Source organism: Delphinapterus leucas, chromosome X (assembly GCF_059928025.1).
Source record: "Delphinapterus leucas isolate spDelLeu-1000000601 "Yukka" chromosome X, BTC_Dleu_Yukka2, whole genome shotgun sequence".
Classification (NCBI taxonomy): Eukaryota; Metazoa; Chordata; class Mammalia; order Artiodactyla; family Monodontidae; genus Delphinapterus; species Delphinapterus leucas.
The window spans coordinates 12,978,832-13,257,865 of record NC_143150.1 but is presented as its reverse complement, the minus strand read 5'-3'; the positions used below and the strand labels follow the sequence as shown (position 1 = coordinate 13,257,865).

The 279,034-nt window shown below is 40.7% G+C and overlaps 2 protein-coding genes, 1 non-coding gene and 1 pseudogene across 11 annotated transcripts; 2 read left to right on the top strand and 2 right to left on the bottom strand.

Annotated features, from left to right (window-relative positions):
• Positions 1 to 42,064: 42,064 nt before the first annotated feature.
• On the bottom strand, positions 42,065 to 222,605 carry ATP11C (ATPase phospholipid transporting 11C (ATP11C blood group)). Of its 9 annotated transcripts, none has more exons than XR_002642115.2 (34): positions 222,426 to 222,605; positions 150,524 to 150,643; positions 143,237 to 143,326; positions 142,385 to 142,465; positions 140,453 to 140,560; positions 129,236 to 129,364; positions 127,336 to 127,439; positions 125,116 to 125,166; positions 124,068 to 124,132; positions 123,633 to 123,714; positions 122,556 to 122,706; positions 121,803 to 122,000; positions 116,711 to 116,872; positions 115,879 to 116,030; positions 114,593 to 114,664; positions 112,650 to 112,723; positions 110,646 to 110,749; positions 109,992 to 110,173; positions 108,643 to 108,906; positions 104,514 to 104,688; positions 99,311 to 99,413; positions 97,688 to 97,833; positions 92,871 to 92,930; positions 81,122 to 81,249; positions 76,505 to 76,640; positions 74,249 to 74,314; positions 71,944 to 72,047; positions 68,497 to 68,650; positions 62,019 to 62,123; positions 59,172 to 59,378; positions 53,921 to 55,758; positions 53,011 to 53,836; positions 52,241 to 52,399; positions 42,065 to 51,121 (listed from the first exon to the last, which is right to left on the bottom strand). XR_002642115.2 is itself a non-coding variant. In XM_089904046.1 (30 exons), exons 1-29 carry the CDS (start codon positions 222,450 to 222,452, stop codon positions 62,801 to 62,803), a joined length of 3,378 nt encoding a protein of 1,125 aa, XP_089760172.1. In that variant the 5' UTR covers positions 222,453 to 222,605; the 3' UTR covers positions 56,785 to 59,378; position 62,800. The 9 variants fall into 9 exon arrangements, 6 of the variants coding, with proteins under 6 accessions (XP_089760172.1, XP_022410027.1, XP_022410030.1 ...); XR_002642117.2 differs by having other exon boundaries at positions 42,067 to 51,121; positions 55,708 to 55,758; XR_002642113.2 differs by having other exon boundaries at positions 53,011 to 55,758.
• Positions 133,104 to 133,176, top strand: TRNAA-CGC (transfer RNA alanine (anticodon CGC)). The gene has a single exon. It is a non-coding gene; the product is annotated as a tRNA-Ala (tRNA).
• Positions 196,255 to 197,475, top strand: LOC111164587 (26S proteasome non-ATPase regulatory subunit 4 pseudogene; annotated as a pseudogene).
• A 26,148-nt stretch (positions 222,606 to 248,753) lies between the features above and the next one.
• On the bottom strand, positions 248,754 to 251,900 carry CXHXorf66 (chromosome X CXorf66 homolog). The gene is given in 5 exon segments (XM_022554304.2): positions 248,754 to 249,403; positions 249,406 to 249,671; positions 250,713 to 250,776; positions 250,779 to 250,868; positions 251,813 to 251,900. Coding segments are annotated over 5 exon segments (1,158 nt in total).
• Positions 251,901 to 279,034: the final 27,134 nt, after the last annotated feature.

Here is a 279,034-nt window from a genome sequence, read left to right as displayed (position 1 = left end):
AAATTCACTGACAAATTTATTTTTCATAAGAAACATGCCATTAAAAATCCACCATTTGTCAGGACATAAAAATCAATTCCTAAAAATGTCTTGCAATTTAAAAAAATTAGGCTCCTGGTACGTCCCAGTCTTCACAACCCAAACTGCCAAAAGCAGTTATTTTTACAATGGTACATGCTTCCTCTGATAAAAGCACGTGTTTATGACAGTCACAAACATGCGTCATATATTGACATTTTTTATGCCTGGAGACCTGAAGGAAGGATAAGATGGGGATAGTGCAAAGAGGACTAGAACTTTCTCTGCTCTCAGAGGCCTGCACAAGTGGCAATGCCCCAAATGTGTTCTACCGTTTAGATGAGAGCATTAGGCATTAAAATATTCCTACATAATAAGACCCAATTTTCTCCCCTGCTTTGATCAGTAGAAATAGCTATCAACATAAATAGATACATTTTATGTCATGTGGCAGATCTGGAAGCACTAATGTCTGCAACCTGGTTCCTCCCATACCATTCAGCCTCTTGCACAGTTAGAGAAACTATGTCTACTTACTCTACAATTTTTTTTAATCCATTCACATCATCAGAGAGGCATCAGGGCATAAAATAAAAGGCTGAGGGCTGGGAATGGGAGGACCTGGGCTCAGTGCTGGCTCGGCCACTGAGCAGCTCTGGGATCTAGGGCAAGTCACTCCCTACCCCTCAGCTCACTACCCTCTGCGGGTAATACAACAAATGCTTTCCAAGGCCCCTTACATTCTCTGAGATCCGACAACAGGTAAAATCCATAGATATAAGGAAAACACACTGTCATAAAATGTCTCCCACAATTATGCCAACAAAATGACATTTCCACACTAACAAAAAAGGATAAAATAATGGTTAAAAGAAACAGACTCACAGGTATAGGGAACAAACTAGTTGTAACCAGTGGGGAGAGGGATGGTGGGAGGGGTAAGATAGGGGTAGGGGATTAAGAGGTACAAACTAGTATGTATAAAATAAATAAGCTGCAAGGATATATTGTACAGCACAGGGAATACAGCCAATATTTTACAATAACTATAAATGGAGTATAACTTCTAAAACTTGTGAATCACTATGCTGCACACCTGAAACTTACATAGTATTGTAAATCAACTACACCTCAATTAAAAGAAATGGTTAAAAGAGAAGATGTTACTACTTTAAGAAATGATCAGAGACTTCCCTGGTGGCTCAGTGGTTAAGCCTCCATGCTCCCAATGCAGGGGGCCCAGGTTCGATCCCTGCTCAGGGAACTACATCCCACATGCATGCCACAACTAAGGAGCCCAACTGCCACAACTAAGGAGCTGGTGAGCCACAACTAAGACCCAGAGCAACCTAATTAATTAATTAATTTAAAAAATGATCAAGTTCTGGGTTGGAAACAGACTGAAGGGAGAGAAGATAGCAGGAAAGGGAAACAGAAGCCACGGGGTTATCACTGAGCAGCCACAAAAGACAAGGTGGGCTTTTTGCTGAGAAGAGAGAAATAGAGTACAGACTTTGGAGAAAGCTGACACTGAGTTAAACCCAGCTTTGTATCTAACCTTCTTGAATTTCCACACAGATTTCCTCCAGAAATGTAAAAGTGAGAACAAATATGGTTTAGAATGTTCTTCTTGATGACCCTTTAAACTATTATTCCAGAGCATGAGAAATAAAAAGCCTGGGTCACCGAAGCCAGATCAGGTCCATATTACAGTATATTCCTGTTGACCAGATTCACATTTGATTCACATTTGATAGGAGCTGTCCCACGTGGTAAGGTCAATCACTCAAAAATGAAAGGCGTGCATTCTCCTTACTTTGGACTAGCTGTGCAAAAGGGCTGGTTGGGAAGGCAAAAAAGTACTAACTCAATAAGTAATCTGACCAACAGCCTCAAAAACACCCCGATGGAGCAGCTCTTCATTGAAAAGCTCTGAAGAACCAACCATGTGACTGTACAGTTAAACACAATCAGGCACAAACTGAAAACAAAAGACGAGGAGAGTGCTTGTCAACTCATTCATTCCATACATTTGATCAGGAAGCAAGAGAGGCAAGCTTTTATTGCCTTGGCCATAAATTGCAAACTCAATCACTAATATTTCCTTTATAACATAACAGGTAGTTGTGCAAATGAGGATACAAGCTCAGAATGCAAATACAAAGAATTTTTAAAGTCCTAAAAGGCATGGAAATAAATAATATATTTAGGATGGTTCGCAGAGGAGGAAGGTAAACCCATCCAATTAGTTGATCCATTTTGGTTGTGTCACTTGCAGAAATAAAAGACACTTGTCAGGGCCTTCCTTGGTGGTCCAGTGGCTAAGACTCCGTGCTCCCAATGCAGGGGGCCCAGGTTTGATCCCTGGTCAGGGAACTAGATCCTGCACGCCACAACTAAGACCCGGCGCAGCCAAATAAATAAATAAATATTTTTAAAAAAAACCACTTGTCACCTTGATACAGGGTGCCCTTTATAGCTTTTAAAGATTTATCTTGCAACCATTCACTTTTTTTTTTTTTTTTTGGCTGTGTTGGGTCTTCATTGCTGCTCACAGGCTTCCTCTAGCTGCCTCGAGCAGGGGCTACTCTTCGTTGTGGTGCGCGGGCTTCTCACCATGGTGGCTTCTCTTGTTGCAGAACACGGGCTCTAGGCGCGTGGGCTTCAGTAGTTGTGGCACGTGAGCTCAGTAGTTGTGGCTCGTGGGCTCTAGAGCGCAGCCTCAGTAGTTGTGGCACACAGGCTTAGCTGCTCCATGGCCTGTGGGATCTTCCCGGACCAGGGCTCGAACCCGTGTTCCCTGCATTGGCAGGCGGATTCTTAACCACTGTGCCGCCAGGGAAGCCCCATCCATTCACTTTTTAAAAACAAATATTTATTGAGCACCTACTATGTGCCAGATACTAAGCTGTGGATAGATGTTCTGGGTAAAAGTAAAGATTCGCAACCAAAAAAGTTTTGTGATATTGGGGGTAAAGCATACTGCAACACTCCCCAGCAAATACACACACACACATTGCAACTTCCTGGGTATGGGCTATGTATGCAGCGTTTCCCAAACCTACTTGATCAGGTACTTCTTTGTTTGTTTGTGTGGTTGGTTGGCTGGTTGTTTGGTTGGTTGGAAGTTGGTTGGTTGGTTTTTTCCCTTCAGAGAGAGAGAGAAGACAAACAGAAAGCCACAGAGACAGCTACACAGACTCCATGTAAAGAAGCACTTGTTTTAGAAGTCAGAACTCTCTGGAGATGAAATGACCGCCGTGGTGGGTAGAGAAGCCTTTCCCTACCACTAATAGGGTTGGAACGAAGGCCAAGCAGCTCTGTAGCAAGGAGGCTAGAGAGGACAATGGAGCGTGTAGGTGGATTGGAGTAAATGATCCTTCTTGTCCTACTTCTCCAAGAGTCTATTTCTCCATGAACTGCGTATGTATTACCATTCCAAGATATTTAAATTCTACTGAGTTTATTAATGATTCCTACAAGGAAAATGATGGTTTATAAAGTTAATAAGTAAATTGGTATGTACAAGCATTTCCATTTTCTAGAAAGCGTTTTTACTCCAGATTCTGGTGTATAACAGCTATAATTCCAACTCTTGAGCTTTATGTCACAGTGACACGCTCTTGTGTACAACACATTTATCCCTTCTCCGGGGTTTCTGTTCATACCCCATAGAAGAATACGAGCTCTGAACCATGCTGCACACACGTGCCATTCTGTTCAAGCGCCAGAGAGCCAGGACAAATACTAACTGCTTAAAAGAGCAAATACTTCTATTCTCACATTTTCCTAAAAGTAAGAGGCAAAAATGGAGCACAAATTAAAATAGAAAGGGAAATAAAGGAAATGTCAACCAGAAAGATACAATCTCTTTCAAGGCAACTGACCCACTGCCACAGCCAATATGAAAACAGAGGGGAAAAGTGTAGGGAATGATTAAAAGTAGATATTTGCTGAGCACCTAGTACTCCAAGATGGATATTAAAACCCTCACCTTACTCAGTGCTCTGTGGTGACCTAAATGGGAAGGAAATCTAAAAAAGAGGGGATATATGTATATGTATAATGGATTCACTTTGCTATACAGCAGAAACTAACAACACTGTAAAGCAACCATACTCCAATAAAAATTAATAAAAAATAAATAAAACCCTCACCTTACAGATGAGGAAACAGACTCAGAGAGGCTCCCATTCATGTACTTATTCATTTAAGAAATTCAACCTGAACAACTGCTAGGCACAGGCACTGCTGTGTAGAACCTAGTAGAAGATTTAGAAGAAGCTTTCACGGTGTGATCCATTTGGTTCCCTAACCTTCAGACAGGCAGAAGAATACACTCAATCAGCTCTAATGCAAATTACTAACTGTATATAGTTTATTAACCTCCAATTTTCTTCCAGGAAGAATTTTTTTAATTAATTAATTTTATTTTTTTTGGCTGCGTTGGGTCTTTGTTGCTGCACGCAGGCTTTCTCTAGTTGCGGCGAGCGGGGGCTACTCTTCGTTGCGGTGCACGGGCTTCTCATTGTGGTGGCTTCTCTTGTTGTGGGGCACAGGCTCTAGGCGCACAGGCTTCAGTAGTTGCGGCACGCGGGCTCAGTAGTTGTGGCACGCGGGCTCAGTAGTTGTGGCTCACGGGCTCTAGGGCGCAGGCTCAGTAGTTGTGGCGCACAGGCTAATTTGCTCCGCGGCATGTGGGATCTTCCCGGGCCGGGGCTCAAACCCATGTCCTCTGCATTGGCAGGCGGATTCTTAGTCACTGCGCCACCAGAGAAGCCCTTCCAGGAAGAATTTTATCCCAAACCACATCAAGAATGTTTATAAACAATCTTTTGCCAGAAACTCCATTATTTGTACACCCTGGAATTCTTAACAATGGTGCTTACTCTTAGCAATCATCTCTTTGAAGGTTCACTATTGCTGATGTGCAGGACGCAAATAAAATTAGGTTTCGTTTTGAGTCCTAAATCCTGTTGCGAGGCAGATGGGATTCTATGAGTGTAATTTTTCCCTTTCAATATGAACATCAGATACACTGTACCATCTGTAAACATTAATGAGTTAGCACATGCAACAGATTCAAGTGCTGTCTTGACAAGTGTTATGCTTTAAAAGGTGGAACAGGGACTTCCTTGGCGGTCCAGTGGTTAAGACTCTGCACTTCCACTGCAGGGGGCACAGATTGGATCCCTGGTCGGGGAACTAAGATCCTGCATGCCGCACGGCGTGGCCAAAGAAAAATAGGTGGAACAAATAAAAGGGCAATTCTGAAACCATCACAAAATGAATTCCCATTCGACTACAGGAGAACAAACTATGCAGTATTTTGTTCTACCATAAAGGTACAGTATAGGGACTTCCCTGGTGGTCCAGTGGTTAAGACTCCACGCTCCCAATGCAGGGGGCCTGGGATCAATCCCTGTCAGGGAACTAGATCCCACATGCCGCAACTAAGAGCCCACATGCCGCAACTAAAGATCCCACGTGCCATGATGAAGGTCCCACTTGTGGCAACCAAGATCCCGTGTGCCGCAACTAAGACCCGGCACGGCCAAATAAATAAATAAATATATTTTTTAAAAAGGTACAGTATAAAAGACTCGCAAAATTCTGTACTAACAAAAGAAAACAAAGATTCTTGCTAAACCCTTCTGCTAACAACCTCCTTCCAATCTACTGTAATCCAACTCACCAAACATCTAGTGGGTTTCTATCTGCTCCTCTCTGCTAGGTGCTGTGGCCCATTGGAATATGAAAGAGTTTCTCACCTTAAGCTCAAAAATTAACAGAAGATATGACATATAAACAACTGGCCATAATATATGGTACAGTATGTGCTATAATAGAAATATACAATATAGGGTATAGGGAGGAAGAAATTATTGCATCGAGATTGAGAGATTAAGAAAAAAGAAGCTTTCACAGATGATGTGTCATCTGAGCTGAGCCTTGAAAAGTGAGTGGGATTCAAATACATAGACAGGGGAATAAAGAAGGACATTCCAGTAAAAGAAACAAGGCACAAACACAGGAGTAGGTGAAGGCATCAGGGACTGTACATGCCTGATACGGTTTGAGTTCAGAGCATGGGATAGTCCAGCTAAAGCCTGACAGCAAGACTGGAAGCAGAAAGTGGAGAACTTTGCATGTCTCCAGAGGAGAGCAGGCTTCTGGAAAGCCTCTGATCCAGGATCACTGCCTTAGCACAAAGGTATTTTCCAAGCAGGCAACTCCTGCAACACAATGGCAGGGATGGAGAAACTGGTGGAGTCTCAAGTCAACTACCAACTTTTGGTATAACCTTAGGCAATTCACTGAAGATGCCCCAGGACTCAGGTTGTTTATAAGCACCTATACAACAAAATGTGTGGGAAGGAAAAGGGAAATGGAAGTGAAAGTCCTTCTTTCATGTGTTATAAACTCCAAATAAAACTTGGCCTGAGTACTAGATGCCCGTTTTTTTTCAAAAGTTAACAGTTCTGAAGTCTAGAGGTATAGTAGACTCACCATCACATTTGATTCTGTCTTTCGTTTTTCCATCCAAAACCCTATATTAAGTAACTTAGAACAAATCAATTACAGTCAAAAAAAGGAAAAACAGGAAATTTAAAAAATTAATTCCCAACCTCTTTGTAGTTGATATATATATATATATATACACACACATATACATGTGCATATATATATATCAATATATATCTTTAGATTTCACAATTGTCATTTTAGATGTCATATAGTACAAGATAATGTGGCATGAAAAAAGCAGAATACAAAACTGTCTGTTCAGAGATAAGATATGGAAACAACCTAAATGTCCATCGACAGATGAATGGGTAAAGAAGATGGGGTACATATACACAATGGAATATTACTCAGCCATTAAAAAGAATGAAATAATGCCATTTGCAGCAACATGGATGGACCTAGAGATTATCATACTAAGTGAAGTAAGACAGACAGAGAAAGACAAATATCATATGATATCACTTATATGTGGAATCTAAAAAAAAATTATACAAATGAACTTATTTACCAAACAGAAACAGACTCACAGACATAGAGAACAGACTTGCGGTTCCCGGGGGTTGGGGGAGGGATGGATTGGGAGCTTGGAGTTAGCAGATACAAACTATTACATATAGAATGGATAAACAACAAGGTCTTACTGTATAGCACAGGGAACTATATTCAATATCCTGTAATAAACCATAGTGGAAAAGAATATGAGAAAGAATATATATCTACATGTATAACTGAATCACTTTGCTGTACACCAGAAACTAACGCAATATCGTAGTAAATCAACTATACTTCAATTTAAAAAAACCCATCTATTCAGTATGATGTCAACTATATAATATACTGGGCTGGCCAAAAAGTTCATTCAGGTTTTTCCGTAAGCTAGTATGGAAAAACCCAAATGAACTTTTTGGCCGACCCAATATCTATTTTTAACCAAAAATCTGTAAAAAAAAAAAAAATATATATATATATACTTCAGTGTTAGCAGGGCTTTTCCTCTGGACTATAAAATTCTTTTTTTTGGTATATTTTCCACTTTTTTTTTGTAGTGATCATGTTCACTTTTTTTAAGTATACTTTTTTAAGAGCAGTTTTAGGTTTCCAGCAAAATTGAGGGGAAAGTACAGAGATCTCCCATATACTGCCCACCCCTGCATATGCATAGCCTCCATTATCAACATCACTCACCAGAGAGGTACATTGTTACAACTGATGAACCTACAATGACACATCATTATTACCCAAAGTCCATGGTTTACATGAGGGTTCATTCTTGGTGTTGTACATTCTATGGGTCTGGACAAAAGTGTAATGACATGTATCCATTATTATGGTATCATGCAGCATATTTTCACTGCCCTAAAATTCCTCTGTGCTCCACCCATTCATCCCCCCCACACACAACCCATGGCAAGCACTGTTGTTTTTACTTGTCTACATAGTTATGCCTTTTCCAGAATGTCCCATAGTTGGAATCATACAGTATGTAGCCTTTTCAGACTGGCTTCTTTCACTTAGCAACATGCATTTAAGGTTCCTCCATGTCTTTTTATGGCTTGATAGCTCATATCTTTTTAGTGCTGAACAATATTCCATTCTCTGGATGTACCACTGTTTATTTATCCATTCTTTCTTTCTTTTTGATAAGTTATGTTTTCATTTTCATTTAATTCAAAATATTTTTTAAATTTCTTTTCAGACTTCTTTTTGACCCAAGTGTTATTTAGAAGTAATCTGCTTAATCTCCATGTATTTTAGGATTTTCCAGTTATTTTTCTGATATTGATTTCTAGTTTAATTCCATTGTGGGCTGAGAACAGACACTGTATGATTATTTTTAATTAATTTTTAAAAAAATTTTATTTTTGGCTGCATTGGATCTTCGTTGCTCCGCGCAGGCTTTCTCTAGTTGCAGCGAGCGGGGCCTACTCTTCGTTGTGGTGTGCGGGCTTCTCATTGTGGTGGCTTCTCTTGTTGTGGAGCACAGGCTTTAGGCGCGTGGGCTTCATTAGTTGTGGCTTGTGGGCTCAGTAGTTGTGGCGCACAGGCTTAGTTGCTCCACGGCATGTGGGATATTCCCGGACCAGGGCTCGAACCCTGGCAGGGAGACTCTTAACCACTGTGCCACCAGGGAAGCCCCTAGACATTTTATGATTTATACTTTTTCAAATTTGTTAAGGTGGTCCATCTTGGTCAATGTCCCCTGTGAGTCTGAGAAGAAAACTTTTTATTATATATTTATTTTTATATATTGAGATATAACTCACATACCAAAAATTTGCCCTTTTAAGTATACAATTCAGTAGATTTCCGTATATTCAAAGTCGTGCAACTGTCACCACTATCTAACTCCAGAACATTTTCATCATTTCAAAATGAAATCCTGTAAAATGTAAATCAAAACCACAATGAGGTATCACCTCACACCTGTCAGGATGGCCATCATCAAAAAGAACACAAGTAACAAATGTTGGCGAGGATGTGGAAAAAGGGGAACCCTTGTGCACTGTTGGTGGGAATGTACATTGGTGCAGCCACTGTGGAAAAGAGTATGGAGGTTTCTCAAAAAATTGAAACTTAAAAAAGAAAAAAGAACTACCAAGTGATCAAGCAACTCCACCCCTGGGTTTATATCCAAAAGAAACCAAAACACTAATTGGAAAAGACACATGCACCCCAATGTTCACAGCAGCATTGTTTACAATTGCCAAGGTATGGAAGTAATCTAAGTGTCCATCAACAGATAAAGAAGATGTGGTAAATATATACAGTGAAATATTACTCAGCCATAAAAAAATGAGATTTTTGCCATTTGCAGCAACATGGATGGACTTAGAGAGCATTATGCTAAGTGAAATAAGTCAGACAGAGAAAGACAAATACTGTATGATATCACTTATATGTGGAATCTAAAAAATACAACAAACTAGTGAATAAAACAAAAAAGAAGCAGACTCACAGAAAAAACTAGTGGCTGCCGGGGGGAGAGGGAATAGGAGTGGGGAAGTGGGAGGTACAGACTATGCGGCGTAAGGTAGGCTCAAGGATGTATTGTAAAACACAGAGAATATAGCCAGTATTTTGTAATAACTGTAAATGGAAAGTAACCTTTAAAATTGTATTAAATTTTTTTTAAATAATTTTTAAAAACTTTCTGGGGGAAAAAAAAAAAAGAATTCCTGTAGCATTAGAAGTCAGTACAGAAAGAGTTAACATAGCAGGCCTAGACTGCTTATCCTAAGAAAGGCTGAATTGCAAAGTAAGCCTTTGGCTGGCATCTGGGAACTTGGATTCAGGAAGTAAACAATGCAGATTATGCTAAATACCTGCTTTCCTTCCGGGAGCAAGGAAAAATTTTGGTACCTGCTAGGCATTGGGTGCCTATGTAACTACCCAACAATATCAATCCTGCACTGAGCCTCTAAAGAGGGTCCCTGATTGGCAACATTTCACATGTGTCACAACTTGTTGCTGGGGTAAATGATTAAGCACATTCTTTGTGACTCCACTGGGAGAGAGCCCTTGAAAGCTTGTGCCTGGTTTTCTCCAGACTTCATCTCATGTGCCTTTCCTCTTTGCTGATTTCGCTTTGTATCTGTTTGTTGTAATAAACACTATCTATGAGTAGAACAATATGCGGAGTCCCGTGAGTCTGTCTAGCAAGGCATCAAACTTGGGGTGGTCTTGAGAACCCCCAACACACAGTCACCTCCCCAAAGGAAGAAGTAAAACTATCTCTACTTGCAAATGACTTGATCTTGCTTGTAGAAAATAATAAGGAATTCACACACAGAGACACAAAAATGACAAAACCTTTTAGTACTAATAAACAAGTTTAGCAAGGGTGTAGTGTATTAGATCAAAAATCAATTGCATTTCTATTGTGCAAAGTATAACTGCAAAACTTATACTCTGAAAACGACAAAACATTATTGAAAGAAATTAAAGATGATCTAAATAAATGGAAAGCCATCCCATATTCCTGAAATGGAAGACAATATTATTATGGTGGCATTACTCCCCTAATTGATATACAGATTCAAAACAACCCCTATAAAAATCCTAGCTGGCAGGACTTCCCTGGTGGCACAGTGGTTAAGAATCCACCTGTCAATGCAGGGGACACGGGTTCGACCCCTGGTCTGGGAAGATTCCACATGCCACGGAGCAACTAAGCCTGTGCGCCACAACTACTGAGGCTGCGCTCTAGAGCCCGTGAGCCACAACTACTGAAGCCCGCATGCCTAGAGCCCATGCTCTGCAACAAGAGAAGCCACCGCAATGAGAAGCCCGCACACCACAACGAAGAGTAGTCCCCACTCACCACAACTAGAGAAAGCCCGCGCACAGCCATGAAGACCCAACGCAGTGAAAAAACAAAAAATCCTAGCTGGCTTTTTTTTTTTTTGGCAGAAATTGACAAGTTGATCCTAAAATTCATATGGAAATGCATGGGAGGCAGGTAAACCAAAACAATCTTGGAAAAAAAAGGAACAAAACTGGAGGACTTACACTTCCCAATTTCAAATCTTACTACACAAAGTTGCAATAAAAACAAGACAGTGTGGGGCTTCCCTGGTGGTGTAGTGGTTGAGAATCTGCCTGCCAATGCAGGCGACACGGGTTCGAGCCCTGGTCTGGGAAGGTCCCACATGCCGCGGAGCAGCTAGGCCCGTGAGCCACAACTACTGAGCCTGCACATCTGGAGCCTGTGCTCCGCAACAAGAGAGGCCGCGATAGTGAGAGGCCGTGCACTGCGATGAAGAGTGGCCCCTGCTTGCCACAACTAGAGAAAGCCCTCGCACAGAAACGAAGACCCAACACAGCCAAAAATAAATAAATAAATAAATAAATTAAAAAAAAACAAAACTAAAAACTAGACAATGTGGTACTGGCATAATGACAGACATAAAGATCAGTGGAATAGAACTGAGCATTCAAAAATTAGGCCATACATCTAGTGTCAATTGATTTTTGACAAGGACAAGATAATTCAATGAGGAAAGAATAGTCTTTTCAACAAATGGTGATGGGACAACAGGATATCCACATTCAAAAGAATGAAGTTGGACCCTTACCTTAACACCATATACAAAAATTAACTCAAAATGAACCAAACGTTGAAATATAAGAGCTAAAGCAATAAAACTCTTAAAATAAAATACAGTAATAAATCTTTGTGACCTTGCATTAAGCAAAGACTTCATATACATGATATCAAAAGTAGAAGCAACAAAAGAAAAAAATTATATTTCTGCACTTCAAAGGACACTAACAAGAAAAGGAAAAGACAATCTACAGAAAGGGAGAATATATTTGCAAATCATTATCTGTTAAGGAATATGTATCTAGAATACATAAAGAACACTTAGTAATCAATAATGAAAAGGCAAATAGCACAATTAAAAATGGGCACAGGGGGGCTTCCCTGGTGGCGCAGTGGTTGAGGGTCCGCCTGCCGATGCAGGAGACACGGGTTCATGCCCCGGTCCGGGAGGGTCCCACATGCTGCGGAGCGGCTGGGCCCGTGAGCCATGGCCGCTGGGCCTGCGCGTCCGGAGCCTGTGCTCCGCAACGGGAGAGGCCACAGCAGTGAGAGGCCCGCGTACCGCAAAAAAAAAAAAAAAAAAATGGGCAAAGGATTTGAATACACACATCTCCAAAGAAGGTATAAAACTGACCAATAAGCACATGCAAAGATGCTCAACATCATTTAGTCATTTTGGAAATATCAAGACCACAATTAGTTACCACTTCATACCCATGGGGATGGCTATAAGGAAAAAGATGGACAATAACAAGTGTCAACAAGTATGTGGACAAATTAGAAAACTCATCTACTGTTCAAGGGAATGTAAAGTGGTTCAGCCCCTGTGCAAAACAGTTGTGTAATTTCTCAAAAAGTTAAACAGAGAGTTACCATACGACCCAGCAATTCTACTTCTAGGTATATAGCCGAAAGAAATGAAAACATACATCTACACAAAAACACATACAGGAATGTCAATAGCATTATTCATAATAACCAAAAGGTGGAAACAACACAAATGTCTATCAACTGAAGAATGGATAAACAAAATGTGCTATATCCACATGATGGAATATTATTCAGCAATAAAAAGTAATGAAGGACTGATACATGCTACAACATGGATGGATCTTGACAACATTTTGCTAACTGAAAGAAGCCACAAATTATATGATTCCATTTATATGAAATATCCTGAACAGGCATAGAGAGAGATACAGAAAGTAGATTAGTGGTTGCTTAGGGCTGGGGAATGGGGAAACTGGGAGGATGATAGCTGAAAGGTATAGGGTTTCTTTTAGGAATGATGAAATGCCCTAAAATTGGCTTCAGTAATGCTTACACAGCACTGAATGTGCTAAAAACACTGAACTATACACTTTAAATGGGTAAATTATATGGTATGTGAAGTATATCACAATAAGGCTGTTACAAAATAACAAATCAAGGAAAGAATCGGTGTTTATAAGAAAAAATTTCATTTGAGCAAAAGTTGCACTTTTTCTACTTCTCCTTCCGAAGGAATTTAAACATGAAAAACAAACAGAAGTGGGCTCGACTTTTGGAAATGTATGTTCAGGAAAAAAGATGAAGGTTGTGCATAAAGGTAAACCACAAGGACATCACACGATCAGTAAGTTCACACAGTTGTTATATTTCGGTGCTATCTTAGGTGATGTATAAATATAGAATTCTGATTTTTTTCACACAAATATTTCTTGTAGAGGTAATATAGCACAGTACTTTTTTTTTTTTTTTTTTTTGTGGTATGCGGGCCTCTCACTGTTGTGGCCTCTCCCGTGGCGGAGCACAGGCTCCGGACGCGCAGGCCCAGCGGCCATGGCTCACGGGCCCAGCCGCTCTGTGGCATGTGGGATCCTCCCGGACCGGGGCACGAACCTATGTCCCCTGCATCAGCAGGCAGACCCTCAACCACTGCACCACCAGGGAAGCCCAGCACAGTACTTTTGAGTGCGTGCTTCAAAGACAGATTGCCTATATTCCAATTCCAGCTCTACCACTTACAAGTTGTATGACCTTGGACGAGCTGCTTAAACTCTCTGTGTCTCAATTTCCTTTATTGGTAACATGGAGAAAATGACAGTACCTATTTCATAGGGTTATTGTAATGAGTAAAGTCGTTAATACATGCAAAGACTTGGAACAGTGTCTAGTATATGGTAAATGCTCAATAAACATTGGCCATTGTTATAGAAGAAAGAAAATATAACATTACAATTTAAAAGGTTTAGTGTACAAGTGAGCATTCAGGCAGTGGCAGATAACGACTGGGTTAGCATTTTGCTTCCCACCCTCCCCAAACAGCCACGGGCTGCTTCTAGGCCAGAATACCACTCCCATCTTTCAGTTCATCTGCAAATAGGAGACTAGGTCATGGTTCCTTATCCATATCTCAAGTCTCGTATACAAGGAAAACTCTGAGATGATATCATCTTTGAATATAAAAATTGAACTCTCAAGTTTGACAAACATGAAGGCGCTTTCCCTTATTGGTCTCACAGGGGACTAAAAATCCTGAAAAATCCTCCTGCTATGAAACATAAAAACATGGTGGGGAAAATAAAATTAAATTCTTTCTAATGAATGGCTGAGTTGGCAGGAAAGACAAGGAAATCCTCCGAGGCCAAAACCATTACCAGGGCAAATATTCTGAGAGAAGCCAACTGAGAATAGAAGTTGCCCCAAGGCAGCTGCTAAATCCCAGGTGACTTAGAACTTGGTTTTAATGGTCATGCTTTGGTGGAGATTCAAAGCCTACAGCGCTAGGCATCAGATCAGAGAAAATACAGGAGAATATGTGTATATCCTGTGGGTAGGATAGAATTTTTTAAACAAAATGCAAGAAGCAGAAAGCTTAAAGGAAAAGATTGATAATTTAGGCTACACTAAATTTAAAGTTTTCTTTCATCAGGATGATGAAAGAAAAGGATGATGTCTATCATAAAGAAAATGATGACAAGCCACAAATTAGAAGCAGATACTGCAATACATATAAGTGACAAACAAATAGTATCAAGGATATATAAAAGATTGTAAGTCAATTAAAAAAAAAGACAAACCACATCACAGAAAAATGGGGAAAAAAATAACACAGACAGGCATTTCATGGAAAAGGAAATAGGAATGGTCAATAAACATTTGTAAAGATCCTCAACGGCATTTGTAAAGTTTGAAATGCAAATTTCAACGACAGTAAGATAATATTTTCTACCCACCACTTAAACAATAATTTTAAAACATCGACGTTAGCATGCACCTATATGTGCGTAATCATTATAGATGTTTTGGCTTTGGCGGTGGCTCTTATCACAGATTTCTTTTTTTATGAAGCATCCATTTTGAAAGACCACATTAAAAATTGTTTTAGTGATCACTGAAAGAAAACATATCAGGGAGAGTTTTACCATGATAGAGCTGAAGGGCAAATGCAGTGACTAGACACAGGCTAAAACGGAAACAGAAAAATCAGTTAGATGTGACAACAAAGATCAAAGGAACTCTGCGGTGGCGCTAAAGGCATGTATAATGTCAACTCAAACATACGCAAGTGTGGCCTGAGTACCCACTATGCATTCAGCGGTGTCTTAGAACCCACTTACACGGCACTTAAGAACGAACAGTTTCCAATTCAGGGAAGAACATCCACAAATCTGGCTGTCCTCGGAGGCTCAACCTTTGAAATTGCGCTTTGAAGGGAAAAACCGTGGGATGATTTTACCCACAGTAGCACGAAGTGGAATTCTAAAGGATGATGGGAAAGGGAAGGAAGGAATGAGAGGCTGGAAGGAGAGAATAGGAATACAAATCAGGAATCCACATTTCAAAACAACTTTAAGTGTGCTTTTCGTTTACCTATCAGCCACTCTCATCATTTGTGTATTTCTTCTTTCAACAAACCTTTGTTAGACTCCCATCTGTTGCCATGCCCCAAGCAGCGCTGGGGACGCAGAAACCAGTGAAAACACTGGCCCAGCCTCATGGGCTCTTCATCTGGGAGCTAAGTGTTACAATAGTGTTGAGCCTAGGACACTGTGAGCACACAGAGAAAGGACATCGAGCACTAAACTGATAAAATAGATGACGTATGAAAAAAGGAAAGAAAATGGTTTTGTGGCCTAATCTGTGCTGAATACCTCCCGGCATTCATTTGCAGCATTTTCAGTGTGCAGCAATGACTCAACATTATACCAAGGTCGATGGCCTCTGACCTGCTTCCAAGGAGGGGAGTAAGTGGTAGTGAGCTCCCTCAGCCTGTCATGCATGAGACAAATGAAGCGGAACTGTTCATTTCTGTAACTTTTGCCAACTCCGATGTTTATGTGTTTCTGTGCATGCGTATAGTCCAGAGAATTGGAAATAATAAGTATGTAATTAAAATGGCTGGTTCTGAAAATTCATTCTGCCGTCTTTCATATCACTTGTATAGTCAAGAGGCAATATGAAGAAGCTCACACTGATAAGAAGTGGTTAAAAACTGCAGCGTGGAGCCTTTATTTACTCTTCTCCACTGTGAAAGCGCTTTTGTGACTTGATCGTGTGTCTTTTAAAATTTATACTCCATAAAAATTGACAGGATCTTTGCTAAATGCCGGAACTCTGGTAAAGGGCTTTTTAATATGTATATGAGGATATATATTATATACATATTTCATATATGTTATATACAATTATGCATCATCTTCAAAACCATACATTACCTGTTATGAAAATAAATGTCTTTCAGAATTTGCTTCCATGGGTACTTCTGAGAGCACAGTTTAAACAAAAAATGTCTTCATCACACAATTTTGAATGTTCCAAATTATTTCTTAACAATAGAAATTTGAGAAAAAAGCATGTAAATCAAAGGGACATCACTTTATTCATCCAAGTCATACTCATTCAAGTACGCACGGTGCAAATGAACATGAGCTTAAAATCACTACCGCCACCACTAGATGATTCTAAACACACTAACTTAGTAACAGGTAAATATTAACGTTAGGCTCTTTTTTTCATTTTTATTATAACATCAAGCCTTTCGAGAGCAGCTATTTAAAGCACAAGCTATAAAAGAAGACGAGGTGACCCACTAATATTAGAACTCACAATATCCATGTAGACATATGACCGAATGCCAGATCTATTCAGTGGCTATTCATCTCTTCTTGGGTTCAGACAATCTAATTTTGAAATACACAGCATCTGCAATGGTCCTTGGAATGTGTTAACGAAGGAAGCAAAACTGACCCTCTGTTGGAAACTGACAAGTGCAAAACGGCAAAGAAAAACAGGGCCGCTGCGTTTTGCTCTGTGACTAATCACGTGATCCGGCTGGCACGTGCAAACACAAAGATGTCCTGCAAATACACATACTACTTTTCAGTGTCATCAAAGAGTCTAAGAATATATAATCACACCATTTCAGTTTAAATACGGGAAATATTATTTAAAATAACTCCCTGTGGCTTTTCTTGTCATCAGACTGATACTGAGTAGCTAATTCTTCAGCTTAACTATCAGGAGTGCAAGTGAGCGTCTGATGAACAGAGAACCCAGTGTCCCTGAATGTGTATCTTTGTCTTCCATGAAAGGAAAAAATTTTAATAGCATGACAAAATGATTTTATATTATATATTTTATGTTTCCTGTACTCTTGTGTGTATCACACATTTCAATATGAAATCATCTTTAAGTAAACACATTCAAATGCAAGTCACAGTTCAAGGTAAGGAGGAAGATCCCAGCTTGGTAAAATTCTTAGATACACATGGATTCTTTTTTTTTTTTTGCGGTACGCGGGACTCTCACTGTTGCGGTCTCTCCCGTTGCGGAGAACAGGCTCCGGACGTGCAGGCCCAGCGGCCATGGCTCACAGGCCTAGACGCTCCGCGGCATGTGGGATCCTCCCGGACCGGGGCACGAACCCGTGTCCCCTGCATCAGCAGGCGGACTCTCAACCACTGCGCCACCAGGGAAGCCCGACATGGATTCTTTACTGTTGTTCTCACCAGTTAGAAATAAGCTCCTTGTAGGCAGGGATTTTTGTGGGGTTTGTTCACTGAAATATCCCAACAGTGGAGGTGATCAATACATGTTGAATTGAATTAATGTATCTATATCCATAGAAAAGTTCCACAATCCCAAACTGATTGCATATAGATAATTTAATTTAAAAACAAAAGAAAATGTCTTTCTCTTATTTCACTTAGCATAATACCCTCCAGGTCCATCCATGTTGCTGCAAATAGCAAAATTTCATTCTTTTTTATGGCTGAGTAGTATTTCAGTGTGTGTGTGTGCGTGTGTGTGTGTGCGTGCATGTGTGTGTGCACGTGCGTGCAAGTATCACATCTTCTTTATCCATTCATCTGTTAATGCACATTTATGTTGTTTCCATGTCTTGGCTATTGTAAATAATGCTATAAGGGCTTCCCTGGTGGTGCAGTGGTTAAGAATCCACCTGCCAATGTAGGGGACATGGGCTCGAGCCCTGGTCCAGGAGGATCTCACATGCCACGGAGCGGCTAAGCCCGTGCGTCACAACTACTGAGCCTGCACTCTAGAGCCTGCAAGTCACAACTACTGAGCCCTCATGCCACAACTACTGAAGCCCATGCACCTAGAGCCCATGCTCTGCAACAAGAGAAGCCACCACAATGAGAAGACCATGTACCACAACGAAGAGTAGCCTCTACTCACTGCAACTAGAGAAAGCCCATGAGCAGCAACGAAGACCCAATGCAGCCATAAATAAATAAATAAATAAACAAATAAAGGTCTGAACATAGGGGTGCATGTATCTTTTCGAATTAGTGTTTTTGTTTCTTTTGGATATACACCCAGGAGTGGAATTGCTGGGTCACATGGTAATTCTTTTTTTTTAATTTTTAGTTTTTTGAGAAACCTCCATACTGTTTTCCACAGTGGCTGCACCAATTTACATAGTGTTCGATGGTTCCCTTTACTCCGTATCCTCGCCAACATTTGTTATTTGTGGTCTTTTTGATGACAGCCATTCTGACAGGTGTGAGGTGATACCTCATTATGGTTTTGATTTGCATTTCCCTGATGATTAGCAATGTTGAGCATCTTTTTATGTGCCTGTTGGTCATCCGCATGTCCTTTTTTAAAAAATGTCTATTCAGATCTTTTGCCCATTTTTTAATCAGGTTGTTCATTTTTTTGATGTTGAGTTGTATGAGCTGTTTATATATTTTGGATATAAACCTCTTATCGGTCATACCATTTGCAAATATTTTCTCCCATTCTGTAGGTTGTCCTTTTGTTTTGTCAATGGTCTCCTTTGCTGTGCAAAAGCTTTCAAGTTTAATTAGGTCCCATTTGTTTATTTTTGCTTTTATTTCCTTTATTTTAGGAGACAGATCCAAAAAAATATTGCTATGATTTATGTCAAAGGGTGTTCTGCTTATGTTTTCCTCTAGGAGTTTTATGGTTTCTACTCATACATTTAGGTCTTTAATCCACTTTAAGTTTACTTTTGTAGATAGTGTTAGAGAATGTTCTAATTTCATACTTTTATAGGTAGCTGTCCAGTTTTCCCAGAACCACTTATCAAAGTGGTTGTATGTTCTTGCCTGCTTTGTCGTAGATTAATTGCCCATGTAAGTGTGGATTCATTTCTGGGCTCTCTATTCTGTTCCATTAATCTATGTGTCTGCTTTTGTGCCAGTACCATACTGTATGGTATCACTTATATGTGGAACCTAAAAAATACAACAAACTAGTAAATATAATAAAAGAAACAGACTCACAGATATAGAGAACAAACTAGTGGTTACCAGTGGGGAGAGGGAAGGGGGAAGGGGCAAAATAGGGTTAGGGGATTAAGAAGAACTATTATGTATAAAATAAGCTACAAGGATATATTGTAGAACACAGGGAATATAGTCAATATTCTGTAATAACTATAAATGGAGTATAACCTTTAAAAACTGTAAATTTTATACAACTATAACATATAATGTATATCAACTATACTTCATTTAAAAAATAATAATAATATAAATCAGAATAATCTGCCAAAGCAAACTGAAACCAAATATTAAAGTCCTTTTGACTCAACCTTGATCAGATACATATTGGAAAAGTCATTATTAATCAGTTAAAACTGGAAATAAACGTTTGTGGTTTTCTAATATTACAAAGCAAGAATAACTATACCCTAGATCAGTGTTTCCCCAACTTGTCCCTTGAGAAAAAAATCACCTGATACGTCTGAAAAGAATGCATATTCCTGGGCTTCATCCTAAATCTGAATCAGAATAAAGACAGTGGAATCTGTAGTTCACCCCAAAGGCCAGGTGATTCTTCTAACAAGGCAGGTGTATGACAGAGTTCACTACAGCAGCAGTTGGCCAGCTATGGCTTGGGGACCAAACCGCCCTACTCCTTGCTTTTGTAAATAAACTTTTATCGGAACAGAGAAAAAATAAAGTCACAAGAAAATGGAAAAATAAAAGATAATCCCTTACCAAAAGCAAAACACACACACACACACACACACACACACACACACACACAGAAAGAAGGCAGCACCTAAGGCACTAGGCAAGGAAGAGAGAAATGTTTAAAAGGAGTAATAAAAAAGAGGAGAAAACCAAGAAGAGAGAGGGATGAAAGGGAGAGGGCCAAAAAGCACATGATTTCGAAAAATGAGGCGCAGCAGGTAGGCAGTGACAAGGTGGAACCTCCACCCAGGAGCTGGGTGTCCCAGGTTGCTGGGCCTCGCCTGTGTCTCTTGCAGGTGTTTAAGAGTGTGACTATGGAAAGCTCTTCCTTCCTCCCTCCTTCAGATTAAAAGCCACCCAACAGAGACAGCATGTTTTCCTTGTACAGGGGCGGGAGCTGCCATTGTCTTGGGAACCTGACTAACAATTACAGCCTAGTGAATTCATTACTCGGGAACCCAATACATATAGGTAAATTTTGAGAGGGACTGAATCGTGCCATAAAGAGAACTACATATGTGGTGATTTACTGTATGTAAAAATTGGGATTAGAAAATGTTTTTCCTGCTTAAAGCATCAGCAAATCCACGGCAGAGTTGGCCCAAGCTTAACTGTGTAGTCACTGCAATCTATTTTCCTGAAAGGCATCTCCTGCCACAGGGAGGGGGATTATACATTTGATTGACAAATGGTCTCGTCCAGCCTGGAAAGGTCTTTTGCGGATTCCTGGTCAATGTGGTATAAAAACACATGCTTCTCATTTTCTGTATGTTAACCCACTCTAGTCCCACACAGACTCACATGCCAAATGTTGAATCACAAGCACTAAGGCAATTGAGTTAGTGATGATATTTTGTTGTTTTTGTCTTCATTGTGAATTTGTCTTCCCTTGGGAGAACTCTTGTGGATATTTACTGTTTTATGCCTCTTAAAAGCTTCTAGCAGGGTCTCTAGAATAATTCCCATAATAAGAATGAAGTAATGTATCATAATCATAACTGAACTCTTGAAAATCTACAGGCGAGTAATCATTCAATGTGAGCACTGTTGGGCCAGAAAAGCATTAGAGTAAATAATTCCCAAATACTTTAAAGAGGAATGCCCTATATTTGGAGGAACCTCAATTTGTACAACTAAAAAAATGAGATTCAGACATTCCCTAAATTGATCTACAGTATGATACAGATATAATGACAGACTTACAGATAGATCAGTGGAATAGAATTGTCCAGAAATAAACCCTTACATCTATGATCAACTGATTTAAAACCAGGGTACCAAGACATTTTAGTGGGAAAAGAATATTCTTTTCCACAGATGGTGCTGGGAACACCTGTATATATGCACATGGTTAAAAGAATGTAGTTGGACCCCTAGCTCACACCATGTACAAAAATCAACTCAAAATGGATCAAAGACTGAAATGTAAGACCTAAACCTATAAAACTCAGATGTAAATGTAGATGGACTTCTTCATGACCTTGGGTTAGGCAATATTATCTTATATATGACACTGAAAGCAAAGAAGAGAAAAAAACAGGTCAACAGGTACAAGAAAAGATGCTCAGCATCACTACTCATCAGGGAAATGCAAATCAAAACCACAATGAGATATCACCTCACACCTGTTAGAATAGCTATTATCGAAAAGACAAGAAATGAGTGTTGGAGAGGATGTGGGTAAAAGGGAACTCTTGTGCACTGCTGGTGTTAATGTAAATTGGTATGGAAAACAGTATGGAGGTGCCTCAAAAAATTAAACATAGAAGTACCATATGATCCAGTAATTCCACTTCTGGGTATTTATCTAAAGAAAACGAAAACAATAACTCAAAAAGATATATGCACCCCCATGTTCATTGCAGCATTATTTACAATAGACAAGACATAGAAACAACCTAAGTGTCCATCAATGGATAAATAGATAAAGAAGCTGTGGTATATATATATATATAAAATGGAATATTATTCAGCCATAGAAAAGAAGGAAATCTTGCCATTTGTGACAACATGGATGGACCCTGAAGGCATTAGGCTAAGTGAAGTCAGTCAGACAGAGAAAGACAAATATCATATGATGATCTCACTTATATGTGGAATCTTATAAAACAAACAAACAAAGAGAACAGATTGGTGGTTGCCAGAGGTGGGAGATGAGATGGGGTGGGAGACATGGGTGAAGGGGGTCAAAAGGTACAAACTTCCAGTTATGAAATAAATAAGTCATGGGGATATAATGTACAGCAGAGTGACTATAGTTTAAATTACTTGGGGAACTTCTCTGGTGGTGCAGTGGTTAAGAATCCACCTGCCAATGCAGGGTACACGGGTTCGAGCCCTGGTCTGGGAAGATCCCACATGCCGCGGACCAACTAAGCCCGTGCACCACAATTACTGAGTCTGTGCTCTAGAGTCCGCAAGCCACAACTACTGAGCCCATGTGCTGCAACTACTGAAGCTGGCGTGCCTAGAGCCTGTGCTCCGCAACAAGAGAAGCCACTGCAATGAGAAGCCCGAGCACTGCAACGAAGGGTAGCCCCTGCTTGCTGCAACTAGAGAAAGTCCACATGCAGCAACAAAGACACAACACAGCCAATAAATAAATTAATTAATTTTAAAAAAATACTTGGGGGCTTCCCTGGTAGCACAGTGGTTGAGAGTCCACCTGCTGATGCAGGGGACACGGGTCGTGCCCCGGTCTGGGAAGATCCCACATGCCGCCGAGCGCCTGGGCCCATGAGCCATGGCCGCTGAGCCTGCGCATCCGGAGCCTGTGCTCTGCAACAGGAGAGGCCACAACAGTGGGAGTCCCGCGTACTCCCGCGTACTGCAAAAGAAAAAAAAAAAAAAAACTTGGGACTTCCCTGGTGGTCCAGTGGTTGAGAATCTGCCTTCCAATGAAGGGAACATGGGTTTGATTCCTGGTCGGGGAACTAAGATCCCACATGCCGCGGGGCAGCTAAGCCCGCGCGCCACAACTACTGAGCTCGCGTGCCTCAATGAAAGAGACCACGCGCCACAACGAAGAGCCCACATGCCGCAACTAGGACCCAATGCAGGCAAAAATAAATAACAAATAAATGAATGAATAAATAAATACATAAATATTTTTTTAAATACTTTACTGCATATTTGAAAGTTGCTAACAGAGCAAATCTTAAAAGTTCTCATCACAAGAAAAAAATTTTTGTAACTGTGTGGTGACGGATGTTAATTAGACTTACTGCGGTAATCATTTCCAATACACACAACTATTGAATCATGTTGTACACCTGAAACTAATATAACGTTATATGTCAGTTATACCTCAATTTAAAAAAAGAACTGAAAACAGAGACTAAAAAAAAGAGAGAAAAATAGGTAAATTTGACTTCAAAATTAAAAACGCTTGTGCTTCAGATGAAACCATCAAGAAAATGAAAGATAATCCACAGAATGGGAGAAAATATTTGCAAATTAATATCTAATAAGGATTCTTGAATCCAGACCATATAAATAACTCTTACAACTAAATAGTAAAAACAGAAATAGACCAATTTTAAAATGGGCAAAGAATCTTCATAGACATTTCTCCAAAGAAGATATACAAATGGCCAATAAGCACATGAAAAGGTGCTCAACATCACTAGCCATTCGGGAAATGCAAATCAAAACCACAATGTGAAAACACTTTGCACTTCACACCCACTAGGCTGGCTGGAATCAGACAGAGATTAACAAGTTCTCAGAAGAATGTGGAGAAAATGGAACCCTCATACAATGATGGTGGGAATGTGAAATGGTACAGTTGCTTTGAAAGTCTGAGAGTTCCTCAAAAGATTAAACATACAGTGACTCTATGACCTAGCAAATCCACTCCTAGATATATACTCAAGAGAACTGAAAACACGTCCACACAAAAACTTATATAAGAATATTCATAGCAACATTATTCATAATAGACAAAAGGTGGAAATAATTCAAGTGTCCATCAACTGAAGAATGGATAATTAAAATATTTAGCCAGATAAAAAGAATGAAATACTGACACATGCTACAACATGGATGAAACTTGAAAACATTATGCTAAGTGAAAGAAGCTAGTCACAAAAGATCATCTATTATGATTCTATCTGTCTGAAATTTGTGGAATAGACACATCTTTAAAGACAGAAAGTGTGTTAGTGGCTGCCAGGGGCTGGTGGGAAGGACTGTTAGGAGGAAATGGGGAGCAATGGCTAATGGGTATGAGGGTTTCTTTTTGGGGTGATGGGAATGTTCTAAACTTGTGGTAATTAATGCACAACTCTGTGATTATACTAAAATCTATTGAAATGTACACTTTAAATGGGTTAATTGTATGGTATGTGAATTATATCTCAATAGAGCTGTTAAAAAAAACTTGAATGGGATCCTGTTTTCCCCGTTTGCCTTCTTGTTAAGAAAACTCTTTTCTGTTCCTCCTTGCTGGGAATGGCTCTCCTTCCCTTTTCAGATTAGTGCAAAAAATTATCTGAAAACGGAGCAGACATATCTCTATCAAGTTGCTGGCTCACAATTTTCCAGAGACAAATACACAAATGTAAATTATAAGTGCTGCTAAAACGTCTGGTTTCCCAGCATCTGCAGGGTTAACGAGCCGACTTAATTTCTTCCTGGCAGAGGTAACAGTATCATTGATAAATATTTGAAAGAAAGTCAGAAAAGAGATAATTACCTTTCAGAGTAAATTTCAATATATTAAAGTGTCACTATATTTGCTAATCCAACTATTTTATAAAGCCCCAAACTTTATTATGAGTATAAACTGATCCTTCTTTCCAATTTCACATCAGCCTTTGATCTTTCCATTAAAATATAATTGTTTTAAAGAAAATTATATCATGTATTGAAAATGAAAGGAGGTAACGGATAAAGGTCTTCTCAACTGGGAAGCAATAGTGGCTGCTTAACATTCCTACTGAAGAAAAGAATAAGATGGGAAGGAATTCATCTGCATCATGAAACTTAAGCCATAAATGACTACTGCAGATTTCTTGACGCATAAAGAAGGCTCGTTTAGCACTGAAGTTGTAGTTTCTCTCTTTGGAGAGCTTTCCTCGTAGACCTCTTCTTTACCCCCGGGCACAGATTATGTTGGTTCCATACTCTGAGCAAAGGAATATGAGTCAAAGTGACCTGTGAGCAAATTGGACAGTGCAAACATTTCAACAACAAACCACAGAAATGATTTGTCTTTTTGGAGCACTGATTCCACTAGTGCTCTCTTATGTTTTTTTAATAAATTTATTTATTTATTTTTAATTTTGGCTGTGTTGGGTGTTCGTTGCTGCGTGCAGGCTTTCTCTAGTTATAGCGAGTGAGGGCTGCTCTTTGATGCGGTGCTCAGGCTTCTCATTGCAGTGGCTTCTCTTGTTGCGGAGCACGGGCTCTAGGCATGCGGGCTTCAGTAGTTGTGGCATGCGGGCTTGGTAGTTGTGGCTCGAGGTCTCTAGATCGCAGGCTCAGTAGTTGCGGTGCACGGGCTTAGTTGCTCTGTAGCATGTGGGATCTTCCCGGACCAGGGATCCAACCCGTGTTCCCCCCTGCACTGGCAGGCAGATTCTTAACCACTGCGCCACCAGGGGAGTCCCTTGTGCTCTCTTGAATGTTGCTCTGGGGAAGAGGTCATCCCCAAGTCTTCACTGGGGGAAACAAACAACTGTCTCTTCTGACTGATCTCTTCTCTATACTCACTCATCCAGGCTTTAAATACCACCTCCGATGACTCCCAAATTGATATCCCCATCTCAGATCCGTTCCTTGAAGACCAGATTCCTATATCCATTTGCCAACCCAAGATCTCTGCGTGGACATCGAATAGGCACCTCAAAGTTAGCAGGTCCCAAACCAAACTTCTTTTTTTTTTTGCAGGGGACCCGCCCAGCTCGGCTCGTGGGATCTCAGTTCCCTGACCAGCAACTGAACCCCAGCCACAGCAGTGAAAGCACCGAGTCCTAACCACTGGACCGCCAGAGAACTCCTCCCCCCAAACCAAACTTCTGAGCCTCATGATTTCCCCACACCCAGCTCTCCCTGCCGGCATCTCCATCTCCATCCGTGACAATTCCTGCCACCCTTGACACCCCTCTTCTCTCACAGCCCACATTGAAACCATTTGCAAATCGTTTTGGCTCTATCTTCAAAAATATACCCCGACTCTCACCACTGCTCACCACCTCCAGTATCAACTCTCTGGTTTAAGCCACCATCATCGATTGTCACAGTCTCCTAATTGGTCTCCCCGCTTTCACCTTTCTCCTGCCTTTACCTCATTCTCCACATAGCATCCAGAGCAAGGTACATCACTCCTTTGCTCAAAACCAGATCAACTCGGTGCTGTGCTCTGTGACCACCTAGAGGGGTGGGATAGGGAGGTGGGAGGGAGACACAAGAGGGAGGAGATATGGGGATATATCTATATGGATAGCTGATTCACTTTGTTATACAGCAGAAACTAACACACCATTGTAAAGCAATTATACTCCAATAAAGATGTAAAAAAAAAAAACCTTCCCATGGCTCCTCATGTGACTCAGGGTAAAAGCCAAAGTCCTTACCAAGCCCTATACGACCCAGACCCGTTACCTCTCTGGCTTCATCACACACACACACACACACTGCTTCAGCCACACTGGTTTTCCTCCCATTCCTTGAACTTGTCAATACTTTGTCATCTCAACGCCTTTACATCGATTATCCCCTCTGCCCAGAACACTCCCTCAGAACCCCCTCTTGGTCACATCCTACAATCCCTTAGGTCTTTGCTCAGTGTCACCTTCCCAGTCCTGAAAGGAACAAGAAGCCAGTCAGATCCTTACATTCATCATGCATATACAACGAGGGGAGGGCTTGGGTGAAAAATAAATGAAAGGAAGGGCTGTGACATTGGCCTCTTGCCGGGTTCCGGATAAGACCTTGGCAGCGATCAGATAAGAGGCATCTCTCTTAGGGGGCTGACCTCTGCTTCTGCGCTGGGGCAGGTGGGGAGCAGGTTTTTTATTGAGCCTTCAGAGGGTGCTTGCTTGAGAAGATGCTGTAGAGGGACATTTGCTTTCAATCCTTGGGGGCAACTCCTAAAGACTGAAGTGCCGCCTAGTGCCAAGCACTTGCAGGCATGCCTGAGAAATGCAATGGATAAAATGCATCTCAATTTTCTGATGGATTTTGAACACACTTGCTTATTTGTTTGTTTTACAAGACAGTAAACTATTACAATTTCACATACTGTAATAGCTTAATTTATGAGAGAACATGTTTCACTGATAACATTTTTAACAGCATCAACGGAATTCTCTAGCTGTGCAGTGGTTAGGACTCTGCGCTTTCACTGCTGAGGGCCCGGGTTCAATCTCTGGTTGGGGAACTAAGATCCCACAAGCCGTGCAGCCAAAAAACAAAACAAAACAAAAACATCATCAACCCTCCAGGACACAACTAAGTACTAGGAAAAAACTTTGTTAAGCTTTTAGAAACAAACAGACACACAGATACAGAGAACAAACTAGTAGTTACCAGAGGGGAGTGGGAAGGAGGGAGGAGCAAGATAGGGGAAGGGGATTAAGAGGTTCAAACTACTAGGTGTAAAATAAGATACAAGGATGTGATGTACAGCACAGGGAACACAGCCAATATTTTGTAATAACTTTGTATGGAGGATAATTTATAAAAAATGGAATCACTATGTTGTATACCTGAAACTAACATTATACAGTAAGTCAACTATACTTCAATTTTTTTTTCTTTTTTTTTTGCGGTACGCGGGCCTCTCACTGCTGTGGCCTCTCCCGTCGCGGAGCACAGGCTCCGGATGCACAGGCTCAGCAGCCATGGCTCACGGGCCCAGCTGCTCTGCGGCATGTGGGATCCTCCCGGACCAGGGCACGAACCCGTGTCCCCTGCATCGGCAGGTGGACTCTCAACCACTGCGCCACCAGGGAAGCCCTATACTTCAATTTAAAAAAAAAAAAAAACTTTTAATGCAACCGGAAGAGATATCACAGAGTCCATGTGTTAAAAGTCCTATACATTGGTAGAAGCAGGCTCCCCAAATACTCATAGTCTATTTACTCATATTCTGCAAACAACTCTAACAAGTTTGGTTATCTCATTTCCTAGTTCATAACAACACATCAGAAGGGGCAACGAAGGAGGGAGCTTAGAGGCTTAGGCAGTAACTGCTGGCTGGTAGAAAGAGTTAAAATAACAGCAGCAAGAAATGGCAACTAACAGAGAGGGGATATATGGAACGATTAGAAAACCAGGCATTACCAATTAAGAGGCAGAACATCTGTGCCCAATTTAATGCAGGGACAAACAGACCCGCCACACTTTAGGAGCCCTTAAGGCAACACTATACACAGCAAATTAAAATAACTAATGCTCTTATAAGGATAATCTTGAATCATCAAGAAAAGATACAATTATTTCCAGGCTCAGGAGTCAGGAAGGTAAATAATCTTTTTGAAAAGCTTTCCATCCAAAATGGTTAGCGACTGGGGCAAGGGAAAAGCAGTGCAAGTGCTGAACCTCAGTTACCCAGAAAATCAGTTATGCGGAACAACTCAGAAATTAGTGTTGCCCAGTAAGTGACCCATCATCATTGGAAAACAGTTTTATACTATGTTGCAATGTATATTGAATAATTAACTTTTGTTGTGATTTACACAGCTAAACTCTGACAAAAACAAATTTGCAGTGAACAGGTTTTCACAACTACTTCTCTGAGTTATCTGAGGTTAACTTAGATCAGTATAGTTCAAGTCCTTTTGTCCTGCAAGGAACGCAAAACATTTCTTTCTTTTTTTTTTTTTCTTTTTTCACCCATCATCAGGTGAGGAAAGTTTGAGGGGGGAAAAAATCTCTGTTTAAAGGTAAGTTCAAAAGGTAATTTTATAATAAATGTGGGCTCCATCTAGGCTAGGCTGAGTTATCAACCCATAGAAGTAATTTAAGGAAAGAACTTCTGTGCCAGGAGTTGTTTAATGAGCGCCACGGATGATTGTAAGAAATAATATTCACTTCTTCCCAGCTCTAGTAAGCTCTCAACTCTGAACCCCAAATTTCCTCTCCATCCTCCATTCCCTATCTTAATGATATCTCTCCCCACCCCTTCACCCTAACTACAAACCTGGAATTAACCTAGTCTCCTTCCCTGTCCCTCAAACCTCGCAGGGAGTCACCAAGTCAAATCAGTTCTACCGTCTCAATTCCTCCAGCTTCTCCCCTTCTCCCCATTCCCAGAACTGACTCAGTCCATGCCTTCGTCCACTCTTGCCCAGCATGCTACAACTGCTCTCTAACTGGCCCCCCTGCTTCCGGTCTTCTGGCTCTCTTCTGCACACTCCATACACTGTGTCCTCCCCACAACCGCCAGAGTGCTATCTGCAAAAGCAACAAGCCCCGCCATGCACTGGCACTGCCAGCCACTGTGCACACCGTGCCCTGTACCACCCCAGTAAGGGCATCATTCACAGTTTTGCAGTGCACAACCTGTACAACCATATGCAGCAGCCTTGCTCTATTCCCCTAGTTACAACACTCCAATGGCTCCCCATTGCACTCCACATAAAGCCCTTTAATATGCCTGATCCAGCCTCTGCCTACTTCTCCAAATTAATCTCTCTCCTGTATTTTCCATACTTTCCACTCCAATCATTAAAAAAGAAAGAAAGAAAGAAAGAAAGAAATGACTCCCCAAACCTACTATGCTGTCACCTTTCTGCTTGTTTCGGCACATCTTATTTCCTTTGCCTAGATAACCTCTCCCTACCTTTCCCTACCACACTCCATCCCCATCCCCAGTCCACCTGGACATTTGTATGCATCCTTGAAGATTCAAATCATGCATCACCCTCTCCCCAAAGTCTTCCCTTAACTCCCTAAGTAGAGTCAACCATCCTATTTCTGGCTGTCCCGCAGCAGATCCTGCACAAACAGGTGTAATTAGCTTATTGCACCGTGGCATGTCCTGGTAGCGAGCAGTCTCTAAATGGTCATTACTGAAATGATCTCTCAGAAAGTTCTGTACCACAGTAAAAAACCTTGTAAACATATTCTTAAATAGAGGAATACTTTTTTTAAATAGATGAAATCTTTTCACACGTAAAACTCTCATCCTAGGGTGCATGTCCTAACAGCATAGCTACAGACCACTTCCAGGACATTCTGTTGGTCCATCCAGCGGTAGATGTTACTGCTAAAAATGCTGAAAGGCAGAACAGCACCACAAGCTCGTGTAAAAACACAGCACAGCAACCGGTGTCATTTAGGTGCTGTGACACATCATAATGACGAGGCAACTGCCACCATGCAGGAGCCTTCAAAGGTATGGAAGATAAAACACCGCACAACTATAGAAGTAGAGAAATCACTGGAGGTAGAAATGTCAACTGACAGTTCATAGCATAGCTAATTGAACTTTGGTGAGAAAGCATACATTTCTCCTATGGAGATTTTTTTCACTCTCAGGAAGATGGAGGAGGCAAACACAAGACACAAAGCTCTTTCCACACTCCCCTGAGCTGCCCAGCTGCCAGTGAGGGTCTGTTGTAGCATCCCAACCCATTCCAGACGCTGAATACCTGAAGGAGCATGTGCCCCATCACCGCACTCCCCTTAATGGTTGATTACACATGGAAACCAATAGTGCCCACCCCAAATACCAAACAGGGAGGGCCTGAAAACGCACAGGCCGAAGCCTTGACTTAACTGCGGTCTAACGACAGGGGTTGCCGTGGCCTCCTTTGGATTCGAGGCTAGCCCCGAATAAGGAAGGAAAGTATTTGGAACGTGTGTGAGGGCTACCTGATTTTCAGAAAATTGTCACCAAGTCTATTTTTGGGGTGCCAAAACTCCCACTGCAAGGCTGAGCACCTGCTAAAGCAAAACCACCACGGGAGCAGAGGAAGAAGACACGTCCATGAATTGCAGTACCTTGAGAACTTGTCTGAAAAGCCCTGGCGGAACTTAAGGTACCAGAGCTGCACCCTGTTCTCGGGTTGCTCCCGAGCCCCAGTCCGCATGGTCCCGTAGGAACCTAGCTCCTCAGAGCCCAGAGCCTGCTGCACCTTCCCCGCTGCACCAACCCCAAAGCTTGGCACCTCCGGCGAGGTAGACGCGTGTGCATCACGGCTGGCAAGTGACCACGTCCACCGTCCCCCGCTCACTGCTCACATCCCTCATCCAAATCGCGGCAGTGGCAGTAAAGGATGCGTGGGTTTGTTGGCTCTTTTTTGTCTGTCCTATAGTGAGGACCCCAGGAGACAGGAAACTCATGGACCCAGCTGGAAAGATGCACCAGCCTGAGTGTAAGAAAGTCCGAGTTGGCGGCGGCGGCGGCGGCGGCGGCGGCGGCGGCGGCGGCGGCGGCGGCGGCGGCGGCGGCGGCGGCGGCGGCGGCGGCGGCGGCGGCGGCGGCGGCGGCGGCGGCGGCACGGTTTCTCTACAACTCCTCCCCCTCCAAGTGCGGCGCCGAGGGTCTGCGAATCCCAGCGCCTTTTTGGATTTGGTTTCCCCAAAAGTATTATTCAACCCCCGTCGCCGCTTTTGCAGCATTCAGGGGATATTACAAGCGAAGTGCACCCCCGGGAGGGGGGCTTCTGGTCGCCGGGATGCGGAGTTGGAAGATACCGTCTGGCCCCATCTCTCCAGCGACACACAGGAGCGGGTGAGGAGCGGAGAGGGGACCTGAACTAGCCACGGCGGAGACGTCCTCACACCACCTCCCGGACTTTCTCACGGTCCCGCTGCAGCGCGGCCCGGGGCCGGAGGAAAAACGGCTGGCCGGCCAAGGGCGCTGGCAGCGGGGGAGGGCGAGCGTGTGTGGGCGAAGGGAAGACAAAGTGTGCTCGGCAGCCGGGCGGCCGGGGATGGAGCGCGGGAGGAGAGGGGCGCGCGAGCGCGGCGGGAGGCGGAGGCCGCCGGGCGGCGTGCGGGAGGAGGGAACTTACCTGCGAGGAAGACCGCTTGCAGCAGGCAGAGGTAGCTCTTGCCGTACTTATCGGAAATCCGTACGCGCTGCAGGGCCATGGCCATGTCCACCTGCAGAGAGATGGCCTGGGTGGCCGGCACGAACGCGCAGCCGTCCGGGTCCCAGGGCAGACCCGGCGTACTGCCGCCCGGCGCGGGGCTCTGCGGCGCCAGGGTCCGGGGCGCGTGCCCGGAGGCCGAGCCCAGGTGGGGCCGGGAGCCGGCCGCCGCCGCCGCCATCCTCACGCGGGAGCCCGGGCCGGGACCGCCGGCCCGGCCCGCCGCCGCCGTACTCCACTCCGCCTCCGGCCCCGCGCGTCCGGGCACGGGCGGGGAGTTCTGCCGCCCGCCCGCCCGGCCCCGCCGTGCCGCCACCGCGGCCCGCCCTCCCGAGCCCGCTTGTGGGGACGGGAGCGCCGGAGGCCGAGAGCGCGGCGCGCCCGGAGCCCGGGAACTTGCTCGAAGTTTGGGGCTCCGGTGGGGCGCTTCTGGCCGCGGCCACCGCGAGGGTCACTCCTCCAGGGAGCGCACACACGCCCCCCCTTAGCTCCCGGGAGGATGGGAGGCGGGTATGTGGAGGAGGGACTCCGGTAGCCTAAAGGGAGAACCCCTGCAGAGACGCCCATTGTCAGGGGAGGGAAGGCCGACCGAGGCGAGCACACGTGGTGGGAGGAGACGGCCGGGCCTCGCACTCCCATGGCAACTCTTAGCATCCGGCTAGCACTGGCCGAGGCAAAGATTCGCCACGCGCGGGAGTTGCTCCGTGAGGACGCTTGCAGGTGGCCCTGCCGGGACTGCTGTCCTTGCTGACGCCGAGAGGACACTAGCCCTGGAGAGTCTGAAAGGGTATGTGCTGAAGCCAGAATATGCCCTCCCCACACCCAGCTCAAACAGACACACACACATTCCTACCCCTTGGGGATGCTAAGTCCTGTGCCCTCCAGATCCCTGATTCTCTAACGCTGGGGTCTCAGGAAGCGCCCTGTATAGACACCTGGGCTGCCATCCCTCAGGGGCTTTGGAATCTTGACCTGTCCTCGAGCGGGAGGGCTCAAGAACACAGAGAGCACAAGAAGACAGAAAGGCAAGAGGAGGTGACCCCTTAAAGAAGCCAAGTGGGAAAGGAAGGAGCCGGAGCTCTTTCCTTGCCCCAAAGCCCCCAGGGATGGGGTTGATGAAAGATGGGACTCCGCAGTGCCTGGAAGGAAAGGAGCGCTGCCCGGGAAGCCGCGGCTGCTGGAGGAGAGGCCAGGGAATGTCAGCATAAAAAAACGCAAGTCTGAAACTGAGTCAGTGCTGTTGGAATTCGCCACGATTTTGCTCCAATGCTAGAAATCTTTATGGGAATTGCAAGTGCCATTTCTCTCTTTAATCCTTATCCTTTTCAAAATTTTCTGGCAAGAGAGTGGTCTGATGGCCAATCTTTCCAGGTCCATCTTTTAAACACTCTATGGGGAATCACTGATTTATACCTCCAGAGAATGGGTGCAGGCAAGTACAAAAGGCAAGAGTAAGTAGGGGAGGAAAACAACACACACACACACACACACACACACACACCTCTTCCTCTAACCAGTTTAAGCTCTGTCTGAATGCGTCAGTCCACAGGCAGAATGTTTTCCAGCCCCTCTCTTGAATATGTGCAGAGGGAAGAGGAGCAACGACTTATAGTTGTCCCCTCTATTGTGGACAAGATGACATTAAGAATTCCACTGATGCTACAGTTGTTGTTCTTTTACAACAACTTTAAAGTTAAAAATAAATAGCAGTCTATTTAAATAACATTTATTATTTTATTTAATAAAAATAGCAGTCTATAAAAGTACTAGGTGACTATATAGGAGGATTATTTTTTATAATCTGCGGTGGAGAAGGCTTTACTTAGCATAACAAAAAAAGTGTGATTGATCCACGTATGGAAAGATACCCTGCTATACTGTCAAGTGAAAAAAGTAAGATGTAAAACAATATTTATAGTTTGATCCCACTTTTTAAACACTATACATATGTATATGCATAGAAAATGGTTGGGAAGGATACAAATTGCTAACAGTGGTGATCTCTGAAGAGTGAAACTGGGAGTCACTTGGTTATGGGGGAGCTCTCACTTTTTGCTTTATAAGTAATTATGTTAAATTTTTCACAGTGGGCAATTGTTTTTTAGTAACACATTTTCTAAATAAAGAAGGAAACAAATAGAAAAATAAACTTAGGTTCAGAAAGGTATTAGAAAATTAACAATGAAAAAGAATTTTCTAAATATAAAAGCAGCAGATGCCCTGATTTCAAAGTATACTGCAAAGCTACATTAATCAAAACAGTATGGTACTAGTACAAAAACAGACACATAGATCAGTGGAACAAAACAGAGAGCCCAGAAGTGAATCCACACCTATATGGGCAATTAATCGATGACAAAGGAGGCAACAATATATAACAGGCAAAAGAGAACCTCTTCAATAAATGGTGTTAGGAAAACTGGACAGCTACATGCAAAAGAATCAAACTGGACTACTTTCTCACACCATATACAAAAATAACCTCAAAATGGATTAAAGACTTAAATGTAAGACCTGACATCCTAAAAGAAAACATAGGCAGTATACTCTTTGATACTGGTCTTAGCAATATATATATTTTTTGGATATATCTCCTCAGGCAATGGAAACAAAAGCAAAAACAAACAAATGGGACCTAATGAAACTAATAGGCTCTTGCAAAGCAAAGGAAGCTATCAACAAAACAAAAAGGTTGCCTACTGAATGGGAGAAGATATTTGCATATGATATATCTGGTAAGGGGTTAATATCCAAAGTATACAAAGAACTCATACAACTCAACATCAAAAAACAAACAACCCAAACAAACAAACAACCGGATTAAAAAGTGAGCAGAGGAACTGAATAGATATTTTCCCAAAGAAGACACATACAGTTGGCCAACAGACACATGAAAAGGTGCTCAACTTCTCTAATCATCAGGGAAATGCAAATCAAAACCACAATGAGATATCACCTCACACCTGTCAGAATGGCTATCATCAAAAAGACAAGAAATCACAAATGTTGGCAAGAATGTAGAGAAAAGGGAACCCTTGTACACTGCTGGTGGGAATGTAAATTGGTACAGCCACTATGGCCAACAGTATGGAGGTTCCTCAAAATATTAAAAATAGAAGTGCTATATGATCCAGCAAAACCACTTTTGGGTATTTTTCCAAAGAAAACAAAGACACAATTCAAAAAGATATGTGTGCTTCTATGTTCATTGCAGCATTATTTACAGTAGCCAAGATGTGGAAACAACCTAAGTGTACATCGACAGATGAATGGATAAGGAAGATGAGGTATATATACACACAATGGAATATTACTCAGCCATAAATCAAAAATGAAATCTTGCCACTCATGACAACCTCGATGGACCTAGAGGGTATTATGCTAAGTGAAATAAGTCAGACAAAGGAAAGACAAATACCATATGATTTCACTTACATGTGTAATCTAAAAATAAATAAATAAACATAATAAAATAGAAACAGAGTCACAGATACAGAGAACAGGTGGTTGCCAGAGGGAAAAGGGATGGGGGGTGAGTGAAATAGGTGAGGGAGATTTAGATTAACAATGTTGCAGTTACAAAATAAATATCACAGGGATGAAATGTATAGTGTGGGGAATATAGTCAATAATAATGTAATATCTTTGTGTGATGACAGATGGTAACTAGACTTATAATGGTGATCATTTTGTAATGTATAGAAATATTGAATCACTGTGCTATGTACCAGGAAATAACATAGTGTTGTAGGTCAATTATACTTAAAAACAAACAAACAAACTCATAGAAAAACAGATTTGTGGTGACCAGAGGCAGGGGTTGGGGGGAGGGAGAATTGGATGAAGGGATGAAGGTGGTCAAAAGGTACTTCCAGTACTTCCAGTTGTAAGATAAATAAGTACTAGGGATATAATGTACAACATGATAAATAAAATTAGCACTGCTGTATGTTATATATGAAAGTTGTTAAGACAGTAAATCCTGAGAGTTCTCATCTTAAGTGAAATCTTGGGCTCCCTTCTTAAGTGAAAGAAGCCAGTCTCAAAGACCACATGTTTTACAATCCCATTTATATGAAATGTCAAGAATAGACAAATATATAGAGACAGAAAGTAGAATAATGATTGTCAGAGAATGGGGAGGATGGAGGGAGTATGGGTAAAAACTAAGGGGATTAAAGTTCCTTTTTAGGGTAATGAAATATTTTAAAATTCATTGTGCTGATGGATGCTCAAGTCTGTGAATATACTAAAAACCACTGAATTATTTTTTTATTGAGGTATAGTTGACTTACAATATTATATTAGTTTCAGGTGTACAACAAAGTGATTCAAAATTTTTATAGAGGGCTTCCCTGGTGGCGCGGTGGTTGAGAGTCCGCCTGCCGATGCAGGGGACACGGGTTTGTGGGGGAAGATAAGGGGGGAGGGGCATGTTAGGGAAAGGGGATTAAGAGGTACAGACTACTATGTATAAAATAAATAAGCTACAAGGATATATTGTACAGCACAGGGAATATAGCCAATATTTTATAATAACTTTAAATGGCACAAAATCTATAAATTTTTTTTTTCTTTTGCAGTACGCGGGCCTCCCACTGTTGTGGCCTCTCCCGTTGCAGAGCACAGGCTCTGGATGCGCCGGCTCAGCGGCCATGGCTCACGGGCCCAGCCGCTCCGCGGCATGCGGGATCTTCCCGGACCGGGGCACGAACCCGTGTCCCCTGCATCAGCAGGCGGACTCTCAACCACTGTGCCGCCAGGGAAGCCCCTTTCCTTCAATATTTATAAAAATAAATCAAAAGAATCTCAAAATACCATTTTTCACTTATAAAATTGGCAAAGACTTTTTAAATACTCAATATCAGTTAATGTGGTCAGCCAAGCAGTTTCATGCACTGCTGGAGTGTAAGTTGGTACAACCTTTCTGGAAAGCGGTTTGGCAGTTAATACTGAGAACCTAAAAATGCACATATCCTTTGGCTCAGCAAATCTCCTAGGAGTTTCACCTACAGAAATAGAGATTTCGGCAAAGATTTACGTACAAGGATGTTTTCTACAGCATTATTTATTATAGTCCCAAATTATAAGCAACCTACATTTCAAACAATAGCAGGATTAATAAATTATGATACATTCCAAAATAGATTATTAAGCAGTTATCAAAAATGACATTCCCTTGTGATGGAACTGTTGTGTATCTTGATTGTATCAATGTCAATATCCTGGTTGTGATATTGTACAATACTTTTACAAGATGTTGTCATTAGGGGAAACTGGGTGAAGAGTATATGAGATCTCTCTGTATCATTTCTTACAACTGCTTATAGATCTATAATCATCTTCAAATAAAAAGGCTAATTTTTTCAAGGTGACATTCTTGAAGAATTTTTAAGACCATGAGAAAACGTTCATGATCTTATGGTGATTGGGTTATCTGTATGCAAGATGAATATGCAGTATAATCTCAACTACATGCCATCTATAAGCATTGAAAAAATGTTGGAAGAAACAGAGTGTATAGGTGATAGATAGGTAGAGAGATAGATGATAGATAGATAGATAGATAGATAGATAGATAGATAGATAGATAGAGATAAATGATAGGAAGATAGACAGCCAGCCAGACAAACTGATAAGAGAGAGAAGACTGGGCTTACATGAGCTCCTTCTATGTCATCCATAGGGTGGTGGATTCCGCAGCCATTAGAAATGATTACCTCCTCTGTGAAGCTTGGCCACAGTCCCTGAGCCAGACCACTTCTCTCATGTTCCTTTGTCCTATCCCCCTCATACTGATTCTCATCATATGTTGTAATTGCTTGCAGCTCTGTCATCTAGATAGGTTCTGAGGTCTTCGAGGACAGGGAAATGTCTTATTAAGCACTGTCTTCCAGGGCCTGGAATATAGTCAGCACTTGAAATATGGGTTAATTGAAGGGGGGAATAAAGTAATAATGGATGAACAGTAGTCTTTTAATTGTACTGTGGACCCTTATTTGAAAGAACAGTAACCTCAGGGTTTCTTAGGGCTGAAGAAGAAAATACAACAAACTACTATATATAAAATAGATAAGCAACAAAAATATACTGTATGGCACTGAGAATTATGCCCATTATCTTGTAATAACCTATAATGGAGTATAATCTGCAAAAATACTGAATCACTATGCTGTACACTTGAAACTAACACAGTATTATAAATCAACTATACTTCAATAAAAAAAGAAGAAATGCAGAGCTCTGACTCAGTCTTCCCCAATTTGCAGAGCACATTCAGATTCACCTACATGGAACTGCTCTATGTGCAATCTTTGGGGCCCTTGTCACAGGTCATACAATGTAACATCTTTGGAAATAAGGTCCTTGGTATTTCATTAATGTCCTTGGATGAAGTCCAAGCCTTATAACAAATTCCTCTCTCTAGTAACAGTGATGTGATAAGGTTTCATCCCATTTGCCTGAATCCATAAATCTCATCTATCCTAGGTAGAACAGAGGGGATTTGAGTAACAGGAATATTATTTGATCATAGTAAATAAAGCATAGGTTTTTTGTTTTTGTTTTTGTTTCGTCTGCGTCAGGTCTCTTAGTTGCGGCACGCGGGATCTTCGTTGAGGCATTGGGGATCTTTCGTTGCAATGTGCAGGCTCCTCTCTAGTTGTGGCATGCGGGTTCCAGAGTGCGAGGGCTCTGTAGTTTGTGGCACGCAGGCTCTCTAGTTGAGGCACGCGAGCTCCATAGTTTTGGCGCGTGGGCTTAGTTCTCCGCGGCATGTGGGATCTTAGTCCCCTGACCAGGGATGGAACCAGTGTCCCCTGCATTGTAAGGCAGACTTTTTACCACTGGGCCACCAGGGAAGTCCCTAGGCATAGGTTTTGAGAAACCAGAATCTCTGAAATGTTGAAAGTGGAAGAGGACAATACAATTAAAAGGTATCTTTATTTGCTTCTTATTACCTTTGATTTTGAGAGGTTCTGCAGAATTCAGGAAGTCTATTGACATGTGTGAGGATTACCAAATGAAAACTCATTTGTAGATTAGGAACCACACAATTTGTATAGATTAGATATGATTATATTATATAAAGGACTGTATCAAGTTTCACAGTGTGCCAGGTTCTTTGCCATGTTTGTAGCGGGTATCTGCCATTTTTGCCTGCTTAGCACCTGTGTACTTCAGTATTCCTCTGCAGAATCGTCCTTGCCCCCCACTTTAAATCCATGTGGCGCATGCAAAACTGCCAGTAACTGCACCCTCACCACCCCATTCCAGGGTGGGAAGGTGACCCAGGCCTAGCAAATCAGTGTATTCTGTCCCTGCTTGGCCACTGTGATAGGATTAAACCAATGAGACACCATCCCAAGGCTTTCTGGAACGAGTGAAAGGGAGAGTAACTCTTTGCTGGGATTGTTAGTTATAAGGGTGAGGTAAGCCTGGGGCTGCAGAGAGAGCCTGCAGTCACACAGATCAATACATTTTCTTTTGTGCTTGAACCTGTTTGCAGTTGGATTTCTATCATTTGCAACCAAAGAACCCCAACTAATACATCATGATTAATGTAACATATAATCTCATTTAATTCTGGGTTAGCATCATGGAACCTTCTGTATGTATGTATAAACCCAGAAAAGCATGATAAATACAGAGGCGTCCCTTTGACACCCAGAGCTCAAAGATATTAATAAACTAATTGATCTGAGCCCAGGCCCTGCCAGGCATTGACTTAAAGTTTATCCCCTCTCAGGAAATTCCACAGAAATCTTTTCATTTGTTATCATTTAAAAACATTTTCATTGGGACTTCCCTGGTGGCGCAGTGGTTAAGAATCCGCCTGCCAATGCAGGGGACATGGGTTTGAGCCCTGGCCCGGGAAGATCCCACATGCCCCGGAGCAACTAAGCCAGTGCGCCACAACTACTGAGTCCGTGCTCTAGAGCCCATGTGCCACAACTACTGAAGTCCGTGTGCCACAACTACTGAAGACCGTGCAACTAGGGCCCGTGCTCCACAACAAGAGAAGCCACCGCAATGAGAAGCCCACACACTGCAACGATGAGTAGCCCCCGCTCACCGCAACTAGAGAAAGCCTGCGCGCAGCAGTGAAACCCAATGCAGTCTAAATAAATATATATATTTTTTTTTGCGGTACTCGGGCCTCTCACTGTTGTGGCCTCTCCCGCTGCGGAGCACAGGCTCCGGACGCGCAGGCTCAGCGGCCATGGCTCACGGGCCCAGCCGCTCCGCGGCATGTAGGATCTTCCCGGACCGGAGCACGAACCCATGTCCCCTGCATCGGCAGGTGGACTCTCAACCACTGTGCCACCAGGGAAGCCCTAAAATTTTTTTAAAAAGGGGGGATAAAGGATAAAGGATGATTAGGTGTGAGAGAGCCGTAGCTTGAATGGGGGGAGGGTGGGACTCACAGAAACCGGATATGGATCAAAGGGAGCCAGTTTGCCCGGCAGAACCCTGAAAAGTCTTGGAATTTGGAGATAGCAGGTACTGTGAAAGATGGAAGTGAATAAATATTTTTTTAAAATGCTCATTGTTGGGCTTCCCTGGTGGCGCAGTGGTTGAGAGTCCGCCTGCCAATGCAGGGAATACGGGTTCATGCCCCGGTCGGGGAGGATCCCATATGCCGCGGAGCGGCTGGGCCCGTGAGCCATGGCTGCTGAGCCTGCGCGTCCGGAGCCTGTGCTCCACAACGGGAGAGGCCACAACAGTGAGAGCCCCGCGTACCGCAAAACAAACAAACAAACAAACAAACAAACAAAATCTAATTGTTTATACGCTGTAAGATTCAAGTCATTTTTATAATCTATAAACAAAAACAGTATACTATGAAAAAGGAATAAGAGAGCTCTCAGAGTGGAAAATGACTGGCAAAATTTTGAAAATTCCATAAAAGGGCCAATTTCAGACTACTAACTCGATGTCACTGAGTGCCAAGTTGGGAAGAGAGGTGCAGAGTCGGTTTTCACAGGCTGGTCTGAGCCGGTTCCTGGGCACCAGACGGGTGCAGGGGGTCTGATGCGTTAGCAGCTGTGATGTGCCACTCAGATCCTCCTTCAGGAGGGAAGGATTTATTCTCCCATCTGTTGAAACTGCTGCCAGCTAAATGTCTTCCGCTGTCAGCACCCCGTAGCAATTGCCTCAGCTGAAAAGAGCCACCTAAGCCAAGGTCACGGCCCCTGACAATGGCAACTCCCATCCAATGACTGAACAGCACAGGGTATCAAGATCCAGCTCTCTTGCTCCAAATAGGAACCACTCTGACAAATGATCCCATCTCCAAAACTTACCAGGAGTGTTGGATGAGGCTTCTGTTCAGGATACTTTACCAGTTGACTTCTGCCCAATCCATCTTCCTTCTCTTCCCTACTCTTCCACAGGAGTTAGTCTCAGTAACACATCCTAACGAGCCTCCTGTATCTATTTGCTTTCTGAAGTCATCAGATGACAGTTAAGAGGAGAAGTGGGGGTAGGAATTCCTCCTCCTCCTCACTATTTTTAGAGTGGAAAACTGGGTTTCTAGGAAAGTACAGTGTGGGATTGCCTGGAAGTGTTGAGTGAAAGAAAAGAGACATAGAGAATGAATTCAGGAGGCCCAACATCCCACAGAAGCCCAAGAAAGGAAGAAGAGAGAAAATGCAGAGGGGCTATTTCAAAGAAATCATAAAAGAAATAGAAGAAAAATTTCCTAGAACTGAAAAACACAAGTATTTATATTAAAAGGGCCCATCGAATGCAAACCAAGATGATTTTTTAAAAAAGAAGTACACTGACACACACCCTTATGAATTTTTAAGGACACCAGGGATATGAAAAAGAACCTAAATATTTCCAGAGTGGAAAAACATAAATCCCTTACAAAGGAATAAAAGTCAAAATGGCATAGAACTTCTCAGTAGCAATACTGGACTCTAGAAACTACTGGAAAAATACATTCAAAATTATGAGGGAAGTGACTTCCCTTGTGGTCCAGTGGGTAAGAATCTGTGCTCGCAATGCAGGGGGCCCAGGTTCAATACCTGGTCGGGGAAATAGATCCCGTATGCATGCTGCAACTAAGAATCCGCATGCAGCAACTAAGACCTGGCACAGCCTAAATAAATAAATATTTAAACCAAAAAACTTTTTTAATTATGAGGGAAAATATTTTTCAACTCAGAATTCTTTACTGAGCCAAAATCTCAGACAAATACGAAGATAGACTAAAGATATTTTTCAGACATGCAAAGAATAATATTTTAAAAGCTTGTTACCCATAAACCTTTCTTAGGAAGTTACTAGAGAATGCATTCCCCCCAAATGAAGAAGTAAATCAATAAAGAGGAAGACAAGGAATCTAGGAGATATTGATCCAATCCAGGAGCACAAACAAAAGAAATTCTAGAAAGAGAGATGTGCAGGGAGCCTGGAGAACAACCAGCTCCGGTGGGATAAGAACGGAGGGCTCTGAGAGGGCGCTGCTCCATCTCTTTCTACCTCTGTCTAACTGACTTCAGTAAGCCTTCATCAGGGCCTTTTTGATCCATCCAAAGAGGCTTTAAGAACTCTGTACCTCAAAGAAAGAATTCTCGTCTCCGATGCTTCACTCTTAGAAGGCTCCCAGGCTCCTTACACAAATAGATCCACTCCTTCTCCAGAAACTTCCTCCCTCCACAAATCAACACTATAGAGCAAGAATGAAAAGGTCAAGTTTTGCCTCAATAGATACCACTCCAAAAAAATGTGAGAAAGGTCACCGTATTCTTTTAGAAAATTGTTCTTAAGACCTTCGGTTTTTCTTTACTCCCCAAGTCTGTGCTTGCCAGCCACCTTCTGGGGACCAAAGTGGGTTCCAGGCATTTTGGTCCTGGGAAAACGTTGTGCTTAAAATGAACTAGACACAAATAGTGGAAAGGTCTTTTCCCCACTGAAAATGAATAATTTAGTGTTCAAATTTACAAGCCAATCTTGCATAAGTTCAGGTAGCATGAGGCACTTTCTCATGTCCTAATGACTATAGGGCTCAGAGTCTGAGACCCTTGGATTCCACAGGGATCCCCCCACCAACATACAGCTATCCCGAGAAGGCCAACAGCAAAGAACCAGCGGACAAGATCTGGTGCAGTAGTAATCTCAGCTTTACTACTGGTGAAGTCCCAATCCAGAACTGGGAAATTCTTGCCTGCCTTTCCTTGAGGTCCCAAATTATTTTAGGAGACCCCTGAAGAGTAGACAAAGAACTGGCAGAGAACTCTGAAGCAGGTTATCTCAGTCTGCATGTATGAATACACCTTAACAAGAGCTGCAGTCACTCAACAGCTGTGTCCTGCAATCACTGGCTCTAGAACTGTGGGATTCTGGGGAAAGGAGTGGGAATGACTGGCTACGGTGGATACTCTCTTAATAGGAATATTCCAGGATGGACCCATCATGCCTAAACCCATTTCTTGTATTTGTCTAAGGCAAAGAAATCCTTACCACAAATGTTGGTCCTTAAGACGGTCGCTACTCATTCTCTGCTTCCTCAGCCAAAAGGAACCACAGGACACCACAGCCTGTCTCTCCGCCTGGATCTTAACTTCAGATTAAACATGAATATTTGGAAAAATGTTTCAAAACCAACCTGCTGTCAGCAACTACAAATGTAGAATAGCCTTGACTTGCAGAAAACTATTTTATAAACTATACACTGTATCAGTAAAGGAAGGGGACCTACTTTATTTACAAGGACGATGCTGGGGAAATGGAGCTTCTACTAGAAAGAATTAGCCTGCCAGGTTCAAAGCCAAATATTTGTGTGTGTGTGTGTTGATTAGATTTTTTTCTTTTTCTTTTTTTAAAATTGAAGTATAAGGGCTTCCCTGGTGGCACAGTGGTTGGGAGTCCGCCTGCCGGTGCAGGGGACGTGGGTTCGTGCCCGTGTCGATTAGATTTTTTTCTTTTTCTTTTTTTAAAATTGAAGTATAGTGGATTTACAATGTGTTAGTTTCTGGTGTACAGCAAAGTGATTCAGTTTTATTTATGTATATATATATATATATATATATACACACACATATATATTCTTTTCATATTCTTTTTGCATTATAGTTTATTACAACATATGGAATATAGTTCCCTGTGTTATACAGTAAGTCTTTGCTGCTTATCTATATTATATACAGTAATGTGTATCTGCTAATCCCAAACTCCTAATTTATCCCTCCCTGCCCTTCCCCTTTGTTAACCATAAGTTCGTTTTCTATGTCTGTGGATCTATTTCTGTTTTGTAAATAAGTTCATTTGTACCATTTTTTTAAGATTCCGCATATAAGTGATATCATATTATATCTGTCTTTCTCTGTCTTACTTCACTTAGTGTGATAATCTCTAGGTCCATCCATGTTGCTGCAGATGGCATTATTTCCTTCTTTTCTACGGCTGAGTAATATTCCATTGTGTATATGTACCACATATTCTTTATACATTCATCTGTCGATTGGACATTTAGGTTGTTTCCACGTCTTGGCTATTGTAAAGTGCTGCTGTGAACACTGGGGTGCATGTATCTTTTCGAACTAGAGTTTTCATCTTTTCCAGATATATGCCCAGGAGTGCGATCACTGGATCATATGGCAACTCTATTTTCAGTTTTTGAGGAATATCCATACTGTTCTCCATAGTGGCTGCACCAATTTACATTCCTATCAACAATGCAGGAGGGTTCCCTTTCTCCACACCCTCTCCAGCATTTATGATTTGTGGACTTTTTGATGATGGCCATTCTGACTGGTGTGAGGTGATACCTCATTGTAGTTTTCGTTTGCATTTCTCTAATAATTAGCAATGTCGAGCATCTTTTCATGTGCCTATTGGCCATCTGTATATCTTCTTTGGACAAATGTCTATTTAGGTCTTCCGCCCATTTTTTTTTTTTTTTCTTTTGCGGTACGCGGGCCTCTCACTGCTGCGGCCTCTCCCGCTGCGGAGCACAGGCTCCGAACGCGCAGGCCCAGCAGCCATGGCCCATGGGCCCACCCCAGCTGCTCCGCGGCACATGGGATCCTCCTGGACCGGGGCACGAACCCGTGTCCCCTGCATCAGCAGGCGGACTCTCAACCACTGCGCCACCAGGGAAGCCCTCTGCCCATTTTTTGATTGGGTTGTTTGTTTGTTATTCAGCTGTATGAGTTGTCTGTCTAATTTGGAAATTAAGCTCTTGTCAGTTGCATCATTTGCAAATATTTTCTCCCAGTCCTTAGGTGGTCTTTTCGTTTTGTTTATGGTTTCCTTTGCTGTGCAAAAGCTTGTAAGTTTGATTAGGTCCCATTTGTTTATTTTTGCTTTTATTTCCATTGCCTTGGGAGACTGACCTAAGAAAACATTGGTACAATTTATGTCAGAGAATGTTTTGCCTATGTTCTCTTCTAGGATTTTTATGGTGTCATGTCTTATATTTAAGCCATTTTGAGTTTATTTTTGTGTAGGGTGTGAAGGTGTGTTCTACCTTAATTGATTTACATGCGGCTGTCGAGCGTTCCCAACACCACTTGCTGAAGAGACTGTCTTTTCTCCATTGTATATTCTTGCCTCCTTTGTCGAAGATTAATTGACCATAGGTGTGTGAGTTTATTTCTGGGCCCTCTATTCTGTTCCATTGATCATATGTCTGTTTTTGTGCCAGTAACACACTGTTTTGATTACTGTAGCTTTGTAGTATTGTCTGAAGTCTGGGAGGGTTATGTCTCCAACTTTGTTCTTTTTCTTCAGGATTGCTTTGGCAATTCTAGGTCTTTTGTGATTCCATATAAATTTTAGGATTATTTGTTCTAGTTCTGTGAAAAATGTCATGGGTAATTTGATAGGGATTGCATTAAATCTGTAGATTGCTTTGGGTAGGATGGTCATTTTAACAATTTAATTCTTCCAATCCAGGAGCATGGGATATCTTTCCATTTCTTTAAATCATCTTCAGTTTCCTTTATCAATGTTTTATAGTTCTGTTTAAGTCTTTCACCTCATTGCGTGGGTTTACTCCTAAGTATTTTATTTCTTGATGTGATTTTTTCTTTACTTTCCCTTTCTGATATTTCATTGTTAGTATAAAGAAATCAAAGCAAAATATTTTTGTTCAAAATATACAGGGGGCTGGAGCAGCAGATCTTTAAGGTACTTCCCAATCTTAAGATTATATATATCCCTAAAGGCTTATTAAAATACTACTACCCTTACACTTCGTTCTTTATTCTTTTCTATATTATCTATATATTTGAAGATGGACATATATTTAATTTATAATAAGAAATATAAAAAAATATTTTTAAATAGACAACAAAATTAGACTCAAGGGATCCTTTTAAAACTTAAGTCAGATCATGTCACTCTGGTCATAATGCTCCAAACTTCCATCGCAATTACAATAAAATCCAATGTCCTTACCATGGCTACAAGGTTCTATATCATCTTCTCCCTCCCTACATCTCTAATTTCAACTCTTACCACTCTCCCTCCATTTTGGTCACACCAATCTCCTGGCAGTACCTCCAATATGCCATGTAAGCTGCTGTCTCAGCGTCTGTGCATTTGCTGTTCCCAGTGCCAGAATAACCCTCATAAGTTCATCCACATATCTCTCTCTTGCTTATTTCAATTCTCCGCTCAAATGTCACCATGTCAGAGAGAACCTCTTTCACTACCATATCTAAAGTAGCACGCTGTCATTCTCTGAACACTTGCATTGATTACATGCTCATTAAAACTTCCTTTGTAATGTAAAAAAATGCCTGACGTAATGGTAATTGGACACAGAGAAAAAAATACTCGCAAAATATGTGACAAAATGTACGTTTTCCTAATATACAAAGAGTTCTTACAAGTAAGGAAGAAAAAGATGAGCAACTGAATAGGAAAATGGGCAAAGGAAATGTAATTGCCAAAAGAAGAAATACAAACATCTACGTGTTTAAAATACTTAAACTCACACAAAAGCAAAGCAAATACTACCAAGAATAAAGCACTATTTTTCCTCTAAACCAATGGTCGACAAACTTCTTCTGTAAAGATCTAGACAGTAGAAGTTTCCATGTTGTGGGCCACATACAGCATACAGTTTCTGTCACATAGTCTTCAACGTCTTTTTTTTTTTTGGCCGTGCCATGGGGCATGCAGGATCTTAGTTCCCAGACCAGGGATCAAACCTGTGCCCCCTGAAGTGGGAGCAAGGAGTCCTAAGCACTGAACCACCAGGGAATTCCCCACATCAGGATTTTAAATATGCACATCCTTTGCCCCAGGAATTCCTCATCTTTGATTTTATACCAGAAGTTAATGCGGTAAGTGTGCAAATATTTTGGTTGAGGGTGCATTGACACGTCATTCACAGTAGCAGGCAGGAGGAGGAAAAGGAGAAAGCTAAATAGCCATTAAGCAGGCAATGGTAAAATAATGCATGTACATGAAATCAATAAAATAATGTGAAAAGGTCTTCATGGCTTTTTTTGGTTAAAAAAATATATATATACATACACACACACATAAAACAGTGTGTATATCATGGTTCAATTTATACAAAATTATACATACATATATGTGTGTGTGTGTGTATATATCCATGTTATGTGTGTATGTTTGCATAGAGAGAGTCTGAAGAACATGGTTAAAAGGAGTGTGGTGGGATATTACATGACATCCTATTAGGTATTGCTTAATTTTGACAATGCATCATCATATATAATCAGAAAAAATAATACTCTTATTAAATTAGGAAAACATCAGGTCAACCCAAATGGATTTTTGCCTGAAATGCGATAATCTTCTAAAATTATCTTTCCAAAATTATTCTTACAATACAATCATGGTAGATATTTTTCTCCATTTGAACAAATAGTTTTATGGGTTTTATTGGCTTCTTGGTTTGTTTCTTGTGCTGAAAGTACAAAGTTACTCATTAATTTGTCATCTTATATTCTTTTAGGATATCTAGGATCATGCATTTAACTTTTTGTCACCTCTTTTTCTCAAACTCACAGTGAACATTCACTGGCATTGTAGTATCATCGTATTCTCAAACCAGGGCACAGAGAATGGAACCAGAACAGCATCACACTGCCTGCTGACGTATGGAAGCTGGAGAAGGGTAGAGAGAAGATGGACGGTGAGAGACACTCAAAGTGCATCACTCACATCACTGTAATTCGCAGGCAAGCTGTCCTCAGTTACTGTATCATGTAAGCTTGCTGTGTTTGAAAATAAACGTGCAAATGAACAGAAATATCACAGCCCTGGTGTTCTGCATAGCACTTCAGTTGCACCATGTTTTGCACAAATGAGCAGCTTTTATGGATCCACAATGTGTATTTCAGTATTCAAACAGAAAGGCTTCACTGACAGAGTTAAAATAGGACTTCAGATTAAAGCTCTTACCTCAGAAATGGGGCACTTTTATTCTTGGAGAATAACTGTTTGATTTATTTGTTATTTTTTGTGTTTGCTTTTTTTTTTATTATGAGAGTATACATGCTCATTGTGGAAGATTTGCAAACTATGGAAAAGCATAAAAAAACAGAAAAGCAAAACCCAGCATTAATGACATCATCCGGTGGCCACCATGGTTAATTTTATGACATTCCCCCAGTCATTTTGAGATCATACTGTTCTTATTTATTTATTAAATTCTTTACTGGAGTATAATTGCTTTACATTGTTGTGTTAGTTTCTGCTGTATAACAAAGTGAATCAGTTACACATATACATATGTTCCCATACCTCTTCCCTCTTGTGTCTCCCTCCCACCCTCCCTATCCCACCCTTCTAGGTGGTCACAAAGCACCGAGCTGATCTCCCTGTGCTATGTGGCTGCTTCCCACTAACTATCTCTTTTACGTTTGGTAGTGTATATATGTCCATGCCACTCTCTCGCTTTGTCACAGCTTACCCTTCCCCCTCCCCACGTCCTCAAGTCCATTCTCTAGTAGGTCTGCGTCTTTATTCCTGTCTTGCCCCTAGGTTCTTCAGAACCATGATCATACTGTTTATAATTTTGAATATTTTTTTTACTAAGCCTTAAAGTATACTCGTTTCCCACTGGCAACAGTTTTTTAATAAGTGTGAAAAAATATGTCTTGGCTTTCAATATCAAACTACTCATGAAATAAGGTTAACAGGTTACATTTGCACGATGTGTTCTTTCATACCTCTATCGTGAAAAATTCCAAATAGACAAAATTGCACTTTAAATACCACAAGGATAATCAAAGTGAAAAAAAAAAACCCACTGAAATCTAAACATTGGATTAGACACTGTTTTCAATCAAATGGTCAGAAGATTTCTTAAAACCAAAAGGAGGGTCATTGTTACTCACAGCCCTTGATGACACTTCAGTGATTGACAAAAAAGTTAAAATTGCTATTTAAATTTTATATACAGGCCAACTTTAAGGCATGAAAAGAAAACAAGATAAAAATCTGTCATCCCTTTCTGGTTCCAAAATTATTCAATAGAACAGATAATTTAAATGTCAGAAAAAGGCTTTTCAAAGGCTTCCAGGAATATTGACAAATTACATAAAGAATTTTTGCCTAATATTTTTGTCATTTAAGAGGTATTCTTACTTTATTAAAAAACACTTTCTGCGGCTTCCCTGGTGGCGTAGTGGTTGAGAATCTGCCTGCCAATGTAGGGGACACGGGTTCGAGCCCTGGTCTGGGAAGATCCCACATGCCGCAGAGCAACTAGACCCGTGAGCCCCAACTACTGAGCCTGCGTGTCTGGAGCCTGTGCTCCGCAACGAGAGGCCACAACAGTGAGAGGCCTGCGCACCGCGATGAAGAGTGGCCCCCGCTCACCGCAACTAGAGAAAGCCCTCGCACAGAAATGAAGACCCAACACAGCCAAAAATAATAAATAAATAAATAGAAATTAAAAAAAAACACTTTCTGAAGTCTTCACATCAATTTTACCTGTTAAACAATAGTACTACTCAATTAAAATTCAAAGCAAATTTATATTTAGATTTCAATAGTACATGTTCATCCTTAAAGGTAATAATTTGTTTTAAATAGCACAACCATTTGTCCTGTGATGGCTCACATGAGTTTAATTATTGGAGAAGTCTGAGTGGAAGTTCTCCCACGAATACACATCCTGCTGAACTGTACTAAAAACATGAGATCTGACTCTGACATTTTTTTAAAAAATAAATTTATTTATTTTACTTATTTTTTATTTTTGGTTGCATTGGGTCTTCGTTGCTGCACGTGGACATTCTCTAGTTGCGGTGAGCAGGGGCTACTCTTCGTTGCGGTGCACGGGCTTCTCATTGCGGTGCCTTCTCTTGTTGTGGAGCACGGGCTCTAGGCACGTGGGCTTCAGTAGTTGTGGAACGTGGGATCCATAGTTGTGGCTCGCGGGCTCTAGAGAGCAGGCTCAGTAGTTGTGGTGCACTGCCTTAGTTGCTCCGCGGCATGTGGGACCTTCCAGGACCAGGGCTCGAACCCGTGTTCCCTGCATTGGCAGGCGGATTCTTAACCACTGCACCACCAGGGAAGCCCTCTAGTCGGTTACATGTTATAATTTAAAAAGAAACCGGTGGGGGAAGTTAAGAGGTAGAGAGTAGATGTGGACCTATACACATAGCAAAACTAATAGCTGGGCTTCCCTGGTGGCGCAGTGGTTGAGAGTCCGCCTGCCAATGCAGGGGACATGGGTTCGTGCCCCGGTCCGGGAAGATCCCACATGCCGCGGAGCGGCTGGGCCCGTGAGCCGTGGCCACTGAGGCTGCATGTCCGGAGCCTGTGCTCCGCAATGGGAGAGGCCACAGCAGTGAGAGGCCCACGTACCGCAAAAACAAAACAAAACAAAACATAAAAAACTAATAGCTGATGGTGAGAGCTTCAAGGGAGGTGCCAGGACTATAGAAAGAAATCCGGTATCCTCTTAAAGCCATGCAATGCGGAGGCGCACAAACGTGGGAACCACGGCACTTCTTGCCCAGCACTGTGCTGGAACTCCAGAAATGACCCAGTGTCATCAGGAGAAGGTGACGTGGTATCCGGTGCCTCTGCATATGGAAGAGAAGAGTGCAGCACATTGTAAAAAGATTTCCACTAAGGAAGAAGTTTTGATGCTTAAATGAGTGACTTGGTGTTATCTGGAAAATCTAATTATGTAGAAACTGACAGTGCAGGATGAAAGAGATAATGCTTAAAAACAATGTGAAAGGCAGCTGTTAAGGAAATGTAGCAAAGGCAGGGGGAGGCGTTCAACAAATATATTTGAAAAGTAAATTCAATTTCTAACCCTGTCTAGTCCCCCTCCTGCCAGGATGCCTTAATAAATGAATGAGTGAGCAAATGAATGAATGAATGCAAATTGTCCTTCCATGGGTCTCCCTCCTCAGGGCTGTTCTACGGTTGTTGGAGCTAATGCTGTGCCAAGGTGTTGGAGATGGACAAGGGCACCTGTCTGGTCCTCAGTCATCATCCACACTTATACCCGAGAGGTCCATCATCCCAATCTACATAGTGTCTCCCACAGCCAGAAGCTCTCCTGGCTCTTGCCATGTGGAGGCTTGGAAGTCTCTGCCAAGGCTGGCTGGCTAGGATCCTGTCTCCCTAGAGGCACCCGGCTGTTGTCCTCTCTGTTCCTGCTGTTACCCTGTAGGTGCTGTTCTGCAGAAGAACATAGGTTCTGCCTGCTCTTTGCACTCAAAGGCCCCCTCCTCATTTCTCCTCCCCAAGACACTCTCTGCCCATGACTCCCCTTTGCCCTCTTCTCTGCAAACCTTCTATATTCTTCTTAATGATCTGCCTTTGCAACACAGCCAAAAGCTGTGCAGGCTGTTTCATGTTTTCCTGGTACTATATACTTCTTAAGGTAATGAGCTGGCTATCTGTTTGAATATGGAGAACGTAAAGGGGAAAATGCAAACAACACTCCTCCCCCATCTTGTCATCTCTCTCTCCCTTGGGAGTTCAAGCCAGTTGAGAAATAGGCCCAGGCATCAATCAGATAAAATGCACTTGCTCATTTATGATGTGTTTGTTAAATAGCATCTATGGTCCCAGAATTGCTCTAGGCATTAAGAACACAGAAGTGCCCGAAGCAGACAAGATAGCAATCTATTATTTGCAAAGTTGCATTTTAAAACTTGGCTTAGCTTGCAGTGGAAATGACATACCTGAATTGAATTTATCCATTGTAGTCAAAGACTTCAGTGGCTGGAAAACTGAAACCACCCCTTCACCCTTCCAGTATGGTTTCCTGTCCCCAGTGAGCTCACTGCACAGAAGATCCAGGGATGGAGAAAAGAACACCAGCAGACTCGAAGCTGGCAGCTCTAAAAGAGAAGGGGCAGAGCAGGCTGAAACACACACACGTGTGTGCACGCGCACACATGGAATAAACCCTTCTCCAGGCTCACCCATTAGTACTCAAGTGGGTGGAGAGAGGGGCAGAAACCTCGCTCCACATGCTTCAGGGAGGATGAGAGTTCCTATTTTATGGGTGGAGGCAGGAACATGAAGAGGGAAAATTATTCCCTTTGCAATTAATATTGCAATTTTATCCAGACCCTTGTGAATTTTAAATTTTGAATATGATGTAGGTGAATTTATCTAGATATGCTTACTCCTTCATTTTGCTCTAGTGTTTAATCTTAAGTGTCTATTATTACTAATTGAGAAGACTATTATACAAGGGCCTTCTACTTCCATTAAGCTATGCATCCATAAAAGTTATCATCTGTATGTATCACACTAAATATATTACAGAAGTGAGTTCAGATTAGATGCATTGCTCGCACTTCCCAGCTCTGCTCTATTCTGTGAGGATGGGGAGTGACTCCCTTCAAGCTGTTTCCCAAGATGGCTGGCTTCCACCTGGGTCCAGCCAGTGACAGGCACTGGCTGGAGGCTTGGGGGCAGGCGGGAGAAGCCAGGGTGTTTGTACCTCAGGTTGCATCTTTAACAGTGGCTGAGTCTGCTGTTGTTCCAGCCGCTCCAGGTAGGTCCACCATGATTCCTGTTTCTGCCAAGTGACCAGGCCACAGCATCCAGGATCGCCACCTTCTTTTCGTCCCCTCAGCCTGAGTGGTTCTGGCCTCCTACTCTTTCTAATCTCTGGGCTGCTTTACAAAGAGCCCCAGTTGGCTGTGCCCCTCTGCCATCTTTCTACTTTGGAGTTTGAGGCTTTTGCCTTGAAAACTGTCTTCATTTACATCTTTCTCAGATCATGAAAATGAACTCCATCAACTGAGTGGGGAAGAAAGGGTGTTCCATGGAAAACTGGTGTCCGACGATTTGTTATTAGGTGATCTATGCAAAAAGGTTTCCTTGGTCCAGTATTTGGAACATAGTGGGTTAAAAGAAGTCAAATGGGTTTAATATTAGATCTCTCATAGAGTTTAATGTTCTAGTATGCATTGTAACTTAGGGCAATCATACACAGAACTTCCCAAAGTTAGTTAACCAGGGAACCCCCTTTTTCAAGGACTTTCTAATAACATTTCCCAGGACTCTTAATGCTTCATACAACCCAGTTTGGGAAATACTAAACAACAGCCATCTCAGCCAGCCTTTTGCTAGGAGTGGGGTAGAATAATTTGAGATGGAGATTGCCGGCAACATTCCCACATTCTTACTTTAAGCGATGTACGTATTTTAGATACCAGGTGGCTAGCCTGACGCCTCATTATTAAATTGAAGGAGCTTATTTGTATTCTCACTCAGATGGGGGGAAGCTGGTTTAGGAGGATAAAACTTGCCTCGGGAACCACCTGAAAAACATGAGGGAAACCTAGTTCAACATCAAATTAGATGGAAGGGAAAACCTGGGCCTAGGGCATTCTGAGGGCACCCACCTCAACCTTAAGGGCATTGGCATGAGTCTCATTCATGGTTTGACCTGGGGTAGACCAACGTATCCAGATGAACCTACAGGAAAAATGACTGCAGAAAGATTTTCTTTTAAATGATCGTAGACTCCAGCAGGACATGCTTTAGGAATCCTAGACAAGCCGCAGTGCAGTGTAGGGGGAAACACGTGGATCAGACCTAGGTTCAGTCCTGAGGGACCAGGGACAAGATAATTAACTTATCTAAGCCCCAGTTTCTTTTTCTCTTTTTTTGTTCGTTTAGTTTTTTTGGCTGCGTGGCATGTGGGATCTTAGTTCTCTGACCAGAGATGGAACCCATGCCCCCTGCAGTGGAAGCGCAGAGTCTTAACCACTGGACTGCCAGGGAAGTCCTGAGCCCCAGTTTCTTTATCTTTAAGAATCTGGAATTTAATGATCTCTACACAGAGCTGTTGTGAAGATTAATTGAGGTATGCAGAAGCATTCGGTAAAGTGCTATGCAGATATTTGTTAATAAATTATATTTTAGTCTTCTATAGTCAGCTCAATTTAATGCCCTCTCCCATTAATATTAGTATGCTTCATTATGTTTTAGCTTTACTTTTCAAATTATAATTTTGAAATAATTTCAGACTTAAGTTGCAAAAATAGTACAAAGAATTCCCATATACTCTCCACTCAGATCCCCCCAAATATAATCACAGCACAATTTCAAAAATCAGGAAATTAACATTGATATAACCTATATACCACAGTCAAACTTCATCAGTTACTCCACTAATGTCCAATTTCTGGTCCAGGATCCAACTGAGGACCATACGCTGCACTTGTTATGTCATCTTCATTTCCTTGATCTGGGAATTTCTGGGTCTTCGTCTTTAATCATGTTAATAATTTTGAAGATTACAAGCCAGTTAAAGTGTAGAATATCCCTCAGTTTGGATCTGTCTGATGCTGTCTCATGGCTGACATTAACATTTTGCATTAATGTTGTGATTATTTATTCAGGCCATCAAAGGTGATATAATGATGGAAATGCAGTGTCCTGGTTAAGTGCCTGGACCCTAGTCAGAAGAACTGGGTTTAAATTCTGGTTCTACCAGACTGTGTGACCTTGGCTGGTGACTCAGTTTCCTTATCTGTCAGATGGAGAAATGTTAATACCTATTTCATAGGGTTGTCGGGATTATTAAAGGAGCGAATATATGTAAAGTTATTGGAACAGTGCCTGGCACATAGTAAATGCTATCTAAGTGTTAGCTTATATGAGGAGTTGGGATTTTAGTGGTTTTACTGGTAGGAAATATATCCTAACAAACTGATGAAGAGATCAAAGAAGCAGCAGGCATTTTAGCTATGAACATCCATTGCCCCTCTCCACCCAAAGAGCCAGGGCCAAAGACCTTTGGCTAGCAGGCATTCTGCTCCACCAAGAGGTGCACTGTTCTTTCAGCCAGAGGCCTGCTCATAGCACTTGCTCCTAAGCCCATGAGATGAGGACTTGCTTGGTCCACAATAGGTCCACGTACTAGGAACTGAGGCCACATTTCCTTACCCGTCAGTTGCTGGGAAATACGTGTCAAATTAATTAAAAAATGTTGTGAAATAATTAAGCCCCCCATTTTCCTGACAACTATTCCCACAACTCAGGCTTTCAAGCTTCATTAGTATGCATCCAGCACTTCAGCTGCGGACACATTCACTGAATAACCATAGTGATAACCTCAGCCCCTAACCTTTGCATGTGCTTCTTGTTGAAGGGGCCAAACCACTCAGCCCCTCACAATACTTACTTTATTGGCCAATCCTGGGCAGACTCCACAGTGAGGCAGCGTCTTAACAGGCTGGATGGGGGAAGGGAAGGAAACCTGAACAGACTAATTCCAAGAAGGTAGAAAGAATCTAAGACATATCTATGAAAATTTGGTAAATGACAACTATTCATTAAAAATGTCAAAGCAACAACAAAACCCCTTAATAGAAAAATAGCAATGCATTCAGCTGACTAGCAAATGACATTTTACAAAGCAATCATGTTCTTTTACCTCATTTGATCACCCTTCACCCCCAAGACACCATTTTATAGGCGAGAAGAGGACTGAGAGGGAAATGGCTCCAAGTGGCAAAGCTGAAACTTAACTCAGGTCTTACCTCCAGATATAGCACATTTCCCACTTTACAACAACAAAAAAAGAGGAAATGCTCTAAATGTAGGTCAAAGACTAACAGGATTAAAAGACTACAAAAATATAGGGACTGAAGTGTAAAAACGTAATGAAACCAGCTACAGTGGAGACTTTAGTTTCTTAGAAGTCAAGGAGGGCAGGGTTTTTCAAGGAAAAGGACTTTCACAAGGCCTTAGATGCAGGCTGAGCAACGACACAGGGAAGGAAGGGGGATGGGGAGAGGGGGAGAGAGGTGTAGGGGAAGGGGAGTGAGGGACAGAAAGGTGTAAACACACACACCTTTGGCGTAAACACACACTACTGTAAAATCTCTGTATCTTTGGGTACTTAAGAATCAAATGATTTCAATGGGATGCAGACAGGGACCATATATCGTACAACCTCCAATGAGTGAGCACTGCCAAGCACACAGCAGACTTTCAATACGTATTTGCTGATTTGGCTGGACTTTTACGTATGCAGCAACCAGATACAGCCTTATTCAAAACTCCCACAAATATCGGAAACTCCCCAAATTAGGTATTGCCCTCAAGTGCTAGTTGAACGTATGCAGAAATGGTCAGTCATTTGTGAATTGTACAGGCAAAGAGGAAATTAGAAACTTATTGCCCATCACCAAATTGCTTCCATATTACTTTTACGTCAGAGAGACCTTCCCAAAAAAGAGGCTAAAAATATCAATCATATCATACCAAAGTTTATTGATTACATCAAACAAAATTTCTGTAATGAAAAAGGCAAGTTGCATTCATAAAAGATGGCATTCACATTCATTATAGAAAGCAAAAACGATGTAAAAAATTGCTGAAGTGAAAAATGTAATATTGCAGTCCCATTTTGCAAGCTGAGAAATGATTTCGTCAACACTTGCATAAAATCTACATTTATATACTGCATGTTATTAAAAAATTCCATCACTAAATTATTATGGATTTTGCAAATTTAGGCTTGTATTTTATATACTGTTGCTGGTGTAAATGTGGTAGATAGGGAATTTATGTTTTCAGTTTCGTAGGTAACATCCTCAAACAGTGGAGAACAGCTGTGAAAACTACAAGGACGTTTTGTAGTTCGAAATTATTCAAATGATGGGTATATGATCCTATTATTACATTTTACCCCTTTCTCTGACACAAAATAAGGTGGTTAGATTGTAGTGATAGGAATACTGGATGGCTTACTTCAAGTTATTCCATCTGCTAACCCCACGCTAACCAATTTTTTTGCTCACTAATAAAATATCTTTCAAAAAATAAAGTCAGGTCCCTCTCAAGGATCTAGGCCATGATATTACACATCACTGCCATCATGAATTTGAGCTGCAGTGTAATGTGTAGCTTATTAGACACAACTCTAAATCCCCCTTGTCTTTCTTCCAGGATGCAAGGAATTTCACATGCCACCAGTTATATTTCCACTACCCTAGATATTCTGATCATGTCAAATCTCCATGGTCTGCATTAAACAAGCCTCTCTAATTAAGGTCGGCTCTTTGTATTCACAGTCCTTATAATTCTTACGTAAAACAACAATAACAATACAGCAACAACTATAAAAACAAGAACAACAACAAAACATCGAAAACTTTCCTGGGTCTGATTTTTTAGCTCTTTGGAATAGGTAAAGAATATATTGACTTGGTTTTCAGCAGACTGCCCCAAATACTAGACTACTAGAACACAGCACACTTAGGAAGGTGTGATGGCACCTAACAAAATACTCAAAAATAATAGTGATATATGAGAACAAAGGAAATAATGAAAAAGGGTCAGTAATGATGGAATGGTTTCTGACAACTGAAATTATGTCCTTTCTAAAATTTAAGAAAAATTACACCTAAACATTAACACAAAATATAAATGGAAGAATCAAATGTGCCATATGGACTTTATAAATACACTGGTATAGATTGAATCTAATACTTACTTCTCCAAATCAAGGTACAATATAAAAACTAATAATAGTACAGGCATGCCAGGAAGACAACCAAGAATGGAAACTGGTAAGGAAATACCTTTTAAAAGACCATTTCCAATCTAGTAGTCAAATGTAGTCACTTATATCCAAAAAAAGCGTGTGTATAATTTTAACATTTAATAAAGACACACCACATTTATATGTTTTAGGTGAACTCCTTAGGAGGTTAAAGCCTCCCTCTAGTCCAGTAAGTCAAGGACTTTACCAAGGTGAATCTCGTGGTTTAGAGTTAGACCATTACTCTAGCCAAGTTTGCTAAGAGAGACAACATTCATGTTCAGAGTTGTGCTATGGACCCTTCCTCCTCCCAAATCGGCAAGTTAAAAAAAAAAAAAGTGCAGCATATATGCACAGATGCAACCTCTTTCAAATAAAAACCATTAACAGTTTGAAATTAAGCTATTCTTCCTTCCTCTCCACAAAAAAAATGATAAAAGACTGATGTTCAGAATGGCCTTTATTTTTATGTAACTGTGGTTCTGCCCATCTTGCCTCAGATCCCAGTAAAACTAATATTGGAAAAATCTATTCTATCTTAACTATTTTGAGGAGCTACTGATTGGAAATGCTTTCTTTTCAAATCTAGTAGCCTTACACTCATTAAGTGTAATCCAGAAGAACAAAAATAAATAATTTCTTTTGATTTCTGCAAAAATACCCAGGGTTAACATTCTTTCCACCTTTCAAGTTATTTGTTGGCAAGGATATTCGATCAAGACAAAATTAGCATGTGGGTGAACAGAAAGGATTAACTACTATCTGATGCACTGATTTAGTCCTCATATTTTCAAGTATTCCTTTCATATGTTGAAAAAAATAATTTAACATTATCATTCAGCAGGAACAAGAAATGTGATCTAAATTGCCTATTTCTTCTGCCAGGCAAAAAAAGTAATATTAGCAAAATCTATTCATTCCCATTGCATGACTTCTACTTTATACTATTGTATTTAAATCCATTCAGAGTTCATGGGTTAAAAGAGCACCCATTTGGTAGTTATTTTATTCTATCTAAAGCCAGAAATTCTAAATATTCTTGCTTTCAACCTTCATATAATTCGTAACTTAGAGCTTTGGCCATAACGGCTACTTACGATAACTGTAAATGCTTAAGAGAGTCATTTGGTATCTTAGTGGACATTTACTCTGAACCTTAGACATAAGATAGTGGTTTAGTTTGTTGCATATCAAGTATCCTGAGATGATAACTTTTTGTAGTTGCTTCTTCATGCTTTCTTTTAGCTGTAACCACTGTCAATATGCTTGTAGGACAATAACATAGGCAGTTCAAGATTCGGATTCTGAAAGATTTAAAATACACAGAGTTAAAAGTTTTATCTTAATAATAATGTAAAACCACCTGTTCAGCATTTTCAAAAATAAATCAAGTAGTAAATTTTGTTATGAGAATAAAACAATTGTTTTAACAAAGCTGCCAAGTTTTATTCACATGCAGGGAAAAAAAAAGTGACACAATAACTAATTTTGAATCCTTTATACATTTGTCAGCTGAATAGATTCAGACTTGCTTTTTGCTTTTGGATTGCTCCAGGGTTCTTTTAAGAACTTTTACCACTAGGACAGCAGAGGCTTAGCTCACTAAGATCCCTTCTAGTCTGTGAGGGACAGAAGGGACATGAAAACAGGGACATTTTATTTAACTTTCTATCTCTAGCACCTAGCCCAGTGTCTGGCGCACAGCAGATGCTCAGGACATGTTGAATGAATGCATCGACTGTTTTTTGGTTGTTAATTATCACAAAGTCTGAAGATACATTGTTTTGAAAGACTGTTATGAAAGTACTTTTCCTTTACTTAAAGAAACATGTTTCCTCTCTATAATATTGAAGTTAGTTTTCTTTTTGGTAGATCATGTATCTATGAGTCAACTGACTCCTGTTTTTCTTATTCATCATCTTTTTAGAAAAGAAACCACAGAAATCTCCCTAAGAAATCTGTAGATTCTTCTTTGTTCTCTAAACACTATCACATGCTATGATCAGGATGGGGCATGATAGGGCAACTATCAGTGAGTATAAATCAGGTATGTGGAGAAGTGGAAGTCCTACGTCAAGGGAGTCAACCTGACCCTTGATTCTCCACTCAAAAATCCAACTTTTTAAAACCTGAGTAGTGGAGGGCCTTAAGGGGTGTACTATTTTCTCCCCCTTTAGGTGCACCTTCCTTGCCATACTTGGACTAGAAGTTCTTTAGAATACCTTCCATTCCTTTTGATGTTCCATTTTCTCATATTATTTCTTCAGGTAGCAGGGTCAGGGTGACCCTAACCAAAATAAGGTTGCCATTCACATCGAGAACTTATAAAATGAGTCAGGCAGTTCCCTTATCAACCAAGGGACAAACTCGGTGGCTAAACTAATTGCCAAATATTTTCCTTGGAGAAGAAATAATGTCACATGAAAATATATTCCTAGAAGAAATAACTACATTAAAAATAAAACAATCGTTTTTTGAAAAAAATTTCCTCAGTTGTGTTAGGCATTGTAGGAGTTAAGGCCCTGGAGAGACCAAAAGCAGTAGCAGTGTCTGCTACCCAGCCTAGTCTCCCAAACCACAGGCCAAGCTAAGGCAAGCAATCCAGGGGGATACAAAATTCACTGGAAACAGTATAGCTAAAATGCATCACACAGCTTAGGACAAGGCTATCTGGAACAAAACAGTCAAAGACTTTGAAGGCTACTGGGAAGCAGATTCATTACTGAGGGACAACATAAGCAGGTGAGTCACTCCAGATGGGTAAAAGGATGTATGTAGACTGAGACAAAATGAATTGGCTTCCAAAATAACACTGCAGATGCAGACTGTGATGAACAGTAGGAGATAGAAGAACCAATGGATTCAATCCATCAGCTCAATTTTTATTCTTTGCTGGAGGGTAGGGAAGTTGACAGGTGATGAAAAAATGGGCCTATGAGGTGGACTCACAATTGTTAGCATCACAGCAAACTGACCTGCAACTGTCATTCATGATGATCATTAATTTTTATGTGGGCATGAAAGACAGCCCTGCCCTAAGCCATATAGAGTTGTTTCCAAGCTGACAAGCTTGTAAACCTCATTCATGAATTATTCTACATTCCCATGGATGGATAAAAGACCTTTAAAGGTCTAGGGTGACAGAGGCCCCTGCAGTGGGAAACAGAGTACACGTAGAGGAGTCATTCTGAGTTCAAGGATTCCTCCCATGGCATATCAATTCCCTCCAAATCTTTTTTTTGGGGGGGGTAAATGAAACAATGTTATAAAATTAATTTACTCACTTTTGGAAAAATTATGAAGCATTCTATATGATTAGGCTAGCATCCCCCTGAATGGCTAGGAAAGGTTTTACCTCTGAAAGTTGAAACATTTAGCTGGAATAAAACTTGACACTACAAAAAGTGATTACAGTAGATTGGTTCATTAACATATACTTGGGGATCAGACATTTACAAGGACATTAAAAATATACATGGAAACACAGACACAGCACATGGAAGTACAAACACATTGAATTATTTTCACATAATTCCCAAAAGAACATGCAGTGCTAAAACTGACTTGATATTATACAGATGCAATTTTGGAATATTTATTTTCAATTTTTCCAAATCATCTTTTAAAATCAAAATTATATTTCCTAATCGGTATTAACATGCATTTTCACATGATGCCATGACAACATGCCCCTTATAAATTAAATATACTGTATTGCCCTTCAGTTCTGGAAAATGCCTAAAATTTTATTTGGGGGCTTAGCAAATTTAAAATATGTATTCCTCCATATTCCAAGTAATGCATCTTTATATTTTTGCAAAGAATAGTATAAAGTTCACCACACCAACAGCAGAGAAAATTTAGAGAGTGATATTTTCATTTTTTCTTTATAATGCTGTTAATCTGTTTCTTTAAAGCCAGCCCGCTTGTTTAACACTAGGTACCTGTTACAATATATTAGATTCGTCTGAGAATGTTCGTAAAAGAAGAGGTCTGACTGAAGGTCTGGTGGATAATGAGTCAGATGCCTTTTTACAGCTCAGATTTCTCTGTAATAGTGAGGTAAAGATACTTAAAGCATTTGAAGATTGGTTAACCCACCTGGTGATAAAAATGTAGGAAGAAAAAAATAATTTCCTACAGACTACTCCTCTGGCCAAAAGCACAAATGACTACACTACAGCAAATGCGTAACATTTAAATGAATACATTTAAAGACCTAAGAAAGTCTCCAACTCCAGTTGAATTGTTTTCATGGTAGAAGAATACAGACATTAATAGTACGTGGCAAACTTGGGTTTTTGAAATGACACTGGTTAAGTTATGCGGTTGATGAAGTCAATATGGTTCGATTAGTAAACCTTACCATCCTTTTGGTGAACACCTCTGAGAGTTGTGCCGGTACTGTGAGTGTACTGAACAAAGAGAAATTTGTGCAAAACATTCCTGTCTTAGTGAACAGACTAACTGTAACACACTGTGGCTTCTACTGCCACCAGGAACCAATGGGACTACAGACCTACAGTCCAAGTTTTTGAAAATCACTTTCTCTCCAGTGTGACAATTTGAGAAGGTGAACAAATGATTAAAGGAAAATGACAAAATATTCTTAAGTATCAATAGAAGATGTAAAGATGAGTCATGAGAATTTTTCATAAAGAATCAGAAAATGATGTCAAGCAAATGAGAATGCAAGCAAGTTGGTACATTAAGAAAGGAAATCACCTTATTCACTCCAAGAGAAACTGTGATTGCTGGAAGTTTGAGAAAGCATGAAGATAGTAGATGTTCCTGAGGAAGGGAGGCGTTTCGTTACCTTGTTCACAATTGCACAAAAGGTGGAAAATTGCAGTAGAAAAAAGAGAAATGCAGAAACCAAAAAGAAAAAAAAAAGTAAATATTCTCTGAAATGTAAGACATTTAAAAAGAAACCTTGAGAATTCGAAGTTGAAATGACGTTAGTTTTGAAGACGTTACTTTCTGAAGTAAAAGTACAGTTAGAGTTAGGAATAGTCTATTATATGAGCAAACTACTCTTTCTCTGTATAGCAATTAAAAAATTTTTTTCTTAATGGGAAAATTGACTATTTTGAATAAAGTAATTTAAAAATATGCTTCTCATTGAAATAAAGCTCATCTCTAATCATTAACTCAGTAGCTTACACTGTTCAAAATCCACTGGTCAGAGAGCTAGGCTGAGGGTCCATCACCAGTCTATACTGAAGTAACTGTCTCCCCTATCCAATTGCATAGATGGAATATGAAGGGACTGACTGCCCTTGGGCAGTTCCAGGTTAAAAACCTAATCAAAACTAACATAATGGAAAAACTGTTGGCGAAACCACACTTCAGTGCCGTTTACCTCTGAACCAATCTTTAACTTCCTTTATTCTAACACAATTTGATCAGTTTCCCCCTTTTCTCCTACAGAGACTCTTTAAAAGCGTTGGCTGAAGAGCGATGAATTTTTCCTTTAAAACACTTAGAAAAAGTAAAAATCGATAACTTACAGTTTAATCAGAAACCTAAGAGGCTAGTTTTATTTTTTCTTATTCTGTGCCTGAAGCTATAGGCTAATTTATAGACTTGGTTTTGGTATTGCTCAAGCAAAACAGAAGATGAGTGGTCAACTATGCAGATGAGCTTAATGATTCTGCTAATCAAGATTACCCATATTATCTCCTTGGCAGCTAACGGAAATACGCTTACAAAAAGAAACCAGCTAAAGTAACACATATATCTAACAGAGTCTAATAAACATTTATACTTATAAAGGCAAATATTTTTATTTATTCATATATACTTTAACATAACTACATTTTTTCCTGTTCACATTTTACCTTAAATACAGTTCGTGACATGTTGGTAACATGCAAATTACCAATTGATAAAGCTAGAGAAATAAATATTTCGTTTCTGAGAAAAAAATTTTAAATTGCTCTGTCTTCTATTTTGTGGGCAAAAACCTTGCAACAAGATTAACATGATACCAAATCACCCACCCTGTGTTTAAAATACAAGCCCATCTATTTAAGACTGTAACTGAAACACATTTTGGTGTGCTCAAAACCTTGTTCCCAACGGTCAGAGATAGAAGTATTTCTAAGAAGTAGACATTTTAGGGGTTAATAGGTTACTTTATAAAGGAAAACAAAAGAAATATGAAAGTACAGAAGGCAGCAGAGAGCATGGAAAGATTAAAGCAATAAAAAAACTGATACAGCTAGCAACTGGTTGGGGGAGGGTGAGAAGGATGGGAGATAACTAAAACAGTATGAAATTTCCACATTCCTTTGCAGTCATCTAGAGAGCTTTGACTCTGGCTCAAGTAGCAGTTTGTCAAAGAGGCCAATGCATAAAGGTTCCCCTCAACAGCCACGATGTTAGGATTCAGCTTTATATTTGTCTAATTTAGATGACAGGACTGTTACCCTTAGAATTCTTGGTTCTATGTGACACTGTCAGGATTGCAACAGTAATCATCATTGTCACCATTGTTATTATAAGGATAAATTGTATTCTCCAAAGTGCTTTCTCTGGGAATTTTGCTCAGACACCTGACATTCTTCCTTTTCCTGTCTTCCACTCTGAAAGAGCTCCCTGCGTAATGGAATGTTTCCTCTTGTTTGTGCAGACCTCACATGCAAGGTATGGCCATGTTGCTGGGTCCATTCTCATTAGATTATAGTGTTTCCGTGTCTACTAGGCAAAGTCAAGCCTCCTTTAGATCATGATGGTTTACACGGGAAAACTTTACATAAAGATATGTGGAAAATTCCTCCGCTGGAAATGGGAACTGGTATTTACCAGTTGGCCAGAAGGTCCAGGTGTATTTCACTGATTAAGAGACAGCCCAAGAAATATGCTTAAGAGGGGACACAGCTTTTTGAAATACCAAAATCCTAAACTTTAAATTTCCTTTAAAGTGTTATCTGCTGTACCACTGTTCAGTGCTCCATGATAGTTTCAACATATGCTTGTCAGCAGCATGGCGATGAGGCTCTGTCAGTTTATAAGCTAAAGAAAAGACCTATGATCCTTAATGATGGGACTTCAGCTCAAGAATTAACTACAGTGCTGAAAATAAGGGTGTGAAAATATTTACCCCTGAGTTAAATGAGTGGGGGAACCTATTTTCGAAGAGAGAATTCTTTCTAATGCTAATATCATGACAGAACTCAGCTGTGGTGGAGGCTTCTGGAGGTAGTGGCTTGGACCTTGAAATAGCCCAGCTGTGTTACAACAAGCCATAGTATTGAATCTACTGTTCTGTTTATACCTGCTTATAGAAGTGTTCCAAATAAGTCCCCTTTATAACTCAACTAGAGTGAGAGCTCCTTGTGAGACGGAGCTACATCTGATTCGTCTCTGAATGATTAACACCTAGTACAGCAGCTAGCTTACAGTCGACCCTCGGGCAATGTGTGCTGAACTGAATAGAATTCAACAGAAGGCTGCTTCTATAATTGTTAAATGTAAATGGTTTAGCATCTTTCTCAAATGCCATAGACATTTTCTCTATCCACTGCTGAGTTCCCTTCTTAAAGCAGCTGCCAAGACTCACAGGAGGATAGCACTGGCAGTCTACTTACCACAGGCATTTCTGGCTCTACATGCAAAGGATCCCTAGCTTACTGTTTGAAGTCAGGGGGATCTTCTACCTCTAGCTCGGGACACACACTTTATCCCATTAGGGATTCTGTCAGGTATGAGGCTGACCCGGTGTAAAAGAGTCCTTTGCGTTTCTTTACAATGAGGCCAATGTCTTAGCAAGGGATATTGAACAAAGTAGGAAGTCACCCAGGATGCCAGACTGTTGGTCATTAAAATACTCTTTTCTCCTTTATCTTAGAAGTGGCCTCTGCCTCTTTGATGTGGCCAACTAGAGCCTTGTGTAAATAGATGTGACTTATCAGAGTAGTCATAGCTGCCATGTTTCAGTTGGCCTTTATGCATTCATATGCACTACTTTGCTCTTGCATTTTCTCACAAGGGGAAAAAAGGAAAAAAGAAAAAAAAAGAGGCAGTGCTGCTGAGTGCCCACAATGTTTTGTCTCATCTGCAAGTCTCACAATCCCATAGAGTCTGAAAAACCATTTAGCCTTTCAGACTCTGGATGTAAAGAGATGTTCATCAGTAGGTGGTTCAACACATGTTCACTGGTTCAATGACGATAGGAATAAATGAATGAATGAGTGAACGAATGAAGGTGATTATGGAAATTCTCCTGGTTGTTCTAGCATATCAGCATGCCAAGCTACAGTACAGACACTGGAATTCCTCCTATCATGGACATAATCCATGGCAAACAAATCTCATGCTAAACCCTGGAAACATTCTACACTGCTAAGTAAAAAGGGCCGCAGTCCCAGAACTCCATGCTTTCGTTCAACAGAAGTTTGGAATCTGCTGTTTGCGTGGAAAGAAAATGTTCTAAGTCTTTATCTGTGACTACCTTGTAGCATCTCTCCATTTAACTTATATAAAAACATTTAAAATATTTAGTAGTCATTTAATTTATATAAAAGTCACCTCCAGGGCTTCCCTGGTGGCGCAGTGGTTGAGAGTCCACCTGCCGATGCAGGGGACACGGGTTCGTGCCCCGGTCCGGGAAGATCCCACATGCCGCGGAGCGGCTGGGCCCGTGAGCCATGGCCGCTGAGCCTGCGCGTCCGGAGCCTGTGCTCCGCAACGGGAGAGGCCACAACAGTGAGAGGCCCGCGTACCAAGAAAAAAAGTCACCTCCAGCCAGTGTCTAATTTTTTTTTCAAAGGGCTTAAGGAAGAGGATAAGATGATATGTTTGAAGGTTTTGATTTCTGAGATTTTTGTCTCATCTTTACAGCATGAAGCTGGGTGTGAGCCATTATTTAGCATGAGCTCCATTACCCCAAATAAGAAAAACATCGAGGAACTCCTCAAAGTGTACTCCCAAATAAGGAGATCCTTCCTAGACAAATCTCTATTACAACAAGGCACCAAAAGATTTCTTACTGTGACATTTTCTGTTTGGCTTCATGCAAATTGCCACTTGAGCCATTCTGGGAGGAACCTGTTTTATCCCTGTTCAACTGGTATTAAAGGTATAATCAGACAAGTAAATGCCACTTTTCCATTCTAAGACTAAACATCAGGCTGGAGGGAGTTAGTGGGGGGTCTACCGGAAGGATTAGAGAGAGATTAAGCCAGTCTTAGGTTAACGTTACTGTGTGCAGTTCCACCCATAAGGCATGCAGAAGCAGGGAGTTAAGGCCAGTTCTGACCACCTAACTATATAGTGATTGGGCCGTGTATAGCAAGAATCAATGTGGCTTATGCCACTGATAATCTACTGCTTTTGAGTGGGGCTGAAGCTCCTCTCTTATACATCTAATCACTGAAGATTTTCCCACTATAATCATTTTAGTTCCCTATTCTGCATGATGCCAACCACTGGAATCAATCAATAGAAAAAAAAAAAATCAAGGCAAGCCAGTTTTGTGGCTAAAATGGTTGGCAAATTTAATGAAATAGATCAGGTAGATATAGCTTAGTCTAACTTCTTGAAAATATTGCCTTGGAGGGGCTACAAGATCTAATTGGTGTCAATATGATCGAAACAGGGTTTTGTTTGGCAAAATGAGCTAGTGTTGGTAGGAATATGACATATTTAATTAACATGTTGGTCAAAATTTGCCAGAAGTTTTATTTTCAAGGCTAATCTATCCCTTTCAGTTTAAAGGCTTTTTCAGAAAGGCTCAAAAGATATCAGACAATGCAGGGCCAAGCGATTAGGCTGACAGAGGGTAATAACTTCTCATTCCTGCAAAAAATTTGCCATATAAGCAGCAAAAATAAAAACACACTCATAAAACAATCTCAAATTTTTACAAGTGTGTTCAAGAGGGGAAGGATGTAGAAACCACATCCAAGGAATTCTCTTTTTGGTTCAAATATACTGCTGGACAGACAGGGCTAGAAGCAACACAGAGATTAAGCAGCACTATAATTAAAGGAAGGGGAAAGGTTTGAAAGAGGCAAATTGGGATTATCAACTAAAAAAAAAATCTGCAAACAACCCATGGGGAAATTTCTAAGGTTAAAGCTGGAATGTTGGTGTGGAAATTCCCAGTGTGAAAATTCTAGGTTAAATTAAAAAAAATCATTTTTTTCTGTTTAAAATTCCATATGGAGCATATGAGATACTCCATATGGATTGCTAAAGGTCACATAGAACACTATTAAGGAATCTACTTACCACCTGCATTGGATAACGAAGTTTTTTACTATACTTTTTATGCAGAAGAGGAAATTAAGTGATGAACCTGTAAGGAGGGGTTTAACATGCTGTAACTAATGCAATTCTCTAAATAAAGTTTTTAGTTCACGGCAGATATTGAAGCCCCTTCCAAAAATCAGGTGGTAATATAAACTTAGTTCTTACCCTGGCACTTCTTCTTCTTACATTCTTTAATACTATCAGGAGAATCTCAGGGAAAAGGCTGATAAATATTAGAAGAACTATGGCCAACCATGTGGATACAGAAGACAGCATTTGAGCAAATACAAAATACATTCTCTGTTGTTTGAGAAAAGGCCTAGAGTGGAAAGAAAATACATAATGGAAAAACAAATCAGTTCCTGTTATATGAAACAGTAGTGTAACTGAAACTTTTGTATTTAAAAGGAATCCTTGTTATGTACATTAATAAAAATAATTTTCTTTAGGATGACCCAGAAGTAGTAAACCGATTTCATTTACTAAATGTTTAGAAAGAAAAGGAATGATAATCAAAGGGGAAAAAAGATGCTAAAATGCATTTGACTTGAAAACAACTAAGCGATCAATTTTAAAGCTGCCAACTGGAGAACATTTATTTGCATTAGAAAATGCTGGAGGGCTTCCCTGGTGGTGCAGTGGTTAAGAATCCGCCTGCCAATGCAGGGGACACGGGTTTGAGCCCTGGTCCGGGAAGATCCCACATGCTGCAGAGCAACTAAGCCTGTGCGCCACAACTACTGAGCCTGCACTCTAGAGCCCGCGCGCCACAACTATTGAAGCCCACGCGCCTAGAGCCCATGCTCCGTAACAAGAGAAGCCACCACAATGGGAAGTCCGCGCGCCGCAACGAAGAGTAGCCCCTGCTCGCCACAACTAGAGAAAGCCCGCGCAGCGGCAACAAAGACCCAATGCAGCCAAAAATAAATAAAATAAAATAATTAAAAAAAAGAAAATGCTGGAGCTTCAGAGATATTCACAAGAAATGATGATTAATTTTTATGCTAACAAACATTTTACTTCCTTGGCTGTTTTTTTAATATGAGAAAGGATTTCTGGCCTACATTTGGAAATTTAAAAGACATTTTTATTACCACTCCCCACCCCCCCGCCCACAAAACCCCTATGTAAACATAACAAGGACTGTAGAGATTTTCTCTCTCAAGTGGGAGGAATCTACCATTCTCATCCACAAATATATATTGAGTACGAGTGTGTGCCAAGTAGGTTGACAGAAGAATATTGCTAATCACACATTAAGCCTTGGGGTCCAGAAATCCAGGAGAACGCCTCATTCTGCAGGGTTCAGTCTTCCACTGAACTGTTAGGCGACCACTGAGAAGTCCAGCCAGTTTCCCTTCCCTGCCGGAGCTGAACCACAGAGAGCCTCACTAGGCTAGGATGAACGTTGTCTGAAGCTGAGGGGGAGGAAGTGCAAAGCAGCTGCTCAAGGTTGGGGTATACATCAGACTGTCCTTGGATGAGGAGCCTTAGGTAGATAAGTGGTTGGTGCCATTTAGTAGATCACAAATAGTGCTCACTGAAGATAAACTGGTTTCTCATTTAAACATTCATGTTTGTGCACTCTCATGTAACATGATAAAATCAAGCTCGTGGCTCTACACAGCTGAGGACTAGACTGTGGAATATATGTGGAATAGATTGTGAGCACAATAGTGAGGTGGAGAAACTTATGAGGTCCAGGCTAAACAAGGTTTCTAGGGTTCCTACCATAAAGAAAAGATTTCTACAGAGCTCTATTCCCACTCTGATTCAGAAGGGCACCCTGACTAATCTTCTAGGCAGTTAACTGAGGCACAATAAGGGTCCAGCAGACAATTGACACCTAGTCGTCACAGGGTATTCTTTTGCACAGTACCCTCTCTGTGATTAAAAGCTCCACATTTTTCTTTTTGATTTTGATGGCATCTATGGAGTTTTGCAGAGGAGCAGTAAAAAACAAAAATTATTATTCCTGGATGGGATTTGGGGATCAGAAATCATCATTCTCACTGCCCATCCCCCAAAGAGGGGTGAGTCACAATGCCTCAGGGTTGAGCATGTCTGGAGATTAGCTGCAATCAGCATTCAGCTGAAGTATTACAGTTTCTAGTCACATTTTCTTGGTTGCTTTATAATATAAATTTTATATTCATGTAGTAGCTCAACTCAGACAGGTCTACTTAAGGATAGCACTATAGGCAACAAAATAAAAAAGATTTATTAACATTTCATTTTTAGTAACCATCTCTAATGAATAGAAACAGGTGTGACAATATCTTAAATCATTTAAAGGATTTATGTTAATCAATAAGGAATAGTCTGGAAAGAGTGAGAAACTTTAGTTTGCTAGAAACATTTCATTCTCGTGGAAATTTTGCATAATTAGTTTAGATACTGATTACACAGGTTCCTAGACAGAATTATGACCTTACAATTGTGTATTACATTTGGTTAATCAACTTTGATTCATTTGTATATTATTAAAGAAAACAGACTTCCTTCAGCTTCACTGCTTCAATAATTACTTACATAGGTGTCAAATAAATGCTGTAATTATACTTTCTGGAGCTGCTACTTCCATAAGTGATTAGGTTGTCCGTATTTTTATTTCTTGAGGCTTTTATTTTAAAAAGCTTTCCAAAACAGTAAGAGTTTCTTCTAATTAAGTCTCAAGGGACATAAGCGTGGTCCCCACATCTCTGTGATAATAGGGACTGTTTTGTACGTATGATTTTGCTCAAACCAGTGAAAATATGTACTCCTAGAATCTTACCCTATGGCTTACTCTAGTCCTGGTCTCTGCTGCTGGCATCCTTGTCAGGGGAAGTCACCGATTAATGAAAACTGTGATATTAAAAAACAAAATATAGGCCTCTGGGAGTAAGGAAAGGAGATGAAAATCTAACTTATTTTCATTCCTTATAACTCCCCAATCACAGCTTATGTGCCCCTCACTGGACTCTAGTCTCCTTGAGGCAGGGGTGCAGTCTATTCATTTCTGTATCCCATAGAGTGCCTCACACAAAACAGATTCTGAATAAACATCTACTGAACCAAGATGAACAGAATGAACTTTAAATCCAAGCTAGAGAGTCTACCTTTACCTCCCCCAAAACAATGGGACGGTGATTTCAAATATAACCCTCTGAGTATTAAGTGATATATATTCTATCTCTTGAGCACATCTGTAGTGACAAGAAGGAGAGTAATATACCATAAAGAGAGAACAGGGTCCAAATGGATAATACTGTATCTATTGGCCACTATATTGTGTAGAAACTTCATAGGATGAGTATTTCTACTGGAAATCACATGGGAGGTCATGCTAGAAATTAGTTTCGTTTCACAGAGAGATGTTTACACACCTTCAGGTCGGAAGATTTGGACAGGGGCTACCAGAAGGGAGGTCTTTTGAGTAACTGGTGCAGTCTATATACTTGCATTTGAAATCTTACCTGAAATAGCAGCATTACTGGCTAGAAGTAACTTCCAGTCCATTAATATTGAAGACTTGCCATCTTATATAATCAAAACTTTAAAAGTATAATTAATGTTTGCAAATACAATGTACCTATATATGTATTTTGTTATTTACGTACAGTAGCTTACCATATAATTCCTCCCCAGAAGAATGAGAAAAATACATAAAACGCTAAAGAACCCCAAATCACAAAGTGGTTTATCCATGTCCAGAAACGAGTATCCAAGGCGAGCTGAAAGGATACAACACAAGAGATTTCATGATGAGTACAAACTGTACCAGGCCGTATCTGATGGTATTTGACAACTTATACACAATATGATACCTGTGGGAGGATCTAGCTTGGGCCAGGCAACCAGAAGAGAATGGCACTAGAAGAACAGAACCCAGACTTTTCAAAGAGCTCTGCCCTCAGGCATTTAGACTCTAGGAGTACAGGCATGGAGGTGTGGTCAAGCAAGTACAGCTGCAGATGCCTCACTACTGAAGGAAGGGCAAGGAATGAGGTAATGGTAACATCCCAGAGACTGGAGCCCCACGTCTTTAAGTGGTGGCTGTCAGGGAGCTGACGGCAAAAGGAGAAGGCCTGGCTGGTGGAGGCAGGTATACTGAAAAGCAGGAGGAGAGGGAGAGAGTAGCTAGGAAGAGAAGACAAACTACACAAAGGAGTCGTGAGGGCTCAAACACAACAGATGAGGGTTACTAAATGCAAAGGCAACTAGCTCTACACGTCAGGCATCATGGAGCCATGGATTGTGGGTCTATGTAGTGTGCAATTTTTCAATTGCAAAGTCCGTATCTACTCCATTAAATTAATAACATTTTCAGTTGCCTTAGATTTTAAATCCTCTCATGTTTCTTCCAGGGCTGCTTGTTTCTTCAGATTGTGGCACCTGGGATTTTCAAATGCAATCTAAAAATAAAAAGTATGGTCCACTCTGCTTGCTTAAAATTTCTGGGCCACATGGCCTAATATCCAGGGCATTTAATTTCTGAAGAGGAGGTGGTGTTTGTTTTGTTACTTGCTGTGACACCCTGCTCCTCAGCAATCTGTTAACAGTTGCTCACTTATAAACAGGATACTGATAACATTGTCTTGAATTTCCAGCCTCCGGCTGCTAGGGAACATGCCACGGTAATACCCATGAAGAGAAGAGGGAGTGGATGGATTTTGAGGGACAGGTGAAAGTTGCTGCAGCAAGGCCAACTTTAGCTATGAAGGGTGCTTGGAAGCCCTGGGGCCATGTGCAAGGCCAGGGGTAAAAAAGGGTGGGGAGGATTCCCTTTCAAATCATGATCCTATGAGACATAATAGTAAATAACAACTAACATCTATTGTACTGAGCACATTCTATGTGCCAGACCCCATTCTAACTGCTTTATATGTATTCACTAATTGACTTCTCACAAAAAAAATCCTAAGGGAGGTGGGTGGTACTTTTATCTCCATTTTATAGAAGAGGAAATGTAAGTACTGAGAAACAAGGTCACTTGCCCAAGGACATCCAGATAGTAAGTGGCTAAACTGAGATGAATTGTAACATTTTCTTTTGCAGTCCTAAAATATTACTGAAATAGTAGATGAATAATGCAAACATGTTAGTTGTATTCGGTACGAGAAATGAAGCAGGTATAAAAATTCAGAGGGGAAATGATTAGAGGTCCTTTGTCATTTATACTTCTGAATTCTAATTCTGGCCACTGGGCATACTGGAATTCATTTAAAGGTACTCATTCTTGAACCCCATGTGAGGTGTTTATTACTGGAATGATCAAAATAATTTTAATTATACCTTCAACTATAAGGGAGTCCCAACTCATGAACCTCAAGGGTAGTATTCAGCACGCAGCATTATTACATGGCTGCATGTTAATGCCAATGATTTCGCCAAAACTGCCTTTGTTGTATGTTACCTGCTGTATATTCTTATGCATTTCATCACAAATATGGGTAAATTTCAGTGATGAATACATTATACAAAACGTCATCACTACCAAGCTCTTTCGCACACATATCTTGCTCATGGACACCTATATTCAACTGTCTTAAGTACCCAAATTCCTTTAAGGACTGGCATTCTTAAACAGATATATAACTTTAAAAAATATTCAAGTACTTAACATGGAAACACACACATACACACAGCCCATTTATATACCACTTAACATCTCAAAAATAGCAGGAAAGAAGGAACAGATTTCCAATATAAGTATGGTGTATTAAAAAAAAGAGGATAGGCAATATACTGGAAAAAATGGATCACAAATAGTATATAAATGTCCAAATCTCTAATATCACACATAACTTTAGTAAGCATTCAGACTTGAATAACAACTCGCAGTAAAAATAAAGATTAGAAGACAAAAAAGATATAAGACCAGAAAGTATTATAAAAATGGTGTTAAATATATTTGAATAAATAAAAATCTAACCTTCAGAGTTACGGTGAATACTAAGACTGTAAAAACAATGGTTCCAAAAGTCCAGTTTCCATATACCTGAAAAACATTCAACAATTACACGTACCATGAATACACAAGCTTGCTTAAAAAAATAAACAGCCAAGTTTAATCTTGAGTGTAACTGCCAAAGATTTTTGTATAAATTGTTTAGGGAAGTATCTGCTCAAAAGATTAGGCCAAAATGCTGGCTTTTACTGTGAGCCTAAATTTTCTTGGAGAGGTACACCACATGCGTGGTTGGTAGGGTTTATTTCGTGATTCCATGAAGCATAAAACAGGGAACACACTGGTGTGATACAGGCAGGAAAAACCCTATTCCACTAACAGTAACGTTCATAAAAACAACTCATTTGGATGGCTCCTGTATCTAAAGAGTTTGATATAGGCTTTTCCTATAATATAGACCTAAAGATCTCTATCTATAAATAAAGACTAATTTGCAGACAAATGAACTCACATTTTAAAAATAGAGTATATGATGACAGAGGGTAACTAGACTTACTGTGGTGACCATTCAGTACATAGAAATATCGAATCCTTATGTTATATACCTGAAACTAATATAATGTTATATGTCAATTATATCTCAATAAAAAAACAAATAAAATAGAGTCTAATTTTGTGGCTGTAAATATTAGAGCTGTCAGCATGTGCACATCAAAGAAAAGCAGATACCATGTATATAAACCCAAACGATGGCAATGAATGGCACATATGCTTACCAAACGCTGTCAAGATCTGAATGCATAACATTAAAACAGAAAATGAAATGTAAAAGGTTTTAAAAAAATAAAAACAAAAATTAAGGTTAATAGCAAAAAAAGGATTTGATCAAATCGTACATGGTGTTATATTTAATTGCTGATAGTAGTCCTTATACTTATTGTAATTTTAGCAAACAATATACAATAAAATCTAATTCATTTGGACTTCATGAACTCAAAATGAGTGATGACTTGGACACAGGGTGGGTTGAGGCTCCCCATGCACCACCAGTAGACTTTGCTGAGCAAATGAACCATGTCAATAGAATTGCAGGAGGGTACAGTCAGCTCTATACAATTTATGTGGCAAATAAATACAAAATAAAAAGTTGGAGTTACAGAATCAGTCATAAAGCTGAAGGGACCTGAGAAATCATAAAATCGAATTTCTTCTTCTTACTGTTGGGTAAAGGTGACTTGGAAAACTGAAGGGACTGGCCCGAGGATGCACAGAGAGATTTAGTAGGGCCGTCTCCCTGGCAAATGCTACATGTGTCTACTCTAAAGTACTAGATCTATATTTCCTCAGCAGTTACTCAGTGATTAATAATTTTAATGGATTCATACTAAACTGATTTCTGTTAGTCCAAATTAGAGAGGTTCTAACTGTAGTACCTAATTTCAAAGTATCATTCAAATTCACTGAGCCTATCACTTCTGTAACAGATGTTGACTGTCTCGGCTCTAGACATAGTCAGTGTGCTCAGTAAAGTCTTTTTGAACCTTTGCTTTGCTTCATATGATTATAACCAATGAATGACCATAAAAGAGGAAGCCCAGAAATAGCAAAGAACATAGTGAAAGCAGCATGCAAGGTGGTGGGTTTGATTTTCCACTGTGTGGCTGCCGGAAGACCTCACCCCATTGGCAATTCTCTCCTAGAGCACAGCCAGGGCAAAATCACCCCAATGCAGGTGCTGACCTATGTAGTCGCTGGCTGGGAAGACACTGGCAGGATCTGTGTAGTCTTTCTAGAAAACACTATGTTCCCATGTGGAAAGGAAGGAGGAAGAGAAGGGAATTCCCTAATTATCGGGCAAATACTGCAAACATACGGCAGCTACCCCCTTCCACTCTAAGCATGGAAGGCCACTATGAGTAAGAACTGAGTAGGGACAGACACTTCTTTTAAAACAGGAAAAGCCTTGCTCACATCAAAGTGTACGGGTCCAAAGTCTGAAATCCCAAGAACTCTGTTCATCTAGTAAAATTACAGCCAAGTTAAGCTTCCAGAGGTTTGTACATAAGCTGTCTAGTTAGCCGTGCATGCAGGAAGTGATTTCTCACTTCAACACTTCTATTGTTCTGAGGACATTGTGAGAACTAAATACCATACCTTTAGAAAAATAATTTGCAAAATGATTACAGCTAGAGTATGTGTATGATAGATCCAGTGCCTATGGAAAAAAAATTAAGCCATGCTTGTAATACTAAAAGATGTAATGATGTTTTTCTTTTTTACCTTTGCATTTTCTTCTAAGGATGAAGTCTGAAAAAGAAAATAAGTCCCAAAGAAGAACACTGTTCCTTCAAATGCAGCCAGAAATGTCCAATATAAGAAGGGGCCCAACTGTAGCATGGCATTTCCAGAAATTTTCCTATTGAGAAATGGGAAGAAACACAAGTTAATGAATCTCTGTAGGCTGTTTATTTAAAGATACAGTGAAACGCCAAAAGTGCGCATGGGGTTTGACCCTGTTAGAATGAATGGAGCTATCCCTGAGGGACTGGTAAGCTTTTGATAAAAGCCCAGACCGAGCTGCAGGTTTGTCTTTGTGCAATCACCTCCTGTCTGAGGTGTTGCAGTAAACTGTCAAAGTGCTTCTAAGTTAAAATTCTGGCCACTGACAATAGTAATATCATCAATAATAATTAGATCTCATTTACTGAGTACTTATTATAAGCTTATAAAAGTGGGTTAAGAGTTTTATATTGTCCATTTTTGTATACACAAAACCCACATGAGATAGGTATTCTTATCACTACCATTTACAAATAATGAGCCTCACAAAGGTGTATCATAATGGTTTCCAAACTTTGATGCACATTAGAATCACCAGGGGATCTTTAAAAACATTGATGTCTGGCTCCCACCCTCATTCTGATTTAACTGGCATGAGGTGTAACCTGGGCAACCAGGATAATTTTAAAACTCCACAGGTAATTGTAATGTGCAGTAAAGTTTGGGAACCACTAGTACAGCAGTATGCCAGAGTTCACTCAGTTAGTAAGGGACAGAGGTAGTATACAATCCTGGACTGATTTGACTTTAAATCACATGCTCTTAACCAAGCTACCATGGCTTTGCAACTATGATTGTTAAAATATTTTGTTTAATCAAGATTTCTGCCTGGGAATTTAACCTTTCTTAGGTCTTGGGGTAGCCTTTATATTTTAAAAATTGGGTCAAATAACATGTTTGAAGCTGTACAGCCATGCTTTGATAAATGGCAGGTGGCCAGATCAAAAGTTTAACATCTGTCAAAAATAGCAGTCTTCTGGGTACAAGTCAGAATGTTGGAGAAGGCTAACAACTCTAATGGGGCAAAAAGAAGATGGGTCTGTGCATGGAATTCTTTTAGCTTCTATTTCAAATTCCTCTTAACATTTATCAAAAGGTATGTAATCACTTAAATAGCACACCTGTTGCCAATACTACCAAGAATGTCACTGGGCTGTAATGAATAAGAAAGACCTTTGTGATGTAAATACAACTGATCCTTGTTCAGTTGGTATGGAGTGCCGTAGGGTTTCCTGAAAAAATAGCAATTATGCAACTTTTACCTACTAGGATTTCCAGGTGCACACAGAAATCAGCAATGTAGGGGGATGCATAAAGCAATACGCTGCTGTTTGCCTTGAGAAAACTGCAGGGGGAAAGAGGTAGCTGCTTCCCAGAAACAAGCTCTCCCCACAGCCAGTAAGTCGTGTTCCCAAGGCAACTGGGAGCCACAGGGAAGGCACCTCCCTTAAAGATCCTTGCAAGGAGGGCCCAGCAACTGCCAGCCAATGAGGCTTTTGAGAGTCACTGACTTGGGCTGAGGCAGGAAGTGGTTCCTGTCTTTCCAGCCAGTCACTGGATTTACATTACATGCCATGGGAAGAAAGGAAGGGGAGTCATGGTGTGTTGGGTTATAGTTGAGGTTTTCTAGCTGCGCTCAGGTGAATGATGAACCTGTTGTTAACTCAGAATATGATAGCCAACGTGAGGGGCAACACGAGGGAGTGAAGACTGGGTGGGGGGGGGAGTGGTTGACCAGCAGCACAGGCCTGAGCACCTCCATACAATGGGAGACAGTAGGTGTACCAGGACCTTTCTTTTGCCTTTTAAAGTTGTATAAGAAACAGACTATGCCTCTACCCTCTAGAAAAGAACTACAGTTTACTTTTCAAATTTCTCTCAAAAAATATGAAAAGATCCAATTATGTCACATTTCACATCAAGACTTTTGGTAAACGCCTGTGTCACTAAGTCCCCGAAGGTGATATTAATATGCTACACAAGGCCACAAGTAACATTAAGTGGTACAAATGCAGAGAGAGACACATATGAAGACTAGAGCTTCACATTTACAAAGGAATGCTCAGAGTAACAGAGCAATCTCCAATACAGTGACAGGCTGAGAGCACAGTCTCATCAGAGCGGGCAGGCAGGAAGCTGCATTTTGGGCTGGGTGATAGGTATGCTATGGCTTTCATTTCTCCATTGTATGTGGCAAGTATGCACTCTATGCAACATTGCTTAAAAATTCATGACCTACACCTGCATGCGGTAACTAAAATTTCATGGAAACCCTTAATAATTTGTACTCAACGGCTTGCTTCAAGTTTTCAACTTTCTTAATGTATGAAAGTGCTCGGGGCTTCCCTGGTGGTGCAGTGGTTGAGAGTCCAACTGCTGATGCAGGGGACACGGGTTCGTGCCCCGGTCCGGGAAGATCCCACATGCCGCGGAGTGGCTGGGCCCGTGAGCCATGGCCGCTGAGCCTGCGTGTCCGGAGCCTGTGCTCCGCAACAGGAGAGGCCACAACAGTGAGAGGCCTGCGTACCACACACACACAAAAAAAAAACCAACCAAAAAAACCCAAAAACAAACAAACAAAAAGAAAGTGCTCAGCATAGCCCTGAAGTTATGTGGAGAAGGGTGTTAGAATAGTAAGATTAATAGCTACCATCTATTGAAAACTTACTATGTGCCAGGCACCACTGTAAGTTTTTACATGTAGTCACTCATTTAATCCTCCCCCAAAACACTGTGATTGGATCTATTGTTACTGAAGAGGAAACTGAGGCCCATCTCAGTCAAGTAACCTGAGCAAGGCCACAGAGTCAGTGGCAGAGCTGGGATCAGAGTGCAGGCGATTAGCTAGAGCTCTTGGTGGGACTGAACAGGAGGCATTCTGCTCACTGCCACCCAAAACCCTCTTCAACCAGAGTAACTGCACTACTGGTCTTCACTTTAGTTGTTGTCTGAAAACAGAACACTGCTACTCAATCTTTGAAAACCACCAGCCTGTGGAAAAGAGCACAGGGCCGGTCATCAGGAGGATAGAAATCTGATCTTGCTCTGGCCTCTTGTTACACGCTGTGTCCTTAGGCAAGTCATTTCTGGGCCCTGGGTCCTCATTCTTTTAAAAAAAAGAGGGTGTGAGAGCTGATGCTCTGGAAGATTTCTACCAAGATTTCTACGATTCCCCTTTAGATCTAACAATACACTTTGCAAGAAATACAGGGAAAAGCAGAATATGTTACCGCCATGAGGAGGCAATCAGCAAACTCTAGATTGGGGGAAATGCTACAAGATAAATTATCTGGTTTCATTAACAAATAAATTGCCAAGTTAACCTACAGACTAAGAGAGTCTCAAGAAGCATATTAACCAACTGAAGTATATGGGCCTTATATACTGTTTCAAACAAGCATGCTATAAAAAGAAATTGAGTCAACTGGAAAAATTTGAGCACTGACTGGATATTTGATGATATGACTTGTTAAATTTTTAGGTATGATAGTGTACTGTTATAACAGTACATGTAAAAGATACATGCTGAAATAACTATTTTATATAGTTTGATATTTGCTTCAAAATAAGTCCTTGATAGATAAGACAAGGTTATTAATGAAGCAGGATTGGCCCTGAATTGATAATTGTTGAAGCTGAGTGGTAAGGACAGGGAAGTTCACTATATAAATTGTATTTTTGCTACACTCTTTGCATGTTTTAAACTTTTTATAATAAATACCTTTAAAATGACAACTAATTTTATAAACCTGGTTAAGTCTAACAATTCCTAGATGTGAGTTTCATGAGTCATACTGGTTAAAGACATCCTTTAAATTTGTGCACCTTCACTTCGCACCAATGAATCACACCCAAGTCTCTCTATTGCACTTGCTACCCACTATTTAGCAATGCTTACAACCTGCTGTAAATTAATATCTTTATCTTTAGCTGTAAGCTTCACTTATAAAAATCCAATTTAATCAAAGGTTAAGCAGCTGGGGCTAGTGCCAAGTCCCCCACCCATAGAGAAAAGCATCTATTTCCAACTAACACAAAATGAATATAATGGCTTGATGACTTAATTGTTTTCTTCAACAATGCCATTTTAGAATGCGGCTAACAAAGCACTCGGGAGGCTATATTTCAGGGGCAGTTTACAAGAGAAAGCCTAACATAACATCATCAATTCAATCCATTACAGGGAGGGATCAATATTCTAAACTACAAGAGATCTTTCTGTGGCCCTTCTTGGGGGAGGTGGGGGGTGGCAGGTAGTTAAACTATTGTGTCTCCATCTAAGACTCTAGAACTCTATGACAATGTGGGCAAAGTTTTAGGAATTACTGATTTTGAACTAAATAATTCATACCCATTCAACTACAGGACATATATCAATACCTAGGAAATACATCATTTTCCAGCTGGATGGTTTGGTTTAAGTAGCTAAAAATCCAGAACAGAACCATGTAATCGAACCAGGAGGGCAGTTCTGTGTCCTTCCTACCTGTAGATAAAATGAAATCCACAATTTTGAAAGTCTGGGGCGGGGGGTTAACTTACATATGTTCAACTTACATATACAATCGGGGATCTGAGGTCAGAGCGTCAATGTTGATGTGCTGTTCCAGTAGGCTGTAGGCCAGGATGGGCAAGGACGTGAAGCAGATATTGTACATTGTAAGGTAAGCGGCATCATACAGTGGCTGTAATGACAAACCCCAGAAGAGAACGGTAATGTAACAGTCATCTGCAAGAGGATATTTAAGTGTTTAGAAAAAAATCACAAGCTAAAACAAGACAGTTTCCTTTCACACCTTTTGGGACAGCAAAGGAGGTTTTGTAAATAAGGTCACTCTAACTGACCACTATAGAAAAGAAACTAACATACTGTAAGGCATATTAAAATACCCTCCCTTTTAAAATACGATCTTATTCAGAATGTTTACAAGCTATAAGCTCTATTTCTTTTTTTAAATATATATGCTTTTCTTTTTACTAATTAGTCCAAGTAAATTTATATATAAGTATGTGTAAAGGAGAAACTTTTTTTTAAACATCTTTATTGGAGTATAATTGCTTTACAATGGTGTGTTAGTTTCTGCTTTATAACAAAGTGAATCAGCTATACATATATCCCCATATCTCCTCCCTCTTGTGTCTCCCTCCACCCTCGCTATCCCACCCCTCTAGGTAGTCGCAAAGCAGCGAGCTGATCTCCCTGCGCTATGTGGCTGATAAGCTCTATTTCTAATGGATATTAACTAAGAACTTTTCAAAAGATTTTCAGCGAATGAAGACCAATTAAGTATAAGACAGGAAACCCTTAGGGAAACTAAATATAAGCAGTGGCCAGCCTGTGTCACAGTTTTTTGGGTTAATATTTTACATGGTTTTAAATATCACTATCACCTTCTCCAGAGTATATTTATGATATTGAATGTGGCCATTTACTAAGGATTAAATAAATATTCAAAAAAATAAAAGCTAAATATATTCACATGGTCATGACTCTTTCTGGTCCTGAATTCCCTAGGCTCCAGACCAAAATTTCCAACTTCCTGCTGGTTGTCCCACAGGACAACCTGCAATTCAAAATGTCTAAAACCAAACTCATTAACCTTCCCTTTAAATCTGCTTCCTCCCATGTCCCCTACCTCAGTGAGTGGCCCCACAATGTTTGCAACCCCAGTATCTACCCTGGTGCCTGGTACCCCTTAGGTACTCAAGAAATCTTTTGAAATGAGTGATTTTCTTCCTACCTCACTAGCCATTCCTTCTCAGGCTCATCTTCTCCCTGAGCCCTCTGTGTTGGAGTGTTCCAGCACTCGGTGTTTGGAACTTTATTTATGCTCGCTCTCTAGGTGATCTCATTTAGTCTTGTGGTTTTAATATAACCCATTCACTGAAAATTCCCATATCTAGCCTAAACCTGTCCCATATATCCAACTGCCCACTTGATATCTCCTCTTGGGTGTCTAGCATATTTCAAACTTACATCCAAGACTGAATTCCTGACCTGCCCTCACCTCAAACCTGCTCCTCCTGAAGTCTTCCTCATCTCAGGAAAGGGCAACAAAATCGTTTTGATCAACCAGAACCGAAATCTTGGATTCATCCTTCACTCTTCTCTTTTTCACAAGCCACATCCAATCTATTAAGCACCGTTTACTAGTTCCACTTTCAAATACATTCAGAACCACATCACTTCTTAGCCCCTCCACTGTGACCACTCTGCAAGCCTTTAATTGGTCTCCCGGCTTCTTCTCCCCTTGACCTGCAGTCTATTCTCAACACAATGGCCCAAGTAGCTCTCCTGGAAAATAAGTCAAATCAAATCATTGTTTTGTTCAAACTCTCCAGTGGATTCCTTTATCTCTGAAAGTAAAGAAGCTCCTACAATGGTGGGGATATAAAGTCCTACTCCTCGATCCAGCTTCTTACCTGTCTGTTACCTTCTCAGTGAGACCAACCTTGATTTACCTTGCCACTTCCTCTCTCTTGAACACATTCCCCCCAATCCTGTGCGTCCCCCCATAGTACTAATCACCTTTTAACTTACATGATAAATTTATTATGTTTACTGTCTCTCTCTTCACACTAGAATTTAAGCTCTATGTGGGCAGGGATTTTTATTTATTTATTGATAGCTGTAGCTTGAGAAAAAGCAAAGCAGTCCCTGACATTCAAGAGCTGGCCCAGCACTCGCAGCTACGCACCGGCGCTCTGTAGAACATGAACAATTTCGCAGAACAGCAACATCAAACAAGGCCACTGTGTGACCTCGATATATCGAGACAAAAACACTCTGTAATCACGTTTGAACACCGACAGAATATAAATATTGTCCAAATCACAATAATGACCAACATCTACATTCTGGCTGATTTGGGTGACTATTGCCTCTTAACCAATGACATGTTGGCTTCCTGGATAAGATTTACTAACATGCTTAGTCATAAAATTACCCCCATCTGCTAACAGCACCCAGCAAGGCCCTACTCCTTAAACCCTTCCACAAATCACCTAACTCAAGCCCAAATCTTACAAGACTTTTCTAACACTCGCTTCCTAAGAGGCCCTACTGTTCCTCATGGTGTACACTCTTTCTTGTTGCATTGAGTAATGAACCTAATGTGATCAACTACAAGTGTTTTACTGGCTTTGACAATCTGGAACTCCTAGAACAGAACTTGGCATGCAGAAAGCATTCAATAAATATTGGATGAATGAATGACTAGAGACTGGAAGCTAAAACATAGTTGTAAAGGACTGATCTGATATTGTAAATATTCCTTTATTGAAAAAAATATTAAGGTTTTTATAATGAACCTTGTTTTGATGCTAGTACTTATTGAGTTCAGTATTTTCTACACAGTGCTAGATGTTGTCATGCAACCATCATCTGTGACCTGAATAAATAATATCCCATATTCACATGTATTCTTCACATATATAAAATGTTTTTTGATTAATAAAATGCATTTAAATGTGACACAAACTGGACTTCCCTGGTGGTCCAGTGGTTAAGAATCCGTCTGCCAATGCAGGGGACACAGGTTCGAGCCCTGGTCCTGGAAGATCCCACGTGCTGTGGAGCAACTAAGCCCGTGCGCCACAACTACTGAGTCTGTGCTCTAGAGCCTGCGAGCCACAACTACTGAGCCTGCAAGCCACAACTACTGAAGCCCACACGCCTAGAGCCTGTGCTCCACAACAAGAGAAGCCACTGCAATGAGAAGCCCGCGCACCGCAAGAGAGTAGCCCCCGCTTGTGGCAACTAGAGAAAGCCCGCACATAGCAATGAAGACCCAATGCAGCCGAAAATAAAATAAATAAAATAAATTTATAACAACAAAACAAAACAGGTTTACTTGATAATACTCTTTCTTGTTATACCTGTTATAAGGGTATCTTTTCATGCAGAAGGAAGTCCACTACTAACCTAGGCTTTGCTAAACAAAGAGTTGCTTTTTGCTTAAATAATCTGCATCCTGGTCCCATTTCTACATTCTCCATAGCTCATTCTCCAAGTACCAGGGTTGCAGAGAGCACCTGAAGTAGACCTAAAGTGAAAAAGGCTGACTACCTGTATGTATTCCACAAATATTTGCAATAAAGGTCTCTACATTCAGCACAAGGCCAAAGTGAAAACTAAAGATATGTACAATACATCACTACCTCAGAGAGACCTTCCTTTTACGTGGTACACTTTTTCTAAGATGTCTGCCTAGCTCTTTCCCTCATCTCCTCTAGATCTCTGCCCAAATGTCACCTCATCAGAGAGAACTTTCCAGGTCAGTTTGTCTAAAACAGCAGCTCTCTTCCCCAGTCACATTCTATCCATTTATTATGCTTTTTGTTCTCCTTCAGAGCATATATCAGTACCCAACATAATGTGTTTGTCTGATTGCTGTCTGTCTCTCCCCCTATCACTCACTGTACCCACAAGCTCCATGCGGTAAAGAGTTTTGATCACTGTTATATCCCTGGCACTTAGCCTGGCACACAGTAGGCACTCAAGAAGTATTTGTTAGATGAATGAATGTACCAGTTGAGCAACTGACAAAGGCAAACATCAAGTCCTATGGGAACCTAAGCAGACCCCCAGACCCCCAACAGCCCAGGGTTTTATAGGGAATAAGTCCTTTCTTTCTTCACACAACGTGTGCTTGGTAAACATGGTTTAAAAAGCCAACTTCCCTTTATCACTTTGCTACAAAATTTGAAAATGTCCCTTTAAACTTGCATTCATCTTCCAAGGAAGTGAGGAATTACAAACATTTTGATCAACAGTAATCTGAATGTTCAAGAAAAGTAGATTCATCAGAGTTTATAAAACTCTCTGTTACCAATACTGTTAGCTTTGAATACAAGAAGGCTGATGGTACTTTCTACAGCCAGTAGATGATTAATTCATAAAGTGATCGGCTTAACTGGCATCATGGGGCTGATGACATGGCACTGATGTAAGAGACAGCACACCAAATGGCAAAGAGGCAAGTTCAAGAGAAAGAAAGCAGGGACTTCCCTGGTGGTCCAGTGGCTAAGACTCCACGCTCCCAATGCAGGGGGCCCGGGTTTGATCCCTGGTCAGGGAACTAGATCCCACATGCCGCAACTAAGAGTTCACATGCTGCAACTAAAGATCCTGCATGCCACAACTAAGACCCGGTGCAGCCAAACAAACAAACAAACAGAGTCGCTTCCCATTGAGAAGAATACATTCTCTTAAAAATACTGCCAAGAAATTAGGAAAAAATCACCTCCTATCATGAGGAATGGAACATGCCTTGAAATTGAGAAAATCAGTCTCTAATAGCTGTGATGATGTTACCAGCAGCTCAGCTTGGTAAAAATCACTGAATTGCTCATAGATTAAGTACAAAATTTCTGAGTCGTTGAGCATTATAGCTTCTTTACGTAGCTATACTTCCACTAGAAGCAATACAAAATACAGTTCAGCTGTTAAAACAAACCTACAAATATGCCTGCCCATCCCCCACTTATGTATCAAGTTAACACATAGCATATTCTATATGTGAAAAATGTTCAGAAAACTACAGAGGGCTAAAAGTGTAGAACTGCTTAACTAATCCAAGGCATTATCCAGGAATCACAGCTTCTTTGCTAGCTTAAACATCAATGTTTTTCTAGAGAATCAACCTGAGAAAATGCAAAGGTATGAGATTTTATTTGATGAAATAATAAACTATAATATTTTAGGATTATTGGAAAACATTGTGTATACTAACAAAAATAAAAAATACTTTTTAAAGGATCTCAACTCCAACAGGACGTATCAAATAACTTTCAAAAAGAAAATAACAATAAGACCATTACTAAAGCACAGATATAAAATTTTGCTATTGTCAAAAACCAGGCCAAGCAGATCAACTGTTGAACTAAGAAAAAAAAATCCTTTTACGTTGGGCATACTTCTCTAATTTCTACAATCCAATACATAAAAGGTAATTAATAGCAAATATAAACTACATTACAGAGATTGGTTCAAGATGGCGAACTGGAAGGACATGTGCTCACTCCCTCTTGCAAGAGCACTGGAATCATAGCTGTGGCTCACCGTGGGGCACTGGCAGCAGAAGTTCTGGGAAGCACTCCTTGGCGTGAGCCTTCCCAGAGTCCGCCATTAGCCCCACCAAAGAGCAAAGAGCCTGGTAGGATCCAGTGCTGGGTCGCCCCAGGCTAAACAACCAAACAGGGAGGGAACACAGCCCCACCCATCAGCAGACAAGCAGATTAAAGTTTTACTGAGCTCTGCCCACCAGAGCAACACCCAGCTCTACCCACCACCAGTCCCTCCCATCAGGAAGCTTGCACAAGCCTCTTAGATAGCCTCATCCACCAGAGGGCAGACAGCAGAAGCTAGAGGAACTACATTTCTGCAGCCTGTGGAATTAAAACCACATTCACAGAAAGACAGACAAAATGAAAAGGCTGAGGACTATGTACCAGATGAAGGAACAAGATAAAAACCCAGAAAAACAACTAAATGAAGTGCAGATAGGCAACCTTCCAGAAAAAAAATTCAGAATACTGATAGTGAAGATAATCCAAGACCTCGGAAAAAGAATGGAGGCAAAGATTGAGAAGATGCAAGAAATCTTTAACAAAGACCTAGAAAAATTAAAGAACAAACACCTAGAAGAATTAAAGAACAAAGAAACAGAGATGAACAATACAATAATTGAAAAGAAAAATACACTAGAAGGAATCAACAGCAGAATAACTGAGGCAGAAGAACGGATAAGTGACCTGGAAGACAGAATGGTGGAATTCAATGCCGCAGAACAGAATAAAGAAAAAAGAATGAAAAGACATGAAGACAGCCTAAGAGACCTCTGGGACAACATTAAATGCAACAACATTCGCATTATAGGGGTCCCAGAAGGAGAAGAGAGAGAGAAAGGACCCAAGAAGATATTTGAAGTGATTATAGTCGAAAACTTCCCTAACATGGGAAAGGAAAGAGCCACCCAAGTCCAGGAAGTGCAGAGAGTCCCAGGCAGGATAAACCCAAGGAGAAACATGCCAAGACACATAGTAATCAAATTGACAAAAATTAAAGACAAAGAAAAATTATTGAAAGCAACAAGGGAAAAATGACAAATAACATACAAGGGAACTCCTATAAGGTTAACAGCTGATTTCTCAGCAGAAACTCTACAAGCCAGAAGGGAGTGGCACGATACATTTAAAGTGATGAAAGGGAAGAACCTACAGCCAAGATTACTCTACCTGGCAAGGATCTCATTCAGATTTGATGGAGAAATCAAAAGCTTTACAGACAAGCAAAACCTAGGAGAATTCAGCACCACCAAACCAGTTCTACAACAAATGCTAAAGGAACTTCTCTAAGCGGGAAACACAAGAGAAGAAAAGGACCTACAAAAACAAACCCGTAACAATTAAGGAAATGGTAATAGGAACATACATATCGATAATTACCTTAAATGTGAATGGATTAAATGCGCCAACCCAAAGACACAGGCTCGCTGAATGGATACAAAAACAAGACCCATATATATGCTGTCTACAAGAGACCCAGTTCAGACCTAGGGACACATACAGACTGAAAGTGAGGGGATGGAAAAAGGTATTCCATGCAAATGGAAATCAAAAGAAAGCTGGAGTAGCAATACTCATATCAGAAAAAATAGACTTTATTTTTTATTAACTTTTCTTAAATTAAAATTCATTTATTTATTTATTATTTTTGGCTGTGTTGGGTCTTTGTTGCTGTGCGCAGGCTTTCTTTAGTTACAGAGAGCAGGGGCTACTCTTTGTTGCTGTGTGCAGGCTTCTCTTGTTGCAGAGCACGGGCTCTAGGCGAGTGGGCTCAGCAGTTGTGGCTCACGGGCTCAGGAGCACAGGCTCAGTAGTTGTAGCACACGGACTTAGTTGCTCTGCGGCATGTGGGATCTTCCCGGACCAGGGCTCGAACCCGTGTCCCCTGCATTGGCAGGTGGATTCTAAACCTCTGTGCCACCAAGGAAGTCCCTAAAGTAGACTTTAAAATAAAGACTGTTACAAGAGGCAAGGAAGGACACTACATAATGATCAAGGGATCAATCCAAAAAGAAGACATAACAATTATAAATATATATGCACCCAACGCAGGAGCACCTCAATACAAAAGGCGACTGCTAAGCTATAAAAGAGGAAATTGACAGTAACACAATAATAGTGGGGGACTTTAACACCTCACTTACACCAATGGACAGATCATCCAGACAGAAAATTAATAAGGAAACACAACCTTTAAATGACACAATAGACCTGATAGATTTAATTAATATTTATAGGACATTCCATCTAAAAACAGCAGATTACACTTTCTTCTCAAGTGTGCACGGAACATTCTCCAGGACAGATCACATCTTGGTCACAAATCAAGTCTTGGTAAATTTAAGAAAACTGAAATCATATCAAGTATCTTTTCTGACCACAACGCTATGAGATTAGAAATCAATTACAGTGAAAAAAACGTAAAAAACACAAACACATGGAGGCTAAACAATACGTTACTAAATAACCAAGAGAGCACTGGAGAAATCAAAGAGGGAATCAAAAAATACCTAGAGACAAATGACAATGAAAACACGCGATCCAAAACTTATGGGATGCAGCAAAAGCAGTTCCAAGAGGGAAGTTTATAGCAGTAAGATCCTACCTCAAGAAACAAGAAAAATCTCAAATGAACAATCTAACCCTACACCTAAAGGAACTAGAGAAAGAAGAACAAAACCCAAAGTTAGTAGAAGTAAAGAAATCATAAAGATCAGAGCAGAAATAAATGAAATAGAAACAAAGAAAACAATAGCAAAGAGCAATAAAACTGAAAGTGGGTTCTTTGAGAAGATAAACAAAATTGATAAACCTTTAGCCAGACTCATCAAGAAAAAGAGGGAGAGGACTCAAATCAATAAAATTAGAAATGAAAAAGGAGAAGTTACAGCAGACACTGCAGAAATACAAAGCATCATGAGAGACTACTACAAGCAGCTCTATGCCAATAAAATGGACAACCTGGAAGAAATGGACAAATTCTTAGAAAGGCATAACCTTCCAAGACTGAAGCAGTGAGAAACAGAAAATATGAGCAGACCAATCACAAGTAATGAAATTGAAACTGTGATTAAACATCTTCCAACAAACAAAAGTCGAGGACCAGATGGCTTCACAGGTGAATTCTATCAAATATTTAGAGAAGAGCTAACACCCATCCTTCTCAAACTCTTCCAAAAAGTTGAAGAGAAGGGAACACTCCCAAACTCATTCTATGAGGCCACCATCACCCTGATACCAAAACCAGACAAAAATACTACAAAACAAGAAAATTACAGACCAATATCACTGATGAATACAGATGCAGAAATCCTCAACAAAATACTAGCAAACAGAATCCAACAACACATTAAAAGGATCATACATCATGAACAAGTGGGATTTATCCCAGGGAAGCAAGGATTCTTCAGTATATGCAAATCAATCAATGTGATACACCATATTAACAAACTGAAGAATAAAAACCATATGATCATCTCAACAGATGCAGAAAAAGCTTTTGACAAAATTCAACACCCATTTATGATAAAAACTCTCCACAAAGTGGGCACAGAGGGAACCTACCTCAACATAATAAAGGCCATATACAACAAACACAGCAAACATCATTCTCAATGGTGAAAAACCGAAAGCATTTCCTCTAAGATCAGGAACAAGACAAGGATGTCCACTCTCGCCACTATTATTCAACATAGTTTTGGAAGTCCTAGCCATGGCAATCAGAGAAGAAAAAGAAAAAAAAGGAATACAAATTGGAAAAGAAGTAAAACTGTCACTGTTTGCAGATGACATGATACCATACATAGAGAATCCTAATGATGCTACCAGAAAACTACTAGAGCTAATCAATGAATTTCATAAAGTTGCAGGATACAAAGTTGATGCACAGAAATCTCTTGCATTCCTATACACTAAAAATGAAAGATCACAAAGAGAAATTAAGGAACCAATCCCATTCACCATTGCAACAAAAAGAATAAAATACTGAGGAGGAAACCTACCTAAGGAGGTAAAAGACCTGTACTCAGAAAACTATAAGACACTGTTGAAAGAAATCAAAGACGACACAAACAGATGGAGAGACATATCATGTTCTTGGATTGGAAGGATCAACATTGTGAAAATGACTATACTACTCAAAGCAATCTACAGATCCAACGCAATCCCTATCAAATTACCAGTGGCATTTTCTACAGAACTGGAAGGAAAAAATCTTAAAATTTGTATGGAGGCACAAAAGACCCCGAACAGCCAAAGCAGTCTTGACGGAAAAAAACAGAGCTGGAGGAATCAGACTCCCTGACTTCAGACTCTACTACAAAGCTATAGTAATCAGGGCCTTCCCTGGTGGTGCAGTGGTTACGAATCTGCCTGTCAATGCAGGGAACATGGGTTCGAGCCCTGGTCTGGGAAGATCCCACATGCCGCGGAGCAACTAAGCCCATCCACGACAACTACTAAGCCTGCGCTCTAGAGCCTGAGAGCCACAACTACTGAAGCCTGTGCGCCTAGAGCCCGTGCTCCACAATAAGAGAAGCCATCGCAACGAGAAGCCTGTGCACCACAACAAAGAATAGCCCCCGCTCACCACAACAGAGAAAGCCCGCACGCAGCAATGAAGACCCAACACAGCCAAAAATAAAATAAAAAATAAAATAAAATAAATTAAATTTATATTAAAAAAAGCTACAGTAATCAAGACAATATGGCACTGGCACAAAAACAGAAATATAGATCAATGGAACAGGATAGAAAGCCCAGGGATAAACCCACGCACCTGTGGTCAACTAATCTATGAAAAAGGAGGCAAGGATATACAATGGAGAAAAGACAGTCTCTTCAATAAGTGGTGCTGGGAAAACTGGACAGTTACATGTAAAAGAATGAAACTAGAACACTCCCTAACACCATACACAAAAATAAACTCAAAATGGATTCAAGACCTAAATGTAAGACCGGACATTGTAAAACTCTTAGAGGAAAACACAGGAAGAACATTCTTTGACGTAAATCACAGCAAGATCTTTTTAGAGCCACCTCCTAGAGTAATGGAAATAATAATAAAAATAAACAAATGGGACCTAATGAAACTTAAAACCTTTTGCACAGCAAAGGAAACTACAAACAAGATGAAAAGACAACCCTCAGAATGGGAGAAAATATTTGCAAATGAAGCAACTGACAAAGGATTAATCTTCAAAATTTACAAGCAGCTCATGCAGCTCAATAACAAAAAAACAAAAAACCCAATCCAAAAATGGGCAGAAGACCTAAATAGACATTTCTCCAAAGAAGACATACAGATTGCCAACAAACACATGAAAGAATGCTCAACATCACTAATCATTAGAGAAATGCAAATCAAAACTACAATGAGGTATCACCTCACACCAGTCAGAATGGCCATCATCAAAAAATCTACAAACAATAAATGCTGGAGAGGGTGTGGAGAGAAGGGAACCCTCTTGCACTGTTGGTGGGAATGTAAATTGATACAGCCACTATGGAGAACAGTATGGAGGTTCCTTAAAAAACTAAAAATAGAATTACCATACAACCCAGCAATCCCAGTACTGGGCATATACCCAGAGAAAACCATAATTCAAAAAGACACATGCACCCCAATGTTCATTGCAGCACTATTTACAATAATCAGGTCATGGAAGCAACGTAAATGCCCATCGACAGACAAATGGATAAAGAAGATGTGGTACGTATATACAATGGAGTATTACTCAGCCATAAAAAGGAACGAAATGAGTCATTTGTAGAGACGTGGATGGACCTAGAGGCTGTCATACAGAGTGAAGTAAGTCAGAAAGAGAAAAACAAATATCATATATTAATGCATATATGTGGAATCTAGAGAAATGGTACGGATGGACCAGTTTGCAAGGCAGAAATAGAGACACTGATGCAGAGAAATAACGTATGGACACCAAGGGGGGAAAGTCGTGGTGGGGGGTGGTGGTGGTGGTGGTGGGATGAATTGGGAGAGTGGGATTGACATAAAAAATAAATTAAAATAAAATACAATAAAAAATAATTTTAAAAAAACCCTAACATTTCTGTGGAAACTATTATATGTATGTATTGCTGAATCATCTTACTCTACACCAGAAACTAACACAACCTTGAAAATCAACTATACTTCAATAAAATAAATTTAAACAAAAAACAACAACAACAAAAAACAAACAAAAAAACTACATTACAAGAAATACCTAGGGAAACAAACCTGTTGTGAGAATCCACAGAAGAACTGGTACAAAAATTGTGGCAAAATGAAACAAAGGTTCTGGAAAAAAAAAATGAAGAAAAGGGTTAATGCTTTTCACTTGATCAACTTTCTAAAGTAAAACAGGAAACTCTACTCCAGATAGTCTACAGGCAGTCCTAAGTCCTTCTAATGTCACAATGCAATAAACCTCTACTCCAGAGTTGTAAGAAAACAATTCAAAACAAATAATTACATACATATTAATACCAACTTTTGCCCTACCAAGGCAGAAGAGGACCTCACTTACTTTATGAGACCCTCTTGCTATTCTTGTAGGGAAGAAATGAGCTCATATAATATGAACACCTAATGGTACTGCACCTTAACTGCCAAGTGGGTTTGCAAAATCATCACAAAGTAGACTGACATAAAGCTGTAAGTCTATATTTAAAAGTCAGTTAATGCCAATAAGTAGTCAGGAAATTATAGTGTATATTGACACGAACAAGTATCAACTAATGCTTTACTGCCTTTGTTACTGCCTCATCAAACAATTAACTGTTATTATTGATCACCTACTATATGTAAAGATGACGCTGTGGGTGATACAAAAAACAAAACTGCTTACTTCTAAGGGATTTAACGGGGAGAACACTAAAAACAAACATATTAAAAAAATACAAGCTGAGAATTCATAAGGCAGAAAAAGCCACTAGGTAAGAAGATAAATACTAAAATTAACGTCTTCAGGCAAAACCACCAGAACTAATATTTTCAAATGAGTGCTGTCCTTCAATATAGGCTGTGACTGTATTTCAGCGCTGCTGTCACTTGTTCATGGTGTCTCTGGATTTCTCTTAGGGCAGCACCTTCAATAGCTCTATATTCTTTAAAATAAATTTATTTATTTTTGGCTGCGTTGGGTCTTCATTGCTGCGCACGGGCTTTCTCTAGATACGGTGAGCCGGGGCTACTCTTTGTTGTGGTCCACGGCCTTCTCATTGCAGTGGCTTCTCTTGTTGTGGAGCATGGGCTCTAGGGTGTGCAGGCTTCAGTAGTTGTGGCACGTGGGCTCAGTAGTTGTGGCTTGTGGGCTCTGGAGCGCAGGCTCAGTAGTTGTGGCGCACGGACTTAGCTGCTCCACGACATGTGGGATCTTCCCGGACCAGGGCTTGAACCCATGTCCCCTGCATTGCTAGGCAGATATTCTTTTTTTTTTTTTAACATCTTTATTGGGGTATAATTGCTTTACAATGGTGTGTTAGTTTCTGCTTTATAACAAAGTGAATCAGTTATACATATACATATGTTCCCATATCTCTTCCCTCTTGTAGGCAGATATTCTTAACCACTGCACCACCAGGGAACTCCCCAATAGCCCTTTTTTTTTTTTTTTTTGCGGTACACAAGCCTCTCACTGTTGTGGCCTCTCCTGATGCGGAGCACAGGCTCCAGACGCACAGGCTCAGCGGCCATGGCTCACGCCCAATAGCCCATTTTTGAGCCATGTCAAAAAACCAGTCTCTTTCCTGCTCTCACACATTCTCACTTAGCTAATTTACCAGGCTGGGAGACTTGAGGCCGTTTTAAAAATCCAATGGATCCTTAAAGCATGAACAACTGCCGCAGCTGAGGATATTTAGGTAAATATATACTGCAGGCTCTGGAGGACATTTCTACAGAAAACTGCTACATGTATTTTAATAAGTCCTACAGCACCAGAGTATCGGAGCTCCCAAGGTTAGCACCTGGAAGGGCAACACTCATTCGTATCTATCAGTTCTGGCAGAATGCAAAATACTGTCTGTAGCCTTTCTAGAGTCATACTTTATGTATATAAAAGAAGTGTTCTGAGGTTGGAAGAGGCAGTGCTTGGTGTGGATTATGGGGGTGTTTTGTGGGAAGGGGAGGTCTGACCCTCCCATTAGAATAACAGTTCCATGAAAACAGGGACTTTGCCTGTCTTATTCCATTATGAATTCTCAAGCACCTGAAACAATGCTTGGCACATGGTAACACATTCAAACATATTTGTTGATTGAATGAATAAAGAAGTTAGACTTTGAACTAGGTGTTACAGATGAATAGGATACGGTGATAGCAGGAACCAAGGTAAGGCCTTATGTATTTTAAACATATAAGGTAGGGCAGGGTCAGACTGTGGGGTGCCTTAAAAGCCAGACTAACTTTTAAGACAATGGAGAGTGGAGTTTCTGGAGGACAAGTTGAAAAGTGGTATTTTCTAAACATTAACCTGGCTGAATTATGCAAGGAGGAGCGAATGGAGAAATAGAAAGCAGGAAGACCTGTCACTGCAGTACTCCAGGGGCGGGCAACAACTTGAAGATGCAATGGCAAGATAAGAGGAAGGCAGCCAAAGACGGTCAAAGGTATTAGAAATCATCTTGGGACAAAAGGCAGCACTTAAAAAGGAATATTGCTAAGTCAGTAACTAAGATGATAATGGGCATAGAGATCCTAATGAAGACAGAGGGCAGCTACATAAATAATCCTCTAAATTGGGAACCAGGATATGTAAATTACTGACCGCTGGTAAATATTAGCCATTTTAATGCTTGTTTTGTTTTTCTTAACAGAGCATTCCTTCCATCTGGTGGCAGTTGCTTGAATTGCAGGCCAAAATCTTAAAGAGGGAAACCAAGCTTCTGGAATAGGATCAGATTGCTAGGCAGATCTGTACCGCAAATCTTCACAGGCTCTCCTACTAAGGGGAGGTAAGAGAGAATAACCATCCATCCCCACGGGGGGCTGTTAAGTTACTGAGTCCAAGGCCCCACAAACCTTAACTATATAAACAACATAACCACACTGAAATGGTGGAAAAGGAAAAAAAAAGTAACTTTGGAAACAGTGTTTTGACTACATTCTCTAAGACTAAAGACAAAAACAAGTGCTCACAAATATATTTCTCAAGTTAGATTTGTTTCTCACAGGAGTATGAGTAGCAGTTCTGGAACTACTTTAAGTGTACTTGAGGACTTAGCAAATAAATAAACACTATGAGGATGAGAACCAGGTTTCTCACCACTGAAGAAAGGAGTTACTAAATGGAAAAGGGAAAGGTTACAATGAACCTTGTGCTGCCGGATTTAATCAAAGGCATCTGTATAAACTGAGTTCAAGTATTGAGTTTATACAGATACCTTTAATTTCAGCCCAACAACTTCAGCTCAGTAGCGATGAGCACAACTAGCACCCAGATCTTGATTTCTAAATACCATTTGCGAATAATGGAAAGGAATAAGTGATCCTTGCAGAAAAGTCTGAATGCATCTTGCCATTGAATTGCAAGAAAAATACAAGAGGAGCCTAGAACATCATGTGGTACCAGAAAATAAACAAGACTTCAAAAAAGGTTAGGGCCGGGGGAGGGGGAAGGGGTGAGGAGGGAGGAACGGAGAGTTGCTACTCAATGGGTATACAGTTTTAGTTGTGCAAGACGAGTAAGTACTAGAGATCTGTTGTACTTAACAGTACTGTACCATATACTTAATAATATGTTAAGTGCATAGAGCTCATGTTAAGGGTTATCACAATAAAATAAAAATTTTAAAATGATGGGGACATGGTGAAAGGAAACAGGCGCCAAATCTGTGACAATTTGAGTAACAGAATGAACAATGATAGTAATGAATTTCAACATAGAATAAAATATCTAGTTTAGCAGGAGAATGCTCTTTTCAAATGAAACTACACAGAGCAAAAATGAGGGGTCTTGAGACCCTCAGAACACCATCTGAACCAGCTTATCAAAGTTGACATTATCATGAGACATATTGACAACATGTGCCTCCGGATATGATGCATTCAGCAGGTTGCAATAGCGCTTCTGTGGTAATTGTGCCCAAATGCAAAACCTGAGTCTAATAATAGGCAAACATTAGACAAACCCAAATTGAGGGACATTCTACAAACTAAGTGGCCAGCACTCTTCAAACATGTTAAGATCATTAGGACAAAAAAGACAGGAACTATTCTAGGTTAAAGAAGACTAAGGAGATCATGATCCTTAAATGCAAGCATGAGCCTGAAATGGACCACAAAAAGAAAATCTGTGGGACCATTAGCAAAATTCCAGTACAGTATATAGACTAGTTAATAATGTGCCAATTAATATCAATTTACTGATCTTGGTAACTAAGTTGTGGGTTATCTAAGGTGTTAACAGTTGGCAAAGCTGGGCAAAGAGTATATGAGATTTCACTAATTTTGCAACTTTTAAAAAGTATGAAATTATCTCAAAACAAAAAGTGAAAAAAACTTTTAAAAACTATATAGAATAGAACATAGGACAGGAGATCAAGTTCTGGTACATGTCTAAAACAGGCAAACCTAACGCATATGTTGCATAAATTATATCTAAATTTATGTGCTATACGCCATATATGTTACTATATATCACAGAGTAATGTAAATCAGATTAGTCGTCGTTTGGTGCAGGGGTGGAGAAGACTGGAAAGGAGCACAAGTAAACTTTCTGGGGTGATAGAAATGGTCTATATTTGGTTCGGATGGTAGCCACATGGATGCATACATTTGTCAAAATTGAACTGTAAACATTTAATGGGTACATTGTACTGTATTTAAACTATAAGAAAGTTGACTCAAAAATTTTCATCTCAAATCTCCTGCATTAAAAGGAATTTCTGGTTTCTGATTCGTTAAATAGACTGCCTCTGTTTTGCTGACCACAAATTTCAGTACTAAGACAGTAAAAGAAACATGAAAAAAGAAGGAAAAAATACCTACAACCAAGCTGAGCCAATGCTGGGTTAAACAGTCATAAGTTAAATCACAAGTATTTCATCACATACCTTATAGAAGAAATACTGTACAAGGTGTGCTATTCTCACATAATAGAGGTGTCCGTGAGCCAACAGCAGTTTCTTTAAATGTTTAAACTTTGGGACAGAATAATCACTATTCCTGGCTGCTTGGCGACCTTCTTTGCCTTTGATACCTAAAAAAAGAAAAATCTCTATAGGGTGAGTATTTTTATAGAATAAGTAACCACCTGACTTGTTACTTTCGTATTTTTTACTTGCTTACATGTATAGTTCAGTTGAATAGTTTAGATTTGCCTTCTTAAGCAAAAAGTGCTTTCAACAGTGAGACTTACCAATAAAAAGTAAAATTATGTTTAATTGACAATTACCTATTTATAACAAAACATAAAATAATTAATAGAATCATTATTTTAATCATTATAAGGCAAAAATTATCCTGAGGAAATAGTTAAATCTGAAAATTATTTTAAAGGTACTTATTTAGTAAGTGATTAATCATGCATGGCACCAGACTAGGTGCCATACTAAAGCAACTCAGAGACCTGGGGATTATGGTCTAAGAGCTCAAAACTGAAGAGTTATAATGAGATGGTTAAGTCCTTATATTGAATGATACTGAGTAGTGGTTGGCAAACACTTACTCCGGTCCAAAATGTTCATAAGACAGTTGGTTCACGCCAAAGATCCTTGAAATTTGGTCCTGTCCAAAACGTCAAGACATTTGGACTATAAGACAGTTGGTCCATGCCAAAAGGTCTTTAAAATCTGGTCCGGTCCAAAATGTCCACGAGCATATTTGGTCCATGCCAAATGGTTTTGGACAGGACCAAATTTCAAGGACCTTCTGCATGGACCAAATGTGCTATGGACGTTTTAGACAAGACCAAATGCCCTGCAAGGCTGAGTAGCAGTCCAAGTATTCCATGAGCTCAAGCAGCTTTAGGCCATTTCCACAGTCAATAACCAATGAATTGAACTAGAGTTCCACACTAAGTAGGGTTACTTGCAAATGGAAAGAATTTGGGAATCCAAACTGTGGTACAATAATCCCCAAGATACTATTTCCATTATTTCTCGCCCACCAAAAAACCACTTGCTGGGGTGTTAGGATTGCCTCCCAGCAGCCTGACAGGGGAAGAAAGGGTGCAGGTTTTGGAGAAGCTGGTGTTGCATGCCGACATGTAAATTCACCACTACAGCCCAAACCGCCATGCAGAGATATTGCCATGTGGAGAATCAGCCAGCCAATTATCGTCTCTCAGTCCCAAACAGTTACAGATCTCAAAAGATATAGTGCAGCAACATAAGCAGGCGATCTGGCCAGGGGCGAAAAATCAATAAAATTTCATGCATGCTGTCAAAAGTGAGAGCTAAATGATCAACTGCATGGCTAGTAGGTTTGGGAAATTCACTTTACTTGGCTAATATAATAATATCCTCCAACTTTGTATTGCTACATTCCCACCATGGGTAGGACTTTGGCATGGACATATTCCACGATCCGATGAGGACCTTCTTTTGATAAACAATGATCATTCCCAAATTCGGATTCAAGATGAGCAACCAAAACAATTTCTAGAATAATAAGACCACTCTACCTAAAAGCAGTACTGATACCTTACAGCTGCCATCTCATTAGATGTTTCTTACCTATGCCCACATGGGATTCCAAGATCATACTAACATCATTGGCACCATCACCTATCGACAGTGTTATTGGGCTGCCTTTTAAATTCTTCACCATTCTCACAATCTAAACATTAAATACAAAAGAGGTATAGAAAAGGTCAAAGCAGAATGTGAGATTGTACTACATTGTGGGTATTTGCCTCATTCACACTTGTAAATGGAGGCCTTCAAACAGAAAGGTAGCTTGTGCATATAAGTACAACCAGTCTTGAATTCTCAGGGGCAGAAGAACACAGCTTTTCAAAATGTAATACCGGCGCCCACTTGTTTCTGGTTTTGCGAATGTATGAACTGTCAAAAACCATGCCTCACACCTATATTAGAGGTCAGCACGCTTCCCTCTTTTGTCATTGCTTCCTGTGTCCTTTCAGATCACGTACTGAATGAGAGAAAGTGGAGACCAGAGAGCCTATTTGGGGAGACATGCATGGGGCTACCAGGACAAAAGTGGGCAGTGAGAGGACAATGTTTTTGGTTACCGCTCCCTCTCTCCTCCCTGTTGACACTCCCACCTCCCCTCGGTGCACGCCAACCCTTATTTCCATCTAGCTGCCGACTAAACTTTACTAAATCACCCAGTGCCCAATATGATATGATATGATCTCTCATACAGGTAGCTGCATTTCAAAAGGGGGCGCCTTAAAGGTGATGAGCTTTGCAGAAAGATGCCCGAGATATGTGTATAAAGGCTGTCATTATTCCCTGAGTGTCTCTTAAAGATGTGTCGATGGCACAGTGCAGCTCAATGCTGTGTTCACGGTAAGTACTGAATAAAAGAAACGTTCTCCTGGCAGAGTTACTTGTGGGAAGAGTATTGGGTAAGCTGCTGTCCTCCCACCGTATGTTTTAGATAATGACTGCTTTATGTGTCAACCCTCAAAACCCCTTGGAATCTAGCAGCTTTTAAAAAGCTTATGTAATTCAGTAGTTAAATAATGCCTTGCAAAAATTTTGTACCCACAATGGCTTTCACCAGGTAACATAAATAAAATCCATTTTCAGATAACTGATTAAAAAAATTTATACGAGGCAAAACCACCCTGCAGTCTTTTCTTTAAACAAAATTCAGTCAGGTTTTAGTTGTATAAAACAACATAACCAAAAACCCCTACATCCAATCCATTTGACACAAAAATGATGTTACTATGAAATGCCGGCTTTCTCCCAATCCTTCGCCTCAACTTGGTTCTTTTTAAAAACTTTATGAGTGTCAGAAATAATCTGTAAGTGAGTCATCCACAAAAGTAAACTTGTGTTTAATGGGCTACAATACTGGTTAAACTAATTGCACTTGTTATACTGTATGCAGTAATGATTTAAACCACAAGGAAGAAAAATGCAGCCAGGGAAGGCAATAAAATTATCAAGGGTGACAGCTTCTGCATGAAAACATAGATTTAAAAAGATGAAAGCTTGTCCTTGTGGAAAGATAAAAGGATATATTGTCATGGACCATAAAACCATGAAAGATCTAGGTAGATAAACACGGGAGTTTTTTTTTTACTGAGTCCCAGGTCACCTGGATTAAGAACTTCTCTTCAATCTCTAGATAGCTTCACAAAAAAGAAATCAATTTACCAAAAACTATTTATTGATCAACTATAACTACGTGCAATACAATGTGCAAAAGCAAAGTGCAAATATCCAGAAAGGATATACCGCTTGGTCTCATACCTCAAGAAGCATATAATGGGGAATGGATACAATAATATCAGATAATCAGATTAACAATACAAGATAACAATACACAATACCTATGCAAGGGAATATATAACACTGTCATCTAAGTTGTCCACATAAGAAGGCCCGTGATGTCAGAGAAGGGAGAGGACACTACATGCCAGAATGATCAGAAATGATTCTATAGAAGGAAGGGTGGTTTGATCTAAATCATAAAAGACTGGTAAGATGTGCATGGATGGGGAAAAGGGGGTTGGAGCAGTATCCCACGGAAAGGGAAGAGCATAGCATGTTCTAAGGCACACAGCCAGTTAAGTACAGTATATGCTTAGAAAACAGATCTGGTTTGACCAGACCAATGAGTTTTTGTACAGGGGACATGGATAGGTATATATGGGGCCACATCAACAGGGAGCAATATTATGAAAGTGGCAACAGGGTGCAGGAGAAATGGGAAGAAAAGGCCAGACTGCAGGCAAAGAGAGAAGTTAGTCCACATGGAGTTCAATGAGCTGTTTAAGTCCTGGACCTGGAAAGTAATGGAAAGAAAGACATGGAAAAGACAGTGTACTAGAAAATGGACAGAATTTGGTGACTGAGACCACATGGAAGGGTAAAGCATGGGGGACTTCAAAGTTTTGAATCTAAAGACCTAGAAGTATAGTGAGCTCAGTAATAGATGTAAAGGGACTTCCCTGGTGGCGCAGTGGTTAAGAATCTGCCTGCCAATGCAGGGTACAAGGGTTCGAGCCCTGGTCTGGGAAGATCCCACATGCTGTGGAGCAGCTAAGCCCGTGCTACACAGCTACTGAGCCTGTGCTCCAGAGCCCGCAAGCCACAACTACTGAGCCCGTGGACCTACAGCCTGTGCTCCGCAACAAGAGAAGCCACCGCAATGAGAAGCCCGCGTGCAGCAATGGAGACCCAACGCAGCCAAAAAAAAAAAAAAAAAAAAAAGACAAGGAACATGACAATTTGGGCTCTAGAGAAGGCTGAGTTGAGGTGACAATGACACACCCAAGAACATGTGCTCAGTAAGCAATTGGAGAAGTAAAGTAGAACTCCGAAGATTGGGATTGGAGAAGTGACTTGAAAATCACCTATGTGGGGACTTCCCTGGTGGTCCAGTGGTAAAGAATCCGCCTTCCAATGCAGGGGACGTGGGTTTGATCCCTGGTCAGGGAACTAAGATCCCATATGCCGTGGGGCAATTAAGCCCGCACGCCACAATTACTGAGCTCGCACGCCTCAACAAGAGAGAGAAAACCCGCACGCCGCAAGGAAAGATCCTGCATGCCTCAACGAAGATCCCGTGTGCAGCAACTAAGACCCAATGCAGCCCCCCAAAAATCAATCAATCAATCAATCAAATAAATATAAAAAAAAGAAAATCACCTATGTGGCCATGACAGATGAGTAGGTGATATCCTGGAAGAGGTGACGATAGTGAGGGAAATTAAACAGACTAAGGACTGAACCACAGGGGGCTCCATAGTCTGGGTGAGAGAAGCAGCACAGTGTTAGGAATTCAGATACTGTCCTGGGCAGTGGAGAAGTTAGAACCCAGGTGAGCCATTTGAGCAGCAGACAATGAATATAGGAGGAAAAAAAAGGGAAAGAGGTATTGCCTTTGACTAAAGGGACAGATTTCTATGTATACTGTTCTGATAGGATCTGCTTCCCCAGCTGGGGCTAACCAAGGCTCTTAAGGTTGAAGAAAAGAAGAGCACCTGATTGTGATGGAAATTGAAAGTGAGAAGAAGGTAGACAATGCCCTAAATTAGGATGGGCTGTGTGCTTGCGTATGCGTGCATGCATGTGCGAGGTAGGGGGCAGGGTGTGTGAAGGAGAAGGCAAAGACACAGCGCCATCCGCTAGGTCTAGAGCAAGCAGCTGAGGGACGGGAAGAAGCAAGACCAACACATATAAAAGAATACAGTGTACGCAGAAGTGAAAAGGTGTGTACCTGAGATTCTAAGGTTCCCGAGACTCAGTGAGTACAAGGAAGCAAGGTGAAGTAGATCAATGTGAGCAAGAGGAGCTGGAAAAGACAGCACACCCGAGGTTGCCCCTGCATTGGGTTTTATTAGGAGTAAAATTTTTGTTAGGCCAAGAGGAATTCAGAGGGAATTCCAGATGAGGAAATTATATGAGGGAAGCTTTAGAAGTTGGTGTGAGCATGGCACGTGGAAGGGACACAAAGGGGGAACAACCAACAGGAGTGGATGATTCTCACTGGACGTGAGAGTGATGGTGGACACAAAATATGTACGGACACATTGAAAGGGTCGACAGGGGTGGCCCCGAGTACCATATTGAGTCATCTGCCCTTCATCCTAAGGGACTAGGAAACTACTGAAAGGTTCTGAGAGAGAATATATGATGCGAGAAGTACTGTTTTAACAAGATTAATTTGGGAGTATGGGGAAAGAGATGGAATGGGGAAGGGTGAAAGCAAGGAGACTAATGAGAAGATTAAATCAAATAGTCTGTGTGTAAAGTCCTAAGGTCTTGCTTGCACTAAGATGGAGATAAAAGGTTTAACAAGGTGACACCACAATGAGAGCTATGACGAAAGGTAGGATCAGTAGGACATGGTGACTATATATGGAGTGAGTGAGAAGAAAAGGATCAAAGGCAGTTTGGAGACTTTGGGAGCCAAAGAAAAATGTCACTGGTAACAGAAATAATAAAGACAAGGGATAAAACAAACTGGCCTGAAGGAGAAAATTATAATATCTGTCTTGGATACTAGAATTTAATGTTACAGTGGGGAATCCATATAGAGCCATCTAGCAGGCAGCTAGAAATATGAGACTTAACAAAAAGGAAAAGTTAGGACGAGAGATATATCATCAATGGAAGTCATAGAAATGGATGTGCTTATCCAGAGAGATAGGATGTAAGTGAAGAGCCGAGGGAAGACATAGCCCCCCCAAAAAACTGACAATTAGGGAGAAGACACAGGATGAAACAAAAAAGACACTAGGTTGCCAAGAAGGGAAAAAAAAAAGGACCGTGGACCATCACAGAAACCAAGGGAGGAGAGTTTAAAGGAGGACATAATTGGCAGTGTCAACTGCAGTGGAGAAATGAGGAGAAAACGAAAGACAACACGACGGGTTCAGCAAGGAGGTCACTGCTCTCCTCCAGGAGATGCAGCAGAGTAAGGTGAGAAGAAAGAATGCATGGGGCTAATGGAATAGTGGAGCCAGGAGCAGTGGGATGAAGGCAGCAGGCACCAAGCACTCATTAGAGAAGTTTGCAAGGTGAGGAATTAGACAGTCAGCTTGAGGAGACAAAAAGGTGAAGCACAGGTTTAATTCAAATCGGTGGGAAGACTTCTGAGTTGGACCACATAGAGGAAGAATCCAGGGAAAATATAATAAGGTACTCAGGGCTCTTTGAAGAAAATTAAAAGTGAACATTTGCACATATGCGTACAGAAGTACCCAGAATGGAACATTAACTAACATTCAGTTACCTGGGCTTTCTGTAACGGTGCCATCCGACAGCAGAGCACTGCAGTGCACTTCATACAAATTTGTAGGAAAATGCTTTTGTAATTGTTAGAACCAGAGTCTTGACTAGAATTTAATATGAGAGACAACGTGGAGCCATCAATGATTAATCCATATTCCTGATGTTCTGTCCATGCTCTGAAAAAGAAAAACAATGCTATATTTGAATCTACTATACATTGCTATTTAGGAACTTTAAAAAACCAGTCAGAGGAGGGTTATCATCAATCTGGTTCCTGGACGTGTAAATTCTAAAGAAGCAACCGACTCTATTAATGACACAACAGAGACTTTCTATCACATCTTTGAGACTCAAGCTGCCCATATAGATGGCACTAAGTTCTAAATATAAAAATAATGGACTTCTAGCAGCCAGTCTCCATATAAGAACCTCAAGGTGAATTTTGGAAATTACAGTTCCATCAAACTCTGATATGAAGACAAATCATCAGTCAATCTGAAAACTGCTTAACAATGCGGGGAAAAGACAAAATGGCTTTGGGGTATACAAATCACAGAAGATATTCTTAATATCTCTGCCCGAATGACAAAACCTATCAATAGACCTGGCTTCTCAAATATGATGGACTACTAAAAAGACATAGTGTTCATTAAAGAATAGCATGCAATAATGATATATGTTCCTTAAATAAGTATCATTTTATACTAGACTAGTGGTTTTCAACCATAGCCTTCCCATGAGAGTCATCTGGGCAGCTTGAAAAAAAGCCCATGTCTTAGGTTTATCCACAGACAAATTAAATCAGGGTATCTTGGGCAGGGCTTGGTTACATATAGGCATGTTTTAAAATACTCCATAGGTGATTCTCCTGTATAGCCAGGATGAAGTAGTATTAGTTGCCAGGAAAGACAAATATAACAGGTGCTGGACTTCCCTGGTGGCTCAGTGGTTAGGAATCCGCCTGCCAATGCAGGGGACACGGGTTCAAGCCCTGGTCCGGGAAGATCCCACATGCCGTGGAGCAACTAAGCCCGTGTGCCACAACTACTGAGCCCGCACGCCTAGAGCCCTGCTCCGCAACAAGAGAAGCCACCGCAATGAGAAGCCTGCACACCGCTTCACACCGCTGCACACTAGTTCACCACAACTAGAGAAAGCCTGCGAGCAGCAACAAAGACCCAATGCAGCCAAAAATAAAATATAAATAAATTTATAAAAAAAAAATATATATATATAACAGGTGCCAAGTATTTAAAAAAAACATATGGGGGAAAACTTACAATTGAGAAAATTCTACCAATTAACATTTTAATTTTTTTTTTTTTTTGCAATTAACAAAAAAAACACCGATTAATCAATTTCTGCTCAGGAAATCTTGGGTGCCATTTGAGAACCACTGCAGTAGACGTATTAAACATAGCAGGATCTCATCGTTATACAATAGATTCATTTGTCTAATTTTATGCTACTCAAAGCTTAATGTTTAAAGGAATCTTGTTAAAATTCCTGGGAATCTTGTTAAAGTACACATTCTGATTCAGTAGTTTTGGGGTGGGACATGAGATTTTGCATTTCTAACAAGCTTCTGGTGATAATGGAGCTGCTGTTCTATGGACTATGAATAGTGAGAGCCTAATATGCCTCTTCTTTCCTTCCTTTCATATTCTGCTTCATGATATTATGAGCATGTTTTATTCACTAATTAGAGATATCAATCATGCATTCTCCTTTGCTCCCCTATTCACAGAGCTGACAATGAGCAGAAAACAGTAGCTCAATAATCAATCAAGCAATATTTGGTCTCTAACTAGGCCATATAGAAGAATGGAAAGAATTATTAACTAATCTTTCTTTGGAGAATAGAAAATCTCCTTGGGGTAACAGAAGCACACATGAGAGAATATACCCAACCAAACATGATATTAAATGGTTAATATCTGAAAAGAATGGATACATGTATATGTATAACTGAATCACTTTGTTGTACACCTGAAACTAACACAACGTTGTTAATCAACTATACTCCAATATAAAGTAAAAGTGTTTTTAAAAAGGTTAATATCCAGTGATTGGGACAATAAATACACACCAGGAAAGAACAATGGTTTCTTTGTGAGGTATGATATCTGAAATGGAACTTAAAAGACAGGACAGAAAGAGGTGAAGAAAAGAGGGAATGTATGTGTGGTGCACTAGGAAAACAAACTGAAAAGGTCACCTGGGGCCTTTGGTACGACCTGATTCTGTGGGTAATAGAGATCCATTAAAGGTTTCTGAGCAGGGCTGTGACATGGGCAGTACTTTATATCTAAGGACCACTCATCTGGCAGAGGGGCTTACGTGCTCTGAGGCACGAGTTACTAGGAATCTGATGGGGAGCGCCAGTGGAGAGAGTGGGGACATGGGTAAGGCTTGGTGGCTGATTTGAAGTGGAAGGGACAAAGGAGCAGAAGCTGGCAAAAGGGATCCTGTGTCTGATGCTTGTGTAACTTGGGGAAAGAGTGTACCCAACTCCAGATGAGTCAGGAAGAGGGAATGTTGAGATGGTGAGTTCAGTTTTCCATAAGCGCTGGCTTTTACAAAAGTGCCCAAGGGCTCCTGAATGGTGCTATGCACTGAATTGTGTCCCCCCTGAAGTCCCATGTTGAAGCCCTAACCCTCAATGTGATGATATTCGGAAATGGGGCCTTTGGGAGATAAGTTTAGATGAAGTCATGAGAGTGGGGCCCTTATGATGGGATGATGGGATTAATATCCTTATAAAAAGAGGAAGAGACACCAGAGCTTCCTCTCTCTCTGCCAAGTAAGGACACAGCAAGAGGGCAGCATTCTGCAAGCCAGGAAGGGGGACCTCACCAGAACTCGGCCATGTTGGCACCCTGATCCCATACTTCTGGTCTCCAGAAATGTGAGAAATAAGTTTCTACTGTTTAAGCCACCTGGTCTCTTGTATTTCGTTATGGTAGCCTGAGAAGACTAAGATAAATGCAAGTAAAACACATGTAATCTGGACTGCCTTTATAAGTACCATTTGGTTAAAGGAAGGAAACATTTATCATAGGCAATTAATAAAAACCTGTTTACTCTCACTGATGTCCAAGTAACAGAAGAACAGCTGTCTTAAAATTGGCCATAGCCTCATGAATGTGGGCTATTCATTTTTAAAGTCTGTTTAAACACTAGTGATGAGGACACAGATAGAGCATAGTTGTTAAAAGCATGGGCTCTGGAATTGCGTAGACTTGCTCTACACCTTATTAACTGTGTTATCTCGAATAAGTCAATTCATCTCTCTGAGCCTTAGTTTCCCTATTTCTAACAAGAAGAAAATAAGGTCGTGTTACTGGGTTGCTGTGAAGATTAAATGAGAATAATTTAAAGTGCTTAATGTTATTCCTGGAACAAAGAGGGCACTTAAGAAATGTGAAATAATATTATCTACGGGTCTTTGGATTTACTGCAGACACATCCTGTGGCATTTCAGAAGAGGAAATTGATTTGCTTACGGCCAAGGTAAATTCCAGTAATGGGTTTAGACAAAGCTAGGCCTTGGTCAATGTCAAGTACAGGAAAATGTAACTCTGGGTATTGAATTATTGTGGATCAGTGGCTTTCCTTGAGAAGCTTAGATTCTACAGGTTCTTCCTAAGCAGCTTGTTGAAAGCAGTCGAGTGGCCATGCTATCAAGTATTTGGTCTCCTTTGGAGCACTGGGGCATGAAAATTCACACAGAAAATGCCTCCAGGACTTCGACCTGCATGGAAACTGTTTTAGAGACTGATTTTATTACATTCAATTTAAGAGACCATGAAAAGGAATATTTTTTCTTAACATGGGCCAGGACAGAGTACCAATGATAAGTACCCAGACCCTAAGTATTTAGAAAATGAACCACTTTTCTAAAGCATGAGAAGGGCAGGGTTTTCTTTTAAATGAAAGAAGAGGTGGAAAGTGCCAAATAATCTCAAATGGGCCATTAGCCAAGTCCTCAGGAAAGGTTCTAACTTACAAGGATAAAGCACCTGCAAACAAAGACTGATAAATTACAGAAAACGGAGCCTTCTGCATAAGCAGCTGTGATTTACATCTGTACCAATGTCTAAATATAACAAATTGATGTACTTTCTTACTTTTTAAGGCTTCTAGTACTTTTAGGAAATTCATGCAGCAACTTTTTACGATATTCAATCAACAACTCATGTAATCGATCTTCCTTCCGTTCGCTTTCTTGGATGGTTTTGGTGGTCAGTTCCAAGAGCTCCGTGCTGGTTTGAAAAAGGCGGCAGGCATAGCAGGTAGATTTGGCTGTCTCCATCTTGTCCCCAGTAAGCACCCAGACTTTCAGACCTGCTGCGTGCAGGGCTTCAATGGTCTCAGCGGCTTGATCTTGTAGCCTGGAAACACAAAGGAAACCTTGTTATCTTTGAAAATTCCTGACACAGATTCTACAAGAAGGCTTGTTAAAGAGAATGTCCTTATAATTCATAGCAATTCTGGAGTCCTGACATGTTTTAACAGTTGTTTTTCTTATATATCCTCTACCATTTCTGAGCATACTCTTTCTGGCATAGTTTTACTTATTAAAGTACATTTCAAACAATGAGGTTTGGAAAGTTTATGTTTTCTATCTCACTATACAAATACTTAACATGGTTCAAAACAGAAAGGGCCAGACACAGTCTAATGAGATATTGAAGGAAGTTAGCGAATCCCCATCCCCGAGGAGCTGGAAGTTTAGGAAAGCCAACCATTCTGAAGGAGATTTTAAGCATTATTCTGAAAGGCAAGGGTAGAAGAAGAGCGATACTTTGCATTCCTTTCTGTCAGAGAATAACAATGAAATTAGACTAAATGAATTCTATTAGAACTTTAATACCTTCCAATGAATATATGTTTATAACTTCATGTTTGGGTTAAGCCTCACAATTTGCATTCATAGCTTCTAGAAAACTTCTAAAATAGAATCTAAAACTTATTTTTTCAAGCAGATCAATTCTGGAGCCCTATAATCATGCCTGGCAGAGCTCAGCCTGTATGGTTAGAGCAAATTATTTTAAAGTATGCAAAAATATGCTCTAGTCTGTTAAACCAGGTTAGAATGAGCTCTCATGTTGTTTGCTCAACCCTGAATTTCCCTTCTGCTCATCTGTCTTTCAAAATTGTACCCATTCTACCAAGCACCAACTCAAATGGTGTCTCTAGCACAAAGCTTCCTACGTACAGTAAGACTACTTCATAAATACCTGCATAAATGAAGGGATGGCTTAGTAAGTACTCAAAACACCTTAGAGATGACAGATTCATTCTCCTAAGTCACAAATATTTAACTTAAAAATTATTCCCACAAACAGTTCAAAATCTGATGTACAGACAAAGCTGAATCAAGGATTTCAAAACTTGAGAATGAATTACCAATCTGGACAGATAACACCCTAAATGACTGGTCATTAAAATAACAAGAATATCATTTTCTAGTTACTTGTCTTCCACTGCAGTGGCTCCAATTAAATTCATGTTTGTCTCAATCTCATCAAAAACCTTTTCCATTTTTTCTTCTCTGTCTTGTAAGGCCATTTTTGCCTCTATGAGCTGTCTGTTAATTCTTTCATAATCATCTGGAGCAATTTCTTTGAAGGCTACACAAAGTGTCCGATACCCATCCTAGAAGCAAGGTAGGAGATCTCTAGTTATCCAAGTAATGAATAAAAACAAACAAACAAAACACACTCTTTAAATACTCTTGCTTTACCACACAAAAGAGAAATTCTGACTAATTTCCTTTTTAGTTAAAAAAGGGGAAAAAAAAGAAAGAACAGATTGCATTGGGTTAACATTCAATTAGGTTCGGAATAACAAAATAATGGCTCTTGGGGTTAAGAAAAAAACAAACAAAAAGCAGAACATAAAACAAAGATTCTTGAAAAGTCTTCAAAGGGTACAAATTTTGAACAGAAACTTGCTCCAGGATGTTTTATATTAAAATAAGGAAAATAATATTACAAAATCCCCAAATATAAAAATAGGCCATAAAAATAAGCTAAAATTCATTTCAATAATCCTTTAAATAGCAATCCATAAACGTAGTCATCTCTAGCATTTCTCTATCTACTGGGGGGAGGGGGTGTAGGCTCACCATTGCGTTACGTTCCACATGGACTTTAGTTAACTCAATTTCATGATTTTGCACCCTGGGGAAAACTGCTGAGTCGGCTCCTTTACAAAAGAGAAGTATGTCTCCTAAAATAAAGAATCAGAGTACTTGACTTACTTAGAATTGGGATTTTAATAATACATAACTATTAAGGTGGCCTCTCCCACCCAGCAGCTGTGTATCCTGAGCCTGCCTTGGAATGTCCATCCAAATGGAAGCAGCCATCTTGACCTTTACTCTGTCAGGACAACGTTCACCACCTCTTGGGACCAATACAGACATAATTAATATCTCAGAGTTTACAACATGCACCTCTGTTAAAAGAAACTTCCTTCAAGTGAATCACAGAAGACGGTGCTTGTGTCAAGGAGCTACATCTGAATTCTCTTTGAGGATGTTGTCAACCATGGTCTAAAGTTCACATGTGGCATCTACAGATGTCAAGGACCAAACTCAAGCTCAAACACGATAAAATCATTTTGAAAGACTATACATATTAGCTTTTAAAACAGTAGCTTGAAGGTTTTCACCGGAAACTGGAGAATAGCTCTGTAGAATGCTAGTACAAGTACAGCTTTATACCAGTCCATGCACCCAGGAAAGTAGACAGTACCATTAAGAAGGACACTCTGGGGCTTCCCTGGTGGCACAGTGGTTGAGAGTCCACCTGCCGATGCAGGGGACGCGGGTTCATGCCCCGGTCCGGGAAGATCCCACATGCCGCGGAGCGGCTGGGGCCGTGAGCCATGGCCGCTGAGCCTGCGTGCCCGGAGCCTGTGCTCCGCAACGGGAGAGGCCACAACAGTGAGAGGCCCGCCTACGGCAAAAAAAAAAAAAAAAAAAAGGACACTCTGACCTTATAAGGCAAAGTGCTAAGTTCAAAAAGTTAAAAAAGGGTAGCTCTGAGGTCAAGGCCCTTGATAGACCACTTCCTCAGACATCTCACCATCTGCAGTAGAACGTGGACGTGCATGTGTACAGGTAAGAACAGCAAGTATTCCAAATGTTAGGTGTTTTTAAAAAAATTTTCTCTCACATAGCCACAATGTGTTTAAAAGTCACAAAACAAATTCCACATTCACATATAATGAAATCAGCATCGTGACTTTGCAGTCACACCACAAAGTATGAATAAGGTAGGATATATTCCCTGAAGGGTCTGTCTAAATCTTCCCCTTCTCATACTAAGACATTTTCAACAGATTTAATACTAAAAAGTAAATTACTAGGAAATAAATCAAGGATATTTTGGAAAACCACCTGGAGACAGACAGACAGACAGACACACACACACACACACACACAGAGGAATATGAGAGCCCACAAACGAAGCAGGAATGCTACCCATGGGTCTTGCTGAATCTGAGCAGAAGGCATCCCAGTCACCATGGCTCCTCCCAAGAACATGGGGGAACCCTGAAATGATGGTACTGTTTCCCCTGCAAAGGGCAAGCTTCTTTACTGTGTTAAACCAACAGCCCAGGGTGCTAGAGTAAAATCACATGCCCTTTCCCAGCAGTCAGGCCCTTAGTCATCTCTAGCTTACCTGTTTCCAGGAAGTGTAAAGCAGTGGGGAATTAGGAAGGTCAGAGAGGGATAACCAGCAACTCTCTACACTCATAGATTCTACTGCTAGTAATCTCAAACCATCCAGTTGTAGTGGGCTGCTGCAGGTAGGCATTGGTGGTGATTGGTTAGTACCCTGAACTGTGAAAAAGTCATCCTTTCAGTTCCTGTCTGGACATCCAAGACTGAGGGGTAGAGTTCACTTTCCAAGAAAATGCATATATTGTCATACCAGGGGTTCTGCCAGTGACAATTTGACAAACTGAACATGTGCTTGTATAAATACATTAAGGCTTATACAAAAGCTTTGCACGACTTTCGGTAATCATACACTACTACGTTAAATGCTTTCCTCTCTTGAAGTAGTTGATCAACATACAAATCTACAAGTGGAAAAAGTCAAGTTTTAAAAATGCATACCTGATTGAGTTTTCACAACCACACTCATACGACGGCGGACAGAATCGAAGTTCAAGGTGTGAAGAAGTTCATACCTTTAATAGAAAAAAAAAAAGAGAAAAGTGAAATACCTAGACCAAGATAAAACACAACAGAAACATCTTAAGTTAAGAGAGCTCTCCTCTTTGGATAAGGGTTGCTAGTTGTGGGCACAACGGGTGCTTTCCATTGTGTCTTTGGAATTTCTCTGTGCTTAGAACATGCTGTCAGAGGATACCAGTGTTGGTTAAGGGTTATCTATATCTTCTCATTATATAACTTAAAATAGTAAGGAGAGACTGACTGCATAGGAATGAGGAACAAAGAGCTGTCCTGTGAAGCTATATCTGGCGAGGGTCTAGAAATAGTCTCACCCTGCCAAGTATTTTAATCATCTATGGAGTGCCTACTATGTGTCAGGCACAGTGATTGACGCTGGAGAAGAGACACACATCTTCCCTTAAGGCGCTTACCAAATGATAAGGGAGACAGAGGGTAATGAGAGGACTACCCCGTAGTCTTCCAAATACTGTAACAAAGGAACACACAGGGGGGATGTGGGAGCACAGACAGAAGGCATCTGAAGGAAGGCTTCCTGGAAGAGGTGGTGCCTGAGCTGTGTTTTGCAGGAGTGACACGATGAAGAAAGGGTATCATGGCACTCTGAGTACAGAGAAGAGCATGTGCAAAGGCACAGCAACATGAGAGCATGTGGCCCATGAGGGGACTTACAGTAGTTCATTTAAGGCTTGAGATCTAGTTGATAGGGGAGTAGCAAGAGAGGTAGGCAGGGGCTGGGACCTGAGAACATTGTGGGCCATTTCAGAGATTTGGGATTTCATCCTAAGGGCAATAGGAATCCACTGAAGGGTATAAACAGTGGATTGACATGATCAGATTTGTGTGTAAATGGCTAAGCTATTCACCAGATGAAAGGATGAAGAAGAAAGTTTCTAAGACTTATTAGAAAAAAATGTGAGGAAATCATTTCTTGAAAATAAATAACTTGTATACAAGTATTTACTACAAAGCTTCTCTTTGATGGGAGTGAGCGGGTCATTGGTTTTGGGATGTGTATGTATAAAACATCTACTTGTAGCACAGTATCTCATTTGTTGTTGGCCACATGGGGGCATTGTTGTGAACCGGCTAGAATCTGGACTTTGACAATGACCTGGGGCTCCTGGCAGTCAGGCCAAAGAGCCTTCTTCTGGTTCCTCTGGCTCTTGAACACTCCTTCCCAAAGGGGCATATTCCCTAAGCACATCTACACGTGTTACATGTTTCTAAGATGGGTCTCACGAGATGCCAGGGGTCAGACAATTACATTTCAAGTTCATATAAAGAATTCAAATTAATCACAGGGGCTAATTAAAATCCGTTATTAAGCCAAGGTGGTTTTGTTTGTTGGGGTCTCTGTAGTGAAAAAAAAAAATAAAAAATAAATGTGGAGCTATGGCTGCATCAGAGTACTTGCCCTGAGGCTCACACCCAAGCATCTAGAACAAGAGAAAGCTTCTGACTCCAAAGCTGCCATGTCTGGCAGGGCTTGCAATCCCAGAATGATTGGTTGGGTTCTGGACAGCAGAAGGTTTCATGCCTGTTCACTGATTTTTCTTGCAGCATGTGTTGGAGACCTGAAATGGCATCTAAAATTCAGAAAAGTCCAGGCAGACGCTCATTCAGGCTACTGGACCCATATGTGAACAAAATTGGAATCATTGACACCTCAAATGCTAGTTTCTGCCATTCTATGAAAAATGTCTTCTCCTACTCCAACTACATTTACATAAAGCTCTGAACTGGGAGAGCAGAGTCCTACATTTATAGATGTAGTCAGTTCCCTTTGCTGCCCTGCCTAAATCCATCTAAGGTGGACTGTGGGGTTAAGAAGTGACAATCATCAAACATACAGCGCTACTTACTCTTCTATTTCTTTTCTTTGGTTCTCTACTCTCATATGACCATTCCGCATTCCTACAAACGTGAACCCATACCTGCGAAACACAATAAAAAAGGCCTTTGTGTATCTTTAAAGAATAATTAATTTCCTCTTGCACTGGCATTATTCATACTTGTTTATTGTTTTCTTCTCTTTCATAAGATCTCAATCTATAACTGTACTTCCTTTTACTCACTGAGATGTTAACACAGAGCAAGTCAATGTCCAGTCACAAATCGTAACCAAGAAAGAGGCAATTTGTGATTCCAGTTCTGTAACTAATACATGGGGTGACTTTAATCCACTTAATTAGCTTGGGCTTCATGGATAAAACAGGACTTTCAGTTACCAAATGATATCAAAATTGCTAGGAGCACTTCAGCAAGAACATGTGTTGTACAAAAAGTGGCCATTATTATAGGATTTCCGAACTATAATATGAATATTTGGACTTCTGGCTGGAATGCATAAATAGTAATGCAAGTTACATCTATGCATTGCTATTTTCTTTTTGGTCTTAACTGGTTAGATTTGGGAATTTTTTTCAAACTTTCAAATACAGTAGCTTGGCTCCTTATTAAAGAATAAGGATACTTATAAGGTTATTGAAGCAAGTAAGAGAAGGAACAAAATAACTCCTGTCCTCCTGTGATTTCGCTTTCTCAGGAGAAGTACAAGAACTTTAATTTTTTTTACTCTTCAAAAATGTTAATGTATTTTCTACAACTTATTTCTGGGTTTTTTTTGTTTTTTTTTTTGTTTTTGCGGTACGCGGGCCTCTCACTGTTGTGGCCTCTCCCGTTGCGGAGCACAGGCTCCGGACACGCAGGCTCAGTGGCCATGGCTCACAGGCCCAGCCGCTCCGCGGCATGTGGGATCTTCCCGGACCGGGGCACGAACCCGTGTCCCCTGCATCGGCAGGCGGACTCTCAACCACTGCGCCACCAGAGAAGCCCTATTTCTGGGTTTTAAAACAGCATTACTGAGGTATAACTGATAGAGAACTGCAAATACCTAATGTGTGCAATTTGATGAGTTTGGACACATGAATACATCTGTGATACCATCACCACAATCAGGATAGAGACATATCCCAACATTTCTCAGGTTCTTTGTGTCCCCTTTGCTTTTTTGTTGTTTGTGGTTAAGAACATTTAACATATGAGATCTACTCTCTTAACAAATTTTGAAGTAAAAATACCATATTGTTAACTATAGGCAGAACTGTACCTCTCGAAATTATTCATCTAGCATAACGTACGTGCTTACCTTTTAGCTCCTTTGACCAAAGCTATTTCATCTGGTGAAGAGGACATATACGTTAATTCAGCTGATTCTGTAACTCCATCAACAGCATCATTTGTTTTAATTTCTACAGTATGACATAAACACAAGGCACGCAGAAAGAGCTCTTCTCGATTCTATTGAACAGTAACAGAAAAATGATTATATTAGTTTCACTGTGAACACTTGGTAACTAGTCAATGAACAGAGAAAAGTTATTAATGTGAGAGAATGTTATAACCTCCAGCAAACTGAGTAGCAAAAATTTATAAATTCATAATACTGAAATGAACTACATATTCTTCTGGTCCCTACCAACATGCCTGGTTCTCAGCTAACACACCCTAGGGGCTATGTTAACTCATTCAGGTTACTGTAGTGCCACCTAATACCAAAGCAGTGACATCTCCATGGCCTAAAAGAGCTCATTCAATTCTAATTCACAATCTGGCAATAGCTCAGGTGCAGGGAGACTCTGGTTCATTTCATGCCTAGGCACTGCTGGGACTTGAATGATTTCAATTGACATCATTCTTGGAGCAGCTCATATTTTTAAAGATAAAGCACCAAAAATTATGATCACACAGTCAAGCGAAAGTTCTACCCAAATGCCATTTTTCATAATGCTCTCTTATAAATTCTACTTGTTTACAAATTCCGGAGTTGTCCATAAAATAAGAAAGGTGAAGTTGAAAGAACAAACAGATGGTTATTCAAAAGTCTATGTCACGTGCCCAAATCCTTAATTTCTACTATGCTAACACATGCCTATATAAATTGATTTCTCAAGGTAAAATGGTAACGCAGAAAATGCCACCTTATCTGCTTTGTCAAAATACGGTAAGGGTCCATCAGTTTGAGAGAGTCCATCAGCCTCCTGAGTTACACCTTTATACTTATGCCCATCTATGCAGCATTCAATGAATTCCATGCTATTTTCAGTGAGTGTTCCAGTCTTATCAGTAAATACATAATCCACCTAAAAACAAGAACACAAACATATGCATTCTTTCTTCAATGTGATTAATTTTCTATAAGGCATAACTATAAGGATATTCTCATATCCACAGAAATCACCTTTTCTAAAAACTTGTCAAATGTCAGGTAATTACAGAAGTAATATTATCAAATGAATGAGAAATGAGGAAGTATTTTTAAAGATACTGAAATAGTATCACATGTCTAAGGTAGACTTACTCAAATGTAGGAGATTAATAGGCAGGAAAAATGTGGTTATTTTATCAAACTAAGACCCCTTCAATTTAACACCGACCTGTTTTTATATAAAGAAGTTAACATAAGAAAAGTCAATTTTCCAAGTGGGAAACAATTTACTGACCATTATTTCTCTCTCTCTCTGACACACTGACATACGCGTGCACGCACGCGCACACACACACAGATAAAACATATTGAATAGGAACTTAAACTAACTGGGATGTAACAAAACCTTTCTTTGAAAAGTAAAATTTTCTATAAATATACTGGATTGAAGTAAAATGCATTATGGCATAGAATGTATGTAAGAGTTACAGAATATAGACAGATGGGGAAATAATGTTACTTAATTAGACATAGTAAGTCAATGATGATTAAAAATATAAATGAAATTTCTTCCACGTACTATGTATATTTTCAGATACTCCTCCAAAAAATTTCCAAATTAACAGAAGGAGTAGAGTTTATAATGATAGGCTAAAGTATAAGCATACTTTCATAAATAATAGAAAAACAGGCTATGAAATAAATTTCCCATGTAAAATAAGCCATTTTGAGCATTTTCATTTTATCTCAGTTTTTATCTCTTCTATTTATAACATCTGGCTTTTGGAAACCCACAATTTTATCCTCCTTTTTGGAAATTTATACTTAAATAGTTAAAATTATGGGCTGACAGGAATAAGCATAAGTACAAGATTAAGGTTTTTATTATGTAAGGGAGAAAGAGATGAACTGCAGCAGTACTTGCTTTCTAATTATTTTTCAAAGCATTTCACGGTAGCAGCACTGGCACAAATATAGCATTCCAGTCTTCTCTTGTTTTTCCTGTTAGCCAGCCAAGTTTGAATTCTCTCTTTAAATTAATCCAAGTGGTATTATTCCTGTATCATTTAGATTTTTCCAGTTAAAATGAAATTCTTTGGGTTTTTTTTCTGATCAAAATTATTAACCTTCATTTCCCCCTGAAGGTTGTCCTGTGTTGTTGCGGCTCCTGCACTTGGATGAGCATTAACCCATTTCGAAATCTTTTATAGATGACAAAGGTAATAGCTTTAAAAAATAAAGTGCAGGGACTTCCCTGGTGGCACAGTGGTTGAGAATCCGCCTGCCGACGCAGGGAATACGGGTTTGATCCCTGGTCCGGGAAGATCCCACATGCCGCAGAGCAACTAAGCCCGTGCGTCTCAACCACTGAGCCTGTGCGCCTATAGCCTGAGAGCCACAACTACTGAGCCCACGTGCCACAACTACTGAAGCCTGTGCGCCTAGAGCCCGTGCTCCGCAACAAGAGAAGCCACCACAACGAGAAGCCCATGCACCGCAATGAAGAGTAGCCCCTGCTCGCCACAACTAGAGAAAACCTGCGTGCAGCAACGAAGACCCAACGCAGCCAAAAATAAATAAATAAATAAATAAAAGTAAAGTGTATTTAAATAAAGTGCTTGCCTATATATAACATTTTGTGCACTATGGATCTGTGTACAATTAATCTCACAGGTATAGGCCAACCAACTATACCCTGATAGAGTAATTATCAAACCGTAGTCTGCATCACACTCACTAGGAGGGTGCTTGTTAAAACTCAGATCACTGGGCTTTATCCCCAGAGTTTCTCATTCAGTAGCTCTGGGGTGGGGTTAGATAATGTGCACTTCTAATAAGTTCCCAGGTGATGCTGGTCCTGAGATCATGCTTTGAGAACCACTGATCTAATATATGCCCTATACTCAGAACAAGGGGAGGAGAGGATTGGCTATTATTAAAAAGTATTCTCATATTTAAAGGAGAGTGCCGGCCGACAAGTCAGAGGCTACTGCTTGCCTCTGACTCTCAACAGCCTCTTCCTCTTTAGTGGTAGGTTTGAGCCAGTTGCAGGAAAGGCCCTTCTCTATCAGCAAGCTCAAAGCCATCAATTTATGGATAGAAAGCCTAAAGTGAGATAGCTGTTCAGAATAGAAAGGGCCCTAAAATAAAGGTTGAACACATATGAAATCACCTAGTTTACAGGTCAAAATTGGTCAAAAAATTTCACATTGTTTAACCTAGTGAAGAACTTGGACTGGAGTTGTGGCTCCACCACCTACTAAATTTGTGACCTTGGAAAAATCTTCTCATCTCTCTGTACATTAAATATTAGCCTTAAATAATCAAACCTGCTGCACAAGGCTGTAAAGATTACTAAATATGTTTGTAAGTGTTATACAGATGTAGATTGTCATTGCTGTTGACTTGACCAAAATCACACAGTACTAGACTCTTTCCATCATTTCACATTCCCTGATTTTTCTGATTATCGTCACATTGCTATAGTTAGGGTACGATATGTGTGTTTCCCCAACTAGATGTTGAACAACTCAAGGGTTTCTCGCTTACTTCATAATAGTAACCCCAGTACCAAGAACATACCTTAGGTAACACAGAAGTTTAATATATAACCACTGGATTGAATTACTGGAATCACAGTATATACTCAGACACACCACTGGGCATAGCTGCGAGACTGGGAGGGGATATGAAGGAGGAGGCTATCCCCACCATTTTTTCAAAGTTGAAACCATTTGGCTGTCTAAAGGACTGATGTCTGATCATAAAAGACCCCATTCTTTTACAATTGAACTGAGCAGTCTACTTCTTTTTGTTTCTCAAGTCAAAGACCAACACTGTCCTAAACATATCTTCCTATTTTTTTTTAATACCAATTTGGGTCACTTTGGAAGAGGTTAAGCAAGTGTTTGCAATGGTATTGATCGAAACTAACTGACACTGCTTTTAAGTAACATAAAAGCCCTACAGATTTTAAATTATGACTCATCAAGGAGGAAACTGGTTACACTTAATTTCGTGTATACTGGTCCATGAAATCCTAAATGTCCTAAGAAACCATTTCAAGACTTCTTTGCATTTTCATTTAAGTAGTTTCTACACATGTAAGCTGATCATGATGGCAAACTGTTTTTGCACTGTACAAACTGAAGTGGTGGTCTGGTTATTACCTTATAAGTGACTAAATGACAGTCACATCCAGAAAAGCAGGTTTTGGCGGGGGAAAGAAGTGGTGGCTGAAATGAAAACTGTAGTTTCTTTTCACTGATCAAACTGACTACATCATTACCCAAAGCTCTACTTTACGTTCTGCAGTGTGAATAAGTCTAGATGATAGGAACAAGACTACGTTCCCATAGGTAAGATGGAATCTGCTGAGGTGGAGATCTGGCCTGGATATCCTGCCTGTCTCTGGTGAGAATTAGGTGCCACATGTGGAATGATGGCTGTTCTATTTGCAGTAGCCTGGGACTAGCCATGTTCACCCTTGGGTAGCTTAACCCATATAGCCAGGCACTGGATTTAGAATAGGCAGATCTAGTCAACTAAATCAGCTGTCAGGGATAAGTTCACCAGAGGTGGCTTATAACTCATTTTTTTTTCCCATGCAAAAAAGCTGCAGATTGATACCTTTTGTTGGGACTAGAGTAGTTCTACTCAGCTTTCCCTGGATGAAAACTTCTGGTTTAAAAAGGCTAAGGTCAGCTGGGAACAATATCTAAGGGAAAAGCATTCGTTCATTCATTGCTTATTCTATCCTTAGTGACTCAGTATCTCTGTGGAATGCAGATGCCACAGTCTGGGATCCTGGAGTCCTAGAGTCAGGTTTCAACATAATGATATCTGGAGAGTCCTTTCACCCTTGTGACTGTAGTTGTCAAGAGGGCACTCTGGTTTAGTCAAAGGCTGTGTAAAGAACAGAAATACAGAGTGGGGGTGGAGGGGGACTGAATTCAGGAGGAGAGTTTTCAGGCACAGGCGCAAATCGTCACCATTCAAAACGAGTGTGAGGCCCTATTCCAGCCATACAGTTCCATTAACTGAATTTGCATCTCCCAGCCACAGAAATGATATTTCCACAGTCTTGACATTCTAAATATCAAGAGAATTAAATGCAAGCCAAAAAATCCCCTCAGCTTGTGAAGATCATTACATGACACACAGTAAATTCAGACAAAGGGAAAAACTTTTCTCAATACTGATAAGAAAAGCACCAAAGAAGTCATCACTTGAAGAATTACAGCTAGACTGCACTGCATTTGAAAACAACCTGGGTTAGCAGCGAGGTCAAAGCCTGGACTACCTTGGTATATGAAGCAAAAAGCATTTAGAGGAGTGCACGCCCTCACATTTCCCCTTCATTTAAATTCTTCCACTGGAATAAACAACTCTGCTTTCTAGGTCTATATTCCATCTGATCAGAAATGTACAAAGAAAATGTCCATAGGACAACTCTGATCAATTTTGTTTATGCAACAAAATGCATTTATAAAATAGCTTTATTTCCACTGTCCCATAGTCTATCCCTAAATGATTACAGATGGTGATGAAGACTACATGTTTCCTGTTCCAAAGCAATAGCCCATAATCTAGCAACACCACCAGGTGAGTTTTAAAGAGAATTTCCATAACGTTCAAATTTAATACATAAATTGGTGTTCTTTCAAAACACTGATTTCAAAATGCCAGCAAAATAATTGACGTTATAGTTATGAAAACATCGCTTGCCTTCGTTACATGCCTGCATAAAGGAATTTTCGTTGAATCACATTTCCAAATGTGAAATGGTCACATACATTGGTAATCCAGACTACAAGAAATAAGTTCACTATGTTAACTTATTTTAAGTAAAAATAAGTTCTAACCTGACCAAGTTCTTCATTAAGGTCTGAAGTGTTAACCAGGGCTCCTTCATTGATTTCTTCATCATAAAAGTCCTTATCCCATGAAATGAAGAAGGAGCCCAAGAATTTTTGCATTTCTACTGTGACATACATGGAGACAGGAATGATAAAGTTGAACAGAACCATAAATGACAGGAAGTCGGTAAACATTTTCAAAACCTAAACAAAAGAAATAGTTCATGCTGATTATATGCACAGTTCCATCAAGCAAGTGTAATATAAACTTTCTATCTTTTAATTTCAACGCTGAAAGCACTGCTCTTCCCAACGACACTGTATCATTGGTAAACATTTTCACAGAACATGAAAACAACATTTACAACACCCTGAATTTTGTCACTATTCTTCAGCGAATGTACCTTGACTTAACACTTTTCACTTCCTTAAGTTCTCTGCTCCTCCCACCCCCCAATATGAATGTAGGCACCCATTATGTTCCTATCATGATATATCACAAGTTCATAATATATTAACATGTCAGACCTTCTTGCCCAATTGCTTAAAACTCTTAACCAAAGAATTAAAAACAAGGATAGATGCCTAGGGTTAAAACAAAAAGTTCTAACGTTTCTTAAACAGTTAATGGCTTGGGGCTACCATACAACCAAGAGAAAACCCAAATACCAAAGGTATCATTAACTGAGCAGCATTTCAATAAAGGGTGTCTCTGTTACAATGTGCTAGGGTTAAAATTTTCAGCATAAAACAAATTACCTTCAAAGTCTCGCGCTCTTTCTGGGTCTTTTGGTTATACCAAGGTTCATCGTTATATGGGGTACTTTGCCAAACATACTTTAGAGTAGTGCATACTGCAGCTTTGGTCAGTAAGATAAATAAATACACAATCAGGAAGGCATTAATGGATCTGAAAAATAAGATATTATGGATTCAAAAACCATTTAATTACTTAAGGATATCAACCAGGTATAAACTAAACTGTTCAGTTTTCTAAAGCTTCTCCTGTGTACGATGTGTAACCATAGCACAGACCTGTATAGATGAACCTGTTATCACTGCTAACGCATTATTCTTGAGTGGTAAAATGGAAAAGCCAGCCCTAGCCCCAACCCAAAGTGCAATGGCTCAACACACCTTTAGTAAGGACCCTATAAAGTGACAGAACGCGCACACACACACACACACACACACACACACACACATTACCTACTCCATCCTTATAGAAGGAGTAGATTGTTTCCATTTCCCTGAATCCTAAAGGTTTGGAATAGAGGGTAGAGGAGCAAATGTGAAACCTGCAAGCTTAGTGTGGATTCTTTTAGTCTGAAAGTACAGCTATGGAGAGGGTATCACTGATATACTGGATATCCATGCCAACAGGAGAGTGAGGTCTGTGCCAGTGGCGACTGGCTTGAAGGTGTGTGTCATGTACCACTTCAATATCTGCCAGGAGACTATTATCTGTGTTGTACAACCTCCTTACCTATAGCAACAAGAGGACCCCAAACCATTATCCAGCAGCAAAAGAGAATAAATTTCAACTAAACCCTGCCCTTGAATAGCTAAGTGAGCTTAGGTAAATCACTTATCATCTCTACGACTATTTCTCTATCTATAAAGTGGACAGGCTAACAGGAATTACTCTGAGTTGCTCAGAGGATTAAACCAAATCAGACATACAAATCACTGAGCAGTTTCTGGAACACAAAAAGTACTCAAAATGGTAGCACTATTACAAGTTATGTTGTTTTTGCTTATGGTTGTTATTTAGAATTACTGAGAAGTAACAATTTCAGTTCAATAACAACTAAAGAAATTGTGGTGTACACTAACTTTTCAACAGCGGAACGTTTCTGAGATTTCCCTTGGTAGTTCAATGCCATTTTGGTTTCCATTCCAGTGTAAACAGCAACTCCTAAGGAATAACCATATGACGAAAATTAGGTTTCCAATGAGATTGCCAACCCAACTCCCCACCCAGTTGGATCTACCAATTTTTTCACTCTATAAAAGTAGGAATTCTAAACTCTCTTCTATTCACCAGTTGATATATCATTTATAGTATAATTTTAATTCTACATAGTTTGTCATAGTTTTCAAGTTAGTTTACCATCTTATAAATTCCCAACACCTAAAAATAGGCTTAGATTAAATGGAATTAAATGCCATGTTCAATTTTTAACTGCACTGTTTAGGCACAGGCTTTAAAAGACATATTTCAAAAAAAAAAGACATATTTCTAGTAAGTATATCTTAAAAAACGTTCACCATATATCTTCTTGGTATTTTTTAGTGTAGCTCCTTTCAACAAGAGATTTTCAGGTCCCAAAGACCTAAACAAAAAATGAACACAACTTATCCAAACAGCCCAACAAATAGCACCATCAACTTGGGCGACATATTTTGCCCTAACATACATCTATCTCCAAAAGGTTCAGAATGTATCTGTTTACTTATATCATATGCTTACTAACACAGGACCAGCTGAAAGATATTTCCCTCTGAAGTTACTTGAGGGTACAGCACAGATGGAAGCACACACAGTACAGGAATAGCCAGCAACACACAGAGGTAAAGAGATGCATAGAGATAAAAGGATTATGAGTCACAGACAGCAAGACAAGAACGGGACAGAACAGCAGACATCAAGAAACAGAAAGAAAAGGTGACAGTAAAAGGCTGGGAAAGCAAATGTCAAGGTGGGAAAGACACACTGCCATATTTATAGAGAGTAAACACGCCTTTTGGGGGATCATTGGGCACCCGGTGTTTCTTTAACTCCCTTTTGAGTATTGGCTATAAAGGCCAAGTGGAAAAGTTGAGATAATTAACTGGATGATAGAAGAGGGAAGAAAACACCCCTTCTTCCATGAATTGTTACATTATAAATGATTAAACCTTTCATTTTACTTAAGTCCAGCTAATTCTCCCAGCATTTTATCTCCTGCCTAAATTACTCTCCCTTAACACACTGTTCTCCAGATATACTTCCAATATTGTCAGGCACTGCACAGCCAAGGACAATAAATACAGTGCTTAGAACATATTTGGGATTATTGGTCAAAGTGTCTGGAGCTCTACAATTTTAGAAGCCCTCAGCATCACTTCCAACACCACCCCCCTCCCAGGACACACACACTCTGAGCTGCTACCAATCACAAGGTCAGCTACTTAAGACCCATTAGTGGCTAGTTACTCCAGGGTTATTCACCTTTACATCCCTTTCTATAGAGGAAAGTATTCAACTATTTTAATGGGCTTAAAAGAGAAACATTGCTCCCCCCAAAAGGACAGATCAAAGGAATTATAAACTAACCTGGCAACAGCTTCAAGACTATTACTATAGATATTGATTCGGCCAACAAACCTGCAAAAAGAACATAAAAGCACACGTGTTTCTATATCTAGATAAAATCTATTTGCCCCAAATATGGGAATGAATCAAAATACAAAAAATCCAAGTAGAGATAAGACAATGAACTACGAACGCCTATTGTCTTTCTTTTTAAAAAAAGTTAAGTTGAACCAATATGGTATGTAACATTTTCAACTAATTTTAAAAATATTATGGATTATAAGAATGTAAACAAAGATTCTAAATTGATTTTCAAGATCTACTTGGCACCGTGCATGCACACATTACCCCTCTCATCTATACTCCATATAAATAATTGGTTTCTATTTCACATTCATGTGAAGAAAGGTTTCTGGTGCTAAAGCAACTTTTTTTTTTTTTTTTTTTTTTTTAAAGCAACTTTTAAAACCATTAGTTCAGTAGTTCTTTCACTTGAGCATGCATCAGAATTACTGGTGGGCTTCGTAAACCACAGATTTCTGGGCCCCATCCCCAAGCTTATGGTTCAGGTAAGAATGTGAATCTGTATTTCCAACAAGTTCCCAGGCGATGCTGATGCTGCTGGCCTGGGGTCACCGTTTGAGAACCACCCGCATTAGGCAACACTTGATTACCATCTCGGAAATTTCCAAACTGTCTTGCAGCTGATCTGAATACTGAGCTTGATCTGACCAAGTGATCAGATATATGGCTATGCATATGGTAATCTACATTTCTGAAAAATAGGGTAAAAAGCTCTAACTCCTCCTTAACAAGAATGTTATGAGTATTTTATAACTTACATTAGAATTTTTTCAGAAAAACTGATTATTACTAAACACACAAAATATGAAGGTCTGCTCATTCATTCATCACGTATTAATTGCACCATTACTATGTTTGCTAATAAGCAAGAAAAATGTGTTCCTTGCCCTAAAACAGACAATCAGGCAATTACAATGTAAGTGATGACCGCTAGGGTGGTGGAAGTACAAGGTATTCTGAAGTCACATACCAAGGGTACTCAATCTAGTCTAGAGAAATTAGGAATAACCTTCCCTCACTAAAAATCTCCTTCTTATTTAAGGTAACTGAAATTTAGGAGTTACCCTATGAATATGCAAGGATGTATATTATTGTCTAACTCAGGCAAAATCAGTCACTCCCTTTTCTGTGATTCTATGGGCCTTTTACTCACCTTTATTATCTCACTGTACTGTACGCCTAGCTTTACTGTTTTATCCCCTTTGCAAACTGTGAGTTCCCTAAAGGCAGGGAACAGCTATTTTGCTTTGTGATTCTAAGTTCCTACTATCAAGGTAGATACAGAAGAAGAAGGGAAAAAGGAAAGAAGGAATGATGGGAAGGAGGGAGGGTATTATTCATGTAGTAGGATGAATACTTTGTTTTTCCACTACTGGGCACTGTTGTAAGCCACATCCCGCCATTTGGTACCCTATTATGACCAACAGCATTCATTAACCAGATGGCTGGCATGAGTGATGGATGCCATCTGTAAAGGTGGAATAGAATATAATTAATTGGCCCACTTGGGGATAAAACCTATTATTCTATCCTCATTAACACCATGCTCTAATCAACCAAAGTAACCAGTCTTAAAACTCAAATGCCAAATTTTTTGACAGCCCACAATGACTGTGAATGAGTAAATCTACTCCAGAAAGCCTAACTATAGCAAAATAGAGGAAATCACACCATTTCACTGCTCCCTCAACTTAACTGTTCACTTTGGGCAAGAAACAGCCTATATACAATACTCAGTTCATCATGATCCTCATAAAAAAGGGCAAAGTGCCTACTAATTGCATGGCTCCATATCTCCTTCTCTCTTTAATGTTGGATGACACATAAAGTGGTTTATTTTTGTTTTAATTAACTCTGGCTAATGCATGAGTTTGATAGATCAGCCTTACGGGATTACATAATCTTAAAATGTGATGGACGGCCATGTCTACAAATAACAATAATAAAAGAAAAACCACAAGTAAGATGCCTGGGCCCACAATGATTTATCTTAGGCTGGTAGTGAACAAGGCTGATTTGCCTGCCAGAAGGAAGGAACAGCTCATAAAAACACAAATGCAAGGAGGCTGGTAAATGGTGGGTGTTTCTTTGCAATACTGGTGGCAAAGAGAAGCAAAGCCATCAGACAGCAGTAAAATGAAACCAGGTAATTCTTACTTGTAGAGGTCAGGTTGAGGCTGTTCACATTCAATTGCTGCTCTGAGGGCATCAATGGATTCGGCTGTACACAGTTCAATGGTGTCACGTACCGCATAATGTGTCTAGATGTAAGCAGAAGAAAAAGCAAAAACAGCCCCCCCGCAAAAAAAGTGTAATCGTATACCCACTTGATTTCATGAACACTGTATGTTTTTAGTAAGAGGCTTTGGCAGAATGATACAAATATTGATGCACATTTCCAGCTAAATAAACTTGATGGTATTATTCTTAAAACATATTACAAATAATCAGAAAGGTAACTCTGCTACAAGGGGATTTCAAAGATAATGAGAAAACTAAAAACTTTTCTTGATACTGACAGCAGAGAGAATTCCATTTGCAGCATGCATATAATTAACTGAAAACCCCATGAAAAATTTAATGCATTTTTTTCTCCTATTTATAGAACTGAGACCTATTATTTTGCTCACCATAGTGTATGGTGATGTTAACATACACATAAGAATTGAACATAACCCTTTTGGTCATAAGAATGCTAACATTTTTGCTAACAGAAAGAAAAAATTCATCAATAGTTTCCATTATACAAACAGCAAAATTAATGATCTTGAAAATGCTTTGAGTGGCTACAATTTATGTAAGGAGCTGGGAGATGACGTGTCTTGCCTTAGTCAGACAGTTAGAATATTCTACTAATGTATATTATGTACTTACTTGATTGACCCAGAACTCAAGGCAGGCTCCAATGAACCCATTTATAAATCATCAAAGAAGGGCTGACGCAGATTCAAAGACTGCACCACTTATGCTGAAGGGAAAGCTGTTGCGCACAGTCTTCGGAGAATATTATGGATCTGCCTCAGCTACATTTGAAACTATCTCCTGACTTGGAAAACCTATGTACTTTTAGCTGATTTATCAGATCAACTTAATTGGAAAATGAAACGACTTGAAAGTTTTCTGCCTCTAAACAACTTTTTCCCTATTAGGAAATCTTTAGGTAGATTTCTCAATTTTTATCTTGACATTCCCTCAAATACAACTTTGTTTTTCAGTAGTTTAAATGGGACTAGTTCATCACCATGCCCCTGAAGAAAAAAATTAGTTATCTAACAGGCATTTAAGTTCCTTTCCCACATACTGAGTCCTGGTCCTCAACTCCAGATGGAATAAACAAGCAGAGGAAAGCCCCCAAGGATACACACAGAGGTGAGCACATTAGTATTCTTCCTTAAAGGCAGCATATAGAGGATACATGTTCATGCTCTGTGGAGCTCTGGATGATAGCCAAGAACTGACAGTGCCGGAAAGTACCAGGGACATAACTTATCCCCCAGTTTGAACAAATTTACTCTAACACATTTATAATTCTTCCTAGTTGAAATAAAGCAAATATTTGTCAAACTACACCCTAAGGTATTTTTAAAAAGTAATCAAACCATTCCAGGTTAGATTTTCTATATGCCAGGAATAAACATTTTTTTCAAGAAGATAGTCATCACTTTAAAAATAAAAACAGATCAAACTGTAAGGTTAGAGTACCTTAGGGTGAAGTTATTTTCATAGTTATATAGTTTCAGCCTAAGACTACTTTCATTTTTAAAAGCCTAAATAAAATATTGAATGGGTTAGTGTCAATATGAAATGCAAACAGTGCTATCAAAAATGTGGTGGCTTTTATTTGGGGTGTGGATTTCCTCACCCAACACCACCCTTTCCCCCAAAGTTGAGTATTTGCTTAGAAGTTCAAAGACAGTTATATAAAAGCTGTCTTCAAATACAACACTTACACAAACAGGAAAAAATAAGATAAAAGATTTGGGGGCAGTGGGATGGAGTACTGTATGATTAACTATCCTGAGCTCAAAATGTTTAGGCAAGGTTTAATCTCCATTACCTTGCAATTGGATTCCCCATCAAGACTTGCAGTAGTAACATAACAGGTTCCATCAATTGTGCAGGATGACAGAAGAATAAGATCACAGGGAAAGGTTTCATCTGCCTGTACTTCTACTACATCACCGACCTAGCATAGAGAGCAAAATAAATATAAATATTCTTAATTCCAAACAAAGCATTCATTATACCTCAAACTAAAGTCAAAACAGTAGCAAAAGACCTCTCCTCCTCTAGGGCTTAGGCTGTCTCAGCATCCTATACCATGTGAAAGGTCATGAAAGAATATCACTCAACATTCAGAATCCTCTTTAAGGTCACAACGACTTAGGATGCTTTTAGATTACCTTAGTATTGAACTTTAATCTCTAACAAATGATTTCAGCACCCAGGGACCCTTTTGCTCTCTGTTGTTTCTGGCATTGGTGTTTGATAAGAGAATGGCCATTATCATTTCATGAATGAATCAAGAAAATCTACACATCTTAACTTGAGCACTTCATGAACACTGGTCAGCCACATTCCCACTCTGCATCATAGATAAATATCTCAAAATGCTTTGCCTTCCAAGTGATAACAGCTATTATTTTGGGGTCATAGTTCTCTCTTCAGTGCTCAGAAAATCTCGCTTAGAGACGTGTTTATGTTACCCATAACATTTGAAAAAACTTTTTTCAAATAGGTCATTTTCCAACAATTCATCTGCTATGAGCAAGTACCCTAAGCTCAAGTAGAGGAAAAACATGAGAGAAGAAACCACAAACCATTTCTAGCGCATAACTTAATAATGTAGGGAATAAATCATGATGATTAAAACACAGATCTTCACTACCTGACTTTATGTCCCAGCTCTGCCACTTAACTATATGACCTTAGGTTAAGTGTCTTTGATGATTGCAACTACCTCATAGGATTGGCTGGAGTATGAAATGAGGATACAGGTAAAGTGTTTCGTAAAGTGCCTGGCATATATTCACCCTCTGGTAGTTGCTAATTATAATTATTACTAATACCCTACAACTGCTTTACTTACTTCCAACTTATGAATAGTCATAAAATTTTTTTAGAAGGATATAAGAAATTATCCAGCCCAGTGCATTCCAACATTTTCCATGCCGTGGCACACACAGAAAACGATAAGTAACACTTTTGTACAGCACTTCCAGATAAAGGGAGGAGGCTGCTGGTGACAGAAGACAACCCACTTTAGGAGAGAGTCAGTCACAATATCCGGCTCACCAACTCTGGCACACTGGTTGTGAAATGCTGAACTAACAAATGACACACCTGCCTTCCAATTGCTACACACAATTTGGCAGATGAAGATGAGGATTTCAAGGTCTATTCAGGAACAATTTTATTTTCTTTGCCAATCTTAATCAGTAGCCAAGAGCAACAGCATCAATAATGGAACTAATTTGTAAATAATATTTTATTTTCTTGGATCTTTCCTTCCTCACATACACAAACACTTCTGTTGCTTACACAAAGCCACAGTCTATGCTTATATACACAGAAGAAAAATAACAAACAAAATCCTAAAGCATCTTAGAAGAACGGAACATGATTCTCAGGCACTGATAAATAAAAACCACAAACAGAATTTCTTCTACAACACTGATAATGATTCGCTCAGAAATGAAAAGATCCCTGCACCTGGAGTGCAAGTTAAGGCTGGTAAGATGGACAGGGGCCAGATCACAAAAGTCCTGACAGGTCAGGGTCAGGGGTTTAGGCCTCACCCTGAAGGCAAGGGGAGACTGGGAAAGGACTTTTAAAGAAAGGGAACGACATGGTCCAGTTAGACAATCAACTCTAGAGTTGTTTCCACTTAGCATGTACAAAGCCACAAGAGAACACCACTATCCCTTGTCATAAATATTAGGAAAAGCCAGATAATCAACAGAATCATATTTTTTGGGAGTTCATCAGAGAGCTGAGGTTGCAGGGCAACCAAATGAACTGAATTTCAAGGGTGAAAAGTCCCTCTGAGGAGAGAGAGGAGAAATAAACTGTTTCACAATTGACGAAGCACAGGAGGAAGAGACGACTGCCATAAAAGTGCCTAGGAAGAAGATAACTAGATTTTTAACCAACTGTAAAAGGCTTGGTAGGGGCCAACGTGACAGTTTCAAACCTCTGCAAGCCTGAGAGAAAAGAGGAGACCATAAGCACATATCAGTTCTCTATAGGCATCCACTGAGTGCTCATGAGATAGCACGAGGACAGGAGGCCTAAAAGAGCCTTCCTCACCGGTACAGGCATACAGGTTGTGAATGACTGCTGTGGAGGAACAGACATAAAATATGCTACAACTGTGGACCCTTCTCTCATATGAGGTAAAAGCCATCTGTGCCTAAGAGAAAGGCAAGAAACCCTCCCGGGCACAGTCTCAATTCAGGGTAACGTAACTACTCCTAGTGGGGAGATAGAAGCAAAGCCATCTGCTGCTAGGGATGGGACAGGAAACCCCCTCATATTGAGGACCTAGCACTGATATAAAGGAGAGTACTGAGAAAGTTCCACCCTGAGGCAAAGGTGCCTAAAACCTGCCTAATACTGAGATGGAGTAGGAGAACCAAGAAACCAGTCTGTTCCCACCAGGAACCCCAAGAAAGAGCAATCTACCACTGGGGGAGGAGAAAGGGCGTAGAGAGAGGCATTCACTGTGTCTCAGGAATGTAGGACCTGCTGAAAGCAGAGAATGGAACAGGGACACTGAGAAAACCCCTGTGGCAGCCCAGCATTGCAGGCATTTAAAGTCCAGTGGTGTACTGAAAGCATCAACAGCTACAGCAAAATCCAAAGCCAGCCAACTGCTTACCAGACTGACTCAACCCCCAACACTGATGGGCTGGCTGACAGAATAGGTGTGCCCACTACAGACCGCAAATACAGGTTACCTGCCTCGATCTCCAGCATTCTTTTACATGCACTGCCCAAAATTCAATTAAAAAAAAATGAGATGCACAAAGCCAAGACAAAAATGACCTATCATCAAAAGATACAGGTGTCAATAGGACGAGCCTCAGAAATACTCAGATTTTGGGACTTCCCTGGTGGCACAGTGGTTAAGAATCCACCTGCCAATGCAGGGGACACGGGTTCGAGCCCTGGTCCAAGAAGATCCCACATGCCGCGGAGCAACTACGCCCGTGTGCCACAACTACTGAGCCTGCACTCTAGAGCCCGTGAGCCACAACTACTGAGCCCACATGCCACAACTACTGAAGCCCGCGTGCCTAGAGCCCGTGCTCCACAACAAGAGAAGCCACCATAATGAGAAGCCCGCGCACCGCAACAAATAGTAGACCCCGCTCGCCGCAACTAGAGAAAGCCTGCGTGCAGCAACAAAGACCCAACGCAGCCAAAAATCAATAACTAAAATAAATTTTTAAAAAAAGAAATACTCAGATCTTGGAATTATGAAACAGGGATAGAAAAACAGCTATGGTTAAGATATTAAACTATTTACTGGAAAAGGTAGACAACATACACATGCAAATGAGGAATTTGGGCATAAATATGGAAACTCCCAAAAAAAGGCAATTGGAAAAGTGAGAAATGAAAAACATGATATCAGAGGTAAGGATTTCCTTCAATGGGCTTATAAGCACACTGGATACAAAGGAAATAATCAGTAAACCTGAAGAAACTCTTCCAATATTTCTAATGCCAAAACCCATACTCTTTCCCTTACAAATACCTGTGTTTTTCCATTGGAATTCCTCAAGGCCTGTTTCTCTTCTCTATGTTTTATGTGATTCCATCCAAATTTCTGTATCCACCTAAAACATCTCTGAGCTCCAGGCTTGACAATTCCATCTGGCTGTCTAAACTGAATCTCAAAATTAACATGGCCTGGGACTTCCCTGGTGGTCCAGTGGTTAAGACTCTGTGCTCGCAATGCAGGGGGGCCAGGATCGATCCCTGGTCAGGGAACTAGATCCCGCATGCCACAACAAAGATCCCGCGTGCCGCAATTAAGACCCAGCGTGGACAAACAAACAAATAAATATTAAAAAAAAAAATTAACATGGCCCAAGCTGAATTCCTGATTTCCCTTCATCCCCACCTTTTCCCCCAAACCTATTCTTCTCCAGCTTATTTAATAGCACCAGCATTTAAAAAAAATTAATTAATTAATTTTGGGCTGTGTTGGGTCTTTGTTGCTGCACACGGGCTTTCTTTAGTTGCGTCGAGTGCGGGCTGCTTTTTCTCGTGGCGTGCAGGCTTCTCATTGCAGTGGCTTCTCTTGTTGTGGAGCACAGGCTTCAGTAGTTGTGGCATGCGGGCTCTAGAGCTCAGGCTCAATAGTTATGGCACACGGGCTTAGTAGCTCTGCGGCATGTGGGATCTTCCCGGACCAGGGCTTGAACCCATGTCCCCTGCATTGGCAGGCGGATTCTTTTTTTTTTTTTTTTTTTTTTTGCGGTACGCGGGCCTCTCACTGTTGTGGCCTCTCCCGTTGTGGAGCACAGGCTCCGGACACGCAGGCTCAGTGGCCATGGCTCACAGGCCCAGCCGCTCCGCGGCATGTGGGATCTTCCCGGACCGGGGCACGAACCCGTGTCCCCTGCATCGGCAGGCGGACTCTCAACCACTGCGCCACCAGGGAAGCCCCTAGCACCAGCATTTTGTTTAATAGCACTATTTTATGCACCTAGTTGCTCAGGCCAAAATCAAGGAGGCTATCTTTATTCTATTTTGCTCTTTTTCTCCCTCCTTACATGGAATACATCAGTAAGTCCACACTTTACCTCCGAAAAACATCCTGAATACATACATTTATTTTGATCACGAGACAGGAGGGACAAAGTTGTGCTTACGAGCATGGATGCCATACCCAGACTTGCTTCAATTCAAATCCCAGCTTTCCCACTTACTAGTTGTGGACAAGTTTCTTAACCACCCTATGCCTCAGTTTCATCATTTGTAAAGAGGGGATAACAAAAGTACCTATTTCATAGGACTGCTGTAAAGTAAGGATTAAATGAGTTAATAGAATGTAAAAGGGAGTGCCTGGCATATTTATGTAACATATAAATGTTAACAACTATTTTTACTGTTATTATCTCTTCTACTATCATTCTAATATAAGCTCTTATCATCATTTGCTTATGCTACGGCAGTAGCCGCCTAACAGCTCTCCCTCATTCTACTTTTGCTCATGCCTCTACTGTGCTCACTCTCCAGAGTTGTCTTTTCTTAAAAAATAAGATCAAGTCACCCCCTAGCTTTGAAAAACCCTTCAAAAAATTCCCAACGCACTGAGGATACAGAATAAGTCACTCTCCTGCTTAACAAGAGTCCCCACACTCCCCAGCCAAGCAATCAAACACTTGGACACTTTTAGTTTATAGGCATCTCTTTCCACACACAAATACTCCAGAACGGGCTCAATCAAATAGCATTTCACACAACAGCATCAACTGATGTAATTCAGATTATACCTGGTTGAGGTCAGCCTCAAGGAAAAGTAGCCTGGTGAGGAAAGGTGGAAGATGGGGGTCCTTCTAAGGCAGTGGGGGGTGACAGCGAAAACAGAAAGAAGAAAGGAGAGAAAAGGAGAGTTGTGGGAGACTTTTACTTGCTTTGCAATTTTACTTCGTGCCCTGGGAGCAACAGATTTAATGCTATGAATCATTTATGCTGCCTTTGGTTCTTATGTGAACAAAAAGCTGAGTTTCTACGACTGGTTTGGAAACTTCAGATCCTAACCACTCTAATTCATCACAAGGTCCTCCCTCTGGGATGCAGAGAACAGAGAAAAGAAAAAAGAGTGGAAGAAAGACATTTTATGTCAAACTTGGGTAACCCTCCCACTCTGTAGCCTTCCTCCCATCTATAAGAAGATGTAAGACAATTTACTTATTGCTGGGGATATGGACAACTTATGCCTGGAATTCCAGGTATTTAATAAATAATTCAGCAGTGATAATACTTGATAAAAGTATAGGGAGGAGAGTATCATTTTGTATGAATTCATACCACAGCCCTGAATCATTTTGGAATGGTATTTTCACCTACCTTCTTCTCTTTCTGTTCCATATATCTTGTTCCCTTGTTCTGGAGGATTTGATTTCCATTAGGTTCTATAATTCAATCCATATTCATATAGAAACATTCTTTTAAAAATAATACAAAATTGACAAACAATTTCGGAAGACTAACAAAATTAGAAGATTAACAAAATTGACAAACCCTTAGCTAGACTAAGAAAAAAAGAGAGATGCAAACAGCTAATGAAGGAGAAGACATCACAACTGATGGCAGAGAAATAAAAAGGATTATAAGAGGCTACTACAATTATATGCCAATAGATAAATACCTAGAAACATACAACCTACTAAAACTGAATCACGAAGAAATAAAAAATCTGAGTGGATCCAAAACTAATGAGAAGATTGAAGCAGGAATCAAAAACAGAAGAAAAGCCCAGGCAAAAACAGAAGAAAAGCCCAGGATCAGATGACTTCACTGGAGAATTCTACCAAGCATTTAAAGAAGAAATAACAATCCTTCCCAATTCTTCTAAAGAATCAAAGAGCGGGGAACAACCCCAAACTTATTCTATGAGGCCAGCATTTCCCTGATACCATCACCAGAAAAAGACAGTACAAGAAAACTACAGACCAATTTCCTCAACGAATACTGATACAAAAAATCTTAAAATACTACCAAATCAAAATCAACAGCACATTAAAATGATCATACACCATGACCAAATGGGATTTATCATTGGGATCCAAGGATATATATATGAAGATCGATCAATGTAATGCAACACATAAACAATGTGTTGCATGATCATCTCAGTCAATGCAGAAAAGGCATTTGGCGTAATTCATCACCCTTTCATGGGCTTTCCTGGTGGCGCAGTGGTTAAGAATCCACCTGCCAATGCAGGGGACACGGGTTCGAGCCCTGGTCCAGGAAGATCCCACATGCCGTGGAGCAACTAAGCCCGTGCGCCACAACTACTGAGCCTGCGCTCTAGAGCCCGCATGCCACAACTACTGAGCCGCACACCACAACTCCTGAAGCCCCCGTGCCTAGAGCCCGTGCTCCGCAACAAGAGAAGCCTCCGTAATGAGAAGCCCGCGTACCACAACAAAGAGTAGCTGCCACTTGCCGTAAAAAGAGAAAGCTGGCGCACAGCAACAAAGACCCAATGTAGCCAAAAATTTAAAAAATTTAAAAAAAAAAGTCTATACTATCCAAAGTGATCTACGACTCAATGGACTTCCTATCAAAATGTAATGGCATTTGTTTCAGAAATAGAAAAAAAAATCCTAAAATTCATATGAAATCTCAAGGAACCCTGAGTAGCCAAAACAATCTTGAAAAGGAAGAGCAAACTTGGAGGTCTCACATTCTCAGATTTCAAAACATACTACAAAGCAACAGAAATTAAGACTGGCATAAAGACACATACATAAGCCAATGAATAGAGAACCGAGAAATAAACTCTTGCATATAGGGCCAAATGATTTTCAACAAGGGCGCCAAGACCATTCAATAGGGAAAGGACAGTCTCTTCAACAAATGGTTTTAGAAAAAATGGGTATCTATATGCAAAAGTATTAATAGAGTTGGATTCTTACATCACATACAAAAATTAACTTGAAATGAATGAAAGACCTAAATGTGAGACCTGAACCCATTAGACTCCCAGAAGAACATGGAGAAAAAGCTTCAGGACATTGGACTTGGCAATGACTTCTTGGACATGACACCAAAAGCACAGGACAAAGATCAAAATTAGAAAATGAGAATACATGACCAAAGTAAACAATCAACAGTGAAAAGGTAACCTACAGAATAGGAGAAAATATTTGCCAATCATATATCTGATGAGGGGTTAATATCCAGAATATATAAGGAACTTCTACAACTCAACAACAAACAAATACCCTGATTAAAAAATGGGCAAAGGACTTGAACAGACATTTCTCCAAAGAAGATATATAAATAGCCAATAAGCACATGAAAAGATGCTCAACATCACTAATCATTAGGGAAATGAAAATCCAAACCAAAACAAGATATCATTTCATACCCATCAGGATGCCCACTACCAAAAGAACAGAAAAATACAAGTGCTCAAGAGGACAGGGAGAAGTTGAAACCCTTGTGTAATCTAGACGCTAACATAAAATGGTGCATCCATTATGGAAAACAGTATGGAGGTTCCTGCACAAATTAAAAATATAATTACCATACGATCCAGAAATTCTACTTCTGGGTATATATCTAACGTAATTCGAAGCAAGATCTTGAAAAGTTATTTGTATACCTGTGTTCACTGCAGCATTATTCACATGGCCAAGAGGTAGAAGGAAGCCAAACGTCCATCAACAGATTAACTGATAAAGAAAGTGTGGTATATACATACAATGGAGTATTTACATAGCCTTAAACAAGGGGAAATCCTGTCATATGCCACAACATAAATGAACCTTGAAGACATTATGCTAAGCGAAATAAACCAGTCACAAAAGGACAGATACTATAGTTCCCTCTCACAGGAAGTATCTCTCTAAAGCAGTCCAAGTAATAGAAACAGAAAACAGAAAAGTGTGTACCAAGGGTTAGAGGTTTGCTGTACAACAATGTGAATATATTTAACACTACTGAATTGTATACTCAAAAATGGTTAAGGGCTTCTCTGCCAGCGCAGTGGTTAAGAATCCACCTGCCAGTGCAGGGGACACGGTTCGAGCCCTGGTCCAGGAAGATCCCACATGCCGCGGAGCACCTAAGCCCGTGAGCCACAACTACTGACCCTGCGGCTCTAGAGCCCGCGGGCCACAACTACTTAAGCCAGTGAGCCACAACTACTGAAGCCCATGCGCCTAGAGCCCGTGCTCCACAGCAAGAGAAGCCACCACAAAGAGAAGCCCACGCGCAGCAACAAAGACCCAATGCAGCCATAAATAAATAAATATTTTTTAAAAATGGTTAAGATGGTAAATTTAGTATTATGTGTTTTTTATCCCAATAACACAATAAAATAAAAATAAATAAATAATACCTTAAGACTAGGATAAAATATTTGGAAAAGACCCATCTGATAAAGGATTGTTATCCAAAATATACTAAAAAAACAATTAAAACTCAACAATATGAAAATGAACAATCTGATAAAAAAATGGGCCAAAGACCTAATAGATACCCCATTAAAGAAGATATTCAAATGGCAAGTAAGCATATGAAAATATGTTCAACACCATATGTCATTAGGGAATTGCAAATTAAGACAAAAATGAGATACCACTACACACCCATTAGAACGGCCAAAATCCAGAACACTGACAATGAATGCTGGCCAGGATATGGAGTAACAGAACTCTCATTCACTGTTTATGGGAATGCAAAGTGGGTAGCTATGTTGGAGACAGCCTGGAAGCTTCTTATGAACTAAACATACTCTTACCATATGATCCAGTAATCACACTACGTGGCATTTACCAAAATGAACTGAAATCTTACGTCCACACAAAAACCTGCACGTGGATGTTTACAGCAGTTTTATTTGTAATTGCCAAAACATGGAAGCACCCAAGATGTCCTTCAGTAAGTGAATGGATAAACAAACTGGTACATCTAGACAATGAAATATTATTTAGTGCAAAAAGAAATGAGCTATCAGCCAGTGGGAAGCAGCCACATAGCACAGGGAGATCAACTCGGTGCTCTGTGACCACCTAGAGGGGTAGGATAGGGAGGGAGGGTGGGAGAGAGGGAGACGCGAAAGGGAAGAGGTATGGGAACATATGTATATGTATAACGGATTCACTTTGCTATAAAGCAGAAACTAACACACCATTGTAAAGCAATTATACTCCAATAAAGATGTTAAAAAAATAAAAATAATAATTTGGACAAAAAAAAAAAAGAAATGAGCTATCAAGCCATGAAAAGACGGAGGAAACTTAAATGCATTATTACTAAGTGAAAGAAGCCAATTTGAAAAAGCTACATATTGTATGATTTTCACTACATGACACTATGAAAAAAGGCAAAACTATGGAGACAGTAGAAAGAAGAGTGGTGACCCGGGTTGGAGGGAGGGATGAATAGGCAGAGCACAAAGGATGGTTAGGGCAGTGAAATGATTCTGTATGATACTATAGTGTATAGGTCATTATAACATTTGCTCAGACTCACTGAATATGTAACACCAAGAGTGAACCCTAATCTAAACTATGGACTTTGGGTTATAATGATGTGCCACTGGAGGTTCACTGATTATAACAAATATGCCACTCTGGTGGGGGATAATGATTATGAGGAAGGTTGCACCTGTGTGGAGAAAGGGGTGTATGTCAACTCCATAATTTCTGTTCAATTTTGCTGTGAACTTAAAACTGCTCTAAAAAGTAAACCTTACTATTAATTAAAATAAAACCTGTTGGGAACAAAAAATATTATTTGATGTGGACAAGTCTAAAATTTTATTGACAGGACTCTTATTGGGTAATATGAAACAATTATTAATTTGGATAAAAAATTAAATTGCCTGAGATATTAAAAAATAACAATACCTTAGAACTATCATACGTTGCTGGTGGAATATAAAATGGTATATAGCTGCTGTGGAAAACAGTTTGGTGGTTCATGAAAAAGTTAACCATAGAGTCACCACATGACCTAGCAATTCTACTCCTACGTATATACCCAAAATAATGGAAAACAGGTGTTCAAACAAAAACTTGTACATGAATATTCATACTACCAATATTCCTAATAGCCAAAAGGTAGAAAAAACCTAAAATGTCCATCAACTGATGAATGGATAGACAAAATATGGTATAGCTATATGATGGAGTATTATTCAATCATCAAAAGGAATGAAGTACGGATACATGCCACAACATGAATGAGCCTCAAGGACATAACAATAAGTGACAGAAGCCAGACATAAAGGCCACATAGTGTATGATTCCATTTATATGAAATATCTAGAATAGGTAAACCCACAGAGACAGAGAGGAGATTAGTGGTTGCCAGGGCCTGGGTGAGGGAGGAATGCAGCATGACTACTTAATGGCTATGGGGGTTTCCCTTTCCGGGTGGTGAAAATGTTCTGGAACTAGACAGTGTTGATGGTTGCACAGCACTGTGAATGTACAAAATGCCATTGAATTGTACATTTTAAAATGATGTGTTCTTACTGTAATTTTAAAAAAGAATGAACTACAAAACTTAATACCTTGATTTTTTCACTCTCTTTTCTCACTCGCTTTGCATTTTCAATAATGTAAACAGTGCTCTTGTTGACTTCATTGTCAGCTCTGTGCCTCAGCCAATCCTCATATCCCTAGAAGGATAAAAGTAAGGACATAATCAAGCTCACATAATGAAGTAAAATTGTTAATAAATTTCTATAACCCCCGCTATGAGTCACCAGCAGGTATTTATACTTACAGTATTAATTTCAACTCAGAATGCTAAAGAGACAACATTGTAAATTTTTGTAGCAAAAACTAAGATATGCTTTCAAAATATCCCTTATAGCTTTATTGCGTTAAAAGGTCCCTGCATTCTATAGGTAAGTATTAATAAAAACACAGGCATTCTTCAATTGTGAAGGATATGATTTATTTTTCTAATTCTGCTCTTATTCAAGTTAATGTTAATTTTTTCTACTCTTTAATTTGAAAAAAGTTTTATTTTCTTATAGAGCGAATCACTTAAATATGTTCTTGTATAGTAGACCGTTGGAGTGATCATCTATGAGGAAATATAATTCCTCCCCAGGGACAGAGAATAGAAAAGGCAAGGAGGATTATTTTGGAACAGTATCTATCTAAAACTGTTGTTTTAGAGAACGACGGTTAAACTTCTCCACTGACTTGGTGACAAAAAAAAATACAAATTGTTGTTCATTTTTTAGAGTTAGAAGTAATGAGTTCATTTTCCTTTGGGCTTCCTTTGGTCTAGAAGTAAATTTAAGCCAAAAGAACTAAGGATGGAGGGCGTTCATTTGTTTTAGCATGATCTCCTTCTTTTTTTACATCACTTTGCTTTCTTTCTTTATAATAATGAGTGTACCTTTTCAAATCTAACTGTGTGAAAAATCTCTTGATCGCCTTCCCCTTTTTTTCTCAGCTGCTGTATATTCATTCCTCTTCTGTCCTTCTTTATGGCGATGCTAGGCTATCACTTCATATGGTACTTTCTGTGATGTCAGTGAGGAAAGAAAGGCCCCAACATGAACTAGTACTGGGAGTAAACTGAATCAGTAAGAGCTTTTGAAAACCATACAGGCTATTCTTGGAACCAGCAATTCTATGATGTTAAAGAAAATAATCCTAACAGCCTAAGGAAATAACATTCCAAAAGTCTTTATATAGCAACCAAACACTTGATAAAATATTCTTGCAGTTCCTGGTAAGCAAGATAGAAGACCAGATAAACCCAAGAGGAAAGATAACCATGTTCCCAATATTGTTAAGCAAACAGTTTCGAAGTTTTGGGGGATACTTTTTAAAGTACTTTTGGTAAGTACTGTCTAAAAGTATCCTTGTAATCTGTCAGGCCCTATGGACTCTCCGATTACATGATAAACATTGCTAACCCACCCCTTCACCTCCAGTTTCCTGTTTCCATTTTCTATTTCATCTGGAATTTTTCAAAGGCACTATCATAAACTGTGGCAGGTATGAACTTTGACAAGAAACAAGAATAAAAGTCTCTTCTACCCATGACCCCCTTCAGCAGCATCAGGAAAGACAACAAAATTAAAGTAAGAAATTCAAGTGTGCTCTTGAGTTCTCTGCTATAGGCAGCAATTTAAAAAGTCCACAAGAATGGGAATTTTTCAGACAGATATAGCACAATGAAAAATGAAATGCACATTAAAAATTCACCTCTCACTTCCCCACTGAGCTGCACCTTCTACTTACTCTCCTTTTAGGGTTATAGTCCCCCCTCGCCACACACACACACAAATAGGAAGAAAGGAGCAAAGAAATTAAAGATGCACCTTACAATAATTTTCATGTGTTTTCAATAAAAACCAAATATAAACTAAATTCATCAAGGATACCCACTCGATATAAATGTGAAAAAGAACCATTGACAATGAAATTCAAATCAGACAGGACTGAAATGCAAGTATAACTGTAAACTAGAAATTTACCTGTTTGATGGCTGTAACAGTTATAACAAAGAAAAGTGGAAGTCCACTGGTAACTGGGCTAGTTGGTGTGTCTACTGTGACCTAGGTAAAGAAATTAAATTGAAAGTAAAATGAAAATAAGTCATTAACTCATGTGCAGCACTTACATGCTACAAACATTTCAGACAGAAATGCAGACAAAACACATTCCGGTAGCAGGGTGAATGTTAACTTTCATTAAAACAAAAGCAATCCACATAGCTGTAAGTTTAAGAAAATAGTTCTAAATTTAGGCTTAGTTTTCATCCCAGCCTGAACTAACCCCTTGACTGAAATACATGCATTCATTTACCATCTATTTGTTGAGCACCATTCTGTCAGCCTCTGTGCTATTACCAGCCAGGCTGTAGAGATGCTGCTTTATTTTAAACAAGATGGAGAAAAGTCCCTGCCCTCATAGAACTGGCAACTTACAGTGAAAACCAGATATTAAAACAAGTGAGACACTGAGATTTGAAGAGTAAATAGAAGTTAACTAGATGGAAGGGAGGGCCTTCCAGGTGCAGTGAAGGGTGTATAGAAAGTCTCTATGGTAGGAGGGCATGTGGCACCTGTAAGAAAGTAAAGGAAGCCAGCGGCAAGAGAACATGTGGTATGAGATGCAGACTAGTCTAGATGTTTTACTAGAGTTTTCTAGTAAAAGAGCTACTTTAGAAATATGTAAAATCACATATATCTTAAAATATAATATTAGTACTTTAACAAGTCTTATTATAATAAGCCCTGAAACAACTTTTTAATTACAGGGCATTTTAAGGTTAGAAATGGATTGAAACTTGGTTAAGGAAATTAAGTTTCTAATGGAGCTCTTACCTGTACAAGAAAAATGATGAGAAAATAAAAATTTGCAATTCTTCTAAACTGTTCAAACAGATTCTTTGGGAGGAAATTCCAAAGTGTATACTGTAAGGGGAGAAGAAAAAAAAAGATTATTAGAAAGGAAACTTGAAAAATATTAATAATAATGACTCATGATTCCAAATTATCACAACACTTTGAAAGCATGTTAAAACCCAAACCTCAAACATATGAATAAGCGTGTACTTAGAGGTAGAGTATATAAACATTCTTTTCAGGAGTGAAGTTTTCACTTGGAGCATTCCAGTTGGGCCATCTAGTCCCACAGCTTTGCTTTCCCCGACCCGATCTAAATTATGTTCCCTGTTATCTGCTCTCATATCATCCTATACTTCCCTGATAACACTCGTTTCAGTGAATAATTATATGTGTGCATAATTTAATTAAAGTTCCTCCCTCAATGGGCAATGAGATTTATAAGGGCAGGCCTCATCTGTCTTTTTATTACTTTTTCTCCAACACCTAGCACAATGCCTGACATAAAGTAGACAATAAATTAGTTGGATGAGTGAATGTACTAATTTAATTAATTCCTTTGGCTGAGCTAACCTCTGGAAACTTGATCATCATCACAAGTATAATTCTGTCCCTATCACCGCTTCCCACCTCTGTGACAGCTGAGGTGTACACATAACCTTGGGTCATAGAGGGCTTTCATTTGAATCAACAACGCACCACCCTGCGCTTTGTTAACTGGTAATAGGTAAAGGTTTCAACGCCAAATTGTACACGGGCAGGTCGAGAAAACTCTTGGGCCAACTGTCAAATCACAAAGACCTTCTTTCTCACTGATACCTTAAGCTCAAGGACTAGGTAATTTTAAAATCACCAGAAGTTGGATTTTCTAGATGTCTTAATAAAGAAGACCAGAAACCAGAAAGAAAGAAATGTTTCTTAATCTAAAGATCTAAATTTATACTTGAATGGTCTCCATATGTGAGAAAATGTCCATTATATTAGGTGGGGTGACTGAAAAAGCCAAAGTTGTAGAGCATGATACGACAGATGGGGATTTACTACTAACCTCTCTTTAAAAGGTGTATGGGCTCAAGGTTCCGCTAACCTAGAAGGTTCTTCCCCCAGCGTTCATAGAAGTGCCTCAGGGAAGCCCATTCAAAATGAAGTGCATAATTGTGTGTGGATGTGTATCACTTGGGAGAAGAGAGTCCACAGTTTTCAGGTTCCCAAGGCAGCTTGTGACCAAAATAAAAGGGATCAAAACCACAGATCCAGTCACTTTGAAGCTGCCGTAGTTCAGATCAGCACTTAACTGTCCCAATAACTGAAGGTCAATTTTCTAAAACAACAAACTAAACTCCAACAACAGGCTAACAGCTGAGCTTCTAGCTTGTTGACCTTCTGTTCCTTAAGTAAAGGGTTTTTAATTAAACAAACAAACATTAGGGACTGTTAGAATCCTCCGTGGGGTGTTAACACATTGAAAGGGAACATTTTTTGCTGCTGCTTCCAGGCCCCCACTGTTTGTTTACCTGTGTTTCACTAAATGAACTGCTTCCTTGAGGAACTCTGGTTATTCTCTTTATAGGAAACTACTGCAACATGCCCTCTTCTTTCCTATATCAGGTCATGAACTGCTAAGAGGTCAGGGAGCATATCATGCACATCATAAGATCACTTCCCTTCTGTGCCTACAACAGTGTTCAGCATGTAGAAGGCATACAAGAAATTTTGATTAAAACCTGTGTTTTGGCTATTTCCTCCACTGCTCTAACTAAAAAGCAAATTCAACTTCTCATCTCTTTATTATAATACAAATGCAATATAGCATACATTACTTCAGTGCAGTTTTCTAGCAAAACTAGAACTAGATTATGCTCACAAGAGTCATCCCACTTGGTGTGCAGTGCATTTCAGTTCAATTCAGCAAGCACCTACTGTGTGCCAGGCAGTGGTCCAGATAACAAAGATTTTAGCAGGTACAATAAAGATCAAGATATGGCTTTTCTACCCAGAAGGAATTTATGTTATAGCCAAAAAGACAATCATGTATTCACTCAATTTAATGTGGTAAATGTCATAAAACTAGCATGAGCAAAATGCTATGGGGATACAGTATAAGTTATGATTTTTTTCCTACCCAAGAGAAGCTTGAGAAGGCTTCAAAGAGCAGGTGACTTCTGAACTGAGCCTTGAAAGATTAGAGGGAGTTTATGTGGTAAAGAGCCCAGTGCAAGAAGGCACAGAGCCATGTAAAAGGAGATTGAATCCATGATGCTCTCTCTGTCCCTCAAATCTCGTTCTCTTTCAGGATGTCCTATTTCAGTGAATAACAAGAACATCTACTTAGCCATGTTATTCAGATACTTGGAAGACACCTTTAACCACCGGTTACAAGAAATTCCTTACCAGTCCTGCCATTTTTACTTCCTATATATCTCTGGGACATCTTTCCGTATTTGCTACCACCGCTGTCCAAGCCATCATCTCTTACCTGGATTACTGCACTGGCCTCCTAAATGGACTCCTTGCCTCCACTTTTGTTCCCTTCCATTCCATTTTCCACAAAGCAATGAGAATGACCTTTTCAAAATGTGGTTCTGTTCACATGACCTCTCCCTGCCTAAAAGCTTCATTTATTTCCTACTGTTTGTGAGATGAAGAATGAACTTTAGTCTAGATGTAGACTAAGAAAAGAGTTTTCTAATTAAAACTGAAATTGAACTAAAGCCACAGTAATACCAAGTTATTCAAATTGCCTTGTTTACCTAAAAAGTGGACTCTCAGACTTAGTTGCTACAAACCAAAAACAATGTTAACTCACAGGAATAAGATGTTTACAGCATTTGTTTCATACACAATGATGAAAATGGAGATTTTTTTGGGGTCATAAGTCAGTTCTTGCTCAGAGAAGTCAGTAAGTAGATTTCTATACTATCTTAATGTGCAGCCATAAACTTAAAAAGCAACCGTGACATTCAGAACATGTTTTAAAAGTTTCTCCAGAAAAATGCCAGCTTTCCAAGTATATGCAATGCATTTTTCATCTTCTCTATAGTGAATTAAATAATTGGTACACAAATGTGGCCTCTGATGTGAAAAAACTGTGGGTCACCCCCTTGCACATCTATCACCTAATTTAATTTGAAATCAAAACCATATAACTTTGATAAATAACTTTCCTAATTTAAAGGAGGGAGTAGGAAATGAACCTCAGTTTTGAAAGCCTATTAAATTGAAAAATTTAAACAAAAGGAGGCTTTAGAACATTACTTGTTTGTACCCAAAGTCCAAACATTTTCCAATTTAGCCTTAAAAATGCTGATGTGGAAGCTAAAGCTCCAAATAACTTGTTCTAATATTTCTGTGTATCACGAGAAAACAGGGGAGCAGCTAAAAAACGAAGCAGTAACTATTGAAAAGAACAAAGTTAACAACCAGTTGCGAAGGGGCTAGCAGAAGGAGCACTGACTTTTTTAACTACTGGGATTTGGATGTGATGGAACAAAATCACTAAACTTGAAGATTAGTTGTAAATAAGCACCCGGTTGTAAATAAGCAGAGCTGTAGCTTGAATAACTGTTCACTTTGCTAAATGACTGTATCCACTTTATTATCAACTCTCCTTGATGTAGGCATTAAATTCAATTTTGAGCATCACAGCAGTCTACTTCCATTTTCATTACCAATGTCAAGCAGAACTTTCTCATTTTTAAAGTATCACTCTTTCTACCATAAATTTAGAACAGCAAAAGGAGTTACCAAGACAGTACTGCATTAGGATTTTAGCTAAAAAGTCACCTTCAGGGAGTTCGATAAGATGCAAAGACATGTCTAATAAATTCTACTGAAGGTTCTGACTTTTAAAATGAGGGAAAATGCTAGTGTAATTTTAGGCTTGAAACTTTAAGACATTCTTTCACATAGGAGTAAGTTTAACCTTGGGCATAGCTTCAAAGAGTCAGGTGGAGCTCCCTGATTCTTATCCCACTGAAGGGGCCTTCAAGATGAGGCTCAGGATTTTTAAAGGAAAAAAAAAAATGTAGAGCAGAGAAATGTGATGGAAGCTAAAGATCTTAAAGATCTAGCTCCTTTTGTTACAGAAGGGGATTTCCAAGTTTTGTACCAGCCATAAAATTCTGATGATCCCCAAAGTCCCTGCAGAGTGTTCTAAAGTAGGAAGGCCAAAGAGAGCAAGTTTTTCTAAAGAAAGTGTTTGTGTTTCCAAAAGAAGAAAAGGACACTCATTTTATAAGTAAATTAAAACAAATTTTTATCAAAGTGTTTATCTTCAGTGTTCCTTGTATTAACAGGACTTATTCCCAATGATATTACATTACTGATGTCATTTGTAGACAAACAAACAAAAAGCACCCAATTAAGAGAAAGTTATTTTTATTACTGAATGGTTTAGAAAGGAAATCAACACTTGCTACATAGTTGGAAGGCAGCTAACATATTCTATAAATTACACATTTCCTCAATTAAAAGATTCTGGTGCAAATACAATCAGCCAAAGGGCAATGTGAGGAAGAGAAAGTCAAATTATGAAACTCTTTTTCTCTCCAGACTGAAGGCCTCTTTTCAAGAGAGATCACTCCACACATTTGAACACAGGAGACTGAGGAAATCAATAGTACTGCTCAGGACTGCAGTAATAATAATAATAATCACAGAAACATAATAACAATAGCAGCTACCATCTACTGAGTTGTTACTACATGCCAAGCACAGTGCTTAAATGCTTTCTGTGGATTACTTTACTTCAGTCTAATCACAATCCTATGAGCTAAGTAGTTAATACCCCCATTTTACAGATAAGAAAATTGGGACACAGGAAGGTTATATGACTCACTTTTAACTTCAAACCCAGGTCTTCTGTCTGTAAGGGTGAAGCTCTTTACCACTACACTATACGCTGTTTTCTTGTAACTATTCATTGTACTAAAATTTCATTCTTTTTGTGAAGTTAGTATACTGTCAATTCCTCTTTTTCTGCTCTAGATCTGTTATGGAAAATAGATCAGTTAATGAGCAGTTAACTAGACAAACTGTAAATATAAAATATTTACAGAGAAAAAAGAGATGTGTTAGTCGATCAATGTAGAAATGTTCCCTTCTTTATTCTGGTTTCTAAAACACATACATATATACTGTATATGCAGATCTGTTTAGAAATAATTTATATTTGCCCATGAATTCCCGACTATTTAAAAAAATATCCTATTGCATTGTTTTGCGTATTGGCAAAACTGAAGTTGAACAAAATATGAAAAATATTCTATTCTATTAAATATTCTATTAAACAAAAAGAGTTGAGAATTAACTGAGTCTTCTACGTTCTTTTAATATGTAAAAATTCATGGTATATTAAAACAAATCAATTATCACTAGGTTCAGTGAAAAGTCACTTTACTATCGGCGTGTCACTTTACCATCTTCCCCATAAAACACTATAGGAAACAATAATCCCCTAGAAAGTATTTTATATTTCACTTGATACAAAAGGAGAGAGAAAACTGTGGGAGGAGCCCAAATTGCAAAACAATGTGAAAACAGCTCTTTATTCAGAGCCATTAGACCTTAAAAAGCAGTTCTGCCCCTGGCTTTATCACTAACTCTGCTTTGTGACCATGTCACTAACTTAATTTCTGTGGGTTTGCTTTCTCCATCTGTAAAATCAGCGAGTTGAACAAGAGGATCTCTTATGATGTTTCAGTTCTATAAGTCTATGATTCTGAGCCAAAGGACTACTATTGATTGTTTTCTTGAATACTATAGGGTGAGTCACAATTTTCAGTGAAAGAACTATTCACTATCTTGGGCACAGGTATGGAAACTTCTAGCTGAGGATAAATTTCTGCCATAAGGTTAAAGATTAACAGGAAACAGACATTTTATCCAAATACACTCAGAGTGTTCTATAGCCCAATAGATCTGCTCATTAGGCAATACAGTTTTCATTCATTCTGTCCGCATTTTACATGTTACTCTCCCAGCTAAGCATAATCTGTCTGTATTTTTTTAACATCTTTATTGGAGTATAATTTTTTACAATGGTTGTTAGTTTCTGCTGTATAACAAAGTGAATCAGCTATACATATATCCCCATAACCCCTCCCTCTTGCGTCTCCCTTCCACCCTCCCTATCCCACCCCTCTAGGTGGTCACAAAGCACCGAGCTGATCTCCCTGTGCTATGAGGCTGCTTCCCACTATCTATTTTACATTTGGTAGTGTATATATGCCCATGCCACTCTCTCACTTCGTCCCAGTTTACCCTTCCCCCTCCCCGTGTCTGTATTATATCACTACCCAAAGAGAAATCACATGTACATTTGAAAACCAAAATGTTAAGTTTGCAAAGGAAGGGCATAATTTTGTGTTTCAGGTCCTCGGTGTTTGCCAACATTCAGTGAACCAACCGTCACCAACATGTGAGATCTACCTTACATTAGGAAGTGAGGAAAATTATCAAGATCTGTGCCATGCTATAAGAGACAGCAGTGGGCCAGCAATCTAGCACCTAGCACCTAACCTAGTCAGTCAAAGGTAAAGATAAGCAAACTAATACTTGTAGAATGATGACTACTGGATACTAGGATCTATAAAGAACGCTATCACACAAGCTCTATTTCACTAATGAGGACATTCAGACTGAGAGAATAATTTGGCCAAAGTCGCACAGCTAGTAAATGATCAGGCCAGGATTTAAACAGGTCTTCAGACTTTCAGGCCACTCCTTTTAGTATTACACAGTGCTAAAGTAAGATGATTATTCAAATGGTAATACAGCTACAGTGACTGAACCCTTAACTGTTTAAGCAGTGTACAGAACAGAATGTACCCATTAGCACCCAGGAGTGTACTTGAGAAGCTCTGCAATGGAATAGAAAGAGACACAAATGTCATTCTAAGATAACACCCTCCAGAAGAATGCAAATTATTTACAACCCAGTCCGTCCACTTAAGGGCAATTCAGAAAGCTCTGGGCAAGTAAATAATTCCATGCTTAGCACACTTTAAGACTTAAAGTCATACATATAATCAACAGGCAATGTGAATCATAGTGGAGGGCAAGTAAATGATCTTTCAGCTGTAACAAGACAAAGTGATGCTTTTAAAAAAACTGCCTTTTGGTGGAATAATTACCACAGTTCGTCTATGATTGGTATAAGTGCACATCCAGGTATACATATATAAATGTACCAGCTTCCAGCAAATATAAAAATAAGTTTTATCTGGCTCACTATATGAACATCTATTGAGTTAAAAAACAACTTACCTTAGATGAGACTATTCTATTATCACAAAATTTTTGTGCAATGTATGCTTCTGTTTCTGAAACTGGATGATTGCCAACAAATACTGTGCGTGTACCAACTCGTTTCTCTTCTCCAGCACACTGACCAAGAGAAAGAGGAAAAGTCAGTTTTTCATCACATTTCTCCATGCTTCTACCAAGCTCAGAATTCTTGTCTTGACATGTTTGGCTATTGTCTAGAGAGAGGGAGTAGTAAGGGGAGAGGAGAAAACCTTGTTAGGAAATTCAAACTCCACTAAGCTCTTAGTTGCTGACTTAGTGAAGATTATTAGTAAAAGTTTTGTTTGAGCCAACTGCTCTGAGGCCAACATTGCAATTCTAAATGTTTAAATTGAAGTAAGTATCCTAGAGAAACAGTATTTTTACTGCCAATCATTTTTCTTTCATCCACAGAGTCTCAGCCATCACTATCACAGCAACATACTAACTTAGGAAAGGTCAGATTGGGAATATTTATTTTATTATACAACAACTATTGAGGACAACCTTTGTCAATTTCCTTACTAGACAGCAGAATGCTCTAAACACAAAATAATTGCTTATAAATACACAGGAATATACTGAATAGAATGGCTGCCTCTCTTAATGGAATGATCAACTATTCCTACAAAGAAAAGTTGTAATTGTTTGGCTTTACAAGGAAAGACACTCTTTTGTGATCTCTCAGAGCCTACTGTCAAAAAGTCCCATTTCAGGGCTTCCCTGGTGGCGCAGTGGTTGAGAGTCCGCCTGCCGATGCAGGGGACACGGGTTCGTGCCCCGGTTCGGGAGGATCCCGCATGCCGTACAGTGGCTGGGCCCGTGAGCCATGGCCACTGAGCCTGCGCGTCCGGAGCCTGTGCTCCGCAACAGGAGAGGCCACAACAGTGAGAGGCCCGCATACCGCAAAAAAAAAAAAAAAAAAGAGAAAAAAAAAAGGTCCCATTTCACACAATACAGCTCTAATGCCCCTTTCATATTTTTAAAAAAGAGGTTCATTGAATCTAGAAGTCGCAAGGTTGAGCTCCATTTTTACCTCACCCTTTTATTTCACTGAGGCTTCACTTTCCTTATTTTAAATCAGGATAATATACCTTCTTATATAAATCTGGGATAGTCTCTTTTGATGGTACTATTTTATCATGTTTGAGACAACCATTTTTTCAAGTAAAAAGTATGATAAAAACCAATATCCACTTATATATTTCCATTATTTTTTAAAAAAAGATAACTATAATTTCCAACCTAAAATGTTTTAAAGTATGTAGCCACAAAGATTTCCCTTCAATTATCTATTTAAAGGTCAAAGATATAACTCTCTACTCCCAAAATAATCATTTTAAGCAAGACTACTTAGAGGTTGCAAAGTTCTCCAAATGTCTATGCTTGGATGTATTCCAGTCTGAATTTTTGTACCTCACATAGATATAGGGAAAATAATTTTTCAGATTAAAAGAACAAGAATTACCCTAAAATACAGATAAGACCTCTTGCCTCACCATTTTCATTTTAAGCTTATTAAATAATTATTTAGTGGTGTATTGCCTCTAAAATCCATAGGGAATCAATGGAAAATTAACTGAGATAAACTGAAGTAGGAGAGATTTAGCCTGTATATAAAGGATAACTTCTGGAAATCCACCCTGGCATGCACTAAGGGAGCATTCAATCTATGGCAACCTGGAAAAAGTAAGTTATCAATGCTGGACAACTTAGCTATTTACCTGCCTGCCCCAAGACAGGGCATTAGAACAGCTGATTGTACCAGGTCCTTCGCATGCTAAGGGTCAGTGATTAACAGGTAAATTTTCAAACAGTTCCTGGAAACCAGTAAACAATACCTTTACCAGAATGGTAACTATATACATTTTGATTCAGGGACTGACTTTGTTTGCAACTGTAATATACACGGTCTGACGCAGCTTACTGATAAGAGCACTAAATTTTCCATAATATCCTTTTTGCAAAAAGTAAACTGAAAGTGAATACATCTGCTTAAAAGTATACTTTATTCTGCTTCCCCTACCCTAGCTTTCTGTTGCAAGTTACGGTACCAATGTAGTCTCTACAACAGACCTGAACCTATTATGTACCAATTTGAAGTACAGAAATTGTCAAGTCCATATACACACTACAATTTAAATCCTTTAATTTAATATTCACATGGTCGTTTAGTTTTCCACACAAGCAAGAAGTGGCTATAGAGTAAATAAGGAAGAGCTACCTTTCATGCCAGTTCTCAGATCATTCAACAAATGAAAACAGGGAAGAGGAAAAGAGGTAGAAGATCAGTGAATCAGGATGTTTCCTGCACTGCCAATATAGTTCTCCTCAGTTAACAGTGGCCACTTAAAACCAAACTGAACTAGCACTTCCCCAATTCTGAATTGTCTTCAACTTTCTTCTGTGGCAGATAACAACATTCCAAAGAACAAAAGGAAGGAACAAGCATAAAGCAATTTTTCAGGCACATGATATTTTTATGAATTCCCTGCATTTGCATAGCATTTACAGTTTTACTAAGACTTTCCCCCATATATTACCTCTGATCTCTTTCAAGTAAGGCTTAAGTGACCTCTATCTCCATTAAACTGGAGAAAATGGATTGAAATTGCTGTGCAGGTTTGGGGAGGGGGAGAGGGGGATGGGAGATCTCAGCAGTGATCATTGTTAGATGTGGAAATAGGAACCCAAGAGAAGTTGTAAAATGTCCACTCCTGAGGATTTTTCAAAAAAGGGCAAAGTCTCCTCAGCTCAGGTGGGTTTGGGTTTGGAGCTGCCTGAGGACTGGGGGTGGGGTGGGGTGAAATAGATGACTTTTCAATGCCTGTTTTGGCCTAAAAATCTGATGAACCCGCAATTTCTGGTAGAATTTGCTGCAACCGTATAACGTTGTTTGGTTCACATAAAAATGGCAAAGCTGAACACGTGTAAATTCACTGTAATTTTACACTTGCTGCCAATGCAGAGTGTTAGAACAGTGGTTTTAGTTCCTGTGATTTTGAATAATGTAGGTGCCTTAGCCAAGGGAGAGGAACTCCAAGTTCGAACTATTAAAAAAAAAAAATTCCCACTTGGATGGCACACAGTGTAGTCTGGAGTGGGAGTGTATGATTCCTGCCACCTCATAATGAATTTTAATTCATTAGGAGTCCATCCTGTGTTGAAGTGCTTCCCATGCAAATGTTCTTAGGAACAGCATTTATTAAAACTGAAATGTGCTAGCAACAATTCTATTTTAATGATACAGCGTACACTACAATTAAAAGGGTGGGAAAATAAAAGTGTATTTATAGTAATATGAATTAACAGAGAAATCAATTTGTCTTCTCCATGATAAAAATCACCCTTTTGTACTCTTGAATTATACCTCCATACTATAAACTGAATATTGTTTTTTAAAAAAAGTAATTTATACCAAAACATAGTCTCTCAATAAAAACCAGAGTAAAATGGTACTGTTATTCGACTAGTACCATCTTTTTTTTCTTAATTTACTTTACTGAAGTATAGTTGATTTACAATGTTGTGTTAATTTCTGCTGTACAGCAAAGTGATTCAGTTATGCACATATATACATTCTTTCTCATATTCTTTTCCATTATGGCTTATCAGAGGATATTGAATATAGTTGCCTGTACTATACAATAGGACCTTGTTGTTTATCCACTCTGTATATAATAGTTTGCATCTGCTAATCTGAGGCAATATATGTTTCGAGAAACTTTCTAAGAAGTAGTTTATTTACACAAGAGTCATAGCATAGATTTGATAACTCATTAAGTTATTTAGGAACCATTTATGGATAGTTTGCTAGGTCCAATGGGAAATAAAATCATCGATAATGTCAGCTAACATTTACTGAGAACTGATTTTGTGTTCTAAGTGGTTAATACACAGTATCTCAAGACATCCTTAACAGCTACCCTATGAGGTAGATGCCCTTATTATACCCATGCCCCAGATAACAGCAAAGAAAAAAATAAACAGCAGCCAAAGTGGAAGCACAGAGAGTTTTTGCAGCTTGCCCAGCATCACATTTCATAAGTGGTACGGTAGTCAGGACAATAAGGATTTTACAGTATTATAAGGAAAATGTATTACACATAAAAACATTTTAATAGGGCTTCCCTGGTGGCGCAGTGCTTGAGCGTCCGCCTGCCGATGCAAGGGACACGGGTTCGTGCCCCGGTCCGGGAGGATCCCACATGCCGCGGAGCGGCTGCGCCCGTGAGCCATGGCCGCTGAGCCTGCGCGTCCGGAGCCTGCGCTCCGCAACGGGAGAGGCCACAACAGTGAGAGGCCCGCGTACCGCAAAAAAAAAAAAAAAAAAAAAAAAATTTAATAGAAAGTAAAAGCTTCTATGCATCATAAGAATTAAACAGAATGGTCAACTAGTACCATCTTAAAATCCTATGGTTTCGCTAGTCATAAACAAAGAAAGCTGCTGGAATTATAATTCATTTCTTGATTGCCTCTAGACCAGTGACTCAAAAAGAACTGAGGGAAGATTGAGACCTTAATACAAGACTGTCATTATGAAAGCTGGCACAGGTTCTGAAACAGAGCTCACCTCTCCATCCATTCCAGGTGTTGGCAGACTTAAATTTATCACTTAGTCATAGATCAGTGGTTCTTAAGTCTGGTCACACGTTGTCTTTAAACATAATACCAATGGCTGGGTCTTTTATTTAATATTTAATTTAATGTTTCTCAAAGCTCCCCAGGTGACAATTCTGATTTGTAGCCAGGGCTGAGAATGACTGCTACAGAACCTCTCTCTTTGAATTAATGATTGACCTTAACTAACATCCTACAAGTTTTTAGTACACCAGCCACAATCCTACACTTTTTAATTAAAAGTTTAAATAATTGGCTTTTCAAAGGATAAAAATATACAAATAACCATCAAATAGCAACCCCTCTGACCATTTTAAGCTGCTCACAAAATGAGATTCTCCTTCAATATTCATTTTGCATGTGGCTAATACCCATCAATTATTCAGATCAATGATAATGAAAATTACAGGCCCTGAAAACATGCAAAGCTACTCGGGTTATCAGCAAATAATCATCGATGTCATCTCCAATGATCACTGCATTACTTTTATTAATCATCAGACTGCTGTCTGTGAGTTACTAAGGAAGTAAGAGGACAGCTCTCCCTTATCGGTGGAGAGCTCTTCCACGTCTGTGGATTCAAGCAACTTCAGATCAAAAATATTTGGGGGGTGGGGGGAGATCCAGAAATTCCAAAAAGCAAAACTTGAATTTGTCGTGCACCTAAAAACTACTTACATAGCATTCACATTATACTAGGTATTATAAGTAATTTAGAGATGATTTAAAGTATATGGAGGATGTGCATAGGTTATATGCAAATACCATGCCATTTTATAGGACTCAAACATCTGCAGAGGGTCCTGAAATCAATCCCTTGCAGATACTGAGGGACTATATTTGCTCAAAAATGAACAAAAAATCCTTATTAATAATCTGAACACTTGGCAATGATTTAAAACTGTTCTCCACATCCCAGCCCCAAAGCTATTTTCTTCTCTGAAGCACTAGTATTTTTGAACATTATAATCAGTCTTTAAAAGGCCAAAAGAACTCAAAATTGAAAGAAAGAGCATTTCATCAAAATTTCAGCATTTCTGTGCTAAGGTTGGAAGGCGGGGTGCAGAGAGGAGAACACTACAGTGCCAGGCAACATTTCCGGTGTATTAAGCTTCCTGGTTAAAATTGCCATAATGTATCCAGTGGTCAAATTGCTGAGGTTTCTAAGCCTATCCCATTATAACAAGCCGAGAAGAATAATCTTCATGTGTAATTTACAGTCATAACTCTAAAACGAGCCTTAAAAACTGTACTTTTCTGACTTTGCTTTTCCTGCATCTTTCTTTAGTGATTAAGCTGTCTCTCCTTTACTAGAGGTAGTGAAGCAAGACCAAGCCAGGGCATTTTGTCTCCTTGCCTTTAAAGCTTAATTATGGTTATATTAACCAAAACTCTCAAACACCTGATCAAAACACAACTGAATATCCAAAGTACATCCCTAGACACGAAGATAGTCTCTAGGCAGGCATTACCCGATGGCAGCACATTTAATTGAATAGAAACTCCTATAAGAAATGGATATTAAGCACCACAAAAAACACCTAAATCAGCAAGCACAATGCTGAGGAAAAAGCAGTGACTGTGAGGACTTGGATAAGAACGATGCCATGTTTGGAAGCTCAGAGTGAGGCTATCATTATCTAAATGTGATCCGCTGAGCAGTTTAATTTCACCAGGAACAATCAATTCTAAGTGTTCCCACTGTGACCCCCCTCCCCACCATGCCATCACCCCCAAGGACCTCAGGGCTACAGAAATGTGGCTCTAAAGAAGAAATGCAGCTTTCTCACAGGATGGCTAATAGAGGGTAGACAGATCAAAAATGCTGTAAGCATTTAGTGATTCAAGAGTCTAACAGGAATCATTTTTTTAAATGATTCAGAGATTCTTCCATTTATAGAAAGTAATCTCAGACTCTCAAAATTCAGACTGGGGCTCAGGAACTCCACTTTACTTGGTAAAAGTATCTCTCCTAAGGCAAACTTAACTGGAGATGAACTGAACACGTCTACAAGGCCTCAGAAGTTACTTTTCACTTTCACTACCCATATCTACACACCACCTTGCATTCCCAACACTTACCAGACTTTAAAAATCTAAATAGGGAGATACATAACTACTAAGGATAGGAGCAACAGTGAGGCTGACTGACATGCCAGCCACGCATTCACCACAGCCCTCAGGAAATGGATAAAAATACACATGCAAATAGAAAGCAAGTATAAAGAAGGCCCCAGGACCTCAAAGCCCAACCTGGCTGAAAAAAAGAACAGAATAAAATACAGATCACAAACCTCAGAGGCAGGAGGGAGAGATGGGACCTTCTCCATACTGACACACGAAAATTTGCTCACACAATGGCAGCTAAATCACAGAGAAAACGCTGCAGATTCTCACGCTACTTGTACCAACCCCTGTGATTCTTGTAAAGTTTCCCAGAACTTGGGAAGACAGCCAGTTGGGGCTGGCAAGTTTGTGTACGTCCAAGGGAAATGCTAGAAGACTTGGTCTGCTCCTTTAAGACTTTGAAGCAGCACTCTGGTGGCCTGGCCTCTATTATTAAGCCATTTGACATCTTTTTTGTTATTCTTCTCCAAAGACCTGATTTGCCTCTGTAACTTTTGATTTTGAAGTATCATCATTTTAAAACATTAGTATCTTACACCACACAGCATTTTCTCCTCATCTTGTAAATTCTTTTCTGACCCATGCCTATAATAAATGGACCAATGTAAGATGTGAGGCTAAAAATCAAACTTTTAAGGAAAGTTCAATTGAACTTTTACTTCTAAGCAGGTAAACAGTAGTAACAGGAAGAGGTATAATCTAGGTGTTCACTGTGATACACTAACCCCCTCTCCCCCGCCCCGTAAGAGAGTATCGGTCATAACATACACTGAAGCTTCAAAAATGTGTACCGAAATATATATAAGACCTAAGCAGATGGTTTTTGTGGCAAAATCCCTTAGGGCTGGAAGATTTTCCTACTTTTTAGAGATCTCATAGGTAAGTGAAAATTTTATCTCACCAGCAAACAGTAATACTTAACAATGGCAAGGGAAAGAACCACTGGCTATTAGGGTGAAAAATGTCTTTTTCAATATAAGAGACAAATTCTCAGCCAAAAATCTTTCTAGGTCATCAGAGAATTTTTATTACAGTATAAGAAGAGATAAACTCTGGCTAGAACAAAAGATATATTGTAAAAGAGGTGTCTGATGTCCTGAACAGAGTTTTATCTCCCATTTTAGTGATAGCACTGTTATTACAAAAGTGACGGTGAGTAAGTGAGTAAAAGTGAATAAGTTTCCTAGAAAGGTCTAGCAGTTCAAATATATGCTGGAGCATGTCCACTGAAGCCAATTAATCCAATTTTTTTCCCCCGGAATTGTTAAACATCACACAGAAAGCAAACTAGCTAGAAAAAAATGTCCAAGTTATGATTAGTTTAAATAGCACATCCAGACTATACCTGTTTTTTAAGAAATATCCCCAACAAAAGAGGTAGGTAAAAAACAAGTTTCCATTGTGAAACATGGCTGAGCTGAATAAGCAAAGAAAACAAGGGGGAGGGGCCTCACAAAAGGTAGCCACTTCTTCAGTGAAACATTTCTACCCTTCCATTCAACCACAACGTGGCCAACTTCTTGGCTCAAATTACTATGTCCTAAAGAAAAGTCTGTCCTTGAAAAAGGCATCCTCCCTATAGGTGAAGGCTTTTAGGGCAAGGTTTGGAGGGAACAGGAGAAGCAATAAAGACATGACCCTGGGAAATACTATTGATACCTTTATTTTCTTCAATGTGAGACCCGGGGAACCTCAATTTCCTTAACAGTTAAAAAAAAAAAAAAAAAAGGTCAAGTAACTTAAAAGACTGCTTATAGTAGGATTAACAAAACACCCAGAGATCACTTTAAAGGACTTGAAAGACTATTCATTCAGGTGGCTTGCTGACAGTAGCCAACTACGTGAATATTAAAACTCCAGGAATTGGGCTAGCACAGAACCAGGCGATGGCCTCACATAATTCAAGTGTACATATTTTATTTAAAGCAAGAAAGTTTCTGGCTCTACAGAAGAGGCATACCCAATTCTGATGCTACTCTTATCCAAGGGGGCAGGTTGAGTTATGGTCCATTGACAGAGAGCACTTGGTGTTGAAAACACCGTTCACGAAGAGGACCAGGGTTGGCCAGGAAGGCTGACGGGTGGTGTGTCTGGAAGCAAGTGAGGGCCACTCAAAGAGTCCCCTGAAGGCTGTTGTCCATAACATATGCCATTAGTCCTTTGGAACTGGTGATCTGACACCATGTGAGTAAAATTAGGAATTCATTTCTCCCTTTGTGGCAGAGCACATTGGGTCATTTGGGTACTGTACTGGAATTATTTACATTGTTTCTAAATCACACTTCTTTCCCCCCAAGGCTTTGGATTGGAAGTTGGTGTACACTATAAACACTGGGTGCTGCTATAGACTTAACAGGTAATGTTTGTAATTATCCCTAAAACATGCTTAAAAGAAACATTAAAAATTAGCGATATGTTTGAAGTATAATGTACAACCTTCAGAACGCTGAGCACAGAAAGAAGAGCACATGAAATAGATATTAAATAATGGCTTGTACATAAATAAAATTGGTTTGGTTCGCAAAATTTTAATATTTAGCCTTTGAGTACTGCCAACTAGGAATGCCACACAAAGATGGACTAACAAGGACTTCTTTGGTGGTCCAGTGGTTAAGACTCTGCACTTCCACTGCAAAGCATTTAAGGGTATAGGGTGAGATAATTGTTAAATGTGTGACAATTTATCTCCCTGTATGCCAAAAATAGATAAGGAAAATTAAGTGTTTGGCCATGATCCCAGGTGTGTGCTTTTGCTTCTAAGGCTTAATTATGAGAAGCAAGAAACTAGGAGATCTTTGTTCTAATTGCCTTCTACTACAGAGAGAGAGAGAGAGAGAGAGAGAGAGAGAGAGAGAGAGAGAGAGAGAGAGAGAGAGAGAGAGAGAGAGAGAGAGAGAGAGAGAGAGAGAGAGAGTGTGTGTGTGTGTGTGTGTGTGTGTGTGTGTGTGTGTGTGTGTGTGTTGGGGGAAGTCCCAGAATTGGTTTCTTCATAGGTAACTTGAGGAGAGTTTGACTAAATTATCTGATCTGAGAGGCTGCAGGGGAATTGGGGGCCAGACCTTCTTCTAGCAATAAAATTTGAAATGTAGTTTTGGTTGCTGTATCATTCGCCACCTGTTTCAGCCTGGACCAAAAAACAAACAAAAAAAGAACCCTCCCCCCCCAAACCCAAAACAAACAAACCAAACCAAACAAACAACAAAAAAACCCCCAAAAAAACCAAACAACTGTTCAAGGGTCAGGGAGAGATTACCTGTTTGAGGATAAAGAATAATTTATAAATCAATACACATGAGAAGATAATATATTTAGGATGAAATTTATTTATAGGCTTCAAAGTAGACAAGAAGGGAGAAATAAAAGAAACATTATGAAAAATTACAAAGACCAGAGAAAGGCTTCAGGGTGCTAATTTTGGTACACCAGAAGGTACATTGGCTCTTTGGGGCTTTAAGGATGCCCATTTAAAGCACCACAGTGTCAATTTATTTAATGGTAACGTTTAGATGTGAAAAAATAAATGCCTTCTCAAATGTGCCTGTCACCCAAGGGAAACAGTTTATTCCTCTGCCGGCACCCAAGGTACAAACAACTTCAAGTTAAAACAGGTTAGGATTAACTGCCACAAGTTTAATTAAAAAAAATAATGAACCACTTAGAATTACAAATTTTAGTTGTACAAAAGGGTTTTGATATAAAATGAAACACACGCAGTGATTTAAAACCACTTGAAAGAATTTTTATTAAAGCAGACACATTCAAAATGTATGACTTCTCAAAAACAAACACTACTCACACTAAGGTCATATCACCCCCAAACCAAACAATTTGTTTTGTTTTGTTTTTTACCAAATAGGACAAACAATAGTTTGAGATTCTATTCAAGTATATGATTGAAAATAGCAATGGGATATTTCCAAAACACACATAGGGGGTATCTAGAACAATTATAAGAATTTACAGCCAACATTAAAATTACCTGGCAAGCTCTGAACAGGAGAAATGCTTTCAGCTAAATCATGAAACAGCATAGCAGTTGTAGCGTTAAGCAACTGAGTCAGTGGAACACAAGCTGATTAGTCATGACCAGTACTGGATAATTAAATGTTTGCAAAGACTCAATTCTCCTGATTGCAATGCATTTCACTCTACTTCATGTTATTATTAAAGGCATGTATGTATGCAAATGTGTTAATGTGTTTCTGAGTCCATTCTTACTCTACTTTGTGAACTCGGATATGATATAAAACTTTCTAAATGTTGACAATCAGAAAATAACCACAGCATTAGTTAAGGGTAGAAAAATGGCAGAAACTGAAAGAATGGAGATGGCCCTCAAAGGCTGGAAATTAAAGTGCACTTGCATTTTTAAGCATTATTAATGAGGGCCAACTATGGTGGACTGATGACTATGGATGGGTGGGAATAATCTGAGTATTCCAAGATATTCTGCTTACATCCTGTTTGGCTCTGAGCCATTTGCTATAGTCTCTGCCCAAGGCCAAAAGCAAGCAGGTACATCTACTCCCTGGGAGGAGGTGCTAAACTTTAAAGAAGAAAAAAGGAAAACGAAAAGGCAAAGGAGAAAAGTACAAATGTGTCAAACTGAAAGAAAATTAGTTGTGATGAGAACATTCTGCCATAAGACTGCATGCGGCTTCCTCATCATTCTCAATACAACTCTCAAAAGACACCTCCAAAGAAGAACTTTTAAGCAACACATATATTCTAGAAGGAAGAAATTTCTTTAAATGTCAGATTAGTCCTTTAGACCTCATCTTCGATCCTAAAGAATGATGGCAAGAGGAAAAGGTGGGATTCTCCTAATACTTGCAAGCCTTTCTTAGAAGGCAATGTACCAGAATGATGTTGGACACAGATTTTGTGGATTTAGAATCCAATTCAATCCAGTGTGCCTTTGAGCTTCACTACAATTTTTCATAATGTTGAGCATCAATGTGATGAGGTGTCAAAGAACGAGATGTTCAATGCAAATAAGGGGTGGTTCATTCATGCATTTTAAAGATGAACTCCTTCTCAGATGGCTAGGCTTTAAAACAGATATGGAAAATAAAAAGTATTGATGAGGATGTAAAGAAAACGAAATCCTCGTACTGGTAGGAATGCAAAATAGCTCAGCCTTGGCGGAAAACGTTTTGGTGGTTTACTAGGAAACTAAGCAAATAATTACTATATGAGCCAGCAATTTTATTCCTACTTATACACCCAAAAGAACTGGAAACCAGTGTTGAAACAAAAACTTGTGCATTAATGTTCATAGCAGCATTATTTACATAGCCAAAATGAGGGAACAACCCAAATGTCCAACAACTGATAAATGGGTAAACAAAATGGAATACTGCAGAATATTACTCAGCCATAAAAAGGAATGAAGTACTGATACATGCTACAACATAGGTGAACCTCAAAACATTACGTTAAATGAGAAGCTAGACACAAAAGGTCACGTATTGTAGGATTTCATTTATATGAAATATTCAGAATAGGTAAATCTATTAAAATAAAAAGGAGATTGGTGGTTGCCAGGAGCTGGGGAGAGGGTAGAGATGGGGAGTAACTACTTAACAGGTATGGAGCTTCCTTTTGGAGTGATGAAAATGTTATGGACCACGACAGAGTTGATGGTTTCACACCATGTGATGCACTAAATGCCACTGAATCATTCACTTTAACATGGTTAATTCTGTTACGCAAACTTCACCTCAAAAACAAAAGTTAACACGCTTGCTTTGTAGCAGGTCACAAGGCTTAGTATGATATTTATTAAGTCCCTACTATGTGCAAGACACTGGAGATAGAGTGATGAATAAATAGAAACAGTCCTCGCCTTCATGGAGCGTACAGTGTAGTGAGGGAGACAAGATATTAATCAAGTACTTATACAAATCAGCTAAGTGCCAAGAATGAGGGCTGTGTAGTATTCTGAGAGCTGACCCAGCCATGACCACACAACAACCACATACAGCACAAGCCTGACGATATTGCTCCTCTAGTCCCTGCTTTAATAAGTTTCCCCGACATTAAAACTGAAAACTAAAATCCTTCCTCTGACCTGCAAGGTCTTGCACAGTCAGGTCTTCTCCTCCCACTTCTCCAACCTCTCCTGAAGACTCTCCTCCTTGCTTACTCTGTTACAGCCCATTGGTCCTCTTTCCATCCCAGGTGAGCTCCAGGTGCCTTCCTGCCCCTGGGCTTCTACTCCATTGCTTCCCTCCACTGGAATACTCTTCCCTCTTCTCTTTACCTTCTGGTAACCACCCTTCAGATCTCTCAACTGTCACTTCCTCACTAAAGGCTTCCCGATGGCAACTCAAATCAAGAGAGACCAATAACCCGTTATCCGAAATCTGTGTCTGCTACAGGGAATTTACAATGAGCAAAGCAAAACAAGAAATCTCAATTCAACTTTTCGAAAAGCCATTAACTCCAAGTCTCCCGAAAATTCTCCTCAAACATTCCTGTCAACATTTAACCAAAGAAATCCTTTATGAGTTCCCTGACTTTGCATAAAGTGAATTTTTAAAACTTCTGATTAGTTGCAGTAAAAACAAGGCAGTTATTATGACAATAAGAACCTTGTATAGTCTACTGACACTAACTCATTAAACATAATTTAATGCGACTGGTTATTGTGAAGCCTTGTTAATTGATTTATATACACTTCAGACCATTTTATCCTGAGCAGTATTCAGCTTAATCATTTCCCGTTGATTAAATAGTTGAGTAAAAATGGTGGTTATGGTCATTTCTATTAAATAAAAAAACCTCAGGCATCAGTCCAGAAATATAATCCTCAACGTAATATTGTTTCTGTGAAGAAATCAGGTGAGATTTATATTACTTTGACTTCCATGAATATAACCTGCTATAGCATACAAGGACAAGTTGAAAAGGTTTTCAGGAAGGCCCATCACCCAGCTAGTGTGCACTATGGAAAGAGGCTAGGAACACGGCAAACACAGTTCAAATCAGCCAGCCACGCGCTGTTCTCTTCTCAAGTCTATCTCATTTAATAATCATAAAGTGGGGCAACGCATTTTGTACAGCGCTGATTTCTCTGCAATCAGAGCAGAGGAATATCACCGACCTGTAGAAAGTTCCACACAAAAAAGACTCTGCTAGGGAATTCCCTGGCTGTCCAGTGGTTAGAACTTAGTGCTGTCACTGCTGTGGGCCCGGGTTCAATCCCTGGTCGGGGAACTAAGATCCCGCAAGCCGTACAGTGCGGCCAAAAAAAACAGGCTCTGCTAAAGCTGTCAAAGGACATTTAAACAATATAACATTACTCCTGTGCTTTCTGGAAGTGAAAATAAATGGTATTTTTAAAATAACATCTCAATGATTAACAGATACTATTTATTTGTACACACATTTGACATAACAGTAACGACACTTGCACAAAGTGTTTACTAACAAATGAGTAAAACGATAGCATGTAATCAGCATCACTATTTCTTGGATCATAGCTTCCAGTCTTAAAGAGCACTACGGGGAAATCAACACAAAATTGAGATACCCCACTCCAAGTAGAAAATGAGACTCATTTTTTCTTCCCTGGTAGTTTTCACCCACACCACTAAATGTTTATAAATTTGAAATGCCAGTTCATGACTTAAGTCTACTCCCTACTAAGATCAAGTTGGTCACAGCAAACACCTCCTGCTCCGAGAGACCCTCCCAAAGGGTGGGGTGTGTTAGGGAAGGAGGGCTGTAGGTTGAAATGGCTGCCGGTACAACGGGCTGGGGAAGAAAGTGATTTGTTCAAATGCAACTCCAAATTAGAAGAATTAAACTCAACGTTCAAGAGCAGCACAGCTGTAAGGAAAATCTCTCCTTTCATCAATATTCAAAAAACATGCAAGAGAATTTTCTCCCTTCAGTTTTTGTTATTCCTACGCTGAGACTACAGTAAAGCTTCTGTAGAAAAACAACTCAAATACATAACAAGTGGCATATTTCAATCACAAAAACTGCCGCTTACCAAAATTTTTAGCTTCCCTGATAGTAGAAAAGGCAAAAAATGTTTTAATGAGGTTTAAAAATATTTTATACACAGACCATTTTGCAATGGAGCTGACAAATAATGAAACCTAGTAAGACGATTTTTTTTTTTAAAGTGCTGATTTCCCTAGGGAATATCCTTCTTTCCTCCTAGTTCCCCTAGCTAACTATGTTCCTGGGACTGGGAAATCTCAGGTTATAACTCAAAGAAGAGGAGCCCATGGTTCACCAGGCCTCCACATATCTTGCCTTGTCCAGGGTGCATGAGCAGGTTTTAAGCTCCATACCCTCTACCTGCCCTCCAAGGTTACCAATCTTGCCCTTGCCACCCTGCCACCCAACAACTCTCCCCGCCTTCTTTCACTCTTTCACCTTTTGCCATTGTGGGAGACCATCAGTTTGGCAAGCAGGGGCAGACTGGAGTAAAGCTCAATCACTTAGCTCCTTTTTCCTGTACTCCACCTCTCACTGACCTCTAGGGCTGCACCTCAGTTCCTGAGATACAATCTCATGGATTGACAGAAAGAAGTAGGACATAAGTGAAGGAAGCACAGAAACACATTTGCAGCACACTGCTAAGTAAACAGAAGGAGGAAGGAAGAATAGCAGTTGCTGAAATGCAGAGGCTGACTAGGGCCAGGTAGAGTTAGTTAGTCTAGGAAGAGTTCCAGATTAACACATGTCCAAGCCTTGGGTAATTTTGGCCTCTTCTAATCCAGAATATGATCCAAATCATTAAAAAAACCTACTGTGTATGTCACATGTGCCATGCTCCACAGCTAGAATTTGGATACAATGACAAAAGAGAATTTTATTTTCAGTTATACACTGTGCTTGGTTTCAGGGCTTCTCTAACGCAGCCTGACCTTGTCTACACATTCTAACTGCATTTTCTACTACTAGTCCCCCCCGCAAGAAGGCTCTGCTCTCAGCAAGCTGGTATCCCTCCTCATTTTCTCTCTAAGTATCCCAGTTTATCCCCAACTGCTGCTCTCCTGGACTGGAATTATCTGCATCAATCTCCCTGAAAAGTAAACTGAAGGTTCAACTATGCCACATTCAGCAACCTAATCTGAGACCCTGTAACATATGAAGGGCTGTAGATACATAAAACTGACAAACCTTTACAAATTGACTTTCCTCTCAAGGCGATTAGCCAGTGATTCTTGGAGCTCCGTGTCTCATTCACTTAGTATACATTTGGGACTTGCTTCCTCAATAAAGATAAGCAACACCTCAGTGTACGTTATAAGCAGATGAAGAATTCTATAGCTGGATAGATGGAAGGATGGATGGATGGATGGATGGATGGAGTGACGGAAGGATTATGGACAAACAGCTATGGCACACTCATCTGATTAAACCAGCATGGCTCCAAAATCAGAGTATCATTTACAGCCATTTGAGATTACCAGGGATCATTAAGTGATGACCTGAGATGAGGATAAAGTTTGATCAAGGCTAGTGTCTCAAAGTTTAACTGTATTATAAATATCTTCTAATGGGTATATTTTTGATGCTCAAAAATCAGAGGCACTCTGACATCTGCCATTCTAATGGCCTTCTTTCAGAGACCCTGGCAATTACCAGGTTGTTTCAAAGTGGTCATACAAGAGATGGTGGGGAAGAGGAGAATACTGGCTGAGTGCGTCGGTTCTGGAGCCAGATGTCTGGGTTCAAATCCTGGTTCCGCCACTTACTACACCTAAGTGACCTTGGCCAATTTCCTTAACTACATTAAGTCTCAGTTTCCCTATCTATAAATAAGGATGACGCTGATGATGACTTACACGGCAGTTGTGAGGCAGTGCCTTCATACAGTAAATACTCAGAAAACGTTAGCTGCTTTCATATAGCACAGCGAAATAGCAAATTCCTTTGCTGCCACTAACTAGTTGCTTCCAACACAGATTTAAAAAATATCTGTGTAAAAAACTGTAACCCTAATACAAATAATTGAAATACATCTGTAGGGTTATTACACTTGAAACGCAGTGGCACAAATGAAATCAACACATTTTCTTAACTAGAATAAAAACAGAAAGATACAATCTTCGTAAAACTGAAAAAGAGAAAAAGGAGGCACACTTGCAAAATCCAAGTGATCATGAGTATTTCCTTAAATGAACTATGCCACATTGACCAGATACTATTTACTTAGCACATTATGACAGAACAGTTCTTTGTGACTTCACTCAGGACTTCAATATAGTTCATTCGAAATACTTGCAAAAAAGGATCTAAAGCCAACTTCAAATGGCTTCTCAAAGGTTATGGCACACTCATTTGATTAAACCGGACTGACTCAGCTTGAGGGTTGGAATCTGGGGAGTATCAGCAAGTGGAGGGCTCTGGGTTAGGCGCTAGGTCGGAGACAGAAATAACCAGCATGTGAAATTACATGTATAGAACTATGAGAAGGCACAGGCTCGGCCCTGCAATGTCGGGGAGGCTGGGCGCCCAGAGGGAGGGGTAAGTGTGCACATAGGCAGGCAGCACCCTGACTAAAGGGGACAAGAAGATGGTCAGAGCAGCGAGTGGCTCTGGACAAAGAGAGGGTCATAGGTTTAGATCTGGAAACAGCTGGCCTCCACCTTCTACCGTTGTTTCCAAATCAAATTAAATAGTATGTGCATTGGGGCTTCGGTATTTGTCAAATCCTCTAAACCCAAGGACCATCCCTTCTTTTTATTGAAACAAATATTTAAAGAGCCTCCAATGAGCCAGGCCCAGTGATAAGCATCATTCCTGTGCTAAACTCAGTGGCTTATTCTCCCAGAAAGCCAACTCTGAGGGTCAGTTTCCCCTCTCCACGTCTCCGTTTTCCCATTCATAAAATGTGGCTTCCAGCTGGTGTCCCAGCAGCAGTGGCCCCTTGTTTGATTTTAGTGACCGGGGGCAATGTGGGACAGAATGCAATTAGGAACCCCTCTAGAGCTTCTGCTTTTAAGAGGTTTAGAAAAATCGCCATAAATGTTTCTGCTTTTTCATGAATGTGTTTCTTAATGTTAAATGTTTAAAGTAATTTCTTTGTAATATCAGGACAGGTCGGGGATTTCTGAGGGAAAAGTGTGAGTGTATGAATGTAGGGGGAGGGGAGCTGTAGAGGGGGTCTGAATATAGTCAGACCCTTGATGGGCCTAAGACTAAGTGCAAACTATATCAGTTAGTTTCTAAACAAGGGAGTGCTCAATCAAGTTGACAGATAAAATACTCTAAAAGACATTTCAATATTGTAACCACCTTTCAGGAACTACTGCCTCTATCCATAATTCCCTCTATTTAAGGCCCAAGGCAATCTTTTCCAACTAACTGTTCTTAGCAAGAGAACACCGATTAATTCTCCGCTTTTCTAAGTTTTCATCATTATTACAACTAAACTCTTTAAAAACCTTTGGAATCACTGTTAAAACATGCTTATGCTTGCCAAATACTGTCCCATTCGTTTTTGATATGTTTGAATGGATTTGCTTTGGGAATAATTAAAGCTTAAGAAACAAACTCCCTCGGCAAAAGCAAAGTTGTAGACCACTCTAGAGATTACTCAGACTGTTGTGTGAGAATCTCCATCGTGTAAACTTCATTGTAAATCTTCTGATTTTAATGTGATCCTCCAAAAGAAAGTTTGATTATACATTTATATTTACATTTCTTGACCCTAAGAAATAGTGACTCTTGCAAGAACACAGATAACCTCTAGCTGTTAACTGGTATATAACAAACTGGAGTAAGATTTGTTAAGGGTTTCGATTTTACTAATGTCTATTTGTTTCCAACATAGTGAACACTTGATTTACTTCTTAAATAATCCACACACACACCCAAATTCCAAACAGGTAAATTGTAAGATTCTGTGGTGTCAATGGCTATAAATCTCAGTAATAATCACCTCTGGACTTGGTTTAGTGGATTGGAGTCTATCTGATAATCAGGATTAAACAGCTAATCAAAACTGGCTTTGTAAATGTTTAAGTAAGGTTGGGTTGAGCAGTTGTCTGCAGCATAATGCAATCCACCATGTCATTCCTACGGTTTACTTTTGCCATCTTGTTTCTTTTCATTATAAATAAATAAGTAGATATATTTATTTAGATGAATAAACAGCCAGCCACCCAGTTACTATAGTGAAAGCAGGATTTGGGCTCTGATGGTGACCATAAAATACTAGGAAGAAATTCCTTTATTCACTCCTGGGAATAAACATTTAAAAATTTTAAAACAGTAACTATGTGAGGTGATGGATGTGTTAACTAACTTTAATGTGACAATCATTTCTCAATGTATACATGTGTCAAATCATTATGTTGTACACCTTAAACTTACACAATGTTGTATGGTAATTATATCTTAATATAGCTGAAAAAAACACAAAATAGAAAAAAATCAAATAAGTATATTATAACTAAGGATTTTGGCTACACTTCTAATACAGCACGTTCATTGTTACAGTTTCTATTTTGCAGGAAGTAGACTCACATTAGTTAAAATAAACTTTGCGGTTTGGGGTAGGAAGCACATAACCTAGAACTCTAGTCAGGCTCAGACCCAGACAGCATCTGCAGAGGGAAAGAATTGGTGGGAGCAATTTCCAGGTATACCTGTGACACACTGGACTATTCACATGGCATTTCCGGAAGATTTTTACAAAAAGAAAAGGAGGGGTGGTGGGACCCAAAATCTAATTACTTCAACCCATGACTCTCATCCAACTTCCCACCCTCATCCTTATTCTCATACTGCTCTGTGCTTCTTTCTTCCACCCCACATTCATGATGCCCCTGTTCCCCTTCCCTCCCTCACTCCTAACTCAGTGATTAAACTGTGCCCTGTACAATCTGCCATCCTTGTTAACCAAACTCTCTACATCCTTAACATCAGAAAGCCTTCCCTACAAACACCTGCTTTCCCTAAGACTTAGCTCTCTTCTGAAGACTCTTCCCCAGACAGTTAGGGGTCAGTCTCCTCTTGCCCCCACATCGCTTGTGCACTCCATTAATCCAACTTCACGAAAAGCCCCTCCTCCTTTTAGGCTCATATGATCTGGAGACAGACGCTTTTACCCCTCCTCATAATGGACATCATGTCTCCTGGACATTTCCCCTTATTTATTTGGGTCACTGGAGGCCTTTCCATCCCATCCCCTGCCATCATCCTGTGAACTTTTAATGTCTATGTGGACAACCAACTCCATACTCCGGTTTCATAGTTCTTGGACATTGTTATCTCAAGTGACCTTTACTAGCCTTCATCATCTCTACCAAACAGCTCTCTGGTCACTTACTGACATCAACAGAAGACTTTGAACTTCAGTTTTGAGTTCTGTTCCCTATGTTACCTCTTGCCATTGCAATTGGAAATACCATCATCCACACGGACAACTGATCCAGAAACCTAGATTGTCAAGTCCCAGAACTCTTGCTCTAAGGATCTTCACCTTTGTTCTACTTTAGCCAACTACTCTACAGTGACAGACTAGGATTTACCAACTACTGCTTCATCTCTGACAGCTCAAAGAACAAAAGCACTCTCTCTCTTAGGCTTTCAGCTCTTTCACTCCTACTACAATAGCTCTTTAAAACCTCTAGTCTCTTGATCCCACTCTCAGTTTCTCAAATGCCTTACCTTCACTTTTCCTATAAAGTGTTCACTCGTGGAAACGATTCTCTCACCAGCTCCCTCAATTTCTTCCCAACCAGGCTTTCTGCCACAATTGACCTACAAAGCCCTAATTCCAGGACCAGTCTCAGAAACCGCTGTCTTCACTCCTGCTTGAACAAAGCTAAGAATGTTTTGCTAAAACCACACTAATGTGAAGTTCACGTCATTACAAATTCCTCAGTGCCACTCCACAAACCTCCCACTTGTCCTCGTTTGTTGCACTCTCCACTTACCCTCAGTTTCTGTTTCAAAGCCTCATGACTCTCCTCAAGTTCCCTACCACATTCGTTTCTCTATGTGGGCGACCTTGCTCCTACATCCCTTAGAAAATCAGGGTCCTCTGCTGGCCCTGTTGTGTGTGAGCATCGGGTCTCGCCCTCCAGTTTCAGAAGAGTGGATTTCTTCTCCTGTTTCAGACTGATAAAGAGCCTCCGCCTATGTTCCTGAGCTCTATCTTCCCATCTTTTTGCACCCATATTTTCCATCTCCCTTATATTATGAACTGCTTCATCTCCACTCTCACCACTCTCACCTCCCCATGGTTTCTTAGCTTTAATCTTTAGTTTAAGTCCTTATTTTCTTAAACACACTTTTCTTGACAATGGATCCTCTTCCAGCCTTATCTCTCTCCTTCTCTAGATAGGCCCTGTATAAAGCAAAGCTCTTTTAGGGCAGGGATTTGGGTGTTTTTTGTTTGGTTGGTTTTGTTCCCTGGTATACCACTAACCTAGAACAGGGACTGGCACATAGTAAGAGCTCAAAAATCAGCAGCTGAAAAATGAGTAGCCTCCTCTCAAAAGAATACACTCACTATGTCTACTTCTTCACCTCCCTCTTTACCCTTCCCGCCCTCTCTCTGTAAGCTGGTTCCTGCCCTACTCCCACAGCTCTAACCTGCCACATCAAATGGACAGTTTCTTACTTAACCTCTCACTAGTACTAACACTAGTAACCGTCTTCGCCCCCTTGAAGACTGTTTGCTCCTCTGCTTCCATGACATCACACCTCCTCTTACCTCTCTGGATACTCTTTTTGAGTTTCCTTTGCCAAATTTGCTTGTCCTGGCCCCATATTATATTACTAGATGCTGGTATCTCTCTAGATTCAGCCCTCAGCTCTCTGTCCTTCACCACTCGCATGCTCTCCCTGGGTAACCTAATCCATACGTATGGCTTTAATTACCATCTATATGACGACTTCAAAAAGGAGTTATCTCCTTTTATCTCTAGCCCCAGACTTTTCTTCTGAGCTCTACACACAATAGGAAAGAAATAACATTGAGGTCTTGTGGTCCAAAGCACAATTTTAAGACCTTTACATGTATTTACTCATTTTGTGCTCACAACCAGCCCATTAGGAAGGTACTATTATTCCCACCATGTACAGATGAGGAAGCCGAGGCACAGAAAGAACAACTTACTCAAGGCCACACAGCCAGCTAGTAAGTGGCAGAGCTTCTTAATAGTGATATGAGTACCTTTCTTTTTTTGAAATAACAGCTTTATTTCTATACAATCCACATACTATAGATTTCACTCATTTAACAATACGATAATTTTTATTATGTTCACGGTGTTGTGCAAACACCACCACAATCTCGTTTTAGAACATTTTCATCACCCCAAAAAGAAATGTGGTACCCACTAGCAGTCATTGATATGAGCACTTTTAAACTTTGATTTTAGGAACTGAAACTTTAAGATAATTACACTTGTAAAAGAAGCAATTATAATGTGTGAAGCCTGTTAAGACAAAATGGTTTATTTTTTTAAGTGTATGTATATTATTTTTTACAATACAAAAGATTCGTTTTTATGTGTTTAAAAAAGGAGTTTTCGGGCTTCCCTGGTGGCGCAGTGGTTGAGAGTCCGCCTGCCGATGCGGGGGACGCGGGTTCGTGCCCCGGACCGGGAGGATCCCACATGCCGCGGAGCGGCTGGGCCTGTGAGCCATGGCCGCTGGGCCTGCGCGTCCGGAGCCTATGCTCTGCGGCGGGAGAGGCCACAATGGTGAGAGGCCCGCGTACCGCAAAAAAAAAAAAAAAAAAGGAGTTTTCTATCAGGATTGGATTTACCCATATGCTACAAGAAATTCAAACATGAAAGAGCTAAATATTCCTATAACCAGGCAAATATTGTAGCCTTACTGTGTTACCAGAAGGAAGACACAGTAAATCCTCACAGGAAGAACAGTAAAAAGAAGAATATCTTTAAGAGACTGAATAAAGAATGACCTCTTTTTACCTACACAACTTTACATATAATACCTAGGTGTCTAATAACATGAAAAGTGAAACCAACTGTATAAAGCCAGAAGAATATATAAATGGCAATTATCAACAGCATATATGGCACAACTGAAAAGAAACTGCTTAACAGAAGAACACGTAAAAGGCTTTTTTAAAACAGAAGAGTTCATTAGACTTTTATTTTTTTTTTTGCAGCATGCGGGCCTCTCACTGTTGTGGCCTCTCCCGTTAGCGGAGCACAGGCTCTGGACGCACAGGCTCAGCGGCCAGCCGCGGCATGTGGGATCCTCCCGGACCGGGGCAAGAACCCGTGTCCCCTGCATGGGCAGGCAGACTCTCAACCACTGTGCCACCAGGGAAGCCCCATTAGACTTTTAATGACTATAATTAGAGAAGGTATTTCCATGCTGCTCCAGGTGGAGTGACTCAGCGAGAGTAAAATTGCACCACTGATGCCAGCTTTCCTTGTCCAATAACTGCAAAGCTCTAATGAGTTATTTCTAATCTAATTTACTGTTTGAGGACTTGGGACAGACCAGGAAAGAAAAAGAAATATAATAGATTTATAGGTTTAAAATGATAGGAGAAAAGAACCACCACTGAAGAAAAGCATCAGTATCCAATTTTACGAAACAGAAGTCGTTCAAATGTCTTGTTTCAAGCTCTTCTCTTTCATATGTAGTGTGCCTAATTTGAGGTTCGAAATGTGTTACTTCAAAATATATCAGATGCAGATCCCACAGCTCCTAATAACCTTGAAACCGTCACTGGTGTGAAAGGACAGCTCTTTCTTTCCATCTGGGATAAAGGTATGAAGTGAGTGAACTCATCTCTTGGAACCACGTAGGCTCTTTGTTCAATTCATACATCATTTATCGAGCACCTGCTATACCCCAGACTCTATTCTGGGTGCTGGCGAGCAGAGAGGAAAAAAGATGTAATCCCTTGCTTCACAGTTAAGTAGTGGGGGAGGCATCATCTAATGAGGCAGAATATGAGACTATGATAAGTAGTACAGCCTGGATCTAACAAGATTGTTCTGTTTTTAGACCAAGTATTTCCAAACTTTTATTCTAGAAAACGTGGTGAGTTCAGCTGCAAAAACCATGTGATTCATGGGAGGGAGAAAGAGAATAGTTCCAAAGGAAGTGGAGAGGGGGGAAAGGGTAGATCTGAGAAGCATGAAGGTATTCTTTCACTCACTAATTCATTCATTCCACAAATATTTTAAATTTAATACCTACTATGTCAGGCTCAGAAGATATAAAGAGGAAAAAGATTGTGCCCAATCTCCCAAAGAGGTCTCAGTTTAGTGAGCACAGTAAATGAACATTGATACTGCATGCTGACAAATGGAGATGAGAATAATTATAATGGTTAATATCCATTCAAGATTTACCATGTGCCCGGTATCTTTCAAAGCATTTCATATGGATTAACTCATTTACTCCTGATAACAGCCCAATGAAGTAAGTAGCTACTAGTTTTCCCATTTTATAGATGAGGAAACTGAACCACAAAGAGATTATATGACTTATTCTAGGTCAGGTGGCTAGAAAGGAACAGAGCCAAGATTTGCATGTTGACAGGCTGACTTTCAAGCCTGCATCCTTAACCCCAATGCTACACTATCTTAAATAAATGTATAAATCAAGATTATGTAATCCCGGATAATAATCCTTACAGCAAAGCTATGAGGTAGGTTTTGTCATCCCCACTTTAGAGACGAGGAACTTGAAGGACAGAGAGGATAACTAAATCACTCAGTCTTCCAGCTAAGTAGCAGAGCCAGAATACAAATGCACATCGGCCATAAATCTCTTAATATATTAGAAATGTTAGCTCTAACTCCATTGTAAAAGTAAACCACTATGTATATAGTTCTTCCAGAGTAGCAGTATCACACTGAAAAATACTCAAGTTTTTAAAATGCCTTAGGCACATGGTACCTTGGGGAGTAACTTCTGTAGCATCTGTGTCTGAATTAAACAGTTACCACAGAAAATAATAATTCTTGAGGACTAGCAATATACACAGCACTCTGATTTGTTCTGATAAGAACAGAAACCCTCCAGAGGAGAAGACAAACAGGACATAGGACTGACATTACAGTATTGTTGGTAGTAGAGTTGGGTCTGCTGTAATTACACTGTGTGCTGCACAGAGAATTGTCCAGGGAGAAAAATTCTATGTTACTTGTGGACTTTAACTTCAAAATGATTTTATCTATGAAGTCTACCATTTAGGAAAACACATTTGTTAGCATCATTCCTGAGAAGCATATAAAATAGCACTCATCAGGGCCACACAGCAGCCTGAGTCATATGCTTCTGAGTTAGAGGAGAAATTAGAAAAATTTTATTAGCGGAAAATGCAACATTTCCAAAAATTCTGAAGCCTTAAGAAAAAAAAAATTCCCCTAAGTGTTTTCTAAGAAAAAATATTAGAAAAAAAGTATTTTAGAATAACTGAAGCATATGTAATCGTGTTAAGGATTCTTTACATATCTAAAATAATTTTCTAGTTTATATTACATAAAATGAGTCACAGTGTATATGTAAGATAAATATTAAAGTATAGTTTTACAGCTATTAATTTTAATTTGCTCTTTGAATATACTTTCCAGTATACTTTTAGGACTTAACTTCTTACCAATGAAGCTACAAGTTTCTTAACTTTAAGAAATCCAAGGTTGTTTTAACTGTATGCCAACTTTTGAAAAGTAGCCAAAACTTGCCAAAAGAACAAATTATCAACATTTGAGATGAACAATAATGGTATGATCTCTTATCCAAGTGTGTGACTGATACAGACAGTGGGCGTCAAGAAGACCTCGGATCAAAACGCTGGCCCTGCCACTTACTAGCAAGGTATGTCATATTTGGCAAATTACTTAACCACTATATGCCTCAGTATCCCTATATGTAAACTGGAGCCATACTATATTCCTATGAGGATTAAACAAAATAACATATAGAGAGTGCCTGACCCATAGTTGGCACTCAGTAAGTGTTAATTTCCATCACCACCACCCACGCCTCCATTTTCTGAAAAGAGTAAGGAACAAATATTAAATACTACTTTGCCAGATGGAGCTTAGTACACATACAGTTTCACTTTCCAAGATACGAAAATGAGTAGTTTTCTGCCTTTTGCATCAGATTTCGGGAAACTGACTAAGATGCCTACCCTGACTAGATGTCAGTCTTTACAAGCCTAGACCAATTTCCTTCCTGGCTGCAAAAGATGGAGGGCTCTGAAGCTGATGAAAACAAAGCAAGGAGGTAAAAAGGGTCTCAACTGAGACAGATCTACTAGCCCAAGCCTAGCCTGGAATTTGATAACAGTAACAATATTCCTCAAAAACTGAAGTCTGAATGGGCTTACTGCTCTAATAAAGGTCAAACTTCAAAAGTTCCCATTTCTGTCTAAAATGTTTACGGTTTTCCTTTACATATTCACATATCTAATTTAAATGAGCTGCTATAATAATTATTTAAAAATCCAAAACACTAATATGAAGACAAAATAATAGTGTTGAAAAATCTGTTTTAATTCCATTCAAACATTTATTTCACAAAGAATTATTTGATACTTTCAAGCAATAACAGACTAGGCTCTGGAAATGCAGAAATAGACACGTAGCTATACTAGGTATCTCTAAGGCCAACTTCCCAAGAGAGAAATAATAATAACTAATCCTTACTGAACATTTACTAATTACCAGGCACTCTTGTAATACATTATACAGACCTACTTTTTTAATCTACATGACAACTCCATGCAGTAAACGACTTTTAGCCCCATTTTACAGAAAAGGAGACTCAGGCACAGAGACTTATGTAAGCTGCCCTTGGTCACACAGATAAAAAGTCATGGGTAGGATCCGAAGTCAGGCATTCTGGCTCCAGACAGTACACTCATAACATACTCTCTGAGGCAGCTGACTGAGGCAAACATTCTTTCAATCATTCAACAAACATTCTCTGGGTGCCTACCACGTACCTAGTACTGGTTTAGGAAGTGAGAATACAAGTTAACCGACGGACAAACATTCCTTCCTTCGTGGAGCTTATATTCTAGTGGGAGAAGACAGACAGACAATAAACAAGGTAAGTAAAATATACAATATGATAGATAGTCATAAACACTATGGACAGCAGTATCAAGGGAGGAAGATAAGAAGTGTTGGAGAGATTGCAATTTTAGATAGAATTGTGAACAAAGGGCTCCCTGAGAAGGAGGCTTCATTACTACAGGAGGGACTCCCCTCACCCTGCTCACACACAGACATGGAGAAAGTACATAAAGATTTCCCCCATGGCTGTAGTCTCTAAAAATTCACAATCTGGTAGAGAAGACAGGCACTCAAATAGATCATTATAATCTAGTGTGGTGAGTGTAACATCAGAAGAGCTATAGGCAAGAGGGGGCAAGGAGGGTGTCTAACTCAAACCCAGTTAGGGGTTAACCAAGACTTCTTAGATTTAATGCCTGAAGCAAGTCTGACAAAAATGAGGCATTAGACAGACTAAGAAACAAGAGGGAAGATCTAGCAGAGGAGCCAGCAAGTGCAAAGGCAGGAGATGGCAAGGAGTGACTGAGTGATCTCCAAGGAGCTCCCCTATTGCTGAAGGAAAACGTTTAAGGAGAAGGATGGCCTGAAGGAGACGCAAGGTTGGACAGGCACCAAGCACCCTGGGGTACATGTGACCACATTCACCTAGGCAGGAACTTTTGAGGGCCTGGGCCATAGATAGCTTCTGCCATGAGAATGGAAAAGAGTAGATGGAATTGTTAGAGGAAAACACTAATAGGACTGGGAGGTTAAGTTCATGGATGACAGTAAGTGGGAACAGCATCCACTCGGACAGGGCATACAGAAGAATCAGATTTGTGACTGGAATGAGCTGTTTGGGACACACTAGTACTTCTGAGGTGTCTGTGGGAAAGGCAAGTGGCCCTCTTCAGTAGGCAGGCCCAAATATAGGTCAGGGGAGAGGACTGGTCTGGAGAAGAGATTTGCTCTTCATCTGCCTAAATTCAACATAGAGGGCATGACAATGGATGAGACCACCCCACAAAAAGAGAGTCAAGGACAGACCTTTAAGGAACAACAGTATTTTAAGGGCTCTCTGATTTTATAGTGCTGCACAATATAGATCAATCCACATATTTAAGGTGTACATGTCAATAGTTTATAATATGTTCATGGAGTTGGGCAACTATCGCCATGATTCAGTTTCAGAACATTTTCATCCCCGAAATTGAAACTCTGAAACTGTTAGCAGTCACCCTCCATCTCCCCATTTCCTCTCCTCCCCAGCCCTTGGTAATCACTAACTTACTTTCTGCATATTCTGAGCCTTTTCTATAAATGGAATCATACACTGTGTGATATTGTGTCTGACTTCTTTCATTCAGTGAAATGTTTTTGAGGTTCATCCATGTTGTAGGATTTATCAATACTTTGTTCCTTTTTATGGATGTATAATATTCCATTGTATGGCTATACCACCTTTTGTTTAATTATGCATTCATCAGTTGGTGGACATCTGAGTTATTTTCACCTTTTGGCTATTATGAATAATGCTGCTGTGGACATTTGTGTACAAGTTTTTCTGAAGAAATATGTTTTCATTTCTCTTGGGCATATAACTAGGAGTAGAGGTCCTGGGTCATATGGTAATTCCATGATTAACTTTTTGAGAAAATGGCAAACTGTTTTCCACAATGGTTGCACCATTTTACATTCCCACTAAAAATGTATGAGGCTTTGCTGTACACCTGAAACTAACACAACATTGTAAATCAACTATACGCCAATAAAATTAAAATATTTTTAAAAAGAGGAAATAAGTTTATGTTTTAAATAAGAATGATGTAGTAAAAAGTTATAAAACATTCTAGTAATAGGTGGTAATTATTTTTAAGGTTCCACTTCTATTGTACATCGATGAGAGGAAGCTAAATTGAAAGGGATTAGTATCAAAATGGAAAATAAAATGGAACTTTCAGCTGAAAACAGACAAACAAACAACAAAGAATGTATGAGGGTCCCAATTTGTCCACATCCGCACCAACACTAGTTATTTTCCTTTTTTCTTTTTAAGTGGTCATACTAATGGGCCTGAAGTAGTATCTCATTGTAGTTTTGATTTGCATTTCCCAAACAACTAATGGCATTGAGCACCTTTTCATGTGGTTATTGGCCAGTTGCATATCTTCTTTGGAGAAATGCCTATTAAGATCTTTTGCCCCAAATGCTGCAAAGACGTTCAACATCGCTAATTATTAGAGAAGTGCAAATCAAACTACAATGAGGTATCACCTCACACCGGTCAGAAAGGCCATCATCAAAAAGTCTACCAATAATAAATGCTGGAGAGGGTGTGGAGAAAAGGGAACCCTCCTACACTGTTGGTGGGAATGTAAATTGGTACAGCCACTATGGAGAACAGTATGGAGGTTCCTCAGAAAACTAAAAATAGAGCTACCATATGATCCAGCAACCCCACTCCTGGGCATGTATCTGGAGAAAACCATAATTCAAGAAGATACATGCAACCCCAATGTTCACTGCAGCACTATTTACAATAGCCAAGACATGGAAGCAACCTAAATGTCCATCGACAGGTGAATGGATAAAGAAGATGTGGTATATACACACAATGGAATACTACTCAGCCATAAAAAAGAATGAGATAATGCCATTTGCAGCAACATGGATGGACCTAGAGATTATCATACTAAGTAAATGAGACAGAGAAAGGCAAATATCATATATCACTTATATGTGTAATCTAAAAAAAAGATACAAATGAACTTATTCACAAAACAGAAACCAACTCACAAAGAAAAATTTATGATTACCAAAGGGGAAAGGGTTGGGGGGATAAATTAGGAGCCTGGGATTAACAGATACATACTACTTTATGCAAAACAGATAAACAACAAGGTCTTACTGTATAGCACAGGGAACTATGTTCAATATCTTGTAATAACCTATAATGGAAAAAGAATCTTAAAAAGGAATATATATGTATAATATATATATATCTGACTGAATCACTTTGCTGTACACCAGAAACTAACACAACATTTTAAATCAACTATACTTCAATTAGGAAAAAAACGATCCTTCGACCATTTTTCAGTTGGGCTATTTGTCTTTTTATTGTTGAGTACACACTGTTTTAGAGTCCCCACTCTCATGCTTACTACCTGTGGGACCTCAGATAAGTTATTTAACCTTTCTCTAATCAGTTACTTCATCTATATATTGGGAACAACAGTACCTACCCCATAGTGCTGTGAGGATTAAATAAGATAGTGTCGTTGATCATTAAATGGTAGCTATTATTGTTCAAAATAATATTTACACACACTTTTAGATATGTGTGTTCAAATGTGTGATGATGGTTTTCATTCTTATTGTTTCAAAAGTTTTTTTTACACTGGCTTTATTTTTAAACTATGAACTATCAAAATAGAAAAACTTTCAATAATAATATCATTACTCTGATTTTTATTTTAAAAATAGCTTGTGTGATTCTACAAACAAGAGTAAATAAAACTATAGAAGGATGTTTGTTAACAGCATTGTTTAAAACAGTAAACAAAACAAAACGGGATAATCCAAATATCCATCAGGAGGGGACTGTTTAAATTAACCGTGAAATATCCAAACAATGGACTATTGTGCAAATGTTAAAATATATGAGTAGCTCAAGATGTACCAATATGAAATTATCTCTAACACACATCAAGTAAAAAAGCAAATTAAAGAATATTATATATTGTACGATTCCAACTGTGTACATAAAAAATATATTCATGAGCATAAACATATGAGCATGTGTGTATGCACAAGTGTGTATATGATTCAATAGACATAAAAACAATTTGAACACCCAGACAAGAAATTTAACAGTGGTTACCTCTGGGGAATAGGGCTGCAAATGAAGCGGGGATGTAAACTTTTTTATATCTTCTATAGTTTAAAAATAAGTTTTAACCACATATAATACTTTTCAATTAAAAAAAATCCTGATAACTGTCAATCAAATTTTTCTCAGTCAATCTATCCTGGTTACATAAAATGTAATTGAAAGAGAGAACCTGAATTAAAATAAATCACTCCTATTGATTTATTTTAATAAATAAATAAATAGGTAGAAACTGATCTGAATCTTAAGTTATTATAAAGCATACTTCAGTCCCTGTTTGGGTGACACAACTTGAGCATTTTAAGACAACTCAAGGAATTAAAATACAGGAGTGCTAGCTTTATACAGCGAAAAAACTTATTTCAACCGTAGTAACGTTCAGAACAACAGCATCTGAAAGAGTCCACATCAACCTTGATCATATGATCAAATATATGATTTGTGTCAATTCTGAAGAAAATGTGACACCCTGAAAAAGCTTTAAAGAATGATTGCACAGATTCATACTTTCAACAAACATTTATTGGGCACCTACTATGCATTAAGCAATCTGTTAGGTACCAGAGACTATGACAAATACTAGTAATGGAAGCATGTATAAAATGCTCTAGGGAATTCCCTGGCAGTCCAGTGGTTAGGACTTAGCGCTTTCACTGCTCAGGGCACGGGTTTGATCCCTGGTCAAGGAACTAAGATCCCGCAACCCGCCTCCCACCACCAACCCCAAGAAAAAAAGCTCTAATGGGCACAGAGCACAGGGATGCGAGAGATTCATTCTGACCCAGGCTGTCAGGGAAGAGAGATCTAGGACAGCTTCAATGAAGAATCCACATTTGAGCAGGGTCTAGGACTTCATCAGAGAATGGGAATGGATGGAACTCCAGAAAGAGGGAAAAGCAGGAGCAAGTGCCTGGAGGTATCTGGCAAACACCTAGAGGCATCTGAGCCTGTGAATAATCCAGTATGGCCAGAAGAGAAGAGAAGTAGTCATAGAAAGGAGGCTATAAAGGTAGGCCTGAGAAAACCTGTGAGGGAATTTAGAGCTAACTTGATATGGCAAGACTGATATTTTTAAAAAGCACCCTCTTGATTAAAAAATGTAAGAAGATAATTACTTTAAAAGTCAGGATAGGGACTTCCCTGGTGGTCCAGTGGTTAAGAATCCGCCTTCCAATGCAGGAGAGACAGGTTCGATCCCTGGTTGGGGAACTAAGATCCCACATGCCACAAGGCAACTAAGCACGCACAGCAACTACTGAGCCCGTGTGCCACAACTACAGAGCCCACATGCCTCAACTACGGAGCCTGTGTGCTCTGGAGCCCACAAGCCACAACTAGAAGGAAGCCAACGTGCTGCAACTACAACCCAACACAGCCAAATAAATAAATAAACATTTTTTTAAAAAGTAAAAAAATGAAAGTCAGGATAATAGTTATTTTGGAAGGAGGGAAGGTTTATGATTGGGATAGGGCACCTAGAGGGACTTTCGGCATCGCTGACAATGTTCCAGCTCTTGATCTGGATAGAGATTTTAAGTATGTTTGCCTTGTAATACTGTATTAAGCTGCTCATTTGATTGCTTGGTGTTTTGAATCCTTGTCTCATTTTACAATACAAAAAGCTAAAAAAGAAAAAAAAGTACACCCTTTTGTGACACTGTGTAGTTAGACTAGGGAAGAGAGGGAACCAGCAAGAAGATAAGGAAAGAAGTTATGTTGTCTAGATGTAAGATGAAGAGGGTGAGGCCCAGGGCAAGGACAATGGGAGTAATGAGGAAATAAACCCATTTGAGAAACATCTTGAGAGTTAACTGTCAGAGGCTTAGAGAAGACACAGAGAGTAAGTTCAGATTTGGACATACTGAGTATGAGATCCTTTGGGACTTCAAATACTACTTTTCCTTTTTAAACTTACTGCTTTCCTTTACTTTGGTACACATCCATCAATCAGAATATTCTATTCCCTATCAGTCATAATTCAATTCTTGTTTTCGGCTTTCAAATAGGATAAAGAAGTGAGACGGGAGTAATTCTTGATGTAACAGCAGACTTGGAAAGAAAGGAGGAATATGGTAAAGAGAGATGTGTATAAACATACACAAAGGAGAAGCTCTTTGGTGAAATCAATGACTCAGTAGTGAAAGACAGAAATAAATGCATAATATCCCAAGTGAACTATTCCACTAAAATGGAAGAAAGGATCTGTAAAGCAAGGGCTGTTGGGTCAAAGAGTTTCCCAACCTTATCAACAAAAATCAAAGGAGGGGACTATATCATGCAGCCATGTTCATTTCTTCCTAGGTTCTTCCATGTAACCTAGGAAGAAATATAATAGAAATTTGAAGGTGAGAGAGATGGGCCAATGAGAAAGAGAAGAAAGCACAGTGGAGGAGTAGGTGATTTTACTTATGTACGAGTCAAAATGAACTGTCCTCATTTGAGAGGAGAATTAGATATCAGCAACTGTGTGTGTGAGATTAATTACAGAATGGGCCACAGCACCCCATGTGCCTAGAGTCCCATGCAGCTTTATCACAGAACAGGCACTCACCGAAGGCATGAACAACCAACTTTTATAATATGCACCTAGAAATATTAAGATTTTACCCTCACACCCTTGCTTTTTCTACTTCATATGAATAATAAAACCTAGTTACTATTTATTGAAAAAATACTCTATGCCAGGCACAGTCTAAGCCCTCAGCAAGCAGTACTTGGTTGAATCCTCACAGCAAGCCCATGACGTAGATGCAAATATTCATCCTCCTATTACAGATAAACTTGGGCCCCTTCAAGTGGCACCTCTGGAGAAACAAGACATAAGGGAGAATGCATAGGACAGAACTGGGCCTGGGCCTGGGCCTGGGCCTGGCTCATACATAGTCCAACCCAGGTCACCAGGGTAAAACATTACATAGGGATTAGGAGTTAAATCTCCAGTTGCTGATCATGAGTGATTTTGTGGGACCTTATCCTCATCATGTCTATCTCCTCTGGAAACATGTGGCAGTGGTAGGCAGTTGGTAGTGATACTGAGATTTGGGATCCTGGCCAGCTCCCTGTTTCTTTCCATCAAAAATATGGCCAACATCTGGCAGCATCAGCAAATGTCAAGATGAGTCTTCACTAATTCATACGTTACAGACTGGATTGTCAAAACTGGTCAAATTCCATTACAGAATTATAGTTCAGCTGCACTGAACACTAAATACATATGAGCCATTAGGTGGGCCTTTAAATCTCTTTGCTCTATGAAAATTTCTATTCTGGTAGTAGTTGTAAGAGATTTGATCTTTATCATACTTTTCCTGGCAGCAGTAAAATTCCATTTCCATCAACTCTGTTTCCTCTCAGGAAAGAAGTCTCTCAGGAAATACTCAAAACATTGTTTTTAACAAAGTTCTCAAATATGAATCATTTTCAACTGCCAGGAAAAAACTCCTGCCCCCACTGTTCTGCATCATAATATACCCGCTGTTTTGCATCATAATATACTTTCCCTAAAATGACAGTTTTGGGGGAAGACATACTTACTTGACTTTGCTCAAGCAGTTCACTCTGCCTCAACTATCTTCTCCCTTAGATCTGATTGTCCAAGTCCTACCAACTCATTCATTCATTCAACAGTTATTTCCTGAGTACCCAGTAGTTTTTCAGATGCTAGGGGTTCAAGTAAGTGCATTAGAAATTGACTAGGTAGGGCTTCCCTGGTGGCGCAGTGGTTGAGAGTCCGCCTGCCGATGCAGGGGACACGGGTTCGTGCCCTGGTCCGGGAAGATGCCACATGCCGCGGAGCGGCTGGGCCCATGAGCCATGGCCGCTGAGCCTGCGCGTTCAGAGCCTGTGCTCCGCAACGGGAGAGGCCACAACAGTAAGAGGCCCACGTACCGCAAAAAAAAAAAAAAAGAAATTAACTAGGCAGAGATTTGGGGATGATCATTGTAGGCAGTGGGACCATCATCTGACATGCTGAGAATTTCCTTCAAGGAAAAGTTTCCCAGAAGAGGAAACATTTAAAGCTGGCCCTTTAAGTACAAGCAGGAGGAGTTCAATGGAAGAGGAAAGGCCTCCAAGGACAGGGAGCACAATTGAGCTGCTGCCTCAGAAATTCATCCTAGTGTTTGTGCTGAAGGCTCGCTTCCAGTGGGTTGCACCTGACCAATGACAGTACATCAGGGACAGGACTGTACTGATCACTGACTTTTGGACTCCCCAAAGGCTTTTCTGAAACTTTCTTCAGCTGCATAGCAGTCTAGAGAGCTTCCACCTAAGCTACTCTCTCTCCTCTTCACTAGGGGTCAGGCGTGCATCATGGACTTGCATCATGGGCACTCCCACCCTTCCCATCTCCCCCTCCCCCACCCCCCTTCTCTCTCACATAGGTGGTTGGTTATAAAATCCTTGCCGTTTAATCCTAAATTTCTCCTTCTCAGAGGACCCAGACTAACACAGCATTCTACACAGAGGGCCCACCATGAGTTAACACCCAGAGGCATGAAAAATCATGACGTGCTCTGAGCACATAGAAATATTGATTTTATCCTCACACCCTTGCTTCTTCTACTGCATAATAATAATAAAACCTAGCTACCATTTATTGAACAAATATTCTATGCCAGGCACAGCCTAAGCCCTCACCATGCGTTACTTGGTTGAATCCTCACAGTAAGCCCATGATGTAGGTGCCAATATTCATCCCCCTATTACACTGTCCTTTTTATTTTTGGCTGCGGCATGTGGGATATTAGTTCCCTGACCAGGGATCGAACCATCGCCCCCTGCATTGGAAGCACAGAGTCTTAACCACTGGACCACCAGGGAAGTCCCATCATCCCCCTACTACAAATGAAGGAACCTGCATCCCTTCAAGTGGCACCTCTGGAGAAACTAGACATGAGAGAGAATGCATAGGACAGAACTGGGCCTGGGCACAAAGGAGCGCCTGCCTCATACATAGCCCAATCCAGGTCACCAGGGTATTGAGATGTGGGATCCTGGCCAGAGGGGTGGGTACAGAGGGAGAAGCTGGGCAAAATCAGAGAAGGCCTTTTATGTCCTGATAAGAAGCTTCAACTTGGTCCTCTGAGAAACAGGGAACCACCAGAAAGTTTTAAGCAGGGAAAGGGCATGTGTTTTCAAAAGAATGCTCTGCTGGCAGAATGAAGGATGGACTGGAGTAAGCAGAAATGGAAGCATCTCTGTGTATGCTTCCATCTTGTCTGCTGGCTTGTGAGGTCCTAAAGAGTAGAATCCTATTTTTTGTTTGTTTTGCTTTCATCTCTATGCCCCTGTAATGATTAGGAAAGTGTTTAACACAAAGTAACTACTCAAGAGGCCACTCCAAATCTACCAGGCTAGGCCTCACCTCACTGCCCAACATTTTAATTAAGACCACCCCAAAAGTTTAATGACCAACCTTTGAACATTCCTGCTTGGACACTGGAAGTCTCCGTCTAGGCAATCTAGAAAGGGAAAGTTACACGTATGAAGGGTAGAAGTTCCTCTCAAAACTATCTTCCACCAACTACTTGTTTCATGAACTCTCTTTGAAGCTGACATCAATCACATTTGTTGATCCTAACTGTGGGGACAAAGGTGGTCATTAAACACTTGGTTTTTGAAGGTTTACCAGGTCAATGAGCCAGATCAGGCTTAAGACCCAGAGGTCTTATGCAAAGAACACTGGACAAAAACCAAAATTGGGTTCTGGATACCGGCGCAATATCCAAAGGTGATCTTTGGGAAAACATATCCCATAGGTCTATTTTTTCATCATAAAGTAGAAATAAGACCTACCCTACTTAAGGTGTCAATTATACTAGAAGATGTTATCAAGGGGCTTTGAAAACAGTAGTATGTTAAATACTGTATTTGTTCACTTAAAAATTTCTTAACAGGGTAGATCTCAAGAGTTCTTAACACACACACACACAAATAAACATAAGGGCAGGAAACTTTCTTGGAGGTGATGGATATGTATATTATCCTGATTGTGGTGATGGTTTCAAAGGGTGTATGGATATGTTTAAATCCATCAAATTGTATGCATTAAATATGGGCAGTATTCTGTATAACAATCCCACCTCAATAAAGTTGTTTAAAAAAAAAAGACTAGTGGGCTTCCCTGGTGGCGCAGTGGTTGAGAGTCCGCCTGCCAATGCAAGGGACGTGGGTTCGTGCCCCGGTCCGGGAGGATCCCGCATGCCGCGGAGCGGCTGGGCCCGTGAGCCATGGCCGCTGAGCCTGTGCGTCTGGAGCCCGTGCTCCGCAACGGGAGAGGCCACAGCAGTGAGAGGCCCGCATACCGCAAAAAAAAAAAAAAAAAAGACTAGTGACCACCAATTCTGATTTGCAGCAACACTAAGGGATGGTGTGATATTATCCAAGAATTCTCAAAATACAATTGATTTTCCTTTCCTTTCATCTGTCAAACGGCATTTTTAGTTGGAAGTGTACTGCTAGGAAATCAAATAATAATGAAAATCAATTCCCAAAAGGCTATGCATTGCTTCAGCTGGAGCCAGAAACCCTCCTTAGGTCCTGGACAGTAGAAAGGTCACCTGATGGTGGCCTGATGTCCTTTCTCAGAGTCGGCCTTTTTTCTCATTGCTACCTCCTGACTTGACTGATGAAACACCGAAGTTGTTGGGCCCTACTTGTGATAACCAAAATAACCTTACCAAAAAAAGGAATCATTACCTCCAAACAGCCTGAAGTGGTTTGTGTCAGAGAAGAGAGTTTCAGTGACTCAGAAACTATCAGATCTGCATGAGCAAAGGGACTGAAGCTGGCTATCAATGGTTGGTTGCTCCTGTAAAATGTGGCATCTCCAGTCCTCTGGGCTGAGACAACCACTTCCAGATCACACACACAGACACACATGCACACTATCATTTCCAGAGCCCAAAGCATTCAGCAGGAGGTTTTAAATCAAATTTCAAACTGATTTAGTAAACTGGTATTGTTTTGACTTAGAAGGTGGGTAAAAAATAGAGGAAACTAAGTCCATTCTTATAAAAAGGAACTTGCTCTAGGCTATTTTGGCAAAAGAATTAAACAAACAACTACAGAAATCATTTTCCAAACCCAAATTAATTATTTCCAGTTATAAAGTATGTTTAATGGTAGGAAATTAATAATGATGACAGTAATGGACACCATTATATTGAACACATTCTATGCGCACGGCACTTTACATGTATTATCTTTATTCCTCACAACAACCAAAGTTAACAGTCTGTCTACATTTCAAATTAAAAACAAAATAAAAAAATGAGTCTCAGAGAGACAAATGTGCCATAAATCAAGTAAATGGCAGAGATAAGGTGAAAACCAAGATATCTAAAAAGCTCAGGTTTTTAGATGGCAATGAAAGGTGGTAGAACATTTCTCCCTTTCCTAATCTCAATCTTTCCTCCACCCTCCCTGCAGTCCTGCCCCCCCCGCCCCCCATACCCAACCCGGTTCCCTGCCCCGCCCCTCCCCTGCCACATTCAGACACTCATTTCCAGAGAGGGGCATTAAAATGTAATGGGCTGATCACGGGTTTTTACCAAACAAACCTGCAGTTAAGTTCTGACCGTGCCATTTACTAGCTCCAAAGACTTCAGTGGTACAAATGACTTGTTGGATCTCAATTTTCAATTAAGATTAAATTAAATAAACATACACATTGCCTGGTACGTAGACACTCACTGTATTTGTTGCCTTTCCCCTCACTCTCTTTTGATAGCCTAAAGATCAAATAAAGATGAAGAACAGCACCCTACCAGGGCAGTCCCAAAGGCTACATATTTTGATTTCACTTATACGAGGTTCTGGAAATGAGAAAACTATAGAGACAGAAATCAGAGCAGTGGTTGCCAGGGGTTGGCAACATAGGGAGGACACTGACTACAAAGGAGCACGAGGGAACACTCTGGGTGGCAGAAAATTCTATTATCTTGACTTCAGTGGTGGCCACAAGCTATATTTTGTCAAAATTCATAGACTTGTACATACATAAAAAGTGTGAATTTTATGTAAAGTGTATCTCAATAAACCTAAAGAAAAGCATACTATCTCAGAAATGGCCAACTATTTCAGGTAGAGATCTACATCTAATAGAACTAAAACTGCTGAGTTTTGACTGAAAGTTCAAGATCCATGATTAAAGAACAGGAAGACACGGAGGACAAAGTTCATGACAGTGTTGTGTGTCTTTCACTGCTCATTGATATAACTATGTAAAAAAAAATGGCTCTTGTAAGAAGGGGATAAATGTATAATTTAGGACCAAAATATCCCATTTGCTATTTGTTTGAAACAGATCAACTTAAAATGATAAATGGCCACTAACTGTCCTCACCAACTGCTTGAGTTTGTAGATGACTCATTCAAAGTATTGCTTAATAAGACAGGAACTTGTTCAAGTACTAATTCTCCTCACTTTACAACGTTCTGATTTACCAGAGCAGGAAAGAAGCATTTTCATTCTGTGCAATTTCTTTCTCTTGATTAGAGTTCTGAAGAGACATGCGAGAAGCTTATCTTGGCAGCAGAGGCTGCCAGGTGGGAGAAGGTGAAGAGTTGTCCAACCTTCCCCGAACCCCCAAAGGGCCTTTCTCCCTGTATGGCAGGCAGGCTGTTCAGTGATAGTTGCAGGCAGGTGTCTAGCCATGGATAAGCCAGTGAGCGTGGTCCTAGGTTGGCAGGGAGCTACAGTCAAAACAATGGTAGGAGTCTTTTAAGTAGCATTCTCAGTGCTCCAAGGGAGACCTAAAGTGAAAAATAGGCTATAGAAGACTTGTCTTCATTTCTTTACTCATCCATTCATCCAACACATATCTATTGACTGCCCATTCTGGGCCAGTCTCTGTGTTAAGGCTGAAGACACAGAGATAACTGCCTGGTGTAGAGTAGTTTACAATCTTCGGGTGGCAGGCATGGGGGTGTATAAGGGGCAACAGCAGCCAACAGGTCAAAGTACACCTTAATAGAAAAGGAAGGTCAGAGTTGTGATTTATTCCTCCCTGTGTACCATTTTCCGTCAGGCTTTCACAGTGCCCCGGGAGTTCACCGTGGAGATGAGACGGGCAGTCATTCCAGGTAGCAGCAACAACATATGCAAGAGAAGTGTGAGTAAGCACGATGTAGCCAGGAAACTGTAGGAAATTTGGGGGCACTGAGAGCCTGATGAAAAATGGTGTGTATGGGACTGGAGAGGCAAGCATGAACCAGAAGGCTGAGGGATTCATAAGTTGTGTCAAAGAGCTAGATGTCTGTTTGCGGGGTAGACAATGGGGAGCCTATTAGGAGGGGAGTAACAAACGAAGACTTGCATTTAGAAAGATGATTCCAAGGGCAAGTCAACGATAGACAGAGGCAGAAAGGAGACTCTCCTCTCTCTTTATTGAGTAGCTGAAAAGCTGGTGGTGGACCAGAAAGTTGGTGTTAAGTGAAGCGGCAGAAAGAGCCCCTCCATGAACCAACCTTCAGTCATGCAGAAGAAATGACCCATTCCCCTACCCACTGCATGCCTCTAGCTAGCAATCATGATTATTTATTTCTCTATCCCCCCTGGAGTAGCAGCTCTCTAAGGACAGGAATGGTGACAAACACACACACACACAGACACACACACACACATATGAATGCCTGGCTAAAAGTAGACGTTGAGTAACTGTTGACTGAATGAATAAGTGAATAAATATATGAATGAATTGATAGTTTGGGGCCCAAGAAACCAGTTGAGAGCTGTCGAAAATGTTATTGATGGGTTATTTTGGGAGTTGGTAAGTTACCCATCACATGGAAAGTTGAACTAGATGTCTTTGAAAGTCTCTTCCAATGTGAAGATTTATGATTTGAGGCCACTCCCTGTGAAAGTAACAAGTGGCTGAAAAGGGGATTCATGAGATTTGTTCTAAGGAAAGACCAAAAAAATGATCAAATAAAAAACGTCAAGGAGTTTATAACATCAGGGAATAACAAACTAAGGCAGCTAAAAGGTGACAGATTTTTATAAAGAGAATGGAAAACACTGACTGTCACAATTAAGCTTCTGAAGGCAGGCAGTACGGTAGATCAGGCCCTGTCATCTATAGAGACACCTCCATATTGGAGGGAAGGAATTGGAGATGGACTCAGAAGCGAGCTCTAGGAGGAAATCCAGGTAGGCAAGAGAGCATAATTGGCAAAGGAGAGTGGGCAGCAACAGGCAGAGGTCCAGATAGGTGGTCAATGAGCCAACATCAGGATACTCAGCAAGGAGAAAGCAGACAGAATACTATAACAGGTAAATCTGGTAAAAAGCAAATGGTCAGTGAGCATCAACAAAATCAACAATGGGTAGCAGAGTCCCAAACACAGGCATGGGTCCAGGCAGAGTTCAAGTTCCGGAGAGGCCTGGCTAAAAGAAAGCATATTTCTACCCTTGGAGCAACTGTGGCACCAACCACTATACCCAGACAAGGACTTCACAGACAGGCCCAGGTTCTGGCATGGAAGTACAAGGCCAGTCTTAATTACAAGGAACTAAGCAAGAGCAGCCTTAAAAAATGTAAGCACACAAAGTCAAAATGAGACTAGCAGACATGCCGATCTGCTGAGCTGGCAGCCAGAGGTTCCCAAATTCTCTCCAGCTCAGGACAGGCTGGGGCCCAAAGCCTCGTTCAGGGCTGACCCACCCCAGCTCTGTCCACTGGAGAGCAGTGAAGACATGGAAGTCAGCAGGCCCTCACAGCCCTCCCAACATCAAACAGCATGAGGCAAGGCCATGAGCAGAGAAGATCGGCAATGAAAGAGAAAGAGCGAGTCTGTCACATGGGAAGGACCAAGGAAGAGGAATATGGAATTCAGTGTATAGAGATCTCTGTTCACCCACCTCCACTTTCTCTACCTACCATCACTTCCCTAATCCAGAATACATATCTTAAAAAGCTCTATGCCTCATAGCTATTACCCAGAAATCTTTTTCCTAATGTACTGTATCATATCATACCATGAAATTGGGTGGACAGCCCATATTGCTACTCTTATTTCCCATTCTGAACCACAAACTTACATAGTCTTGAGGGGTATAAGCAATGCTCTGACCTATCCACTCTTAACTATATGGATGAAAATCTGAGGACCACCGAGGGAAGTCACATAATAAAACTGCCCCCAGGCTTCCCTGATGGCGCAGTGGTTAAGAATCTGCCTGCCAATGCAAGGGACATGGGTTCGAGCCCTGGCCCGGTTAGATCCCACATGCCGTGGAGCAACTAAGCCCGTGCACCACAACTACTGAGCCTGCACTCAAGAGCCCACGAACCACAACTACTGAGCCCGTGTGCCACAACTACTGAAGCCTGTGTGCCTAGAGCCCATGCTCCAAAACAAGAGAAGCCACCACAATGAGAAGCCCCCACACCGCAACGAAGAGTGGCCCATGTTCACCGCAGCTAGAGAAAGCCCGCGTGCAGCAACAGAGACCCAACGCAGCCAAAAATAAAAACAAACAAATAAATAAATTTATTAAGAAAAAAAAAAACCTACCCCCAAAACTACACAAGTAGTGGCAGAGCCTATGATAACACCCAGGTGTCTCTACTCCTTTCATGTTTGCAGTGTCATCAAATCTGTTATTAGGAAGAAAAATTGAGTTAAATGCATTCATTCCTAATTTTTAACCCTTTCCACTGAGCTCACACACAGCCCAACAGAAAACCTCTTTCCATCTGCACAGACATTCCTTGATACATGACAGAATGAAAATCCACTAGAGGCTACACAGTTTAGATTATCCAACTCCAAAGCAAGAGAAAGCCTCAAGCAACACCATCTGATTATGCGACTTTGCTGCTGTGGAGAATTAATCAAATTCATCCTAGAGGTTCATCTGCTGCATGACACACTCATTCTTTGATAGCAAAACTCTTCTTTTCCTAGTACTTTCTTTTTTTTTTAATTTATTTATTTTTGGCTCGCTGGGTCTTTGTTGCTGTGCGTGGGCTTTCTCTAGTTGCAGCGAGTGGGGGCTACTCTTCGTTGCGGTGCGCGGGCTTCTCATTGCGGTGGCTTCTCTTGTTGCAGAGCACGGGCTCTAGGAACGTGGGCTTCAGTAGTTGTGGCACGTGGGCTCAGTAGTAGTGGCTCACGGGCTCTGGAGCGCAGGCTCAGTAGTTGTGGCACACGGGCTTAGCTGCTCTGTGGCATGTGGGATCTTCCCGGACCAGGGCTCGAACCCGTGTCCCCTGCATTGGCAGGCAGATTATTAACACTGCACCACCAGGGAAGCCTTTCCTAGTGCTTTCTGATCTTCATCTGTTACTGTGACTAGCATTTGAAAGAATGTAAATAAGCAGGAGGTTGCTTGATCCCTAATATCTATATAATCCTTTGTACTTATACAAAAGCTGGGAAGATAGAAAGGGTCTCATTTCCACTATTATTTCTGAATAAAAAATGAGTGAAGAGAAGGTAAGAAAGTCTAATAACTGATAAATCATGAATAATTGAGATGCCATAACATTTGAAGAATGTGATTTAAATTATTTAACAATATTCATCAGTGGTCAAACAGAATTTTGTTGAAAAGCTCAGTATATTCAGAAAAGCTAAACAAATATACACTGTACACCAACAACTTGACCTTGACCAACTTTTGTTACCTACAAAGTATTGGCTATTCCTTAAATATGGTTTATTTCTCCAATTAGTAAGAGTGGGCCTTGGGGGGAATAAAACCCTAAAATTTACCTAAAACCATGTTTTCTTTAACTCAAAGTAACATCTGTTGAATAAATAAATGAAATGAACCATATTCCTCTCCAGAATCATAGAGGTAGAAAAATCAGTTTTAAAAAAGACTTAACTTCACAGTGAAGAAAGCTGACAAATGCTACCCCAGCCAAGTGATCAAGTTAACATCATCAGTAGAAAGTCACGTTGATACTATGCATGGTGGATAAGATGTGATGAGGACAGCCCTTCACTTCTCCAGTCTTCCTCCTAAAAAGCCATAATCCACATCTTATCTTGAGAAAAACATCAAACAAATCCTAACTGAGGGATCTGCTACAAAATCCCTAACCGGTACTCCTCAAAACTGTCAACGTCATCAAAACCAAGGAAAGTTTGAGAAACTGTCACATCCAAGAGGAGCCTAAGGAGACAGGATGACTAATTATGGTATGGTATTCTCGATGGGATCCTGGAACAGAAAAAAGGATATTAGGGACAAACTGAAGAAATGTGAATGAAGTATGGACTTCAGTTAGTAATAACATAATAATATTGGTTCATTAATTGTGACAAATGTACCATTACTAATATAAGATAATAATAAGGGAAACTGTGTAGGGGCATATGTGAACTCCCTGTACCATCTCTGCAAAGTTCCTATAAATCTGAAATTATCCTAAAATGAAAAGTTTACTAAAAAAGTTTAAGACAAATTCTAAAAATAAGTACTGAATTCTTCCAGGTGCTGAACAGATACAAATATATAAGAGATATTAGACAGTAACATTAACAAATTAAGAGTATAAACATTCTTTGACTGTTTTTTTTGGGGGGGGCATATCTCTCAAATTGAGGGAGTCCTCTTAGCCCTTATTAGCCAGAACTTGGATTAATAAATGTACACAGCTAAGGGAATTCCCTGGTGGCACAGTGGTTAAGGATCTGCCTGCCAATGCAGGGGACACGGCTCCGAGCCCTGGTCCGGGAAGATCCCACATGCTGTGGAGCAACTAAGCCCGTGCGCCACAACTACTAAGCATGTGCTCTAGAGCCCGCGAGCCACAACTACTGAGCCTGCGTGCCACAACTACTGAGCCCGTGTGCCTAGAGCCCGAGCTCCACAACAAGAGAAGCCACAGCAATGAGAAGCCCATGCACCTCAACGAAGAGCAGCCCCAGCTCGCTGCAACTAGAGAAAGCCCGTGCGCAGCAACAAAGACCCAACATAGCCAAGAATAAATAAATAAATGTGCGCAGCTAAAAAATCCCCCAAATTTTCTATGTACCTTATGATAGGTGTATTATCTTAAGTTATTTATATATCCAATGATAATGAGGCATGTTGCTTGCTATTTTCCCTACTGAGGAGTCAACCTAGAATCCAAAACTACTAATAATATACTAAAGGTTAACTTCACCAAAAAGTTTATTGTTTACTTTCTGTGTGCCTTTCAATCTTTCTGAGAAGTGCTTTAAGTGTATTTTAGGAGCCAAGAACATGAATTAGGGATGCGGTGAGGAAGAGTAAGTGGGGCTGCTGGAGACAGTGTTCCCGTGGAGCTGACCCTGGTCATCAGTCTCTGAGCAAGTACTGTCACTTGTTTTAATTCCTTTTCCCTCATCCTTTGCTCCCTTTAAATCTGGTGATTTCTAGGAATGAACCTTCTTTATGACATATGCTGTATATTATTTGGTTTGAAGAAGCCTTGAGTTTGTGAAGTAAAGCGATGTTCTTTTTCAAAGCTCTCAGTTCTTAAAATATCAGAACTTGCAAAAAGCAAATGCAGGGTTGTTATTATCCCTTCAGATCAATAGCTCAGTCACTGCTATGAGCTATTAAAAAAGGAGTTAGGAAGACAAGCAAATCTTTTGGGCTGCATCTATTCTGGCAAAAGAAGCACAGCAGAGAGGCACCAACATATTAAAAACCATTTTAGCAAGTGAGTTCTTGCCAAGCAAAAGAAAATCCTGGGCCACTCTATCTACCCAAATGTTTTCATAGAGGTTTTAGCTAGCAGGCAATTAAATTCTAGGAGCAGCTACAGGCAAACAGAGGCTTGGAGGCTAAGGAATGAGAGTATATGTGGGCAACAGCTAGACACAGGAGCATTTGCAAAACCACGTTAGGTTCCCCTAAGTTCCCCAGCACAAATATTCACTTTAATTTCAAATCCCTTCATCAGCTGAAATATACTTCACAATTTTTTTTTTTTTTTTTTTTTTTGCGGTACGCGGGCCTCTCATTGTTGTGGCCTCTCCCGTTACGGAGCACAGGTTCCAGACGCGCAGGGTCAGCAGCCACAGCTCACAGGCCCAGCCGCTCCGCGGCACGTGGGATCTTCCCGGACCAGGGCACAAACCTGTGTCCCCTGCATCGGCAGGTGGACTCCCAACCACTGCGCCACCAGGGAAGCCCCTATACTTAATAATTTAAATAAGCATTTGAGGTCGGGGAGGGTGGAAGGCGGCAAGATGGTGTTGGAAAGCACTATGGTTTGCATGGACAACAGTGAGTATATGCAGAATGGGGACTTCTTACCCACCCGGCTACACGCCCAACAAGACACTGTCAACATAGTCTGTCACTCCAATGTGGGCCTCATCACACTGGCCAATGACTGTGAAGTGCGGACCACACTCACCCCTGACACCGGCCACATCCTGTCTAAGCTCCACACTGTGCAACCGAAGGGCAAGATCACCTTCTGCACTGGCATCTGCGTGGCCCATCTGGCCCTGAAGCACCAACAGGGCGAGAATCACAAGATACGAATCATTGCCTTTGTGGGAAGCCCCATGGAGGACAATGAGAAGAATCTGGTGAAACTGGCTAAACGCCTCAAGAAGGAGAAAGTAAATGCTGACATTATCAATTTGGGGGAAGAGGAGGTGAGCACAGAAAAGCTGACCACCTTTGTAAACACACTGAATGGCAAAGATGGAAGCGGTTCTCATCTGGTGACAGTGCGTCCTGGGCCCAGCCCAGCTTGGCCAATGCCCTCATCAGTTCTCCGATTCTGGCTGGGGAAGGCAGTGCCATGCTGGGTCTTGGTGCCAGTGGCTGAATTTGGAGTGGATCCCAGTGCTGATCGTGAGCTGGCCCTGGCCCTGCGTGTTTCTATGGAAGAGCAGCAGCAGCCGCAGGAGAAGGAGGTGCGGTGGGCAGCTGCTGCCTCTGCCGCTGAGGTGGGAAGCGCTACGACTGGGACTGAAGACTCGGACGATGCCCTGCTGAAGATGACCATCAGCCAGCAGGAGTGTGGCCGCACGGGGCTCCCTGACCTAAGCAGTATGACTGAAGCAGAACAGAATGCTTACGCCATGCAGATGTGCCTCCAGGGCGCAGAATTTGGCCAGGCAGAATCAGCTGACATTGATGCCAGTTCGGCCATGGACACACCTGAGCCTGCCAAGGAGGAGGAGGATTATGACGTGATGCAAGACCCCGAGTTCCTTCAGAGTGTCCTGGAGAACCTCCCAGGTGTGGATCCCAACAATGAGGCCACTTGAAATGCCACGGGCTCCCTGGCCTCCCAGGCCACCAAGGATGGCAAGAAGGACAAGAGGCAGGAGGACAAGAAGTGAGACTGGAGGGAAAAGGGAGCTGAGCCTGTGCAGGGGGCCGAGTACGGTGGGGTGGGATATAGGGTTAGATGTGTTGTCTATAACTACTGCAACCTAAATAAAGCTTGGCAACGTTTTTTTCTTAAAAATAAATAAATAAATAAGCATTTGAAACATGTCAACTGCATATGCCTGTCTCCTGATTAAAGTAAAAATTAAAAAAGGAGACACCAAAAAATAATGGAGAAGGCCCCACTCAGCGAGAAAGATGTTATCTGGAATCTCATATTTAAAAAACAAACTCTTGGGATCTCCCTGGCGGTCCAGTGGTTAAGACTCTGCACTCCCAATGCAGGGGGCATGGGTTCGATCCCTGGTCAGGGAACTAAGATCCCGCATGCCGCATGGTAGCAAAAAAAAAAAACAAAAAAACAAAACCCCCACAACTCTTGGGCTACGCTTAGTAACTTGTTTCCAAAGAGTACAGTATGGAAAAGAGGAAAAACAGCAGCTTTAAAGTGGAGGAATCAGGTAAACACTACTTTAGACAGGTGATCAAGGTCAATGCCAACCATGATGTCATGTTAATAATTTGTACTCTTTACACCTGAAACTAACACAACATTGTAAATCGACTATAGTTCAATAAAAAATTTTTTTTAAATGTACTCTTGATATGGTGTAATGAAAATGGCATTTTACCTCACCAGTCTTCCTCTCAAAACTCAATAAGCGCCAGTCTAATCATAAGAAAAATGGACAAATCCCAATTGAGGGACATTCTACAAAATATGTGACTAGTATTCCTCAAAACTGTCAATGTCATCTAAATCAAAGAAAGTCTGAGAAACTGTCACAGCCAAGAGGAATCTAATGAGATATAACTAAATGTGATGTGGTATCCTGACTAGGATCCTATAACAGGAAAATGACATTAATGGAAAACTGAGGAAATCTGAATAATTAAGTATGGATTTTAGTTAATAATAATGTATCAATATTGGTTCATCAATTGTGACAAATGTACATTACTGCATAAGATGTTAATAATATAGGAAACTGCATGTGGGATGTGAAAACTCTGTACCATGTACGCAACTTTTCTGTAAATCTAAAACTATTCTAAAATTTAAAGTTTTTAAAAACATTGAAAAAAATCTTTTGTTGGTTATCTCCCTTCTCCATTCAAATCCTGTGCTTCTAACCAAATATTACAAAGAGAATCAATGAGCCTTGGGCATCTGTTATATGAGAAAGAAACCTGCAATTAACTTCCTATGGATCACTTAATAGTCACCAGGTGGGAATGGTTTGTCAACACTGTCCTTGAGTCAAACATGGAGCAAATTTAAAGTCAATGGCAAAATCGGGGATGAGTGACCTTTAACAATGCAGTCAATCCATCAGCAAAAGTTTGATGATGTAGCACAGCCCTGAAATCTAAACACAGCCAAGAATATGCACATCTAAACCTTGCTAATGCTTCAAAATGCATTAGATACAAATCTAGAAACTATGACAACCTAAGCTTTAGCAAAAATAATTTTGACCCTGTATAATAAACATTAAAAAATTAATGGGACTTCCCTGGCAGTCCAGTGGTTAAGACTCCTCGCTTCCACTGCAGGGGGCATGGGTTTGATCCCTGGTCGGGGAACTAAAATCCCACATGCCACGCACTGCGGCCAAAAAAAAAATTAAAAGCAAAGCACTCCAACACTAGAATCATGGGCATTATCAGTTTTACAAGCATTTCCTGGAATCGGATGGCACTACATAAAAGTTAGATTCAGAGGGGTGAAGGCTGAAAAATACTGTGAATTTCTAAAGTCCAGGTTTGGGTTGATTGATCAAGCAGACCTTGTTTACATTTCAGTTGATATCTGAAGACAATTGATAAAATGGGGGGTGGGGGAGGGTGGCAGCTGAAAAGTAGTTTATTACCACCCACTGTTGATTAGAAACAATGTACCTAACTGCAAAAGTAGGATTAAGTTGCACTTCATATCTTACTTAGTCAGAGTCAACCTTCAGTCAGTATTTTTATAGAACCCTGGTTCTCAAACATTAATTCTGCATCAGCGCCACCTGGAGGGTGTGTTACACCAGATTGTCAGGTCCCACCCAGTTTCTGATACAGTAGGTCTGAATCAGAAGCCTGGGCATTGCATTTCTAACAGCTCCCAGGTGATGCTGATACTTGTCTTTTATAAACATTCCAACAACTTTAAAAAACCTATGATCAAATGTAAGCACCTCAATAAAATCTAAAACCAAATTTAAATAATTTGGGAATTTTCTGCCCTTTTTCTTTAGCAACAAGTACTTCTTAAGAATTTATTCCAGTACTCGGCACTATACCAGACACTGGCCCTGGGCACAGAGCACTAAGTAAAAGCACACATGCCCTTTTAAATTTTGTTCTGGGGGAAGGCAGCTAATAACTAGCTCCAAGATTCATTATTAATTACAGTTGCAGAATAGAAGAGAAGTACAAGGTGCTATGAGACCCCATTGAGATTGGGTGGTCTGACTGCAGCGGGGGTCGGAAGGTTTCCTTAAGGATGCTTGAGTTCAGTACTGAAGGAATAGAAATGGGGCCCTTGGGGGAGGATTCCACACAGTGGGAGCAGTGTGCGGGAGGAGGGCGAGCCCTGAGGGAAGGCCAGTGTGACTGCAGTGTACAAGGCGAGGGGCAAAGGTCAGAGATGTTATTGCACAGGCAGGCAGAGCCTGGTGTGCACAATAAGGAGTTGAAATCTTACTCTGTGAAGGGAACCACTAGGGATTCTTAGCATGAAACTGACTTAAACTAATGCTATGTTTTAAAAAAATCAGTCTAGCTGCTTCGCAGAGATGGATTAAGCTTGGCAAGACTGGATCCCAAAAATATTCAGGAGGCATAATCTTTGGAATTTGGTGAGGGACTGGGTAAGCTGGAGGGAGAGGAGAAAAGATTCAAGGGTAACTTCCAAGACTATAAAACGCTATGAAGTGATTAGCAGTGCTTTTCCAGTCTGACTTGAGTTTTTCTCTGTGGTGTAGCATGACAGGCAAAAAATGTATTTTATCTGTGTCTAGAAAAGGACTGGACTCACAAAATACTTAAAATAGTAGGATAACAGATCAAATGCTTCCCTTTTCCAAGAAGAGAAAATTCCTTTTGACAGCATTATATATTAAGCTCAAAGTTAACCTTACTGTCTCCCTTCAAGATTGTGGAAGCAAAGACCGACAGGGTTACTCATTCTGTAGTCTGTGAACTACAAGAGCATTTTATTTTTACCTTTCTCATGGCATTTATCACTTCCTGCCTTGTATTTTCGTTATGTATCTGTGTATCTTATCTCCTTTCCTAAACTGTAAGTTCTCTAATGAAAGATAATGATTACTAACATAGAAATAAACCCGAGACAATCTATCTACCCACATCTAGGGGTGTTGTAGGTGGGAAGGGCATTAGAGTAAAAACAGGCAGAAAATCCTTTTCTTTTGTCTCATTAACCAAACGGGTTGTCATTAAAAACAAAAAAAGTGATGCAGAAGTAGGAAAAGGTGCTTATTATGTATTTTACATTGACATATAACTTAAAGCAGCACTCGAATATAATTAAAGAAAATAATGAAGTGTTGGAAACTACTGCTTTCTCTAACTGGAAGGGCAACTAAGCAAGATTTTGGATGACCAAGCGTGGACATGAAAATACTTCTATTCTTTTTATGTCACCACATCCTTAAAACTGCACTGACAATGGCTGACTGAAATTAACCAGAGTTCTACAGCAGAGTCAAATCATCAATAATTCCTACACTTAGAAAAAAAATTACCCTGCCACCCCCCAAACCCTATAAAACAAGTATGTGCAACACTCTCTGAACTGAGTGTTGCAGAGGGATCTTAGTCCCTCCTTTCTTAGGGAGCTAAGTTTACCATCTTATCAAAGAGCCAAGAAAAAATCTCTCAGACAGATGCCTCAGTCCAGGCCCTAGCATGGTAATTCACGAATTCATTGTTTAAGGCTTTCTTGTATTGCTTGCTCTAAATGAAACTGTAGTATAATGGTGCCTTTTCCACTAACCTGAACACTTTCAGATAAGGTCTAAGATTCAGGCATGTAAAAGCCTACCCTGGGTTATGGTAACCTCAGAACAACTCAGAATGGTATTTCTTGCTCACAGACTTCATTCAGAGCTTTATTGAAATGGCACCTTGCCAATGAGGCCTTCCTTTGTTGCTCTATTGAAAAACTGCAACCGCTACCACCTGATACTTCCTATCTTCCTTCCCTGCTTTCTTTTCCCTTTACCACTCATCACTAGCATACAAGATACTACAATTATTTACCTTGTTTATTGTCTGTCTCCCTGTCTACTGGTTGTCCCCCCAAATCTGTTCTTCCTGAGCACCTGGCTTTCCAGCTAGAAACTGCATTTTTCTATCTCCCTTATGACTAGGGAGGACCACGTGACTAAGATTTCGCCAAAGGTATATGTGTAATAGTGATGTGTGAAACTTCCCGGTCATTTTCCTAAAGAAGCTTGCCCTGGACCCCTCTTTCCCTCTAGCTGGCTGGAACTTGAAAACCAAATGCTGAGGAAGGCAGAACTGCCCCACTAGCCTGGGACCCTAGATGATCTTATGGAATAGAAGCTGCCTCCTTGCCCCGGGCTATTACACGCCAGAAAGACAAATATCTACCTTTTTCTGGCCATTGTATTTTGGAGCTCTCAGCTTATCCTTTACCCTAACAATACCCTCCCCCATTAAAATGTAAGGTCCATGGGGGCAGAGATATTCGTCTGTTTTGCTCACCAGTGCATCCCTAGCAAGTAGAAGTGCCTGACACAGGGCACGGTACCTAATACTTGTGAATTGATTAAATAATATTATTAACACTTCCACATCTTCAAACCACCTTCATGGCTTCAAGAAGTTCAGATTACAAGATCCAAATTGCTCCTAAGACAGGGCCCCAGAAGTTCCTATACTCCATTCATTGCCATCTTCCCCCTCCTCCATTGAGTGTGCCCTTCAGCCCCACTAGCCTCCTTTTCAGTTTCCCAACGTGCCTGGCTCTTGCCCAACTCAGCGCCTTTGAACAAGCTGGTTCCAGTATCTACTCCCAAACCCCTCTGCAGAAGTAGCCCCTCCTTCCTTCAGTTATCTGCTTATATGCCATCTCCTCTGACAGAGCTGGCTGGCTACCCTATCAAAAACAGACCTTATTTCTGCTATCTCTGTTTCTAATTCATTTTATTCAAGACTTATGAAAGTGAGTAATTATAATATTTGTTGCCTTATTTTCTTTTTAAAATTTTATTTATTTATTTTTTGGGCTGCTTTGGGTCTTCGTTGCTGTGCGTGGGCTTTCTCTAGTTGCAGCGAGCAGAGGCTTCTCTTGTTGCAGAGCATGGGCTCTAGGCGCGTGGGCTTCAGTAGTTGTGGCTCGTGGGCTCTAGAGCGCAGGCTCAGTAGTTGTGGTGCACGGGCTTAGTTTCTCTGCAGCATGTAGGATCATCCCAGACCAGGGATCGAACCCACGTCCCCTGCATTGGCAGGTGGATTCTTAACCACTGTGCCACCAGGGAAGTCTCTGTTGCCTTATTTTTAAACTGTAAATTAGATAAGTTCCATAAGGACACGAATCACTTCTGTTTTTATTTACTACACTATCCTCTTTGCTTAGCATAGTGCCTGGCCAGTCATAAGAGGTCAAAAGGTGCTGAGTGTTTATTTTTAAATATTTTGAAGTAGACATGAGTTAAAGCATATGTAGCTCTCCCATAAATGTAGTCTTCAAATGTTCTTGACTACCAGCCTGACAATAATGTAAGCTTCTACTTATGGGGATATAAACCAATGCATATTTCGGCAAGCTTTTAATTGCTTTCCTAGAAGGATTACCATTCCTCCTTTCCACTACGAGTTTTTAGTTGCTTACAACCTGGTGGAATTTGAATGACTCCTATTGGTATGATGGACCAAGGGCAACTTTTACAAGGATGTCTCAAATGCAGGTTCATATGGGCATATACAATTCAAAATAAATGATGATTATGTTTTGGGGGCATGCCAACTGGCCTCCCAGGACCTCAAACCCAAAGATCAAAGATTCTTTCATCTCTAAGGTCAGGGTTTCAGTTCATCAATTTGCTTCTGGATTATGTAACCTGAGGTGGCCCTCTAGAACTGTGTGGGCACCAGCCAAACTGGGTGCTCCAGAACACTCTGGAGGTATTCAGTAATTCAGACTTTTAAAAATGCTGTTTATAAAAAATGTTGTTTCCTTCAGTATCTTACCTGTGGTGGTGGATATACGAACATACACATGGGATAAAACTGCATAGAAATAAATACACACACACACACACACAAATGAGTACAAGTATACCTGGAGAAATCTGAATAAGATCAGTGGATGTTATCAATGTCAGTACCCTGGTTGTGACGTTACACTACAGTTTTGCAAGATGTTACCATAAACTGGGTAAAGGGTACACAGGATATCTATTATTTCTTACAACTGCATTATCTCAATAAATTTCAATTAAAAAGTGCTGCTTCAACACAGAAACTAGGATGTTGCAGGATTCAACTGGCTATTTTCTGAAGAAAACAGGAAGGAAGAGGCTGGGGAAATGAGAGAAAGAGAAGTAAAGTAGGAGAGAATATAAAACCTCACAGTAGGAGAGATTACTAAAAGAACACTGTAGTCTCTGAAAATATACACACATATCCTGTCTTCTTCAGGTCACAGCATCAAAGAATAAAAGGTTGTTACAGAACACCCAGTTCAACTGCATTTTAAAGTTCTGGAAAATGAGGCTCAAAAAATAATTTGCCAAATTTTAAAACTTTTAGAAAAAATAATGAGACTACTTTTCCAACTTTGGCATAGGGAAGGATTGCTTAATCAAGACACATAAAGCAGACTTCCCCGGTGGCGCTAGTGGTTGGGAATCTGCCTGCCAATGCAGGGGACACAGGTTCGAGCCCTGGTCTGGGAAGATCCCACATGCCACAGAGCAACTGAGCCCGTGCGCCACAGCTACTGAGCCTGCGCTCTAGAGCCTGCGAGCCACAACTACTGAGCCCACGTGCTACAACTACTGAAGCCCACACGCCTAGAGCCCGTGCTCCACAATAAGAGAAGCCACCGCAATGAGAAGCCTGCACACCACAACAAAGAGTAGCCCCCGCTCGCCGCAACTAGAGAAAGCCCACACACAGCAACAAAAACCCAACGCAGGCAAATAATAAATTAATAAATTAAAAAGAGACACATAAAGCAGTAACCATAAAGAAAGAAACCAAAAAATCTGACTACATTAAAGTTAAGAACTTCTTTATCAAAAGACATATATAAATATATGCGAAGCCACAAATTAAGTTATTTGCAAAAAATATAACCAACAAAGGATTAATCTCCTGAATATGAAAAGGACTCATAATTATAAATCAGTATGAGAAAGATAAACCAACAGAAAACAGTTAAAAGACATGAACAAGTATTTCAGAGGGGAAACATAAATGGCCCATAAACGTATGCAAAGATGTTTAACCTCATTAGTAATCAGAGAAGCAACAAAATGTAAGAAGTCAATATCAAGGGCAAGTATATGAAGCAACGAGAACTCATACATTGCTAGTGGGAGTGCATATTGGTAGAACCACTTTGGAAAACAATTTAATCTCTTCTTGTAAAGTTGCACATTTCAAGAGTTATTATGTGTATTTGTTTTCCTATACATATGCCTGAGTGTGTGTTTGTATATATATATGTGTATCCTACACGCACTGGGGGGAACCCCTTTTATAAATATACACTAAAAGACACATTTTCTGGTCATACAGAAAAAAGAAAAAACCTGCAAATAACCTATAGGTCCATTGACAGAAGAATGGGTAAATTCTAGTATATTCCCAAAGTAAAATATTATTCAGCAGTGACAGTGAATCAACTATAGCTACATAAAACCTTATGAAGTGGGCTTCCCTGGTGGCGCAGTGGTTGAGAGTCTGCCTGCCGATGCAAGGGACACGGGTTCGTGCCCCGGTCCGGGAGGATCCCACATGCTGCGGAGCGGCTGGGCCCATGAGCCATGGCCGCTGAGCCTGCGCGTCCGGAGCCTGTGCTCCGCAACGGGAGAGGCCACAACAGTGAGAGGCCCGCGAACCGCAAAAAAAAAAAAAAAAACCTTATGAAGAATCTTAGCAATTTAATATTGAATAAGAAAAAAAGCCCAGTATACTATTTCTATAAGCTCAAGGAAACTAATATATTATCTAAATTTGCATATATATGTGTTAAAACTATTTTTTAAAGCAACAGAATGATTCACAGAAATAAGGTTAATAGTTACAGGGTTGTGGGGAGACGGGGATGAGATAAGAAAGGAGCACACAGGTAGAATTATATTGGTAATGGTTTAATTCTGAAGTTGGGGTGCAGGTACGTGAGTGGTCATTTTATTATGCATATATTTAACACGTGTCCTTCTATATGCACTGAATATTACATTTGTAAAACAATGTATTTAAAAATGAAGTGACTTTCCTAAGGCTACAGTGCTGGTTAGTGGAGGCACCATAACAGAGAAGTTTCCAGTCCCCTACCTCAAAAAACTTCCACAACGCTAGGTATATATTAGGAACAAAAGAGACATTTGTTGATACAACGTGAACTTCATGACTATGTAAAATATTAATTCCAAACATGGATTCTATAAATCCATTAGTATGTCTTTTGGTTTGATTTCACTTTGATTAAACTGCCTTCATTAGTATGTTTGATTAGTATGTCTAAATTTGCACAATATTTTAATTACACTGCTTCACATTTCAAAACACGGATATATATTCTACTGACACTTTTCATCAAACTGGTTCTCAAATATGTACATATGAATTGTCTTCTTATTGCCCCTACTGTGTCCTAGCAGCTGTGACTCAGCCAATCCAAGTGCTGCCTCTCTATCTACCATTGTGCAGCTAACCGTGTTCAGGAGTAGAGATGAGTAAGAGTGTCTTTGGGAACTAACGTCAGGTGGCCACTGGCAAAGACAGTGCTGCTGCTCCCCAGGAAGCCTGCCCATCGTATTTCAGTACCACCAAAAACGCTCTCCTCCATTAGAGCTGTTAGCTAAGAGGTTAATCAGAGTTAAGTTCATTTTTAGAACACAGTACTAACAGAGGCACGCGTCTACATTTGATCCCCCAATCACTCAGGTCAGTGTAAAATGAAAACTACAACCACTTTTAAAAGCCCATGAAAGTCTGTCGTTATTTCCATCCGAAGTACAGACAATTTAGTTCACACTCATTACTGTAAAAGAAGAAATGAAATTTGGGGTAGAGTATAGTCAAATGAGCAACCAAGAGATGGAGACCTCCCTCCCTTCCTCCCTCCTCACAAAAAAAAAAAAAAAGAATCAGATGAAGACCCAAAGAGTAACAGAGATAAACAACCCAATAGAAAATAGTCAAGCCGCAGAGCGGCTGGGCCCGTGAGCCATGGCCGCTGACTGAGCCTGCACGTCCGGAGCCTGTGCTCCGCGGCGGGAGAGGCAACAGTGAGAGGCCCGTGTGCCGCCAAAAAAAAAAAAAAAAAAAAAGTCAAAAATCAACTATACTCCAATAAAAATTAATTAAAAAAAGAAAAGAAAAGTCAAAAAATTCCACTGCTAGACTATGAAGCCTAAACATTTATATGAAATTATAAAGCTGGGAGAGAACTTAAATATTGATGACCCAGGAGCCCTTGCAGTTCAAAGAGGAAACTGAGGACATACGTTACAGAGCTGAGCCTGGAATTCCTATTTCTGAACTCCCATTCACTGAATAATCTTGGACAGGCCATTTGCCCTCTTTCTGTACATTTCTTCAGCTGTAAAATGAAGAGGCTGGACAATTAAAAGGTCTCTAAGATCTTTTACCACTTCTAGGACTTCAATGAGCCTTACAGACCATGTAGCAGTTGAAACCCTTCATTTTACTGATGGTAAGGTTAGCAGACTACAGTTACTTATGGTAAAATCTTCCATTCCTGGTCTATACACAGTTTATATTGTTCATTCATCTTCACATGATCCTAGGACATAAGTGTGATGGTTAATTTTATGTGTCATCTTGACTGTGCCACATACTGCCCAGATATTTGGTCAGACATTCTGGGTTTGTCTGTGAGGGTATTCCTGGATGAGATTAACATCTGAATTGGTAAACAGAGTAAAGCAAATTGCCCTCAATAATGTGAGTGGACCTCATTCAACCAGTTGAAGGCCTAAATAAAACAAAAAGACCGAGACTTCCCTGGTGGCGCGGTGGTTAAGAATCCGCCTGCCAGTGCAGGGGACACAGGTCCGATCCCTGGTCCGGGAAGATCCCACATGCCACGAAGCAACTAAGCCCGTGCGCCACAAATACTGAGCCTGCACTATAGAGCCCATGTGCCTAGAACCCGTGCTCCGCAACGAGAAGCCACTGCAATGAGAAGCCTGCGCACCACAACAAAGAGTAGCCCCTGCTCGACGCAACTAGAGAAAGCCCGCACGCAGCAACAAGGACCCAACGCAGCCAAAAAAGGAAGGAAGAAAGAAAGAAAGAAAGGAAGGAAGAAAGAAAGGCTGACGTTCCTTGGAGTAAGAGGCAACTCCTCCTGCCTAATGGCCTTTAAGCTGGGACACTGGTTTAACTGGCCTCGGGACTTGAACTGAAGCACTGGCTCCTCCTGGGTATCAAGCCTAACGCTAGCCTTTGGACTGGAACTTACACCATCAGCTCTCCAGGTTCTCTGGCCTTCCCACTCAGACTGGAACTTCACCATTGGTCTCCTGGTCTCCAGCTTGCTGACTCCAGGTCTTGGGACTTCTCAGCCTCCATAATCATGTGAGCCAATTCCTTGCAAACCTTGTAAGCCAATTCCTTGCAAGTTTCTTTATATGTGTATGTATGTGTGTGTGTGTAAATATGTGTATACATATATATATATATATATGAAGAAATTTATTTAAATATTTACATGTAAATAATATTAACTGGGCTTCCCTGGTGGTGCAGTGGTTGAGAACACGGGTTCAAGCCCTGGTCTGGGAAGATCCCACATGCCGTGGAGCAACTAAGCCCGTGCGCCACAACTACTGAGTCTGAGCTCTAGAGCCCGCGAGACACAACTACTGAGCCCATGTGCCACAACTACTGAAGCCTGCGTGCCTAGAGCCCTGCTCCACAACAAGAGAAGCCACCACAATGAGAAGCCTGTGCACCGCTACGAAGAGTAGCCCAAGCTCGCCGCAACTAGAGAAAGCCCGCGTGCAGCAACAAAGACCCAATACAGCCAAAAATAAATTAATTAAATAAATTAATTAAAAATAAATAAATAAAAATAAATAAATAATATTAACCATTAGTAGTTGTGGCACACGGGCTTAGTTGCTCCCGGCATGTGGGATCTTCCCAGACCAGGGCTCGAACCCGTGTCCCCTGCATTGGCAGGCAGATTCTTAACCACTGCACCACCAGGGAAGTCCCTACATGTAAATAATATTAAAATAATAAATATATAGGTATTTACACACACACAAAGACCCTGTTGGTTGTTTCTTTGGAGAACCCTGACTAATACAATAAGCAAATGTGTATAATGAATTAATGCTTATAAAGCACTTAAAACAGTGTCAGGAATTTACTACTCTGGTTTTAGCTATTATTATAATGGTAAGAAGGCAAAGACAATTTACAACTAAAACAATTCCATAAACCTGCAGAATATCAATGGAGTCATAGATCAGTAATTCAAGGCACTGAATGGAATAGTTATTTTTGTACACAGCCTAACAGAACACAAATGCTTACACACTGAAGGTAAAATGAAAAAAAAAAAGATAAAAAAGAAAACTCATTTTGAATTTTGATCCATGTAAAATAAAAAGATTATTTCCATCTTCATGTATTAAGGGCTTAAATGAGACCCTTACCACTATCATTTCTGACTATCTGGTACCCAGCAAAACTGCAATAAACTCACAAAAACAGTAACATTAAAAGTACTTACACCTCTATATAACCATTTTTTAAATTTAAAAAACAAGTATTTGTAAAATAGCTAGACTAAAAAGTTATCAAGACTTACAAAATGAAACAAACACTTTAATCAGTAAATACGTCATTTCTTATTTATAGTGAAGTATTTTTATTGTATGTATGTATTATTATTATTATTTTGGCCTCAGCACAGGGCTTGTGGGATCTTAGTTCCCTGACCAGGGATTGAACCTGGGCCCTGGCAGTGAAAGCGTCGAGTCCTAACCATTGGACCACCAGGGAATTCCCGAAGTGAGTACTTTTAAAGTATAATAGCAAACTTCAAGAAAGTCAATGTTGTAAATGTGTGTACAACAGTGATGCTCATAAATATAAAGTTATTCATTAAGTACATCAGAGACCATTAAATACTTAAAAATATAATGAAAAAGAGATATTATATTGTATGTATTCAAAACACAGCATGCTAGAGGAAATGACTTCATTTCTAAAATATGAGTAGAGATTTTTTTTTTAACTGAACACAACAGTGATGCCTAAAGACTGAACAATTTGACCTCTCAGTCAAGCTCTCAAACTCTATGATTATAAATGGGAAATAAGATTAAAAATACAGATAGGAATCAAATTTCATTCAGTCAGCAAATATTTATTGAGCATATACTACATGTCAGGCACTGAAGCATTAGCGATAAGCAATAAGCAAAAATGGTTCTTACCTTCATGGAATTTACTACATAGGGGAAAGCTTGATACTATGTAAGTAGCAAAAAAATATAATATGCCAATGTAAAGTCAACTGTGATAAAGAATATAAAAGAAAGGTTCATAGTGCTATGAGAACCTGGGAACCTGCCATTGTCTGAGGGAAGGATACGGGACAGCTTCCTTGGGGAAGTGATAATTAAGCCGAGCCCTGAGAGATGAGTAAGAGTTCAGGCAACTGACTAAAATAGAGAAGTTGACCAGACAAGGGAAATGGTATATACAAAGGTCCTTTGGCAAATGTAAGGTAAAAAGTGAGGAAGACTTTTTGCAGTAACAGAAAAATCCATCCTAAAATCCACAAAAAATCTCAGGAGATCCTGGATAGCCAAAACAATCTTGAAAAAGAACAAAGTTGGAGGCCTCATACTTTCTGACTTCAACTTATTACAAAACTATGGTAATCAAAACAGCGCAGTACTGGCATAAATGGCATAAAGACCTATAGACTTTTACTGAGTCATAAAAAGGAATGAAGTACTAACACATGCTATGACACGGATAAACCCTGAAAACATGCTAAATGAAAATAAGTCAATCACAAAAGAGCACATATTGCATATAGAGTCGATTTACATGAAAGGCCCAGAATAGGCAAATCCACAGATCTGCAGATTGGTGGTTGCCAGGGGCTGAGGAGAGGGATTGGGACTAACAGCTAATAGGTACAGGGTTTCTTTTTGGGGTGATGCAAATATCCTGGAATTAGACTGGTGATGGTTGCACAACATAATGAATATACTAAAAACCACTTACCTGTAAACTTTAAAATGGCAAATTTTTTGTCATGTGAATTATATCTCAATTTTAAAAAGTGAAAGAAAAAAAGTGAGGAAGAGTACAAGCTGATACTGGTCAGGTCTTTATCCAGAGTGTAGTGGAAAGTCACTGAAGGCTTTCAGATATGAATCTGTAAAAGATCCCTCTGGTGCTGTGTGGAGGATGGACTGGAGCATGCGGGAGTAGATGAGATTATCTATTGCAATGGTCCGGATTAGTGATAGTGGTAGCTTGGACTTGGATGGTGGTAGGGAAAGCAGAGAAGTGGATGGATTTGAGAGCTCTTTCAGAAACAGAACCTATTGGATTTGCTGAGATTAGATGTAGGAGATAAAGGGAAAGGGGCTATTAAGGATGACTGCTAGGTTTCTAGCTTGAGCTACTGGGTAGAGGATGGTGTCATTTATTCAAAGACAGAAGACTGGAGGAGGAACATATATGAAAGAGAAGGGATGCTGATGACTTGCACTAGAGTGGCAGTCATGATGATAAAGCAAAGTGGCATCAACAGCTTGTGGTGATGAATTGGTTATGTGGGAATAAGACGCAATTCATGTTCTGGTAAGACACAATGAAGGTCAAGTCTGAATGTCTATTAAGAGGCATGTTGTTTAGTGACAGTGAAACAGTAGTGTTACTATAAAGAATGTGCTCCTGGACAAAGGCCTGATCCCCGGCTTTTTACAATGACCACCAGTACTCAAGATAATAAACTACCGCACTGTCCCCATGTAGTAAAAGTTTCTGAAAGTGTGCACTTATTATGTAAGCAGGACAACTAAATAAACAGTCATATGATATTACATGAAACAGGGTCATGAAATATTACCCCAAATGTTTATTCCATCCCAGTTCCTGTATCGAAATCAGAAGATTGAGGGCCACCACCACTGGAATTATGGATTTCAGAAAAGAGTGTCTACTGGGAGATTCCTATAGCAATTACTGTGGAAACGAAAGCCACCTTATGTCTGCTTTCATTGCTCCCTTTCTAAAAGTCTAAATTTCACCACGGCAAACATAAGCCATTGAAGATTAAGGTTTCTGTCTCTCTGCTACATTTAGAGTTGGAACCTAAGTCCTCTAAATTGACTGGTTCCCCTGCTCTAAGTGCCATAAGCAATAACTCGGCTTGATTGCTCAGGTAAATGCCTCCTCCTGTAATGAGGCTGCCGATCCCTAGAATCCCATAAACTTCAATTCCTTGGGTTCCCTACAACCTCGTTCACATGCTACCTCCTCTACAAATCCCTCCTCCTCCACCCACTGCTTCCAGAGATTTGGTGCCCTCGTCTGAATGCCTGTGGCACTTACTGTGTGTGCCTTCAAGAAAAGAGCAGTGATGACCTACTGCCTTGTGAGGAGGTTGGCCCTGTGTGTGGTCTTCTATCTCTAATAGACTGCAAGCTACTGGAGAGCAAGGCTGTGCCTTACATACCTCTATAGCAACCAAGCAGGGCAGGAGTGTTCAAAAGAAGCTTTTGATTCATATGGATGTTTTCAGAAAAGAAGCCAAAGTAAATTGTGCACTATATTATAGATCCCTTAATCCATATTACTGCAAACGACATTAATTGTGAAGCTTAAAGAACATCCCCAACTGCTTACACAACAGGTGTAACTTACATAATCTGCTCTACCCAGCTGTTACTTATTTGTGACAGTTCCCTCCTGGCTTCTGCTCCCCGTTGATCTGCAGGATTACTGCATCTTCCAGTATGATTTCCTGATTTATTCTTTGTCCAAAAACATAAAAGAATTATTAATTTTCCTTTTTGATAACAGTTTTCAAAAAAAGGCTGAAACTTAAGAATAACCAGAGAGATATCTCTGGGGTTTTCCATGACCATAGAACTCAAAGAACAATCCTGAAGTTAAACAGTATTTATAAATATTTCCATAAAATTCATTCATTAGCCCAAGAATTTTGTTTTCCTTTTGGCAACTTTTCCTATATAATCATCCTTAACTAAATACTCTTCAGTATGCCCGCTCTTTGGAATTATGTTACCCAAAAGGACTTTTAAAATCAGCTGCCTATGAGCTAACACCTAGCCATGTATAGAATGGGATGAATTAATGATGCAAGTGAGTGTTGGGACTATGGGTAATTGGATGGAACAAGGAGGAGTGGGGGCGGTGATGAAAGTACCAAAGTCAGAAAAAATGAAAATCCACGAACTCTGTGATGCTCCAGAGAGGAAACCAGCAAGTGTTGACGCTAAACTGGCAGAAACATCAATACTTCCTGGCTCCCCCACTGGGTGCATCAATTTACCACCGGCAGGCTGCTCTTCTGCTGCAAGTGACAAATAGTGAATGCATTCAACAATATGAAAAGGAATGACCCATAATCCAGAAGCATGGTATGTGCAGCAATGAAAAAAAGGTGGTGATTGCTGGGAGTCTCAGACTCAGTTCTGCTGCTTGATTAGCTTAATGACCGAGGGCGAGTCACTTCCATTCACTGAAAAATACCAGGATTTCCTAACAACAAGTAGGAAAAAGTTAACAGAGCAGGTCTGAGACTGACTGCTATTCTTTTTTAAAAAATAAATAAATAAATTTATTTATTTATTTATGGCTGTGTTGGTTCTTCATTGCTATGCACAGGGTTCAGTAGTTGTGGCACACGGGTTCAGTAGCTGTGGCTTGCGGGCTCTAGAGCACAGGCTCAGTAGTTGTGGCACTCGGGATTAGTAGCTCCGCAGCATGTGGGATCTTCCCAGACCAGGGCTCGAACCCGCATCCCCCGCACTGGCAGGTGGATTCTTAATCACTATGCCACCAGGTAAGTCTGTGACTGCTATTCTTAAAAAGGTCTGCTTACAAGGTTGGTACCCTTGACACAGACACAGTTGTTATCTGGGGAATTGGGTTTGTGCTAAAGGCATAATCGTTATCAAGAAAACTCCTCTGGGGGGACCTTCCTGGTGGTCCAGTGGTAAAGAATCTGCCTTCCAATGCAGGGGACACAGGTTCGATCGCTGGTCATCAGGGAACTAAGATCCCACATGCCGAGGGGCAACTAAGCCTGCGAGCCACAACTACTGAGCTTGCGCGTCTCAACAAGAGAGTCCTCATGCCGCAAACTACAGAGCTTATGCCCTCTGGAACCCACGCGCCACAACTAGAGAGAAAAAACCCGCACACCACAACTAGAGAGAAGCCCGCGCACCACAAGGAAGAGCCCGCGGTGCAACAAAAGATAACGCATGCCGCAACAAAGCTCCCCTGCCCCACCGCGTATTGCAACTAACACCCGACGCAGCCACCCCCCAAAAAAAACCTGATTTTTTCAATACCGACATGAAAAAGAGACTAGGAAAATACAGCCACCGTAATGCTTTAAGACAGCATATAATGGAGGAGTCTAAAAAAAATACACGGCATCTGCTTGAACAGGGTAGTCTTCACCAATCCTCCCATATTCTATTAAATAAATATGGGGCAAAAAACTGATGACAATCTGTATTTCACAAATACATATTAACCTCCCGAATCTGGATATCCACGGTCCAACATTATCTATAAACCTCAGATAATCAAGAAGTCAGCCGAACCAGCAATCCCTCCATACACCGCAGTAATTGAGGGGTTGTCTGCCAGTGTGCTGGCACAGGGCACCCTTCGCCCATATCTGCAGTGCTGATTACTCATTCATCATTAAACTGCGGTAGTGTTAACACATGCTGCAGTCGTGCTAATGTTTGTTTAACAATCACCACTGATCTACCTTTATCCCAGGCCAGGAAGGTAAGTGTTAAGTGAACGGAAATAAACTTGAAAACAGCACCTACTTCACTTGTGGAAGCCTCGAACCTCACTCCTCCCAACCTGAAAATTCCTCCCAATCTCAAGAATTCCAGATGCAAATGATTATTCCATATAAAGCACTAGATGCAGAGGAAACCCCACCACCTTGAGGGGAAAAAAAAAGTGTTTTTATTTTGTGTCCCACGCTTTCACCTCTTTGGGAGAACTGATCAACCAGGTTAGACAAGCAGTCAGCCTTAATGATTTTTTTCCATCACTCAACAAACCAGTATTTGAATTCACTCATGGGCTAGTTCTCTGCACATCATCCAGACACAGGGATGTTAGTTATGGTTCTCCCAGGGCCCACTGGCCATCCTTTACCTCCCAGAACCCACTGCCCAGCTGCTCATTTGGACAGTTCCATCAATATGAAAATGGCCAGCTTTACCTGCTCAAATCTCACCTCTGCTAAAAGCTCACTAAGAGCACTGGAAGCTACCTGATTTGTACGCACTCAATATTACCCACTAAAGGTTTGAATTACGAACAATAATCATAAACAGAAGGAGCAAACGGTAAACCCTTATAGAAGGTATTTAGAAGATATTCAGAGTTTTATGTTGCTTAATCAGTAAAAGCCAGATCAGGAAGAAAAAAGAAAAAAACTTGTGTTCAGGTTATTTAATATTTACTTCAAGTAACAGTGATTCATTTCTAAATAGGTTTCCCACTTTACACAGGATCGGACTAACATCTATTTGCAAAAAAGCAGTTTGCCATGTATAGGTCATACTGAAGGTGTCAAATGCAACAAATTCCTTTTCATCTGAAATCCAGACAACCAGAAAACATCTGAGATTGTTCAGTTTATTTCTGGTAGAAAGGCAAATGACAAGTACACAACAGTAACTAATTCACAAAAACTCAAGTTGCGTGGAGCAGTCACCGTGTCCTCTGAGCCGTGTATGTAATGACATTAATCTCAGGAAGACAGGGAGTTTGTCTGGTTCACCAATGCGTCCCAGGGCCCACCACAGTGCCCAGTACATAACAGACGCTCAGTGAATATTTGTTGAATGAAATAATGCTCTCCAAGATCATAAGATGGTGTAATCATCTAAGAGATTATACTATGGTCAGTATAGTTTTGTCGTTAGATAGACTTATTCTAATACTTTAAAAATTGGTAATCAGTATATAGGAGACCCCAATGTTTAGGTTCCGATCATAGTTCCTATGTCGGGGGTGGTCCCTACACCAACAAGCAATTCTCAGACACCAGCTGGGTGTCCCATAATTCACCTCAATTCTGACACTATCTACCCAGAGGCAGCATCAGATACCCCAGGTTAAGCACTCAATCCTACAAGACTCCCCCCATAACCATCCCCTCCCCGCCACTTCAGATACCAGTAGCAAGGCCAGGTGATCACCTGTATTTCTGACCAACTGACTACAAACTGGGGGTTCCAACAACCCCCGCCTGGGGTTTCAGGCACCAGCCTCAAGGCCAGGTTGTTACCTGTACTTCTGACCGCCTGGCTATAGATCTGGTTCCCAAAACCTCCTCCTTTGGTTTGATTATTTGCTAGAGAGGTTCACAAAACTCAGAGAAACATTTTACTTACTAGATTAACGGTTCATTACAAAAGGAACTGCCAAACAGAGAAGATGCATAGGGCAAGGAATGGGAAAAGGGCGCAGAGTTTCCATGCCCTCTCCAGGCGCGCCACTGTCCCCCAAATCTCCACGAGTTCACCAACCTGGAAGCTCTTCAAACCCTGTCCTTTTGGGGTTTTATGGAGGCTTCATTACATAGGCATGATTGACTAACCCATTGGCCACTGGTGATTGAACTCAATCGCCAGGCCCTCTCCCTTCCCCAGAAATCAGGGGAGTGGGACTGAAAGTTCCAGCCCTCTAATCAAAGGGTTGGTTCCTCTGGTAACCAGCCCCCAACTTGAGGTGCTTTTCCAATTCACCTAATTAACATAATAAAAGACACCTTTATTGCTCTCAGTGTTGGAAATTCAGAGGGTTTTAGGAGCTCTGGGCCAGAAACAAAGACCAAATATACATATATTTGTTATTATAAATCACAATATCACACCCAATTAACTAGAACTCATCATTCTTTTCTTTTTTTTTTTTTTTTTTTTTTTTGCGGTACGCGGGCCTCTCACTGTTGTGGCCTCTCCCGTTGCGGAGCACAGGCTCCGGACGCGCAGGTTCAGCGGCCATGGCTCACGGGCCCAGCCGCTCCGCGGCATGTGGGATCTTCCCGGACCGGGGCACGAACCCGTGTCCCCCGCATCGGCAGGCGGACCCTCAACCTCTGCGCCACCGGGGAAGCCCGAACTCCTCATTCTTTAATCGTTCTTCATAAGGAAGAATTTACTATAAATATCACTGTCTATAACTGGAAGCTATTATTTATGTGAAACATATAAAAACTGTTCATTCAAATATTTATCAAACACCTACTATGCACCAGGCACTGTGCCAACTGTCCTTGCCCCCAGCAGCTTTCACAGTCTAGGGCAGTCTTTCTCAACTATAATTCCTCATCTCAAGATGCACGCAGAGGAGATGAGTATTACAAACAATGGATTCCCTAGGGCATTAGGGGTTGGTTCTCTCCCAGTGGAGAAAGACTAATGTAAGGTACCACATAAGTTAAAAGGAAATTACAATATAATATGACAATAAAAGGTTGCTTTTAGTAGGGACAAATTCACCTGTTAAACCCAGCCACGTATGAACTACTTGGTAGGAGCCAAGATGCACACAGGCCATTTGTAATGCTTGTGTAAATGCAAAAATATTGCAATACATACATTTAGATAAATTTCTAAACACAATAAAATAAACTCATCAATATTTTCCATGCTCAGCAATGTCAGGCCAAGGATTTCAGTAAGGTGAAACAGAGAAAAAAAGTCTAATTACCCTGATAATGATAATTCAAGGAGAAAACAAAAAACCTTGCCCCTAAAAAAAAAAATTACCTGAATTTTATTAATTGCCTTCATATATTGCTTCACTAGACTGGCCTTGCCTTGGACTTGAGGCAGGAGAGAGATGGGCCCTAGGCTGAGCAGCTGGAGTTTGTCCCCTGTGGACAGATACTCCCAGACAAAGAGAATAGCGAGAACAGAGAGGAGCTGAGCCCTGCCCAGAGAAAAGATAAAAAGACTACATACTCCTCATTCTCCGGATTAAGAAGACCTTCCTGACTACACAAAAAGGCTCCTTGGAGGTCAAAAGGGAGGGGGCGCCACCGCACACTAGGTGATGTCAACCTACCCATAGGCCTCTGTGCTGGGATCCATCTTGGCTAAGAGATGCATGCACACACATTGGCGGACCCTGAGATAAACCAAATACGGACTCAGAACCAGGCAAAGTCATGGGACTTCCCTGGCGGTCAAGTGGTTTAGACTCACGCTTCCACTGCAGGAGGCACAGGTTTGATCCCTGGTTGGGGAACTAAGATCCCACATGCCGTGCGGTGTGGCTAAATAAATAAATAAATAAAATTCATTTAAAAAAAAAAAGAATCAGGCAAAGGAGGATGATTGGCCAAGGGAAACCTGGAAGAAACACCTCATATAAGTGATTCAAACTACCACGAGGGCACGACTCTCTCTGAGCCCTTTTTCCTCCTAATAAACACTTGTTTTACTATTTTCCGTCTCTTTTTGGGAATTCATTTCTACAAAGCCGACGGGCCAGGTCCTTGTCACTGGCCACTAGCCCTGATGGTCTAGTGGCTAGGATTCAGCGCTCTCACTGCCGTGACCTGACTTCAATCTCTGGCAGGGGAACCTAAATCCTGCTTCAAGCCGCTGTAGGCCGAGGCCACCCGAGATCAGACTCAAAGTAGTAAACTGGCTACCTATTTTGAATATTTTTGGTCTTATTTTGAATTTTCATTATACCTTATGCAGTCTAATTTCTTTCCAGTCCTGGGCCTCTTTGACAGATATAAAAATTTCTATGTGATATCATTACTATATGCTGCATGATTTATGGAACCAAAGCAGTTTAAGAGCTTCTAGAATCTGAGATATAATTTTTTTCCAGTATTTCAACTCAAAACTTAAGCTTTTGTATGTCAATGATCTAGAAATTCATATCCGTTTAATATCACTCTCTGACAAGCTAATTAGACCGCATCCACTTGGCCAAGCCCCCTGATCTACTTTATCAAGGAATGTTTTATTTTGAACCATTAGCATGAAATAATTTACTAAGTTAAATGGGGGGAATTCTCATTGTTTAGACTCTCATTAAACCTTTAAACCCATGTGAAAATGCTATTGTAATCACTAGGAATGTTATGAAGGGTAAAAGACAAAATAACATAAAAGTCCCTGACCCGTAAGTCTCAACTAGCCCAGCCTTCCAATTAAACATGCTTTTAGGGACTTCCCTGATGGCGCAGTGGTCAAGAATCCGCCTGCCAATGCAGGGGACACAGGTTTGAGCCCTGGTCCAGGAAGATCCCACATGCCGCGGAGCAACTAAGCCCAGCCCGTTCGCCACAACTACTGAGTCTGTGCTCTAGAGCCCGCAAGCCACAACTGCTGAAGCCGGTGCACCTAGAGCCCGTGCTCCGCAACAAGAGAAGCCACCGCAATGAGAAGCCCGCGCATCACAACAAAGATAGCCCCTGCTCGCCGCAACTAGAGAAAGCCCACGCGCAGCAATGAAAACCCAACGCAGCCAAAAAAAAAAAAAAAAAAAAAAACCTTCTAAAAAAAAACACATGCTTTTAAAGGAAATAAATTGTATAGACAAAACAACTATTATTTATTTACTGTATTTATGGAGAATGGAGATGTTGACTGGGAACAGGCGGTGCTTTTACTGTACTTGTAGACATCCAACTCTTAAATCTTTTAAGACACCCCCTACATACCTAAATCCGAAAATCCTACACCAAATCCACCAATTTCTTTCTACCTCAAAACTGTCAAAAGGAAAGTCCTAATTCATCAGAAAGGAAAGAAGACAATTTTTAATGGCAAAGACGTCAAGGCCATGTCTTTAAAAAATACAATGAATCACTACTTCGTTTAGCTTGAAACTGCAGAACCTGGGGAAATAAATGGCATTTTTTAGACGATTCAGCAAACACTACTGAGCCATAGAAGTTGATACTACTTCCCATGTCAGGCTTAAAATGTAAAGCCCTGTCCTAACACTTAATATCTAGTTTTCAGTGACCAAGAACTATAAGCAACACCACTGTAATTTACATCACATTCAAAGTCAATTTCACATACATACAGGTACACACACACAACAAACACACAATTCTGAAAGGAATTCACAGCCCCATCTCTGAAATATAAAAGCACACAACTTAGACTGCATGTACATTGCTGTGCAAGGCCAAGTCCAACCTAAATCTTTAACTGTATCCTTCTAGTGATGTAAATGGGAGTGCCCCTCAATCTCTACCAGGCTAAAGATGAGGAGTGTTTGGCTCACTGATTCGGGGAGCTACAATTTGCCGCCCCCCACCACCAAAAAATTTTTTTGAAGTCATTCTTTAGCAATGAGTATTTGATAGCATGTTTCACATTCAGTCCAAGGGTTTGCAGATTAATTCCTTGGCCTAGGCCTAGGGCTCAGATACAACTCCTGAGAAGCTTTCAATTTACTGCACTGGTACAAATGCTGGAGACTTAACCATAGTCCTGGCTGCGCAGGAAAATGTGAGCAGCTGGGCATTCCAGCCGAAACAATGAGGTCAAAGCTCTTTTCAGTGTGAGCGTAAGTGATTCTCTGCAGAGATCTTGGACAGGGATGCAAAGTACTAGCCTCAAACCTGCAGGCTGGCACCTCAACAACTGCTGCAAATTCTGCTGCATGCCCTAGCTTCCTGGGCCAGCACTGCTTCATTACTAGACTCATACAACGCAGATCACGCTAAGCAAAAGAAAAGCAAAGGGGGCTTTTAGACTGATACTTGGGTTGTTAGGTTTCAAATGATCTCAATTTTGAGCTAATGAATTTATTATGAACCAGAGGCCAGTTGTTTTCCAGTATAAGAGAGCCATTGAAAAGATTATCCTTTTCCCAAATATTACAATTAGTCCTCTTTGTCACCTTTCCCTTTTTGTCACCCCCAAACAACACTCCAGGATCACAAGAATCTATGTGAAACAGAACTATGAAGTACAATGCTCTTTTACCTTCTCACGCTAAATGTGAGAAACCAATTTTAGTCACTTGCTTTAGCAAAGCATCCAGTACAATCCAATTGCTACGGATTTCAAAATCCTGATATGCACAACCTCTACTGCTCTGTGCCACAGGTAAACCTGCTCCAATTTCATAAGACACGGCTTCTGGGTGAGGTAAACGTTTAGAAAAACATTAACATAGCACTATTGTGATAATAACATTCTTAAATGGGATGTACAATTATTTCATTTAGCCAGGGTACATTTGAGAAAGTTTCAAGCGCAGAAAAACATGAGAGTAAATTCATCCGACGCATGAAAAATGCTAGCAACGCTTCGATTAGGAATAATCGCAGGAAAAGAGCCAAACCGACAAGTTCTCAAACAGACATTGGAAGGGGGGTGGTGGGCGCTCACAGCGCTCAACCATTTTTCCTAAGGACAGAAAAATGAAAATTTACAGACGAACCCTTTCTTTCACATCATTGGCAGAAATAAAATCCTATTCCCGCCACCTCATCTTGCAATTAAGGAAGTTGCTACAAATAGCAGCATAGAAGTAAATGGTCCCGGTTTTACTCCATTCTTAAGGTACCCTCCAGGAGTAAACAGATTACTCAAAAAAGTCAGTAGCCAGAAATCGCTTGTCCCGGTGCCAAACTCCCTCGGCAATGAAATTCCCTTTTCTGGGGTTGTGGGAGGGGGTCAACGTGGACGAAGGAGTCCAGCCGCAGCTCCCTTCCTTCTCCCCTGGGTCAATGTCTGGGGTGTTCGGGGCTCGGCGAGGCTTCCGACCCGGCGCTCGGCAGCGGCGGCGCAGCCTCCTCGCGTCTCCACCTCCACCCAACCCACCCTGACGATCACCCTCGCTTTTATTATACCCTCAAGGTGAGAGGCTTAGGCTGGGTCTCCAAAGTTTGCCCGGCCTCGGGTCAGCAGCCGGCCGAGCCCCGGGCAAGGCTGAGGCCGGCCCCAGCCTCTCACCCTTCAGCCCCCAGGTCTTTTTTGGGCCACGGTGACAGGTCTAGGTTTACCTCCATGTGCTCGTGGCAGAGGAAACAAAAGAAAGCAACCTCCCTGATAATAAAACGCCATCTTCGACTAATTCGCAAACCGAGGGGCCCCTGGGTCGGTCCCTCCACGGGTGCCTCCCCATCCAGCCCGAGAGTGGCCCCCCGTCCGAGGTAGGGTCTGTAACAGCCCCGGGAAGCTCCGGACAAATTGTCCGGGGTCGGGGACGGGGTGGGGGGCTGCTCCGAGAGCCCTACCTGCCTTCCCACCCTGGCCGCCTGGGCAGCGTGTTTCAGTTAAAATGTAAAAACGGGTGGTGGTGGTGTCTCCCAGAGATGGAGTCATCCCCTCAGAAAATTGTTCTGAGGGACCGGACGAAGGGGCCGGCGAGCAAGCAAACCGGCACGCGTGGAGCCGCAGGGAGTGTACTTACAAAACGGTTAAAGCTCCGGCGGAACATCGCGTCGAAGGCTGCCGGGCGCCGAGCTGGGCTCTACCGGGCTGTCTGAGAAGGTGCCGTCCACAACACACACTGCGGCGTGGGCCGGCGGCGCGAAACGGACGGCGAGGCTGGCTGCCCCGCCACCCGCCCGCCCTCAGCGGCTCTCCTCACTCCCCCCGCCCCCAGGCGCCCTCGCACCCGCGGCCCCCGCCCGCCTCACTCACCGCCCGCCCCCGCCCCGCCCGTCCCGGGGACGGCGGCCCCGCCGTTCCCCCAGCTCCGCCGCCCCACCGCTCCCGCAGCAGCCCACGGAGAAAGCGAGCCGAGCGCGCAGGGGAGGGATGGCGGAGGAGCACTAGGCTCCTCCTGCAGGGAGAGGGGCCGCCCCGATCGCTCCACCAGCGCCAGGTTCGGCACCCCGCCGTCTGCACTCTTCCCCGGCGCGGAACCACAGCCCGCCCTCCCTGCGGCCAGCCCGCGTGCTTCCGCCCCGCTCGCGGCCACCGGGGACCCTCCCAAGGCGCCCCGCGCCTCACCTCGCCTCAGCCCGAAACTACTCCCCTGGCTCGGGCGGGAGCCACAGCCTGCCCTGCCCCGGCCCTAACTCGTCCGCCGCGCCGCTTCGCTGGCAGCCCCTCCTCAGTCCGCGGCAGCCGCGTCGCCCGCCCGGCGCTTTCGTCTCGCACCCGGGCTGGGGAGCCACGGTGCAGCCTGCCGGCCCGTCCCAAACCCGCCAGACAGCCGGGCTCCCCGCTTCCCGGCGGGGCGGAGCCGGGGTCTGCGCGAGGAGCCGGGACCGGCAGGGCGCTGTAGAGACCCCAGCGCGGGCGGGGCGGAGCGGGGCGGGGCGCGGGCGGGGGGATTAGTTACGAAAGCCGCCCCCTCCTCATCTGGAAAGGCACGGGTCTTCCCACTACCCTTGCTTCGCTCCGCTCCCACCTACGCGGCTTTCCCTCCTCTGGTTCTTTCTCTCGTCCTGTCTCCCCACCTAAACCGTCTCACTTCCACTTTCTCTATTAGGTTGTAAAGTCAGGCTTTGTGTCGTTGCTGCTGTGCAGCGGGGCGGGATTTCCCTGACAACCCCCCTTCCCCAAACTCCTCCCTCTCGTCCCCACCCCCTCGCTTCTCCCAGAGCAGCCTGGGAGTTGTAGTCCCGCCGCACCCCTATTCCTCCTAGTACTGCGGGCTGGGAGCTCCCCCACACGCCCGCACGGGATTTGCCCAGAGGGTTGAAGGAGGAAGCGGCTGAGACCGCTGGGCCGAACCGCGGTTCTCAGCTCGGGCTGGAAGTGGAGGCCAGGAGCGCTCGGTAGATTCCCTGCGGTGGGAAATGTGAAAAGGATACGTGAGGCAAAGCCCCGAATGCCCGGAGCCTTCCCTAGGACGCGAAAAATTGTGCACCGGGAAACGCTCTCCACCCTCGGCTCCTAGTTTAGAACTGGAATTTGCGAAACTTTAAACATTACATATGAAAGCCGAGGCTAGAATTGTCACGAGACTGGCCGTCCCAACCCCACGTCGCCCGGTTTGCACCGCCCTTTACGGCGTGCCCCGAGGCTGTTGGAGCAGAACGTTCAGATTCCTCTGAAAAAGTAAAGAAGAAATAAGTAAAGGAAGTTCAGGGGCATCTCCACGAGCCTCTACCGTGCCACCTTCTCCTGCCAGTGTGCCGCTGGGGACAGGGGCCAGCTACACCGCGGGCCTACCCTTGGGTCGTGAAGGGCCTTTACTGCTGGGCGCAAGCGCTTCTCCTTTTCCCCTCTGGGGTTTAGATTCATTTCAACAGACCTTTCCTGGGCATTTTCTTTGCACCAGGCTGTGTTAAGGGCTGGACACGGCGACTTCTTAAAAGACCTCCCCAGAGTGGGGGGAGGTGTCGCGCTCTGGTCAGGGCTACCCACATGCCAAAACAACAGGTTAGAAGTAATGGCTGCTAGACTAGAGGTGCCAAGTGCTGAGAGCCCTAGTAAATCTGAAAAGGGGGTCGGGGAAGCTTTCTCGAAAGCGCTGGAGGTTAAACTGGACCCTACAATATGAGAAGGCTTTAGAAGGAGCGCAGTGGGCAAAATCCAGGGTGGAGGGAGAGGTCGGTGAGGAAGTGCCGGAGAATCTAAGAAAAAGAGCACACCGTCTTGGCAGACGCCCAGCATGTGTGGGCGGGCACGGCCCGGAGGAACTCAAACCCAAAAGGATCTTCAGAAACACCCTAGAAGTTTGCACTTGATAGTGTGAGCCACGAGTACCCATCCTCATTGAAATGCAAACGCAGGAGACTTAAGGTATGTTCCCAAACTGTCCTAATTGCCAAGAAGTAAAACCGTGCGTTTCCAGTTCTTTCCCTATGATGGTTCCTTGTGTTTACTCACACTTAAGGCTGTATCTAGTGATTTTTAAGATTTATGTTAGATGTCTGTTAGTCAGATATTAGGATATTTTATTTTATTGGCAAAATGGATCTAAGGTTTTGCTCTCTACTCTTTCAAAGATTTATTTTCAAATAGAAAAAGTGTATTTTCTGGCTTTACTTTTATTGAGCAGAACGACTAACGTAATTTAATTCACTAATTGTTGAACACCTACTATGTGGCAGGCACTATTCTAGACACTGACTGGAATTTGGAGGTGGAAGAGCATATTGCCATTTGTTCTAGGTATAAGTCTGGAATCCTTATCAATAAAATACATCCTTATCAATAAAATTGGTAATAGAAAATGAATTTAGACATTTGGGGATGCAAGTGCTTACTAATAAATAATAAGTAATATCTTTCCATATTCAATTTTGTTAAATGAATGGAAAAAATGTACTTAGCTTATAGATTCAAACAGATCAACTTAAAAAAATTTAGAGAACTGGAAATTGTTTTTCAGTATTCTCTCATATATCATTGTGTATTTTCTCACATGCCATTGCCACGTTGCCCAGCTTAAAAGCAAGGCTTTTAGAATCTCCCAAGATATAGCAGTATTGTTGGTCATATTTTCATTTGTTATTGTAATTTCACCATCTCTCTGTCCTCCTAATTTATTTCATCACAACACCTATACTCTTGGGTCCAGATTAATTTGCTTGACTATAAAAATGCAATTCCACATAAATATGCTCAGCAAAACATGAAATTTGTGCAAGGTAATTTATTTCCATATCCAAACTCAACCTGAATTAGAGTTACTCTCACACACCCATCCTTTAGATTTTCTTTCCTTTGTGAGGTGTTTTTTTTAGATAAGAAGAAATTATTTTTGTTCTTTTCAGTGCCTCTTCACAGCTTCCAAAAGAAACCCAGGTGTTGTAGAAAGCTGTTGTCACTGGCTATGAAAAGTGGACCATCACCCAGCATTTTCATTTGGCCAGTTCCATAAACAGAACTGCAAAAACTAACTTCCTCCTGTCTAAACTGTCAGACCTCTTGGTATATAACACCAACTCTTGTGGTGCATCAGCTGACTGCAGTAGAAGCCCCAGGCTCCTGCAGGCAGGAGTTCAGAGGAAGCGGTCTTCTGCCCTTATTACCGTCTTGACTAGATATAATTTGTACTGTCTCGGAAAGGGAAGGGAAAATGTTCCTTGACCATTTCAGTCCTGCTGCCCTATTTCTGTGCAAGCCCTTTGGAAGCCCTTCTTCTCTATCACCCCCATTGCTCTTTCCCACCTTCTACCTCAACCCCTCAGAAATCTCACCATGGGAAATGGGCAGAACACCCACTAGGGCACCGGGTTCATCAGTCCATGCTTGGGAAGGAGGGGAGCAAATTGCTTCTGGGATCAATTGGTTGATCAGCAATTCAGGGATCTAGCAGGAGGGGAATGATGAGAAGGAAGAGTCACTTCCTCGTCTAATACTAAGAAAAGAAAGAAAAAAAAATTTGAAGCTGTTATATCAGCATCTCTATCACAGCCATCAGCAAGTTGAAGAAATTCAAAGGTTGCTGAGCTTTCAAAATACCTCATAAGGACTTCCCTGGTGGCGCAGAGGTTAAGAATCTGCCTGCCAATACAGGGGACACGGGTTTAAGCCCTGGTCTGGTCCGGGATGATCCCACATGCCACGGAGCAACGAAGCCCGTGTGCCACAACTACTGAGCCTATGCTCTAGAATCCGTGAGCCACAACTACTGAGCCCACGTGCCACAACTAGAGTAGCCCCTGCTTGCCGCAACGGAAGACCCCACGCAGCCATAAATAAATAAATAAATAAATAAAACAAAAACCCCCAAAATACCTCGTAAGACTACCTTTTGCCCATTTGAAATTTCTTTCTCCCTTACAAAGCTGGCCTTAACGTTGATGTAAAACCAATTTTACCCATATCTTCCTAACTATTGGCCCTTTCCAATTCATTCCCCACCCTGCAACCACAGAAGTCTTTGGAAGACAGATCAGATCAAATCACTCCCCTGCTTATGACTTTTCAGTAGCTGCTCATTGCTTTTAGGATAAGTCCCAAATCTTGCCTTAACCTCAACTACAAGGTTCTGAATTCTCTGACCGCTGCCTTCCTCTCTAGCCTCCAGTGAGCCTTCTCTCCCCCTTACTCACCAAGCTACGCTCCACTGGCCACCTTTTATCCCTTGAGTTCCCAAAGCTCTTTTTCCCCTGACAGATTTTGCACTTGCAGCCATCTCTGCGGGAATGCTTTCACAGCCTTTGCTATTCATCTTTCAGATCTCAACTTAAATGTCACTTTGTCAGATGAGATCAGGGCTCCCTGTTATAGTGCTCCAAATAGCCCATATTAATTACACCGAGGGTACTGTACTGACAAATGAGGTTAGTAATCATGGAGAACAGAAGTCCAAGGGGATTGTGGATGATCTAATATCATTTTGCTTTTCAAAAAGGGGAAGTAGGTGTATTCTAGTAATCATATCAAAGGCATGCACGGTCCTAGAACTGATTGTTCAAAGGATGGGGTATTTTATTTCAGGGGAAGGGAAAAGGCAATCACTACGAACTACGGTGAACTCACTGGGATATATTTTGGCCTCCAAGATTCAGAGAAGATGATTTCTGATTCAGAATTCTACATCCTGCTAAACTATATCGGGAATATAGAGAACAGGTTGGAGAGGATGTGGCATAAGAAGACTAAATCTTTATCTTCCCAAATAGGAAGTCATTAAGTCAAAATATCTCACTGTAGTTATTTTATTTAGAAATAATGTGGTAAATACCAGAAGAAACAGCTAAAATAATGAATAGTGCTTGCCTCTAGGAGTACGAATTGAGAATGGAGAAGAAGGGGATAACGGACTTCTATTTTATCTCTTTACAAGTCTTTTTTTTTAGTTTTTATTTATTTATTTTTGGCTGTGTTGGGTCTTCGTTGCTGCGTGCAGGCTTTCTCTAGTTGTGGTGAGCAGGGGCTACTCTTCATTGCGGTGTGCAGGCTTCTCATTGTGGTGGCTTCTCTTGTTGCGGAGCACGGGCTCTAGGTGCACGGGCTTCAGTAGCTGTAGCATGAGGGCTCAGTACTTGTGGCACGTAGGCTCTAGAGCACAGGCTCAGTAGTTGTGGTGCATGGGCTTAGTTGCTCTGCGGCATGTGGGATCTTCCCAGACCAGGGATGGAACCCGTATCCCCTGCATTGCCAGGCGGATTCTTAACCACTGCGCCACCAGGGAAGTCCCTCTTTACAAGTCTTATAATTAACTTTTTTTTTCCTTTTTCGTACCAACTGCTTTTTTTTTAACATCTTTATTGGAGTATAATTGCTTTACAATGGTGTGTTAGTTTCTGCTGTATAACAAAGTGAATCAGCTGTACATATACATACATCTCCATATCTCCTCCCTCTTGCGTCTCCCTCCAACCCTCTCTATCCCACCCCTCTAGGTGGTCACAAAGCACCAAGCTGATCTCCCTGTGCTATGCGGCTGCTTCCCACTAGCTATCTATTTTACATTTGGTAGTGTATATAAGTCCATACCACTCTCTCACTTCGTCCTAGCTTACCCTTCCCCCTCCCCGTGTCCTCAGGTCCATTGTCTGCGTCTTCGTCTTTATTCCTGTCCTGCCCCTAGGCTCTTCAGAACCTTTTTTTTTTTTTTTTAGATTCCATATATATGTGTTAGCATACAGTATTTGCTTTTTTCTTTCTGACTTACTTCACTCTGTATGACAGACTCTAGGTCCATCCACCTCACTACACCACATCTTCCTTATCCATTCATCTGTCGATGGACACTTAGGTTGCTTCCATGTCCTGGCTATTGTAAATAGAGCTGCAATGAACATTGTGGTACATGACTCTTTTTGAATTATGGTTTTCTGAGGGTATATGCCCAGGAGTGGGATTGTGGGTCATATGGCAGTTCTATTTTTTTTTTTTTTGGTTTTTTTTTTGCGGTACGCAGGCCTCTCACTGTTGTGGCCTCTTCCGTTGTGGAGCACAGGCTCCAGACGCACAGGCTCAGCAGCCATGGCTCACAGGCCCAGCCGCTCCACGGCATGTGGGATCTTCCCAGACCGAGGCACGAACCCGTGTCCCCTGCATCGGCAGGCAGACTCTCAACCACTGCGCCACCAGGGAAGCCCTATTTTTGTTTTTTTAAGGAACCTCCATATTGTTCTTCATAGTGGCTGTATCAATTTACATTCCCACCAACAGTGCAAGAGGGTTCCCTTTTCTCCACGCCCTCTCCAGCATTTATTGTTTGTAGATTTTTTGATGATGGCCATTCTGACTGGTGTGAGGTGATACCTCATTGTAGTTTTCATTTGCATTTCTCTAATGATTAGTGACGTTGAGCATTCTTTCATGTGTTTGTTGGCAATCTGTATGTCTTCTTTGGAGAAATGTCTATTTAGGTCTTCTGCCCATTTTTGGATTGGGTTGTTTGTTTTTTTGTTATTGAGCTGCATGAGGTGCTTGTAAATTTTGGAGATTAATCCTTTGTCAGTTGCTTCATTTGCAAATATTTTCTCCCATTTTTTTTTTCATCTTGTCTTTTCGTCTTGTTTATGGTTTCCTTTGCTGGGCAAAGGAAAAGCAAAAGCTTTGAAGTTTCATTAGGTCCCATTTGCTTAGTTTTGTTTTTATTTCCATTTCTCTAGGAGGTGGGTCAAAAAGGATCTTGCTGTGATTTATGTCATAGAGTGTTCTGCCTATGTTTTCCTCTAAGAGTTTGATAGTGTCTGGCCTTACATTTAGGTCTTTAATCCATTTTGAGTTTATTTTTGTGTATGGTGTTAGGGAGTGTTCTAATTTCATTCTTTTACACGTAGCTGTTCAGTTTTCCCAACACCACTTATTGAAGAGGCTGTCTTTTCTCCATTGTATATTCTTGCCTCCTTTATCAAAAATAAGGTGACCATATGTGCATGGGTTTATCTCTGGGCTTTCTATCCTGTTCCATTGATCTATATTTCTGTTTTTGTGCCAGTACCATACTGCCTTGATTACTGTAGCTTTGTAGTGCAGTCTGAAGACCGGGAGCCTGATTCCTCCAGCTCCATTTTTCTTTCTCAAGATTGCTTTGGCTATTTGGGGTCCTTTGTGTTTCCATACAAATTGTGAAATTTTTTGTTCTAGTTCTGTGAAAAATGCCAGTGGTAGTTTGATAGCGATTGCATTTTGCATTGAATCTGTAGATTGCTTTGGCTAGTATAGTCATTTTCACAATGTTGATTCTTCCAATCCAAGAACATGGTATATCTCTCCATCTGTTTGTATCATCTTTAATTTCTTTCATCAGTGTCTTATAATTTTCTGCATACAGGTCTTTTGTCTCCTTAGGTAGGTGTATTCCTAGGTATTTTATTCTTTTTGTTGCAGTGGTAAATGGGAGTGTTTCCTTAATTTCTCTTTCAGATTTTTCATCATTAGTGTATAGGAATGCAAGTGATTTCTGTGCATTAATTTTGTATCCTGCTACTTTACCAAATTCATTGATTAGCTCTAGTAGTTTTCTGGTAGCATCTTTAGGATTCTCTGTGTATAGCATCATGTCACCTGCAAACAGTGACAGCTTTACTTTTTCTCCTCTGATTTGGATTCCTTTTATTTCCTTTTCTTCTCTGATTGCTGTGGCTAAAACTTCCAAAACTATGTTGAATAATAGTGGTGAGAGTGTGCAACCTTGTCTTTTTCCTTATAATTAACTTTTAAACTATGTACATGCATTATTTTTGTAAAAATAAGAATCAGTTTGAAAATACAAATAGCGTTTGGAGACACAGACTGGAAGTAGGAGAGCATTCTAAGGAGGAGAATGGCAAAGATGTGGAGGCAAAAATATTCCAGTAAATGGTTAGTGGACCTGCCTACAGGAGCAATGGGTCCACGTGCAGGAGTAGTAAATGATCTAAAATTTTTACCTCCCTTCTAGGAAGCCCTGGAATATTCATTCCATCATATGAAAGAGTAAACCAAGAAAGAGGAAGACATCGAGAAACTGGGGATAAACATAAAAGAGAAGTGAAGGGAATTCCCCAGATGATAATGAAAGAAAGTTTGCGGTAGACAGCTATGTGGCACACCTAAAGATCAGCCAGGCCAGGGGAGAGTAGGAAGATGGAGGGATACAGGAGGGATGTATCTAGAGAAAAGAATTTTTTAAAGTAGCTAACAGATTACCTGATGTGTTTGATGATATGCAGAGTGGTATTCAGAAATGTTTTACAGGCATGAGAAAATTAGTGAAGAATTAGTAATCGATACATATAAACAAACAAACTAAGAAAAACCAAGGCAGTTTTTAACTCCAGGAAAAAGTGAAAGTTGCTCAAGAAGGTAAATGAGTCGTGATAAAATACTGTTTGGCTCCAAACTGAAAGACATTTACATAGCTATAATAATGAACACTGCCTTACTGTTTTACCAAATTAAAAAACTCTTTTGTAGAATGAAGGGAAAGCAAGTTGGAAAGGATGGTGTTGTAAGAGGTCTAAATCTTTATCTTCCATGATAAGAAGGCAGTAAGTACTATCTAAAAATGGAAAGATCAAGAACATCAGTATAAGTACATTATTTAGAAATACAGAAGTAAATATTAGAGGAAACAGCTAAGATTATTGAAAGTGGTTGCTTTACTAGTATAGATCAGAAGTTGGGAGAGATGGAGTAGAGGTCTGCTCTTTTGCTTTAAAAAGTCTTATTAATCTATTTAACATTTTTTTTCTATTTAACTTTTAAACCATGAATATGTATTACTTAAAAAAACTTAACAAAAAGAGTAAATAGCATTTTGAATGCGCAGAAAGGAAGGAGAGCATTCCAGCCAAGAGAAACAGCAAAGATATGAAGTAGTAAACAGACCTTCCTAGGGGAGCCTGAGTTCACAGTGGGGAGCAGTGAAAGGCAATTTTATAGCTATCATTTATTGAACACTTGCAATGTGCCAGACACTGTGCTAAGCACTTTATACACATTACCTCATTTATTCTCATTAACCGCATAAGATACCATTACTATCCTCATTTTACAGATGAAGAAACTGAGAGGTTAGGGAACTTGCCCAATGTCACAGCTTGACAATAGCAGAGCAAAGAGTCAAACAGGTCCACCTGACTCCAAATCCATACCCTTAACCACCACATTTTGAAGTCATAATTGGCAAGATTTCATCACTGATTTAATTTATGGAACAAAGGAGAGAGGTGAATCCAAAATGACTCTAAGGAATTAAGGCTCAGAGCATGGAAGAAAAGGTTTATTCATTTATTCATTTCAACAAAAGTTTATTGAATGTTGATTACATCCAGGCAGTGTGCTGTAGCTATAGTAATGTGCATGAGAGATGTGATCCCTGCTCTCATAGGGCTCACCATCAGTCGTACATAGGAAAATCATTCAGAGGGAACGTGAATGGAAAAAATTGGGAGTTCAGTTTTAACTATGTTGAAGTAACAATAGAATGCTCTAATAAAAAGGTATAGTATGCATGGAAAATGTGGTTTAAGACCTTGATATAAGATGCTCTAAACCTCAAAAGTTTACCCTGGTGGCGCAGTGGTTAAGAATCCGCCTGCCAATGCAGGGAACACAGGTTCGAGCCTTGGTCCGGGAAGATCCCACATGCCCCGGAGCAACTAAGCCCATGTGCCACAACTACTGAGCCTGCGCTCTAGAGTCTATGAGCCATAGCTACTGAGCCCACGTGCCACAACTACTGAAGCCCACGCACCACAGCTACTGAAGCCCGCGCGCCTAGAGCCCGTGCTCCACAGCAAGAGAAGCCACCGCAGTGAGAAGCCTGCACACTGCAAGGAAGAGTATAGCCCCTGCTCAGCACAACTAGAGAAAGCCCGCGCACAGCAACAAAGACCCAATGCAGAAAAAAAAAAAAAAAGTTTACCCTGGTCAAGGGAAATCAGAACTGAGGAGAACTATTTCATTTAATGCTTCAGAAATCCTGCATGAGCCTTAAGAATGCAGTTTCAGTGGTGGTTAGGCTGGAAGCCAGATTGCAGGAGTTTATAGATGTAATCCATTCATTTGCAAAGCTTGATGGTGGAAGAAGGAAAAAGGATTGTACAATTGCTAGGAGGGCCGTTGCTAGAGGGCCATCAGGATTAAGCGTCTTTTTTTTTCTCCCCAAACTAAAGGAGACCTATACATGTTTAAAAGCAGAGAGGGGGCTTCCCTGGTGGCGCAGTGGTTGAGAGTCCGCCTGCCGATGCAGGGGACGCGGGTTCGTGCCCGGGTCCGGGAAGATCCCACATGCCGCGGAGCGGCTGGGCCCGTGAGCCATGGCTGCTGAGCCTGCGCGTCTGGAGCCTGTGCTCCGCAACGGGAGAGGCCACAACAGTGAGAGGCCCACATACCGCAAAAAAAAAAAAGCAGAGAGGGAAAGATTCTGTAGAAAGGAGAAGCTGAAGATTTCAGAAAGAAATGATGATTGAGGAAGCTGGGTGTGAAATGAGGTAAGAGGGGATGGACTGGAGAACAGGAGGCTCAGGTCGAGAGGGGAGGAGGGACCCTTCCTCTTCTAAGACAGGGAAGAAGGCTGAGAGAGGAGAGAGTGAGTCGAAGAGTCTTAGATGAAGAGGATGCACAGGAGTGAACCGTCTCTGTCTTTTTTAGTTTTTGTGAGAAAGGTCAATTGGGAAGGGAACGGAGCTTCCTAAGGAATCAAAGAATAGAATTTGAAGCTCAGATCTGAAAATTAACAAACCCTTTGGGTACTCAACCACCCTATTTCAGTCGCTTTCTACTGTTTAAAATAATGGCAGATTGTACCATCCTTCAGTCTTCCTGATCAACTAATTCAACTTTTATCTCACCCAGGCCAACTTTTACGTACTAAGACTCAGGCAGAATGCCATCAAAATCCATTAAAAATGGCTCTCTTCCCAGCAGTGATAGTGATGCAAACTCCCCTTAACAATCAAATCCAACCTTGCATTAATTAATACCTCTGTTGGTGTCTGTTTTAAGTCATATAGTTCTTACTGGCTCACTTTCTAGCATTTGTAATTCCATTTGGCACTCTTCGGCAAGTATTCAGTCTGCCCTACTTGAAAAAGTATTTGCCATTTTGGTTTCACTTATTTCTTGTCACAGGATATAAGTATAATGCACCAATATGCACAAAACACAGAACAAACACAAGAGCTTCTTGAGGGCAGGGACCATGCCTTATTGATCTTTATGCCTATTTTCCACGGAAGAGCGTAACACATTGTTGAAGCTAAAGGAATGTTGACAAAGGAATGAGTGATTATGGATGTGCTGTTATGGAGAGAGACCTAAACTGAGATCCAGGAGATGTCAATTCTCGCTGTTATTTAGGGTTCCCTTTGGACCAATCACGTATATTCTCTGGACCTTATTTTCCCCATGGGAAAATGAGAGGATTGGATGGTTTGTTAAATTACTTCTTAGTTTTATATGCTATTTTTTAAAATTTTATTTATTATTTATTTTTGACTGTGTTGGGTCTTCATTTCTGTGTGAGGGCTTTCCCTAGTTGCAGCAAATAGGGGCCACTCCTCATCGCGATGCGCGGGCCTCTCACTATCGCGGCCTCTCTTGTTGCGGAGCACAGGCTCCAGACACGCAGGCTCAGCAGTTGTGGCTCACGGGCCCAGTTACTCCGCAGCATGTGGGATCCTCCCAGACCAGTGCTCGAACCCGTGTCCCCTGCACCGGCAGGCAGACTCCCAACCACTGCGCCACCAGGGAAACCCTATATGCTATTTTTAAGTAGATAAAATTTCAGGTTTCCAAGTGGCAATATTTAGATTGCTGTTAGGAACTTGTTCTAAGTCCCTGGCCAACCCATTGGTCACTGCCTGTGAGTCAGAGTAGATCCGTACCTCAGGCCATCTCTCCTGGGCACAATAGACAACCAGATGTGTTGCTTAAAGTTCTGTCCACTGGGAAGATTTGCCTTCCCTAGTGTCTCTTCAGGGCACCCCATGGTGGGATTGTAGTGATGCAGTCATCCACTTTAAGATGGTGCCAGCTTATCTATGCAGAGTTTTGTGTAAACCAGCCTCATGTATTTCTTTTTGACCTTAAATCATTTGGTCATAGGTAACTTACCATGAGGCCACAGGTATGGATTGAGGAGGGGCAGCAATATGGCGGGAGGAGGTGCCAAGGGAGTCTGGGCCACCTGCTTAGGAAACTAACTTATGCCTTCAGATCCTGCTCAGACTGCATCCCACATAGACACCTTCCACAAGATGATGGAATACTTCTGGGCACCCCAGACTTTATGGCCAGGCAGATGAGATAACACTGTGATGGGCAGCCTGTGTCTTTATCCTCACTTGGCTAGGCATTCAGTCTCCACCAGAAACTATCAGCAAACCAGGAGACTCTTCTCAAAAGGGAGCTCCCAACAAAACAGGAAATCAATTGAGGTGAGCAAGGCAGACATCCCAACAGGTGTTTACTAGACCTTCTCAAACTCCCCTGCCTCCTTTTAGCACTGCCTTTTCCTAGCCTCTGTGTCAAGAGCCCAGTGCTCTTCTGCAGTCCTCCCTTATGACAGAGGAATGAGATCTGATCAGCCTCTTCAATTTAAGAATTTGAGGACTTTAAAAAATGTTTAAGTGTTTAAAAAGAACCGCAGGGAATGAGGAACGCTGAGCCGAAGTAATGAGTCTATGGTGGTGGCATTTAAGTGTAAAGGATATGGGTGTGTAGGGAGGGTTCGCTCACCTTCTGCCTTTCAAATCACACCTTGCGACTGCCAACTTCTCTGCCTCATACCTTCTGCTTTACAATTGTGGGGAAGGCCAAGTTTCCTTTCTGCTCCAATTGGCCTGCCTTTCAGTATTGCACACCTCCTCCTTACTCCACCTTCCCTACGACATACTACCATACCTGTGCTTTATGAGAATCTTCCTAATCAATCCTGGGTAACAGAGAACACCCAACTGTGACAAAAAGACTAAACCCATCACATAAATTAAGTACTTACGCTACATTTCATTAGCACTCGCAGTAAAGCTGCTTCCTTCTCTGTGAGTATCTGTGCATATAGATTGTCCAGAATCACCCAGGCAACCAGGTATAATATGGACTTCAAAGAAACAATGGTCTTGTCATTCTTCACAAAAAGTTAATTAGCTCTCTCCTGAAGGCCAGTACTAATACTATGACTGGTAATGTCTCAACTGCTCAGCTCTAATAATCAGGCTATTTCTGTGTCGTTCCGTGACTGCTGGGCAATCTCCCATCATTAAAGACTGTTTTATGTTACCACAGGGCAGGCAAGTTTCCAGTGACCCTTAGGCTTCCGCAGGAAGCTTTAGCCAGGTCTAATCACTGTGGGTCTCCAGCAGACCCACTCCCCTCCCCATCCCGACACTGCTGTCCAAATGAAATTCGGTTAAAGGAATAGAAAAGTCACAAAAGGGTAGAGTGGAGTTTATGGACCAGTTGTTTACAGTTTGTCAGGGAACAGTTTTTTCAAGTACTTACAAGGTCATTACCTTCCTTATCTCCTTTGGGTTGCCTCCCTCAGTTATTTATCGGTCTGCCAGAAATCTGGTGTTCCCTAAAGCACAGGACTCTTGATAGTTGCCCTGATTCACTACACGTTAGGCTTCGTGCTTCCTGGATGGTGTACATATTTGTAATACGTGCAGAGTTCCCGGGATCGGCTATTTTGTATTTAATAAAGGGATGTGAGACTACTTCACTTTTTGACAGTCTGTAAAAGTGCCATATTAATATCAGTTGTTAATATTATTTAGTGGGAAAAGTCAGTATCTTCTGTGGTTTAAATCATAGCTGCCTCGGCAATATATGCTAATTTTCCTAATCGGCTTTTGTTCTTGGCCCAGATCATAAACAATATTCATGATCTCAAGTGTACAGAGAATTTATTTATAGCCTTGACATATTTTTCCATGAACTGTTTAAATACCAACATAGTCCAAATGCAGCCTTCCAGGAAAATAGTTGATTCATATTTATTTCTATGGGTGACCTTCCATAGAAAGAAATTAAGGATCACATAAGTATGAAGAAGAGATAGGAAAAGGCAGAAGTTCAGCAAACTGCTGTGATGATAGGTAATGAAATTTTGTATATTTTGTGTACCTCATATTTCCATAATGTAGTTCCACAATGATCTTTGGCGTCTTTTAGAAGAAGACCTACACTTATTTCAATTTCTTCCTCGACTCCTGGGATGGCAAATATATGACATGTCTTTTGCCACTTCCTGCTCCCACTTCACAGCAGACAGTGCTAGTCTATCTTGGCATCTTTGTCAGTGAATTTGGAGTAATCCCATAACCTTTTGCAGTCCAGCCCTGTACACAGCTATGTAAATAGATCAGACTAGTCACCTGAGATGAAAGCCATTTGTCATTCTTGTTCTATCCTTGAGAGGTCATACCGTTCCTTACTCAAGGATCAGTGATGTCAGCGAGTAGAAACTCATTCAAGCTACCTTAAGAAGGAGAAATTTATTATAAGAATATGACAGACAGTATTATAGGTATCTGGTCTATGAAGTACAGCCAGGCCACAGAATGATTGAAACTGGAATTGGCTAGCAGAAACTGAGGTTACTTGCTCTTTCTCTCACCACGTAATATCTCTCTTCTATGCTTCTATCTCCTCTTTCTTGTTTTGTTTGTTTTGTTTGTTTTTGGCATGTGGGGTCTTAGTTTCCCGACCAGGGATCAAACCCGTGCCCACTGCAGTGGAAGTGTGGAGTTGTAACCACTGGACCGCCAGGGAGGTCCCCTCTTTCTTTTGACTATCGTCTCTACTTTCTACCTAACTGCCTTCTCAGCCTGACTCTGTTATTTAATTCAAACATCCACATAGTCCTCTCACCAGAGTCTCTGTGTCTCTTATTGAAAATTCTCAAGAGACCAAATCTAACAGCCAACTAATTTATGTGTTTCTAGGATGTCAGTTGTCTACTTTTGGTTCAGTCAGGGTTAAGACAGTGGACTCTGATTGTGTGAAGGACTGTCCCTCCCAGAGCTATGAACATGCCAGATGAAACCTGAAGAAGTTGGGTCTCGGTGGGCAAATTGACTATCTAATCTGTTCACATATATTCTTTTTGTCCTCCCTGAGTGCAGTTGCCAGATAAAATACAGGAGGCCCCATTAAATTTGAATTTCAGATAAACTATGAATATTCTTTGACATATGCATGCCCCCCAAATTACTCATTGTTTATGAGAAATTCAAACGTAAATGGATATCCTGTGTTTTATATGCTAAATCTAGCAACCTATCCGCAAGTCCTCTCTTACACTTATCCCTTGAGCTGGTACAGTGAAATGTTTTCTAGTAAGTCAGTAGCTGTTACCCTTAGAGGGTGGGTAAAAATCCTAAACTAAAATATCTCTAACTAGCAGAGATTCAGTGTGGCCATAGCAGTAGTCCATGTTTAGAATATTGCATGTTTTACTCTTATTGGCTCTATTTTTGAAGACTTGTTTTTTCCTTCCAGACTGATTTTAGGACAGATTTTTTTGGGGAGTGGGTGGATTTTCTCTTCCACAGGATAGAAGCTGTTTAGGGGCAGAGTCTGACTCATGTTAATTTTATGCACATCACTCAGTAGAGTGTTTGGAGCACCATGAGTATATGACAAATGCCACAATTTCAAAAAATGACTTTCCTGGAAGAGTCTCTTCAAAAGAAGTTGAATTGGTGTCTCCTCTTTCTTTTGACTGTCATCTCTACTTTCTTGGGTAGGATTTGTTTAGGGCTTTGGGGACCACTCATTCCTCTTCAATAACCAAATCAGAAGCAAAGTACTGATTACAAATGACTGATTTATTCATTAATGGCTGGCCAAGACCGAATAACCCAACACAGAGTGCTGTTAAGAGGTAGATTGTGGATGCAGCTTAAACTTGTGACTTAAGAAGGGGGCCTCTGGGTATTCCCTGGTGGCGCAGTGGTTGAGAATCCGCCTGCCTATGCAGGGGACACAGGTTCATGCCCCGGTCCGGGAAGATCCCACATGCCGCGGAGCGGCTGGGCCCGTGAGCCATGGCCGCTGAGCCTGCGCGTCCGGAGCCTGTGCTCCACAACAGGAGACGCCACAACAGTGAGAAGCCCACGTACTGCAAAAAAAAAAAAAAAAAGAAAGAAAGAAGGGGGCCTCTGACTTTCCAGCGGAATTGTCATCTTGACACCAACCTGCATATTCATGTGCAGAGAGAGAAGGAAGAGAGAGAGAGAGAAGACAGAAGAGAGGGAAAGAGAGAGAGATGACTAGACTTTTAAATCAGACTCCAGTCCACTTACCCAACCAGCAAAATGGATGAGGACCCCAGAGCTGCGTCACATATCAAGTCACAGGTTGTACAGAGAGCATAGCAAACACGAATCACCTTTCAAGATAGTGACCTTACCTACTAGTGATGTGTGACCTAATGCAGTTTAACTCTGTACAATCAGATTAGTCACTCCTTTTCCTGTGGGGAGGAGGCGATGCAAGGGATGGGGTGGGAAAGGACACTTCCTCCCTAGTACTCCTCTCTTATTTTTCCATTATTTGGTCTTAGCCATTTCTAAGGCAATAGCAAACTTCACCAAGTGTATTAGTTTCCTACGGCTGCCATAACAAAGTACCAAAAACTGCGTGGCTGAAACAACAGAGATTTATTAGCTCACAGTTCTAGAGGCTAGACATCTGAGATGGAGTTGTCAGTAGGGCCATGCCCTCCTCTGAAGGCACCAGGGAAGGATCTTTTCCAGGCCTCTCTCCTCAGTTCTGGTAGTTCCTTGGCTTGTGGCAGCATAACTCTCATCTTCATGTGGCATTCTCTCTGTTTTCTTGTCTGGGTCCAACTTTCCCCTTTTTATAACAACACTAGTAATGTTGAATTAGGAGCCCACCCTAGTATGATATGTCCTCATCTTTACTAATTACATCTGCAGTGACCCTGTTTCCAAATAGTCACTTTCTGAAGTACCGGGGGTTAGGACTTCAACATAGGAATTTGGGGGAGGGGCACAATTCAACACATAATGCCAAGGTATTCCATCACTTGTAAACCTCATATCCCTCGCAGCATCTCCTGGATTTGTTTTTTCCTCTTATCTGAGTACTTCTTACAAAAGTGTTTCAATGTGGATGTTTGTGTGGGAGACCTTCTGAGGCCTCGTATGCCTGAATAAAACTTGATCCATATTACCTGTGGTAGAACAGAAGTGTACCACAGAATGTGAGCTTTAGAGAAAGAAAATAAACCACAAAATCTGGCATATATATATATATATATATATATATATATAGGACCCATGGGATGTTATGGTCACGAAAAAGTATTTTTTCCCTCCAGTCCAGCATCCAGTACCTAGTTAATGAATAGGGGAGGTGTTCTTTGGGAGACTGGCTACAACATAAAAGTGGTTTAAAGCTCCCAATCTCTCAACTCCTCCCACCACCACCCCCCCAACAGCTTTCCCCGCTTGGTGTCCATACGTTTGTTGTCTACATCTGTTGCTCTATTTCTGCCTTGCAAAATGGTTCATCTGTACAATTTTTCTAGGTTCCACATATATGCATTAATATACAAGATTTGTTTTTCTCTTTCTGACTTGCTTCACTCTGTATGACAGTCTCTAGATCCATCAACGTCTTTACAAATGACCCAATTTCGTTCCTTTTTTATGGCTGAGTAATATTCCATTGTATATATGTACCACATCTTCTTTATCCATTCATCTGTCGATGGACATTTAGGTTGTTTCCATGTCTTGGCTATTGTGAATAGTGGTGCTACGAACATAAAGGTGCATGTATCTTTTTGAATTATAGTTTTGTCTGGATATATGACCAGGAGTGGGATTGCTGGACCATACGGTAATTCTATTTTTAGTTTTCTGAGGACTCTCCGTACTGTTTTCCACAGTGGCTGCACCAACTTACATTCCCAGCCTTTTGATAATTTTAATATGACATTAAAAAATAGTCCACTTTGCTAGGAAAATTGGTGACTAAGGGAAGAGTTTGATGAAAGAGGATATATATGAATTTGTTATTATCAGCAAATTGCTACTATTCAGGGAAAAATGACTGTATAGTTCCTATATTTTATTTTTTAAAGTAAAATACTTATATACGACAGATTTACGGCAATTTATTTCTTCATCTCCTTTAGCAGTCTTTTCAATGTTATTTTGATTCAGGCACATAAGGGAATAATTCTAAGTAGAATTATTCTCAAGCAGCACTACCTGAAAGTTCTTAGATGTAAGCTATAATTAGCCCTTGCTTATTTCAAAGAGGCCCTTTCTATGCATTATATAAATAATTGCAAAACTAATTAATCATGATTAGCCCTTGTTTTCTAAGGTTGCAACAGCAGAGGAATAATTGTGGGTTGTATATAGGTTACCGTTAAGGAGATATTTGACTGAAGCTCCCACAAAGCTTTTTTCCTACTTCTAATTCCCTTCCTTTGCTGCTTCTAATTCTTAGGGATTGCACAGCGGCAGGGTCAGCAGGATTTTGAGAACCGATAAAGCTGAAGACTTTAAGTAAGTCCTTGCTTGACACCGTCATAAACATCCCACATCTGGTATATCACTTCTCTGTGGCCACTTAAAAATCTGTGATCCCGGCACATGTCTCCTCAACCCTGGTGAAAAGTGGTCTTCTTGGGGCTTCCTTGGTGGCACAGTGGTTGAGGGTCCGCCTGCCAATGCAGGGGACACGGGTTCATGCCCCGGTCCGGGAAGATCCCACACGCCGCGGAGCTGCTGGGCCCGTGAGCCATGGCCGCTGAGCCTGCACGTCCAGAGCCTGTGCTCCGCAACGGGAGAGGCCACAACAGTGAGAGGCCCGCGTACCGCAAAAGAAAAAAAAAAAAAGTGGTCTTCTTTGCTGAATGAGCATTCCTTCAGCTCTTCACAGCTGCCCCTCCCCACAGGAGCTAGAAGAGAGGATCTCTAAGCATCCTTTCGGCTCCATGCTTATATAATTTCTTTTTATAAATTTTTTTTCATTTGTAAATTTTTTTATTTTTTAAGTTTTATTGAAGTATAGTTGATTTACAATGTTGAGTTAATTTCCATGCTTATATAATTTCACGTAGAAAGTATTATATGTGAGAAATGTTTGAAATCTGACCTTTTAGCACTATGTTTTTTTAGCATCTTTATTGGAGTATAATTGCTTTACAATGGTGTGTTAGTTTCTGCTTTATAACAAAGTGAATCAGTTATACATATACATATGTTCCCATATCTCTTCCCTTTTGCGTCTCCCTCACTCCCACCTTCCCAATCCCACCCCTCTAGGTGGTCACAAAGCACCGAGCTGATCTCCCTGTGCTATGCGGCTGCTTCCCACTAGCTATCTATTTTACGTTTGGTAGTGTATATATGTCCATGCCACTCTCTCACTTTGTCACAGCTTACACTTCCCCCTCCCCATATCCTCAAGTCCATTCTCTAGTAGGTCTGTGTCTTTATTCCCATCTTACCCCTAGGTTCTTCATGACCTTTTCTTTGTTTATTCTTAGATTCCATATATATATGTTAGCATACGGTATTTGTTTTTCTCTTTCTGACTTACTTCACTCTGTATGACAGGCTCTAGGTCCATCCACCTCACTACAAATAACTCAGTTTCGTTTCTTTTTATGGCTGAGTAATATTCCGTTGTATATATGTGCCACATCTTCTTTATCCATTCATCCGATGATGGACACTTAGGTTGCTTCCATGTCCTGGTTATTGTAAAAAGAGCTGCAATGAACATTGTGGTACATGACTCTTTTTGAATTATGGTTTTCTCAGAGTATATGCCCAGTAGTGGGATTGCTGGGTCATATGGTAGTTCTGTTTTTAGTTTTTTGAGGAACCTCCATACTGTTCTTCATAGAGGCTGTATCAATTTACATTCCCACCAACAGTGCAAGAGGGTTCCCTTTTCTCCACACCCTCTCCAGCATTTATTGTTTCTAGATTTTTTGATGATGGCCATTCTGACCAGTGTGAGATGATATCTCATTGTAGTTTTGATTTGCATTTCTCTAATGATTAGTGATGTTGAGCATTCTTTCATGTGTTTGTTGGAAATCTGTATATCTTCTTTGGATAAGTGTCTATTTAGGTATTCTGCCCATTTTTGGATTGGGTTGTTTGTTTTTTTGTTATTGAGATGCATGAGCTGCTTGTAAATTTTGGAGATTAATCCTTTGTCAGTTGCTTCATTTGCAAATATTTTCTCCCATTCTGAGGGTTGTCTTTTGGTCTTGTTTATGGTTTCCTGTGCTGTGAAAAAGCTTTGAAGTTTCATTAGGTCTCAGTTGTTTATTTTTATTTTTATTTCCATTTCTCTAGGAGGTGGGTCAAAAACGATCTTGCTGTGATTTATGTCATAGGGTGTTCTGCTTATGTTTTCCTCTAAGAGTTTGATAGTGTCTGGCCTTACATTTAGGTCTTTAATCCATTTTGAGTTTATTTTTGTGTAGGGTGTTAGGGAGTGTTCTAGTTTCATTCTTTTACATGTAGCTGTCCAGTTTTCCCAGCACCACTTATTGAAGAGGCTGTCTTTTCTCCATTGTATATTCTTGCCTCCTTTATCAAAAATAAGGTGACCGGGCTTCCCTGGTGGCGCAGTTGTAGAGAGTCCGCCTGCCGATGCAGGGGACACGGGTTCGTGCCCCAGTCCGGGAAGATCCCACATGCCGCGGAGTGGCTGGGCCCATGAGCCATGGCCGCTGAGCCTGCGCATCCGGAGCCTGTGCTCCGCAACGGGAGAGGCCACAATAGTGAGAGGCCCGCGTACCGCAAAAAAATAAAAATAAAAAATAAGGTGACCATATGTGCGTGGGTTTATCTCTGGGCTTTCTATCCTGTTCCATTGATCTATCTTTCCCTTTTTGTGCCAGTGCCATACTGTCTTGATTACTGTAGCTTTGTAGTATAGTCTGAAGACTGGGAGCCTGATTCCTCCAGCTCCACTTTTCGTTCTCAAGATTGCTTTGACTATTCGGGGTCTTTTGTGTTTCCATACAAATTGTGAAATTTTTTGTTCTAATTCTGTGAAAAATGCCAGTGGTAGTTTGATAGCGATTGCATTGAATCTGTAGATTGCTTTGGCTAGTATAGTCATTTTCACAATGTTGATTCTTCCAATCCAAGAACATGGTATATCTCTCCATCTATTTGTATCATCTTTAATTTCTTTCATCAGTGTCTTATAATTTTCTGCATACAGGTCTTTTGTCTCCTTAGGTAGGTTTATTCCTAGATATTTTATTCTTTTTGTTGCAGTGGTAAATGCGAGTGTTTTCTTGATTTCACTTTCAGATTTTTCATCATTCGTGTATAGGAATGCCAGAGATTTTTGTGCATTCATTTTGTATCCCGCTACTTTACCAAATTCATTGATTAGCTCTAGTAGTTTTCTGGTAGCATCTTTAGGATTCTCTATATATAGTATCATGTCATCTGCAAACAGTGACAGCTTTACTTCTTCTTTTCTGATTTGGATTCCTTTTATTTCTTTTTCTTCTCTGATTGCTGTGGCTAAAACTTCCAAAACTATGTTGAATAAGAGTGGTGAGAGTGGGCAACCTTGTCTTGTTCCTGATCTTAGTGGAAATGGTTTCAGTTTTTCACCATTGGGGATGACGTTGGCTGTGGGTTTGTCATATATGGCCTTTATTATGTTGAGGGGAGTTCCCTCTATGCCTACTTTCTGCAGGGTTCTTATCATAAATGGGTGTTGAATTTTGTCGAAAGCTTTTTCTACATCTATTGAGATGATCATATGGTTTTTCTCCTTCAGTTTGTTAATATGGTGTATCATGTTGATTGATTTGCGTATATTGAAGAATCCTTGCATTCCTGGAATAAACCCCACTTGATCATGGTGTATGATCCTTTTAATGTGCTGTTGGATTCTGTTTGCTAGTATTTTGTTGAGGATTTTTGCATCTATGTTCATCAGTGATATTGGCCTGTAGTTTTCTTTCTTTGTGACATCTTTGTCTGGTTTTGGTATCAGGGTGATGGGGGCCTCGTAGAATGAGTTTGGGAGTGTTCTTCCCTCTGCTATATTTTGGAAGAGTTTGAGAAGGATAGGTGTTAGCTCTTCTCTAAATGTTTGATAGAATTTGCCTGTGAAGCCATCTGGTCCTGGGCTTTGTTTTTTGGAAGATTTTTAATCACAGTTTCAATTTCAGTGCTTGTGATTGGTCTGTTCATATTTTCTATTTCTTCCTGCTTCAGTCTCGGCAGGTTGTGCATTTCTAAGCATTTGTCCATTTCTTCCAGGTTGTCCATTTTATTGGCATAGGGTTGCTTGTAGTAATCTCTCATGATCCTTTGTATTTCTGCAGTGTCAGTTGTTACTTCTCCTTTTTCATTTGTAATTCTATTGATTTGAGTCTTTTCCCTTTTATCTTGATGAGTCTGGCTAATGGTTTATCAATTTTGTTTATCTTCTCAAAGAACCAGCTTTTAGTTTTATTGATCTTTGCTATAGTTTCCTTCATTTCTTTTTCATTTATTTCTGATCTGATCTTTATGATTTCTTTCCTTCTGCTAACTTAGGGTTTTTTTGTTCTTTCTCTAATTAGCACTTTTTTTTTTTAAGTGATGGGTTTTTAGAAAGAGCTGTACTGAATAAGGAACAAAATATAATTAATTTCAGTTCCATAGCCAGGAAGAAGGGATGAGTTTTGGAGGTGAGCGTCAGGCATGTGGATTGAAGGGAAGGAGAGTGGAGATAGTCTGAGAGGGAAGGGCCACGCTTGAAACTGGCTTCACAGCGCCCCCTGTAGAAGGGGAATGTAAGGAAGCCACGGACTGACTGAGATATGGCCCTGACTCTTGCTGAGCCGGGAAATAAACAGAGAGCAAGACAGAAGGAAGGAGAATGGTACCATGAGAGATAATACAATGCTGCAAGAAGGCTAGGAAATAGAAATTCGGAGCCCTCTTACTTAAATCAGGACATTTCGAAACAGTGCCAAAGACTGTCCTTTGGAGTGATAGGACTTAATTATTTTAATTATTAGCTTGCACAAACTTTCACTGGTTAAATTTTTTTTTTTTTTGCTAACATTCTTCTCTGACTCATGGTACTTATTTTTATTACGTATTTTATACTGGTTTTATGTGTGAAAGCCCCACTAATGCACCTAGAATGTTGCACATTGAATGAGCTTCAAATATTCTGTAGACTCCTACTCTATAATTAAGTGTGGTTTAAAAAGGAACATACATACTCATGCTGATAACTTGTTCTTAAGATGTCATTATCATTGGATGTCACTGGCAGTTAGTCATTTTTATTAGCTATTAATATTCACAGCCTTTAAAGTATTACAAGTCTCTAGCTTAAAAATGGGAAAGAGAAGAGAGCTTAGATTATTTGGCTTTGCCTCCCAAGACATGGGTTGAATTTAAGCTGAAAACCATACAATTTCAACTTTTGCTATTTTCCAGGCTACTGATAGCTCAGATTAACTCCAAAATCATCTTACAACATGAAGCCAGATTAGTCAATGAAATTGTAATTTTGATTTAAAAATACTTAGATGCTGTCAAACACTGATCAACATCATCTGAACAAACAACCATAGAAAAAATGAGACGAATGGGGAAATTTGAATACTGACTGGATAATTTATATTAAGGAGTTATTAATTTTTACATGAGATAATAGTATTGTGTTTATGTATTTTTAAAATTTATTATCCTTTAGAGATATAAATGGGAGGGAAATGGATAGGAGTGAAACAAAATTAGCCATGTAGTGATAACTGTTGAATCTGAGCAATGCTTATATGGGCGTTCATTATACTTGTTCTACTTTTTTGTTTGAACTGTTTTTCATACCAAACTGTAAAAATCTGATCAGAACTTTTGCTTCTATTTGTGAATTTAAAAAGACCAGCCTAACCCAGAACAATTCTAACCCTTTAAAGTTTATCCTTTCAAAAAGGGTAATACCAGTAGGAAATCAAGTCTGTAGCTCTCACAATGCTTTTTAAATGCATGTACCATCTCTTAAAACCTTTATACCTAAGCAGCTACTTTGTGCCATCTGTGAATTTTATGATGCCCTTATGGGTACAGATCCCACCAGGGGACCACCAATAGAGGCAGAGGATATGGGGAAGTCAGATCTGAATGAACATAAGACATCTTTATATGCTCCTGGTAGGTTAGGAAAATGGCCCAGATTGATTGAAGGTCAAGTAGGGATTTTGGTCTCACCAATGGATTGGGTGATCTGTGAATAAACAGGCACCCTAGAAACTGGTAGTGAGAAGGCAGTACAGCATAATGAAAATTTGAACATAAGCCAATCATAGATTCATATCTTGATTCAACCAATTAATAAATGTGATCTTACTAAACGTTACAGAGTCTCGGTTAACTCATATAGTTCCCCATATAATAGGGGGCTGTTGGGGATTAAATAAAATATGTGAAATATGAGGAAAGTGTTAACACAGCAGGTCTGGTTGTTTGGTCCTTGTATGTCAAGGGGACCGGGAACCATGATTTGACCATTGGCCAACCCTGTGGGAATGTTCTTATATTAATGGTTGATGATCATGTTTTGTGCACCTGATTGCTTTGCACGAACATCAACATTGACGATGTGCATCTGGTTTCATTGTTGGGATGCTGAGTTTCACTTGCCATGGCTGGTCATGTAGCATGATATACCTATGGGACCAGCTCTCAATAAAAGCCTCAGATGCGGAGGCTTCCCTGGGCAGAGACATTTTGCACATGTCCCTCTAGTTTGTTGCTAGAGAGATAGCATGTCCTAGGTGGCCCCAGATGGGTAAGTACTCAAAAGCGTGTGTCCAACCTCTCTAGCTTCCTCCTGATAGAGGTCTTTTTCCTGTTGCTCTTGGGCTGTATATTTTTGCTCTAATAAACCTTAGCCATGGGTATAACCTGCCTTTGAGTCTTGTGAGTTCTTTTAGTAAATCAGCAAAATTGAGGGGAGGGTGGCCTTCAGACTCACAAGACATAAAGAGACCAGTACAATGGCTGGCAAATAGTACACATTCAATATATGCTAGCTATGGCATTTAACTTATCCTGCTATATGTTACAGGGGAGTAACCTCACTGTACTAGAATATAGGCTGGGACTCCAGGACTTTGTCTGCTTTTCTTAACCATGCCCTTGGAAGAAGGAAAGGATAACCTCTCATCAGTGGGGAAGTTAGAGAATATAACTCCAAGGTTGTTCCCTGGCCTCCCACCCGTGCCAATTCAGAGTGGGAAGGTACCATGTGAAGAAAATGGGTAGGTATCAGGCCTCCAACTGGGACATTTTGAGAATGCACAACAGGGCAAACTCTTTTTTTTAAATCATTTTGAAGGGTAACAAAAAGAATGAAAAGCCTTGTTGAGAGTTATGAAGACTAGAACACTTAGACTAACATCATGGCACTCCAGGTGTGGGTGCTGGAGGCTGGACCCTTACTTTGGTAGCAGTCACAGGAGGCAGTGGTATTAGAAATGACCGTCAGGAGTTTCCCCAATGCAGCCAGAAGCAAGCACACAGAGCCATTTCCACCAAGCACTGGGCACTACAGAAAGACAGTCTTAAACTGTGAGGACTGTATGTAAACATGAAAAAAATAAGGTTAATTGGGTTGAGACTTCAATTGAGGGCTAATCCAAGGGAAAAAGGAGTCCAGGGTACCCATCTTGCAGTTCCTTTCTGTATTTATGTGTGTGTGTTTATGGTTCCCATCCAAGCGACCAGATCTAAATAAGATACCTCAAAAGAGCTTTATGCCTCTAAAATGCAATAATAATTACAATAAAATCATTTGTTATGTCATGCATTTAATTACTATTTTTCAAGTAAATTGCCTCCAAGATGGATAGGTCTAACCTCGGTAGTGATCCCAAGAGGATTTTCCCTCTATCAGGGTCTTAAAGGATGGTGAGCATAAACAGTTGGTATAAGTTTGCTTCTTCATGGGTGGTTTTAATTTTTATTGAGCCCTTAATTATTTCATGGGTGGTTTTATAGATGACTTCCTTGCATTTTATGTTGCAGATAATGGTTATCTCCTTGTCACTGTCACCATCACTGTAGTCTGTCATCATATCACTGTCATTCGCATTGCCACAGAGTGCATTGTGTCTGGAATCTATCTTATGAAAGGACTTGGAAAAAGGCTTCAGTTCGCGTGGAAAAGGTGGGTTTTGACTATTCTTCTTCTTCGCCTCTGAAATATTATTGACGAAAAACTCAGAAGCAGCTCTGCAAACAAGGCATTTTTCCTTGTAGCATAGACAAGACTTGACTGGTTGAGGCCTAGATAATATGTCTGCCCTACCTGCACTAACTGACCTCTTTAGAATAGGATGTCTGTGGCGTTTGGTGAGTTTCTGTAAACTGGATGGCTTGGGCAAGCTTTGATTTTGTGGATAGGGTGAACAAGGAGTTTTGGTTGGCCTGACCAGATATTGTAGACTGGCTAGCCAAGGTGGCCTGTTGGCCTTATTGGGATAGGATGAACTGACTTGATTGACTAGATTATGGGCATGAGCCTGCTTACGTGCCTTTTCTAGACTGTGTTTCTATGTGACTTTTCCTGGTGGGATGATCTGAATACTTTCTTGGGACTTGATGGCTTACATGACTTCTCTTGACTCAAAGGCCTGATTAACTTTTCTGTACTGGGTGGTGCGGATGTCTTTCCTGGACTTGAGAGCCCAGATAGCTTGTCTATACCGGATAGCATGGATTGTTTTTCTGGACTGCACAGACTAACTGTCTTGGAGTCACTGAATGATATTTTGGATGACCTGGATGACTTAGCCATTACACCTTCTTTCTTGACCCTGAAAATATAGAAAATTTGGAGCATGACAATTTAAATCAAAAGAGTACTATTGCTATCACCAGAAAACACAGGCTATTGTGTCATTTTAGACTTCTGGTCTTTTTTTGGCTCTAGCAGGAAAATTGAACACAGTAAGAATTGGAGTGTGGTGAAAGCCATGACTCAGGTTACAGATATGAACATATGTTGAATGCTTTTCCTTTTTCTTAATTTTACTGTTTCAACCACAGTTCATAACCATATAGTCTGCATATGGAATGACACAAAATTGTTTCAAGTCTACTGTTGAGAGGGAGAGAGATAATTTTATTTATTCCAGAAATTAAACTTTTTATAAAAAAGTCACAAGTTGATATGCAACTGAGGCACAAATGTCACAACTTCTCACGTATAAAAAAAACACTCTTTAGACCAAATTCATTGTTTTCCTATCATATTTACACCATCAAATTTTCTCTCCATACATATTTATATTCAGAATATTCCTCTAAAACCAAAGGAATGGAGCACTGGTATATTTCAGTCATCAGTCCTTGGATTGGGAAATTTTTAGGGAACTAGTATATCAGGGCCAGCCTGATCCTCCTATATGAAAGCCAGGGACTGAGATCACTGAACACAGTTAATCATTTTTCATGTTATTATATCTTAAAACGGTAGATTATCCAAAATGTTTTATTGTCTTTGGAATGCAGAGACCCAGTGCCTTCTCTCTCCCCTTTTTCATTCTGTCTTATTCAGATAGTCATTCCCTCTTTTCCTAGACTCAATTTATAATGAAATTAGCAGCCTGGGGCTCAGCTGAACCCTGAATAAGGGACAGCTTTGGCTAAAGTTGATAATGTACTTGAAATAATTTGAGCTGATATCATTTAAGTGAAGGTATCCACCCACAAGATGTTGGTAGCTCTTTTGAAGTCTAAAGTTAACATTAACTAACCATAACAACAACGAAAACTCCTACATGTATACACACACACACACACACACACACACACACACACACCTTGCATTCTTAATTCAAAGGTGTAAAACTTACGTTCCTGCTTTGGGGGCATCATTGCTCATACAGTAATAATGGAGAAAGCAAAAACAGGTATAAAAAAAGCTATGATCATAACACCAGTTATGATAATGAGTAGATGTCTCCTAAAATTGTCCAGTTTGGTCTCCATTGATTCACGGTGCTTGGCTCCTGTCAAAGAGATTGTATCACCAGAAAATGTGTCAGGTAACCAAGTTTCCTTCCACTTTGATGGTGGTTTGTCACTGTAGGTCAAAGTCAAATCTCTTCATCAATTATTTTTTTAAGCATGGTAAGTGTCCCACTGTTATTTTCTTCGCTCTATCAGGTCCCCAGCCACAGTCTAGAAGCCAAATCTGGGAGGTATCTCCGGCTAATGAGTATAATTACTCGGATTACCCCTGCATCATGGCTTGCTCGACCCATTACCTAGGTTTTTGAGTGTGTGTGTATGTCTTGCATGTGTGAATGCACTTGAGTGTTAATGTATAGGTGGATGTGTACGGTGGGAAAAGGGATAGGACAAGAAAAAGCCCTTCTCGGGCTTCCCTGGTGGTGCAGTGGTTGAGAGTCCGCCTGCCGATGCAGGGGACGTGGGTTCGTGCCCCGGTCCGGGAAGATCCCACATGCCGTGGAGCGGCTGGGCCTGTGAGCCATGGCCGCTGAGCCTGCGCGTCCAGAGCCTGTGCTCCGCAACGGGAGAGGCCACAACAGTGAGAGGCCCGCGTACCGCAAAAAAAAAAAAAAAAAAGAAAGAAAAAAAAAAAGAAAAAGCCCTTCTTGAAACCTACTGTGTCTTAGGTACCATGCCACATTCATTCACATAGCATTTTCTCGTTTGGCTGGTGGGGGGTGCGGTGGGGGGGGGGTGGATTGGGTGGGGAAGGGGAGTGAAAGGGGGCAACATGTCTGTACTCTTTATGCTTCTATGTTGCTTGGAATTTTTACACAGAAGTAAAGCTCTTAGGTGTTGTCCTAGAAATTCTTGAAGACCTACTAATAGTAACATCCAAGAAACAGCAGATTTCTTAAACACAGCTAGCTTGCCTAATTAAATGCTTGAATGCATAATATAATAGATCATAATTTCTAAGTTTTAAGGTTAAGCACATAACCTGTAGTAGACGGTTCATCTCTTTGGTTTGTATTTAAACAAGTATTTGTCCAAATGGGTAAAAGTAGGACATAAATAAAAAGATTCATGTCCAGGGCCTTGTTCAAATGCTTCTTCTACCAAGGAAACTACTGGATTTGATATGGTTCAGCTTGTTCTAGGGGTTTATGACATTATCATTCTGTGTCATATTCTGGCAGCATAATCTCACCATGGGGAGGCATGAGCTTCTGTGTACAAATATTATCAAATGACTTTTAATCATTTATTTCTCCTTTACATCAAATATTCTATCAAATTTGAATCAAGAAGACTGGGACATTATTAAGCACAGAGGGAAGTACTTAAGAGAAGGTAGAGAAACTGGGATAGCTCTAGATATTGAAGAACTATTTTTCCTTATTAAATGTTAAGGAGGCACCTTGCAGCCTTGTCATAGTCTTCTGTGTTATAGAGGTTAAATCGTCTTGGGGTATAAGTTTTTAGGATTTTTTTCTTAGTAAAATTAAGATTTTGAGTAGCCCCTCAACCTTTTTATTGAGCTGCTATTAACCATCAGGCTGAAGCTCAGTCCAATCATTCATTTATTCAACAAACATAGAGTATTCCTATATGCCAGACACCATGCTTAATGCTGCAGATCCTAAAATAAGCAAGATAAAAATTCTTGCACTCCTGGAATTTATATTCAAGTAGAGAATTCAAGTAATTACAAGATAGTGTGAAGTGGGCTGTATTAAGACTACGCACAGTGTTTGGGGAGAGAAAGATCATTTTAACAATGATTGGAGAGAATGGATTAGAGGGGAGCTCTGTCTGTTTGTGGGGAGACCACTTACGGAGAAGAGAAAAGATGGTTACCAAAATTGAGGTATTGAGGATGAGATAAATGGGTGAATTTTTGGAAATAATAAAGCAGTTGAATAGACATGATTTGGTTCTTGATTGATTGTTAGAGTGAAGGAAAGGGAAGAGTCGAGGACAGATCAGAAGTCTGGCTTGGACAACTGAGTAGCTCTTGGTCCTGTTCATTGAGACAGAGGACACAGGAGAAGCTGCAGCTTTGAGGAGAATGGGAGTAGTAGAAGTTGATGAGTTCAGTCTGGGTCATGTTGAACTTAAGGTTCTCATGAGATATTCAAGTACACATATCCAGAAACCAGTTAGAGTTCGGAAGATGATTTAGGCTGGAAGTCATCAGCATCTAGAACAGGGCTTCTTTATGCTTTTTGTGCCATTGGTAGTCTGGGGAAGCCTGTGGAGCCCATCTCAGAATGATATTTTTAAACGTACAAAATGAAATGTATAGGGTTACAAAGGAAATGGATTATACTGAAATAGAGTTATCAAATACAAAATTTGTGATGTAGTAATATATGTAATTACTGATTCACTAAATAAAGAGATCTGGCAGTGGATCTAATAACTACTATACACTGAAATGATAAGCATAAACAATATTTTGTGGTATCTGCAACAACTGTAATATATGAAAATAGATATGATTTCTAATACTGACAAAGTCACAGGCACAGGTTATATACTACTGTGGTTTGTTGCTTACATTCATAATTGGGAGAAATACTAAATTTTCTTTAGAGATTGGTGAAAATAAAAATGTTTTTTATCCATTCAAGTTTACAAATTGCCTGAATTCAATTCCTGTATCTAAGTCAGAAACCCAATCTAGAAGCTAACTGAAACCCATAGGAATGGATGAGATCAACCCAAGGAGAGAAGGTAGAGCAGGCAATGTGCCCAGGACCAAACCCAGAGGAATCCCAACATTTAGAAATTTAGTAAAGGAGCCTGATCTAGCAAAGAAAACCCAGAAGTGCCAGAGAGGAAGGGAGGAGAACCAGGAAAGTGTGAGGTCCTAGAAACCATGGTAAGAGAGTTTTTCAAGGCACTGGGAGTAGTGGCAGTGACAAATACTGCTAAATATCTGAGACAGATAAGGACTGAAAAGAAGTTAAAATGGATTTAATAACAGAAAGGTCACTAGTGATTTAGGCAAGAGCACTGTTTCAGTGGAAAGGCAGAGACGGAGGCCAGATTTCAATGGGTTGACGAGTAACTGAAGCTGAGGAAGTGGAGTCAGCTAGTGTAGACAATTCTTTCAAGTATGACTGCAAAGGGGAAAAATAGGGTGCTTTCTAGAGGGGGATGGTGGACCTGGGGAGGACATTTTGTGAGAAGGAAAAGAACTTCTCAATTAAAAGCTGATGGGAAAGAACTAGTATGGGGGAAGATATTGAAGCCACAGAAAAGAGTGAGGATAAATGATAGAGCCAGGCTCTTTGGGAGCAATAAAGAATGCCATAGTTATCCTCCCAGTGGGTACAAGTGCAGATCAAAAAGTCGGAATTGGATACAGAGCCATGCAGGATGGGCATGGGGATGGGAATAAAAGGCTTAGGGGGAGGGATTTGAAGAATTTCTATCTGAATGCTTCTGTTTTCCTAGTGAATGAAGAGGGGAAGTCATCCTTTGTTGAGGGTTAGAGGTTTGAGGACAGTGGGGAAGGTTTTGGAATAGATGCTGTGGAGAATGGAAAGACTGAAGAAACTATCTGATGTGATGTGATTGGGCATTTTGCCCTTTTTCTGGCTTAAGAGAAAAATGTTTCCCTTTAATGATAAAGCTGTTTCTATGGCAGTTGATGTGTTTATTAAGTTAAAAAATTAATCATCATGATGAATACTACTTGGGAAGTAAATGTTAATCAGGGATGCTACATAACAGCATTCAATTTTTTGAAGAATTTTCCCTAACAGTCATATTAAGTGGCTCTATAATTAATGGACCAGTACATACTGTTCAAGCAGCTGACTCATCTCAGAGCTCTGAAGCCTAGGCCCCTAAAGCAAGGGAACGACGAAACCTTTGCTTAGTAGATGCTCCGGTCTCCCTTTGTTCAGCCTGTCCTCTGCCTGCCCTAGTTTCAGCATCACATATGAACAAGGGCAGCCTATTTGCAGGAAATTTCCCTGGAGAGGCCTGCGTGGTTACAGGGTTCTGTGGCAATGGCGAAAACACAGTGCATTTCCCCAAATTGACTGGCTCTTTCAGTTTTGTGTTGCATCACCAGTAAGTCATTCTGAAATATTTATTGAGGGCTTCTTATGTGCCACTGGGGTTTCAGTGGGAGAGACTAATGGGGTGGGGGAAAGACATTAAACGAAAATAAGCAGTGATAGATATTATAAAGGTGCTAGGAGAGCCGCAAATAACAGGTTTGATTTCATCAGGAGGGTCAGAGGAAGTTTTCCTGAGGAAGCAATACTGGGGCTGAGTTCTGAAAGATGAATAGCAGTGAATTATGAGAAGAAGAAAGATAAGAATGTCCTAGGTGGAGGAGACACATGTGCAAACACCCTGTGGTGAAAGGGAGAGCAGCAAGTTAGAGATAGCAAAAAAGGTAAGAGTTGAGACTAAAGAAGTTTGGGCCTTGTAGGTCAAACTAAGTGCATAAAGTTGGACTTTATTCTACGAATAACGGGGTACCACTGAAGACTTTCTGGCTAGAGAATAACCTGGTAAGATCTGCATTTTAGAAAAAACACCCTGGCTGTTGTATGGGGAATAGATTGGCGGGGCATGAGTGGAAGAAAGTAGGTGAGACAATTAGAAGACTGTTACATAGGTCCAGGTGATAGAGGATGATGGCTTGAAGCAGGGTAGTAGTGATAAAGATGGAGAAAAATTGACGAATTTGAGGAATATTTTGATGGTGGGTAGGACTTGATGAAGGGTAGGCCATGGGGCATGAAGGGGAGAGAGGTAGCAAGGATGATTAATTCCTTCAACGAAAATGTGTTGGGTGTCTGTGTGACTTTCCCTTTCCCCTATATGCTTTGCGTTAAGCACGAGCATTCAAATAGACACAGTCCCTGCCTTCAAGGAGTTTGAAATCTAATGGGAGAGAGAGACACGTAAATAACCAATCACTAAGCTGTGTAATGTCTCGCAGGCTGTGATGTCGCAGGGTACAGTGCCACAAGAGCACACAAAAGGAGTATCTATTCAAAGTGGGGAGTCCTGGAGATGACCCTTGAGCTGAGATGGGGTTTTTAATTCATTTGTTTTTAAATGTGGGTAGGAATTCCTTGAACCCAAATAGGAAGGGAAAGAACATTGCATTGCACAGGCTTCAATATGTGTGAAGCGTGGTTGAGGGAACTTCATTTCCATGTGGCCAAAATGAAGACTCTGGGGAGGGGCTAGCTGGAAACAAAGCTGGAGTGGGTAAGCGGGGTAACCCTTATAAAAGGGTTGTGTGCTAAGGGCCTTTCTTTAAGTGTGTTTCCTCATCTTTAAAATGAATAGAAAAAAGATGAAAGGGTAAGCCTGTAAGGGTAGCAGCCTTCGAAATCATCCTTTTGGGACCATTGGAATAGAACAAAACTAAATATTCTTTGGAAAATAAAATTCACTTTTACCCTGAAACTCTAAATAATCCTGCTCTTCAAATACCTTTTAACTGTATAAAGATCAGAAAATGCCATTTTTACACAATGTTATATGTCAATTGTATCTCAATAAAGCTAGGAAAAAAATTGTTTTTTAAAGTTACTTTATTGCTTTTTTTTTTTTTTTTTTTTTTTTTTTTTGCGGTACGCGGGCCTCTCACTGTTGTGGCCTCTCCCGTTGCAGAGCACAGGCTCCGGACGCGCAGGCTCAGCGGCCATGGCTCACGGGCCCAGCCGCTCCGCAGTATGTGGGATCTTCCCGGACCGGGGCACGAACCCGCGTCCCCTGCATTGGCAGGCGGACTCTCAACCACTGCGCCACCAGGGAAGCCCTTTATTGCTTTTTGAATCAAATAATCTTAATTTGGTGCTTATAAAGTAAAAGAATATCGGTCAGCCCTTTAAAAAAATAATTAATTAATTTTTGGCTGTGTTGGGTCTTTGTTGCTGCGCACGGGCTTTCTCTAGTTCCGGCGAGCGGGGGCTGCTCTTCGTTGCAGTGCGAGGGCTTCTCATTGCGGTGGCTTCTCTTGTTGCAGAGCATGTGCTCTAGGCGCGTGGGCTTCAGTAGTTGTGGCACGCGGGCTCAGTAGTTGTGGCTCATGGGCTCTAGAGCACAGGCTCAGTAGTTGTGGCGTGGGTTTAGTTACTCTGCAGCATGTGGGATCTTCCTGGACCAGGGCTCGAACCTGTGTTCCCTGCACCGGCAGGCAGATTCTTAACCACTGCACCACCAGGGAAGTCCCCTGTCAACCCTTTTTAAAATCAGTTTTTTCCCTAGTGATGGATAAATGATAAACCATATGTTAGAGCTGATAATTTCAGAAATAGCTTCGAAATTAATTTATCATTAACTTCATATTCACAATGGATACAAAAGCTATACTGTACTTTTTTTTGCTTTAACATAGATTTATATGATTTTCTTTTATTTGTAAGCTCACATGCCTAGCATGTTAGAAATTCATTTTACTCAAAAATTCTGGGGTACAATTTTGATCAAAATTGTGCATAGTAGATGTACTTTAAAATCCCATTTGTTGCTTCAGATTTGTTGTTATTGTGTTTCTTTGTGCCAGAACTATGCTGATGCTCAGAGAGGCACTTGCCTCTGGCACAAAATTTAACGGGTGCCCAAACACTCAGTAATCAAGATAAATAATATTTTCATGTAATATTTTAAAAATCAAAATGAATGCACAAAATGTCCATGATGTACAAAATAGCAAATATAATTTTTTAATTTATTTATTATTTTTGGTTGTGTTGGGTCTTCGTTGCTGTGTGCGGGCTTTCTCTAGTTGCGGCGAGCAGGGGCTACGCTTCACTGCGGTGCACGGGCTTCTCATTGCAGTGGCTTCTCTTGTTGCAGAGCACGGGCTCTAGAGCTCGCGGGGTTCAGTAGATGTGGTGTGTGGGCTCAGTAGTTGTGGCTCGTGGGCTCTAGAGCGCACGCTCAGTAGTTGTGGCACATGGTCTTAGTTGCTCTGCAGCATGTGGGATCTTCCTGGACCAGGGCTCGAACCTGTGTCCCCTGCATTGGCAGACGGATTCTTAACCACTGCGCCACCAGGGAAGCCCTAAAATAGCAAATATTTTAAATAAAGACAGGATCTGACCCTACACTTGCCTCCCCCTAATCCCAACTCTGAGTCTTCAGCCTGCAGGGCCACCCTTATCCTTGTCTACTTTAAAACCCAGAAGGGCAGGGTCCAAAGACTCAGCCGGTGCTTCTAAACAGGGCTGTGTACCCAAGACTCCTAGGAATGTCTGTAGGTCTTCTGCCCAGGTCTCTGCTCCTGCGCTCCTGTTTGATGATCCTCTGTGAAGAACGCCTCTTCCTGCTTTCTCTCCCCTTACCTCTCTAGAGCTGAACCGTCGCCACTTTTCTGATTTCTCCCCTTTTATCTGATTGTATTGCTCCAAGAGTCTGGCCAGCACCATTCCCATTGGAATTGGTAGTACCTGAGCTTGTCCTAGCTCCCGCTCAGGCAAGTTTGAATCCTTGGCCCTTTTTCAGGTGAGAGGGAGGAACTTTTCCGGGGTTTCCGCCTCATGGCTTTCTACTGCCCTCCTCTGGGCCTCAATTACCACTGCAGTTCCACCGCGTGCCTTCGATTTATTTTTCCCATTCGATTTTTTCTAATTAAAAAAATAATATATGTGCCTTATAAAAATTTCAAATCACACAAAGGTATTTCAGCTTTCCTTTATCCCTTCAGTTCTTCTGACCCCTTGAAAATTGCTCTAAATATTCCTTACCTATAGCCTGCCAAGATGCCTGTATCTTTAATTGCATTTTAAAATTGCATAAGGAGTATTTTAATCTATTTTTATTATAAAAAATAAAAAAATATAGAAATATACAGAATAAAAAGTTACAGAGTCTTTTCCTTCACGACCCCATTCTTTTCCCATTCTAGAGGTAACGACACAGATGTTTTATGGGCATCTCTCAGACCTTTCTCTACACATTTACATACATACCAAGTGCATGATGCATACACCCACATACTAAATATAAATGGGATCATTCTGTAAGTATTGATTTTCAGGGTTTTAAAAAATTGCACAACTACATGTATACTCATGTTCATAGCAGCATTATTCACAAGAGCTAAAAGGTGGAAACAACCCACATGCCCATCAACAGATGAACAGATAAACAAAATGTAGTATATACATACAATAGAATATTATTCACCCTTAAAAAGGAATTAAATTCTGAGACATGCTACAACATGAATGAACCTCGAAGACAGTTATGCTAAGAAATAAGCCAGTCACAAAAGGCCAAATAATGTATGATTACACTTACATGAGGTACCTAGAATAGTCAAATTCATAGAAATAGAAAGGGCCTGGGCAGAAGGGAGAATGTGAAGTTATTGTTTAATAGGTACCGAGTTTCAGTTTGGGATGATAGAAAAGTTCTGGAGATGGATGGTTCTGTTGTGAGTGTATTTAATGCCAGTGTGAATGCATTTAATGCCACTGACTTATATACTCGAAAAGGGTTAAAATGGTAAATTTTAGGTTATGTATATTTTACCACAATAAAAAAATAATCACACCACTAATACCTGAATGATTTCCTTGTAAGACAGTCAAATGTAAACATTTACAGGGCAAAGCATGACCAACCCCACTGACCACTTCCCTTCCTCCATCCCATTCTGCTGTCCTTAGGTAATGGCCTGAGTTCTGGTGTGTGTCCTTTGACTTCCTTTTCTGTGCATTTACATACATTACAGAGCATAGTCTGGAGCCAGACTGGGTTAAAATCCTGGCTCTACCATTTACCAACGTGGTGACCCTTGGGCAAATTAATGTTTCTGTGCTTTAGGTTCATCCTCTGTAAAAGGGGAATAATAATAGAAGTTTCTGAACTCAGGTTACAGTGAGGATTGCATTAGGTAATGCACTTAGCACAGTACCTAGCACTTAAGTGATCAAGAAATGTTAGCTATTACTATTCGCTTACCATTACTATTGGATGTAGTGTCCACCTTTAGAGAGTGAACAAAGCAGACAAGCAGATAATACCTGTGACATTAAAAGCAGAAAGCAGGGACTGGAGGAAATTTGAGGATGGGGGCCAGAAAGGGCAGCAGAAGAGCCCAAGAAAGGAAAGTGAATGGCTGCCAATCAAATCTAGCATCTACCTATGGAACAAAAAGTAGAGGAGATACAAGGAAACATAGAGGCATAGTAATAAAGGAGACTTTAATACACTACTCTCAGTACAAGACAAATCAAATGGACACAGAATTATTAAGGAGGTAGAAGATGTGAACAAAATAATCAATAGAGTCCACTTTATGGATGTACGTAGAACTTTGCACCCATTCTTTTTTCTCACGAGCATGATGAGTTGTTTTATCTGCTTGGAACGGGAAATCCATTATTTTGGAAAACCACTTCTCCCCACCTCAGCCTGGTCCTGAAAAGGGGTAGCCATCATAGAATCGCTCCCCATTGGCCACGAGGGTGGGCATGTGGCTCAGGCTAGACCAGTAATCATTTTCTATCTCTGGCCATAGTGGTTGGTTTATAGTTGGCTATGTGACTCAGGACAGGCGAACCAGAGGTCTTCACCAAGTTTTTTCAAACAATTTGGGCTAAGAAGTTCCTTTACCACCACTGGATATGAATTCAAAGTTGGCTGTACCATGGCCCCTGTTGATAGGACTAAGCTAACTGGAAAGAATAAAACTGACATAAAGAGAAACATAAAGGCGAAAGATGGAGAGTGTTTTCGAAGGAGGGTCACAATTCCAGTTGTTCCCTAGGCCACCTGCATCCCTGCCTTTTTGGTGGTTTGATTATATGCATCCATATACACTTGACCCTTGAACAACATAGGCTTGAACTGCGTGGGTCTACTTACGTGTGGATTTTTTTTTCAATAAATCCCAGGATGTGGAGCTGTGGATATGGAGGGTCAACGGTAAAGTTTTCAACTGCAGGGAGAATCGAGAATCGCTGCCCGTAACCCCACGTTGTTCAAGCATCAACTGTAGTCCCTCTTTTGTTTTGCCGATTGGAATTAGGCTTATGTCATTTGCAACCACAAGAGTTCTAGCTAATATGAATTGGTGTGGCGTGTGTGTGAACAATAGGATAATACCACAGGGGGTTCCCGAGCCATTAATTAAGATCAGTGGGTCAAAAGCAGGCCCAACATGCTTGGCCTCAGGACAGCAGCCCCTAGCCACACCTCTGTGGCACAGGACCTGCTGCTAAGGTGTGATGAAGCTGAGGCCAGCGTTGACTGGAATTTCAAATTTCCCCCTCCCAGCATTTTAAAAAATATGTATTTATTTAGGCTGTTCCGGGTCTTAGTTGTGGCACATGGGATCTTTGCTGCTGCATGCGGGCTCTTAGCTGCAGCATGCGGACTCCTAGTTGCGGCATGCATGTGGGATCTAGTTCCCCGAGTAGGGGTCAAGCCCGGGCCCCCTGCTTTGGGAGCAAGGAGTCTTACCCACTGGACCACCAGGGAAGTCCCCTCCTCCCAGCATTTAGCAGCACACCGCGTCATTGCAGACCTGAACGTTTCTGGTGAGAAGGCTGTTATCAGCTTTCCCTCTTTATGCCCCTATGTTTACCCGCAAGACTTCTCCGCCAGTGCGAATGCATTTGTGTTCTCACCTGCACACACTCACGACACATGTCCACATGTGTGCCCTCAAAAGCCTTCACAAACACCTACGTAAATATGCATGAGACCTCAGGTGAGAACTCGGAGGAGGAAGCATCTGTAGGACTAGAAATTATGTCTTGTTGGTTTTGAAATCTCATATGCCTGTTCATGTGCCCTAGTTACTGCCACATAAAGGCAAGAAGCCGTTTTGATCTCAACTACCTGTCGGGTCTCACTTTATTCGGTGACCGACATTAATGAACTGGTAATTCATTACTTTCTATGTCTTGAGCATCCTCCAAAGGAGATCTTGACAGATCAGTATCCATTTCACTGTTCTTTGCCTGTTCTGCCATCCTGTGGGCAAGGAACACAAATGCTTTGGAGATTAAAGACCCAAGTTTCATTTGAAAAGAGCGTTAATGATCAGAGATATTTTTCCCTCCAGGGGTGAGGGAGAAGTGGGAAGGACACCTGGAGAAAATATGAGTTCCAAATCAAGGAAGACTGACTCCTTTCACTAAATCTTCACAACTGGTTCAGGCTGGAGAATTTGCTCCTCTGAATGCAGTGTTCCTCAGAGGAGCTGGTACTTATTAGCACTACCAGGTACCAGGCAAGGAATTCCTACAGCGATCCTCCTGGTGGCCAGCTTGGTAGGCATTATCATTGCATTATCTTCATCTTACAGATGAGCCTGCTGAGGCTCAGAATGGCTAAGTAGCGTGCCCAAGTTCCCAAAGCCAGTTCGTGGGAGAGCCAGGATGTTTTGAAAATAAACTGGGAATATAAACAGGAAATATAAAAAGTTTCATTAGGAAATTACATACAAAGGAATCTAGGTTATATATATACATACACACACATATATATATATGTATACATATATATAAATCATGAAGCAAAATAATAACATGAATACTCATGAACCCATTAACTTAAGAACACCATCAGTGCCATTGAGTTTCCCAGCGTGTCCCTATACTCCTGCCTCGCTGCCCTTAGATCCTGACTTTTTTTATTCCTTTGATTTTCATTAATGTTTTATCCCAGAAGTAAGTGTCCTTAGTTTTGCTTAATTTTTAAAAAAAATTTATTTGGTTGTGCTAGGTCTTAGTTGTGACAGGCGTGCTCCTTAGTTGCAGCACGTGTGCTCCTTAGTTGTGGCATGTGAACTCTAAGTTACAGCATGCATGTGGGATCTAGTTCCCTGACCAGAGATCGAACCTGGGCCCCTGCATTGGGAGCGTGGAGTCTTAACCATTGTGCCACCAGGGAAGTCCAGTTTTGCTTAATTTTTAAGTATATAAAAATGGAAAGATATTTTACATTCCTTCTGTGACTTATTCACTCAGAATTGCTTGTGACTTCCATTCATGTTGATATGTGTACTTACAGTTCTTTTTTTTCCCTGATGTATAGGACTCTATTATATGAATATACCAGAATGTTGTCATCCCTTCTCCTGTTACTGGACACTTCACTTGTTTTTAGCTTTCCACTATTATATCAAATGCTGCTATAAATGTCCATGTACCTGCCTCTTGGTGCATGTGTATAAGAGTTTCTTTAGGGAATATACCTGGAAGAGAGTGGCTGCATCACAGGGAATGCAAATGTTCAACTTTTACATGATAATCTAATATTCTTCCCCAAAGTGGTTGTATCAACTTATAGTCCCACCAGAGTGTGTAAGGGTTTCCATTGGTTCAAATTCTTGCTATCATTTGAATTTTACAGAACTTTCAATTTTGGCCAAATTAGTGAGTGCAAAATGGTATGTCACTGTGATTGCTAGGAGTTTGTCAAATTTGTTTTCAAATTCAGTGGCATTAAGCTGAGTCACTGGATGGGGCAAGGGGTTAGCATTCCAGACAAAGGGAATCACTGGGGAAAGTGTCTTTGTCCATTTGGGCTGCTATAACTTAATACCACAGACTGGGTGGCTTATAAAGAAAAAAAAATTTATTCCTTAAAATTCTGGATGCTGGAAGTCCAAAATTAGAGTGCCAGCATGATTCTGTAAGGGCCCTCTTCCAGGTCACAGACTTCTTGTATTCTCACATGATGGAAGGTACTAAGGCTCCCTGGGGTCTCATAAGGTCAGAAATCCCATTCATGAGAGCTCCACCCTCATGACCTAATTATCTCCCAAAGGTCTCACTTCCAGATACCATCATATTGGGCAGTAGGATTTCAACATGTGGATTTTGGGGGGACACAAACATTCAGATCATAGCAGAAAGAGTTCTGAGTCAGCTCAGAAGTTAGTACATTTAGAGAACAGAAAAAAAATCACCATAGGTGGAACATAATGAGTTCACCCCTGCCTAGTTAGCTAACCTCTCAGTACCTCACGTCTTGCCTGACTTGACCTGTGAAATCTGCCCAACCCCACCTGCCAGTCCTTATCTCTTCTGACCAGCCCTCAATGATTGCATCATATAATATGGTGAAATTGTGTTTTAATTTTAACCAAGTTGATTCACATTGGGTCTTTTGCTTCTTATCTTTTATCAGATAGGTTTAACATTTGGATGAACTTCCAGAAGTTTATTCCAAAATATCTTTCTTATCATTCCACCATGGTTCATTGTCAATTCCACTTTGATCATCAAGCAACTTTATTTTTCTTTTTATAATTTTTATTTTATTTTATTTTTGGCCATGCCACTTGGCTTTGGGATCTTAGTTCCCCGACCAGGGATCGAACCCAGGCCCCCTGCAGTGAAGGCATGGAGTCCCAACCACTGGACTGCCAGGGAATTCCCTCAGACAACTTCAAAATTGATTTTTGAAGCACATGTGGACTCTCACATGGAGTCCTGAAAAATGTGTGAGAATGAATTTTCAGGAATTTATTTTAGAACTTTCTTTGGCCTAGAATGGGGATAGAACCTGTTAACTCAGCAGCTGTGAATTATGGTTATATTTATTCTTTGGAAAATTTAGTTGCTGGTTGAGTGAATGTGATAGTCTAACTCAGGTTTGCCCACTGGATTGCAATATATAGACATAAAAAACAAAACCCAAGATTAGGATTTTAATAATCTTGAAGTAAGTGGTGTATTTTTTGGCTCTCTATGGTAACTCGATTCTGATGGTGGCCCTCAAGGAACCACACTATCTGGTATTTGTACCCTTGTGCAATCCCTGCCACATTGGCCTCTGGCTGGTGCTAACCAGTAGAATGCTGTGGAAGGGATACTGTGTCAGTTCCAGATCCAGTCTTTTTTTTTTATTCAATATTCAACATTTATTTTTTCCAACTTTATTGGTGTGTAATTGACGTATAACATTGTGTAAGTTTAAGGTGTACAACGTGATGATTTAATATATGCATATATTGTGAAATGATTACCACAAAATAAGGTTAGTTAACACAGCCATCATCTCACATAGTTACATTTTTTTGTGTGTGTGGTGAGAACTTTTAAGATTTAATCTCTTAGCAACTTTCAAGTATACAATGCGGTATTGTTAGCTCTAGTCACCATGCCATACATTAGATCCCCAGAAATTATTCATCTTATAACTGGAAGTTTGTACCCTCTGACCACTTTCGCCCATTCTTCCTCCCTGCGCCTCTGGAAACTGTCAATCTACCCTCTTTTTAGATTCCACATATAAGTGAGATCATACAGTATCTGTGTTTCTCTGTCTGACTTACTTCACTTAGCGTAACACCCTCAAGGTCCATCATGTTGTCACAAATGGCAGGGTTTCCTTCTTTTTATTGCTGAATAATATTCCACTGTGTGTGTATATGCACACACACACACACATATGCACACACTACAGTTTCTTTATCCATTCATCTGTCAACGGACATTTAAGTTGTTTCTATGTGTTAGCTGTTGTAAATAATGCTGCAGTGAATATGGGGGTACAGATACCTCTTTGAGATAGTAATTTCATTTCCTTCAGATATATACCCAGCGTGATTGCTGGATCATATGGTATTTCTAGTTTTAATTTTTTGAGGAACCTCCACACTGTTTTCCAAAGTGGTTGTACTAATTTACATTTCCCCAATAGTGTACAAGGGTTCCCTTTTCTCCACATCCTTGCCAGCATTTGTTATGACTTGTCTTTTTTATAGTAGCCATTCTGACAGGTTTGAGATGACATCTCATTGTGGTTTTGGTTTGCATTTCCCTGATGATTAGTGATATTGAGCACCTTTTCATGTACCTGTTGGCCATTTGTATACCTTCTTTGGAAAAATGTCTATTCAGATTATTTCCCTATTTTTAAATCTGATTATTTGTTTTATTGCTGTTGAGTTTTATGAGTTCCTTATATATTTTTGGATATTAACCCCTTATCAGGTAGATGGTTTGCAAATATTTTCTCCAACTCTGTAGGTTGCCTTTTCATTTTGTTGATTGTTTCTTTTGCTGGGCAGTGGCTTTTAGTTTGACATAGTCCCACATGGTGAGTTTTGCTTTTGCTGCTTGTGTTTTTGGTGTTATATCAATAAAATAATTACAAAGACCAGTGTCAAAAAGCCTTGTCCCTATGTTTTCTTCTGGGGGTTTTATGGTTTCAGGTCTTACATTTAAGTCTTTAACCCATTTCCAGTTAATTTTTGTGAGTGGTGTAAGATAGGGGCCAGATCCAGCCTTTAGGACTTACTGGCAGTTTCTGCTTCCTTTCTCTTACAATGATCACTTTTGTGACCCCTGAGCCAACACGTACAAAGTCAAGCTACCTTTCTGCAGAGACCATGTGGAGAGGTCATGTGGAGGGGAGAGGCCCTGAGACCATATGGAAAGACAGAGCAGTCCAGTTATATCAGGATCCCAGTCAAACCTCCAGATGACTCCAACCCCAGCCATCGTGTGACTGCAACTGCATGAGAAATTCAGGCCAACAGAACTTCACCACTGAGCTCAATAAACCCATAGAATCATGATAGAAAATAGAATGAGGATTTTTTAGAGCTCCTAAGTTTTAGGGTGGTTTGTTATGTTAATCAAAATAGCAACTGGTATGTAAAGGTCTGGACCCAGTTCATGTGTGTGTGTGTGTGTGTGTGTGTGTGTGTTGGGGGGTGGTGGTGAGCAGGGGAGGGTTCCCACACCACCAGGCTGTAGGACACAAGCTGGGTGTCCTACAGTTCAGTTCAATTGTGACACTATCTACCTGGAGATGGTGTCAGATTCCAGAGATTAAAGGTTCAGTCCTACAAGCCTGCCCTCCCTCCTCAGATGCCAATCCCAAGTCCAGATTGTTACCTGTACTTCTGATCTACTTTCTATATATCATAGGTTCCCATGATCCCCTCCTTGGGTTCTATTACTTTGCTAGAGTGGCTCACAGAACTCACAGAAACGTTTTACTTACTAGACCATCTCTTTATTATAAAAGGATATAACTCAGGAACAGCCAGGTGGAAAAGATGCATAAGGCAAGGTGTTTGGAAAGGGCACTGAGCTTCCGTGCTTTCTCCAAGCATGCCAGTCTCCCCAAATCTCCATGTGTTCACCAACCTGGAAGGTCTCAGAACCTTGTCCTTTTGGGGTTTTATTATGGAGGCTTCATTGCATAGGCACAGTTGATTAAATCATTGGCTGCTGGTGATCGAACTCAATCTCAAGCCCCCCTCCTCTCCTTAGATCTGGGGGAGGGGTGGAGGTAGGGGGGAGTGACTGAAAGTTCTAACCCTCTAATCACATGGTTGGTTCCCCTGACAACCAACCCCCATCCTGAGTTGCTTTCCAAAAGTCACCTCATCAACATAAACCCAGTTGTGGTAGAAAGGGGCTTGTTGTGAATAACAAGACATCCATTTCACCTTCACAGCTCTAAAGCTATTTCAGGAACAGAGGACAAGCGAGCAAATATTATGCCACAAGGTGCTCCCACTACTCTTGTCGTGCAGGAAGATTCCAAGGGTTTTGGGACCTGTGAGCCAGGAGCCATGGACAAAGACCAAATTTATATGAGATATATTTAGGCCATCTGGATAACCAAATATATATTTCTTATAAATCACAGTATGTGAAAGCAGACTGCTGACATAACAAAAGTCTAAAACATGTGTCAGCGTGCACAAGCTGAAATGGCCTAGTAGAAACTGTTAGTGAAGGCTGAAGGAAAGATTCATTTTGGGGATCACTCAGCCACAATGTAAGAAGTCTAACGAGGGAGTGGCCAAGATGGCAGAGTAGGAAGACCCTGAACTCCCATGGCCACACCAAAATTACAACTACTTACAGAGCAACTATTGATGAGGAAGACCTGCAGACTAGCAGAAAAGATATTGTACAATGAAATATATAAAGAAGGACCCACAATGAGTTGGGTAAGAGGGGAGGAGATGTGGTACAGTTAAGACCAATACCCGACCCCCACCCCCGGCCGAGCGGGCAACCCACAAAGGGGAGAATAATTACAACTGCAGAGGTTCTCCCAAAGGAGCAAGGTGTCCAAGTGCCACATCAGGCTGCCCAGCCTGGGGGTGCTGTGCCAGGAAGACAAGCCTCCAGAACATTTGGCTTTGAAGGCCAGGGGACTTAGTTTCAGGAGGGCCAGAGGGCTGGGGGAAATAGAGGCTCCTCCCTTAAAGGGCACACACAAAATCTCACATGTTCCAGGACCCAGGGCAGAAGCAGTAATGTGAAATGAGCCTGGGTCAGGCCCGCCTGCTGATCTTGGAGAGCCTCCCAGAGAGGCGGGAGGCAACTGCAGCTCACCCTGGGGACACAGACACTGGCAGCAGCCAGTTTTGGGAGCTCGGTCTACCACAAGGACACTGGTGCTGGCAAACACCATTTTGGAATCCTTCTAGCTTATTAGCACTGAGACCTACCAGCCTGTCAGCACCAGTACTCAGACAACTCAGGACAAGCAGCTGGCCAGGTGGAGACACAGCCTTACCCACCAGCAGGCTGGCTGCCTTAAGACCCCCAAACCTCCAGCCACCCCAGAACCAGGCCCCCTCCACCAGGGTGCCCAGAACCTGGCCCTGCCCACTAATTCACTGGCACTAGCCCTGAAACCACCCCCCCACAGGGCCCTGCAGCCAGCCTTTGATACCCTGCCCTGCCCACCAGCAGGACAGCACCAACTCCTTCAGCCCCATGGCCCTGCAGCCAGAGACCACAGGATACTATACATAGAAGATCCTAAAGACACCACCAAGAAACTACCCAAACTCATCAATAAATCAGGCAAAGTTGCATGATACAAAATTAGTATGCAGAAATCTGTTGTGTTTCTATATACTAACAATGAACTATCATTAAGAAAACAATCCCATTTATAATTGCATCGAAACAAATAAAATACCTAGGAGTAAATCTAACTAAGGAGGTAAAAGACCTATACTTGGAAAACTGTAAGACATTGACTGAAGAAGTTGATGACACAAACAGATGGAAAGATGTACTGTGTTCATGGATTGGAAGAATTAATATCATTAAAATGACCATACTACCCGGGGTAATCTACAGATTCAATGCAATCCCTATCAAAATACCAATGGCATTTTTCACAGAACTAGAATAAATAATTGTTCATCTACCCCTGTAAACAAAATTACCTCATGCTGCCCTATATACGTCCAGGACCCACAACTATAAAGTATCTTTATGTAAAACAAAAAAATAGGGAATTCCCTGGCAGTCCAGTGGTTAAGACTAGGTGCTTTCACTGCTGTGGGCCCAGGTTCGATCCCTGGTTGGGGAACTAAGATCCCACAAGTCGCATGGCATGGCCAAAAATAAATAAAGAAAGAAAATATTTTTTTAAAACCCCAAAATAGATATAAAATTTTTCAAAATAAAAAATATACAAATAAATTTAAAATATTAAAAAATCAAATTTAAGAAAAGCTTTGGCAGTGGTACAGATGGTCATTACAGTCTTGGCTGTGGAGTCAGATGGCCCTCACATCAAGTTTCTGCTTAACTATTAACGTGGGTAGGTCATTTCAGCATTTTGTGACTTTAATTTGTTAATCCGTCAAATGGGGTATCAAATGACAAAAATGATACAATTTAATAATGAGTGCAAAGTCCTTTATTTGAGGGAAAACAATCCATGGATTGGGAGTGTACAGTGCCTCACAAGCAGTGGAGCACTTTTCCTGAGGGGTTTTGGCAAGAGCAAGTTTTATAGAGCATTAGGAGAGGCAATGCAGAAACAGGGCATGATTGGCTAGGAGTCAAGGATTTCCTGGTAAGGCTAGCAGTGTGTTTTCTTAGGTAAGATGAGCTAGCTAAACTTGACTAGGGGGACTTCCCTGGTGGTGCAGTGGTTAAGAATCCGCCTGCCAATGCAGGGGACACGGGTTCGTGCCCCGGTCCGGGAAGATCCCACATGCCGCGGAGCAACTAAGCCCGTGAGCCATGGCTGCTGAGCCTGCGTGTCCGGAGCCTGTGCTCCGCAATGGGAGAGGCCACAACAGTGAGAGGCCCGCGTACCGCAAAAAAAAAAAAAAAAAGAAACTAGAAAAAGAACAAATTAAACACAACATAAGGAGAGGAAACGAAATAATAAAGATTGGAGCAGACATAAATGAAATGTGAAACAACAACAATCACAACCAGAACAATAGAGGAAAAGTCAGTGAAACCAAATTCTACTGGTTCTTCAAGATCAATAAAATCGATAAACCTTTAGCCAGACTTATCAGGAAAAAAGGAGAGAAGACACAAATGACACGAATGAGAAAAGTTATAACACTACAAATTCCACAGATACTAAAAGGACAATAAATAAATATTATAAACAAATGGGAATTCCCTGGCTTTCCAGTGGTTAGGACTCAGTGCATTCACTGCCAGGGGCCTTCATTTGATCCCTGTGCTGCACAGCCAAAAAAAAAAAATTATAAACAAATGTATTCCCATGTATTTGACAACTTAGAAAGACAAAAATGACCAAAGCTCCACCAGTTATTAGATTGAAACCTTCAAGAAGTTAACTAAAATGTCTAAGTCTCGGTCTTGGCTTCTTTGTCTGTAAAATGGTAGAGTTGTTGTGTGGAGTAAATACACGTGAAGTTCTTAGCTGCGATTATTTTTATTTGCACCATCATCCGGAATTCAGACTTGCACAGCAAATGAGGATCTGGATGGGACTGGGAAGAAACCATGTGATCCACAATCATCTACTTAGGAGCTCATTGACTTGGTAAGCCACCCTCTTTGAACTCTGATCTTGTTTAATCTTACCTTTTATTTACTTATTTATTTATTGGCCGTGTCACGCAGCTTTCGGATCTTAGTTCCCTGACCAGGGATAGAACCCGTGTCCTCTGCAGTGGAAGTGCGGAGTCCTAACCACTAGATTGTCAGGGAATTCCCTTACCTTTTTATTTGAAAAAATTATCCTGCTCACTAGAGAGTACTTACTGGTGCCTTGTGCATTAAAAGTCTGACTAATCACTATCAATACATTGTGCTGATAAAAGGGTTTGTCATTTAAATAACTGGAAATTTCAACAATTAAGAGTACTCAGGGAAAATTTTTTAATGTTTAAAATCTTTTAAAACATTCTGTGTACATTCCTGGAATGTTTAAATTCATGTTTAAATTCATTTAAACATAAATGTTTAAATTCATTTAAAACATTTTGCTAACCTATGACTCAAAGTGCAATTTAAGAAACTACTAATCAAATGATCAGGTATGTGGGTTGGTTTGCCTTCTGTGTATCCTTTTTCAACTGGGGTTCCTCAGCTGAACCACTAAACACAGAAAATAGTGGAGTGATTATTTTCTCAAGGAGAAGTGACTAGTACCACTCTAGATGCATAGGAGAAAGGTTAATTCACTACATAGAGTGGATGTCTTAGGATATCAGGACTTAAGTTCCCTGCAAAACTCCAGTTGAAAAATGCTGATTTACAGAAATGAGACACCATTCACCTACCTCACAGGGACTCTCTGGGCATTACCTAGATAAAGCCTGCTGAACTCTCATGAGAAGGAAACTTAATACTGTATTCTAAAGTAATACTGAGTTTGTGATTCATTATGATTAGGCTGAAACTTTAAAAGATAAAGAATCTCAGACTTCCCTGGTGGTGCAGTGGTTAAGAATCCACCTGCCAACACAGGGGGCACGGGTTCGAGGCCTGGTCCGGGAAGATCCCACACGCCACGGAGCAACTAAGCCCGTGCGCCACAGCTACTGAGCCTGCACTCTAGAGGCCGTGAGCCACAACTACTGAAGCCGGTATGCCTAGAGCCCATGCTCTGCGACAAGAGAAGCCACCACAATGAGAAGCCCGTGCACCGCAACGAAGAGCAGCCCCCGCTCGCCGCAACTAGAGAAAGCCCGCGGGCAGCAACAAAAACCCAATGCAGCCAAAAATAAATAAATGAATAAATAAATTTATTTAAAAAAATGAAGAATCTATGTTCACTATTTTAAAAATTGGAAACACAAAAAGTATTGCTCAGAAACATACCACCTGACATAGTCAAATTAACATTTAACATGCATATCCATACTGGTTTTTAAAAAATCATTTTTATGTATTTTTAATACAAGTGATGTTCTAGAAGTTTGAAAATGAGTAGCTTTCCTTTTAACATTACTCAGCACAAAGGCTTCTGAAGTTCAAAGGGGTTTGGAAGAGGAAACTGAGACCCAGAGATTGGAAATGATTTTTGATTAAGGCAGGGCAGAACCAGGGCTGACGCTGCAAACTTCTGCTGCGTGACCTAGAGAGCTTTGCTCTCCCTCCACTGTGCTGCCCATCATTGAGCTCTGCTAACTTTGGGGTTTAATCGAATATTTTTTTCCTTAAAATATCTTTCCCTTTTCCTGCCAACTATGCTTAAGAGAAATCGGCTAGAAAATAAGGGGAGAGGGAATTTGGTTAACACATTATTTAATTAAGCTCTAATATTATCCATTCATTCAAAACAGCTTTTGAGAACCTGGTTACTTAGATTTTTTTTCTGGCTCAACTTTTTTTTTTTTAATTAGAAAGGTGGATCCACAGGTCAGATGTAGTGCTAGTGAGTGAAATAGGTGTAATTGCTTTATAACATGTTTTTAATTTAATGTTGAACAAAGGCCAGTTACCCGATACGCAAATCAATAAACAAACAACCAAAGCTGATTGTCAGGCAATGAAAAACACTGCAAGTTGATTGCTGCCTGCCTAGTTTCCTAAGCACAGTGTAGTGCAATTTGAGAGAACCTTGAAGCTTTACACAAGCCTTATTGAAATAGCTATTTTGAAATAGTTTAGAGTGGCCTGTAAATGATTTCCGGTAGCCTCTAAATCATGTCAGACATCTCAAAGTGCCTTTCCAAATTCTGATGATGTTTAGCAAGAGTTGAAGATCAGGCCAGAAATACACTGATGGATAATAAGAAAACCGGGAGGACTAGAACAGTGTGGTTTAAGGGCACCCGGAAGGCTTTCTTGTCCAAAAAGCTCTTTCCCATCACATGTCAGGTGCCTGAAATTCTTTCATTATAGACTGGAGCCAAACAACTAAACAACTGTCTTAGAGGGGATTAGTTTTGGGAGCCTAGGTGAGGGGACCAAAAGGGAAGCAATTGCTATGAAGGGCAGGTGGCTTCACTAGGTGGTCTCTCGAGGTCCTGTCCAGCTCCATGGAGACAAAGGTGTAAAGGCTTTTGTCTAAAGTTTATTTTCCTTCTAAATGCGGTTCACTTCTAAAACAAGTCACTTTTTTTTTCCCAACAGAGGTTCACTTGGTTTACTACATCTCACAGTGCTTATGTAAAAATGCTATGCTTGACAACTCCAACTGTTCAAATGTACCGCTCCGTGAGTTCAGTGTTTGATTTGAGTTTGCTTTCAAGTGAGAACTACCTTACTATTTTCAAAATGAATGCGTTTTAGTAAAAAAATAATTTCATCCCTATATGAATGACTCATATCTCAAAAGCCTTAAATTGCTCTCCTGAATCCTTAAAGCATTAGAACAAAATCTATCCTTAGCAATTCTAACAGTGTCCTAACCTTCAGCTACAATAGGGAGAAAGTAGATCAACATCACAGCCTTACAGGGTTAGGATGTGACCTGTGGTCCTTTATAACAGTGTTTTAATAGTATATGTTCTTATCTGTCTTCACCCAGCTTTGATGCTTTCTTAAGATGTGAAGGCATGGATTTCAAGTGACCCATTTAAAAATATAATGAGTTACAGTCTAGTTATGTTCAAAATGTCTGGCAGTGCAGCCTTAAACTAGTAGTGAAGACAGACAGAATGAACCACTTTAGGAAAAAGGGAATATAAGAATAGTGAATGTGTCAGTGAGGGGCTTGCAGTAGTTGAAATTATGCCACTTGTAAACCATTACCAATATGCCGTATTAGGACAGCGGGCATTGTGGTGGTTTATGTTTCCTCTCTGCTTGCCGAGCTTTCTTTTAATGTTCTTATAACATTTTTGTCAGTAGCTATGTTTGTATGTATGTAAATACATCCTACCTTGATTCGTACGGATACGGTGATACTGTTTTTGCAAATTACACTCTTAAAAGTTGTCAGCAGGAAGGCGTTGGGATGGCAGTTGAATGAGGACTAGTTTGAGAAATCTGGGGACCTGGATTTTTAACCTCAGTTCTGCCACCATGGTCAAATGATGTCTCCGCTCTGTGCCTTGGCTTTCCCATAGGTAAAATGAAGAGGGTGGACAAGACAGTCTCCAAGGTCCCTTTTTAGCCGTCAGTCCTTTGTCTTTTTTCTATCAACATGTATTTACTGATTACTCCATTTAAGCTCGAAGTACTTAAGATTTTAAAAGGTCCCTTTAAGTTTAAAGTTGATATCTACCATAATTTTTGTTTGTTTGACTTGGAGCAGGAAAATAAACGCTATGCTTTTTTTTTTAACATCTTTATTGGAGTATAATTGCTTTACAATGGTGTGTTAGTTTCTGCTTTATAAGAAAGTGAATCAGTTATACATATACATATGTTCCCATATCTCTTCCCTCTTGCGTCTCCCTCCCTCCCACCCTCCCTATCCCACCCCTCTAGGTGGTCACAAAGCACCGAGATGATCTCCCTGTGCTATGCGGCTGCTTCCCACTAGCTATCTATTTTACGTTTGGTAGTGTATATATGTCCATGCCACTCTCTCACTTTGTCACAGCTTACCCTTCCCCCTCCCCATATCCTCAAGTCCGTTCTCTAGTAGGTCTGTGTCTTTATTCCTGTCTTACCCCTAGGTTCTTCATGACATTTTTTTTTCTTAAATTCCATACATATGTGTTAGCATACGGTATGTCTTTCTCTTTCTGACTTACTTCACTCTATATGACAGACTCTAGGTCCATCCACCTCATTACAAATAGCTCAATTTCGTTTCTTTTTATGGCTGAGTAATATTCCATTGTATATATGTGCCACATCTTCTTTATCCATTCATCCGATGATTTTCTAACTCCATCATTCCTTCTAGATTTATTAGTTTTCATTTTATGCTAAGGAAGAAAAGCTCTTAACTAATAATTAACTAGATAATTAGTTAATTAATGTCAGTATGGACTCATGGGGTCTTATTTAATGAGTTTTTTAAATTGAAGTATAGTTGATTTACATGTTGTGTTAATTACTGCTATACAGCAAAGTGATTCAGTTATACATATATACATATATATATACATTCTTTTTTAAAATATTCTTTTCCATTATGATTTTTCTTAGGATATTGAATACAGTTCTCTGTGCTATACAGTAGGATATTTAATGCACTGCGATGTATTACTATCATTATTTATTTTGATGAACAAATTATTCCACATTTCACCTTTGGGAGCCCACTGGCTTCTTTGTTCTTTTGTGATGTCCCTGTCATTCTTTTACACTTCTTTACTTTCTGGCACCACAGATGCCTAGGGGAAAGGATTGTTGCTTTTCTTAACAAGTCTGGTAGATTTAGTTGTCTCTTTAAACAATGTGTGTGTGTGTGTGTGTATTTCTGTAATAAAAATAAAACTAATTTTAAAAAGATGTTCCTCTTCCGAATCAGTCCTTCAGTTGCAGTAGTCTCCTAAACCTCATGTTGTCATGGAGGCCACGGGCCTGGCCTGCCTTCTGTGAAAGCTCATTGCCTTTGTGGGTGGACCATGGCTTTCTTTTTTCCTACTCACTCCTTCCATAATACTTAGTTTTCTTGAAAATAAAAAGGTATAAAAGATGTTCAACCTCACTAGTAATGGGAAAAATGCAAATTAACACAATACTGGGTTGGAATAGGAGAGAGAACAGTGTAGTGGTTCAAAATGTGGGCATTGGAACTAGACTGCTTGTATTCAAATACGAACTCTACATCTTGCTATCTGTGTGACCTTGAACAAGTTACTTAACTTCTCTTAGCTTCAATTTCCTCATCTGTAGAAAAAGGAGTATAACAACATTTGCTTCCTATGCTTGTTGTAATGATACAATGAGTTAATACATGTAAAGTACTTAGAACAGAGCAAGTGCTTTGGAGAGCAATTTGGCAAAATCTGGTAAACTTGAAAATGCATATATCCTATGACCCAGCAATCCTGGATATTAAAATTGTACCAGACAGGCACAATTCCTAAGTACCCCTCTAGTGAAACTCTCAGGCACAGGTACAAAGACACATGTACGAGAGCATTTTCTTCAGTACTCTTTGTAATAGCAAAATATAAAGTAAAATTAAAGGGCTTCCCTGGTGGCGCAGTGGTTGAGAGTCTGCCTAACAATGCAGGGGACGCGGGTTCGTGCCTCGGTCCGGGAAGATCGCACATTGCTGCGGAGTGGCTAGGCCCGTGAGCCATGGCCGCTGAGCCTGCGCGTCCGGAGCCTGTGCTCCGCAATGGGAGAGGCCACAACAGTGAGAGGCCTGCGTACCGCAAAAAAAAAAAAAAAAAAAGTAGAAACAACCTAATTGTCCCTCACTTGTGGAATGTGTAAATAAGCTATGATTTATTCACATAGTGGAATGCTATATAGTTGTTAAAATGAATGAACTAGAACAACTACCAGGGCAACATCAATAAACATGAATAAATTTTTTTAACATCTTTATTGGAGTATAATTGCTTTACAATGTTGTGTTAGTTTCTGCTGTATAACAAAGTGAATCAGCTATATATATACATATACACCCATATCCCCTCCCTCTTCCGTCTCCCTCCCACCCTCCCTATCCCACCCCTCTAGGTGGTCACAAAGCACCGAGATGATCTCCCTGTGCTATGCGGCTGCTTCCCACTAGCTATCTATTTTACATTTGGTACTGTATATATGTTCATGCTACTCTCTCACTTCGTCCCAACTTACCCTTCCCCCTCCCCGTGTCCTCAAGTCCATTCTCTACGTCTGCATCTTTATTCCTGTCCTGCCCCTAGGTTCTTCAGAACCATTTTTTTAAAATTCCGTGTATATGTGTTAGCGTACGGTATTTGTTTTTCTCTTTCTGACTTACTTCACTCTGTATGACAGACTCTAGGTCCATCCACCTCACTACAGATAAGTCAATTTCGTTTCTTTTTATGGCTGAGTAATATTCCATTGTATATATGTGCCACATCTTCTTTATCCATTCATCTGTCAATAGACACTTAGGTTGCTTCCATGTCCTGGCTATTGTACATAGTGCTGCAATGAACATTGTGGTACATGTCTCTCTTTTTTTAAAAAAATAAATTTGTATATTTTATTTTTTATTTTTGGCTGTGTTGGGTCTTTGTTGCTGTGCACGGGCTTTCTCTAGTTGAGGTGAGCTGAGGCTACTCTTCGTTGTGGTGCGCAGGCTTCTCATTGTCGTGGCTTCTCTTGTTGTGGAGCACGGGCTCTAGGTGTGCAGGCTTCAATACCTGTGGCACATGGGCTCAGTAGCTGTGGCTTGCGGTCTCTAGAGCTCAGGCTCAGTGGTTGTGGCGCATGGGCTTAGTTGCTCCATGGCATGTGGGATCTTCCCAGGCCAGGGCTCAAGCCCATGTCCCTTGCATTGGCAGGATGATTCTTAACCACTGCACCCCGAGGGAAGTCCCAAACATGAATAACTTTTAAAAACAATGTTGCATGGAAAAATGAGGTACAAAAGGGTAAATATGCACTACGCAATTAAAAAAAATTAAGAATACACGAGACAATATAGTGTTTATATTTGTATGTATGAAAAGTACAAAAAATGATGCATGACAACTGCAGAACAGTGATTTCTCAAGGAGAGATATGAGTAGAGAAGTGATGGGGTGTAGGAATTTTTGCTGTATTTCTAATACATTACTTCTTAGAGAGAGAAAGAGACAGCCAAAGGAAATAAGGCAAAATGGTAACATCCAGTTAATTGGGTGGTGTGACTATAGGTGGACTATTTTATCATTTTCTGTATATGTCTGAAATATAACTAGTTTGTAAATGTAATGACTATAAAATGTGGTTTCTGGGCTTCCCTGGTGGCGCAATGGTTGAGAGTCCGCCTGCCGATGCAGGGGACACGGGTTCGTGCCCCGGTACGGGAAGATCCCACATGCCGCGGAGCGGCTGGGCCCGTGAGCCATGGCCTCTGAGCCTGTGCGTCCGGAGCCTGTGCTGTGCAACGGAAGAGGCCACGACAGTGAGAGGCCCGTGTACCGCAAAAAAAAAAAAAACCAAACAAAAAAACGTGGTTTCTAAACTGGAATGTGTTATATAAATGTTAGGCTATTATGATTATTCATAGTAATACTACCATTATTCAGTTAATATGCTGACCTATAGTTAAAAGATTATGCTTAAGGTGTAATGTAGGTAGATAGTTCTAATGTTCTTATTTCCAGTTAGGTGTTTCTTTGGTCGCATGTGGATGAAGAAGGGTGATTAACAAAAAATAAAACGGTCCCAACACCGACAATTCCATCTGATGCTGGAAGTAGCAATGGAGGAAACCTGAAGAAGACCAAACACATACCAATACAATTTCCCATCCTTAAAGTCTGGCTCAGCGATCTCCTTCTCTGTGAATCTTTCCGTGAAGCCCCCCACCTCACTCAGAACCTGCTTTCCTAGTGCTCCCACAGCATTTCATCACATGCGGTGTTCTCATTAGCTTTTTTTGAGTTTGTCTCCCACACTGGACTGTGGGACTGAAAGCAAAGAACATTTCTATTTCACTTCTTGCATCCCATGTTGAGAATATCCTTTCTTACCCACACGTTAAGCCTCAGGTCAGGTATCACCTTGTCCAGGAAGCCTTTCCTGACTCACCTAACTTGGGTTAATCCTCCTCTTCTCTGTTTCCATGTTACCCTATGCCAGCTTCTGCCACAGTGTGCATCACTCTGTATTATTACCCTGTGTTTATTTTTCTCTCCATAGAGACTCTGAGCTCCTTGAAGTCAGGCTCTGTGTCCCCAAGTGACCAGCAAAGGGAATAGTCCGTAGAAGGATCTCAGTAATGGCATATTGAATTGTATTTAGTTAAATCAAGAAAACATACTGATAATGCAATTAAAAATCTTAATTTATACATGTGTAGCAGATACCTTGGCTGGATTGGAGTTGAAGTATAGCTCCAGTCATATATAGAGATATATGGTGTGTGGAGTTGAGTTCTAATTGTCATTATTAATCTGTTTCTGAGTATAGAAGCACCATAAAAACACCATAACCTAGCTGAGTGTCTATACAGAAGT

Coding starts and splice junctions, on each gene's coding strand:
- ATP11C (XM_022554319.2), bottom strand. CDS start 222,452: ATGTTCCGCCGGAGCTTTAACCGTTTT. Junction 129,365..140,452: donor AAGAGAGTGAAAAAATCAAG/GTATTAAGTTTT, acceptor TCTCTATGCTAG/GTCGGTGATGTAGTAGAAGT. Junction 74,315..76,504: donor CCTTAGAAGAAAATGCAAAG/GTAAAAAAGAAA, acceptor AATGTTTTTCAG/GTATATGGAAACTGGACTTT.